The sequence below is a fragment of the Meriones unguiculatus genome, chromosome 17 (assembly GCF_030254825.1).
Source record: "Meriones unguiculatus strain TT.TT164.6M chromosome 17, Bangor_MerUng_6.1, whole genome shotgun sequence".
In the NCBI taxonomy this organism is placed as follows: Eukaryota; Metazoa; Chordata; class Mammalia; order Rodentia; family Muridae; genus Meriones; species Meriones unguiculatus.
In genome coordinates this window covers 92,831,011-93,119,368 of record NC_083364.1, presented here as the reverse complement: position 1 = coordinate 93,119,368, position 288,358 = coordinate 92,831,011, and the positions used below count along the sequence as shown (strand labels likewise).

The 288,358-nt window shown below is 44.1% G+C and overlaps 5 protein-coding genes and 1 long non-coding RNA gene across 27 annotated transcripts; 4 read left to right on the top strand and 2 right to left on the bottom strand.

The window, feature by feature from the left end:
* Positions 1-49,087: 49,087 nt before the first annotated feature.
* On the top strand, positions 49,088-72,114 carry C17H21orf62 (chromosome 17 C21orf62 homolog). 2 transcript variants are annotated; one of them, XM_021628573.2, is made up of 3 exons: positions 49,088-49,368; positions 50,694-50,758; positions 66,666-72,114. In XM_021628573.2, exon 3 carries the CDS (start codon positions 66,687-66,689, stop codon positions 67,368-67,370), a length of 684 nt encoding a protein of 227 aa, XP_021484248.1. In that variant the 5' UTR covers positions 49,088-49,368; positions 50,694-50,758; positions 66,666-66,686; the 3' UTR covers positions 67,371-72,114. The 2 variants fall into 2 exon arrangements, with proteins under 2 accessions (XP_021484248.1, XP_021484253.1); XM_021628578.2 differs by lacking the exon at positions 50,694-50,758 and having other exon boundaries at positions 49,089-49,368.
* Positions 72,115-78,763: 6,649 nt separating this feature from the next.
* Positions 78,764-107,465, top strand: Paxbp1 (PAX3 and PAX7 binding protein 1). Its single transcript, XM_021628562.2, has 18 exons — positions 78,764-79,215; positions 80,529-80,657; positions 86,165-86,341; positions 87,159-87,380; positions 87,998-88,101; positions 89,003-89,220; positions 89,747-89,936; positions 93,616-93,739; positions 96,947-97,046; positions 97,130-97,245; positions 97,657-97,856; positions 98,138-98,282; positions 98,824-98,945; positions 99,540-99,616; positions 100,184-100,250; positions 103,156-103,302; positions 104,653-104,807; positions 106,318-107,465. Exons 1-18 carry the CDS (start codon positions 78,873-78,875, stop codon positions 106,433-106,435), a joined length of 2,754 nt encoding a protein of 917 aa, XP_021484237.1. The 5' UTR covers positions 78,764-78,872; the 3' UTR covers positions 106,436-107,465.
* A 2,610-nt stretch (positions 107,466-110,075) lies between these two features.
* Synj1 (synaptojanin 1) lies at positions 110,076-187,238 on the top strand. 18 transcript variants are annotated; one of them, XM_060370727.1, is made up of 33 exons: positions 110,076-110,410; positions 111,312-111,457; positions 127,158-127,244; positions 129,498-129,765; positions 132,780-133,005; positions 133,863-133,946; positions 139,920-139,981; positions 141,131-141,227; positions 142,193-142,362; positions 143,290-143,371; positions 144,856-145,008; positions 147,628-147,784; positions 150,073-150,096; positions 152,337-152,528; positions 153,903-153,987; positions 158,750-158,890; positions 158,997-159,189; positions 159,438-159,596; positions 162,024-162,180; positions 162,684-162,801; positions 162,896-163,111; positions 165,861-165,939; positions 168,230-168,392; positions 171,438-171,647; positions 172,940-173,074; positions 173,613-173,651; positions 175,197-175,244; positions 176,215-176,253; positions 176,406-176,476; positions 179,398-179,506; positions 179,723-179,940; positions 182,982-183,005; positions 184,349-184,488. In XM_060370727.1, exons 1-32 carry the CDS (start codon positions 110,310-110,312, stop codon positions 183,000-183,002), a joined length of 4,050 nt encoding a protein of 1,349 aa, XP_060226710.1. In that variant the 5' UTR covers positions 110,076-110,309; the 3' UTR covers positions 183,003-183,005; positions 184,349-184,488. The 18 variants fall into 18 exon arrangements, with proteins under 18 accessions (XP_060226710.1, XP_021484230.1, XP_060226712.1 ...); XM_060370725.1 differs by having other exon boundaries at positions 110,262-110,410; positions 147,619-147,784; XM_021628555.2 differs by lacking the exon at positions 182,982-183,005 and having other exon boundaries at positions 184,349-187,238.
* Positions 143,631-188,828, bottom strand: LOC132648602 (uncharacterized). The gene is made up of 3 exons (XR_009587034.1): positions 188,719-188,828; positions 144,829-145,050; positions 143,631-143,874 (listed from the first exon to the last, which is right to left on the bottom strand). It is a non-coding gene; the product is annotated as an uncharacterized LOC132648602 (long non-coding RNA).
* A 126-nt stretch (positions 188,829-188,954) lies between these two features.
* Cfap298 (cilia and flagella associated protein 298) lies at positions 188,955-198,058 on the top strand. 2 transcript variants are annotated; one of them, XM_021628364.2, is made up of 7 exons: positions 188,955-189,238; positions 192,849-193,016; positions 193,937-194,004; positions 196,420-196,578; positions 196,790-196,921; positions 197,420-197,515; positions 197,762-198,058. In XM_021628364.2, the coding sequence occupies exons 1-7, from the start codon at positions 189,100-189,102 to the stop codon at positions 197,870-197,872; spliced, it is 873 nt and encodes a 290-aa protein (XP_021484039.1). In that variant the 5' UTR covers positions 188,955-189,099; the 3' UTR covers positions 197,873-198,058. The 2 variants fall into 2 exon arrangements, with proteins under 2 accessions (XP_021484039.1, XP_021484044.1); XM_021628369.2 differs by lacking the exons at positions 188,955-189,238; positions 193,937-194,004 and having other exon boundaries at positions 192,939-193,016.
* A 17,232-nt stretch (positions 198,059-215,290) lies between these two features.
* Positions 215,291-281,889, bottom strand: Eva1c (eva-1 homolog C). 3 transcript variants are annotated; one of them, XM_060370713.1, is made up of 8 exons: positions 281,556-281,889; positions 249,561-249,757; positions 246,693-246,813; positions 239,583-239,735; positions 227,095-227,238; positions 223,503-223,580; positions 221,567-221,656; positions 215,291-215,869 (listed from the first exon to the last, which is right to left on the bottom strand). In XM_060370713.1, exons 1-8 carry the CDS (start codon positions 281,713-281,715, stop codon positions 215,493-215,495), a joined length of 1,320 nt encoding a protein of 439 aa, XP_060226696.1. In that variant the 5' UTR covers positions 281,716-281,889; the 3' UTR covers positions 215,291-215,492. The 3 variants fall into 3 exon arrangements, with proteins under 3 accessions (XP_060226696.1, XP_021484127.1, XP_060226697.1); XM_021628452.2 differs by having other exon boundaries at positions 246,693-246,816; positions 281,556-281,881; XM_060370714.1 differs by lacking the exons at positions 246,693-246,813; positions 249,561-249,757 and having other exon boundaries at positions 281,556-281,884.
* Positions 281,890-288,358: the final 6,469 nt, after the last annotated feature.

Sequence of the window (288,358 nt, the reverse complement as noted above, 5' to 3'; positions counted from 1 at the left end):
ATTTCTGGTTCTGTTGCTCACCTTGTGGAGTTTCTGTCCTCTCCAGCTCTTACTATTTCCCACTTCTTACATAAGATTCCATGCACATTGCCCAACAATGTTGGCCATAAGTTCAGCTACATCTCTTAACACAAGCTTTCTTCTCATGAACATCCAAATTCCTCCCTTCTGAACACACCCACTTCTTTTTTTCTTTTCTCTCTCTGATTTCCCACTTTTACTGTGTATGTGAATGCACATGAATGTTTATGTATGTGTGTTTACATGTCTATGGAGGACGCCGGGAATCATCCTCAAATGCCCTCCCACCTTCCTCAGTGAGGTAAGGGCTTTCAGTCAAACCCAGAGCCTCTGATACGCTAGTCTCCTGGCTGGCTACCTCGCTCTGGTAGCTCCACCTCCTGAGGCTGGATTGTAGGGTGGCCACAGTGGCCACCAGGAATCAAGTTCTGGCGACCCAAACTCCAACCCCCATGCTTGCTTGGTAAGTGCTTAATAACTAAGCCATCTCCCAGCTTGTGCTCTCTCCAGGAAAGGCCTGACTCATGGTGGGGCGGGGGTGGAGGTCTGGAGCTGTCACCAGGTGGCTCCTCCAGATACTGAGCTGGGAATGTTTCCCCTGAGACTCACAGAGGTCCGCTGCGTGAATCAGCAGAGTGCCCTGTACACTGACCAAAGCGACTCAGAGAAGGAAAGTTTGTTTTGGCTCGCGGTTCATGGGTGTCATCTGCCTGGCAGGGAGGCGTGGTGGCAGGAGCTCCAAGCCGCTGGTCACACGGCACCTGAGGTGAGTCGTGATGCTCAGTTGGCCCACACCTTCTTATTTAGTCCCTACTCCCAGCCCATATGTGGTGTCCCTCTCACCTAGGGTAGCTCTTTACACCTCAGTTAGCTTAGACACTACTTCACAGACTTGCACAGAGCTTCATCCTCCAGGTGATTCTAGATCCCAGCAAGCTGACAAGCAAGGTTAACCATGACAGATTCCAACTGGTCCCCAGAGGCAGCCAGCATCCTGGGGCTCTGACATTTAGACAGAATCCCCCTGGGCAGGCAGGGAGAATGAAACAGCAGACCAGGTCTCCGGAGCTCCAGAACAACTTGGGACTAGAGGGGTATTATCCTCCACTAAAGGAGGAGGAGAGAGACCCCCCAATTCCCCCAGAAGGGTTAAACCTAGCCAATGTAATGACAAGGCAGGTGTGGTGGCACACAACTTTAATCTTAGCACTTGGGAGACAGGGACAGACAGATCTCCATGAATTTAAGGGCATCTTGGTCTACATAGTGAGTTCCTGGTCAGCCAAGGTTACATAGCAAGATCCTACCTCAAAAATAAAATCTATAGTAACAATCTTTGGGTGGGATGAGGAGTATGATATGAATATCATTACATTTGCTTTAAAACAATCTTAAAGAACATTTGTTCTGAGGCAATAATTGTCACCAGCGTTTGTGCCAGGTGCCATACCAAGCACATCCCATGAAATTGCCCACCTCTGCAAGTTGGCATGATTGGCCTTAGCTGAGAAAACACTCTCTGAGAAGAGAAGTGAGCTTTCCAAAGTCACATATGTAACCGAGAGGCAGAATGTGACGTAACAGGTTTGCCTGACACTGAAAATCAAGTTCTAGACCAGCCGTCTGCCAACCCAAAGCGAAGATGCAGAAAGCCAGTGTCACACACCTTGAGATAAGATGGCTCTCAGTGCTTCCTTAGTCCTAGGCACCAGAGTCTGTTCATCTCCCCACGGTGGGGTCCCAGCGACAAACTTCCGGACCTCCTTCCAGGCCAACTCTTGGCTTCTTACTCTGACTCAACAGAGCCCAGCAAATCTAGGCATGACTCTATGTTGTCCTCACTGGACCCCAAACAAAGCCTTTTCTATTTGTAAAGTGTCTGTGATCCAGTGTCCTCACTGATGTTTCCTATATCCCATTCTTTCCCTGTCCCCAGAGGAAGTCCCTGTGGCCAGCACTAGGCTCCTGTGCTTGCAGGGCAAACACTTTACCACCTCCCTAGCCCCTGGAACAAAGGTTTTAAGGTTTCCTCAGTTCTTTCTATCCCCAAAGCCTGAGAATACCTTACTCCTTGCTATGATGTACGTCAGAGGTATTTTTCTCCTTCTCTGTTCAAATGTTCCAAGAAAGGAAAGTGCTGGGGGGAGTGGAGTATGCGGGGGATAGGAGAGGAACTGGAGGGGAGAAACAGGAGTGGATTTGATCAAAACACATCATGACATTTTCAAACAATAAAAATTAACTAAAATGGCTCTCAAATAATTTTTGCAGTTTGGAATCTTTTCAAATAGGTACTTGGATAGAGAAAATATAATAACCTTGATGCCAAGTCCCACTTTCCCAAAGATATCCCATAACCCTATACGTGTCCTTAAACAGGGTAAAAACAAGGCTTTGCCAGTGGCCACCAGTGGTCACCGGGCTTTCGTCCACCATGGGTTCTCTTCTGTTCGCTCCTTTAGAGAATCACATAAGCTCTCTGCTGTTTTGTTTTGTGCAGGCCGGATTAAAAGATCGTGGAGGTCCTTGTTGGCTCAGCTCGCCTGCCTCCGTTTGCCTGCTGTTTGTGATGACTGCCTTTGCCAATGGCTTCCACAAAAAGTTTTTGGGTGGAGGATAAACAAAGTGGCAGGGGGCTGTGGGATGAGCTGTACCCATTTCGACAGCATCCTATTTCTCTGTCTTCATCGCTGAGTCCCCTTACCAGCTCAGACTCCCTCAGGTGCCTGTCCTGGGGACTCCTCAGAGAGACAAAGACGGAGCGGCACAGCTTTCATTAATCCACGTGGAAATAAAAAAGATTAGGCAGACCAGGCAGTGGGGACACCAGGAAAATGATAGAAATGGGCATCATTTTGTGCATCTGGTTGTCTGGGGGTGGGGAGGGGAGGGTGGGGATAAAGTCTTAAGTCTTTAATAAGGCTAGAAATTAAATTGGGATTAACAGCAAGATGAAGCATCTCCAAGAAGCTGCTAAGGATACACCTGCTTGGGGCTTTTTGGCCCGGTTTCCAGAACATTCTCTGTACTGTTAATACTTCTCCAGCTTGCCCCTGGTTGAAACATTAGTCAATTGCCCTTTGGTTTCAGGTCCACAGCCCACTCTGCAGATGGGCTCCACTTCCTCCAGAGGCTGCTGCTTCAAAAGCTGCCGTTCTGCAGTGTTTGGAATACTCCTGCCTGGATAGTGGCTGAGATGGATGGTTTTAAACCTACAAAACAACATGAGGAAAACTGCGATCTTGATAGTCGCAGTTTCCCAGCGTGTGAATGTGATATATCTCCTCATTTATTCAAGACACTATTCGTTAATCTAACGATAACGTATCATTTTGGAGTCAGCCAACCTGACCTAAATTACTCCTCAGTAAGACCCTTCCCAGGTGTTTCTAGATCTCTGCAAGCTGACACGTAGGAGTAAGCATCACACCAGACCCAACCAAATCTCCCAAGTGATGTGGCAGCGAGTCCTACCTGACTGCCTATTGCTTATAGGCAGTCTTTGCTCACTCTCCATTAATAATAATTTAAAAAATCCTAAAACATAAACATTTTTATCCTGGAATTAGGTATTGTCTCTGTGAAATCTGGGAAGCAAAACTATTTATGAAATGTGCCCCTAGTGTTGAGGCACTCTGACTCTCACCACCTGCCTCTCCTCAGTTCTCACCCAAATCCAAGCCCCAGTCCCATCTGTGGTCTTGGACTTGATCCCTGGTGCATAAGGGCATATCCAGCTCCATCTTCCTCCTGGCCTAACATGGACTCCCATGCTGGGAGATTCCAGTTGTGCCAGAAGCTTCTTTTCTTAGTGTGTTCTTCTAGGAATCTTGGGAAATCAGATAAAGGGCTCATCTCACTCAATCCCAAAGAAACCCGTCTCCGGAAAGTGACTCACCCCCAACTGCTTATCAGCACAAGAGGCACCCCAGGCTCTATGCAGGGTGCCTTGACCCCACTTCTCCCCTTGCCTGCCCGGAGCAGAGCTTTCTCTTGGGTAACCTGTCTTCGTGGCCATTTCCCCCAAACTCAGCAGACGAGCCAAACAGCAGGCTGCGCCAGGCTTTGTAGTGGAGTGTGTTCACACAACTCGAGTATCCTCAGAGCTGGAAGAGGCTTGACCGGGTCAGAAATCAGACACGGACAAAAGCGGGAGAAGCAAAAGCTTTGCGGGAGCCCTGCGTGGAACAGAACGTTCCAAGCCACATTTTGTGGGATGCTGACCACCACTTCATGACTGGATGAACCACCGACTGCGCAAGAGCAGACTGAGTTCTCTTAGGAGTGGGCGGCAGCACCGCCTGTTCTTAGAGACGATCTCAAAGGACGCAGTGTGACGGGCCGTGCCAATCCCCAGGACAGCCAGGCACTGAGAATGTTGGCATGAAGCGTTCTGAGTAATGGTATCAAAATCACAGTGCCCAGGCACAGTTTTGCCAAATACTCAGCACCGAGAGGCTTTCTGGTCAGGCAAGACTTGTTCTAGCCCCGGAAGGAGGGGAAGGCCACTGAAACCCACCAACTCCTATTTGCACCTATGATTAATACTGTAGCCTTCTAGTTTCATTCTGCTACAAGAGGCTGAGGGCTTGACAATCTGCAAGCGGATCAGAGAAGACCCTGCCCCTCCAGGGGACCGAGCTTACACCTCTGCCCCTCCCTGGAGAGGGGTTTACATCTCTGCCCCTCCCAGGGGGAGGGGCTCACAGCCCATTTGATGAGCGCTAAGGTACAGTAAACAGTTTTAGCAATCCTTCCTGTGCGCCCATTCAGTCACCAATCACAGCAGCCCTGAGCGGAGGGACAACCGACCAGCAGCGTGCAGATGGAAAGACACAGGTAGAGAAGGAGGAAGCAGTTGGCTGTAGTGCCTGGGCCTTGCCGTTGGCTTAAGTAGACAAGGTGGTTAGGCGTTTCCCCCTACCCTTCACACAAACATTGTCCAGGCAGGTGTTCTCCGAGGCACCACGACACAGAGAGGGGGATTGTCAGGCTAGTGGAAGACAGGCCGTGTTTGGCTGTTGACAAGTGGGAACGCTAAAGCAAAAGCCACAGGTTGTGGGCCGTAGAGACAAGCTCTCCAGGGAGGAAACTGCAGAGATGGGGGGCAGGGGGGTAGGAGGGGTGAAAGCAGTGGGGAGGGGTGGGGGGTGGGGGGATGGGAGAGTTGGGGGAAGTGAGGGCCCAGTCAGTGAGCAATGGGGCAGAGCCTGAGGAGACAAGAGGTCAGAGGTCTCCAGGGCCTCCCAGAGCAGCATTTGATGAAAGGGGTCAGCGGGAAGTCCTGTGAGGAGCTGCAGGGCATCCCACACGCAGCCCAGCTCTGTCATGTCTAAGAAAGGAAGGGGAGGAAGAGACAAGGAATAGACAAAGAAGGTAAAAGGCCAAACTGGGGAGTGGTTGTGAGGTACCCTCAAAGTCTTAGCTAAAAGGTTTAGCTTTTTGTGGTTAGCATGGAGAAATTAGTGGTTTAATCAGAAAAGTGAGACGTGAAATGTAACCGTATCTGTGTTTCTGCATCCCATAGATGGTACTGATTAGTTCAGTGGCATACACAACAGATGCAGGTGATGTCAAAAGAGAGATTGTGGATATGAATGATGAAAAAAGTAAGAGTAGTGTGGAAGATAGCTAGATAACTCAGGCAAAAAAGGTAGGAAGACAGAGCCAACAAATGCAATTTGTATATGCAATTTTCTTGCTTTCTTTTTCTGTTCCTAGGCTTAAAGGCCCTGACAAAGGCAACTTAAGGGAGAAAGGGCTAATTTTAGATCCACAGATACTGTCCATGATAGCAGGGAAGCAACAGCCACATCACATCCATAAGTGAAAACAGACAGCAGTGAATACGTGTACAATCAGATGCTTTCTGTACGTTATACAACCCAGATTTCCTGCCCAGGGCCAGGGAATGGTCCTGTTCACTGTGGAAAAAGGATCTTCCACAGCAACTGACATAGCAAAGACAACCCCTCACATTCTCAGAGGCTACCCTCAATCTGGATGATCCCCCTCAGGTCTTCCCGGTGATCCTGGATTCTGCCATGTTGACAATTCATTCTAAGTATCACGTACGACACATGTAGGTAGTTATAAGTAGCAGGGAGATGTAAATCAAACAATAGCTCAGTTGGTAGATGTCCATAATAAAAAGATGATAGTAACTGATAAGGATAGATTACAGATAAATAGATGGATAGACAGCTCCCGGCGAAGATGGTGGTAGAGGGTATAGAGGACTGGGAAGATAATATTGGGAGTCTGTGGGTTTTCCCACAGTGTTCCAGACATTCAGTCAGTTGGTCCTTGCTAACCCCACACAGACTGGTGACCAAAGGATGGAGGAAAGGCATCCTCCATCCCTTACCCCCCCAACACACACCTTTCCAAGACTCAAGCCTCGGTCTCAGCCCTACCCTCCTGCGGACCTGCCTTTCTGAAAACAGCAGGGCTTTCTTTCCTGAAATCTTGTTTACATTTGCCTGGGTTTTCCCACCCCCCTCATTGACCAACCGCTAGATGGCTGGGCGGGAGCAAACCCCACTGATAAGTGCCACCTTGTCTGCCATGGCAGTAGTTGAAAAAGCCAGACTCCTGCCTCAAGTCCAAGCCTCCAGGGAGAGAGATGGTCAAGGTTACTGTCGGGACCCAGGCCCACAGCATCTGCAGCCAAAAGATCGATCGCCCATCTTCCTCCTGCTTTCATTGTTAACTGCTCACTGACCAGCTGTCCGCAGGCTCCTGGCAAAGACAAAATGAGTAACACAGCCACCATTCCGGGGAGATTAATGCCTGAACAGAGCCACACCTCGGGACAATTGCTTCCCACAAGAGGTGCAGCGCTGAATGGCCAGGGTGCCCCATGATGATTAAAGAAAGAGGTGAAGGCTGTATGCGTGCGGGCAGAGACAAGTTTTACGCTGCCCCCCAAATCTGGCTCTCATCTTTGCTTCATGCTCTTCGTTTCCCCCCCGACCGTCCATTTCACCCACGTTGGCTTAACCCAGAATCTTCCTTTTATGTGAAGAGACCTGGGCTGCAAATTCCCAGACTGCTGCTGTAGCTGACGTGTCTCTGTGTGCTAATCACATTAGTACCCGAATCTGCACAACTTCCCACCTGACAGTTGGTGGCGATCATTCACACTGTGCAATCAGCTGTTAAATCATCCTGCTTGCTCATTTGAATGTAAATGTGCTGCTCAATAACATGTTAGATTGCCATGTTTACAAATATACTCCAGGTATTGAGAAATTTAGATGATGCAGAACACACTGTGGAAGCTACACTGGGGCCTGGCTTTAAGGACTTAAGCCTATTTATCAGGCACTCAGTGGTTTCCACACACTTCTGTTCTCCTGTCCACTCTTCATCAAAACAAAATATGCTCTTGGGGGGGGGGTTGTTTTTCCACTGTATTAAACCAATAATCTTCAAGACAGTTCTTAATTAGCAGTTGCCTCAACATAGGTCTATTTTCTTTTCTAATCCCTTCTGAATTAATTCCTGCCTCTTTTTGAGATAGATGCAGATAAATAGGGAAAAGAGTGGGGGAAATGCTCTCTGCAGTTTCTGTGTTAGATACTAACTTCTCCCCAAGGGTTTATACATGAAGAAAGGCAAGGAATTCTTTCTAGATGAGGTTCGGACCTAAGTATATCTGGTGATAAGCTTCAAGGAGGAGAACAGGGCATACTTCAGATGGCACCTGCCCTAGCCAGCTCTGACTGTCAGTGTGACACAGCCTGAGGTCATCTGTGACTGAGGGATTTCCAAGATCAGATTGGCTTGTGGGCATATCTGTGTTGGGTTGTCTTGATTGTTCATTGATGGAGGAGGTCCCAGCCCACTGTGGGAGGTATCATTCCCTGAGCAGGCTGTGTAAAAAGACCAGCTAAGCATGAGGCTGTGTGGGATCCAGTAATCTGTACTCTCCATGATGTCTGCTCGTGTGTCGGCTTGAGTTTCTGCACTGATTTCCTGACCTGAAGTGTGAGCCAAATAGACTTTTTTCTCCCCTAAGTTGCTTTGGGTCAGAGTGTTTTAAGTCTTTGGTTTGTTTTCTGGAGCTGAGGAGTGAACTCAGGGCCTTGCGCTTGCTAAGCCCTCTACCACCGACTTCAATCCCCAACCCCAGGGTCTAGGATGCTATCACTCTATTTCCAGGGTTCTGGTAATAAGGCTGTTGGTCTGGGTACCACATTGGATAGCAAAGTTCTGCATACCAGGGCAATCCAACTGAAGTGGATTGAACCAGAATAGCCCCCATTGGCTCATATATTTTAATGCTTGGTTCCCAGTTGGTGAGACTGTTTAGGAAGGATTGGGGAGTGTGGTCTTCATGGAGGAGGTGTGTCTTTGACAAGGGAGTGGGTTTCAGGGCTTTTGAAAGCCTGTACCATTCCCAGCTAACTCTCTACATCCTTCCTTGAGTGTGGGGTTTGGAGGGCAATGGTGGATATCCTTCAGTGCTGTGCCAGGTGCTGCTAGTGGCCCTTTCCTGCTTCTTTCCTCTTTCCTGCCAGGCACAATCTTGATTTTGCTTTTGTTTATGTCCCACTCTGGGCCACCAGGAGTCCTGGCCTGTCCACATTGTTCTGTGTTCCTTGCCAATGATTGGTTCCAGAATAGTTGATGGGTCGGTCAGTCAGTCTGTAGTCAATTAAACAGGGAGACATTTGCTGTCTTTGAGGAGGATTTCCTTGCTCATAAAAAGAGACATGAGTGGAGTGGGAGGAAAAAGGAGAGGTGGCTCAGTGGGTAAAGTGCTTGTCATACAAACATGAGGAAGTGAGTTCAATCCCCAGTACCCACATGAAGAGCCAGACCTGGTGACATATTCTTGTAATCCTAGTACCAAGAAAGCAGGAGCAACAGGGTCCCTTGGACTGGCTTGCCAGCCAGCCTAGCCAGATTGGCAAGCCCAGCTGGGTCAGTGAGAGACCTAGCCTCAGAAAACAAAGTGGAGATGGGCATGGTGACACACATCTTTAATCCTAGCACTCAGGAGGCAGAGACAGGGACTGGACTCTGAGTTTGAGGGCAGCCTTGTCCACACAGCCTTGTGTACACTCCAGGCTAGCCAAGGCTACAAAGCGAGAACCTGCCTCAAAACAAAAACTAACAACAAAACAAACTGGAGAGTCAGACAGAGGGTGATCTCTGGTCTTCACATGTACCTGCACATAGATAAACACGCACTGTGGCAGGTGTCTGTCTGCCTGCAATGTCGTCTGTGTGGATGAGACACAAGAATGAAAACTGCCATCCTGACAGCAGCCAGAAGAAGAACATGGCTGGGGAGGAGAGCTGAGACAAAAGAGTGGCAAAGCCAGAGACCGAGCCACTCTCTCTCCCACCCCCTCACATGGGAAAGAGCTTGAGTGGGAAGTGTGGATAAACCACCTTAACGCACAGCGTGCTGCGCAGATGCTCTGAGAGTCACTGGCTTGCCTCCAGGTGCACCAGGCTTAGAGGACTCCTTAGGAAGTGTGCCCATGGGCTTCCTGCTAACCACCCCCTGTGTGAACAGGTATATTCCAGCTGGAACATCAACAGGACATTTGTTGTTGTTGTTGTTGTTGTTACTTTACTCTATTGAAGCCTTTGGGGCAAATTTTTCTAGGAAGTATTTACCAATCTCAAAGACTTTCCTTTCAGGTTAGCTTTTATACACATCTTATAAGAGCAGGGTGCAGGGCAGGTAATGATAAGGTTCTCTCTCTTTCTCTCTCTCCCTTTCCAAGCAATTACTGTGCAGCAGACTCTCACAGGCCAGACCACAGGAGCACAGAGACACACTTCCCACAAGCTCTTCCTTGATGTTTTTATTCTTTGAGAAGTTCCTATGTCCATGCATGCAATGCCTGCTGACCCTGCACCTCTCAGTCCTCCTCCATAACTCCTGCCAGATTCATCCCCTACCAACATCCAATTTGCACTGCCCAGATACTCCTGGGACCACACCCTGGAGCAGGGTCTACCCATCAGGGCCCACGACCATAAAGACAACTGCTTCTCCCTCCCCCAGGAGCCTTTAAGCTGTGAGCAGCTCCTCAGCTCGGGGTGGAGACTCCCAAGCTCCTCCCCCTCCTCCACGCTGGAATGTTGATTGGGCACACTGCTGAGTTCTTGACTGTGGCAGGCCAGTCATGACCAAAGACACTCCAGTCCTCCGGACCTCAGGCTCTTGCAGCCTCTTGTGATGGTCTAGCTGTTCAGTTTGTCACTGAGCACTCCCCAGATGCTCACGCTCTGCACTTTGACAAGTTTCCATACTCCTTTCACGCATAAAGAAACAGGAAGTGGAAGTTGCTTGCGGAAAGCCACAGAGCTCATGACACAGATCGGCGGGCTTCGAACCTCAGCAGTCGGCTCCTAACCTGCTCCACAGCTTTGCTGCGGTTAGACACACGGCAGCGTGCGCGGCTGCGGAACAGCAGCACGCTCTCTAAGGGGTGGTCCGGGAAGCCTTCAGAGAAGACGTCACGTCACGTCTGCTCCAGACTCAGCTCACGGTACCTGGCTGCTATGGGCCCATCAGTGCATTTCAGTGAGTGGTCCAAAAGGTTCCCACAGCCCACGGGCTCAGCTTCTTTCCGGTGCCATGAGGCCCCTGCTGCCCACCCCATCACTGAAACTGGATGCCCAGCTTCTCCGCCTTCAGTTCAGCTCCCCTGCCACATGACGCCTTTGCAGCCCAGGGCCTTTGCATCTGCTGTCCTTTAGCTCAGAGTCAGCACTTTCTCTACCCCACAGACAGACAGAAACTCACTGCCTCTTGCTCCTGAATAATTTCCACTTACGCTTCAAGTCTCAAGTATTTCAAGTATTTATTTAGAGGGCTCTGTGCTGTCAGTCTAAACGGCCCTCTCCCCTCTCTAGGCCCACCTTGCTATTTCCTCCGAGCCTGTGGGCCAAGTGTGGAGCTCACAGTTATCCACAGGGCTCACAATTATACACACACACACACACACACGCCACACATACATACACACACCACACATACATACATACATACATACACACACGGCACACATTCACACATACACACACACACCACACACATACATACATACACACATACACACACGCCACACATACATACATGCATACACACATGGCACACATACATACACACACCAACACCACACATACATACATGCATACACACACGCCACACATACATACATACACACATGCCACACATTCACACATACACACACACATGCCACACATACATACACGCACCACACATACACACACACGGCACACATACACACACACGGCACACATACACACACACGGCACACATTCACACATACATACATTCATGCACACATCAAACACATACCCCACACACACAGGCCCCACCATCTCATCCCCTCCACATTTTTGCTGTGACGCTTATTAGAACTTCCCACTTTATTTGCTTGTGTGATTGTGTGCTCGGCCTTCGTCCTCCCCAAAGACAGGATCGGCCCTACATGCGTAATACCACAGCTGTTGCCGCTGCATCTACAGCACATGGGAGCAATGGTGAAACAGTCACAGAAAGGAAGGAAGAAGGAAGCTGGGGGGAAGGAACATCAGAAGGGGGAGAAAGAAAAACTGAACGAGAGAGCCAGGAAGTGAGGGAGAAGAAAACGAAGAAAGAGGGAAGGGGGAAGGGAGCACGAGGCTCCCATGAGTTTCCAGCCACAGGAAAGCTTTTGATAGAAAATGATTCCTTTCTTTGACAGCTCACTCTTGCTCTCACCTCTTCCTCCTTCTTTCTTCTTATTTCTCTCTTTTTAATGTTTATAAAAAAAACTGAATGATTCAATAAGAGCGGTGTTTACAAATTAAATTATCCTTCAGATCTAAAGTAAAACATGTGTGCTGGGCCAGCCAGATAGTGTCACCATTGTTGGATGGAGAGCCACAGGCCTTTCCCGCCCCCGCTCCTTCACTTCTCAAACACGGGAATAGATCTCTGTAACTCTTCTGCGTCCTGGAGCAGCCACACTTGCCATGGAAAGATCACAAAGCTAGACATTGGGATCCTAGAAAAAACAGCTGGACAAGTAGATGGATTTTCCTCTTGGGGTTAAATGGCTGTAAAGTTGTATTGTGGGTTCAAGCAATTCCCACTCAATCATTTTTTAAAGTGAATTAACAAAGAACTGGTAAGAAAAAAAAATGTGACTTGGAAACATCTGCACAACTAGTGAATTATTTACAGGGAGAACCAGTAAATATAGGATAATCTGGGAAAGCAGCAGAACTCAAGCCACTTGGTCTTTAAAAACAGTGTGGAGCTGGGTAGGTGGCCCCATGAGAGAAGCGCTGGGTAGTAAGACTGGCTGGACCAGCTGTGTTCAGATCCCAGCGTGGTCAGCCCACATTCAAAGGCAGATGAAACAAATCCCAGTGCACCCCTCCAGAAGGACAGGGGGCAGAGGCAGGAGCATCCCCACAAGTTTACAGGCCAGCTAGCAGCTGGTCTTGCAAAGTGGTGAAGAGACCCTGTCTCAGATAAGATGAAAAGGGGAAGACCAACATTGAAGGTGGTCCTCAGACCTCCAGGCATGAGCCAAAGCATAAGTCTACGCTTCCACCCCATGAACAAGAACACATACACCCACTCATCAGAGGGAAAGAGAGAGAGAAAAGAGAAAGAATAAATCCTCTCCCTCCAAATTTGTAATAACAACAACAACAATAACAGTAACGATATCATTATATAAGAAACCCAGCTACTCAGGAGATGAGACTATATTTAGAGAATTGTCCTGAAACTGATTCTGTAGAGCAGTGTGCTATGAACTATAACTAAGATGATATCCATTAACAAAATTCTATTGTTGCAGCCTCCGCTATGTGCCCATGCTCCCCCGAGTGAGAAAGCACACAGTATTACACTAAGTAACAGGAAATGCCTCGTATCTTCTCTGGCTTGACTGGCTTCAAAACTAACACTATCATTCATACATAAAATTATACATTTCTTCTTCTTCTCTATTCCTCAAATAGAAGTTTCCACTTGGAACCGTCTTTTCTTGGGCAGTTCTGGGCCATTTGTTAAATAAATGTTGCACAGCATAATGAAAGAATGGGCCAAGAAAGTCTTTAGAGATCATTTTATTCTTTGAATAAGAAGGGAAGCTGAGAGTCACATAATGTAGGACACTGAGAAAAGCCATAAAGCTCTCAATCACATAATCAATAAGGAAGCAAGAAAGGGGGTTCCATCACTTCTACACCCACTTGCTCCAAGTAGATCATTCTTTTCCCCATTGGGTTTCTTCATTTCATGCATTCATTTATTCATGCATGCACATGCATGCATGCCACGGAAGCTTACTGAATGTCTAGTAAGTGCCAGGTACAGTCGAGAAGATGCAGAAGAAAAAACAGACAGAGATTTTCACCTTCATAGAGTTTATGTTCCAGGAATTCAGAATAAGTTAAAATCTTGATTCTACAAAAACAATTCTCAGAAACTGCTTAAGACCATGAGCAAAAGTGTGCTGACATGTCTGATGACTATGGCAGCTGCCAATATAGCTGGCCCCTTTGATTTCGTAGAGAAATGGAAGCAGCTAGAATACGCAGGGTTTGTTAAAGACAGAAATTAACCCCTTAAGAAAGCAATGTCTCAGCACACCACCCAGATCCAACAGGCCCATCTGAAGCAGAAAAGACTGAAGAAGAAAAGACAAGGTTTTCCGGCAAGTAAGTGAACACTAAACTCCAGGCGGGCATCCTCCTGGCTCCCTGCCTGCAAGCATTTAGCACACAGCTGTTGGAAATGAAGACTGTCAAAATACACCATCTAGGAATCAAGGCACTCACATCAAAGCTGTGGGGAGACCCCAAGGGTTAAAGCGGGTCCCCAGAGCACAGAGGAAGCCACCAAAAGGAGATCTGGAACAACATGGAAGACCTAGGGGCCTGATGTCACAGCATTGCTGTAAATGGCCTCTGGCGTTTGAACACAAAAAGCCCAGCTCTGCTCTGCGTGTGAGAACTTTAAAGTTTGGTTCTCGTCTTGGCTTTTGTTTCCTGGTGCTGGGGATCCACGTGCTGCCTCTTTGACTCCTTAATGAAATCATGACAAGCGCTCCCTTTCGGTTTTGCCTTGCTCTTTTCTAAAGCCAAATTTCCTCTTTATAACACCAGGAAAAGAACAGTTGCTTTTTTTAAGCTAAGAAAAAAAAAAAGTCTTACAGCCTACTGAATCATATAGAAAATTTGGAGGAAAATATATTTTAAGTCCAGCTTTGTAGCTTTGTCTCAGAAAGACTTAGAATTTCATTTTTATAGTTGAATATTGTGTAAAGTAAAAATGTTACATGTAGATCAACAGTTTGAATTCCCTTTAAAAATAGATATAGTCTGCAAAATGGTTTTGGTGCTCAAACTTACTACCTGAGTTTGATGGACAGGACCCACATGAAAGGAGAGAGTGCATGCCTATATGTTCTCTGTGGTGTGTGTGTGTGTGTGTCTTTTTCTCTCTTTCATATATACACATAAAATAAATGATATAAAAATTACAAGAACACATAATATCTTATACTTTGTATTGAAACATGAAATTTAATTTTAAAATACCATGAACCTTGTAATTTCTAAAGCATCCCATATATAATTTCAAAGGGAATTAAATCTAGCTGGTAAGGGAAATTCCTAACACTATAAGGGAAATGGAGAGGAGCATCACCCAGTCAGTGCCAGTTTCCAAGGTCAATTTTGTTAAGGTCTCTTTTAATGTTTTGTTCATCCTCTCTATCTGTCCTGAACTTTGGGGCCTATATGCACAATGCAATCTCCAATCTGCCCCAATAAACTTAGCTACATTCTGACTTACCTTGGACACAAATGCTGGCCTATTGTTTCCTGTTTCTGTACATCTTGGCCAAATTAGTGGGCCGTCTTGCGGCCGCCTTGAGACCTGCCAACAGAGGCTGGTAGTAGACTAGGAGATGTTCCCTACCTGTAGTCATGTTGTAATCCCAATTGGGCCTCTTATAGGGAAAGTAATCATCAATATGATCTGTAGTTGGAACTCCTGTAGTGTCTGGGACATTTTTGTGTGCCTCTGAAATAATATGTCCCCACTCCTCTTGGTAAACAAGACCTGTAAAAGGTGCTGGCAATCGTCCCGGGTGGGCTGGTGGGTAAAAAGCAGAGAACTTGGCATTCTGAGTTCTCCAGTTAAACCTGTGATGTGGCAAAAGGCCAGTAATGATGAGACTGATTGCCATTAGCATCTGGGGGACCCCATGGCCTGTAAGGGAAGGGCTGTAGAATCTGCCTCTGGTTCCCCAGAAGGAGAAGATGCATGGAGGCTCTGGGTCCTTGGCACTAGGCCAGATAGTGGTTCCAACCTGGATAAAGGAGCAGGGGTTGGTTGAGGAGTGGGAGGAGGAGGAGGTAGAAAAATTATTTCCATGGGAGTCCCACCCTGCAAAACAGATTAAGGGGGAGGTGTCGAGGGAACCAGGGCAGTGGCCTGTGGTTTTGGAGAGCCTGTAGAAGGAGGATTGTTAGTGGGGGTCAGAAATGGATTAATCGATGGAGGTAGATGAATCACTAGATCTTTCCAAACTACAATATGGGGCACTTGGTCTGAGTGCCCATATGCTTTCTGAAAGATTCTATTTCCCATCATAAGACCAGTGGGAAGGTGGAAAGTTCCTTCTGGCAACCAGCTCACACTGAAGGTGGGCCATTCTGAGCTGCAAAAAGTCATCATTTTTTTTCATTTCTCACATCAACTGGAAGACTGTGAGCTCTAGTTTAACCTCTCCAAAATGAGTCAGAATCAAGTCAAGAGGTTTGGAGGTATTCCGTCCCATATCGTCAGTCTATTCGTCAAGAGAATTCAAGAGAACGCAGAAGAAGTAAGAAGAACAATTTCAACAAATAGTAAATCACTCATGCACAAAAAGAGCCTGCCATCTCAGACAAAAAACAAAACCAAAGGCAACAAGTTACAGCCTATACCCGGGCTAACATCACGGGACAAAACTGAAATCATAGAAACGAAAACAGCCACAGTTTTATACAAAAGTAAAATCAAGCACTTGCAAATAGACGCAAAACCACAAACAATCACAAAAATTAACTCCAGGCACAACACCAAGAAAAAAAACCCAACAAAAACAACAACAACAACAACAACAAAAAAAACAATCACACACAGAAACCAAGTAAAACTGGAAACCTGGACTTCTCTGCCACAGAAGTTCCAGAAAACTGATCCTTACTCCAGTTCCCCTATCCCAAGAGTTCTGAGGAGGTAAAAACAGATCCTCACTCCAGTCCCCCTATCCCAGGGGTCCCAAGGGGGCAGAAACTCCAGGGCAACAAAATGTCTTTTGAAGCCCCTACAGCCTAGCCCTGATACGTCTGTCATACCTAATCTGCTCCCATAAGCACCTCGAGGCTTTTCAGGATAAGAAACAAAGAATAAAGGCAAACAAACATTTAAAGCAGACAGACAACATAGAAGACGTTTACTGGCAGGATTAAGCCCTCCAGGCCAGGAGTCCTAGAGGTCTTGAGGCATCCCGGATGGACGAGCCCCCAAATGTTAGGTTCACGGGGTCCTCAGAGACCACCAGGAGACGACTCGATGCAATTGCAAGAGAGCTTTATTACAAGAGCGATCAAACTTGGGACCCAAGTCTCACTGACACAGCAGTAGAGAAGTGGGACCCCGAGCTCTGAGTGAGCAGGATTTTTAAAGGGAAGGTCTGTGATCAGGGGGTTTCCATGGCAGCAAGCAGGGGGCACAAGTCTTGGCGTTACTGAATTGGGTGAAGTTAACCGGGTGGGGGTGACCTTTTCTGAGGCACACAATCACAATGGCTAAGGCATATAATCACAATGGCTATTTTTCTAAACCATATCTGAAACATTTGGGAGAATTTTCCCACCTGATTCTCAACCGATTCCCATTGATTATTGCCAGGGAGTTTGTCTATTTTCTATGAAGCATTTATTCTGTTATATTTCCTAGAGGCTGTTGCTAGGAGAGTTAACTTTGTTTTCTGCCAGGTGTACATTCTGTGATATTTCCTGGTACCTGAATTCAGTTCCCAGTTAAGATCTTTATTTCAAAATGGAGTTATGTTCAGGCTATCTTAAGCTTTCCACCACCATGCACGCTAACCCCCTGGAAGCCCGGAAGCTGGAGAACAGCCTCAGGTGACTTTCCTCAGGAGCATCCACCTTGTTCTTTTGAGGCAGAATCTCTCACTTCAAGTTGAGACTCACAGATAGGCTAGCTGGCTGGCTGGCAAGCCTCCGGGACCTGCCTGTTCTGTCTCCCCCGGCGCTAAGATTACAAGTATACCATCATGTCCAGCTATTTCAGGTGGGAGCTGGGGACCCAGCCCAGGTCCTCATGCTTGCAGGATAAGTATTTTATTGACTGAGTGTGGATGCCCCCTTCAGTCTCAGGCATTTGAGTACTTGGTCAGTTGGTAGGATTTAGGGGGAAGGATTGGAGGGATGGTGGACTGCAGTCTTTTGAAGTGGGTGTCTGTAGGTAGGAGCCTTACTGTGTCTTTCATCCTTTCAGATGCTGCTTGATAGTCCACAGGAGGAAATGTGGTCCTCACAGATGGAAACTCCAGAAGAGAACCTCTGAAAGGTCAGTGTGACAACCAACACTGACCCTTGGAAGGGGCTTCGGGGGGGGGGGGCTGCAGAAGAGGAAGGAGTTGTGGGGGAGGTGCGGGATTCAGGGAGGGATCTATGGGGGCTTAGGGCTGCAGAAGAGAAAGGGCTGCTGGGGAGGGGTGGGTTGCTGGGGGAGGGGCTTCTGAGCTGTGTTGTGGAGGCTGAGTAGGGGAATTCGGAGGGAAGGGACTGTGAGGGATGCTGGAGGTAAGGGCTGTGGGGAGGGGCTGCAGGGGTTGCCATGGGAAGAAGCTGAGGGGAGGGGTTGGAAGAAGGCAGGATGGTTAAATGATGCTGCTGCAAAGAGGGAGCTGAAGCAGTTTATGGAAATAGAAAGGACTGTGGCAATGTAGAACTCCTGGATGGTTAGGCAGGTTCTCTGCCAGTCTGCCCGGGATGGCGTGTCCTCATTATTATTCATGGATTCTTGGATTACACATCACCGTGGGCTGCTGGAGCAGCCTGGCTAGCAAGGTGTTTTGTTTTGAGTTTTTGGCTTGCCTGGGACCTGTCAGCAGCAGCAAACACCAAGCTCATTTTCTCAAAAACCTGCCAGTCTTTGAAGATGGGGGAGGAGTTGTTCCACGGGAGGCTGCCAAGTGTATGAAATGATGGGTTCACTCAGCACTCAGCTACAGACAACACATTAATTACAAAAAAGTGAAAGGGAGGATTGGAGAGATGGGTTGATGGTTAAGAGCACTGGGTCCTCACTCAGAGGACCAGGGTTCTATTACCAGCACTCACGTGGCAGCTGGGAATCTCTAATTCCAGGTCTAATGAATCTGATGCCCTCTTCTGGCCTCCATGAGCACCAGGCACAGAAGTAGCATACAGATATATTTGCAAGCAAAACACTCATACACATAAAATAAAATAAAAAAAATAAGAGAAGGGGTAAAAAGAGGCACCTCTCACTGTGACAGGAATACTGCAGAAGAGCATACTCTCCTTTGAACTCACCCTGAATGAAGTCCTAAGGTGCCCAGCAGATGCAGGAGCCGAAGGCATATCCACAAACCCACAGAAATATGAGATGAGAAAAACCCCACGCACATACACTATTTTTTTCTAATTTGGAAATTCTTTGAAACCAAAACTGAAAGCAACTGTCTATTAGAAACTATAAACAGGAGGGCTAGGCAGATCTCGTGTGCAAGTCAAGTATTTTTAAAAATAGAAAACATGAACCTATAATTTTAATTAAAAATAAAAATGCAAGAATTTATGAAGAGGAAAAAAGAAAATGTAGTAACATTCCAGAGACAGAACAGGAAGCATGCAGGCACTAATTGCTGCCATGCCTGAGAAAATAGCCTCTGGAAAGCAGGTAGAAATAGCAAGAGAATCGAAAGATTTACTTCTTAAAGACTCTCCACAGTAGTGTTCAGTATTTCACTGACATGTTTTCTATGGCTAAACTCAAAATGCACAATAGGAAAAGACTGCCCAACTTACTAAAAGGAAAATGTCTTCTCACTTGCCTCAAAGAGTTCTAATTTGAAGGTAGATGACATCCTAGCTCCTGGAGCCCTTTTAGTAGTAATTTTTCAAAACCTTCACATTGGATTAGCAAGCCCTACCAAATTAAACATTTAACAGCCAAAAGAAGTTAAAAAAAAACAGTAAGAGCAGCTAGGCTGCTTGCAACAAAGTGTCCTGGAACATTTGAGGCTACTTAGAGACCTCAGAGCATCGCAAAATGAAAGCAAGCATCCTGCTAGGACTTAGTTAGCCCATATTTGATGTTGCAACGTTGATTTTTCTATCATGCACTTTGAGTTAACACAGAAATACAAGTTCATACAGTAAGCATGGCTTCTCCAGTTGGGATTCTGAAATCAGAAGAAGTACAGTACAGTGGCTACTTGGTTTAAATTAATGGCAATGGATATATAAAATATTAAGAGACTGAGTTATTCTGTGACCATTTGCTGCTTACAATTTTCCCACTTAACAGAATCCATACACTGGCCACATTTAAAATGAATGTTCTGTAACAGGGCAGAGGGAGGGGAAGATTTTTGATTGCATAATCTTCAAAGTGTTTAATTTGTATTAAAGCTAAGTCCAGGGCCTCTGAAACCTCAGGGACTCTTGATGCAGATTTTTGGATTGGTTCACACACCTTGAGACAAAGGCTTATAGTTAAAGATATGGAGGGAAAGGCAGTGTGTGTGTGTGTGTGTGTGTGTGTGTGTGATGCTGGGCAAATTTATTCCAGAGCAGCCTGGAATGGGCTTCAGAAAAATGGATAGAGTGTCTTCCTGAAGAAAGGGCCTCTAAGTAAACTCAACTGCCATTCAGAAGATTTGCTCCAACACTTACCAAGAGGTGCAAGAAGAAAGGAAAATCTGTTGTCAGGTTTGGGGTGTTTATCAGCTCCCTGTGAGACACTTGACCTAATGCTGTGCTCCCCCCCACCACCTAATCCGCTGATCTGCATGCCGTGGCCTCCCAAGCCTCAGCCCACAACGGCTGGCAAAATTGCCTGGGACACTTATCCCGACGCATTGATCCCTGTGTATATTGTGCACAACTCACCTACTCCCCCCTCCCTCCCACCCGCCTCTTGCGACTCCCCCGAAATTTAATTCTGCTCACAAATTGTGAAATAAGTTGTTTGGGCTGGATTTGCGGAGTGAATTGTCTCATTAATGAAACAGTCTGTTCATTATACAGTTGAAGGAGGGAAGACTTAGCGCTCCCATACCCCGGGACCCAGGCAGGTTAACGTTTTTAGACTGACAGTTGACAAAAGAATGAATAGCTCTCTGCTGTCAAATCAGGCTTACAAACAGCTTGGCATACAAACAGTTACTGCTTGTGTGCGTGCGGATTTAGGGTCCCCGTCTGCTAATGCCCCAGATTTGTAAGTACAAATTGGTTAGTCTTCAAACTGTTTGCGAAAGGAATAAAATGACCAAAAATTAGTTTGTTTTTAGCCTTTTCCCCTCCCCTCCCTGCACCCGAAAGTGAAACATGAAAAACGAAAAGAAAAGGATAAACTAGTGTATAATGGTCTTGTGGAATATTGTTGGCTTTTTGCTGAAGGCGTTAAATTAAACAGGACTATTGTCCAGCGGGCAGCAGACGGTCTGCCCCAGCACCCTGCTTCTCGGAGAGCAGCTGAAAACTAGGGGGACTCGTTGGAGATGCGAGATTTTAGCAGCGGAGCAGAGAGGGGGATCAAAACTTCATTTTTATCCACTTTAATACCTGTTGCTCAAAACTAGCAGCAAGGTCTCCTCACTTCTAAATTGCATTGGCTGTCTAAAAATTTCCAAAACATTTAGATTTCCAAATCATTTAGATTTCCCAAACATTTCATAGGCAAATATGCATAACTTTGATAAAATTTACTTTATCTTTTTTAATAGTTCTGTGAGCAAATTAAAGTAACACAAAATCTTTGAGGGAAACACTTTGTGGTAACATAAATAGGATGGATTTTTTCCTTTCCTTTCTTTTCCTTGTTCTTTTTTTCTCACATGATTATATTTTTTAGTCTGAATTAGATTAAATAACTTTTGTATTATCACTAAGTTATAGTTAAAAAATTTATTGCCTTCAGCGTTAAGCTAAGCCTCTAAATTAAGAATTCTTTTAGTCTTTGTCACATACAGCCAGGATGGCCAAATTCCTTGTAATTCTCGGAGTTACTTTTCCACACATCATTAAAGTCATTATCACATTTTGCACTGCACTCTAAAGACATTCTTTTAAAAACCAGAATTTTGGGGAACTGTGCAAGCAGAGTTAGGAGTTAGCTCCGGTACCCTTCCAGCCTTTCCCCTATCTGTGGCTGGCCCTTGGGCTGGCATTTTGCAGCACAGAGGTCCCAACAACAGTGACTTACAAATGTGCAAAGCCCATGCCTGTTACCTATTGGAAATCTGACTGAAACAGAAGCCTCGGACTGCAGGAGAGAAATGGGCTGGCCCTCATCCCTAATATGAACTGGCTTGGGTTTTTTGTTCGTTTTGTTTTGTTTTGTTTCTACTAAAGCCATCCGAGACATAGAATATGGGGCATCTATAGAGTACTGTGCCGTCGTCAGTCCCGATTATTTTCATAAAGTTATCTATTAGTCTACAACCACAGCCCTCAGCCTCCCGTGGAGCCTTCAGATGCATCTGAAAACTGTAGCTGCTTTCCTGTTGCAGCCAGTTAAAATGAGGAGAGTTGCAACGACTCAGGGACATATTCAACACCATGGATCCCTAGGGACAGATCCAAGTGTTCTCTCCGTGTCCCACCTCTCTCCTACTCCTACTGTGGATGCACATTCCGTGCAAAGGTTAGAAAGGCGTGGGTAGATACCTCTGGCTGCGGACTGCCTTATCCCTATGAGGAACAGGAGCTGATGGTGGAAATCATTGCCAACAGCGGGCCGTCACCTAAAGCACAGAACCTCCCTGCTCTGAAACAGAAAGAACTGAAAAGAGTTAAGAGTTAAGAATTTAAAAAAGATAAGAAAAAAATAAAATTCAAAAAAAAAGATAAGAAAAAATAAAATTAAAAAAAAAGAATTAAAAAAAAAAAGCTACATCTGTGGCAGGAAGGGAGGGGCATGGTAGGCCAGTCTGTGTGGAAGAAAGCATCCTTGAGCTGCAGGTACTGAGTTCAGGAGGCAAAGCCTCAGCTGCTCCACGACCTGGGATGGTCTCCAAGTTTTCTGAGCTCCTTCTCTGTCCCATCTATAAAATGGGAAGTGGCATCTCTTACAGTTCCTGTGATAATTAATTGTAACACAGTGCCTGGTCTCTTACACAGGAATCGAATACAAACATGGTTTCTTCACACACACACATACTCTTCTATGTCTGAAAGTTCAAGCCCAGGTTTATCCAGCCTGGAACTGAAGGTATTCAGAAAATGTCACTCGTGCTGACCATGCCCTCCCTTTCCTGTCACCATCTCCATATACATTAGGCATAACAACTCTCTATACAGCATTAAAAGTTACCTTTGGCATGATTTAAAGTATGTGGGAGGATTCCACAGGTTCCTTGAATATAATATCCCATGGATTTTGGTATCCTCAGGGACACCAGAACCAACCCCTTACAGATGCTGAGGGATGACTGTGTATATTTGTGTGTGTGTGTGTGTTTTGTTTGTTTGTTTGTTTGTTTTGAGCAATCTCAACTGGGTATAGCAGGAAAAAACAACAACAACAACAAAACAAAAACAAAAAACAAAAAAACAGCCCTAGTCTTTCTTGAGGCATCTGAAGGCTCAGTGGAAAGCTGAGGGTGAAGGCTGTAGCTCAATAAATAACCTTATAAAAAATGAAATACTGGAACTGGAGACATGATTCAGCAGTGAAAGACTGCGTACTGCTTCTTGCAGCGGACGTGAGATGGTTCTAGCACCAGGGTAGGCAGCTCATGACAGACTGACTCCAGCTCAGGGGAACCAGGCGTCTTTAGTCTCCAGGAGCACCTTCACCTCCCCTCGCCCTTACCCACACACAAAATCAAACATTAAATCTGTTATAAAAAGAAAATGTACACGTATACCCAAACATGATTCACCTGTATTTATGACAGGCTAGCCTCTGTACCCGAACCTCGGGTCTGCCAGCTTAGATGAGAAATAGCCACAGGTGATTACTTCTGCTGAACATGTGGAGACAATGGGTCCAACGCCAGGGAGAAGCGTTCAAGTTTACACAGGGTGAAAACACAGCCCCCAGCTGACTCCCTACAGGGGCGTTCTCTGTCTTCAGCACATTTATTTTAAAGGAAGTATCGAAATGCTGTAATCATGTTTGTCATCTGAACGTATAAGTCTTATTCAACTTGTATGGAACATGACATCTGGGTGTGTTTTATGTGGAAAGACTACTCTCCAGGCTGTGCCTGTGAGGCTGAGCGCTGGTCTCAGGAGCATCTTTCCATCTTCCTGCGCAAATGGTCCGGTGATATTGTCTTACATGTGAAGTACAATTCAGGAGGAAAAAATACTACTTGTCAGTTTAAATCTTTGAAAAATGTAGCAGCAAAAACATATCCTCATTATGAAAATATTGGACTGGGAAAATGACACTTAACCATGGCCTGAGAGTGAAACAGCAAGCTGGAAACAGAAACGGTTACAGAATAGTTTTACCTTCGTGGGATTTCCAGGAGGCTCTAAGGCCAGAACTCTCCAAGTGGGCATTTGTTTTACATTTTGCCATTCACTTTCTGGAAAGACAGGAAAATTTCATCCAGAACCTGCAGTGTGAAGGGCCAAAGGGGCTGAGATGTGACCAGGGGGAGTTTGGGTTCAGATCATACCAGCTCATGTTGCTTTCATTCATGACTTCTTCCAATTTTCAAGTGTCATCATTATCTCAGTTGGGCTGAGATTCCCTGCTAGAGAAAAGGCTACAGAAATAGGAAGTTGTAGTCCGGGAGATGAATGGTATAATTTGGTCCAAGAAGCGTTGGAAGCTCCCATTCATTAGGATGTGGCCAGAGCATCAGTTCTACTTGTGTGAAAGGAATATGATGTAGGGTTGAAGACAACCAGAGTGGCATCACATATGTGCATGGAAATGTCACCACGAATCCTCTTGCTATGTGGGATAAATATCTGCTAATAAAAACTTTTTAAAAAGCAGCAAAAAAAAAAAAAATCAAGCAGTTGTAGTTTTATGTCCATTGCTATGAAGAATTATCCTGACCAAATGTGTCCGAGGGGAAGGAAGGGATTTATTTTTACTTTCAGCTCCAGGGTGTCGTCCATTACTGAGGGGAAATCAAGGCAGGAATTTAAAGCAGCTATTCATGCGTCCAAGTTAAAAACAGAGAGGAAAAAAATGTACTGCGCTACCTGCTTGCTTTATCTAGTTTCTCTTGTCCTATAGAGTTCAGGACTCCCTGCCTAAGGAATAGTGCCACCGACAATGGGCTGGGGGTGGCAACATCAGTTAAAAGCCAAGACAACTCCTCACAGACATGCCCAGAGGCCAACCTGATCCACATAATCTGTCGGTCATGCTCTCTTCTCAGTAAATTCTATGTCACGCAAGTTGGCATTTACAAAAAAAACAAAAAACAAAAAAACATCAAAGCAGTCAAAAGGCCATGGATTTGGGTTTATTCTTACAGGCCGTGTGACTTCTCTCATTACTTAGTTTGTGCTGGTTATCTTCTTCCTTCAAGAATTTGAAGGTAGAGATTAAACAGATGAGCATATAAAACGCAGGCAGTTTGAACAACACAGTGGTTTGTTTCTAGTTAACGTTGGCTGCTGTGACCGGCCGTTCTCAGGGTTGTCTAGTACTTGGCTGTCACTACACAGTCTTTGGGAGGTCCAATGGCCTCCGCATCAACTGGCTAACAGCTGTCAGGTCTCAGCCCCACTCTCTAGACAAGAGGCACCAGACTGTGAATTTTAGTAAGGTCTCCTGATGGCTCTTATATCCGTTAAGGTGTGAGCAATGCTGGCTTTCCACACACCTTTATGGACACCCTGGCCTTGTCCCTTGAGGGTTTCGCTGAGCGGTGTGTGTGAGTGAGCACTGAGTCTTCGGCTGAGATTCCTCCATATGCTAGCAATCTGCCCGGCAGTGGGTACTGCCAGGCTGGTTATTTAATGAGTTTTATGATACATTAAATCTTCCAGACCTCGTGGCAATTTGACCAACAGAGAAATAACTTTTTTTTAAGGTAGCCCAAAACAAGCCAACTCAAGCGAATAATGGGATTAGCATGGTGAAATCAGAGTTGGGCCACGTGAGTCGCCCTCCATCTATCACGGCTGCTGTCCTCACGACTGATTATGGCACATTGTTTCATCAAATTAAACACCAAAGGGATGTTGTAAAGGCAGCATATGGTCTCCTTTCCGAAGCAGTTAGCTTGGCACTGTGCAAGCAGCCTGTCAGGCTCCTCTGAAACCTTCTAAATCCACACGGGGAGGCCATTTACTTTTGCAAACACTGTGTCATAAAAGTGGCTGCCTTTCTCTGAGGGCTCGCCATTGTTGAAGTAAGGCCAGGGTGTGGGGATGTGAAGCCTAGGTAGAGTCATGGAGGAAGGGAAGAGGATTCACTATCCTGCTTTTCTCTGTCTCCCATCCTGGTACAGCAATCACAGGGAGGATGCGCACTCCCTCCTCCTCCTCCCTGGAAAGATACTAAGTGCTGAGAAGTCTGTTGTCCATCCTCTCCAAAGAGCAAATGAGATTGAGGGTGGGTTTTAAAATGAAGACAGAAATAATTGCTGGTTATTAAAAGATCTGCCGAGAGGGACAGCATTGTTTCTAGCAATTGGGAGTGGAGGTAGGGGGGCTTTGCAAAGGAGCCAGGTGAGGCACTAGGCTGTCTCTGGTGCTTCAGATGGAACCCCATGGCCTAGGATGTACAGAAGCTCAGGTCTGGACACTCAGAGAGGAGTCATTAGGTTGCAGCAGGAGCACTGTTTGGTTGCTATTTTGTATTGCTGTGGCTTCCCTTCCCTCCAAGGAGTGTGACACTCACCAAGGGATAATTAGCAAATAGGATCCTCACAATGATGCCCCTCCCCAGCGCCACTGGGACAGGGCCAGGCAGCAAAGGCGCCATTAGTCACCTCTCACCTTCTCAAAGTGTCCCCCAAATAAGATGGGTCCAGAAACCTCAGTGCAGGGAGTTGGAGACTGCCATAGGGCACTTTCCATCTTCCGGTTTGGTCCTTGGTGACTTCTGGTTATCCAGTTGTCACCAGCCCCAGAGGAAGCACCAGGTTCTTAGCCCCCCTTGTATCACTCCTGAGAGGCAAATAAAACAAATACAGCCCAAGGGTCTTTGAAGGGCAACCTGGAAGAGAAGGTCTAGGTTGTTATTGTTGTTAGAAAGCAGGACAGGATCTGTTTTTTAGTGTTTTTAAAAATAGATTCTTTAAAAAATGAAAGGCATAGCAATTGATGTTTTACCAATTGTCCACTAGTAACCGCTATCCCTGGCATGTTGCCTCCCTGGGAACTGATCTTACCTAGTACCTGATTGACTTCCCGGTGGATACTGGGATACTCTAGATGGTACTGAGAATGATTAAAATCCCCCTGACCCTTCACCCAGCCAGAACATCTGACAACGGACACTGGCTTTCCTCTAATTGCTGGGAGACACGGGTTTGCTGATTTGCTTGCCTCGGCTGGGATCACACAGTATCAAGCTATTCCATTGGTCACAAAGCATACCTGGTAGAGATCACGTACTTCCTCAGAGGAAGCAAACATAAACAATAACTAGGTGGCCAGAACAACAACAACAACAAAAATTCCACCAGAGTAGCATGGTGTGACCCCAGATGGAATTCCAACTCGTTTTCCTTAACCAGATGAAATCCTTACAATTTCAAACTACCAGGAGTAAAAGATTGTTACAGTCCTTAGCTATTGCAGAAACTGTTATGTATCAGTTACTTTTCTGTGGCTGTGATAAAGCACCATGCCCAAGACAACTTATAGAAGAAAGAATGTATTTGGGCTTCCAGGGGGCTATGAGTCCACTCTGGTGGGAAGAGATGGCGGCAAACAGCAGTCATGGCCTCGGGAACTGCATGCAAAGAGTTCACATCTTGAATGGTAAGCACAGAGAGAATGAGCTGGACGTGGTAGAAACGTTTCAGCCCGCCCCCAGCGACACAAGCTTCTTCCGGTAAAGCCGAGCCAGCTAAACCCCAACACAGGTATCTTAGAGGAAAACAGTTGTCTTGGAGAGGATGCGCCTTCATTACAAGCTCAAAATACGCTATGAGTCTTTATCCTTTTAGCTTTTTAGCAACCTAGAGGCCAGGTTGCTTCTGCGGTAGAAGCTACTGGGTTGGTGCGCATGCACAGTCTCACCACTCTGGCTGAAATGATGGCTACGCTTAGCCAACTTAGAGGACCTCAGTCAACTGGTAACCCTGGCTTTCTGGCCACTTTGGGACCTACTGCTCCTGAAGCTCAGCAAACAAGCGACCTGCTGGGGCAGCGCACCTGAGGGGAGCTATTCTTTGGTATCAATTTAAGCCCAAACACTGATGCAATGTGGCCCTCTTTAGAGCCAGGCTTCATCAGCCACTTTCCCACTAATTAGCTGGAGCCCTCAGATGTTGCTAATAGCCGCACAGCTTGTAAACATGTTGCGCCGGCCCTGCCCCTGAAGAGCCCCAGCTGGTAAGTGGTATCTCAGCTGGGGTTGGCAGAGCTTGGCTCTCCACCAGGGAGCAGCCGCAGGGCACAGCCTCCGTTCAGAATCAAAACACTGCACCCAGAGTGGCTCTCTTTTCCGTCAGCCTATCCAGTAGCTCCGTGGCTAGGAGGAAGAAGCAGCAAGGCCACGTGATTGTGGCTTTGGCTTCTTTACTAACTCTAGGCCTGAAGTGGGTTTTTCTGCCTCGTGTTCAGCCTTTGCACCTAGTGAACTGCTGGGAAGGTGGGTTAATCAGCATTCTTTAGAGAAACAGAACCAGTAGTGCATTGTAGCTATAAAGGGTTTTTATTAGACTGGCTTACACAACTGGAGGCTGGGTAGTCCAATGATGCGGCTCAGCACCAAGTAAGTTAGCAGCCTGTAAAGCCAGAAGCCTTAGAACAAGACAGAGAAGTGAGGCAGCCCCGATCCAACGCTCAAGACTTGAAAGCTCCCTGGGGAGTCCATGTTGGAAGGCTGAGGAATAGTCTGTCCACGGGTAACGGCAGTGGCAACAGACACAACCTCGTAGGAGTGGAAGGCTGACGACATGGCTGGTCAAGGCACTTACTGCCAAGCCTGACGCCATGAATTCAATTCCTTGAACCCACGTGGTGGAAGGAGAGAACTGACTCCCACAGGCTGTTTCCTCTAATCCCCACTTGCACCGTGTGGCACACCCACAGACACACACAAGTAAATGCACAAATAATGTGATTTTTTAAGCAGAGCTTGGGGCTGGAGAGATGCTCTGTGGTTAAGAGCGACACCGCTCTTCCAGAGGGCCCAGAGGTTCCCAGCGCCCACACGGCGCCTCACAACTGCCTGTAACTCCATTCCAGGGGATCTGATGCCCTCTTCTGGCCTCCAAAGGCCGCCAGGCGGGAATGGTATTCATACAGTTATGCAGGCAAAATACTCATCTAAACAAACTGGCAGAGCTTCTGTGTGCTCGCCTGCCTCCCTTTTTATTTTTGTCTCATCTGAGCTCCAGCCGCATGGATGATGCTTCCCACACTCAGAGCTAGGCTGCCCTACTCCGATGCTACACTGCGTGCCAAACATCTCCAGTAACCCCCTCGTGTCACACCCAGACATGTGCTTTAGGCACCTCCATGCCTCTCTCACTCTCCTCAAGCTGACAACAATAACTCGCCACCACAAAGGAGGTGTAGGAACTGGCTGCTGAGGCCTGGAGTCAGCGCAAACAGCTCCCTCTGACTGTCCCAAAGCTTCATTACCAAAATCCCCAGGGCCAAGGAAAACCTTCAGCCTAAAGCAAGCGAAGATGGTATCCTGCCTACCGGGAGTCACAAATGGACACGGCCGAGAGAGACGCTGGACTCTTATCCCACACACGAGCCAAAGGCAGAAGGGTCAGAGCAGAACAGCGTACATTTCCGTACTCCCTTCGTAAATGATAAGCATAGGTACTGACTGGTCATGTGGGTAAAATCACCAGGAATTCTAAGTGCGAGCCTGTCACAAGACAGAGGACTGGCTCCAGAGCTAGGTGGTGCTGACAGTTGCTGGGGGACAGTAATTCCCACTGCTAGGTACTAGACAGCACTGATGTCATCCATCTGAACCATGGGACTTCATGGAGGAGCAATACCTAATAGGTGGGGAACCAGCTCCCAGAGACCAAGGCAGTGGTCCATGATGTAGCACAAAGCGAGACCTGAAGACATCTTCCTCTTTCCTTTACAGTGATAGAAAGCTGACAACAAATTACAATGCCTGCTGCTCTGAGCAAGCGAGAGCAGCAGCGGAAAGAGGATCTCCCCCCTTTGCGTAATGCTAGGATTGAAAGCCAAGGGACTGGTTCCCAGCCCACCAAGGAGTGAGACTAGACTCATTCAGGAGCTCTGTCTTCTGAGTTGCCTGTGCTTGTTTCCTCCAGAATCCGAATATAAATTCACGTGGATAGAGATTCTGTTCAGGACTCTAAGCACAGGGCACAAATGCCTAACCTGTAATAGGTTTTCATATACATTTGTCAAATGAAGGGGGAAGAGAGGAAGAAAGGAAAAGAAAGAGGGGGGACAAGGTAGGAATTCAAAATTCAACATAGAAATGTCAAGTCATTTATGTACTTTTAGTTTGTGGCTTATGTAAAACAAGAAATAAAACTGAGGGGAGAGCACAAAGGGCCCACAAAGTGGCATCTGCCACGGAACTTGTAACCAGGGGAAAAAAAAAAAAAAGGATTGCATGGGCTACTAAGTAGATCTATACATTTTGGGGTTTTGCAAATTAAATGTTCTTAGTTATATTAATGAGCATGTCATGTAATGGAATTCTGTTGTGGTTTCGGCAACAAAATTCCTAGAAAAGTAATAGTGACCACAAAATCATTTTTCAAAACAGTTTGAAGGCTGATAATGTAATTGTCAAATCAGAGTGCTCCCCCTCATTGTGGGTGTGGCTAGTACATGTCAGAAACTCAGAACAGAGTGGTTTGAACACTAACTTATTAATGATTATTTTTGTTTCTTACATTTCACCAAATACTTACTGTGAAAACAGTGCCAAATCACTCAGAAATCTTGACACTGGTTTTCAGAATAAATCTTAGAGTCATTTCAAAATCAAGATTTTGTTAAATTAAAAGCTTTTATAAATATATCTCCATTCGGTCAGCTTATGCCATGAACATTATTTTTAAAATGTTATCAAATACAGCCACAGCCCTTACAGCACATGCTCCGTAAAACACGAGCCATTACACATAGCCAGCCACAAAGCAACAGGCTGGAATTGCCAGCAGGTCAGAAGGGAAGCTTAGCGCATGCAGCTTGAGTCTAAACTTAACGGTCTGAGAAGGAACTCCCCCATCGGATGGTCCTGCCCTCAGAATTAGATGAGCTATTAAGACGTGATCAAATATCGTCTCTTCAAGGTTTCAAGAGGTCTAGTACCATGAAGAATTGATTACATCTGTGACTATTTCAAGGCAAACAGTGCCTCAAGTAGCCATGCTGCCACAGGAAATGTGTCTAGCCTGGTTAGCAGATGCATGAAGCCATGAACTCTGCCTCTTCGGGCTAGTCTTCATATCTCTCGAGAGCTATGGCTAATCCTCTTTATTTGAACAACTTCAAAGACTCTCGTTTAACACTCACAGCCCAAACATAACAGACGCACACTTAGTTCCGGCCAGCAGGTAACCAAAAGCAACAAAAAGGTATGTGTCAAGGAATTGTCACCACTGCGGTTGATCCAACAGAATTCATCCTGTCACAGCCCAGTGCTCAGAGAGGAGGAGTGCTAGCATATAGAAAGGTGGGGGTGGGGATGGGAGGATATCGGGAAAGCCCTCTAGCTAATCAGGCTGAGAAATGATCAACTTTATTTTGTATTCATGTACAGGAAACCTATTGGGTTTTGTATAACTAACTTTGTAACCAGGCATTTTATTAAGGCACCTTGGTTCCTGACAGTTTTTCAATAAAATTTTATGAATGCCAGGGACCTATAATGATATCGTCTATAGATAATTATCTGTCCATGTCTGTAGTGGGTTTCATTTGTCTAATTGAAATGGATAGTACTTCCAGAGCTGTTGTAAATAAAAATGGTGTTGGGCTATATATTATTTATTATTAGCCCTAAAATGATCATGGAGGTATTACTTGACCTGCTATCACAAATAATAAGACACAGACACTTGCTAGATTTTATAATTGCCTTATTACCTCTGGCCAGGCAAATATTTCTACCTACACTGTCTCAATAAGCTCACTGCTCATCTCCCAGCCCATCCACTGCTGTCCTCCTTGACCATCCCTGTCTGGGCCGCCTGCCATCATAACCCAAGATGCTTGCTTGTGTTCTTCATCTGGGCCTTTCCACGCTATTACGGGAACCCTTCCTCCAGGCCCATGTGGTTCTTCTCCATGCCAACCCATCCTGGCATCCTCCTTCCTTCTCTCTTTCCATCCATCTGTTTCCTGTGATTCTCCTCTTCTCCCTAACCTTAGCCATGCCTACCCATTCTGCCCTGCCCAGGTATAGGCATTTAATCAACCAATCAGGTATGACTTCGGCAGGTTTACACAACAAAGATCTGGGGAGTAACCAGATCTCCAGGGCTGGTCACAATTGTCAATATGCAAGCATCAGACCAAACCAACACACAACTATTTCAAATAGTCTCCACAGTGGCCAGTTTTATCGGACTATAGAAAAATGCTCCTAGCAGTCCAACATGAACACCATAATAAAATTTTAATCGGTGGTTTTGCATGTATTTACATGTGAATGTGTAGCGTCTATTCCTAACTAAAACTTTAAAGTAAAACAAAGGGCTGTTGGATTTCAATAAACAGCTATATTGGGCTTCCAAACATATAATAATGGGATTTTCCTAAGATGGTGAGTTATGGTAACAGATTTCATAATATTAAACAATCCTTGAATACCTATGCATGTTGGGTTGTTTTTCTATTCTAACACACTTCTGACCTATGTGCTACTGTTTTATTTTACTCTTACACTTACAAATGCATAATATGAAGAAATAATCAAAGCGGCATCCCTCTATGGTAGCATTTCTCTTTAGCATCACACAAAAGGGGATGCCATGACTCTACCTCCAGAGTTTGCTGTGGGTACTAAGAATGGCAGCTCACAGGTACTGTGTACCCTGTGCCAGATGCTAACTATACAGTTCAGAATTATAATTTTAAAAGCTAAGGGCATTAGCTGCCTCACAGCAGTGAGGAATGATAAGCCCAGTGACACTAGAGAAAAAAGAGACTGCTCAGTGACCTTCTTTCCCTCCCCTTTCCTTCTAGCCCTTAATACTACAGCTGCCTTATATTTTGTAATAATTACAGCAAAGATGAGATTTTTTTGGGTGTGGTATTTTTCAACCAAATCTTAAATGTTTATTCGTTTTAATTGTTTTTATGTGTATGGGTGTTTTGCCTATCTGTATGTTTTGCCATGTGTATGCTTGGTGATTGTGGAGACCAAAAGCAGATGTTGGATCCCCTGGGACTGGACTGAAATTACAGATGGTTGTGAGCTGCCATGTGAGTGCTAGAAATGGAACCCAGGTCCTCTGCAAGAGCAGCCAGTGTTCAGTTCATATGTGCTGAGTCATCTCTCCAGCTCAGCCCAGAAGTGTGTCTGTCTGTCTATCTGCTGTCTATCTATCTATCTATCTATCTATCTATCTATCTATCTATATCTATCTATCTATCTATCTATCTCATGTTGTTTTGTTTCTTTTTGTAATGATTATTCTGAAGTCTTCATCACCAAGTTCATACAATTACCCTTTGCCCTACTGCTAGTGAAGGTGAAAAGAACATATCACACACACACACACACACAGAGAGAGAGAGAGAGAGAGAGAGAGAGAGAGAGAGAGAGAGAAAGAGAACAGTTCTCTTGACATTCTGTCCTGCTTTCCCCCGTGGCTGTGGTCTTGTGTTCCTTCTCTATGACAAGTCTCTACCTCCACAAAGTAAGGGTGACAACACCACCAGCCTCCTGAGCCACCATAAATCAAAAAGGCTGTCAGGACAACTGTTTCTGAATTGCTGAATCCATACAAATGGTACTTATTATTAAGCCTGTTTCCAGGCTTAATAATAAAGATTATAGCACACATTTTCAAATACATAGCATTGCACATCTTTGGGATTTTGCCAATGGTATCACTGATATTGCACTTGACCTTAGCCAAAGGCCCAGAAGAGATGCTAAAGTTACTAAAATCAAAAAACAAACATATGTATGGTTCTTATATGCAAGGTTCTACCTGATTTTCAAATGAATTGAACTGATTTACATTACCACTGACTACATGTGGAAGTACCTTATTTGCCAAAGACTCTCCAGGCCATCTCCAGCAAAACCTCATTATAAAACAGATCATCTAATTATATACGTTCCTGCCACTTGCATCATTATCAATGGTGAAGTCTGAACCCTCTGCATCCTTATAAAAAATAAGTGAGTTTTTATACACCATCAAGGTTATTCTTAAAAGAGGGCAACTTGCCTGGTGGTGGTGGCACACACCTGTAACCCCAGAAGAGAGAGGCAGAGGCAGCAGATCTCTGGGAATTTGAAGGCAGCCTGGTCTACAGAGTGAGCTCCAGGACAGACAAGGCTACACAGAGAAACCCTGTCTCAAACAAACAACAAAAAAGCAACTTTCCTAAGGTTGAGAGAAAAGGTCACTTATGTATGAAAACATTTACAGGACTATAAACCTGATGAGTTCTCAAAAACAAAACATCCAAGTTTCAACTTCCAGGTTGGAAACATATTTCTGTGGTAGAACATTTAGCCTACTACTGCAGGAAAGAAAGAGAGACAGACAGACACAGAGACACACAGACACACAGAGACACAGAGACAGAGAGAGACAGAGACAGAAACAGTAGAGACAAAGAAAGAAAGAAAGAAAGAAAGAAAGAAAGAAAGAAAGAAAGAAAGAAAGAAAGAAAGAAAGAAAGAAAGAAAGAAAGAAAGAAGGAAAGAAATGCTTCTTGTCAAGTTTCAGAGCCTGCTCTGGAAAGTATCCATGCACAATGGTTGCGCAGATCTCTGCATCTTTGATCTTTTTCTGTCATGTGGATGATAGATTCTGAGGAAGGCAGGTGAGAAATCTGAGGACTGACATTGTTCCCACAAAAAACTAAGATTTGGAGAAGGAGGAGACTAGATTTCAACAGCATTCATGAAAAGAATTTAAGTGTTTTAAGCTCTTACTGTCATTGTTCTTACTCTGAGAGGAAATAATAAGCTTATGAAATCAACATCAGGGAGTCATCATTGGACAGTGGACTCACTTAAAAACCAGGGGTGCTGCCTCTGAGTGCCCAGAGAGATCAGGAAATGCGGGACTATGTGCCTGGCTGGAGTGAAGAGGAAAATCTTGAGAAGATGCAAGACTTGTCCTGTCAAGGGACAATGGCAGCAGAGCACAAAGTCAATGTGTCTGCTGAAGGCAGTTAGGGGCCGTCACTGTACAGTGTCAAGAAGTGAGCTGTGGAGGTCTAACTTGTAAGTAAGTGGCAAACCACAAAGCAAGGACGTAACTATAAGCAAGCACACATTCTCAAAAGAGAGATCAAGCTGGAGCTTAGCTAGGTTCCTCTCTGCTGGTTAGCTTTCATGGCACCAGAGGGTGCCATGCAGACTTCTGGGAAGGAAAAGTCATCAATAGTCTTACCATCTACCAACTTTAAGCTATAGTTCCAGCCCACCAGGCAAGATGCCTACTTGTGCAATAGTGCCGCAGCTATGTGTGGGGTAACCAAATGCACTATGATTGGATTTGTACTAGTATAATGGTATCACTGCCATAGCTGAGTATGTGATATTTTGGTGTGATTTCTGAGTTACCAGTAGCTTTAGTAAAGTTACTGAGTATGGGACTAATATCGTGACATTTGAGTGTTAGCATTTAGGTATACTTAAAATAGCATTAGAATGACAGTACTTGGCTCGAATTCCACCAGTGTGGTTTTACCTTAATTTACTTGCACCTCAGCTGCATCATTTGTAGAAGTGCAGTATTTTATTTTTTCTTTTTTTTCCTGTTCTTTTCTCAAGACAGGGTTTCTCTGTGTAGCCTTGGCTCTTCTGAATTCGCTTTGTAGACCAGGCTGTACTCTAACTCACAGAGATCACTGCCTCACAGTGTGCTGGGATCACAGGCATGCACCACCACACCCGGAAGGGTTTGTTTACTTTTAAAATTAGAATTTTATTATTTATTTTTTATTTTGTGTATGTAAGGTTTTTTTCTTCTGATATGGTATACTTGGTGAAAATCTGGGGGAAAAAGTTAGGTATCAACCAAGAAAGGGATTTTCAAGTAAAAATGAGAATGCTCTTTTCTACTCAAATATAGTATGGTGGTTTGGACAGGTTTGGCCCCTATGGGCTCTTAGGTTTGAGTGCTTGGCCCATGGGGAGCGGTGCTATTAGGAGGTGTGGCCTTGGTAGAGTAGGTGTGGCCTTGTTGAAGGAAGTGTGCAACTGTGGGGGTAGGCCTTGTGGTTCCCCATGCTCGTGCTCTGCCCAGTGTGAAATGAGAGCCTCTTCCTGCTGCCTGCAGACCAAGAACTCCCAGCTCCTCCAGCACCAAGTCTGCCTGCACACTGCCATGCTTCCATCATGATGGTAATGGACTGAACCTTGGAAACTGAAAGCCAGCCCTAATTAAATCTTTTCCTTTATAAGTGTTGCCTTGGTCATGGTGTCCCTTCAAAGCAACAAAACCCTAACAAGATATAGAGAGATCTCATTTTTAGATTTATAGTTTCTCTTTTAAAACACACAGCTCACATAGATTATAAGACAAAAATGCCAGGCATGGATCCCTTCCTAGGAGTTGTTCATAGAGGTCCTCAAGCAACCCAAGTTATTGTCATTTCTCTTGGTTTCCCACCAGAAGTAAATGGTGAGCTCTGCCTCTAGAAACACCACATCCCTTGTTACAGAACTTGAAGGTGCTGTGGAGGAGGCTGAACCAGAAGCTTCTTTCTTGCTGTCTGGCTCTCACAGTACTGAAGGTGCTTTAGGGAGTTGACTCACAACACCTTAAGATCAAGTTCTCAGTACAAAGGAGATTTATTTGCCCCAGAGCGACAGAGGTCAAAGATAAGGAACAAAGACGGGAGACAGAGGACAAGGGAGAAGAGGAAAGAAACATGGAAGAAGGGGGAAAGGGGGCAAGGGAGAGGGGGAAGGGATATTTGTCCCGGGGCCAACAAAGGCCTGCCTCTGGAAAGAGAGGAGACAGACCTGGCCCACAGGCAGATGGCAGTTTATAGAAGTAAAGGGGGAAACCCGTGCTGCCTAATTTTGATTTGGTATGTTAATTGGAGCAGCCAAAGGGGGCTTTTGATTGCTGGACTTAAATATTTTGATTGTTGGACCTTGGTAGGCAGCTCCAAGAGGAGAAAGTGGCCAAATAAGGGGATGGACCTTGGGGGCTAGCTTCAGGGATGTGATGGCTTTTAGCAAGGGAGAGGAAAGTGGGGGAAAGGGCCAAACCTGTTTGCAATGCCTGCCATGCTCAGGCATGCTGGAGCTCCTGCAGGAGCTATGTAGGCTGCTGGGGGCAGGGGGGTTACCAGGGACCTTTCCCTCCAGGCTACAGTATCAACCCACCAGATGAGACATGTCCACTGCGGAAACAGTGGCATGATTGTTTGAGGGCTAACCATATGTTTTTCTGACTGGGTCGGAGGCTTGCTCCCCAGAAAGGAATTCATGTCTGGTATTGTAAACTTGGTCAAAAGCTGTTGGAGTCATGGGCCTTAGAGGAGAACCTAGTATTGGATTCTGAATGGACCTGGTATCAAACTGTGTTCTAAACAGTTACGTTTATGCTGTTCTCAGCCTAGGTGAGAGTCGCTGATATTGGTAGCAGGTGACAATTAAAGCTGATTGTCTTAGAGTTGCTAGATGGAACTCCATGACCAAGAGCAAGCTGGGGAGGAAGGGTTTATCTGGCTTACACTTCCACATCATGGGATCTCACACTGGTGGAACCCAGAGGTCCTGAGCCGATGCAGTGGCCATGGAGGGGTGCTGCTTCCTGGATTGCTCCTCATGGCTTGCTCTGGCTTCTGCCTCCCACGTGCTGGGGTTAAAGGTGTGTGCAGCTATGCCCAGCTTTAGCTTGATTTCTTCCAGGACCCAGGACCACTGGCCCAGGCACAGCACCACTCACAAGGAGCTGGGCCCTCACCTATCAGTCTCCTACTAAGAAAATGCCCTACAGCTGGACATTATGGAGGCCTTTTCTCAATTGAGTTTCCTCTCCTTTCAGATTTCAGGGTCCTTTCACAAGACTCCAGCCTGTGTCAAGTTGGCATAAAACTAGCCAGAGCACATATACTCATAAGTGGCCACAATGTTGACAATAAGTAGCCAATAAGTGCTCAGTTCTAAATGAGATAGCTATATGACCCCCATTCAAGGCCCAGAGAACCAGCCCAGGAGGGAGCAGAAAAGAGAGAGAGATGGAGGATGGGGAGGAGTGCGCTCACTGTGGTCACCTGCAGAAGAGCTACACAGGATGTCGCCTGTCCTTCTATCATGGACGGGAGAAGAGCCCCTGGGTGCCACTGCTCCCTTTGAGGAACTACTGGCAGTTAGTTGGCGCTTTCCTCATAAGCTGACACGAGGATGCTGGGAACCAAACCCAAGTCCTCTGCAAAAGCAACAAGTGCTCTTAACTACCCGACCAGCTCTCCAGCCCCAAGTTTATTTTTGAAAATGACACCTCAGACTCGTTCCTCATCCCTATGCAATGAGATGCTTGCTCAGCGCTTTACAAAGAGGAAGCCAAAGCTAGAGCAAATGAATTTGAAATTCGTGCACAATGCTGGTTTTTATTTTTTTCTTATTTCTTTTCTATTATCATTATTATTATTATTATTATTATTATTATTATTATTTTGAGTTTTGCCTTCTCAGCTTGCCCGTTATTTCTCAAATCCTCTGCGGCAGAAGAGGCTTGTCATTCCTCAGTCAGATTCTGAAACACTGAGATGAGTTGGTTTCAACTAGTTGTTTCATTGGCAGAGCAAGCTAGAGAGTGCGCGTCAACCATGGCTCCAGGAAACAGGTAAACAGGGTAGAGAACAATTTACACAAATTTTATATGAGTTTGCACCAGGTAAGAAGGCAGCCACCACCAGAAGAGGGCAAGTGGGGACACCCGAGGTCAGCCCCAAGACCCCTGGAGCTGCAAGCCTCCTCCGTTCTGAGTTGGGTTTGCCCTACGGAGAGCAGCAAGAAGCTCAGAAACCTGCGGTAGGCTGGAAACGGATTACCTACATTTCAGACGTCATTCCTCCTACTCTAAGCGCAATCAGATCATGCAGAAAATCACAACAGCCTTTTGAAAAGAAGCGTGGCGGTGTGTGGCCGTGCCACTCTAGAGTCTGCAGGGTGGAAGTGCGGGGCTGGTTGCTGGGGCTCCGTGGGGAACGGCGAGAGGAACTGTGTGTAATTGCAGCCATATTGACGGCGTTGGAGTGTAAGGCCACACTGGCAACAGAATTCAAATACAAGAGCGCCCCAGAGCCCTCCAGGGAGAAATCAGAGCCCGAAGGGCAGTCTCTCCTGCCAGCACCAGGCTCTGCCAGGTTCACCCAGATCAGCTGGCATGGAGCCCTTTCTATCCATCTGCCAAGAGGGGAGCTTGGCTTTTTGCTCGGCTCTGCAGCTGGGATGGTGCTGAAGAGCACGCAACAGGTCCATGAGGCGGGAAATTGGCCTAGCTCTTAGACCCACTGCCCTGTTCAACAGGTCCATGAGGTGGGAAATTGGCCTATCTCTTAGACCTCCACCCTGCTCCTGACAGACCTTTCCATCTGGTTTGCATATGGCCACGTGCCTTCCTGTCATCTTAAGTAGTTGGACTACCTGCCCTTCCATGATTGTTACTGTTAAGTGCCTGTAGTTATGACCCACCCATAAAATTGTGGGGTCGGGGGTGGGAAGCAGAGCTGCCCTCTTTCACACCAAGACCGATGCCTCACGGCATCCCAGGAATCAAGGCTTCAGGGCCCTCCAGGAGTTAGTGCCATGAGCTTTGGCCTTTAGGTTTTGCCCTTGAGGCTTAGGCTCAGGATTTGGGTGGCTTATATGTTTGCCTGGTGAGCACACCGGAGCAGCAGACCTCAGGACCATCTCTTGGCACAGCAGCCCCTCCTTGCAGTGATCTGAAATCAGCTGCTTCTCTGGGGTTTCCTGATGGTTACAGCTACTGCAGGAAGTGGAAATGGTAAAATAGGAAGTACCACAAGCTTGCAGCAGAAAGGGGGAACTTCTTGTTCCTGCTCTCCAGTTCTGCACTTCTCACAGAACTCAGGTGAAAATGGCTTTCCAAAGGATGTTTCTGGAACGGCCCGCATTACAGCTTCTCACTCAGAACACGGCTACCCTCCCTCTCCGCGTTCCTTATGCTCTTGCTCACCACGTCTTGTTTTAATGTGTCACCTTCCATTTCCCACCCTTCCAACTACAGGCTCTTCTTATTTATGTGCATCGGTGGGGACCCTCTTGATTAACCCCAAAATGTCATTTTTTGTTAACTATCTGATGAGGAAAAAATTATAAAATACTCATGTAATTAATTATCTTTCATTTGATAAAAATCAAGTTTTTAACATATAACGATAAGCCACAAGCACCAACAAAGTCAACTATGTAGTGTGACCCCACCTAGATTAATTTTTCAAGCATTCCCCCCAAATCCGATCACTTCTGGGCTGTGACAGCATCTTTGGTAGTGAGATTATACATGGCTGTTTTCTGGTGTTGTCTGTTTCCTCTTGTTTGGTTTTTTGAGATAAGGACTGTACAGTGTAGACTAATCTTAACCTCAAGGTATTTCCTATGTGCTTGGTACTGTAGGAGATACTAACTCCCAACTGAAGCCACGAGGTAGCCATCTCATTACATCACTTCTGCTGTGCAGATAAAAGAAGCAAGGCCTTGGGCAGCTGAGGCAGGAGGATAGGGCATTTGAAGGCAGCCTGGAATACACAGAGACTTTGTGTAAGAAAACAAACAAAAGAACCAAGTTCAATGTTTAGATACAGAAATAAAATCAGGCAATCTCACTCCGGTGCTTACAAATTTGATGACATTTATTGACGAAGGGGAAATGCTCCTAATAGTAATTACTTTTCATTCTGAGAAAGAATTAGTGTTAAAATGTTGGCTGGTGGTTGTATCTGGGAATGGAATTGGAGATTATACCTTTCATATTTTTCAAATATGATAAAGGACAATAATCAAATAGGCAGTGATGTTATGGATTAGTTCAGAAAACTAACAACCTCATAAAAGATTTTAGTTTTAAAAAATGAGGGCTACTGCTCTTTGATCACCTCCCCCTGAGGGGGAGCAGCCTCACCAGGCCACAGAAGATGACAATGCAGCCACTCCTGATGAGATCTGATAGACTAAGATCAGAAGGAAGGAGAGGAGGACCTCCCCTATCAGTGGACTTGGGGAGGAGCATGCGTGAAGAGGAGGGGAGGGAGAGTGGGACCGGGAGGGGAGGAGGGAGGGGCTTATGGGGGGATACAAAGTGAATAAAGTGTAATTAATAAAAAAAATTAAAATTAAAAAAAAATGAGGCCTAGAGATAGCTCAGTGGTAGAGCGCTTGGGAGGCCCTGAGCTCAATCCCTGGTAACACACAAAAAGAAACAGGAAAGAGAAGGGCAGGGGACCAAACACTGCAAGCCGTCACACACAGGTCGGCAGAGCCATTTTTGTTGTGCTAAGATGATTATCCGTTTGCTGACTATGGAGGCACACACCTTTATTCCCAACACTTGGGAATCAGGGCAGGCAGATCTCTGTGAGTTCCAGGCCAGCCTATCTATATGGTGAGTTCTAGGCCAGCCAGGGCTACACAGTGAGACATTCTCTTTATTTATTTATAAGTATACAACAGTGGTTATTTATTTATTTATTTGTTCATTTGTTTGTTTTCCTTCTTTGTAATTTTTAAAATTCACTTTACATCCTTGTTGTAGCCCATCCCTCTCCCCTCCCAGTCTCTCCCCTTCCCTTCTGAGGAAAAGGAGAGCTCTTTTTCCATCCAGCTCAGCTTATCAAATTGCATCAAGACTGAGCTGTGCCTTCTTCCCCTGTGGCCTAGAGAGATGACTCAGAGGTTAAGAGCACTATCTGCTCTTCCAGAGGTCCCAAGTTCAATTCCCAGCAACCACATGGTGGCTCACAACCGTCTATACTTTGATCTGGTGCCCTCTTCTGGTGTGCCGGTGCAGATGCAGGCAAAATATTATTTATTCATTCATTTATTTATGAGTGCAGTGGAACCCCACTTCTTCGGCACCCACCAAGGAAAGGCTCTGTGTACATAGCAAGCTCCCAGAACCCTGTTGAAAGTAGCACTGTCTCCCTGGGTACTGAGTGATGAAGATGGCCTTCGGAAAGGGGTGCTCTGCACCGCTGTTCCCTCTCCGACATCTGTGTGTTTAAAGGAGAGGCAAGACGGTTAGGTGAGAGGCCCTCACTGAGGCTAGCTCCAGCCTAAAGCAGCAACGCACGTCCGTCATAGTCCAGACTGTTCAAATGCACAAAGAAAGAAGGAAAGAAGGCGCTGCTTTCAGAGCAGGAAGTTGGATACTCCCTTTGGGGGACCTACTCTCCGGAGCACTCACTGAAGTATCCGCATTTAAAATCTTACCCTCTGCTTACGACCACACTCAGCTTCCCTAGCTGTGTGTCAGTCTCAAGGCTCGGGGGCCAACTTCCAGAAAAAGAGAAACTGCACAGCTTTTCATTTGGCTTCTTGAGTGGAAGCTTCTGCCGGGTACCTTGTGTTCCTTCTAGGGAGGCCACCATCTTGCCAGGAAGCCTGTGAGTCAGGTTTGGTTCGCAGAGAAACACTGCCATCTAGTGGAAGAAAGCAGCATTTCGAGGTTGAATGTTTACACTGATCTCTGGATTAATTTTATCTCCTTTCTACATCAAAAGCTGCACCTCACTGAACCTAAGATAATGTAACTGGACACCAATCTCCTATAGGAATTCTGAAGAAAAAAAAAAAAACAAAACTAAGATGGACAGGAAAAGAACTGGGGGGAGAATTAAAGTATCTCTAAGCCAACTCTCCACCACCACTTGTTTTGCAATCTTGTGTGTAAATCCTTTTCAGTCTCCCCGGTACTGCCCCTTGGACTCAGGTTTCACAGGTGAAGCCTGCAAAGGAAATAAATTCTCTTGGCCTATATAGAAGTAGCAAAATTCACTGCTCAAATAATAGGTACCTAAATCACAATTAGTTATAAACGAGTTTAAAAATCAAATTTGAAAAGCAAAACTTTATGACTTTGGGGAAAATATAAAAACCATCCATTTAACTCCACAGAATGGAAGGATGCTGGAACCGCATGGCCTGGGTCTGACTTCAGCTCCACAGCTTACTTGCTGCATGAGCTTGAATATATTATTCTTTGGTTCCCACAGCTGGAAAATAAAAATAGCAGTAGTACAGGTGTCACGGCTAGTTCTCTGTCAACTTGACACAAGCTAGAGTCATTTGAGAGGAGGGAACCTCAACTGAGAAACGCCTCCATGAGATCCAGCCTCTTATGGGTATTCACGCGTGTGGTTGTTTTTTACATTTAGTGGTTTTGGTCCATAACACTTTTGTCTTCACATTTTTCTGTGAGTAACAAACAGCAGCGTGTAGGACTGTGTGCCCCCTTCCACAGTAAACACCGTGATCCACAGATGCGCTGCCGTTCTTGCAGGGAGGGTGTTTCTGTGACTGTTTGCCAGGCTGTGGCGCCCTTTCTTTGGCGGGTGTCATTTGATCAGACAGGTTCACGAGGTTGCAGCAGCCCCATTTCAACGCTGAAGGGAATGCCGACCCTGAATTCCACCTCAGGTGAATCAGTGAGCAAAGTGCTGAGCCATTTCAGGCCCCTAAAGCCAGGAGGCTTCCCTGCATGTGTAAAACCATTGCCTGGGCAAGTCATAGAAATGACAGTTGAATGAAATGTACAAAATATATTCTGATCTCTCTCTCTTACCTCCCTTAACCCCCTTCCCATTCCTTCTAATCCCAACCCCCTCCTCTTCCCAATTATGCCCTTCATGTCTTATGTGTGTGTGTATGTATGTATGTGTGTATGTACCTGTGTATGTGTATGTATGTGAGTCTATGGGTGTGTATGTGTATGTATGTGTATCTTTATGTATGTATGTATGTATGTGTATATGTAAGTATATGTGTGAATGTCTGTGTATATGTGGATGTGAGAGTGGATGTGAGTATGTATGTGTATGTGAGTGTCAACGAGTAGCCTTAGTGCTGCTTACAAGAACATGGGTTTGTTTATGAGAAATGGGCATTTTACCAAGGCTACACCACTGAAGAAACACCCCCCCCCAAAAAAAACCTGTTATCTGTGTATAAGTCCTCAGGGTGGGCCCCGTGAGCCTGTGCAACATTCATGACAGGGCATTGACAATCGGGTCTCCTGAGGATCAGGTGCAGGTGATCACAGCTGCTGTGCATTTAAGCGTGTCCCAGCCGTGTCATGCCCAGAAGTCAGCATTCCACGTGGTTCCCCCACCCTCTAGCTCTTACGTTTATTCCGCCCTTTATGCTCTCCTATTCCCTGAGCTGTGTTGAGGTGTGGGGTAGGTTGATAGTGATTTTATTCTCAATACTTTGGCCAGTTATGACTCTCTGCAGTCAGAGATAAAACTAAAGCTGATAGCAACATCAACCTTTTGGCATAAACCTGCTATGTGGAGGGCAGCTGACCGGCACAGCATGTCATTTAGCAAAGCAGCAGCAGCAGCTTCCACTCTAGGGCCTACGGCCTCCCCAGCAACAGGTAGGACCCATGGCAGACTTGGCACTTTCACCAACAGGTTACCTCGACGACCAGGGTGGTTGCCTACAGGGCCACACCTGAGTAGAACTTTTATGGCAACTCTTAGCCTGAACAGCACATTCTGGCACTATGAAACTTAGCCAGCATGGAGGCTATACCAGCTCCAGATCTATTCTTAACTTAAAGATCTATTATATTTTCATTTATACATACGTGTGTGTGTGTGTGTGTGTGTCAGAAGTAGGCAGAAGATGAGTAAGTCATGCAGGTTGGTCTTTCCTGCCACCCTCTTGCCTGGTGGGTCCCTCTCACAGACAAGGAGCTGTTCCTTGTCTCTGGTTGTATCACATCAGGATCACACTTATGGCGAAAACCGTCGTTTAGTGTTTCGTGGGTAGCAGCTGTAACAGGAATAAGCGTTTCTACCCCGGTAGCGGTAGGCTAAGGGTGTGCGGCGTGTTCAAAAGGGCGGGAGCGAAGGGCAGGAACGAAGGGCAGGGACAGGGAACGAAAGGGAGGGAACGAAGGGCGGGAACGAAGGGCGGGAACGAAGGGCGGGAACGAAGGGCAGGAACGAAAGGGCGGGAACGAAGGGCGGGAACGAAGGGCAGGGAACGAAGGGCGGAACGAAAGGGAGGGACCGAGCGCTCAGCGGGCCTTGCAGCTGACGGCGAGAGTGGGCAGCACCAGTAGGTGGCAGACTTGGTCAGAAAGTCCCAGCCCCACTGGGCCTCGCCATGCCTGACCCCCGCCCCCAGGAGCAGAATCTAGGGGATGCTCACCGACCAGGCAGTTTGGCAGGTATCAGGATGTGGCTATTTAACGAGACATAAAGGCAACTGGAAACGCGGGGCATAAGGGAAGTTGGTGCGGTCCCCACTGCCAAGGCTATAGTTAAGTTCTGTGGAGACGGAGTTTCATTATGACATTTTCATACATGCACATAAGACATCGTGATCATGTTGTTAACTCAGCTCTTACTGCTCAGCCTTGTAGTCACCCGCACCCAGGGTCTCCTCACCTAGCTGGCTGATGCCCTAGACACACCACTCTTGGCTGAATGTACAGTCTGTTACGTTTCAGGAACCGAGTTCATGATGTGTTCCTCTACCTAGACTCCAAATCCGTCTATCCCACTATACTGGTTGGTTAACAACTGGGCAACGTTTGTCTCTCAGATCTTCTGTTGGTCCCTCCTTGGTCAAATATTTCCAAACTGGCCTTTTTCTTTTCTTTCTTTTTCTTTTTTCTTTCTTTCTTTCTTTCTTTCTTTCTTTCTTTCTTTTTTCTTTCTTTCTTTCTTTTTTTGTTTGCTTTTGTTTGTTTTTGCTTTTTGTTTTTTTGTAGAGCTGGGATTCCTAAGCTGATAGCCAGCTGGCAAAGGAGCACAGTTTGTGTTCCTTGCTTGAGCTGGGGCATTGTGTTAGTCCGTTTTACACTACTATAACAAACAGCTGCAATAATCAGCTTGTAAAGGGGAAGGTTTGCTTTTCGTTTGGCCTGAGAGGTTTCCGTTCACAGCTCGTTGGCCCTGATATTCGAGGCCCATGGTAAAGAGTGCATCATAGTAGGGAGAATGAGGCAAAGTCAAGCCACTCATGGCATGTGGTGAGGAGCAGCAGGAGAGCCACGGCCCATGCTGCCAACTGATATCCGAGACTCAGATCTAGAGACCTCCACTCAGATGAAGCTGCACTCTTTGCCACACCCACAGAAAAGAATTCAGGACATGAAACAGGAGGTGATTTATTAAGTAGAAACCAGAATCAGACTTAAGCATGAGTGGTCAGAGAGGCATCCATAGGTATCTTTGCAAAAGCTATACATGGGTTTTGAAGTTACATTCATCAAAGGACTGAAGAAAATTTACAAATTAAGTGAAGTCTGGCAAGAAGGCTCAGTGGGTAAAGGTAGTATACACACACACAAACACAGATAAGTAAAATGTAATGCTAACGTTATAAAATTAAAGTAAAACTATCCAGGCATGGTGGCACACACTTGTGATCCCAGCACTCAGGAGGCAGAGGCAGGCAGATCTCTGTGAGTTTGAGGCCGGCCTGGTCTACAGAGTGATTCCAGGACAGCCAAGGCTACACAGAGAAACCCTGTCTTGAAAACAACAACAACAACAAAAATATATATAAGTAAAAATTATATGAAATGTGTTCTTCAGTCTTCTTTGCCAACCTGGATTGGGGAATCCCCCTGGGTATGGCTGGGAGAGTGTCAATAGAAAGACTTAACTTATGCGGACAGAGTCACCTCACTGAGGGTGGAACCACCACAGGCTGAAGTCATGGCCTTGTGAATAAGTAGGGAAGAAGGAGAGAGTGAGGTGAGTGCTGGCACTAATCTGCTCCCTGACTGCAGATGCAATGTGATGAGCCTTCCGCACCCTGCCACCATGGCTCCCTTCAGTGACGGCCCCTCAGACTGTGAGTGGGAAGGCGCCCTCTCTTGTTTTGCTTTGTTTTAAACACTCTTGTTGGAGGCAGTGCTCAGGAATGCAAGTGGTGCCTTCAAGTTGTCGGCAGTCTTCCTCGATTTTGCCATTGGGTTGAAATGCTTGGTGTTCAGTGAGAGACAGTGAGAAGAGCAGAGCTGACCCAGGGGGAAGGGCTTTTCATCCTCCTCCCCCTTCTCAGTTGTCTCACTGAGTCCTCAGCCTTTCAGAAAAGCATCATAGCCCCAGCTCACAAATGAAGAAGTGGAGGCTCATACATTTTTAAAAATGTGTAAAGAGGTGATGGAACCAAGACTTGAACCGAGGCCCATGCTCCACTGTGCTAGCATGTTTGCTTTGCTGACATTTGTTGGCAGCCTTCTTGGGAAGACTTACTTCACACCTGACTACTCACTCCAGAAAGAGAACCCACAACAGAGCAGAATGACAATTACACCAATTTCCAAGCTGGTGAACCAGTGAGTTTTTACTGGGGTTACTGCCAAGAATAGGAGAGGGGTTACTTGTGAGGCACAGGGTGATGCAAAAAGACCTGCATCGCAGAAAAGGGCAAGCCAGCACGGCGGGCTCCTGGGCTGGTCAGTTACTCCACAGTGGTTGTTGACTGCTGCTTATACCCCCCAGGAGGTGTCCTGGAACACCTTCCAAGTTTCTGTTCTCCCTCCTGAGGGCAGGGTGTCAGTTGGAAGGACACCCTTCAACAGGACTTCAAAGCAACAAGAGTAAGCGCTGGGCAGGCCCTTCTGTCCTGACTGTATTTGCTGGTTTCCAGAGCGGCTCTATGTTTTACTGTGTCTGAACCCTTGTTCAGGCAGTTTGCTTAGTTGTTGGAGTCCCTGGATCCCCTGGGACACCTGAGAAGCCACAGTTGTCAGACTGTGTGAGTCAAAAGAGGAAAAAGTAGGTAAAGTACATATGTGTGCATCAGCCTGAGTTCAAGTCCCCAGTGCCCACATGAAGCCAGCTGTGGGGTTCATACACCTTCGAGTTCAGTGCCCTTACAGAAGGACCAGGGACAGAGCCATGAGATACTCCTGGCCATGTAGCGTAGTGTACATAGCAGAAGGGAAGTAGGGAGGAGAGAGAAAAAGAGGGAGAGAGACTCAAACAGTGGAAGGTAAAGACCAGCACCCACCCAAGGTTGTCCACAACCCCCACAAAGAGATGAAGTATTTGTTCAATTTGCATTCATATGCCATTGGTATGGCCTGTGATAATCACTTGATAAGGTGTTACTGTCCTGTTTCCTTACATATGACCCACTCCAGTCTTGGCCATCTTTTAGGACCCTGATCAAAATGGCAGCATTCAAAAAACTTTGATCTCCCTGGGAAAAGGTAGCCCCACCATCTCTAAGGTGTGCATATTATTTTTGTTCCTCCCTTCACATACTTTTCCACAAGATTATACTTGTATAATCTCTCCTGTTTAACTTTCTGTCCTTCAAGCCTCCTTACATAGTATATGTGGTAAAGACCCATGGATGGGTGGGAGGGTGGAGGTTGGGTGGATGGGTGGGTGGGTGGATGGGTGGGTGGGTGGTGGATGGGTGGATGGATGGGTGGATGGGTGGATAGGTGGGTGGGTGGGTGGATACCTGGAGTAAGGTGCTGTTTTCTTTGGAATAGCATTACTCTGTATCCAAATGACTGTGCATCCATGTCTCTAGTTCCATAATGCTTCACACTGGTGAGCCATCCTCCATCCATCTGATTCCCCCCATGGTTACTAAACCCTCCTTAGTGGCTAAAGACTGGATGTTAGGTCACAAGAGTGGAACCTTCATGAATGACGTTAGTAGCCACAGAAGGAGCTGTCTATGAGCCAGGAAGTGTCCCTCCCTCATCCGACATTGAATAGAATCCTACAGCCTCCATCTTAGATTTCTTTGTCTCCAGAAGACTAAGAAATAAATCTGTTTTTGTTTGTGTGTTTGTTTTAACATTTGTTGTTTTTAAGCTACCTACTTTAGGACATTTTGTAGCAGCCCCAAATGGACTTATGCCTTCATTTACTGACACTGATATATAGATATAGAGATAGAGATAGAGATAGAGATAGATATACATATATAGATATTCATATTTACTTATTTAAAAACTGAGTTAATGAGAGAGGAGAGACTGGGGCTATGTCTCTGAAAATGGAGAGAGTTTATTTCCTCTTTGGATCAGTTGCAGTAGAATGCTCTCTACACCCGCTGAGGCACTTACCACAGGTAACAGCACTCCAAGCTAAAGAGAATGGAACATATGGCGGACGGGAAAGCCGCCGTCTCCTCAGCCTACTATTAATCCACCCAATTTCCTGCTGCAGCAGAATTTCTTCCATTTGTGTCTCTCCTTTGGGGTCAGTCTACAGCAGCAGTATCCTCAGTTTCTGCTGGAAATTTCCCGGTTTGCAGCCCCATAGAGACAGGTTCTCTCCTGCTAGTTAATAAAACCGGTAGGCCAGCCAGCTTCCTTCTGGTTGCCACGGAAACCACCAGGCCACTGGCCCTCTGCAAACGGAAAAGAACAGCGAGTAAGAGACCACGAGACCACACATTCCACCCTGGCTCGCAGATTAAACCAGCTGTCAAGCCGGGGTGAAGGAGCAGAGGCCAGGGAAGAGCCCCGGGCTGCGGACTGGACAGGCAAGGAAGGCCCTGCGGTGGAGCCGCAAGATGTAAGTAGCACCTCCGCTCTGCTTAAAAGTCCCGTCCCTGACCTCTCGCTCTCAACAGACGAGCCTAACACCTTCAGCCTTTCTGCCGCATGGCGGGGAGTTCCAGGACTGTGGATGGCGGGGCCTCTGTCAGGGCAGCCTCCTCAGAACTTTCACTACCCCTGAATATGTGACTTAAGGGTGGGGGTGCCACCAAACACCCTTTGGGCTTCAGGCGACCGGATGGCTTTCTACTGTCCTCTGCCTTTAAAAGGAAACACTTTTTCAGGGTGTTAAGCAAAGAATGGAATGGTCTTCTCCTTTTGTCCCTAAATAGATAAGCCTCTGAACTTGTTTCTATTTAAAATGTTTGGCTGCTCTCTTCTGTTAATCTTTAAACCTAGTAATAATGAAATCAAGCTGATCCAGATCCGGTCTCTTCTCCATAGAGAATTGCAGAGAAAACCAAGGACTCTGAATTGGAATTGCCTATGATGGCTTGGGGCTTGGCTTTCCTCCTTCAGCACTGTCTACAGCCCACTTTCAGGCCAAGGTTAATAGCACTCCCCAGAAAACACGAAATGAAAGAAGCAGTAAACTTCATAAATAAGCATTAAAAGGCAGATTGGATAGCTAACTTAAACATTGATACTTTTTATGCAAAAGTAGAAAAAGTGTGATAAATAATTAACAACTAAAACAAGATGAGTGTTTAAATAAAATTCCAGTAGTCCATATACACTCCTACATCAATTTATTGTTTTATAAACATGTCCTCGGGCAGATTTTAGTGAAAAGTATGTTAGCATATTTGAGGAGGAAAAGTGTTTCAAAAGCATTGTATGTGATATAAAACAAATATCCTTATCCTCCTTATAAAATACTGCAAACTCAGACTCGAATTGTTTGCAAACTTGTTTTGATGGTTTTGTGTGTGTGTGAAAGGGGTGAATCTTGAGAAGTTATTAACTTTGTTTTAGAATGAATAATGCAATATGTTTGGAAGGGAAACATTTTTTTCATTAATTTTTTTTTCTGACAGAAATAGGACAGCTTCTGAGAATAATAGTTTCTGTAAAGTGTTTATGGAAATTAGTGCTTCTCAACAGCTAAGTCGTATTTTCCAACTTTCTTTTCCACACCAGTTTTTCATTGCTTAAAACTGGCGCATGATCAGCTTTGGGAATCCAGTGCCCAGTGGCTGGTGTCTGTGCCTTTAAGAGACAAGTAAGAGGTCACAGGGACAGACAGGAGTTAGTCTCAACTGCCTGGACACTGTCCAGCCGGCAGCTGGGCAAAGTCATGGGTTCAGATGACAGTGAATAAATCACCTGAATGTATTTCAGGTTGCTCCAGGGAGAAACTTGAAGGTTTTGTTCGTTGCCAGAGTCGCCGTGTTCAGAGGAAGAAGGTAACCTCCATTTTAGTCAGGAATTCCTGAGACTCACTGAGAATTCTTTGTACCACATTCTGTACCTGCATTAGCTGAAGCAGCACTTGGCTTCTCTTAGCTTCTTCTAACAATGAACTTGAACTTTTAAACTAATTCATATCAGTTTCTTTTTCAAAGACTTTCTGAGGTGTTTTTATATAACAGAGCACACTAATTCTTCTCATTCAGTATAAGATCTCCACAGATGGCTCCGTTAGAGGCCTTGTAGTTGAGCAACGCATTACAAGGCGTGGGACATCAGTGGAGTCCGTCTTCACGCTGTGGCTCCTCCTGACGTAATTGGCTTTCTGGTTTAACGTCTAAGCCAACACAAATGAGATCTGGAGCCGGTGGCAAGTCAGGCAGCCCCTCTATGTCTCCATCTTTGGGGAGCTTTACCATCTGCTTGTATGGCTATTGCAAGTAGTCAATGGCCTCAAACATATCTGAAACAGTATCTGGCACAAAGATGCACCCAATCCTTGTTAGTATCACTAGGTAAAGTCAGGTGTGAGCCTGTGGTGCTAGCTGTGCCTGTGAAGGATCGCGTGGGCTCAGGAGTTCAAGACCAGCCACAGCAACATAGACTATTTTTTAAAATGTCTGTCTGTTTGTTTACTTATTATTTATACAGTATTGTGCCTACATGTGCACCTGTAGGACAGAAAAGGGCACCAGATCTCATTATAGATGGTTATGAGCCACCATGTGGTTCCTGGGACTTGAGCTCAGGACCTTTGCAAGAACAGTCAGTGCTCTTAACCTCTGAGCCATCTCTCTTCCCCTTAGTGAGACTATTCTAAAGTACAAATGAACACTTTAGTAAATAAAATATATGGAGAATGCCTGGCCTGATTTCAGTTAGTTTTAATATGCTAGGAGACTCTCACCTTGTAAAGGACATTGTCGTTTATCGATGACCATTTTCTTTGTGGTTGGTGGTATTTTTTTCTTCCTGCTGTGATTATTAATTTTTTGAGAATTTCTTAAAATATGTTTTGATCATATTTGCCCCTTCCCAAATTCCTCCAGATACACCTCCTTCCTTACACACCCAACATTGTGTCCTTTAAAATAGAGAAGTCCACTATCGAAGAATGCAATGAGGATGGAAAATCGGGTAGTAAAAAGGAGAAAAATTATAATTCTGAGAGATAGATACAAATATCAGGAAGCTAGGGACATGCAGAGATGGCGGAGCAGTTAGAGGGCTCATTGCTCTGGAGAGAAGCTGGGCTTAGTTTCCAATCCCTACGTGGCAGTCCACAACCACCTATAAACCTAAAACCCTCTTCCAGCCCTCAGATGAACCTGCACACACATCATGCATATAAACTCACACAGGCAAACACACATGCACAAAAATGAAGTCAATAAATTATTTTTCAAGAACGTAGAAGATGGGCAGATAGACGCTATATGGATAGTAGACAACTTTTGACACTGAACGGAACAGACTTAGCACGTTAGAAATTATCTTTTCATTTTCTAGACAAGAAAATGTAGAGATCAATCACCTTGACTAAAACTATTCACTCCAAACTGAAGAACCAGCGTGCAGCTTACAGTGGCGCAATACCTGTGCTCTCCCACTACATCATGCTTTCTAGAAGAATCTGGTAATAAAGCTCTCCTATTCTTTGGGTCTTACCACAGAGAACAGCACTCCATAATATACCTCCCTGGAACCAGAACCATCTGAAGAATATAAGATACACCTGCTAAAAGGAATATAAACACAGATGTGGGCTATAAGCATCTTCCCATCCAGCTGCTTACTCACCCACCTATCCACTCATCCATCCATCCAATTACCCATCCATCCATCTATCCATTAACCCATTTATCCATCATCTTCTATCCTTCTATCTATTTTAAGAAGAGACAACCCTTCCAGACAGATTTATTGTTCACAACAGAAAAAATGGTTTTCCTTTAATATTCAAGTTAGAATTATGGGTGTTTAAGTAAAAAAAAAAAAAAACTCAATTTTTTAAATGCTATAAACATTATGTGTAATACCTTGATGGTGGATAAGTAGAATTCCAACCCCTGAATGACCTAGTATTTAAGGATTTGACATAGAAAGTTACATTTGGAACTGGGGCAACGTTAGGTCACCCTTCTTATCTCTGTGTCACCCTTGCAGAAGACTATACGCTGTGGAGATCATTGGCGCCTATGTTAGAGCACTCACAAGTCATAATACCACAGAACATTCCAGACTCTAAAAGCAAGTTACAAGTAGATTCAGTGTCCTTTGTTCTGCGATGGAAACATGGCCTTTCTTTGTATCTTGTATACTGACATTTTTCTAATCAAATAGAATATCTATTTTATAGATGTTCTTTAATTTGGGCCTGTGTCAAAGTTGTATATTTGCCAGAGATCCCCAGCAGGTGAACTCCAGTATAGCATATTAAGAAACATGCAATGGGGTCTGCAAGATGGCTCTGCAGTTAAAGGCATTTGCTGCTGAGCTGGGTGCCCTGGCTTCAATTCCTAGAACCACACGATGGCAAGAGATGATTACTGAAACCCACAAGTTGTCCTCTGACCACCACATGTACACCGTGACATGGTCTGCTTTCTCTCTCTCTCTCTCACACACACAAACATACTAACACACATACACATTCACACATACACAAACACACACAAGGAATCAATGTAATACACAGGAAACAACAAAAAGGTAAGTGCAGTCGGTGCTGCCCGTGGATTCTGTAAGGCACGTCTTCCACTGGAGCATGGTTGACAGCCCAGAGGCTACTCTGACCCTCCCTCCTCTCCCAGCAGTTATCAATGCCAATGGCTCCTCAGCTGAGAGTGGGACTTTGTGCCCATCTTCTCTCTCCATGCTGGGACTTTGTCTGACTTGAGCGTGCAATGATCTTGTGCATACTGTCACAATCATTGTGAGTTCATCTGTGCAAGGCCCTGATATATGTAGAAGGCAGTTTCCCTGTAGTCATCCTTGGCCTCTGGCTCTTAGAATCTTTCTGGCCCCTCTTGTGCAATGATCTCTGAGCCATGGGAGGAGGGGTGTGACACAGATGTGACACAGATGTTCCATTTAGGGCTGAGCAGCACTCCACAGTCTGTTATTTTCTACACTTTGACCAGTAGTGGGCCATGTACTATAAACAGCAGCTTTTCTGTTGAGGGCTGACCAAAGCAACAATCTGTGTGTTAGAAATCACTAGGCGTGTGTTTGATTCTGTGTGCATTTACAGAATAGTAGCAGGTTACCCTGGAGGGCCCGTGGCCTATCCACCCATAGTTTCCTGGCCCCAGGAACAATGAGGGCCAGGACTTAAATTTGATCAGAAAGTAGTGGGTTATTCTCATGATGTTTGTGCCACTATTGTACCAGCATCCATGTCTTGCCAGGCTGGGCATTACTGCAGGGTTCACAGTAGGTTTAGACTGATGGCTATTTTTCTCCTCTGGCTGTACACTTAAGATCAGCACTACAAACGCTAACTGAAGCCCCAGATGAGTAGGGGTGCCATTTCTCCATGCTCTATGGCTCAGGCATATGGTGTCCTCAGCAGCATAGTCTTTCACAGTCTAGAGCAGTGGTTCTCACCCTTCCTAATTCTGCAGCCCTTAATACAGTCCTTCATGTTGTGGTGACCTCAACCATGAAATTATTTCATTGCTTCTTCAGAACTGTAACTTTGCCATTGTTATGAACCATAACATAAATACATGAGAGGCAGGATGTCTGATATTCTACCCCTCAGGAGGGTCAGGGCCCACAGCTTGAGAATCACTGGTATAGAGAGTAAATCAACAGCAGTGTCAATAACATGTCATGTTTAGGGGTCCTTGGGACTTCACTGGTTAACAACTCAAGGAGTAACTTATTCCTGCCACTGGGCTTTCATTTGTCAGCCTGTGATGTCAGCTTCCTCACTACAGGGTACTCAACCCTTCATCCCCATAGCCATTATGTATTTTAGGAAGTTTCCACATTCATAAGACTTGTTTTGAAGGTGTTTCCATATGACTGTTTTCAGAGGGTCTTTAGTGTTATTTATCCCTCCTGGAATTCACTCCTCCCTCCTGCACTCCTATCCCCCTACTCAAATTTAATCTTTCCTGTTCCATTATTTCCCCCTTAATCCTTTATATGACTTCATCCTATCCCATCTCCCATTGAAAGCACCCCACGGCTCCCTACTAATCTCCTCCTCTGTGTAAGTATTCTGAGTGAAATACTCATATCTGAAGATTCAAAGCTAACCAAAAAAAAAAAAAAAAAAAAAGAAAGAAAGAAAATATACAAGGTTTGTCTTTCTGGGTCTAGGTCTCAGAATAATTATTTCCAGATCCACCATTTACCTGTGATTTTCATAGCTTGTTTTTCTTAATTGCTGAATAATATTCCATTGCATAAGTATGAAATATGTTCATTATCCATCTCTCAGCCGCTAGACTCCCGGGATGATTCCATGTCATGAATGAGCATCTGTCTTTATAGTAGGACCTGGAGTCCGTTAGGGATATACTGACTTGTGGTGCAGCTGGATCTTGTAGTAGATCCGTTCTTGGCCTTTGCAGGCAGCTCCACCCTGGCATTCATACTAGCTGCACAAGCACAGAAGCGTAGAAGTGTTCCTCACATCCTTTACAGCATTTGGTATTATCTGTTTTTTCTGATAGTAGTCATTTGACTGGGGTAAAATCTCAAAGTAATTTTAACTTTCATTTCCCTGATGGCTAAGAATGTTGAACATTTTAAAAAATGTTTTTTAGCTATTTGTGTCTCATCTTTTGAGAGCTCTCTTGTTTAGTTTCATGCCTCAATTTTGAATTAAGTTGTGTGTTTTTTCTTGATACTTAGCTTTTTTTTTGCCATCGTATTATTTATTTTATTACAAAAGTTTATTACAACGTACAATAGGTTCCAGGATAACACTTCATTCTAGTTGTAGGTGGCAAAGATGCTATGGCAAGGAATCCAGATGTTTAAATAGGAAGGGAAGAGGGTCACCATCACCTCAGATATGAGGAACAGCTTACTCTTTGCCAGATTTCTTAAATCCACCTGTGCCCAGGGACCCTTCCCCGCAGGTGTGGTTTTTAGCTCCTTGAGTTTCTTCTGCTCCTCTTTCTGTTTCTGCTTGAAAGCCTTATCTTCCTTGTCCATCTTCTTGGGCTGCTTCCGGAGCTTCTCTTTGCCACCTTCATGGCTGGACATGGCACTAACAGGCTCCTCACCAGTCCCTTAGCTTAGCTTTTTGTTCTCTATGTATCCCAGATACTAGCCTATCAGATGTTCAGCTGGTGATGATTTTCCCATTTTGTAGGCTGGCACTCCACTCAAACAATGGCGCTCTGTGTTCAGAAGCTTTTTAGTTTGGAGTCATCCCATGTATTGATCCTGGGGTCCTGTCCAGAAAAGCCTCTGCTTAGCCAACAGGGTCAAGCACATTCTCTGCTTTCTTCTCTATTGGATTCAGGGGGTTGGAGCTTATTTTGAACCTTTTCACCCATTTGGATTTGGCTTTTATGCAGGCTGAGGGACAAGGATCTAATTTCATTCTTCATGTAGCTACCCAATTTAACCAGCAGCATTTATTGAAGGTGCTGTCTTTTCCCTCACTGTATTTTGGTGGCCTTTTGTAAAAAATGAATCAGGTATCTATAGGAACATGGGCCTATGTGTGGGCCCTCAGCTCTATTCCGTTGATCAAGTTGTCTGGTTTTATACCAACACCAAGCTATTTTTAATTACTGCAGCTCTGTAGTGTAGCTGGCAATCTGGGGTGGTAATAGCTCAAATAGGTTTTTTTTGTTTTGTTTTTTGTATTGCTCAGGATATCCTAGATCTTTTGTATTTCCATATAAAATTTAAGATTATTTTCAATTTCTGTGAGGAATTTTTGAGTTTTGATGGGAATTGTGTTGAATCTATAGACTGCTCTTGACAAGATGGCTATTATCACAAAATTATTCTCACCAACTTACAAGCATGGGAGAGATTGGGACAGAGGCATCTTTAGGGCCCACTATTCAGTTTGTCTATCATTGTGGTGGAAATAGGAAATCAGAACTTGTGTGTTTTGGAACTCGTGGGAGGGTTCAATGGTTAAAGGTGCTGCCACCAAGCCTAACCAAACTGAGTTCAACCTTCAGGGCCCGCATGGTAGAAGGAAAGAACCAGCTTTCCCAAGTTGGTCCCTGACTTCCACACACTCACTGTTGTAGGTGCGCACCCACAACCCCTATACAAATAACTTAAGGTCATATATATATATATATATATATATATATATATTCTGTTGGCATCTGCACCCCTGCAGTTCCTTTAACTATCTCACAGGCACCTGAATTAGTTGATACTAATTTATTGGGACAATAAATTCCACCAATTCCCAGGTCAGCTCACTATTCATTTCAGAACTCCCCATTTCCACAACTGGTTATAAATCTGATTTGACTTGCTACAGAAAAATATCAGGCAGAGGGAAGCTTTGCGCTGAGTCTGTTTTTGAATCAAACTGTTGGTATAAGATGCAGCAAACGAGCCCGTTACTTCCAGCTTTGAAGTGGCTTCTGAGTATTATGTCTTGACAGGGCATGCTGGTACAGTCCTGCCACTGGGAAACTCTGCAGTCTGGAAGCAGAACTTAGCAGTGTAATTAACCTATGCACAGTGGTAGTGGCGCTTATGCATAGGACGAGGCATTTAGTTTGCTTTGGCTCCAATCCGTGTGGAAGGATTGTCATATAGCACTGCACTGAGAGCTAGGAACGTAGAACTATTCTCAGGCTGGCCCAACCACATACAGTAAGATGAACAAGAACGGTCACAAAGACATTTTAAATTGAGTTCAATAATGACCCAAATTGTATGCTTGAAGCTAATTTTGCCAAAGTTTTAATATCTGAGACATTTTTTTTAAATTTCTGTTTTCTACACCAAGAAGTTTGTGAGATGATAGCAGAGGGTTTAATAAATCAGCCAAGATGCTGACTGCATCAAAGTGGTAGTGCACCTGAGCCCTGCCTTACTTGGACCTCTGTTAGCCGCGATCTTTGCCCACAGAGGGATGACTGCAGTGTCTGGCACTTGGAAAACCATGTGAAAATTCAGTGGCTCATCCCGTATGCTGTTGTGGAATGTGAAGAAGAAAAGTGCATTAGGAAAACATCAGGAGGAGATACACGTTCACAGAACTTTCAGCCTTAAGAGCTTTGAAATAAGGACATTTCCCCTTTACTATCCTCTCACACTGTTTAGCCCTCGCCTGCCCCCTGCAGTGTACTCCTGGAACACACCTGAAGAAAAGTGCTAAAAACTCAAGAGGTCTTTCAAGATCCTACACTAAAGCTTTGAGAGTGTCCATGTGAGCCTCTTGCCCATTGCCGCATGAGCTTTTCCTGGGGAGACATGAACAAATGTCTACCCACCCGGTAGAGCACCAGTAACAGTCAGCACCATCCCACCTCAGGCCAGCTCTGCTCACCAGCGAGCCTGCTGGCCTTGCTCACAAGCATCGTCGCAAAGACACAACTCTGATTTCAAACGGGTAAGACTTTACTCTGGAGCCAAATATTAGTGACTATGGCCTGAGAACACAGATTTAGGTTACCCCAAATTCCATGGTCCAGTGTGGTAACAGTTTGATGAAGCTTTACAGCAACAAAACAGAGATGGTCATAAGTCAAGGCAGTTTTCAAATTCCTTGATGCAGACATTCAATAGCTGGTGACAGCGAAGTGGGGAACTCTCTGCTACAGGCCTCAGATGCTATCTGCTGACATTCTTAGCATCTTGGTGGTGAAAATTAGTGGTCTAGTAACACATTCCAAAGGTTTTGTCTGCCAGTCACAGGATGTTAGGTCAGATGTGGACAAGAAATCCACTAAGGAGGCTGAAAACAGCCCAGCGTGAATTCTCATTATGCTCCAAGCCCACACACTCCAAGCTCTTTCCAGTCACTAATGTGCTCCTAGCGCACTTGGGTGCACCTCATTGCGAGCGTGGTAGGCCGTGGTGAAAGAGCTCTCCGTGATCCTTCTAATCAAGTTAATCAGCCAGGGACTTTTGTTCACATAGAGCACAGGCTCCAAGGAGTTCCATATAGGGACAGAAGAGACATCAAGGCATCACTGCAAACTTCCCCTCCAGCATGCAGAATGGCGCCAAAGCCGCACAGATGTAGTGTCCCCTTTAGTTAGCCTTCCACACTCTATACTCTGGCATCTCCCAAGACTGTAAGAGCTCAGGCAGCTCAGGCAGAACCGTATGCAGCTGGCCTGGAGGTGCAGGTGAGGTCTGATGCCCTTCCCACCCATTCCTTCAATGAAATAACATCAATGGGCCCAGACTTTAGGGGCAATCCCAGCTGCTGCTGATGAGGCTGGAAATGGCTGCTCTGATGAGACAGCAGTTATCCAGCAGCATGTGACAGCATACTCAGCCTTTCTCCACAGCCCAGCAGGAAAGGGAGATGCATGGTTGTGGACAAGCAGGAAACCAGCAGGCAGGTGAAGACTCATTTTGAGAGCCTACGGGCAGTGTCTTCATCACATCCCCCATATGCTCCATCAGACCCTTGCTATTCCTCTAGTAGGGTCAAGGTGGGGGATAAAGTGTAAAGTGCACAAATATTGGGCACAAATATTTTAGTTTTACTTCCAACCAAAAGCTGGTACTAAACACTGCCTAAGGATGGATTTTCAGCACTGGGCACCTGGAAAGGATAGGGGAGGGATGCTTAAGAAATTAAGAGGCAGGAACAGCAAGGGGTCTTACTTATTGATAGCAGCTTGTCAATAGCTGGTCCTCATTAGCAGCTTGGCTTACGTGCCCATTAACAAACTTCCCAGAGCCTCCTGTCTCAGAATTGAGCTCTGCCCTTCTCTGAGCCACCTATAACCAGGACACTTGGCTCTAGAAGTAGAGTTTCTGGTCAGGTTATGTTGAGGTATTAAGAGTGAACAGGCCAGTGGCTTCCATTATTCCCATTTGGATTCCCTTGCTTCCCATACCACTGTTCCCTCTGAGGGGTTCCAGTGGGCGAATCAGACACATGCCCACAGGAGGAAGGAACCTTGTCTTCAGCCCCTTCTCCTCAACCCTGCTCTCTTGGGTCTGTTCACCCCTCAGGACATCCCAGGAATGAATAAATCAAACTAGAGAGCCTGGAGCTAGGAGTCAGAAAACAGAAACATGTAAATGTTGGAAACACACATACACACACACACACACACACACACACACACACACACACACAGGCTTCCTAGGGACATAGCTCTTCCCTTGGTTCTGTCTTTACTGGAGCCTCAGCTACATTCTTCAAACACAGATCTCTCCTCTGCTACAAACCTTACTGGTCCACGTCTGCCTCTTCCAGAGATGCTCCTTCAAGGGTGTGGAGACTGAGGAAGGTGCACAGGCCAAGCCAGAGGGGTACAGCTGAAGATATGAGACCTTTCATTTTCTTTTGTATCTCAAATTTTAAAAACTCTGTTCGTGTATTATTTACAATGCAGAAAATACATGTACAGTCTTCACAAATAAAGCATCATCTATTTGAGAAGAGTTTTCAAGTTTTTTTTTTTTTTTTCTGATGAAAGGATTTTAGGCTAGTTTGGAGACCAAGCTGCTGTGAGCGTAAAGCCTGAGTCTGTCAGCTTGGCCAGCAAGGGCCTGTCTAGACGTGCCCTGTGCATGCTCTCAGACCCCGACCCAGGACGTCCGACGTGCGCACTGAGCACACCAAGCACTTCAGTCACTGTCCACACTGCATTCCCTCCTAACCCTTCATGCCTAAGCTCCAAACAGTGTCCACCTCAGTGCTTCACTGCGTCCTCAGCCAGTGTCGCCGAAGGCATTGTCTTCTCACTGGCCGCTTGGTGGCTGCTTCCAGAAGTGTACTGTCCCTTGGGAAACTTCAAGAGCTGTGAAGGATGTGTGGAGTCTTCTTTCTTTCTGATTCCCATGATTTAGATGGTATTGTCATCAGCCTGGTATCAACTAAGCACCCGCTACACACTGACAAAACATTGTCTTTTGAGAAAAGAGGATCTAAGTTGTAAACATTAGCACCATCAATCAGTGCTGTGTCTGATCTGTTTATCAGATGGATACCTGTGCACAAACATCCAAACAGCCATGGCTTCCAGCATTTCCCTTGTGTCACAGCCTAGTGGCATTTAAGGAAGGTGTGCTCCTCTCCATACAGTCAGCCTGAGACTCAAGCTCTTCTTGGTAGTTTTGGCATCCAGGGTCTTCCACAGAATTCTCTACTCTATTCCATTGGTAGAAAGTCTATCACACAGCACTACACCATTAAAGGAAACTTAGACATGGCATCAAGCAGCGTGCCAAGTGGGGAGAGAAGACGTTGGAGTCCTGGTGGTCAGAGGATGTTTGTGATACACCTGGATCAGAAGGCAGATAAGTGGCTTTGTGGAGAGATAAGAAAAATTCAGTGTCAGCAGATGTGAAAATTTCCAGAAAAATGATAAAAACTCTGTCCACTCATGGGATCTGAGGCTTAAACCACTGAACAGATTTTAAAGCCAGAGGCACTGCTACGACTTAGTTAGCTAAAGAACTCTCAGTGGGGAGACAAGCTGTGTGAAGGCAAAGACTTAAGTAGGTATGGACATCAGTTGCTTCAACACAAATTCCAAGAGATTCTTTCTCAAGAGGGTTACGCCCAACATTTAGGTCATGTTTATCCTTGGCTCCAAAAGGACGGTCTCAAACTGGACGAGTTATGTTTGTAAGAAGATAGTATTTGTAAGGAGATACTGTGTCTGAGACAGAAGAGCTTTTGGACCATGTACCCCAAACATACTTGAAATGTCATAAATAATGATGTTTTAAATTCTGTAAACTTAATGAAGAGGATAAAAATATGACTAGAGAAATGTACCATTCTTCAAATCATTGAGGCAATTAAAAATCAAATGTGATTTAAAGTTTTAATTCAAGTGTATTTAATTTTAAATCAGAAGGAATTTTTTTTATTCAAAATTGGAAAAGCAATTAGAGAAATGATACCAGTAAAGAAATGTGGGAAACACAAGAGGTAGAGATTGATAAGGGCTCGAGTAAGAAGAAAATAGTTTCAGATTTAATCCTGAGCTGTGATATTAAAGGTAAGGGCAGAAAACAGGCAGATGCCCCAAGAAACACATTTTGAAGCCAGTATTTGGGGAGATAGCAAAGGAGTCTATCACAAACGCAGCACCTCAAATGTTACCGCAAAAATATTTGAAGATTCTGATGTGGTGAAAATGAAGGGTCATGCAATAAAGAAGACACCAAATATACCCCACAAAGTCAGTATCTCTCTTTGTTTTCTGTTACTATAATGAAGTATCTGAGGCTGGAATGTTCATAAAGGGGGGAAGGGTTTCTTTACCTTAAAGCTTTGAAGGATAAAATTACAAATAGCACTGCAACAGCTCTTCTATAAGGGCCCATGGCAACTGGCATCATTGTGGAAGCATGTGGGAGAGATAAATTGTGGGGAGAAAGAATGCCTGAACTCATAGGTGGTCAGATTCATTCTTTTTTACCAGCCCTCTCACCAGAACCAATCAGAATCCTACAAGAAGTGCATGGATGTCTAGGAGCAATGCCCTTGGTAGGCTTATGATCTCTCAGTTGGTTCTGCCTCTAAAAGGTCCTGTTATCTCTAACATCACCACACTGGAGACCCAGCCTCTGAAACATGCACTCTTAGAAACCACAGAATGGAGCATCCCGGCACACATTTTATCTGTGCTCGCTGAGAGCCTGAGGGAAAGGAGGTTGCTATACACAAGAGCTTTGAGGGCATATGGGGTCTTATCTTGCCTTTCTCTGATACTGTTCTCTGCTTTCCCTCTGTGCGCGTTCGAACCCCCATTCCCACCCTCCTTGGCCCCAAGGCTAAATGGCTGACTCAGGGAGAAGATGCATTTTTGTCTATGGGGAAACTGGGAGAAAAGTGAGGTGGGGGTTTCTTTATTATTGTTTTGAAGGCTAAAAATACAAATTCCTCTGAAGGTTGCTCAGCTGCGAGAAACCCTGTCTCTACCAAGATCATGAAGTCATGAGCTTGTCTGAGAATCCAGCCCACTTAGGAGGAGGAAGACTTAAGATATAAGGAGTTAGCCTGATAGTCTCTCTTTTTGAGCAGCAAGATCAAGACATGCTTAAAAATGTTTCGATGATGATGATGATGATGATGATGATGATGATGATGATGATGATGATTTTCCTCAAGATGGTAGTCTGAACTGGCTTCCCGTAGCTGACCTTTGCTGAGCTATGCTTTCCCATCAATCACTAGAACTGGTTGAGTCCTTGCTAGATGCAGAGTACCATGCTAGAAACAAAACACAAACAAGAGCTGCTCCATCAGGGAGAGGTTCCTCTCCCGCTGGAGATACCTTTAGCCACTAATCACAGTAGACTGCCACAATTCTTGCCATGACTATTTGCACACCGTATTAAGTCAGTGCCTAACTACACCGTGGCTTTGAAGGCGTCAAATAAGCTTCACTGGAGAGGTAATATTTGAGGAAAGGACTTTTTTTTTTTTTTTAAAGAATCTTCTGAAGTATGCTATTCTTTTTGTTTGTTTTGGTTTGGTTTTTGAGACAGGGTTTCTCTGTGTAGCCTTGGCTGTCCTGGACTCTCTTTGTGGAGCAGGCTGGCCTCAAATTCACAGAGATCCGACTGCCTCTGCCTTCCTGAGTGCTGGGATTATAGGTGTGCGCCACCACACTGGGCTAGCATGCTATTCTTAATATTGCATATGTGTAATTCCATAAATCTGAGAAAAGTCATTTTAAACTAATATTTTCCTAATGTAATTATGCTGCTTATATGTCATGGTATATATTAACTATATATAATGGGTTTATGACAGTCACTCACACACACATTTTTACACAGCTCCCTTGTCCCTTCCTATTCCCTAGGATTGTCCCTTTCTATTCCCTCAGATTCTGTTATTTTATCTGTTTTTTTGTTTGTTTGTTTGTTTGTTTTGTTTTGTTTTTTTTTTCCCCAGAGCTGAGGACCAAGCCCTGAGCCTTGTGCTTGCTAGGCAAGCCCTTTACCACTGAGCTAAATAGCCAATCCTGTTCCCTCAGATTCTGAAGAGGAGGATATTTCTAACGTGAGGGGAGTGAAAAAATACCCATACAATTAGGACAGAATGACAAGGATTTGGAAAAGCTCAGAGGACAGAGATGACTGAGACTGTGTGGCAGCGGGGGTGGCAGTGGGGAGAGCGCCCAGAGGTCCTGCTGGGCTGGAGCCCTCTGGCCCACCTTGACAGGCCACATCCTTTTCTCAGTGTCCCACCTCTTTCTGTGCTCTATGCTAGAGTATTTGTCCCTCTGTCACACTGAGACTCCCCCTCCACTACCATAAAACGTAGGCAGTGTAATTTATTTGTGCCCATTCTGTTTATAGCATAGGCACAAATCAGTGACCATGCAGTGAAGCTGGGGTTTTCGTGTCTGTTTAACAAGACTGTAAAAAGAAAATCATGTCAAACTGAAGGTGAGAAATGTCAAAATGAAATAATATGACCAGCAGGACCTTTGTCCCAACCTGTAGACATATAGAGAAGCTTCCAGCTACTGGCAACTTTCGCATTCTGGCTTTTGGGCTCCCTGGTGTCCAGGGGCAGTCACTGAGTTCCCAGTCAGGGCCTTGACTACTGACAAGAGGCTCTCAAATCTCTTTGGAAAGTTCTGGTGTCCTTGATCTAGCAAACAACCATGTTTTCCCTTTCCTGTACCCCCTCTTTTTCCTGCCTCAAACAGTATCTGTACACGAAGAATGAGGCAGACATTTTCCCCCAGGTCGTGGCTGATGTGTGGATCACTCTCGCCATTCATGGCCCCATCACTGTCTCTTTTAGGCAGGGATTGGAGGGAGCCAGTGATATTCCCTGTATTCCTAGTGTAGTGAACACAAGGTTACTGGGATGTGGAGTCCCAGAAACCTGATAGAATCTGGGACAACTGATTGTCTAAAATTATCTTGTAGTTGATAAATTCCCTCCTGTTCTTTACAAAATGGGGCAGTCAGTCACCTATGTCTTCTAATGCCGTTTAAAACAAGCAGGCCTCTTGTTCACGGAGCACACTGCTCTCTCTCCAAAGCTCTTTCTTTTCTTACAAAATATACCTGTTAATAAGCTCTTTAAGTCTCCTGTGACTGCTTCTAAATAAACATGATACTCTAAAACGCTCGCCCAGTCCTCCAGTAAATTCAATCCAACTCTCTGCTGTGGCTTTGTAACCATCTTTGTGTTCACAGAGCTATTCTCAGCTCAACCCTGTTCATCTTCCATTGAGGATAAATCGTGGAAGGCAGCATGTAGCTCCCATGTCTCTTCCGCCTGGCCTGGTCCAGGGCTTGGTACATAACACCTGCCTGACTCCTGGCCTCAGCTCCCTCGCTGTTCCCCACTGTAGCTTTGGATCCTCTTATCTAGGTCTAGCTTTGCCTTGGGCTCTACTGCCACAGCCAAGGAAGAGAATCCTGTCTCCATTAGAACAAGCTCCATGAAATCAGGATCCCGAAGGGGCCTGAAGTCTAGGCTGCATCTGCAGGGCTAGTAAAGTTTCCCCCAATTTAATAAACTCTAGGTGAGTACGAACTGACTGGACGGCTGTATTTATAGCTGCTGCCAGTATCTTTCCTTCAGTTCTTTACTTGGCTGAGCCTATTTTTATCCTCCCTGTGACGTCTGCCTGTCTGTCAGAGCTGTGGCACTTCCAGTCTCTTGGCGCCTGTGGCCTCGCCTTGCACTTCAGTCTCCCCCTTCCTGCTGTCGTATTTTTGCACACAACCTTTTCTTGCTTGCCCATCCCTTTTTATGGTGGCTCTGCCCATAGCTCTGACCTTCCCAGTCACAGGCTCACGCCAGCTATCTCCCCATCTCTATGGTGTTCAGTAAACACAGATGTTTGGTTTGTCACTAACGTCAGTTAAGTCAGGAGAAACTTTGTTTTTGCAAAACTGAAATCTGATGGCTTCTGCCATAGTGCCTGTTTTCCTCCAGAGACACAGGAAGGGGCAGATCATCTATTATATGTCTAGCCGGTCAGTCATTTTCCTTCAGTTATTCTTTAAAATATGATAAAATATGACTGTTTTCCCACTGCAGTTTATTTTTCAGTGTGTGCGTGCGCACGCACACACACACACACATCTTAGTTTTGGGGCCTCACAATAAGTTATTTGACAAAATCAATTTATAAAATTTGTTCTGGGATAAAGGCAGATATGTTAAGACAACAGATTGTCTATTAACAGTTCAATTGACTCTGATAGACAAGTACATTTGTAGGATCAGAGAAAAGGGTGGCTGTGTTGGAGGGGAGAGGATCTGTCTAGTAAGAAGTTTACCATTAAATGTTTCCTTGCTGTTCCCACTGTGCTGTTAGCCAGCCTGTGTGGGTGGGTAGCTGACTCCTACAAGGAACTGCTTCTCTTTGGATTCCAGGAAGTCAGATCTTGAGTGGGAGGAGGCCGTGCGCTTGCTCAGCGTTGTGCAAGCACAGGTAGGCAGTACTGGATGTTGGTAGATGTTGGCAGGACGTGCTTACTGAAGTAACTCCAAGTCCCTGAGGTAGATAGGATGTGGTCCTTTATTGACATCATCCAGCTCTCTTGGCACATCAGTCTTGCTGTCAGCACATATCTCCGGGAGTTTTATGCCTCAGCTGAGCAGAGTTCAAAAGTCTGGCTGCAGCTTCTCATGAAGCGCCAAGCTAAAATCTCTGCCTGTCTCTATTAGAAATGCAAGATTGGAAAGTTTACAGCTGCCGGTCTGGGGGCGACTTTCAGCAGTGCTCGTCTAAGGAGGCTGTGATAATAAAGCTTCAGGTTTCCTTTCAGGTGGCTTTCAGTGGACTGGCAATGAAGGAGAAACAGGAACATACCAGTCCATGCTGGACAAGAATGATACCACCTCCCAGCTTCTGCCTCCTTCTGCTCGGGGCATTAGGCGTCTTTGCACTTGGCCACTTCACAAAAGGTCAGAAGATCAGCACACTGATTTTCACAAAGGGAAATACCATTCGGAACTGCAGCTGCCCTGTAGACATCAGAGACTGTGACTACAGTTTGGCCAACTTGATGTGCAGCTGTCAGTCTGTCTTGCCTTTCACCATGGAGCAAACCAGCTATCACAGCCACCTGACCATCTGGTTCACAGATCCAGCCACGCTGGGCCACCTGCTCAAGTTCACTCTGGTCCAGGATTTGAAGCTCTCCCGGTGTGGTTCCAACACCCTCCCTACTAAGTTCCTGGCTGTCTGTGGGCTGAGGCGGCTTCGAATCAGCACTGAGGCCAAGCATCCCTCCCGGGAGCAGAGTTTGCTCATCCACAACAGAAGGGAAGGAGGCTCTTCATACAAAGGCTGGCAAACATGTATGTTCATCTCATTCTTGGACGTGGCTCTTTTCAACAAGGTCTCTTCCTTAAAGTCGTACAGTATCGATAACATTTCTAGCCTCACCAGCGACTTCCCTGATTTTTCTTACTTTAAAACATTCCCAATGCCAAACAACAAAAGCTACGTTGTCACAGTCATTTACTAGTATCCTGTGTCCATCCACAGAAACTCTGAAAAAACTGAGGGACCATTTGAACACGGAATCGGGCTCTACGGTCATGATATAGTGTTCCCATTCCTTCTGTCAGCCAACACAACAAAGCCACACCTAAGAGCAGCCAGTTCTCTCTGTTCTACTGTCAATGCTAGGAGCTACTTGACTATGATATGTCCTGAGGGCCAGCTAGAAGCTAGGTCATTGAAGCTGGCAGCTTGTGGAGAGATGACAGGTCAGAAGGGGAGAGAGTAGTGCATACCAGGGATTATTTATTGGAGTTCAGTGCATGACTTCATGGCCCCAAGGACGGGATCTTCTTTCAGAATGTAGTAGTCCTTCCTTACCTGTGGGTATACTCCAAGACCCTGAGGATGCCTGAATGTGCAAACCATACTAAGCCCTATGTACACTGTACCTTTTCTATGCATAGAGGAATTTTTATGGGATCTAACTTATAAGATCTCTGTGGGAGTTACAAAAATTGTAACATGTTATAAGAAAGTTATACACTCTTTCATGCACTATTACACTGCACTGGCTCTTTCCATAGCAATGGCTTTTCTTTGGCCTTGCTACTTTGCACATTATGGCTATTATGGAATAAAACATTGTTTTTTTGGATACTACCATGGCAATCACATGGTCAACCTGATAACAGAGACAAGTCACTAAGGTGATGATGGGTGGTAGCGTAGGTAGTGTTCATATGACTCATCCCAGGTGGAACTGGGCGGGACCACATTCTTCACACTCCTCAGAACAACTTGAAGCTTTAAACTTCTGATTTATAAATGAAACTATAGATCAGGAAACACTGTGCCCTTTTCTTTTTTCTTCCTTCATTTTGTGACATGCTCTGGAAATCCCCGATTCAAAAATGATAAATTTCAGAAATCTGGGGATCTAAATTGCTCTAAATGACAGGTTTACTCACACTGATGTTTTCCAGAGTTTCTTAGAAGAAACACGTTGAGAAATTGGAACTTCACAGGTCCATTTATGGGGCCTGGGAGGACTGTGTGGGGCCTTAACAACTGAAGGCATCAGGGCACTCAGAGAGGGTGCACACACACACACACATACACACACACACACACACACACACGGGCACATGAGTGAAAACACACATAGAATCTACATTTAACCTCCAAATTTTGCACAAAGCACCACTCCATGGGAAGGTCTTTTCTGTTCCTTTTTTTCATAGAGCAGCATGGCAAGGCTCTTCTGGTCTTTTTCCTTTCATTTCAAATGCAATTGTTCAAGCATTTTTGGTACCTTCTATCCCCCACCCCGTCTTTTATCATTTACTCACATGTCCTTTTCCCTCTTGCTCCAGAAATGAGAACTTTGATTACTGTCAGAAGAATAGTTAAGCCACATGAGAGCTAGCTGGTGAACCCAGCTCACATTACAAAGAATTTGTTTTAAAATGAAATTTTGGTTCTAATTCCATCTGGAATTTTAAGATGAGAAAGTTAAGATACTTCATATGAGACAGGTATCACAAAATTGTATTGTACATATCAATAAAAGAAACCAAAGCAACATTTAAAAAATAATTAAATTGGTTCACCATTACATAAAGAAAAGTTCCCCACATAGAGAGACCCTTTCTACCATTAATGTGCAATATTCTTAAAAACCTATGTCAGGAAGATGGAGAGATAACTCAAAGCTTAAGAGCAGCTTGCTGTCCTTCCAGACACCATGAGTTCAGTTCCCAGCACCTTCGTTGGTTTGCTCATAACCATCTGTAACTCCAACTCCAGAGGATCCAATTCTAACCTCCACAGGAACTTGCATATATGTGACATACACACAGATATATGAATAAAAGCTAAAACTAAAAATTTTAAGCACATGCCAGCTGTGATACAAATATCTGAACTTAGAATAAAATAAAACTGAAACATTATTGGATTCATGATACTATAATGATAAGAAATAATTTTATTGTAAGATCACAGGGTAGTCACATTTATCATATTTTTTTATCTTAACCTTAACATAAGGTAACTCAACCTGCAATTACTGCATTTACATAACTGGCAGGGGATTTGGTCATTCAGACTAATTAACTTGAATCTACAATGTCAGCATTTAAATTAGGCCAAAACAAATTCCAAACTATGAATTTTAATAGAAAGATGTAATGGCCTCATTACTGATATAGTTCAGAGGTAACTTAAAGTGAGAAAAAGACAAAGAGTTGGGGAAAAAAGAAATATCTAAGTGAAAAGATAAATTATATGTACTTACCATCATTACTGAATGTATTACATACTGAATTTTGATGGAAACCTACTAATTATGTTTTCAAAAAGTGATGTTAGAAATTATATGTGCCCATAAATACCTTCCATCTGGCAGCTGCTGCTGGACTGAGAGCTTTTCAAATATGATTGATGTGATTCTTATGAGAAATTGTAGTGGGATGACTTGGCTTGGGACTAGCAGTTTGTCACCTGAGGCCAGCTGGTAAAAGTTTAGCCATCATTTCAAAGAGAAGGAGGAAGACATATATTTTCCTCACACTCACAGGGGGGTATTATACATTTTGCTGGTTTAAAGGTTGTGAAGCACATAATTTATGAATAATAATAGATATTATCCTCTTTTCTAAGTTCAGTGTACAATTCTCAATGAATATTTTTGTTTTTTTTGCCAAATCCCTGTACCTAAAGGTTGGAATTGATGAGAAAAGAAGATCTCATATAAACATAGCTTGATGCTTTCATTTATATCAGTGATAAATAGCAGTAAGATGTGAATATGCACAGGAATGTCACTTGTTAGTCAATGATACACTTTTAGTCAATGAAATACTTTTCACGGAATCAAATAGTATTTTCAAATACTATAGGAATTTCCTTAATTTGGGATATTATTTGCAATGTAAAGGTTATAGACTTGACACATCTTATAAATTAACATGCATTTTCTATTATATCCAACAAAATAAAATAAGACTGATCTATGCAGCTCTTTCCAGTTTTGTGATGCACATATTGCAACTATGATTAGTTTCAAGATATTAAGAGAACAGAGTTGAGAAAAGACACACAGTATGCTAACACTACAACTCAATAGGAGAGAAGTTTACCCAGCACACATGTATGCCTGATTAAACAGCACATACCCCCTATAGACGCCATGTCATGTATAACTTCAAGAGCACGAGTAAAAGTGTAACCTCATAAGATAATTACAAAGCATAAATCCTGCTGTTAGAGTGTGACTCTGGACTTTTCCTAAGGAAGGAAGAAAGAAGGCAGGAAGAGGGTAGAAGTAGAACGTGCTGAGTTCATTGGAGGTAGAGCAAGTGGACTGGATAGGCAGCCGTGGTGTAGTTAGCTACTGGAGAGGACTCAGTACCTACCACGAGCTTGGGTTAGGGCCCAAGGCACAGTGGCTGAGGTTGAGTGGCAGTGAGGAGTGGTTTAGGCAATCAAGAATGTGCAGAGGTCCTGCTGCAGTATTGATGGGGCTAAAAGAGTATTCATGATGGCTCTAGAAAGAAATGCACCTACGAGTGTAGCTAAGATGATAAGCTGTGTTGTTCCTTATCTTCTCAGTTTTTAAAGTGCAGGCAATACTTTCAGTTAGAAAAGGTTACTTAAAAGTTCACTTAGAATTGTAATAAATTCAAAGCTCGATCTGAGTCTTCATCCTGTAATCATGCTATAATATTATTGTATTATTTATCATATAGCTTTTCTGGCTTCTGGTAAACTAAAATATATATAAACAAAAGAAATATTAATTTTTTTATGTTTTACACCCAAAGGTGATGTTTATAACCCCACTGTCTTAAAAAAATACCTGTACTTTAAAATTCTCCCCGGTCAAGAAATAATGTACAGATGACAGTAATATAAAACAGGCCATAGGTGGGTATTTTCAAGATAGGATACATGGATAATTTTGCTTTTTCACTGGTCATGCATGCATTTAAAGTATATATTGTCAATTGAAATATATTTAGGTTATTATTAAATATAAGCTAAATCTAAATAAGTCTGAAAGTGAATCTAAACCTAAAGGACCTGTGGGTCTGAGCTGCACTTTTCTATAAAGGGGGAAATGTGAGACACTGAGCTGGATGAAGTGCCTTCAAACGCTCGTTGTGTATGATGCGCTCCAGGAAAGTTTACTTCAGGAGACAGACACTTTGGAGCTGTTAACTGTCTTGCAGGACAATGTCCTGTCTTCATTCTGAAAATCCTTACACACTTTCTAACAATAAAGATACTTACTAGTCATTGGTATATGTGTTGATTTTTAAAAAATGACAAAAACAAACAAACAAACAAACAAAAAAAACAAACCCGCTCTAGACCTTTAAAGTCTAGATTGGGTCACTAGTAATGGCTTGATTAAAAAATATTATTTGACTGACATAGAATCAGTGGCAAAATTTTATAAATTTTATAAGAGAGTGGTGTTAGGGATTGAATTTAGGTCCTCATGTGCTGATCATACACTCTGCCACTGAGGCCACACGCTAGACTTAGGAATTTTAAATTTTCTTAGCTAGGACATCAGCACATTTTTCCAGTCATGTGCTATGGACAGAGGTATGTGTCTCCACTCACAAGATGCTTGTAATAACTGCATATCTCAAGGCATTTTTAGCTGAGCAAAATGTACATCTGAAATGTGATTAAGCTAGTAAACTTTTAAAAGATTTTTATATGTGAAGAGATAAAAATAAAAATATAAACACTTAGAGGCTCACTTATTTTGTTACAATCTTATGGTTCTAAGGTTGGTGTGTTTATGGTTGTTTTGGTACAGGGTCTCACCATGCAGTCCTGGTTGGTCTAAAACTTATGTAGACCAGATTGGCCTGGAACTCTACCTCTGCTTGGGTTCTAGGTTTTTAAGATTTGATACATTCTCAGTAAATTCACACAACAAAATAAAATGTTAACAATAACAAAATAAGAAGAAAATATAGGTTCCAGGGAGCCCTGAAAACAGGGGCTGGTTCTCTCATGCACTCTTGTGCCTGACCTGTTCCTCATCTCTTGCTACACCAGCTAGTTTTCCTGATTCCCAAATTTCCATGGTGTAGTAGTCAGAGTTCTCTAGAATCACAGAATTTACAGAATGAGTCTCTCTCTATATATATACGAAAAGGGTATTTATTAGAATGACTTACAGGCTGGAATCCAGCTAATCAAATAATGACTAGCTGTGAATGAAAAATCCAAGAATCTAGTAGTTGCTCAGTCTCACAAGGCTGCATGTTTCAGCTGGTCTTTTCCATATGTTGGAATCCTAAAAAAGTAGGCTCTAATGCTAGTGAAGGAATGGATGTGCTAGCAAGGCAAGGGCAAGCAGGCAGAGCAAAAACTTCTTTCTTCCATGTCTGTATATAGACTTCCAGCAAAAGGTAAGGCTCATATTAAAGTTCTGTCTTCCTGCCCAAGATCCAAATCAAAGGTGTGTGTCTTCTTACCTCAAAGGACCAGACAAGTAGATTCACTCACTTCAATTATAACAAAAAATCTCTCACAAATGTCCTCCATGTCTGGATTGTAGCTTATTCCAGATGTAGTCAAACTGACAAGCAAGAACAGCCAATACAGGTGGTAATTTCTTGGTGTCCTAAGGCTTCTGAGTTCACTACAGGCCCAGCCACTGCCTCTGTTTCAAGTGGAAAAGCTTGGGGAAACCTTTGGTTCACTTCAGATCAATCAGGACACTGTCACCTCCTCTTTCCCCAATCAGGGCAATGTGACCAGTCTTTCTGCCATCTGTATTATTTCTCTTTGGAGAAAGATGTTGCCAGAGGTGAAGGGAAGCTGTCCTTAACTATTTTAAGAACCTATCAACTTTGGTAGCTTGTAGCAAATACATTAATATAATGTTTTGGTATTAAGATATCTAAGATACAGAATTTATATCAACATAAAGCAAAATATTGCCACCAGGCAAACAATATATGCCAAATACCCATATATGCCAAATGCTATACCCATATATGCCAAATGCTAATTTAGCTCCTATGAAGCACCAAATAAACTATAACATTTCTTCCAGGTTAGGGAGATGGTTTGGGGGTTAAGAGGGCTTACTGCTTTTGTAGAGGACCAGAATTTGATTCTCATCATTTACATGGGGTGGCTCACAATCCCCTCTAACTTCAGCTCCTGAAGATCTGATGCCACTTCTGGACTTCCCATAACCTATATAATGTGCACATCCTACCCACACACATAGACATAACTGAAAAACAGAAAAAATAAGCTTAAAAGTCCTTTTTTCCCTCAACACTTAAATTTTTCTCTAGATTAATACAGAATGCTGTCAGTGAGGTAAGATCTGAAGACAATTAAGTATACCTGAATACATTCCTTTTTTTTTCTAGATTAGAATTATTAAGTCAGGCAGTGATAGTGCACACCTTTCATCCCAGCACTGATCCCAGGAACAGTTGGATCTCTGAGTATAAGGCTAGCCTGATTCAGGATAGCAAGAGAGCAGGCCCTGGGGTTATGAGAACAGGAGAGCTGGCCCTGCCCCTCACCTACTGTGGCACTTGTGAGAGCAAGCCCTGCACCTCGCCTGAAGAGGTGACCCTGAGCCTGAGAATAGCTGGTCCAGCAACTTGTCTTCCATGTACTAGTGTGGACAAGGAAGAGATGCTCTCCCCAAACCTCTCTCCTTGCCACCTGTGTGGTAGGCAGAAGAGCTGTCCCCAGGGTCATGAGAGACAGAGAGCTGGCCCTGCCCCCTCACTGGCTGCAACACTCTGGAGAGTGGGCCTTGCACCTCACCTGGGCAGCACAGTAGAAGTGGCCCTGATAGTGTGGGTACAGGTGACCTGAAGACATGAGAGCTGGAGCGCTAGCTCTACTACTTGCTAGTTGCAGCATTGGATGAGCTAGCCAGGGTAATGCTGTAGAGCTAGTCTCAGATGGTGTGGACGCAGGAGAGCTGGCCCCAGCTCAGATACTTCCCAGGTCCAGATTCAGGGCTTTGAGTTGGCCTACCCCAATATCTAACCCATCTATGAATTGCTGGAGAACATGAAGGGGCTGGTTCTATAGATCCAGAGCTGTAGGATCTTCATGACACAGGGCAAAAACAGGATATCCAAAAGGCATCCCAGTGAGGTTCCAGCATTGATAGAGTAGCAGAAGCCAGAGGCCTCAAACCAGATCAATGACTCATTGCAATGAACATTTGCAAGCAAAGAAATGTAGACAAAAAGGTATACTGTGACAGACTATAGCTTCCACAATGAGATTATTTTTCTTTTTGGGGGAAGTTGCAAGGGCAGAGGCAGGTACAAGGGGCTGGAGAGATGAATGGGATTGGAGTGCATATTGTAAAATTCATAAAGAACCAATAAAAAGAATATATATATATTTCCAGACTTATAAAAAAAGGGAAAACTTCACAGTCATAAGGTTTTGGAGTATATTAATTCACCTGTGAAATAAAAAGAAAACCACATGAAAGTGTGGAAGGACTCAGCTTTGGCTATATTTTAGTTTGCCAAATAAAAAGCATGAAAATACACATAGTACTATTGTACAGCATCATCATTACTGATAAAAATAAAGACCTTTTCCACCTTAATTCTAAGGAGAAGTAAAGACATACTCTTAGAAAACGATTCTGCTCACCAGTGAACCTTCTGTTACTTTATCAGAACAAGGTGTCCCTGCCGTTTGCATTTGGCAGTCAAGTAGAAGTGTTTTTTCAGCGGCTCAAAGACTTACATTTTGTTAACACTGGTCTCCATCCCACTAAGGCTGAGTCAGCAAGCCAAATTGATTTGACTATTTTGTTAAAATTTATGAGTCAATTAATTTATGCGAAGTTATAATTTGGTGGGGGAAAATTAAATTAACACAATTACTTGAAAAGACTTAAGAACTGCTTGTTTTAAACAAAACAGTTTATGTAACAGTCCTAGAGAAACAATGGATGGTGCAATAATGTAGTAACATTAATAAATTAGTCAATTGCCTACTCAAAGCATGGCCTTGCTTTTTCAGATGCTTTCTTCTGAGGTAGAGTGTATCAGCTGACAGGCGATTCAAGCAGCTATTAGGTTTCCAGAATTCAATTTCCACCAGGTCTATAACTGTCTTGTAGAGGAAACTTTGGCCTACTCAGGCAGCAAGATAATGCTTTGTGTTTAACTTTGCCCTTTTACTACCTGAATAGGTAGAATGGTAAACTTATAAACATCTTTCTTATCTTTAATGTTTAAAATGACATGTGGTTTCCCTTCTATATACATCCAATTAGCAGTTTTACAATATGTCTTTTTATAGCTTCAGGATAATAGTTAATATATTCTGTCTTTCTTTTCCTTGAAGTTCTGGGAATCAAACAAAGCCTTGCACACGGTAGGCAAGTGTCCTCACCTGTATTCTGCTTACAGGCCTTACCTTTGCTGTCTCTGTTTGCTGCAAATCTATCTCAGGCTGCAGATGTCTGAAGGCTGACCAGGTACAATTTGAATCTTTTGTTATTGAAAATGGGAGTTTAGTTTCACCAAGCATGCTGCAATCAGAACTCTGCTAATGCTGAGCAGCCAGAATATAATAACTGGGAGTAACATGAGTAGAATAAGTCACATGATACTAACTTTTCCTGTTCACTGAGAAATGGGCTGGAGAAGAAGCTTTCAGCTGCACATCTGGGTCCTAGAAGGGCAGATCTCAAGTATAACCAAAGATAACTGGAAAAAAAAAAACCATATCATATGAAACAGAAAGGTGGGACCTTCTACTTAAATGTGGAACTTAAATCTCAGTGGAAATTTGAAGGCATGGGGTAAACAAACAAACAAAAAATAGTCATGCTCCCTGGTACAAGCACAGACTAAGTTCTACACAGGGTGAGCTAGAATTAACAAAATGAAAAGAGCTACCTTGGGCCCAGCAGCTCCAATCTAGCCTTACAGATGTGACGGTTCTTCAGAGCTCTTCAGGGTAGTGATTATTACAGCATTAAGAAGGAGGAAATCTCCTCTCAGGAATCTCAATAATTCGGTAAAATAAATTGACACTAACAGATTAATAGGAAGGAAGCTATCATGCATATACACAAATGCCCCATAAACTATGAGAGTCAAAGAAGGAGATTAAGATTTTAGAACACCTTTGACTACAGAAAGGAATAGGAATTGAGGTTTTGGGGAGATAGGTGATGAGGTTGTTTTTGAGGGTAAGAGGGCAGCAGTGTGGTGAACAATGGGTATTTTGCCATGGAGGTTTCGGTGATAAAAGTCATGTTGGAGTGACCCTTCAGAATAGGTGACTGGGGTCCAACAGACATGGCATACCTTCAGCCTCTCCTCTGGTGTTAATGTTCCTTAGTGCTGGGATTCCTAGAGAGACTTACACAATTGTTTCCTTTTGGGAACTCTATCTTCAGGTAGGAAGAACTTCAGAGAAAGCTCCTCTCTGCAGTTTTTTTTTTTTTTTAAATGGGGAATGAAGAGTGAGGTAATATTTTTCAGAGAGGCGTTAGTTTTCCTTTAAAGTATTCAACAAGTCCGAATCCCATAGTTTGAGGTAGGATTTTTCTTTTCTTTTTTTTTAAAAGACATGTTCTCCTGTATCTCATGCTGGCCCTCCTGGAGGACTGAATTTGATAGAACTTCCCATCTTCCTGCCCCCACTTCCTAGCGCTGTGAATACTTCCAAATGAGTATATATTGATTAGTGATCTTGTTTTATTGTTTATGTATATTTGCCTTTATGCTTTGTATGTAAACCATATGTGTGCCTGGCACCCAAGGAGGCCAGCGAAGGTTTAGGATCCTCTAGAACTGGAGTTATTCATGGTTGTAAGCTGCCTTGTTGGATGCTGGGTGTTGGGATCTGTAAGCAGGCCAGTCCCTAAGGGACCTGACAAACGGGGCATCAGGCGTCTATGAGGTCACCTATGGACCACCTGCACATACTCTGGGTCACCCTATAAGAAAACTGTACCACCTCCTTCCTATCTCTCTCTCTCTCTCTCTCTCTCTCTCTTTCCTACCCTGCCCAGGGATGGTCTCTGTGACCCCCTCCCATTTCCCTTAATAAAACCTACGTGGAACCAGTAGCTGGGCATGATTTATGAACCCACCTTCTAACTCCGCTGCACAATCCTAACATGGGGGGGGGGGGGACCAAAACCAAGTCCTCTGCAGGAACAGCAAGGTGCTCTTAAGTGCTCAGCCGCCTCTCCAGAACCTAACATGTCTATTTTAAATCAGTCTCCCCCTTTTTACAGATGGCAATCCAGCTGGGCACCGCGTGTATGCAGAGGCCAGAAGAGGGCGTCAGATTCCCTGGAACTGGAGTTATGACATTTGTGAGCTGTATGGTGGGCGTGGGTGGCGGGACTCCAACCTGGGTCCTCTGGATCTAAACTGCAGAGCCACCTCTCCAGCCCCGTTATTTCTGGAGGTTTCTGAAACACGTAAATAGATTCACAAACACATGTACCCACGCACCTTGATAAGCTTGAGGGAAAGATAAGATTCAACCTCAGGCAGTCACCTTAAGGCTTCTAAGGTGCAGATTTTTCCTTCTTGGCATAGACACAGTCTGAAAAATAAGTCAAATTTTCCTTCCATTTGTTTCGAAATGCACTGTTTCGTAAAATAGTTAAAACACTGTTAGCAAACTTGGCTTTCTTAGCAATCCATCCAAAAACACTTTGCTCTCCAGGATATGGCAGCGGTAGCTGGGAAGGGCACGATCTCTGGAGGCTTTTTTTTTTTTTTCTTCTCTCCTTCGAGACAGAGTTTTTCGGTGTAGCCTTGGCTGTCCTGGATTCCCTTTGTAGACCAGACTGGCCTCGAACTCACAGAGATCAGCCTGCCTCTACCTACCGGAGTACTGGGATCACCTACACCGGGCTTGTTTTTTTTTTTTTTTTTTTGAGGTGGGGTTCTCTTGGAAGAGAGCCAAAGTCTTTGAAAGTATTACGCTAAGGCTGTAGAAACAGGAAGTATCAAAAGAGTTACTGATGACAGCATCACCTCCCGTTATTAGGAGGAATATTAGCCATGGGAATGCACTTTCCCTTCCCAAACGCTCGTCCTCCCTTCGCCCCGGGCCTCCGGCGTCTGTTTATCCGGCCTGTGCTGCGTAGGAGGTTTCCTCACGTAACGGCCTCGTGTGAGCGCGGAAGACGCATTGCAGCAACCTCCTCGGAGACGACTGACTATATAGTCTTTCCTCTCATCTCGATGATCCTCTTTGTGACCTTTGGAACAACTCGGGAGTCGGAGGGTTCCGTACCAACAGTCCTCCCGGACGATAGAGGGCGGTGCAGAGGGACGCCGCCCAATTGTGCGGGCGCGAGGAGAGCGCATGCGCACTCGATGGTGCGCGGCCGCCAGCGAGCGCCGCGGCGACCGGGCGGGAGCGCCGGCGCGTGCGCGTGCGCGGCCGTGGTCTCCGCGCTCCCTGGCTCTCCCAGTCTGCGAGCGGCTGTGAAAGCGCCGCACCGGCGGCTGGGATGTTCCGAAAGGCCCGGCGGGTGAACGTGCGCAAGCGGAATGATTCGGAGGAGGAGGAGCGGGAGCGCGATGAGGAGCAGGAGCCGCCGCCGCTGCTGCCGCCGCCGGCCTCAGGCGAAGAGCCCTGCCCTGGCGGTGGCGACCGGCCCCCCGCGGGAGAGTCGCTGCTGGGCCCCGGGCCGCCGCCGCCCTCCGCGCACACCCTGGGCCTCGGAGCCGAGGCCGGGGGCGGCATCCCTAGCGGCTCGGAGCCTGGCAACGGGCTGAAGCCGCGTAAGAGGCCTCGCGAGAACAAAGAGGTGCCCAGGGCCAGCCTGCTCAGCTTCCAGGACGAGGAGGAAGGTAAGCCCCCGCCGGGCCCACGCGGACCCCGAACCCGTGCTCGTCCGAGCGCCGCGCTCCCTCCCCCGGCCCCAGCCTTCCGCTCGGCCTGGGGACGCGCTCCCGCGCTGCCACCAGCCGGGTCTACGCCGGCCGGTGGTTCCCTCCTCTGGGTGCCAGAGCTCTGATGAGCCATCCTGAGTGGAAGTGAAGGCCTGCTCCTGCCCTGCCTCTTTGCTACCCTGCGAGTTGCAGACTGCGGTCCCTCAGTTAACTGCCCGCGCCTAGTCATCTGCAGGCCTCTCTGTACGGCGGCTTGTTGGCGTCTCAGTTTAGGCATCCTTGACCAACGAGGCCGGATTGTTGAAGAGGAGAACCAAAACGGGCTGGGAACAGATCTGGAGCTGCAGCCCTGGTTCCGAGTGACCTTGATCCAATCAGTCCCTTGCTGTCGTCTCTACAGTCCCTTGCTGTGGAAGTAAATGGGTGGAGACCAGGCTGCAGGGATTTAGATTTCTGATCTTTTAAAAGAATGTTAAATATTTTTACTTGTATATCAGTATCATGTTAATGAAAAATTTACTAAAGCATTTCGTCATGATTTAAAAATGCTTTCGTGTTTCTAGAAAGGTGGGTGGTTAATCTTAGAACTCCCTGCTATTTTGTTTAAAGAAAGAGGTACAGGCCAGGTTTTAAGTTTGATGATATATGGGCAGTTTGGTGTAGTGTTTTGTTCTTGACTTGGATTTTCAAATCAAAGACGAGGGATAAGTCACTCAAATTTAGTTTTGCAAAATGATTTACTTTAGGCATAGTCTTAAAATAACTGTCGTTGTGACTAATTATTCAGACTTGGCAGAACTTTGTAACTTTGGGTATATTGTTTTAGCGTTCTTAATTAAATATTTTAAGGAAACATTCTGAATATTTTTTTTCTTCTGGATAGATGAAATAAACCAAAATTTAACAAATTTGTTAAAAATTAACAAATTGTGAAGTTTCTTGGGCTACTCATTAACATTTTCAAATTTTTCATTTAATTTCTGGAATTGATAGCAGTTTTGGTTTTTTGTTTGTTTGTTTTTTGAGACAGTCCTTATGGATAGCCCTGGCTGTCCTGGAACTCACTCTGTAAACCAGGCTGAGTTTGAATTCAGAGATCCACCTGGCAGTATCAGTTTTTGAGTCTATGATAGACTGAAATAAAATTTAAATTTTGTAATGATTTTTGTGTGTGAAAGTATTTTGTGAGAGTTAAAGCAGCATGAAAGCATGGGGAAGGGAAAACATTTTCTGAGTTTGTTGGCTACAGACTTTATTTCATTTCTTTTAAGAAAATGAAGAAGTTTTCAAAGTAAAGAAATCAAGTTACAGCAAAAAGATAGTTAAATTGCTTAAGAAAGAATATAAAGAAGATCTTGAAAAATCAAGGATCAAGACAGAACTCAACACAGCAGCTGATAGTAAGTATTAGATAATCCTTTCAAGTGACTGACAAATGAGAGCTCTTTCCCACAGTGCTTTGCAGTATATATTGTGAACTCATTCTGCTGACCAGTGTCCACATTAAAATTGCATTACAGTTCTATACATTTTTTTCACACGTTAAAAAAAAGGGGTGGATTGTTGCTCCTGAATTCTTGCTAATGTAGAGACTGTTATGTGGAGAAGGGGAAAGAATTTTCTTTTCAACTCTAGAGACAGACTATGGAAAGTTCCTGTACTGCTGTTTTACAGAGACAGGCTTTCAGTTCCTTTGGTAGTAGTTCCATATTGAAAATAGCCTAGAGAATGCTGTTACTGCTAGTACTCAGCAGCCTTATCTGATGCTTCAGGAGACCAGGTATTTGTTGTCCAAAACTCAAGTTGAAATCTTTTCCCTCACTTCACTTTTTCTCTTTTGCTGGAGGCAAACATTCTACCAATAAGCCAGGTCCAAAGTTTAAAATGTTTCAAGCAGTTATTCTATACGGTTAATGAACGCATTCCCTTTAAGATACTGTCATGCAAATGTTTCAGAGAAATCTTTATCCAATAGACTTAAAGAGAGTATTTCTTTAAGTTCTCAGCTACAGGCATGATATGAGTAAGAATGCTATTATAGCTTAAATTTACAATGTAGTAATGGAGACTATTATGTAAATATTCAACAAAAGTGTTGGCAGAATGTCCAGTGAGTAGTCCAGAAGATAACTACACATTTTCATAGAAAAGTAGGATGTGAAGTTGTACAGTTGTTGATTAGAATCCCTAAAATAAGAGAAGGTGTGGGAATATCACCAAGGATTAACAGCCAAGTACATTTGACTAGCCCTTTCTGAAGTAAATGGTTTAGTGTTTAGATGTGAAAGACAAGTTGTTGACAGGTTGTAAAGGATGGCTGAAATGCAGTAAGGGGTTTAGAGTTGCAGCATTTAGGGGCTTGCCAAGATATCATAGGATAAAAAGCTTTTGAAACTAACCTAGCATTACTAGGTATCATGAATTGGAATCCTAAAACAGTTGAAACTTGCTGGCCAACTTTGATCATTAATAGTGCCTTTAGTAAGTTAAATAAGATTGATAATTTTTTCTGGCTCTGGGAAATTGTTGGTGGGTTAAAAGTGGTTGCTGTTGCAAGGCATCGTTGGCCCATGCCTTTAATCCTTGCACTTGGAGGCATAAGCAGGCAGATCTCTGAGTCTGAGGGCAGTGTGGTCTACAGAGTGAATTCTAGGATAGCCAGGGGCTACATAGAGAAGCACTGTTGTTAGGGGAGGGTTGCTGTATAGGTAGGAGATGTAGAAACTGGCTTATTTGAGAGCCATTACTAGGAAAAATTGATGTGCTTCATGTATGCTTTTGCCGTTAGTTGAAGCTTTGTGCCAGGGTAAATGGAAACTTGTGTGTTATGTTTTGGTGTAGGGAAGGCAGGAAGCAGGAAGAGAAGAGTACTTTTAGGGGAACTTAACTATTTTTGCATCTTGGAAACTGCTCCATTTTGCTCCGTTGTTGATGAGAACTAACATGTGCAGTGAAATAATGCTCAGAAGGTCACAAAGTCGAAATTAAGAAAGGCCCGGTGGTGTGTTTACCACTGTTGGGTTCAGAGTTGAAGTGAATACAAAGTTTTTAAAGCTGTCTTTTGTGATCTTCTTGTCTTCTGCTGTCAGTGGGTTCTGATACTCATCAGGGACTTTCTTGTTCTCCCAGAGGTAGGACCTCTGTTGGTATGTATCATAGATTGTCATTGCTGTTATGAAGTGACAGTTCTAGAAGCGTTAACACATCATCTAGAACTCTGTATCTGTAGGTACTTAGGTAGGCAAAGATGAACTAACTTCAAACAAAAGCAGCATTGACGAAAACCTTGGCTTTGTGGCATTCCTAACTTAATGGACTCTTGTTGAGACAGGTTCTTACTATACATACGACAGGCTGGCCTCAAACTTACATAGGCAAGGGTAACCTTGAATTTGGATCGTCTTGCTTCTATCTCCTCACAGATGTGAGCCACCATACCCAGTTCATGCGGTTCTGGGAATCAAACCTAGAGCTTCAGGCACTCAAATAATAACTGAGCTACCCCTCAGCTTCATAGGTATAGTCCTGTAGCCCTAAACCATGTTAACTTAGTGTTGCTATGGAGAAATGCTAAAAGGACAACATGGCCACTAATAAAAGTGCTAAGTTGTCACCATGCTTTGCCCTCGTAATGTGCTCAGTCACAATTGAGTGTATGTGAACTTAGTGGAATCTTGAAATTTACTGAAATTCCCTAAAGACAGATTTTGTTTGGAGATGATATTTACAATAACAAGTTCCACTTATTAAGCTATATTTGCTAGTTATTTTTTTTCCTCTTCCCACCTGAATTTGCCCTTTGTAGAACTCAGCATTTGTATTAAGTTTGAGGTATAGTACTGGAAGAAAAAAATACAGATGTCTGTGTATTAAACTAGTTCTTTATATATACATTATAAATTATATATAAATAAATATATAACATGCCCATGTATAGTAACTTTTCTTTCACCTGAGAACCGTCTGGGGTTGTTTAGCCCTATATACCCATTAAGATTCCAGTTTAAAAAAAAAATGACAGAAAATAACAAATGTTGATAATATGAAGAAACTGGAGTATATATGCACTGTTGGAGAGTACGGTGAAAACGAATACTGTATGATTTGATATGATGTTATTCAATATTTAGACTAGTCAAAATTAAAAGCTGGGATAATGGCTGCCAGGGACTGAATAGAGGTAGGTCTGTCTGTCTATCTGTCTGTCTGTCTATGAGTGGCCAAGAAGACTCTGGAATGCCACTTGTGACACAATGTGAAAAGAAACAAAACCTAGTTCTTGAAGAGGGGCTGTGTACTCATTTATAGCATTCACAACAGCTGCACATGGAGCAGCAAGTCCTTCTGCAGATGAACAACTTGCTATGTAGTGTGCATGCATACAGTAGAATGCTGAAGCTTGGGAAGGAGAGTCTGACGGAGACTGTAATTGAATAATCTAGGGACTATATCAAAGCTAGTAATAACTGTCAGCAGATGCAGTATGATTCCGCTTACATAAGACAGAATAGTCAAAGACCAAAGTTACAGGGAGGGCTTCCAGGGACTGGGCAGAAGCAGACGTGGGGATGGGCAGCAGCTATTTTTGCCTCATAGGCTTAGATTCTCAGTTTATGGAAAAATGTATATGAGAAGTAATGGGAATGAGTGGTGGTGATGGTTACACAGTATTGTGACTATTTAACACTGAACTATACACTTTTTAAGATTTGTTTACAGTATACTGTCTGCATATGTGCCTGCAGGCCAGAAGAGGGCAGCAGATCTCATTAGAGATGGTGTATGAGCCACCATGTGGTTGCTGGGATTTGAACTCAGGTTCTTTGCAAGAACAGTCAGTGTTCTTAACCTCTGAGCCATCTCTCCAGCCCACACTTAAGTTTTTTAAAGTAAAGTAATTTAGAGAGAGAGTGTGTGCATGTGCGGGTGCTCCTGCATGTGCATGCATGCCACAGTGCATGTGGAGGTCAGAGGATAACTTGCAAGAGTTGGTTCTCCTTCTACCATATTGTTAGTGGAGATGAAACTCAGGTCATTGGGCTTGTAAGACACTTACCTTCTGAGCAATCTTCATATGGTTGATTTCAAGTTATGTGTATTCTACTTTACCACAGTAGTAAACTGCAAACAGTGATACAAGAACATTAAAATATCATTCTTCATAGAATCATTCACTGTGAGAGTGCATCAGATCTGTTTTCAGTCTGAAAAGCCACCACACAGAGAGGAGAAGGGCATAGGTAGGCTAAGGCCTGTGAGGTGGCTCAGTGGGTAAAGGTGTTCGTTGCCTGTCCACCTAATCAGCCCTGTGCAGTTCCACAGATAGAAGGAGAGAATTGACTCTTGAGGGTTGTCCTTTGATAACCTACATGTATTGCCACGGGACCATGTGCCCACACACATAAAAAGTAAATATTAAAATATTTTCTAATAAAAAGACAGGCACTTCTTCTAGCCACGTGACTGCACTGATTGTTAAAGCCTTAGGCTCCAGGGTATACTTAACGGGGAAGTGGGTGACTAGCAAGGTAAGGCAACACGTGGATGAACAGCACCCTTAGGAATCCCAAAGATGATGGTCTGAGTTTTCTCAGCACAGGGCTCTGCTGCATGAGGGAGAACACCGGGCTGATGAGGAGGTGATACTAACAGCTTGGGAAAGTGAAGCACTGGGGAAACCAAACCATCTCACCTTTTAGAATGAGGTTGTGCTCTACTCTTCAATGTATACTCATTGCTCCCGGAATGAACATTGTCACAGTCAGTGGTTCAAGGTCAGAATACTTGGATTTTCCTGGAACAAATGAAATTAGAGATTTAATTAGTTCTAAGTATTAAAAACCAAGGACAGTTTGTCACAGAGATGAACACTCATAGTGGGAATACAGTCTTAAGTAGCCTTCAGCTTAGACTTGAACTAATAATTTGAGAACTCTGTCTACATGTTTGAATGTGTCCGTTCCAGGGCTTCCTCTCTGTTTTATGCTTCAATATTGTTTGTGGCTTGTGAGCTCTATTGTCTGTCTCTGTTCTGGGCTCATATAACTACCAGGTTTTCTATGCTTCATGGGACATACAGGGTCAGGCTTGTACAGTGGAAATGTAGTTGTTGGCCTCTTCTCCCTGATGATGGGTAAAGTCAGATTTATTTGCTCATTCATCTGCCAGATATTTTGTCCTCAGTAGAAAAGTGTCTTGAATGAGTGTGGCATTTAGTGAAGCACTGATTTAAAGTGAAAAATCAAACAGTAAAGTGTGAGCAGGTGGTATAGACGTGGCTCGCCAGCTAAGAGCACCTACTGCCCTCACATAGGACCTGTGTTCAGTTTGCAGCACCTGTGTGGGGCAGCTTAAAACCGCCCGGAATGTCAGCCCCGGGGGCTCAGTGCCTCTGGCCTGAGGCCACCTGTATGTACTCAGTGCACGTGCCCACATGCAGACATTCACACCTGCGCACCTGAAAATAATACAAGTAAATTCTGACAAGCACTGTTACCAGTGAAGTTTCAGAGGAAGATCCTTATAAATTTTGATGAATTTACTAAATTTTTCACAAATTTAAATAAAATGCAATTGTATCCCTGTTTTTTCTGTGTAACCCTTATCCAAACCTGTGTACTGTGCTATTTCATATTTATGCTTGAGGTTATGTTTTGTTTTGACAGGGTTTCTCAGTATAGCCTTGGCTGTCCTGGACTCTCTTTGTAGACCAGGCTCACAGAGATCCACCTGCCTCTGCCTCCTAAGTGCTGGGATTAGAGGCCTGTGCAGTGGGTTTTTATGCTTGAGTTTTTAAGTATTAGAAATAATGTAAGTTTTAGTGGATTGAGCTTTAATTTAATAAGTGCCTTGATAGTTTGTGACTTTCTATTTTAAATATAATTTAATTGCTTTTTTCAAAATTCAGATGAGCAGCCTCTGGACAAGCCTTGTCATGTTAAGGACACAAATGAAGAAGATGGAGTCATCATTAGCGAGCATGCTGAAGATGAGATGGACATGGAGAGGGAGAGGGAGGAGGAAAGGCCAAAGGCTGGGGGTGCCTTTTCAAATGCTCTCTCTTCTCTGAATGTTCTTCGTCCAGGTGTGTGCTTACAAGTGTCTCTTAGAACTCAGCCCTCAGGGTGACTGAAAGGAGTGGTGTTTGTAGTTACGACATCTATTTAAAGCAGACTGTAGCTGCATTTGCAAATGTAGAAAATGAAAGAACCAGAAGTTTTCTGGTTTTCTCAAGTTTACTATTCCCTAAAAAAGTACTTTACAAATTATATGCGTGTGTGTTTATATATGGGTATGTTCATGTGAGTACATGAGGAGGTCTTTCTGGAGCTGGAGTTAGATACAGCTGGTTGTGAGCCATCCGATATGGATGACAGGAATCAAACAGTGTCTGAAGAGCAACCATCTCTCCAGCCTTCCTCAAGTGAAACTACTGGAATTCAAAGGAACACCGGATATGCAAAAGGTTTCTCTGACTCAGGCTGTTCCTCCTTTGACCCCTCCAGCTAAAGACTGTAACCCTTTTTACAATTGCTACAGTTGCTTTTATTTTTATATTTATACTTAGTTCCTTTATAGTTTCCTGTAGGAAATAGTTTGCAAATTTATACACTAGCTAATCAGTTTTAAAATCAGTGCTTAAAGTGGCTAAATTTAAGTTATGAAGAACTAATACTTATGTGTATAAACAATTGAAGATGCCCCTGCTGGGCTGGGGAAGTTGTGATTCAGTCTGTCCACCAGCATGTCAGTCAGTTGCATAGTGTAGGATGAGGCACTGGTAGCCAGTGGTAACTTCATGCTGACAAGCCTAACTTGGGTTATTCTACTCTTCCTGTATTCAAGAAAAAAGCTTCATACTACAGTTATTCATCTTTGTAATTTTTGTAATTTGTGTCCAGGAGAAATTCCAGATGCAGCTTTTATACATGCTGCAAGGAAAAAGCGCCAGATGGCCCGAGAACTGGGAGATTTCACTCCTCATGACAGTGAGCCTGGAAAAGGCCGCCTCGTCAGAGAGGATGAGAATGATGCCAGTGATGATGAAGATGATGATGAGAAACGTCGCATAGTTTTTTCTGTGAAAGAAAAGTCGCAAAGACAAAAAATTGCTGAGGAAATAGGTAATGCTATGAAATTTGCTGGCAAGCATGATGTATTGCAAATGTAATACAACACTGTAGCATTTACATTTTTGACTGCTTTGCCTAAGTCTGTAGCTGATACATATTCAACATTTCTTGGTAATCAGTATTAAATACTTTCTATACATATGTTTATATAATTCTCTTAAGTATTCTTAAGCAATGGATTTTGTGTTTTCCTTTATAGAGTTGAGGTCAACCTTAAAAGAAATTAAGAAAGCGAAGATTGTAAGCGTATTACTAAATACTGCTTTAGCTTTAAAAAAGGGTGTCATCATTAAAACAGGCAAAACCAGCTGGGCATGGTGGCACATGCCAGTAATCCCAGTACTAAGGAGGCAGAGGCAGATGGGTCTCAGTGCTTGAGGCCAGCCTGGTCTACAGAGCAAGTCCATGATAGCTAAGGCTACACAGAGAAACCCTGTCCAGAGGGGGGAAAAAAAACCGAAGTAAAACAAAGTCAGGAGTATGAAATGGCTCCAGATGGACATATTAGCAGGGTTAGTGCTTGTCATCAGCTCTATGAGCAACTTAGGATCTCTTCCATCTTGTTAGTGCATGTTGATTTTTTTTTTTTTTTTTGGTTATGGTTGCAGGTATCGAAGGCAGTGACGATGATGCATTAGTAACTGCAGAACAAGATGAAGAACTCAGCCGGTGGGAACAGGAGCAGATTAGAAAAGGAATTAATATCCCTCAGGTAAGAAGACTTAGACTTCAGAAATGAAAGAGAAGAAGTAGGGTTTTTGTTGTTGTTGTAGTTAATATTGAGTCTTTGCACTCATTCAAGAATCTAGTAAAAAAAAACAAAACTGGTGAGCAGTTACCTGTTCATGAGGTCTTTTAGAAGAATCAGCTTTGACTCTTGCTTTTTGTAGTCAGAATGGTGGACATGGTAGATGAATGTCCATTTGTTCAATCTAGTCTTTGAGCAGCAGGCTCTGGAAGCCCGTTACTAAGGCGCAGGTGAGAGTCAGAGGTGGTCCTGGGCCCAATGCTTATTGAGCAAGTTCTCCGGGTGGTTCTGGTACATGCAGAGTTTGAGAATGCTGCCTTGAAGCAAATGAAGGTTTTCGTTGTTGCGGTTTTAAGTTTGAAGCTCTGTTTCCCAGGCGTGCAAACTAAAAATACCTACTGAAGTAGTTCCCGCCATGCGTTTTGTAGCGGCATGGAGAAAGTTGCATGATATGAGCCTTTTTTTCTAGGGTTAGTTAGTGTTGGAAGCAAAGTATGGGGAAAGCCTTGGACTAGCTGCAAAGAGTCTTAGTTCTAAACTCTCATTCCCCTTTATTTTCTAACTAGGCAAGTCACTTATCCTGATAAAATATTACCTAGATCATAAATTTATTTTCATTCTAAACTCTGAGGAACAGTTTTTGAAAATCATTAGAAATAAAATCAGTGATTTTTACTAAGACCTAAGGATTTAGACAACTATGTTGATTTGGTTTTGAAAAATTCACTTATTTTAATTCCTGTTTGGGAACTGGGCATAAATTTGCTGCTGTTTTATTTGTATGTCTTTGTTCATAATGTTAAAGGTGTTTACTTATTTTTTAAAGTTTAGCTATTAGTTTTCTCATACATCCATTTCTTTTTAGGTTCAATCAAGCCAGCCCACTGAAGTGAATATGTACTACCAGAACACTTACCAGACAATGCCTTATGGTGCATCCTATGGCATACCTTACAGTTACACAGCCTATGGATCATCAGATGCCAAGCCTCAAAAAACAGATAATACAGTCCCTTTCAAAACTCCCAGTAATGAGATGGCTCCCGTTACTATTGATTTGGTAAAGAAACAGCTTAAAGACAGGTAGGGCAGATCAACTTCAACTTAAAGACCTGTCTGCTAGCTTTGTGGTCCCTCAGGCAACTGTAGTCTGGGGTAGCAGATGCAGAATGCCGGCAAAGAAGACCCACTGGCCCACCTTCAAAAGCTAAACAGAAGATGACGTCATGCTTGGCTCTGCTGCCTTCTTGGAGTACTTCTGTGGAAGCCTCAGAGTTATTAAAATGCTGCTCCATGGGCTTGTTGAAGACAGCGCTGAGTAGCACCCCTTGGACTTTGAAAGTGTAGTCAAGAGATGGGGGGAGACGCAAAGCAGGACATTTTGGTTAGCCTACCAAATAACTACTTGAAGTCTGTAAACTGCCCTTTTAAAATTCAGTTTTTTGTTTTATTTTTTTATAAGAAAAGCAGTACAGACAAAAAGATGCATTCCAGATATTTTTATGTTCTAGTACTGGAACTAAAAAAATGCATTATAATATTGCAAGAGTCCTGACAATATTGAATTCCAGGTATAAATGGTTATATTTATCCTTCTTTTGTTCTTAAGGTTGGACTCCATGAAAGAATTGCACAAAACCAATCGACAGCAGCATGAAAAACATCTGCAAAGCCGAGTGGACTCCACCAGGGCTATTGAAAGATTAGAAGGGTCTTCTGGGGGTATTGGTGAACGGTATAAATTTTTGCAAGAAATGCGAGGGTATGTCCAAGACTTGCTTGAGTGTTTCAGTGAAAAGGTAAGAATGCAAAAATACTAATCTCTTTGAATAAGGCAAAAATAGGGAGGCCTAGATGGCTTTTCATAGAGATCTTGTAATTCTCAGAAAATAATACACTCAACTTTAGAAGGGCTGAAGTCATGCCTCATTTTCTTCACTCCATTAGTTGAGGGCATCACAGTATTTCATACAAACCAAAAAGAGAGCGCCTCAGAGCACATGTGTTAAGACTGACAACTCTTGTCTCAAGACATGTTAGATTTCTGGCCTGCACTGAACTGATAGAATGAAAAGGGATTCACCTAATAGTTTTTTGTTTTTATGACTTAGGTCTGAGTTTGTTTTTATCCTATTTTTTCAGTAATTGTAAACACATAAAAATTTATTGGTAGTACAATACATGAGAAGCTTTTAATACTTTCTCATACTAGGTATTATGGGGCTCTTTCTGTTAGAGTTTTCGTCTAACAAAGCCGACACTTCATTCGTTTCAGAAGCCATTCATTAGTCTAAGTTTTTATTTATTGGGCATGTCTTATTTCTTCTGAATTCATTACTGTAGTGTGATAATTGATAGTCCTTTGAACAAATTAATTTGTTGCATGTGCTGACTTCTTAAGTAACTTCCTGTTTGTCTGTTTTAAGATAAGTATTCTACACATGGCATGCACAGATGTGTACAGTAATAATTAAAACATTTGGAAGGTGGGAGGAAGAGTGGCAGATGGCTCAGCAGGTAAAGGTGCTTACTGGTCAAGCACCATGTAAAAATGGAAGGAGAAAACTGACTATAGTTTTTCTCTCACCTCCACACATGCGCTGTGGCACGAGCACCCATATACATCATATGTGTATACACACAACTATAAATAAAATTAAAAGAAACCAGATGCCTGGCTTGATGGGCTGGTTTGTAAGCATTCGTGTGCTTTACCTTATCTTTAAAAAAAAAAATATTAAAATTATGGCCCTTAAATACTTTATCTCGAAGCTCGGATAGGAAAGCACATTTTTTTCTACCATTAACTAGGTTTTTTTGTACAGTTTACAAGTATAAAGTATAGTTGGATGATTTTTTTTTTTAATGTTCGGTTCAATAAAATAAAATCAAAGGCTTGGAAAAGAACAGTTAGACTTGTCTCTGATGGATCTTAGTTGAGTTGCGGGTGGTCAGATCTGGGATGGTGGCATTCTTATGCTTTGTAGCACTAGCATGGTTTGCTGGATTGTGCAGTTTCTGGAGCGGCACCTGCAGTTGTGATGTTCCTTGTGGCAGGCCAGTTGCTCTGGGCCAGGAAGGAAGCATGAGCTTGGTGTTCTGAGCAGGGTTTGGAGCAAAGCTGGAAGTGGGACCAGCATGGCAGAGCTGGCTAGAACGAGGAACTTTGCCTGAAACAATACTCTGTGTGTGGGAACAGTCTTTGGGACCTGCTTTCTTTAAGTTCTTGGCTTTTGTTTTATAGAACTTAAGAACTTAAGCACTCAAAATTGCAAATATAATGCTAAAGTGTATGAAGTTAGATTGTACCATTCCTGGATTAAGAAGAATAAGTAGTGCATAGTGTCTTTTTCTGATATATGTGTGCTTCCGCTCGTGGATACCATGTTCTGGAGAAGTCTACTTCAGGTAGTGCTATTTGGCCGTCGAGTAACTGAGATACTTTTCTAGCATATCTGAAACCTTACATATTTATTATATTTTCAGTACCAGAAGCAGGTGGTCCTGTATTTCAGAAATGCTTCCTTCATTCTTACATCTTCATATGCTTGCATTCAGTTGTATGTGCTTCTGCTGAAAGTGTCAGGAGTTGTCATCCTTATTATTTGAAGATAAAAATGTAAAGGGATAATTGGATAGATATGAATATTATGTTTAGTTATGCTGCATAGAAATTCTCTTAGAGTAAGTCAAACAACCCTTTTTTTCCTGTTTTTTGAAAGTTAGAGTGATTTTTAAACTTGAATTATCTGTTGGTCATGTAAACTTTGACAACTCCGTTTCTCCTCCAGTCATCTTGTTAGTTTTTCATTTTAAATTAGCTCCTAACTATAGTAATGCTAGTTTTTAGTTTGGAGAAGTTGAAGAAACTGTAGTGGTGCAGAGTCTTGAGATAAGTCAATGTTGTGAACCTTGAAAGAAATCTAAAAGTGAGTTTTAAGCTCTAGGTCCCAGAGTTGTCTTCTGAGCTTTAAAAAAAGACATTCCAACTTTTTAAATCAGATAATTCTTTACGGTGCCAGCACAGCCTTGAGTTCTCATAGTAGGGAATGTTTTCTTAGACTAAAAGGACACATCTTTGGTACCTTTGTCTTTAAGTCTTGCATGATTTTAAAAAGGAGATTACTGTGGTGTAGATGAAAACTACAAGCCATATTGATGCAGTAATTGGGAAATAAAAAATTCAGATTAGATAGAGACTTTGGACTACAGAATCATCGTTGCTGATTTGGAGACATGGTTGTCCATGGTGTGGCACATGAAAGAACCTTTAGTATGCACCTTTCTGTGAACATTTGCTACTTTCATAGTGGAATCATGCAGGAATATGAAACTCCTTTAGTACACACATCTTTGTATTCTGCTTGCCTTTTGTATTTTCAACATACAGTCTGTTCAGTTCAGAAAGCTGCTATAACACTTGGTGCCAGTGTTCTCAAATTCTAATTAATGTCTTTTCCAGTTGTGCTAACCATCGGGAAACTAGAATTTCTGGTTTCCTCAGGTATGTGTGGTAGTCGTTAGCATTTTATGAAAGTTTCAAAGCATTTGATTGTTTTATAAGGTATTTATAAAGAAAGATGTTCTCGTTTTTGAAAATTTAGATGCCATGTTTTGTAGTCTTTGTATTCTTTGGTGCTAAGTAAATTAGCTAGGTGTATTAAGTTGGAAATTTTTGTATACTTTGAAAGCTGAATTTATGTGAAGATTTTATTATAAAATAAAGAAAAATGAACATTAGCTAGGAAGTTTAATTTCAGACTGGTTAGCTTGAAATTTTATATACCCTTTTAGTTTAATTGTAAAATGTCCAATAAAGTTCCAGAATAGTTTCACATTTAACATTGTTGTAGGGTACTTTGTATGAGTGAGTGGCAGAAAAACTTAAAATGGACAGTTAACAGACACGGAGCCATTGTAGTAGGTTTGGCACAGCAAAACAGTCATTTAAACCAGAAAGTTGATCAAATATGCGATGTGCCTGTAGCTGCAGCATTCAGGAGGACGAGGCAGGAAGCCAGCTCGGGCCCATATTGACTTCTAGACCAACTGAAGCTACATAGAGTTCCTCGTCAAAAACAAACAAAAACAGACAAAGAAACCTCCGAGATTTCCCATGGAGATCATGTTGCTGGAAAATTAAATATAAACTTAGGCTTGTAAATACATTTTCTCTGAAGATAAAACATTGAAAGCTCGACATCTGTTTACTTGTTCTTTCTATTAACATGGAGACATTACATTTATTAAGCTGACTTTTGCTGCGATAACCAGGCACTGGGCATTTAGTTTTGTACACAGGTTGCAAGAGTGATGCTTCCTTACTTACAGTGATTTGCTGTTCTGGTCTTGTTGGGGACTCGTGCTTATTTGCTCATAGAGAGAGTACGTTTTCAGAAAACCGGAAATAGCATGGAACCCTCAGATGAATAAGCCGCTGAGGAGTTTGGTGTTACGGAGTGTGTTGTATTTTTACAGGTGCCACTGATTAATGAACTTGAATCAGCAATACATCAGCTGTACAAACAGCGAGCTTCCCGCCTTGTCCAAAGACGACAAGATGATATTAAAGATGAATCTTCGGAGTTTTCAAGCCATTCAAGTCAGTCCATCTTGAAGGTTTTTATTTTTCATTAAACAACCTTGTTTACCTAGTGCAGCCTAATTAAAATATAGACCTGTTTCTTCTCAGAAATTTTCCTAAGTTAGGTAGATCTAAAAATTGTAATGCATGTATTTGGGTTCCATTTAAGAACGTATGGCCTAACCCAGGAGCTGAAAAATGTACTAATATTCTGTCCGTCTACTCTTCCCTGGATATGCTTTTCAGTCAGCTTTAGAGCGAGCACAGCAAAGGCATGCTCAGTATTTATTGCAGAGCCGCTATTTCTTTGACCCTAACTGATAGACCACCCCCACCCCTAACTTCATTCTCTTCATGACCTTGATACAAAGAGTGATTTTGATCACAGTAGGAGAAGGATCTTGGAAGTTACGGGGGAAGGAGAAGGGAGGAGGCTGTGTTGTGTGGCACATGGTAGCTTCAGGATTAGAGGAGTTTGGTGACAACCCCCTGGGTGAAGCAAATGCTCTTCTGTTTCTTTCTAAATGGTTTTTTTTTTTTTTTTTTTAGTTTGCTTTATATACATACTGTGTATTTGGTTTTTTTGGGTTTTTTTTTGTTGTTGTTTTTAGTCAGCTAATGCCTACAATTCTTGAAATTTTGTAGAAAATGTAGAAATTGAATTATATTGTTATTTATGACATGAATTCTGCAAAAAAAAAAAATCCTGAAAATTAATTAGAAACCTCTTTGAATTCTTATAGCCAGATTCTTTAGCCAGATGCCTTAGAAAACCTTTTAATTCCATTTCCCTCATTGTACTCCATACTGGGTGGTCTGATGCAAGTTTTCTTAGTGTGGGTTTCTCATGGTTTCCTTGCCCTTTCTTTGTACCTATGCTAGCAGTCTCCACAGTATCACAGTTATCTGACAGACTCATTTAAGATGCAGATCTTCCGGTCCCACACATGGAGATTCTTCTTATCCAGAAATCTGCATGTTAAACAACTGCTCCAAATGATTCATAAAGGAGCCTCATGCTGTTCTTAGAACAGTATATAGCTAAACTCCCAGTCAGGAATTGGATCTATGGAACACATCCTCCTGTTTGTCTGATGGGTGATGAGAGACTTAGAGAAGATGCTGTGGCCCTCAGATCTGACCCATGCAGATTGAGCTGTGAACCATTTGAATGGCTTTGGCCTGGTTTTGCTGTAAAAGTTTAAATTCCATCATTGACATTGGGCACCTAAATGACTAATGCATCCCTCCCAGATCACTTTTGATCCAGAGAGCCAGATTTCGGGGGCAGATTACAGGTAACCATTGTGCATCTACAGGAAATCATCTCCTAAGTGTAATGGAGTAAGCTGTGTAGCACATTCACTATCCTTGCTGTTTATAATCTAGTCTTCAGAGTACAAGGCTTCATAGTTACCTGGAACTTGAAGTTTTAGTTATATGGTGTATGTTAATTAGGCTGAAAAATGGAAAGTATTGAAAAAAAAGTGAGAAAACCCTATTCTTGAGGGAGTTGACAAAGATTTAAAAAAATTATATGAGACATAAAGGAATCAATCCATTGTCTTTTTTTTTTTTTTTAAAGAAAAGTGTCAGGTTTATCTGTTTAGGTTGTAAGTTCTTATTTGCAGTTTTTTTGTAAAGTTTTTACAGAAATGAAAGAAGCCATATCTTGATTTTTTTTTTTTTTTTTGGTTCCTCACCTAAGATCTAGAGTATACATGCTATATCAGCTATTTTGAAGGAAGAATAAAAAAAAATACATGAAAAAAACTGCACAAGCTTTAAATAATGTCATTCATTGTATGTATGTATGTCTGCCCACCAGTCCCTTGTTTTGTTTGTTTTTCTTTTCAATAACTGTTCCGTGTTTTCCAGAATGTCTTAAGTAGAAATGAGGGACTTGCAGAAGACAGTTTTCCTTCACCCTGTATTCTGAGCAAGTTTGTAGAGCCACTGAGATCTGGTCTCTAAAGAGAGCTGTCATTGTATCAGTGATCTAATGGAAGCACAGCCTAGTTCTCACGTGTGCACATAGAACCTCCATTCTTGCTTTTTCCTTTTGAAAAAGTTTTGTTATTCTTTTTTTAATTATGTGGATTTGCGTATGTCTTTATGTGGGTATGTGCACATGAGTACAGGTGTCCTTGGAGGGGAGAGACACAGAACCCCATAGCTGGAGTTGATAGACTATTGTGAGCACCCAGTGCGGGTACTGGAACCTAAGCTTGGGTCTTCTGCAAGAGCAGTGTGCACTTTAACTCCTGGGCCATTTTTGCCCTAGTCTGTCTTCTACATGAATAAGTACTTCATTATCACCAGAAAAATAGGCCAAAGAGATGTAGGAAGCAGACATGCTGTTTGCAGCTAATTTATAGCCACAGGGAGGTAGTTTATGGGATCTCCCCAATTCTAGATGTGGTGCTGGGGACTGGGTCTAGGATTTCCTACATGCAGGCAAGCCCTAGAAGCTGACCTTTACCCTTAGCCTAGGCAATCTCTTTACCAGAGGTGGGGTGCTGTGAAGGAAATAACAAGAACCACTTCTTTGACACTAAAACTGTGATGCTGGAATACAAATTTAAACAGGGGAGAGTTGGAACTTAAAGGTAGAACATTACCATGGAGTGGTCAGAAGAAAAACTACACTGTTACTAAGAAGAATTTTAAAGTGGCAAGGGATGTATGGTGTGAAAAGAGTTTCCCTTCTCAGCATGCCAGGTTTCCCTACACAGAATCAGTCCATAGTGTTGCTTGCCCTAAGAGTAGTGTTAAATAAACTTCCGTAGGCTAGAGAGCTTAAATTATTAAACCTTTGCCAACAAAATTGTTACATCTTTTTACACGTTTCTCTGTTGTCACTGTATATCATTCAGCATCTTTCTTAAAAATACTATTTTTTTCTTTTGCATGGGTAATGTAGATTTTTCATTTGTTCATTGTAATAGGATAAAGTTAGTCCTGTTATTTAGACAGATATAGTGTGTAAGCCCAGCAATAGTTGTGCTCTTAGAAATCAGTGTTTTAATTCTTCCACTTTTTCTCCTGGAAACTCAGTAATTCCAAGATTTGTTCTATACTAAAAACCTATCTAGTTTACCAGTCATTGCAGAATCTTGCTGTTGGGATTAGCAATCAGTCTATCATAATGGCTTGTTCTGTGCAAGTTCTTTCTCATGATTATTGAAGGGAGAAGGTTAATTTTAACTATTTGTTGTTTTATAGATAAAGCTCTGATGGCACCAAATCTTGATTCCTTCGGACGTGATCGGGCACTGTATCAAGAACATGCAAAACGTCGGATTGCAGAACGGGAAGCGAGGAGGTGATTCTGAAAATACTCTGTGTGCTATTAGGGAAGTTGGAATCACTTTTATCTGAATTCAGAAATCAATGTTTGTCTTCTAGGACTCGCCGTAGACAAGCCAGAGAGCAAACCGGGCAGATGGCAGATCACCTTGAAGGCCTTTCCAGTGATGATGAAGAGACGTCTACCGATATTACTAACTTCAATCTGGAGAAAGGTTAGACTCACTTGGAAATGAGACTAGTCAGATTGTTAGCCACTTGGCTGTGCTTTTAAAAAAAAAAAATCACTTTTTACTAAATGTTTTTTTAAATGTACATTTATTTATCTGTGTGTATGTCTGTATTCTACCGTGGGCTTGTAGAGGCCAGAACAACTTCCAAGAGTTAGTTCTCTACCCTGTCAGTCTCCAGGGATTGAACTCAGGTGGTCAGGCCCAGTGTAGGAGTGCAAGGCCATCTTGACGGCCTGTGGTTTTAATCATGAATGGTTAGAATGTGTGTCTCCTGCAGTAAGTGAGGTGCTGTTGAAATTCATTTCTTATTACTGACTATTACAGTTCTCAAAAGTACTATGAACACAGTAGTATTCTGCCTTAAAAACTTCTTTGTTTGTAAATTTGTTCTAGATCGCATTTTGAAAGAGTCCAGCAAAGTTTTTGAAGATGTCCTTGAGAGTTTCTATTCAATTGACTGCATTAAAGCACAATTTGAAGCATGGCGTTCAAAATACTACACATCCTATAAAGATGCTTACATTGGTCTTTGTTTGCCAAAACTGTTCAACCCTCTCATCAGACTGCAGCTCCTCACCTGGACTCCTCTTGAGGTGGGTGGTTTCTGCACTGTTCATAGCACTGTTCAAAAAGTGCTATGTTCCATGTGGGACCGAAGCTTGCTCTGTGTGCTGTCCTGAGATAGCACTTTACTCTTCTGTGCTTTTCTCTTAATGACCATGGCTGGGTGCCCCTCCCGCCTCATCTGAAAACAGTGTTTTGCATATTTTGTCCTGCTCTTGCTTGTTAGTGCCAGAGGGTAACTCCTAACATGGCTGACAGCAGAAGTAGACGCTGTTTTAAATGTTTGAATAACCTTTGTGATATGTTTTAGGCAAAATGCCGTGACTTTGAAAACATGCTGTGGTTTGAGTCCCTGCTGTTTTATGGTTGTGAAGAACAAGAGCAGGAGAAGGACGATGCTGACATCGCTCTGCTGCCCACCATTGTGGAGAAGGCCATTCTTCCCAAGCTCACAGGTAGCCATCAGGAGAGGCTCGGCACATGAGCTTCTCAGGTGCACTTCAAGCTCCTAGTCCAGTGATCATGTCATTGCAGACATCATCAATTAAATACCACTTGGCCCAAGGATGGTAGGGTAGAGAATGCTTTGCTTGAGGCTGGAAGACCAGTTAAATCTTTGTCTAAATAAGATCTTTTTGAGATGTAAGGGAATCTACTCGCCATTTTTGTTCTCATTGAGTAGCATGAGTAAGAATGTCTTAACCACTTATCTCTCTCTGAGTCCTTAATTGATTGGACAAAGTTTGATTAGGCATAGTGCTGCAGTTCTGTAATGTCAGCAGTCTGTAGGGTTGGGGAATGCCATAACAGAAGCATTCCTGTGAATTGAAGGCCACCCAGGACTTCACTGAAAAAAAAAAATCCTACTCTCTCACTCTCTTTTTAAAGACATTCTGAATTTTCTGTTACAAAGCACAAAAGTAAATACTAAAGAGCTATCTGATATTAAAAGTAACCTGCCATTTTTCTACATTTTGACACCTTGTTTCTTATTAGTGATAGCTGAAAACATGTGGGATCCCTTTTCTACAACACAGACTTCAAGAATGGTTGGAATCACGCTCAAGTTAATAAATGGCTATCCTTCAGTAGTCAATGCAGAAAACAAAAATACACAGGTACTTTAGTTCCTATGCTTGGGAAGGTTTTCTCTTCTTTTGAAAATGAGCCAGGGTTTAAAAGAATGAATGGTTACGTTAAACCAGTCGGGGATCTGATTTTCCCAGTAGGGTAATCTGCGCTGTGGAAACCTGGAGCATATACAGTAAAGTTGCTTGTTTTCAGTGCTACAAACCTGTTTGAAAGAAAGATGTCGAGTCTACTCTCCAGCAGAGCTCACTTCCAGTTTGTTCACCAGTCAAACATCCCAGTAAAAACTGCTTTGGGGGAAAATAAAAAGCAAAATCTCTAGATTAGTACATGATTGGTGATTGGAATTTAAGCATTTTTTAAAGTGGCCAGATACTCTTACAGTTAACTCTCAATGTAAAATTGCTGCATTCACTGAGCTGATTGAGAAAGCCTTTTATGGTTGTTGAATTTCAACTAACCTTATTTTGAAAATAAACTGTTGATTTTTGAGACTTCATAGAGTAGATTTGAAGTTGAAAAATTGGCAAAATGGCTTTGTTTAGTAATTGTTGAGAGGTTATCTGGTAGAGTTGTAAATATTGAACTCATTTAACATAATCCAAATATTCTTTTAACTCTAGGTATACCTTAAAGCACTTTTATTGAGGATGAGAAGAACTTTAGATGATGATGTATTCATGCCCCTATATCCCAAAAAGTAAGTAATCTATATGTAATTCCATATTTGCTTTCAGAGTCTAAACTAGAAAAGTACAAATAACTTAAAATATAAACTTTACCTGGGTATTTTAAAATTCCCTCAGAGTGACTGGAGAAATTGATCTTTTGAAAAGAATAAAACAGTGTTCTTTGTTCTCTGTTTTGGTTCCTTGGGTGTATATGCTTTTTTTGGGCTTCTGAATCATTCGTTTCCTCTTTCTCTGTCTTTTTTAAATCTCCCTCTTTCCTACCTCCTCTTCAACTTTTCCTCTCCTTTTCTCCTCCTATCCCTCCCTCCCTTCTCTCTCTCTCCCTGTCCCTCTCTTAATCTCCCTTCTATTCCTGGCCCTGTCTTTCCTGTCTCTGTTCTCACTCTCTCCTCTTTCTTTCTATCCCTGTTATATGTTGCTTCTGGGATGAATGTTGAGCAAGCACTCTGCCTTGAGCCTTCCCCAGACACACACTGCTGAGTTATTTTTCTGATCCTGTTTACTTATAGACATTCTTGTTGATAGGAATGAAATGGCATTATAAAATATTTGACTGTTATTTATTTTTCTTTTAGTGTCTTAGAAAATAAAAATTCTGGGCCTTACTTATTTTTTCAACGACAGTTTTGGTCTTCTGTCAAGGTATGTATTCATAGGCCATCTAAAAAAATAATTTTTTTTTGGATTTTTTGTGCTATATTCTGAGAGAATTTTTTTTATTAACTCTTAGGCTTATATCAGTGTTACATACACACACACACCTTCATCTTACAACCAAATATTTCAAATGTTTATTTCAGTTTAATATTCTCACAGGAAAGTTTGAAAGTAAGGCCCAGGGGAATCTCACAAACTACTTAACTATAAGTCACAGCGTAATGAATGTTGTGTTCAGTAACTATAACTACAGTCTTTCTCCTGAGTCAGGTATAGCACTGGTTGAGACAGAAGCCTTCTGCGTGAATTCATAGTACCAGTGCACTTGGCAGGTAGATAGCAGACAGATGATGCCAGTTTTGGTAGCGATAAGCAGCCCTGGAGAGCTCAGGGTTTGATGGGGGCTCAGATGGGTAAGGCTAGCCTTGTAGTAGATACTCTCCCTCTCCAGGAAGTGATTTTGAGATTACACCACAAGAGTAGTTAAATAGAATCCAGGGAAAGGAAAGCAGGCTTTGATAAAGATGGAGACAGTGCAGCATGGCCAGGGTTAGGGAAGTAGTCATGTGAAAGGCTTATCTTTATCCTAAAGGTTAGAGGAGGCTAACAAATTCTGCCTGTCCATATCTCCTTTGCCACAATTTACACTCTCTTGAGTGCATACTTCTGTGGGTTTTCATAAAATACATTAGTTACCAGTGCCAAGATGAAAGACACATCACCCCATAATTCCCTTTGTAGTTTAGCCCACTCTGACCACCTCCCAACCTCTTGGTGTTCTATGGTTTTCTTTGCAGGAATGTTTTAGTGGTGCAATTACATGGTAGGGAGCCGTTTGAGTCTGGCTCTTCCCCTTGAGGAGTCTTTGGGATTCACTTGCATTATGCATTATCAGTAGCTTGCTGCTCTTTACTGCTGTGTGGGAGGTGGAAGCATTGAGTTTTCTTTTCTATTTAATTCATTTCCTGGTTATAAGGAACTGAGATGCTTTTCAGTTGAAGTAATTAGGACTAAGAGATGCCACAAGGATTTTTCCCAGTATGTTGGTTCTCATTTGATTCCACTGAGTGAAAAACCAGAAGAGGCTTTTTGTTCTTCGTGTTCACCAACAGCATATGAAGAAGGTTTTATTCAATCCTTACTTTCCATTTTCCAGATTGCTTAGTGGTGTTGAGCCTGATTTCATAGGCCCAATGTTAACTGCCCACTGGGTGTTCTTAGGTCTTTTGTTCTCAGATCTTTTGCTCAAGTTTTAAATTAACTAGTTTTTGTTTGTTTGTTTGTTTGTTTTCTTATTGAGCTTAGAGTTTTGTATTCTGAAGAGAAGATTGAGATGATTTTTTAAGTTTTGTCTGGTTTGTCTTTTAACTTTTCATTCACGTATTACAAATGTAAGTGTTCTTCTGGGTTTTTGTTGTTGCTGAATTGAGGTTTCATGTAGCCCAAGCATGTTTCAGACTTGCTGTGTAGCCAAGATGACCTTGAATTTCTGTCCTGTAACCTCAGTGCTGGAGTTGAAGCTGCACCGCTGATGGTGATGCTGTGCACTGAGAATTGGAGCCAGCTGCGTGCCAGCACCACCTTCTCCTTTGTCTCCTCCTCTCAGGACTATTTGTGCTTTAGAAATCATAACTTACAGTTTTATTCCTAACAAGAGAACCATGAAGTTTTTGTCCTTTACCTTGAAGTTTCATAGTCTTTGGTTTCACATTTAGCTGTTAACCTGTTTACAGTTTTATTTTAGGGGCTGGAGAGGTGACTCAGTGGTTAAGAGCACTGAGGACTTAGGCGCCCACATGGTGGTTCATAGCTGCCTAGAATGCTTGTTCCAGGGGACTCATTGTCATCTTCTGGCCTCCTTGGGCACTGTAAGCATGTGGTGCACGGACACAATAAAGAGAAACACTTATTTTAGATGTCAGGCCTGGATTAGGTCCCTTTGTTCCAGCACCATTTGTTGGGAAGACAGTCCTCTCTTGATTGAATTCCTTTACTTTAGTTGAAAGTTGGCTGAGCGTAGACATGAGAGTCGTGGGTAGTTTTTAGCATGGAAAGGTCATAAACATGTTGGTGCTGGGATTGAACCCAGGTCCTCTGGAAGAACAATCGGTGCTCTTAACTGCTGAGCAATCTCTCGAGCCCCCTCAAATCATTTTGATAGGCTTGTTTCTGTTCTGGAACTCTGCTTGAGAAAAGGTACCCTGTTACCTTTTGGTACTTGCTGGCAGTCACTAGGTAAAGTAGCAGATGATAGTGGCTTAGATTTGTAGAGTTAGAAAAAAGGACAGGCTGGATGAAGATAGGTCAGTACTCCATAGAGTCTAGGAATAACCTGTGTGCTTGCTTTAGCATGGACCTTCGTAGAATGAGTGCTACATTTTCTAAATTGAAAAATAAGTGGGAACTAGACATTGTTAATGTGCGATGGGACAAGGCTTCTGATTCATATAACAGTATCCTGCATTTTATGCATGAGTAGCTTGAGCTGTCCAGAAATGTGACTCAGTACAAATGTGGGCGATACTCCCACTGTGCCATGCAGGAGTCAGAAATAAAACATCCACAGTCTTTCTAAGGGGCCTGTGGTGGCAGTTGACCTAACAGCAAGGATTGCCTGAGAGTACTGTTTGCATTGACAGAAAATGTTCTCGTGTGTCTGTTGACCTGTATGCATCCACTAGTGCCATTCAAGGTACAGCTAACTAAAACTTGAAACTCAAGAATTCTTTTATAGTAGGAATATTTAGATACTTCAGAAGTGTTTATTAATACTTTGGCAAGGCACTCATCCATATTATTCATTTGGTGTTTAATATGTAATTAATTTACTTTATACTTAATAATTACTTGATATTGATTCTCAGTAATACTTTTTTTTTTTTCTTTTTAGCTATTAGGAAATTTTCTTCAGTGGTATGGCATTTTCTCAAATAAGACTCTTCAGGAGCTGTCAATAGATGGCTTGTTAAACAGATATATTCTCATGGCTTTTCAGAATTCAGAGTATGGCGATGACAGCATCAGAAAAGCCCAAAATGTGAGTGGTATGACACATACTATAGTTTAGAGCATGCACATCAATGCAAGTTCAGCTTCTTTGTCCGAAGAAGAATAGGAGGGTTTTACAAAACTTTTTGATAGTTGGGCCTGCTCTAGTTAAACTGCAGGTAGTTCCAAACATTACATCTTTTTAACTCAAGAAATAGACAAGATCTTGATCTTAACCAAGAGGCCAAGAAATGATACACAAAAAATATATTTGTCTATAAATGGTTCTGTGAGTATTTTTATAGATATCAATGACATCTTTATTTTAGGAGTAAATTTTCTTCATAGTTGTTTGATTTGAGCAGTTTGGAATAATTAATTTTTTTTCTTTCCTTAAATAATTTTAACTTAGTATGGTATGGTGTACACCTTTAACCCTAGCACACTGGAAGGCAGAGAGGCAGGCTGATCTTTGTGAGTTCAAGGCCAAGCCTGGTCTGTAGAGAGAGTTCCAGAACAAACGGCTATACAGAGGGAAAAAATAAAGAAAACAAACAAACAAAAACCTGTCTCAAAAACAAACAAACAAAAAATAGTTTTAATAGTGTTGGGCTTTCTACTTACAGTCATGGGTTATACAATTTGATATATATATATATATATATCAATATAAATATATATTATGTTTAAATATATATGTTTGTAGCAATAATTAACAGTCATAGCAATCTTTAAATTAATATAAATTTGCTGGTAGCAGGGTTTTTGGGGTTTTGGGTTGGGGGGAGCATTGTTTTTCAGAGACTGCTCTGCTGTGTCCCTGGGATATGCCATTTCTTTAGTAACCCCTGGTTCTTGTAATGGTGAGCCTTCTTTACCTGTTTGAATAATGATTGACCAAAGAAGACACTACTACTTCTGAAGCCTTGGCACTAAGGCCAGGAAGTCACAGTTCTCTGTTTACTGGGTTAAGGCTGTTGCTGTGTGCTGGATCTTTGGGCTACCTGGATTCCTACAACCAACATAGATGCTACTCACTAAAATGTTCAGGAAGTGTTTTTATGAGGGGAACTTGGTATGGTGAATCACTTTGGATAAATGAAAAAAAAAATAGGCAACCAGTTACCAGTTTTATGACTATTTAAATTTTATATCTAATAACCCTTCTGGTCATGTATTAAAGCAACACTCAGGAAATACACTCAAATACTTGGCATATTATCTTGTTTTGAATGACTGATCCATTGTTAAAAACTCAGATATATTGGTATAGTTAATGTAAGAAGTCAGGTTTTTAAAAAGATACTTTATATAGTAGTAAGTCAGAACCATCATGTAGCTCTAGTTTTTTGACATTTTCATTATGTTTTAACTTACTTTATTTGCATTTTCTACATAGGTCATCAACTGTTTCCCCAAACAGTGGTTTGTAAATCTGAAAGGAGAAAGAACTATTTCTCAGTTAGAAAATTTTTGTCGGTATCTTGTACATTTAGCAGATACAATTTACAGGAATAGTATTGGGTGCTCTGATGTGGAAAAAAGAAATGCAAGGTAATTTGTTTTTTCTTGTAATGAAGTGATAATTGAGAGTTTCTTTAGTTGTCAGATATAATATTAAATTAAAAATGGAGTAATTTTAACTTGTTTCTTGATTTATTGTTTAAACAATTACATTGTATTTGTATATATAAGATATACTCTATACTCTGGTTGTATTTTCTTATACTGTACATTTATTCAGTGTTATAAAACTTCCAAAATACACATTTTTTTTATTTGGGTTTTCCTTTTTGGGAGCATGCATTAAGTTTGGAATCTTTTAGAAGAAGATTTATAGTAAGGACCATGCCCTGTTGCAGTGAGTAAACTTGTCTCCTGTGAAGAATTGAATAGATTCAGAGTTTTAGGATGTAGTGATCTCTGGCATTTGAGGTTTCATTATGTAGAGGTAAAGCCTGGAAAGAATGGCCACTGAAATGTAGAGTTGTATTAAAGTTGAGTCTCTGTTGTAATAGAGCCTTCACTCTCCATCTTGATCCATGCTCTGGACTAAAGGCCATTTCTTGATAGTTTTGGGAATAACTTATATGTGATTTTCATGAAAAATTCTTAGGAAGGAGCTGAATAAAAGTGTGAAATCTCAGCTCATTAGGAGACTGAGATAGGAGACTGTCGTGTTCAAAGCTTGTGTGGGCCTCAGAATGAGCTCAGTGACAGCCTAAGTGCATTGTAAACCTTGGTTTACAAATAGGAACAGTATAGGGGAGCTTGGTAGACATGGGTGATTTTCCCTGTATGTGAAACCCTGGAGAGGGTTCCTGTTTTCCCTTACTAAATTATAATCCTGGAGTAATGCTCAGAGGTGTGAAATTATTCATCTTTAAGATTCTGATGTTAATATCTCAGAGTTTCTTCAAAATAGAGTGACTTAGGGCAGGGCTGAGAAGGAAAGTGGGATTAGGCTGTATTGAATGAATTTTAAAGGAATTGAAATTTCGTTCTTCATGGGTTGATGATGAAACCAAATGGAGTTTTCTGTTCATGTTGTACTCCAAAAGAGCTAGGACTGTTGTTGGGAAGGAAAGAGAGACCGAGCTCCAAACGGGTTTGGGAATCATACTGCTTTTCTTTGTAGATATTGCTCAAAAGCATTATTCTAAAGAAAATGTTTTCTTTCTGTGTAGAAATGATTTATTGTCTCTTGGCCAGTCATTTGAACAAATAACAGATTAAAATTTTCCCATGTATTTCCTGAGCGTGGTATACACACCTGCCATGGTGCATGTGTGAAGGTCAGGGGCAGCTTCCAGGATTTGGAGCTCTCTTTCCACCATGTGGAGTGTGGAGACTGACTCCGCAGTAGGCTTGGTGGCAAGCATTTTACACAGTGAGTCATCTTGCCAACCCTGGTTTAAAACATGATGTAGCTTCCAAGTTTTATTCTCTGTATTTAAAAAATATGTGTCTGGAAAAGTTGTTTTACAGATTCTCTAATGGGTAGTTGTAAAATCAAGAACAAATTGTACTCAATATAATATTGCATTTTTTTTTTCTCTTTTAGGGAAAACATAAAACAGATAGTAAAACTTCTTGCAAGTGTTCGGGCTTTGGATCATGCTGTGTCTGTTGCAAGTGACCATAATGTGAAAGAACTTAAGTCTCTGATTGAAGGAAAATAGATCTATGAGACCAAAAAGTGTTTGCTTTGCTACCATTCCCAGTGTGTAAATTTTGTACATATGTAAAGTTTCTTAAACTGTAAGATACTGATTCTTGTTTTAATACAAAAACATTATATTAATACTGTGTCCTTAAATGTGATTTCTTCAGAATGAAAGGAATTCATATTGTTTCTAGGAGTCTATGAATGTTTTCCTTAATGCCTGTCATATTTTGTTTATGGAAGTATTTTGTATGGTCATTAAATTAACTTCGTTTAAGTGTCCTCTATAAATGATGTGTTCAGTGTAAATTGTGTAATTATGCATATATATGTGTGTATATTTATACCACCATGGATTTTTCATGCTGGGAAATTTTGGTGTTTTTCTACAGAGAAAGCTTTTTAACAGCAGAAAATTACCCAGTAGCAATTGTCTTAGTGAAATACTGCACTGCTGCAACAGAAGGGCTGGCAGGGGATGGATCTTCACCCCCTCTTTGGCTAGCGTTCCTGTCACAGTAGCTGTGCTGCCTTAAAATGAGAGCCGAGTTACAGACTTTGTCATTGAGTGAGTGTGGACCTTATGTGAATCAGCCTTGGAGGCAAATATGGGTTTAACATGAGCTCTAGGAAATATATGCAACAGAGTTTTAGGGTAGGACGCCACTTTAGTTCTTGACAATAAGCCCGAAAACTAACTGCATGGTTTGGCTGACTGTCCTCTCTCATTCATGGTTTTATTCCTTTCCCAGCTTACAGATACATGCATTTCTATAGTCTGTCACATTTTAAATCCCACAGATGTGAGTTATATATGCAATAAAGAACATGCCTTGCTGATGAGACGCCCAGGCAGTTTACTGTCCATGGTCTTATGTAATGTTTATACCACATTGTAAATACTCAGAGAAACTTGTTTTAAAGTTAATGCTTTCTGATTCTGTGATTTTTCAGAAGAGGAACTTTTTGGAAATTAAGGACTATCATTTGATATATATATATATGGTATTAAGCTTTAGCCCAGCATTAAATAACTTTTTAAATAATTCTTTGTTGTATTTTGCTGCTGCCTAAGTTTAGAGCCTCTCAGATGATGCGTATGTGAGGCTGTGGATAGGCCGGTGTGTGCTTGCTACAGTCTCATGCCCTCCTCCAGACTCATCTCCACATACTCACTCTGGATAAGGTTTTTTATCTCTTCAAGGGCTCCTAAGTGGAATTAAACTTCAGAACACTCATTCTCAGTGTCAGTGGATTAAAACAAACACCCGAACACACACTATATATAAATTTTGTTTCCAAGCCTATCACATAAATTGCTCTTATGTTTTCAGTAACTCTTAGAATAAGCTCAGACTTTCTGTGCTAACTTTTAGCAACAGGCGTTAACACTATTTTAGGATTCTGATGTGAGGTTAATGTAGCACAGAACTGCATTTAAAAAGTGGTCTTTGTGTCTAAACCAGAAGTTTTGTATTCCTGAGTAAAGAACACTAAAAATGGAATTCTCCAATTGCCATAACACTGTCACATACTAGCTGAGTGTCAGCTATTCTCCTCAGTGCTCAAGGCCAGAAATTGGCAAGTGTCACCAGAACCATGTCTTATACTGGTTCTCAGCTCAACTCAAAGTTTCTAATGGCTTCTGATACTTACGGGCTTGTCATAATTTTCCAGGCTGCTGTTTGTCACATCACTTCATGAGTATCTTATTCACCTCTGCCTCCTTTTAAGGGTCCCTGTAGTTTCATCTAGGTCTCTTGCATAACCACAAAAATCTACTGGATACTGGAAACTTTCTCAGACTCCTTCACCCAATCATTTACCATTTGCTGGACATTGAGTATTAGGGTGTAAGTACTGTGACAGGCTTTTGTCCCAAACCTCAGCATTGCTCTGTTTCAAAGTCAAGATGGCATTGGCTTTTTTGCAAAGCTTCAAATAATGTCTATATCACTGAAGTATTTTGAGTTAGCCTACCATAAAAATACTAGTTCACTTAAAAAGAAATGTATGCAGCTGTTTTGAAATTCTGTAACAAATAGGAAAGGGACAATAAAGAATGTTTAAAGGCCACTAGTATGTTTTTCAAGTCCTGGGCTTATTTTATAATCAAAAATTTTGAAAAGACTCGGGGCCCCTGGGGAGGTGGCTCAAGAGCATTGACTGCTCTCACTTCCAAAGGTCCTGAGTTCAATTCCCAGCAACTATACAGTGGCTCACAACCATCTGGTGACCCTCTTCTGACTTGGAAAAGCTAAGATCTAACACTAGGAATGAATCCTGCTACTTTCAGTTTAATTTGAAAAAAAACTGCAAAACAGAAGTTTGGACCTCCATTTCCTCAGTTCAAAATACCAAGAATAAGCAGGAGGTTTTCTTTATAAAGAGCCTAGTGACATGATTCCCACTTTGAGAAAGGGTTATGGTATAGCCTCACAGAGAGATGAAAAGAATGATGGGATAAGTGAGTTTGAGAACAGCTCCACTTAATATATATTTCTGGTGTCATAAGAAGGTCTTTCAGGCTGGGGATGCCCTCAGTGTGTAGAATGCCTGCTTGGGATGCATGAAGGGGCTCAGTCCTGTCACATAAACCAGCTAAAGTTACCTCCAACGTACTGCAATTCATTAACCATCTCTCCTGAACCCTTTTTTGTTTTTGCATAAGGCATCACACTTAAGAAAAGTCCCATTAATACCCACTCTTAGTTTTTCTTTTTTTTTTTTTTTTTTTCCTTAAAGGACTGTCCCCAACTGAAATAGACACTCTTGGAAGAAAAATGACAAAAATCCACTCAAGTATTTTAATTACTGTTTTAAGCTTGTGGATACTGTAACGACAACAAATAGTTGTTCTAAGAAAACTAAGTGAAAAGATATCTGAACTGAACCCAAATGTATTTCTCCTTGAGGAAAGGCAGCTTCTCTTCATGCTTAGTTCCTTATTAATATTTTGAAACCAGGGTGGATTTGTCTTCTCTAAAATAGAGACATGTTGAGTCACATGGCAGAGCCTGTTAGAGGATATGGTTTTGTGATATGCATATTTAGATTGCGCTTTTAGAGAGAAAGTAAAAAGGGGAAGTGGCTAGGAAAAAGGCAAGTGGGAACACGAGTGCTGGGTTCTTCAGGTTTTCATTTCCTTTTTAAACTACTATTGACTAGTTTCCTCCCAGTTTTGTCTCTTAAATAGAAGCAGAAAAATTCTGCTGGACATCATAGGCATGATGTGTCGAGGAAAAAGGATAGTATGGAACGGTATGATGGCTTTAGTTATAAAATTCCACGGTTGGTAAATCGGTACATCACTAAGTGACAGCCATGTTTTCCTTAACTGCCTTGAGCTCCTGGTCCTGATTTTCCCACTCTCCACTGCATTCAGTTGAGCGTTCAACAGCCTGTGGAGCTCTAAGAACGCCCTAGAACTGTCTGCTAAACAGTCTCCTGCTCCCTCCCTGACGCCAGACACCATGGACAGCTCTTCAGGCGCTACCGTGCCCGGGCGGGGTGTAGACAGCCCCCCGCCTTCCCCTTGCCGGTCGGGTCCGCGGAGGCGGCAGGGGGTGGTCCCGATGCCCGACTCAGGCACGAATCAACACGGGGGGCCTCCGAGTTTTTTCCTGCAGTCCCTCCCTATCGCCCGCGGGAAGGGCTGAGCTAGAGGACTCCACGCGAGGAGGCCGGGCCCTCCTCGCTCTGCCGGCTTCCCTGGCAGTGCGACCCATCCGCTCTGGGGTGACTGGGGATTCACGGACGCGGGTCGCAGTGTGGCCACAAGACCCAAGTGACTAGCAGGCGCCCGGCCGGGCCGTTTGGCCCCCGCGTGGGCGGAAACAGCTTCGCCCCTTCACCCAAGGGGCGGGTCTTCCGCCCCCGGCCGCGGCGCAATGCGGAAGAGCTGGGCCTGCTGGAGCGGAAGTGACGCTTCCGTAGGCTGTAGCAGCGGCTGCGGCTGCGGGAGAAGGAGGAGGAGGAGCCGGAGGAAGAGGTGAGGCAGCGGGCGGGGGGCGGGGAGCGGCTGCGGCCAGACCCAGCGGCAGCCGGCCGGGCGGGTGGACGCTTCTTGAGCGGTGGCTGCCGTCGTAGCCGGGTCGCGAGCGGTGAGAGTCGGCGGCGGGCCGAGGGCGGCGGGTTGTGAGGAGACCGTGGGGCGGCGGGTGGCTGTCGTGACAGCGGCTGTCAACCTGCGGGCGGGAAAGAAGCCAGTCAGCACTGGCTCCGGGGCAGCCCTTGAGGCGTATAATGGAGGCGCTGGACTGCTCGGTGCCTCCGTTTCCCCGACTACCCGGGTGCGCCTTTAATCGCGGTGGGATCCTTCGTCACCGTGAGCTTCGTGACTGGGCTGGAGGCGGCGGTCACCTGTGAGGCTTTCCCTGCCCTTCGCCGCCGCCCTGGAGAGTCCGCGGTGTGATAATCCCTTTCCTCCTCAGGCCCCCTCCGGAGCGTTGAACCTGTCTGGTTAACCTTCGCTCGCATCTCCTTGCCTTTTCCGCCTAAGGATCGAAGTTTCCCCATCAGTTTTTTTCCAATAGTGACAAACCGTGAAGCAGGAAGCTGATAAACAACCCCAACTGAAAATACGCTCCAGATTTTTTCCTGTGGGTAAACAGAAATTAAATGGGAAATTCACCTTACCCAAACTAGGACCAGCAGTGCTAAAAACCTGTTTTGCCTTGCCCTATCTTGACAATTGGAAGCGTTTTGTTTTGGGGTTTTTGTTTGTTTGTTTTGTTTTGTGGCTTTTTCCTTTTGGCAAAAATTTGATGACGCCTTATCTTTTGGGTAAGAGAGAGCTCACCCCCCTCAAACTTGGCAGGGAGGGACCTCTGGATACCTAGCAGTCCTTGCAGCAGAAGGAAACCTCAGGTCCATTGGCTTGGTTTTCACAGGGCTGCCTCTGAAGAAAGAAGAATGGCGTTCAGCAAAGGATTTCGAATCTACCACAAATTGGATCCCCCACCGTTCAGCCTCATAGTGGAAACTAGGCACAAGGAAGAATGTCTCATGTTTGAGTCTGGGGCTGTGGCTGTGCTCTGTAAGTCACATGTTTTAACCTTGCAGGTTGTGATCTCTGTTTTGGTTTGTAACTCTCAAGTTCAACAGTTCATAAAAAAGAATTCTTAAAAGTCTTCTTACTGAATTTTATCTGATAGATTTTTGCTTTGACTTAATTTTTGTTTTGTTTTGTTTTGTTTTGTTTTGCAGGGGGGGATTAGTGGTGAAAGGAGGTTCAGATTTTGCGGATAGGATTTTGTTTTCCTTCTGTTCTGCCGCTAGAAGTTTATCTTTTTTGTCTTATATTATCTTAATGTCTTACCACATTAACCCAATAAGACAGCTTGCTTTACATCTCATGTAATAAACAGAATTTTGCAGGTCACATTTAATAGAAGTGATGATATCTGTTATAGGTTTCTGTGTGTCTTACATCAGACCCTTAATTAATATTTCAGTGTGCAATGTACACATGCATGATATTGGTGGGTCAAATTCAGGGCTTCAGTAGTGCTAGGCAAGTGGTATACTAGCTACCTCTCCAGCCTAAGCTTTTATATTTTTAGGAAGAACTGCAAACAGCTTCTAAAAACATATAAGATATGTGATTGATTTCATATTATTTAAAAATGACTTTGAGTTAGAAGAAAAGGACCACTTATTTTACCACAAGAAAAGTAATAAAGTTTGGATTAATTTGTGGCAGATGGATAAAAATAAAGACTGATTAACATTATGCTTCATTTTTTTAACACATTTATTTGTGTGTAGGTGGGGGACATATGGAGGTCAGAGAACAGCTTATGGAAGTAGGTTCTTTCCTCCTATTTTATGGGCTCTAGGGATAGAACTCAGGTCTTCAAGCTAGGTGGCAAATGCTTTTTATCTGTTGAGACATCAAATGTAGCTCATGAATCATTCTTAATATAAGACTGTAGCAGATAACCCCAGATTGGAGTTGTCTCAAGTGTGATTTTTCTAAAACAAAATTCAAGTATTAACAACATGTTCTTTACTGTTATGTTTTTAACATTTTGTTATAGCCAGAGCCTTTATGATATAGCTAAAGCCATTGAATTCCAGATCCCCCTGCCTCCCTCTGCAGAAGCAGAAAGATCAGGTATTTGAAGCTGTCCTGGGCTACATAGCAATAGCCTGCCACATACCCATACACACCAAAAAGGCTAATTTGACATTTGGTTTAGAGTGATACCAAGATAGATGTTGTCCTGCATAACAAAGCAACCTGCAGATTTCAAATGGTGGCTGCATTCAGGGACAGTCTAGAAGATCTGGGTGTGTCCTCTCCACCCTCACTGTTCCCAACCTGTGAATGTCAGGGTATCCTGCCTGTCACTCTGCAGGAAATGTTCTCTGGTCATTTTTTTCACTATGTTAAAGTGTGGCCCTGTCTTCTTAAGATACAATTCAAACTCTGAAGTCGTCTGTTTTTCAAGGTCTTCTGTAATCTTACTCTGCTCTTTCTGTTCAGGGGTGATCTCCTTTGAACACTGCTGTCTTTTCAGTGTTTTCCCAAAGTAGTAGGAATTGATCAGTCTTCATTATGTTCTTGTTAGAGTTGTAATGACTTAATCAGTCATTAATGTTTTGGGCTGTTTGTTGTTACAGGTTTTCTCCTGACAGCGTCTCTTATAGCTTAGCCTAATCTCAGACTTGCTGTGTAGCTAAAGATGACCTTGACCCCATGATCCTCCTAAGTGCTAAGTGAGTGTGTCCTAGTCTGAGACAGTGGTTTTCTGTGCCCAGGCTGCACAATATAACAATATAACATCTGGAAAGACGTTACAAATACTGGTACCTGGGCTCCTGCTCTTCAAAGATTCCCATAGTTACATCAGAATGATCATTTCTGAGCAAAACTTACATGTGCCTTGCTATGATTGATTTTTTCTTAGCCTATAGATTTTATATAAAATAACAATGTTTTCAGAATTTTAATGCTGTGATTATGGAGTAATCATTTTTTTGAAGGCCTTAGGCTAAACCAAAAGATATTTCTCCCATGACACTTTAAGTACAGTGCTTTTATACCACATGGAACTGTATACATGGTCTTTTAAGGTTTGTATCTCTAATGCTTAGAACAGTATTTTACTCACTACTGAGGAACACGTAGTTATTAAGTGATTGACATTATGGGAAAGACTAATCTACATTAGAAAGTTGGTAGACTCAAAGTTGTCTGTTTGAAAATATAGTATTTTTGGCTGAGGAGATGGCTCGGTGGATAAAGTATTTGCTGAGCAACCACAGGACTTAAGTTTGGACTCCAACACCCACTTAAAATTCAGGCTGGATATGAGGTGAAGAGAGGCAGATCGCAGGGGCTAACCGGTTAGGTGGCCAGCTGAAATAGCGAGCTCAAGGCTCTGAGAGATGCTATCTCAGAAAGTACGGTGGGGAGCCATAGAGGAACATACCTGACACATCAACCTCTGACTTTCATATGCACATACTTAGGCAAGTGCACATGCGCGCACACACACACACAGACATGCATGCACACATGCACATGGATGTTTAGTATGGAACTTTCGGCATTGATGGGAATTTAACCTAGGGTTCATACATCGTAGGCAAACACTCTGCTACTGAACTAAGTTATATTCCTTGCCCAATTTAATTTTTAGTTGGCACATAATTACTTGTATGGTTTTATGGAGTACAATGTGTATTTCTATATACACATACAGTGGGTTATGATTAAATCAAGGTAATTCAGTATATTCATGACCTCAAACGTTTATTGTTTTTGAGCCATTCAAAATCCTCTTATAGTCATTTTAAAATATATGTTATTATTGGCTGTCATTAACCTGATGTGTAAATAGAGCAGCAGAACTCATTCCTCTTAAGAATTAACTCTATCCACAGTTGAATTCTCTCCAAGTCCCATCCTGCATCACTCCCAAATATCATCCCAGTCTGTTCTTCTTGACACTGGCTTCTCTTAGAGTCCACGAATGAATGAGATGCCATCCAGTGTTTGCCTGTTTTCTTGCCTATTCCCTTCACGTTGTGTTCTCCAGGCCCTTCCATGCTGTGAAGATAGCAGCACCTATTCGTGGTAAACGGCATTCCATTTTGTATACATGCACATACCACAGACTGCCTGTTGTTGTTTTCTGTGAAATTTACTTTTTGATTTTTAGAGAATTGTACTAGGTGTGTTTGTAAATGCCTATGGTTTCTGCCTACTTGAAAGGTTAAGCTGGAAAGATCTCTTGAGCTGGGTGTTCGAGAGAAGCTTGGCACAAACCAAGAGACTTGTCTGTGGGCATCCACACACTGCTTAAAAATGTCTATATATGATGAGTATTGTTCATTCTGGAAATATATTAACACTGTTTTTAAGTTGCTGTTTTTAAATAGAAACTAATTTCATTATTGATTTATTTTTATATTTTGAAAATTCTCCTGAAGTATTCTTATCCTTAGATAACAATTTATATATTTTTGGAAGTATACCCATTTTTGAAAATTATCAATCCAGAAAATGTCGTTTATACTGAAATGTGTTGTCTGTGGAGCACTGCTTCAGTGTTTCAGCTAGACTAAAATTGTTCTGCCTTGGACAAGTGTAAGTAGCAGAGTGTTGGTTGATCTGTTAGAATAGTACACTTTTTTTCCCTATAAATGAAATTATTAAGAGAAAAAAGACTTGACGCTCTTTGTGTGGTTCAGTGTTTTTATGCACATGTACACACACGCACACACACACACACACACACATACACACACACACACACACACACACACATACACACAGACCTTCATAGGAGGACAAGCTGTCAGATGAGCATGCCTTAACTTTACAGTCATGTGGTTTACAGCCCGTCTCATGCTTCAGGAAGTAAATAACCCACTTCATAACTGTCTTAAACACAATCTGAAGGAACGAAGTCACATGTGGGAGTTGGAGAATGACTCTGAAAAGAGTTGTTCAGTTTAACTACTGCATGTGAAGTTTTGACTTCAATTCCCAACAGTGTAAAAACAAACAGAAATAATGCAAGTAAACCCAAAAGATAGGTTTGCAAGCTGGTAAGAGAAACGTTGTTTTTTTTTTTCTGAGACAGGGTTTCTCTGTGTAGCCTTGACTGTCTTGGACTAGCTTTGTAGACCAGGCTTGCCTCAAACTCACAGAGATCCACCTGCCTTTGCCTCTCTGAGTGCTGGGATTACAGGTACACGCCACCTCGCCCAGCAGATATAAACTCTTAAAGTTAAATTAAATTCTTTGCTCCTTTTGATATCACATTCTAGTATAATGGTAAAAGTAAGTTGCTTTTTATTTTTTCAATGATGATTATTTTCAGCCTTTTTTTCTTTTTCTTTTTTATTTATTATAATTTATTCACTTTTTATCCTAGCTGTAGCCCCCTCACTCGTTCCCTCCCAAGTCCACCCTTCCTCTTTCTTCTCCTACCACTTCCCTCCCCAAGTCCACTGATAGGGGAGGTCTTCCTCTCCTTCATCTGACCCTAGCCTATCAGGTCTCCTCAGGACTGGCTGTATTGTCTTCCTGTGTGTCCTGGTAAGACTGCTCTCTCATTAGGGGGAGGTGATCAAAGAGCCAGCCACTGAATTCATATCAGAGATAGCCCTGTTCCCCTTACTAGGAAACCCACTTGGAGACTGAGGTGAAACATTAAAATTTGTACACCTAAAGAGGCTAAGTAAGAAGGAGGACCCTGGGGAAGATGCTCAATCCTCATTCAGAAAGGCAAATGGGATAGGATATCGGAAGAGAGAGACAACAGGGAATTGGACAGGAGCCTACCACAGAGGGCCTCTGAAAGACTCTACCCAGCAGGGTGTTGAAGCAGATACTGAGACTCATAGTCAACCTTTGGGCAGAGTGCAGGAAATCTTATGAAAGAAGGAGGAGATAGAAAGAGATGGAGGGGACAGGAGCTTCACAAGGAGAGCAGGAGAATAAAAAAATCAGGGCCCAGGGGTCTTTTCTGAGACTGATACTCCAACCAAGGACAATGCACCGAGAAGATATTTTCAGCCTTTTAAAATAGCATAATTTGAGTCATTTCCATGCTAAAGTCATGTACTTAATAGATCACAAACAATAACACTTAATTCTAGAGCTAGCTTTACTCCAAGATATACAACTGAGTTTTCTTTCTACTTAATTCTTCATATTATAGAAATGTGAGTCATACTATTCCAAACCAATAGTATATTTTGGATATCTTCACAGAATATAAGCTGTCTTGCCTCTAAGAAACTGTATAGTCTCAGGAAAAATAATAGTGCAAAAAATAGTTCAATTACTGGAAGCTTTGTCTGCCATTAGAATACTGAGAGATCGGTAAACTTGGTTGTTGTGTGGTACCTTCAGGTCCCATTGCATTTCGGAAACCCTGTACACCACAATCATACAAGTCTGCTTATTAAGTCCACTTAGGCAGTTAGACTCTTGTAGAAAAGCGTCTCATTCTAGCCTCAGCTAATCTGGAACTTTTTGTATCTCTAGCTGGCCTCAAGCTCACAGCAAATCCTCCTGCCTCAGCCCCTGCTGCGATTACAGCTAAACAATAACTATTTAAATCTCAACAATTTTACTTGCTTTTCAAATAAAATAATGAAAAAGTTTTAAAAAATTATTCATTAATAACCTCAGTTGTTTATTAATGGAATGTGCAAGCTTGGTGAGCTCTGAACAGCTTTCATACCTTGGAAGCAGTTGGCAGCTGCCATTTTCATTTCCTGTTTAACACAGGAACTACTAGAAACCTAGCTTCATGAAGACAGGGATGATAGAATAGATACACTGCAGTTATATGTTAAGCTCTGAACCACCTCAGGGTAATAGTTTACCAGGTGTCCAACATATGTTGAAACCCTAGGTGTTTTCTTCAATTTTAATTATCCTTTGCATCTCCCAGTCAGCTGAAGTGCCTTGAAGCATCTCTTCATGCAGTTCTGGAGCTGTGGCAGTCACATGCTTTGTTCCTTTCAATTTTGTGAGTTATGTTTTAGACATGTTTGCCGGATGTGCAAAGTGCAACTTTAGAATATTAAATCTCCCAGTAACAACCCTTCCATCTGATTGTTTTTTACTATGATTGTTTCTGCTTTTGAGGAGTGATGGCTCTTAGTTTTCTGAGTAGGCAATGAGGAGCAAAAGGAAAGGCCAGGGTCGGGAGAGAAGCAAGGGACTCCAAGGTTAAGAGCACTGGCTGCTCCTCCAGAAACCTAGCTTCAGTACCTAGCATCTACATTACAGCTTACAACCATGTGTAACAACAGTTCCAGAGGATCAAACCCCCATTTCTGTCCTCCACAGACATTAGGCATACCCACAGGGCACAGAATATATGCAGGTACAACACTCACACACATAAAAATAAACTTTAAAAAATTATAAGCAGGCTGTATTGAACAAAGAAAGGCAACCCATACAAAAGTTCTCAGTTAAAAGTTGGCAGAATTTCTAGTGAAAGAATTAACAAATTTGTATTTTTTTTGCCTGTAAACTATTACTGTTAGTATATAGAAGTATGTTTGGATTTTAAAGTACATCCATTAAGAACACAACTGTTTTTGCTGGGCCAAATTGAATGTCAGCTTGTAGAATTTTGGATGCTAAGTGTAATAAGTAGCAATGAGAGGCAATGCTTTTTTTAAATTGCCAAATGCAACCTGGCTGCACGTTAGAGAAGTAGGGGAAGAAGTGACTTTAGAGTTGACTAAGAATAAAATTAAATTTAGACTTGTTAATGTTGTTTATGTTAAGATTGTGAAGTTTATTTTTTATAAAAAAAATGGAATGTACATATTTAATATAAGCAGTAGCCTTAACATCAACTTAAAAAAAATTAGCCCAGGTCCTCAAGTCTAAACCAGTAGCAGGAATAGGAATAGTAGGATCAAGCCAACAGTTCCCAAGTGCTCTCATTTCCTTCTTCACTGTAAGCAAATAAAAAGGAGAGGCAGGGCCTCTCTCATTGAGCAGTAGAGCCCACAGGTGGTGTTTATTACATGATCTTGGGTCTATCTGATATTATAACTTGGCCTGAAACACAAATAGCCCAGAAATATACACAAGACTTTTGCTTCTGACTGTGGAGTATAGGACCTGGATCCTCCCTCCTATCCGAAAATAGCAACAGCAAACGAAATGCACAATTGATTTTCAGATACTGAAAAATAAGCAGGCTGCATATACTTCAGAGGGTAGTACTTCGTTATTGGAGCAAAGTAGCTGTTGACTAAATTCTTCTCTGGTCCTGCCTAACAAAGTTTAAAATCCCCAAAAATTTGCTTTTGACTCTCAAATTACTGTTTCCTAGTAATTTAAGTTTCAACCATCTCAGAACATGACATACACATATCATTCAACCCATACTTATATTGAAAGCTAGTATATATTGAAAGAAGCAGAAAATATACTTCATAATGAGAAGAAAAGTCAATCTGTAGAAACAGATGTTAACATTAGTAAGGGACATTAAAACAATTTTGATATAAATATATTTCATATGTTCAAGAAGTTTGTGCCTGTTAAAGACATGAAAAGCATGACTCAAATCAGTTATTCAAAGGAAAATTACAATATCTAATGGCATTATACACTGATAGTAAGCCTGTATTTAACACTACAGAACGAATGATTGGTAAGTTTAACAACCTAGTGATAGAAATTATCCAAAGTGATATACACAGAGGGGAAAAAAGACACAGAGGGGAAATAAGTTGCATGGGTGAGTTATAGGCCAGCTGCAGGTGGCCTAACATACATGTGTAACTAGAAGGAAGAGGGAAGGAAAATATCTGAAGAAATAACAGCTGGTAACTTCCTATGGTGGAAACTAAATCTCAACACCAGCTGGAAGAAACATGAAGACAGTTACACTGTAATACAAAATTGAAAGACTATTAAATCAATTCAGACACAGAGAAAGTCTTAGGGGTGGGTATCTGTGTCTACAAAAGAGCAACAAGAGTGATGGTGGGCTTTTCCTTTGCAGCACTCCAAGCAAGAGAACAGAGAAACACCATGTACTGAAAGGGGAAAAACAAAACCAAATGACCTACTTGAGGCCCCCTGGGACCACTGAAGAAAAAGATAGGCTTTCCCCACACATTCAAAAGCTGGAAAATCTGAACTCAGTGTGATGGGTGGCAGAGAAACCAAGTTGCTTCTGTTTTCTAGTGGTCTGCTGCAGTGAGGTCTGAAGCAGTGGCAGTTTGAAAGATGCACAGCTTGAGAGACACTGAGGTGTTTAATGGACTGTCATCTTGGCATAGCCATGTAACTGTAGTACTGAAAAGAGGCGTGGCTTGATAAACTGCACATTCTATTTTGTATTGCTTATTTGAATTTATAATGGTTATTAATAAGAGTTTGTGTTTTGTGTTTGTGTGTGTGTGCTTTGGTTTGTTTCAGATGTGGAGTCTCACACACTCTAGTCCAGGCTGGGCTGGGCTGTGACTCGTTGAGCTAAACTGTGGTAATTCTCCTGCCTCAGCTTCCTTAGTGGTACATTATATTTGGCTCCCATACTTGGCTTGTGTTTTATTTTTGATAGCTAAAATTGAGATAGACAACTGGAAAGAAAAACCCGCACATTTCCTATTAAGTTATTCTCTTGCAGTATTTCTGTATATTAAATGGTATACTCTTTAATATGATGTTCCTTATCTATAGTCTTCTTATATAACTTAATGTATAAAGTATTTTCCTTATAGAAACTAAAGATAAGAATTTATTATGGTTTGTATGTTACCCTTTTCTCTAGAAACCATAATATTGCTGTTGTCTATTGAATTGATGTGCTGTACTACAGACTAACAGTTTTTATTATCCTGTGGACCATGTGTGAAGTGTAGACAGGATGTATCTTATAGTTAAGTGGCTTTCTGGCTGCTTGTTCATTAGTGCTTGTTAGTTGTTTGTCTCTGATCAACATTGAAAATGTCTTATTTAATGATTCTCTTGGGAAATGTGGTCAAAAGCTCGGTCATCAGATTAGTTCAGAATCTGCGTGGAATTGATCCAGAGCTGGACTGTGGAGGATGACACCACTGAAACCCAGCATGTTAATTAGCATGTGGATTAGAACTCCATCACAACTAGTTTGTTATTGTGGGGACCTGAGGCCAGAGCCACGTGCACCTACCACTGAGATACAACCCTAGTCCTTTTAAATTTTTATCCTGAAACAGATTCTGCTAAATTGTCCACACCTGCATTGAATTTTGAATCCTTCTGTCTTAGCCTGCTGCTGAAGAAACTGAATTGACAGGCACTGCGACCATGCCTAGCAGTTTGCTAGGATTTAGCATTTGTTTGATTATATAATGCCTTTCTTTCTCATCTTTCCTATAAGGCGCCTAGAATTGTGCCAAGGGCCTGGTAGACATTCAGCAAATACTTTGAGTGAATAAAAGTTTTTTTTTTTTTTGAAAGTGTTGCCAATATTTGGATGTGTTGGTTATATATTGAACAGTAATTTGTTTCATGCTTTTCTTTGTAGTTTCGATTTTTTTTTTCTACAAACAAAATCTTTACCTTCTAAATTTTCTGTTTTATGTGTGATGAAATGGAAATGGGCTTTACTTCTAGCTAGTCATATGCTCTTGGATGAATCAGATAATTGCTAGTTTTTTCTTCTGAAATGAGAAGCTTGGACAACATGATGTTGAGTACCCTCTGGAGGTTCTATACCAAGTGCTGTTTGCATGCAAATAGGCAGACCACAAATTGCCATCCATGCAACCACAGGCAAATTGTGATTCTAGGAGCAGCATTCTAATTTGCAAACCCCACCCCCTGCCTTTTTGAGACGGAATCTTGATATGAAGCCTACCTAGTATGTGGTATGTAGCATGGGACTTTCTGTTTAGCCCTGCTTTCCTTGAACTCAAAATCCTCCTATCTCAGAGTTCAGAAATGACAGGAGTACAGGCATTTCGATCCCATGCTCTGTGTTTTATTGACCCAAAGTCTTTTACTTGGTCTTCCGCCTCAACTGGGGATGTACAATCTAATCCCACCTGGAAAGTTTGAGCCACAAGAATGTTTACATTGGTTAGCAGGGCCTTTTTTAGTAGCTTGAGTTTGAATTTGAATCTAGTTTGAATTATTATAATTCATGAAAAACTAAATATGTTTACATTTAATTCAGTCCTTCAAATACTTTTTCATTTAACCTAAGTAACTTAATGTTTTGGTCTAAGGTAGCATACCAGTTTTGTTATTTGCTGTTTAGATGATATAGTTGCAATGAAGATGTGAATTTTATGCGTCATAAATATTTCAGCATGAGTTTTTAAAAGATTTTTAAAAGTGCTGAGATTTTGTAATTAGTGGCTTTTTTGATGCAAAGTCTTTCTTGTCTTGAACTCTGCTGAGCCCTCTGCCTCAGCCTCTCAGGGCTGGGGTGCAGGAGTACACCAGCAGATGTTCTTTGTCCATTTATCAACCCATTAAATCATCATCAAGACATCTGAAAATTTAACAGTGCTTCTAGAAATATTGAATGCGTAATTGGCATTCAGATTACCCTGATGCCTCAAAGATGTTTTCATAAGGATAAGTGTTTATTGCACTTGCAGTGTTTAAAATTCTGTTCTGTGGTCTTATTGATATGATGTGTTCTCTGGCAGTGGAAATCTGAAAGCCTGAAGTTACTTGTTCTTGAAGGGAAGATACATTCAAAATATAGACATGAAAAGCGGTGAAACAAGGGGGAGCTAAATTTATGCACAAAGTGGCTCTATGTGCTTAGAAATCCATATCTCCATGCTTGAAGCTTAAGAAAGTATTTAGAACCAAATGAACAACAAACCTAATTGTGGCATGGGGAGAAGAGTTGTTCCCCTTAAGTAAGTCCTCGTGTGATTCAGTTGCTGTTTATCTCTAAGTATATGGTGGCAGTCATACTTTAGAACCCAAGATTTGATTTTGCTTAAATGTTTTAGACATGTGAGCTACAAAGGCACAGGCTTGGTTACCTTAGCTGAACTACTGAAAATCTTAATTGGCTCAGAGTCGCTCCTAAAACAGTGGGCTTCTTGGAAATTCATACCCATTTGTGGTTAGAAATCAGTAACTTATAAAAAGTTTGTTTTTCCTAGTGTTCTGTTTGTTTAATAACCACCATCATTAGAAGGGGAAAAAATACAAACTTCTGCACAAAAGGTATTGGGGCAGAAAAGTGAGCTGTTTCTGTATCACCTATCTCCCCAACCTTGCTTTCCCTTTGTTCCTTTCCCTTTGTTCCTCTCTGCTGCTTCATGAATTCTGCTATTTAAGCCCTGGTTGGCAGTCATTTAACAGTCCTTGTATTCACTATCCATACCTTCCCACACCACACCTCATGCACACACTTGAGAATTTCTAGACCTCACTAAGATGATTGGTAAATGTGATCTTCTGCAAAGAGGACTTTGGTATTTTTTTCCAGGAAGGGAAAGCTCTTTGCAAAATGTATTGTTTTAAAGTTAGCAAAATGTGCCCTTTTGTACTGGAAGCTCTTGGTTTGTTTTGCCTGAGAAATGAGTATCTAGTGCAGCTGTGATGTTCAGTGTCTTTTAGGTTGGTGTCACACTGAAGTATAAAAAAGTGAAACCTGGCTTTGGTTGCTGTTAGCATATGAGTGGATGAAATAGAGGATAAAAAGAAAGTTTTGCTTCTAATTGAGTTGATAAGGGCAAAACTTCAAGAAGTGACATTTTGCTTAGAGAGTGAAGGATGGGTAATATTTGAAAATAGGAAGATAACTGGTGGCTAGTCCAGATGGAGAGAACATTATGAACAGAGGATGAGAAGAGGATGCAGGACAAGTAGACAGCAGATTACTCATGTTGTCTGAAGCTCGTGTGCCAGGATGCAGTGAGACAGAAAGGAAGATGGAAAGAATTGTGCATGGCAAATTCAAGTTCTGTGTTGTATGTAAAGGCCGTACACATCCTAATATTCTATGAGCGGTCTTATTTAAATACTCTTCATAGTTGAAGGTTCCTATATTATTTTCTAAAATGTTAGGGAAGTGGGACAGGGATCATGATTACCCTTACATAATACTGGCATACTTTGCAAGGTCTTATAAAAGAAGGGAATCGTTTTCCCCAGTTGAAAGCAATGCATGATCTGGCTCACCCCAGCTCTCAGTAGGCTGAGGCAGGAAGATAATGACATTAAGACTAATCTGGGTATACAGTGAGACTTTGTCTCTGAAAAAATACATTGTAAAGGGATAATAGAGTTTACAATATATCTTATTAATGTCATTTAGAGATATTTGTCTAAATTTAATTAAGCATACAGAAAAGTTGAAGTTCAGTTTTTAAAAAAAGGTATTTTTTTTTACCCATTTGAGAATAGGTTGCTATATGATAACTTATTGCCCCCAGATACTTCACTGTGTATTTCCTAGGCATCACCCTGCCATTGCTAATGCTTGGACTCTGTCCAACTTTAACAGTTGTTCCATCAATGCTTTTTTTGATGAAAAGATCCTGGTCAGATTTGCACAGTTTATTTTGGCCTTAATCTCCACAACTCTGGAAGAACTTCATAGTCTCTGACACTTAGGACCTAAAGCACCCTAAAGATGACAAGCAACAGAGTTGTTTCATAGGATGTCCTCCCTTGCTGTGTGGTGCTTTGCTGTCATTCACCTCTGACAAGCTGTTACAGAAGAGGTGCTGGTTTTTGTCCAATCAGGTGGCAGTTTTAAACTGTCTGATTACAGTCAGTATTCACTTTGTTAACTGGTAAAAGTAGTGGTCTGCCAGGTGTGTCTTGCAGGCTTTTGCCTTCCTTTATGAGTATTGAGGACTTTGAGGCTATAAAAATATCCCTTTCCTTGTGGAACTTCCTAGTTTATAAGCGTATCCTGGGAGGAATAACATACAATTGTTTACTTTGTTCCTTGTGTTATACATTTTTCAATACCTTTGAGAGCACATAACAATGGAACCTCTTCTAAGTACAATAGCAGGAGGGAGGCAGTTCTTTCAGGGTCTCTCAGTGTAACCCTGAGACTAGCCTGGGACCCTATGGAAACCAGGTTATCTACCTCTGCCTCCCCAGTACTGGGATTAAAGTATGAGTCACCACACCCACCAGTGCTCCATTCCCTCTCATGCTGGCTCCCTTACACTTAAGACAAATTAGTAACAGACCTAAGTCAGTTTCCTCATATGTCAAATGGAAATTGTAGCTTTGTTCCTCAGGTTACTGTGTAAATTGGATAATGCCCACCAACACCTAGCCTCGTGTTAGTGACATAATAAGCACAGAGATAATAAGTACTTCAGCTGCAATAGTGTTTGTTTGATTCTTAATTGCTGGTAATAGCTTAGGAGGGAGAAACAAACAAACAAACAAACAAACAACTCCTGGTAAGAAAAATGCAATCTCATTTACTTTTCTTTAGTCTAAGTGTGTGTGTGTGTGTGTGTGTGTGCGTGTGTGTGTGTGTGTGTGTGTGTGTGTGTGTCAGAAGATAATTCCAAAATTCAAATAATTAAACAGCTTGGTATTTGCTTGCGTATCTGAGCTAACTGACAGTTGACAGAGTAATAGAAGAATGGTCATTGGTCCTAAGAAACACCAGTTAGTATTTATTTGTTTTGTGGTTGAGGAGAAAGTAGTTACTACCGAATATTTATTTCATGATAATTTATGTTACAGAGAAACTATCATATGGGAAGGGAATGACATTATTACATTACATTTTCTTTTTAACTCTTGCTGGGTACTGTCATTGAACCAAATGATGATTGCTGCTGACACTAATACATCAGTAATTCCTGCATTACTATGTCAGCAGTGGTATTTTAAATTCACCCAGCATGTAGCCTGTGTAACTCTGTGGAGCTTTCTGACCTGGAAATCTTCTGCTGTGAGAAATAGAACAAGTGTTTTCAACATCTGCTTTTGTGTATAAATACTTTTTAAAAATCCTCTTTTTTTTTTGAGTATTAGTTAAGTACTCTGCCACTAAGAGCAACTCCCAGCCCTACCCATGGTTCTCTGAATGAGGAAGTGTAGTATTTAAGGAAGGCAATTCTGATTTCCTTTAGAAAACAGAATTCAATTTATGTTGTAAAATTTTGTATTTGTATTGAACATTACATGTAACTTCTGTAAACACCTTGAGTAATATAATTCTAGGACATGTAGGAATGTGGAATAAGATACAGTTCGCTATTATTTTAGTGGCAAACTTACCCACCATTGTTTCATACTGGTTAGAGAGAGGCCCACACTTAATTATGAACAAATTAGAGAATGTGATGTTATTTATTAGTTGAGTCAATTAGACTTAGCCTGTGCTGCTAGCTAGCTGAGCACAACTCACCGGATGGCAAAAGTGAGATTACGAGGAAGAAGCTTCAGTGGATAGTCTGAAGAGAAGCAGATGGGGAAGTGAGATACTTTGTGGAACTCTAGGGAACAGCTTTAACATAAAAAAAAAGTCTGTTATCCAATAGGCAAGGAATATTGGGTAAAACATTGGCTGCAAAGAGCCTTTTGTCAGCACAGAAGGTGAACAGGAAGTGGGAAGGTTGGAGCAGTCTGCTCACTAGTGTTCATAGAGCAGCACACATGAGCCCTGCCAAAGGCTCTGTGCTTCTGTAGTGTGGACAGGGAAGAGGGAGCAGGGTAAGTGTGGTGATGTGGAAAAGGTAAGCAGTATGACCCAGCAAGCCAGGCAGTAATGGGTGAGAGGTAGCATAGGAAAGGAAAGGCAGCAGGTAGTACAGGAACCTGGATAGATTTTCTTCTGAATTTCACACTTCAGAATATATTACTTGAAATTCTTTGGAATACTAGATGTGGTTTATTTTTCTTTGGCTCTTTGTTATGTCTTAAACATGTAGCTGGTAAGTGCTAGGAAGGGCTTTCCTTTACACTTCAGGATTTTTTTGTTTGTTTTTTCTTTTAATAGAATAACCATAGTAGCCTACTCTAGGGAAATTATTGTCTGATTATACTCATTATCAAGTTAGCATCAACTTATAGCAAAGGAAGTAAGACAAAGGTCAGTAAAGACTGTCCTCTACTGTGTTAAACTTTGTGGTCAGGCAGTGACTTACAGCAGTGTACGTATTTATTCAGTTTCTGTGTCCAGGCACTATTCTAAGTGTCGAGGAATTAGACAGGTCATCAACAAGGGAAGATGGATTAATTAAATGGTTGGAATTATTTAACTCCAGCAACAACATTCTATTACTAGTTGGAGAAATCACCTAAAGTAATGCACTAGTGTTAAGGCCCATTGTTGAACACAACAGCTGTATTGAACATGGAGATTTTGAGCTGGTGCCTATGTAGAGCTTTCATCCCTGTGTTCCAACACCTTCAGCACAGAAAGTCATTCTGCACATTGTCGAGAGTAAATATTAGGCTACAAACCCTTTATCCACAGTGATGTCCTGCCTGCAAGATATGCTAGGGTAATGTTGGCACAAAACTATGGGAGTAGCTGACCAATAATTGATTTGACTTAAGGCCCACTCCACAAGATGTAACCCATACCTGACACTGCTTGGATGATCAAGAACCAGAGACTAGATAGCCCAGGGTCAAAGAAGAAAACCCAGGAATGCTGGTCTAAAAAAACAAGAGAGAAAAAGGAGAAATAAATAAAAGGAAAAATAGTACCAGATTTTGAAAAATTTGTTTCAAATTCTGGCTTTAAAACTAAATAGATTCTGATGTTTTCAATTATTATTTTTAACAGCATCTGCAGAAAAGGAGGCAATTAAAGGTACATACACCAAAGTATTGGATGCATATGGACTTTTGGGAGTTTTACGATTAAATCTTGGTAAGTCTGTTACTCAGTGTGTTTCATCTACTTTTTCATTTCTGTTTATTAATTCTGAAGATTTGAGAGACTACCTGTGTATTATTTCAGACTCAGTATTTAAGATTCAAGTATTATATACCTTTTGTACATTCATTAGGCTAATCTTTTTAAATATTGTTTTTTATTAACTATGAGATTTTCATGTAATATATTTTGGTTAACTCCCTCCCATCTCCTTCCAGATCTACCCCCACATCTTCACCCAACCAGCTTTCTGTCTGTCTATCTCTCTCCTTTTCTACTTCTTCCCTTCCCCTTTCCTCCCTCAAACTTATGAAGTCCGGTTCCTGTTGGTCTAGGGTATGGGATCTACCCTGGAGTGTGGTCAGTATACCAGAGATCACACCACTAAAGAAAATAAACTGTGCCTTTCCAGCAGCTACCTGACTCAGTACTTAAGAGCACTTGCTGCTTTTGCAGAAGACCCAGGTTTGTGTCCCAGTACCCACATGGTAGCTCTCTACCATATATAACTCCAGTGTTACATATGGTGCACATGCAGAGAAAATACTCCTACACTTACAATAAAAATAATTAGGCTGATCTTATATGTTTCTTAACTAGAAAGACATGCAACAGTTTTAAGATCAAAGGACAGTGTCCTGTCGAAATACATTAGCAGAAAATGACGGCATTACCTTTTATTTCTTCTTCTCAGTACATCAAGATGTCTGTATGGGAAACACACTGATTCTCTTAGTATATTGTGGAAAAGGCATCTGTTTTAGAATCAGAAATGTCTGCTGTTTAATGTTCTCCTTTTACCTTAAAATCATTCATTTTTATGTGTATGAGTGTTTGATATACATCGTGTCTGTCTGTAAAAGATGTGCATGTGGTCTGCTGAGTCAAGAACATGGTGTCAAATCCCCTAGGACTTGAGTTCAGACAGCTAATCGTAAGCCACCATGTGGGTGCTGGGAATTGAACTTGGGTCCTCTGGAAGAGCAGCTCTTAACTGCTGAGTTGTGTCTCCAGCCCCTTGCTTAATATTACCATGGTCTTCAGGATATTCTTTTATGATAAACAGTTTGTCTATAAAGGTAAGCAAGTGTGGTCCAGAGACGACCTGGTCCATGCTTTTACTGGTCTGTGTGGGAAAGCAAGCTTGCATATACAACATGTGATTTTCTTCCTTGATGAAGTCTAACTATAAAATTAAAAAAGAGAAGAAAAGTCAAATAAGGGTGGATTTGGTTATGTGGTAAATTTTACTCTGTTCAGGCACATTTCTTGTTGTGTGCTGCCAAGAGTTGATGGACTGTTTTGAGCATCACTGGCCTATGAAATGGAGATTTGTTATTTATTATTATACAAAGACTCTATTGGATTTACCCTTGTTGTCTTAAGTAATCATGAGATAAATGTTTTAATCCCCTTCTATAAGGGATTATATTACAGGTTGGTCATGCTAATTGTACGTAGTTTTTAGTCTGGATAATAAGTGATGTGCCATGACTCAGGACTATTTCTGCCTGTGCCAGCCAGAACCTGTGACTCTTAATTTCATAAGATTTCTGTTGCAACTGCCCGAAAAATTAAAAAAATCCTGATCTTCAGGGGTTAAAACCAAAGAGTGAACCCCAGAATCATCCCTTTGCCACAAAAAAGAAAGATAACAAAACCACAGTTTGTGAAAGTTTTCATGAACCAGATTGCTTTATAACATTGTTACCAAGGCCTTGTTTCCATCTTCTGTCACCTTCAAATTTATATGCCATTTTTAAACTTAACCATTTACAAAGAACTTGGACTCTGATTATCTTATCTGAGTTTCCTGTCCATTGAGAAGGTCATGAAGACAGCATTTTTTGATAAATTTTGTAGCCTCAGATTAAATGTAGAAATAACTTTGTAAATGTGACATTATCTTACTAATGTTTTAGAGCTTGACATATTGAATGTATTTAAACAAAAAATTTTCCCTTGAAAAAATTCCTCTAGTTGTAAATTCAGACATATTTATGATAAATTTATAATAATCAGAATGGTCAGGCATGTTGCTATATACCTATAATCCCTGCATTTGGTAGGCTGAGGACAGTGGATTGGGTGTCCAGGCCAGTTTATGCAAGCATAGTAACACTGTCTCAAAAAATTACAATGTAAGATTATAAAGATAGAAATACAGGAAGAAATCAGAAGAAACTAGGTAACTAGATAGCTTAAAACTGTTGGTGTTCTCTCCAATAAAATCTTTGGGTTTTGCAGGTGATACCATGTTGCATTATCTGGTCCTAGTCACTGGATGTATGTCTGTTGGGAAAATTCAGGAATCTGAAGTTTTCCGAGTTACTTCCACTGAGTTTATATCACTTCGAGTTGATGCTTCAGATGAGGATCGCATTTCTGAAGTACGAAAAGTTTTGAACTCAGGAAACTTTTATTTTGCGTGGTCCGCATCTGGAGTCAGCTTAGATCTGAGTCTGAATGCACATCGCAGCATGCAAGAGCTCACAACTGATAATAGGTTTTTCTGGTGAGTCCATATATCTTTCTTCCTTTGTAATTATGTACTATGTGATACTTGCAGATGTGGGGTATACTGTGCTCAACAGTGGCTGTTTCTGGAAAGAAAGGATGGACATGCAGATTGCGTATGCCCTTTTTTCCTGCCCAAGCTCATAGCAGAGCATGGCAGGCACCTTAAGGGGGTTGGCATATGGTATGAAGCCAATTGGTCGCTCTTTCTGATCTAGACTGTGCTTCAGTTTGAGAATTACTTGTTTGTGCTGTTTGTAATGTAGTTCTCACTCCTTACTAGTCTTCGTTCTGCCATCTCGTCTCTGACGTCATCGTCATTGTTAGCAGCATTCTGTATTTTCAATGTGAAGACTGTATATAGCTGATCCTCTTTTTTGGTACTGGAAATGGAACATACTCTGTGTATGGTAGGCAGGTGAGTGCTCTGCTAGCCTGGGTAGATGTCTTGGTATGAGAGCAGCAGGCTCTGAAGAAATAGTGCTTTGGGGCAGCATGGCACTGCAGTAACTAAAACTTGGTTGGGTTCCCAGGGTGCAGTACGTGGTGCTGCTAATGTGCTGAGGTATAGGCAAGCACGAGTGGTAAGCACATACATCAGATTAGAGTTGTGTGGCCTTGTTATAGCAGGCTGGATTTCAGTGCTTTGGCTACAGTGTTTCTGTTGTCCATAGCCAGCATCCATAGTGACTTCTCTTTAATGCAGTAGAAATCATTGTTCACCATATTAATATACATTGTAAGGCTAAAGCCTAAAGACACTCCCCTTGATCTCCCTTGCTCTTCAGATTCAAGGCATTTGCCTTCTGAATCTATCCTCTCTCATTTCATCCTTACTTATGGCTCTTGAGTTGTACATTCAGGCTTGACACATTTGCCCTGACCTTCAGAGGTCTCCAAGTTAAGGACAGCTGTAGGAGAGATGACAAATCTCAGTTTCACCTTACAGCTTATGTGGAAGAGTCTTGGCTCAGAGGAGAGAGACAGGGGAGCAGAGAGGGTGGAATAAGCAGGTTGTAGAGCATGGCCTGTCAGAGACTTGGGCTTGGCAAGTAGAGGTGAGGAAGACAAGTGGGAGTGAAGCCCTCTCACCTCAGTGAAGTAGTGATGATGAAATGTGCTTTGCTCAAGCATCCAGAGGCAGGCTTTCTAGAATGAAAGCCTTTGTCAACTCTGTGTTTTTCTTGTAGTGGGAAACATTGAAGTTCTTCAGCTAAATAGTTACAGTCTAGCTGTGCTTCGGCAGCTGTCCTGCCTTTCTCTCCTCACTTTCTCCTAGCCCCAATCTCAGATGGACAAAGAAAACCTTTCCCATCATGTTAGAAATCAAAGGTGGTGCAATTAAACTTGCAAAGTTTAATGAGTAGAAATAATTCTTTTTCTTTTTTTAATTAAAGGTGGAGTCAGTACATGTTTAGATCACAGTCTGATGGGTTCGTCCAGTGATCAATAGGTTGAACTTGTATTTTGCTGAAATACTTGGGTTTGATTTTGCCTAGAAAATGGAAGTTTTTAGAATTCACATCGTTGTAGCTTTGCCCTTTTTTTTTCTTTTTAAAGATACAGTAAGTTTTGTAACCAGACTGCAGATACCTTTTAACAAAAACTGTATAGTTTTATTTTATTGGAGATTTTAAGCGACTATTACTCAAGACTTGGCATAAACATAAATAGAATAAAACAGCAGTGCATCGACAGTAAAGAAAAATGTAAAATGACAGCAGACCCAAAAAACTCTACCTGCATACAGTGCCTCACATCCTAGCTCTATTTGAATGAGACAAATGCATCACCTGTCTGCATCCATGACACAGCCCTTGGCTGTGATCTTTGGACATATTGGGTCATATTGGTTTACGTCTCAGATCAATGTAAATAATAGTGAAGAATGAAAGCATGTGTTATAGCATTAGTTAAATAAGTAATGGCTATTAGAGTTTACGTTGTCCTGGTAGTGGTCTCATCATTCAGTGCCTTTCCGTGTGCTTTGTAAACAGATTGGAAGGGTTAGGGTGGTAGCTGGTCTACTAGCACTGTGATGGTCTGCACCTAGTGGATCTCCATGGCAGTCTGTTACCTGAAGGGCAGGGAATTGAGGACTGGTTCTCTTAGCAGCTTTGCTCCTTGTTACTGTTGCTAATGACCCTGGTGTTCAAGAAGACACTACAACATTTCTGTTATCTTTTTTTTTTTTTTTTAAGATACCAGGGTAATGTGTTAAAGTCATTCAGAACATTCAATCTCTAAAACTCAGTAAAAGTAACTCTTGAATTGATAGAGCTGTCTGCTGAATGGCATCTTTTTAGTAGGATTCCTAGAAGAATCTTCAGTTTTCCACGTGTTCTATGGAGAACTCAGGTTCCAATAGAGACCAACTGCTGAAGAGTAATCAGCAGGGTGAGGAGACTGAGTTGGTAGGGCTAAGGCCCGGTTCATGTTTTAGTCCTTGTGACTCTAGATACTTTTATCTTTGGTTTCTTATCACTGGGCTGTGTCTTTGATTGACTAAAACATTCTCCCAGGCTGGATCTTATACCTACAGTACTACAATGGGCCTGTGGGTATGCTCAGTGATAAGAAAGCACTTACCACAGCCTGAGGCAGGCCCTGGATTCTATGATCAAAACTGAAAAACAAAACAAAATAAAAACAACAACAAAACACTATGCCTTACATTGTGTGGTATGACAGCTACTAGCTAAGCTGGCTCTTCAAATTTAATTAAAATATAGCCTTATAAAAGTCTTATATATAGGTCTCTTTAAAGTAGGATGTGTTTGTATAATCCCTTTTGGAACACGTTAGGTTAGAAATGTTTTAGTAATACTAAAACTATATGTTTTTAGTACACTGGATCACTTGATTAAGCATCTGCTGTTCATTCTATAGCCTTGTCTTTAACATAGCAAATGTAAATGAATTCTTTACTTGGGGAGTCTTTTAATAATACTTTATTTATTGATTTTATGTTGTTGTGTACGTAGTAACTAATCCAGTTCCTTCTCTCCATAGGAATCAGTCTTTGCATTTGCATCTCAAGCACTATGGCGTGAACTGTGATGATTGGCTGTTGCGCCTCATGTGCGGAGGAGTAGAGATTAGGACAATTTATGCTGCCCATAAACAGGCAAAGGCTTGCCTCATTTCAAGACTAAGCTGTGAACGAGCCGGGACAAGGTTTAATGTCCGGGGAACAAATGATGATGGTCATGTTGCCAATTTTGTAGAAACAGAGCAGGTAACAGACTGTTCTGTATTTCTTAACTTCGTGGTTTAAGAGAGACACAGGAAATACCAGGGTAACAGACTTGTGAGAGAGACAGGAAGTACTAGGTAATAGTTTTAACTGTAGTTTGCAAATACATTCTGGCATGTATAGTGTTGATGTTCTTGGCCACTTAATGACCTTGATAAAGGCTTCCCTAGAACAAACATTTGCAGGTATATAATACCAATTAAGTAATGTTACATAATCAGTGCTATACATTTGACAATGAATTTTAAGATCGTCAGTTATAGAGCAAGATGGCATCATAAAAATAGTTTATGTGAAAATAAGCCTGACTCTTAATGATGGCTGTGGAACTATGTAACTGTAAAATTGCAGATTATAATGCAGCCCAACTCAAATCTTTAAATTAGGTTTTGGAAAATATAAAAAGCTAAGGAACAGACAAAAAATATAAAGGAATATGCATATAATACTGAGATTAAAAAGAGTTTTTCTTTTGGTTTTTCATGACAGAGTTTCTCTGTGTAGGCTTGTCTATTTCGGACTCACTCTGTAGACCAGGCCGGCCTTGAACTAACGGAGATCTTCCTGCCTCTGCCTCCCAGAGTGCTGGAATTTACAGATGTGTGCCACTATGCCTAGCTAAGAGTTTCTTTTTTAAAGTTGTGATTCTTATCTTTTATTGTTTTCTTAATATTATCACTAACTGAAAAGACTTAGTATCCTGCTTTTGATTGCTTTGATCAGGGCAGTTTGTGTATAAGTGGGCATCAATTATAGCTACTATGCAGCAGATTTTAGTTGCTGCTTTTCTAATACAGAATTAACAGTTTTTTCTTTGGATTTTTTTTTTTTTTTTGTAGGTTATATACTTAGATGACTGTGTTTCTTCCTTCATACAAATCCGAGGATCTGTTCCATTGTTCTGGGAGCAGCCAGGGTTGCAAGTATGTACCCGACATCCACTTGGTTTTTGGTTGTTGTTGTTTTTCCTTTTGAAAACTTCCATACTGTCCAAACTTTCAGCATAGTTGTTGAGTTTTACAGATCACTTTATTGTGTGAAATGCTAGTTCAACTCACAAGTGAGGGCATGAGAGCATATTATCTCGCATATTTTCCCTGTCAGTTCTGTGTTAGCTGCAGTTATATTGCTTTACTGGTTTACTGTGGTTAGGCCAATTTTATAAAGAAAAAAAAAAGTTTTGCTTTTTTTTTCAGCTCCTAATTTTAGAGATTAGAAATCAAAATTGACCAGGCCCTTTTGTTTGATGGTGTTACCGTGGGGTATAAGAGCATGTCTTCAAACAGGAAGCCAAAGAAAGAATCAGACACTCGGCTCAGGCTTCTGTAGCCCCTGTCCCATAAGAGCGCACCACAGGAAGGCAGCATTCCCTCCCCAGAGCATCTCTACCGGGAATCATCTCTCCTATAAGGCCCTACTTCTTAAAAGTTTTACACTATCACCACAACACTGCCACCCTGGACACCAAACTTCCAAAGCATGAAGGCTCAGGATAGACCATACCATTTAACATAGCTATAGCAACTCAGGAGCTTGTTTAAAATTCTAAATTTCAAGGATTTTTTACAAGTATTTTCATTATTATCTTCTCATTATTTCAGTGTAGAATGACTTAATCTCTTAAAGCAGGAATGAGCTAGGCATGCTGGCACACAGCTTTAATCCCAGTACTCAGGGAGGCAGAGGCCAGCAGATCTCTGTGAGTTTGAGGCCAGCCTGGTCTACAAAGCTAGTCTAGGACAGCCAAGGCTACACAGAGAAACCCTGTCTTAAAAAAAAAAAAAAAAAAAAAAAACCTCTGTCCCTGGACTGACTTACACACTTACCAAATCTACCATTGCTGGATAACAGTGATTAAATTCTTCTTTCTGTCTCAGTGTCCTCATCCATAAAATGAGAATGGCAATAATACTGTCTTCTTCGTGGGGTTGATATGAGGAATGAATGAAAACCACGTAAAACAGTGCCTAACATGCAGCAGCACATCAGGGTTAGCCATTGCTGTTTTCAGTGACATGCCTGTAACTGGACCTTTGCTTTAGTCTGTCATGTCCTGTCATCATCAGGATAGTCCTTATAATTTTTAACTTCACTGTTAAAAATTTAATTACCTCATCTTTACAAAATGTTTTAAAAATGTAAGGTTCTCATATTAAATCACTTCCAGAAGTATAATCTTACATTAATTGTATTGAGCAGTGCCTAGGCCTGTTAAATTCCATGTTCATTATAAGCCTCTGGTATGTCTCAGTTAGTATTGAGAAACAATACAGAAAAAGAAGGTTTGCTTACTCTTTAGTTTGTTGTCAGGTCTTTATTACATTCTGAGTGGGGTCATGGTGGAAAGAAACTGGAGGCCTCTGAAGTTTATTGTTACAGTTCACTTAAGGTAGACAACACAGTAAATATTTCTTCTGCTTTGCTGAAATTTTTAGTTCTTGTCAAGACTGGTCTGACTGGTGTGGGCATTTGTGTGTGAGGGGATGATTTTTGTTGTTGTTGCTGTTGATTTTGAGGTAGGGTCTCCCTGTGTAGTTCTAGCTATTCTGGACCCCTGTATGTAGTCTAAGCTGGCCTTGAACTCAAAGATACCCACCGACCTCTGCCTCCTGTGTGCTGGTTTTAAACATATATGCCACTACATTCAGCCAGGTGTAGACTTTTTGTCACAGGCATAGGGCAGCTTCCAGACTCTCTTAGAAAAGAATGACAACCCAGTTCACATTTCTTAGGCATTTGTAATCTTTGGTGAATGGTTATAGTATTTGCTTTAAAAACAGTCCTAAAGCCCCAGCATGATGCAAGGTAAATGCTTTTGTTTGGGGACAGACTAACCTAAGACATCCAGGAGTTGATTTACAGGCCCTGCTTCTCTTTTACTTTTCATGAAGTTCAAAATCACAGTGTTTGATTGTTTAGTAAAGTTGGATCCTGAATTGTAGGAGCCTCCTTGGATTGGATTCTCCTTCCTCCTCTGTGGCCTCACTTCATAGGGAATCTTGCTGGCTGCTGTTCTCTGGTTATGGGCCGAAAGCTATGGCATTGTAAACCATGCATTTCTTCATAGAGACAGTAAATTTTGAGACCCTGAGATAGTTGAAGAATTCTCCTAAATTGTTATCTAGCTGGTCTCTTATTGAGTGGTTGGAGGGATGCTTGAGTCTGTTTTTTACAGTTATTTCGTTTAGTAGTCTCTAAAATTAACTTTCCTTTGAATAAGAATAGATTGGTCTTTGCTGTTGATTTGCAAAAGGTTCTTGCAATATAGGCCTGGCTGTTAGGGTACTCACTATGTAGCCCAGGCTGGCCTTGACTGCATGACAGTTATCTTGCCTTGGCTTCATGAGAATGAATCCTTTTTGTGACGTTTCCTCCACTGTTCTAAAAGAGTGGTAATAAAGGAATGAAACATATGATTTTTTTAAGAAAGTGTAAAAATAGATAATTGATTTTCAGAAATGAAAACACCATGCCAAGGATTAACTGTTCTGTGTAACCAAACTAGGACTCTTACTTTAGGGGTGTTGTAAATGGTTCACAGGTGTTTCGTGTATTCTCAGGACTAGAATCTATTTTAGGAACCAAGTTTGTCTGTTCATTTGTTTATGTATATGTTTGCTCCCTGGAACTTGAGATCCTCTTGCCTCTACATCCTGAGTCCTGAGTTTACAGTGCTGATAGTGTTAATTGAACTGTGGGATTGAACAGCACAGCAGAGCTTATTTTGTTTGTCTGACTTCATAATGATATGGCAGCTCTCCTCCTCACCCCTTTTAACAAGTCATTTTCTTCAGATAGTAGCAGGAGAGACTCCTGGAAAACGTTGATCCAGAGGCATCAGAAAAATGTTTACAAGTAATGCTCTGGCATCTGCTAAGTCTTTCTCAGTACTGCTCTGGGAGAGAAAAGAAATAGAAGCCATGTTAGGCAGATACTCTGCATCTTGTTTTCTTCCCTAGCACAGCATTTTTAATTCTGCAAAATGTGCTGTTATTTTGGTTATGTGGCAATGAGGTTGGCCTGGAAAATCTGTGTTTGTAGAAAGGAAGGCAGGACTTCCTTCTTTATATTTGGGGTGGGGGTGGCATTTGTGAGCTAGCAGATGGGGTGCTGGTTGAACTCAGGTTCTGTAGAAGAACAACATGTGCTCTTAGCCACTGAGCCATCTTTCTAGCTTGAGGAATGAAAAATTTGGTTTGGTTTGGTTTTTACTGGGTGGTGGTTGGGTGGGGCTGATGAATGAGACACATGGACATTGTAGTACTAGGCTGCTTGGAAAAGGAGAAATTTTGGTCAGAAAATGTAAATATCTCATCTGAACCTTTTTTTAAATTAATTACATTCCTATGAACTTAAACAGAATATTTATTTAAGTTTGAAATAAGGTAAACAGTGTGTGTGAAAGCACTCAATAATCTCTTCCAAACATTACTATTAATGAGTATTTTCTAGTGGGTGTTGCTTTTATTTATTTATTTATATTTTGTCACTTACAGTGTGCATGACAGCACAGTCATGTCATTGATCCCTTGAATATTACTTAACTATTCACTGGGAGTATACTGACATTAAAGAAGTTCTTTGTAAAAAAAAAAAAAAACCCATCCTTTCTCAATATAGTTTTCTAGTTTATTTCATATGTGATTAATGTATCTACCAAATTATAAATAAAACTGAACTGTAAGGGCTTAAAAGTATATACAAATTTTAGAGTTTGAAAAAAGCACTCCCTTTGCTTTGAAAATAGTTTGTACAATTTGTATTGTTAATCAAATGCTTATCACAGAATTCTTGCTGTCTTCCATCTTCTGCCAACAATAACCTTCTGCTTGCCGTGATAAAGATGCCTCTTATTTAAACAGTCAGTGCTGAGACTGGAGAGATTGCGACAAGGTTAAGAGTACTTGCTGTTTTGGGGAAGGACCCAGTTTGGGTTCCCAGCATCCACACGGTAGTTCTGCCTGAACTCTAGTTTCTGGCATGTGATGCCCTCCTCTGACCTGTGATGCCCTCCTCTGACCTCATGCGCATGGTACACATACATACATGTTTTCATTCACACATACATGCCATCACTCATACGTACATGCAGCCACTCTAACATACACAAAAAAATGCTTTTATAAAACAGTCAAAGTAGGAAAACTAAAACCAAAAAAAACCCAAGTTTTGTTTGATTTGGTTTGGGTTTTTTCTCTTCAGCAGGAATTGCTTTCCGTAAGCAAACTTAGCCTCTGTTGTCTGGATGGCCCAGGCAGAACCTGAGCTCAGGATTCTTCTGTGCTAGTTAGACTCTGTCGCAGCTTGATTTTCAGGCACAAACGGCCATGCTTGGCCAAAAGCTAAGATTTATTTTAAAACAGCAGAGAAAGTGATTATTTAAACATCATTAAATTTTGTTAAACCATTTAAGTTTGGGCTAGAGAAATGACTCAGCAGTTAAAAGCATATACACTGCCCTTCCAGGGAACCTGAGTTCAGCCCCCAGCACCCATGACCCATGGCTTATAACCACCTACAACCCCAGCTCCAGGAGATCAGATCTCTGCCTCTGTGAACACCCAACACTCCTGTAAACATAGCCACACAGATACATACAATAGTTAAAAATCAAAACTCGTCAATTTATCAGAACACTAAAAATGCTTTTACTTTCATTTAAATGGTATCCAGCAAAATTAAAAGTTAAAAATAATAAAATCAGATTATAATCTGTATTAGTCTTAGAAAAAATTCCACTGAGATTCTGTGTTAGGAAAAGAACCAATAGTATTCTAAATTCTAGATCTTAATTTTGAACTATTAAATGGTTTGATGAGTTGAAACTTTAAAAGTAGCAGTACGTTGGACCATCATGTTGGCTCAGCAAGTAAAGATGCTTGCTTCATAACCCAAAGGCCTGAGTCCAATCCCTAAAACCCACATGAAGATAGAAACAGAAAACTAACTTCACACAGTTGTCCTCTGACCTTCATGGACTGTGGCATGTGCCCTGCCATGCCACCCCCCCCCCATCATATAAACATATACATGATAATGACAAAAGTTATTTTAGGAAGCTAAAAGTCTCTTACACATTCTACTAATGTGTGAATCTTTAATGACTGGAAATCTTTACTCCTTCAGAAAACATTTCATATCTGCTGAAACACACCACCTATTTAACGATTAAATAATCACTCAAGATTTATTAAATAAAGCATCTTTGTTACTTTTTGTTGTTTTGTTTTATTGTTGTTATTATTATCATTGTTTTTGTCTGTTTATGACGGGGTCTCAACCCTGGGCTGTGCTTCTCAAGTGCCAGGATCAAAAACATGGTTTTGGGGTCTTTTTTTGTTTTTAAAACAGGGTCTCACTATGTGGCCCCAACTCAGATCTTGCAATGTAGACCAGTTTAGTCATGAATTTTATGGCATTCTTCCTATCTCTAGGTTCTAAGTCCTGGAATTAAAGGTATGCCACCATGCCCAACTTCATAGTATTTTTATGTCATGGAAAAATAAAAGGGAATTTTGCATGTTGGCTATTTCGCTTATTTTTCTGTCTTTGTTAGGTCTTATAAAACTTAGAGAAACTCCCTCTGCTAGATTTAGATGTTTCATACAGCAATACTAAGCTCTGACACTACTTCTTAAATCCAGGTTTCTACAAGCTGTGTTTTTGTTTCTGTCAGTATAAACATGAGTGCTAGCATTACAAGTGTGTGCCAGTATTCTTTTCAATACAAGACTGCTTGTTATAGGGGATCCTAGATCTTTAAACAAATTATCAGGTGTGAAGACCAGGCCTTTCACTTACTGTGTTCATGAAATGAACCACTTGGATTACAAGTGGTGACATTTCTTTTTCCGTGATAGTGGTTTGGGTAATGATTAACTCTTTTCTTGCTTCAGGTGGGATCCCATCGTGTTCGTATGTCGAGGGGATTTGAAGCCAATGCACCTGCTTTTGACAGGTAGAACTGATTATTTTTATGTAGTACTATAGATGAGGCTAATGTTGTATTTACTTTGTGTAGCATTGTTCTATATAGCAGAACTTTTTATTATCTTTTTCTGTTGGTTTTTTTTTTTTAATTCACTTTACATCCTGGTTGTAGCCCCATTCCTCCTCTCCTCCTATTCCTCCTATTCTCCCATCCCATCCTCCCTATTCCTCAGAGAAGGGGTGCTCCCTTTCCAATCTACCTCATCAAGTCACTTCTGGACAGAGTGTGTCTTCTTCCCCTGTGGCAGTACCACTAGGGAGAAGTGATTAAAATGCTAGCAAATTAGTCCATGTCAGATGCATCAGATGTATTTATATTTTCCTTACTAAAGGACCCACATGAAGCCTAAGCTGCCCATTGACTACCTCTGTGTAGGGGGCGTAGGTGCACTTCATGCATGGTCTTTGGTTGATGTATCAGTCTCTGTAAGACTGTTTGGGCCCTTGTCTTTATTTTTAATTGCCTTTTTTCAGCAGTACCCTTTATCCTCATGAATACAGGTGTGCATTAACCATACCACCTTGCACTAAGGTTTTTCTTGAGCACATATAAATATGTTAAAGTTTAATAGACACAGTGAGAGATTAACAACTAATTGTATTATATACATTATGAAATTCTCAATAAATAAAAATTTTAAAAATAGAAGAATTATAATAGTGCAGTCTACTAAAATAATTGCGTGACATAGCATCTCTCTAGAAAAGAGTCAGGGTAGGTGTTAGCATTTTTGGACCCTGATTGACATCAGGTAACAGAAACTGTGGCAGCAAAGCCACAGATAAAAGGAGGCTTCAAGGGCTGGAGCTAGTCAGGAGCCCCTTCTGAAGATTCCTGAAGCATGTGGTCATCAGAAGGACCCAATGGGCCTGGTCCTGCTTTGTCTGTTGTCAGCCTTGCAATGGAAAGTAAGCTGGAGGCTGGATGGCTCCAGGTGAGGTGAGAGGCTCAGCATCCATAAGTCAGAGGGGAAATTGTGCCTTCTGAATTTTACAAATTCAGTTTGAGAACATGTAGGATGGATTTGCATCCAATTTAGCAAATTTTATGAGTTTCTTGTTTACTGGGCAGAAAGGCTATAAATTGAATATACTGTCTCCTGTCTTTTGTTAATAGGCATTTCCGAACACTTAAGGATTTGTATGGCAAACAAATAGTAGTAAATTTGCTTGGCTCTAAGGAAGGTGAACACATGCTGAGTAAGGCTTTCCAGGTGAGTGTGGCTCCTTTACCTTCTCTTCTGACCTTTGATCACATAGAATGGACACAAAAACAAAGTAATCAGATTCCCCTCGGTTCAAGAAAAGCAGACAGTAGGTACTGGTGATGCCTTTAACTCTCTTAGGCTATTAGGAAATAGTATAGGCAAAATAATTAATCAGTGATGGATCAAGGTAAATTACGTTATGTAAGCTATGTAGAATAGTCAGAAAATGTTTTCTAAGGTTTAAATCAAGAAGTCTAGTTAGGTGGAAAAATAACCTAATTAGATATTTTTTAAGATTGTAAGAAAATTATTGTTAATTAAACATTATGTTTTTGAGAGTGACATTTTAATGGTAAACTTAAAATATATATTTGTATTGGAAGAAATCATAAAAGATGAGTCTTTTAATCTGATTAGTCTTTCTGTTAAAAGTTAAGGGGCTTTATTTTGGCTTCTCTAGTAGGTTAAAGTGCTTACTAAATTTGTATCATAATAAAACACTGGTGATTGGAAACTCATTTTCTTTTTTTTTTTTTTTTCACTTTAAGTTTTTCAATACAGGGTTTCTCTGTGTAGCCTTGGCTATCCTGGACTTGCTTTGTAGACCAGACTGGCCCCAAACACACAGAGATCTGCCTGCCTCTGCCTTTCCAAGTGCTGGGACTACAGGCATCCTGCTGAACTGTTTCCTTTTCTAAACCAAAATAAAGCATTAATCAGGTTCCCTGAATTAATTATACCATTGATTCTCTCAGGGATTGTGTATGGGGTTTTAGACAGTAAATACCATTAGATATCAAAAAATGCCCCTTTTGTTGCCAGTGTCAGTGAAAGCTTTTTGGGGATCAGTAACCTTTCAAAGAACTACCTAAGTTTCAGTTTGGAAGGTAAGTGTGAAGTATGTGCTGTGGTGCTGTAGCAATGGACCACTTAGCTAACATCTACATGAGCATTTGCTGTTTTTCTTTCAGAGTCATTTGAAAGCCTCTGAACATGCCTCTGATATCCACATGGTGTCCTTTGACTATCATCAAATGGTTAAAGGAGGAAAGGCAGAGAAATTACACAGTGTTCTGAAACCACAAGTCCAGAAGTTTCTAGATTATGGATTTTTTTATTTCGATGGCAGTGAAGTTCAAAGGTTTGATGCTCTTCTCTTTAAATTGGAACTTTGCTACAAGTTAAAATCATTCTTAATATTGAATTTTAAGTTTTCTTTTTTATGTTGAAGTTTATAATTCTAAAGTATTTTTAATACTTTATGTTAAGTTTGTCTTTTTTTTCTCTAGATTTCAACAAATAATAATAAAACGTACCATAATCTAGAGCATATTGTGGGGCAGCAGTGCATTTGTATCAGTAACAGTCTAGGAGTAGGACCCTTTGCATTTGAGGAAACTGAGGGTGGGCTTCATCTGCTCCAGGCCACTAGGAAGCATTAGAGCTGCTGTTCACCTGGCTTCAAACTTCAGTTCTTGACCCTAGTAAAGACCATTACATGCAACTAAAAGGAAACCCATGCTTATTGTCTGTATTAGTGTAACTTAAATTCTTAGTTTTTATATCCAGAATAAGAAAATAAGGTGAAAGCTTTAGGTTAAAGTTTTAGATTGAAGTCAACTTACGAACAAAGTTCAAAGTTACTGGCATTTTGTTTTGTTTTGTTTCAGTTTGTGTTTTTTATGTCAGCAGCTTTATAGGACATTCAGAAAAACAATTTGTTTGTTTTAAATAGCCATTTCCAAAATACTTATTATTTTTGTGGAAAGAACTATAGGATTATAAACCTGAATGTATATTTAGCTATGTTAACTACAGGCTTAGTTAAAAGTATGTGATAGATATGTGATGAAAAAAGCATGACAAAAATATTAACATGTAGAATCTAGGTATATGTATAGATGTTAACAGTTTAATATTTTCATTATTATTTTGTGCGTGAGAATGGTGATGATATAAAGGTGGAGCTAGAAGGGCATTCAGTTTTAATCTTGTCTGTGGCTGTCAATTTATTTATGCTTTATTCAAGCTGAAAACTAGCCATAAAACTTTTTTGAAATTGTTACAGGTGCCAGACTGGTACAGTTCGGACAAACTGCTTGGATTGTCTGGATAGAACAAATAGTGTGCAAGCATTCCTTGGTTTAGAGGTAAAAAAGTTTCTGCCTGTGCCATATGTATCCCGAGTGGACCTTATTAAAGACTTTTGTTTCTACTTTTTGCCTCTCCCCGCCAAGCCCTTTGTGATTTAACTGTTCCCTTCAATGCTCTGACAGACATCAACTTTTCCTTCTATTGTTCCTTAACATGCCTTATAGACACCTGCATGTATGTCGGAGTGACCAGTGAGACAGTATGTATGGAACTTTATGTTGACGTCTTCAAGATTTTATTTTAGGATGTGGAAAATCTGTTTTTATGTTTTACATTTTTCTGTAGAGTTATATTTTTGATAGTTTGCAACCCAATCCAAGTGGACATTATTTATGCTCATTTGACTGTTTATTCGTAAGTTCAGTCTAGTACAGACAGTCTCGGGTATTCAGAAAGCTGGAGCAGCACTGAGTTTTACCAATTCTTCCCAATCCAGTAAGTCAGTGTCATAAGGTGGTTTGGATTCTCTTTGCATTAGGCGGGACTTAGTTTTCAAGAACTGTGAAGACAGGAATAGACAGTAAATGATTCTTTTTTCTAGTTAATGATCTTAAATTTGGCCAACTTGCATTGGTTAATTATCAAAGCTCAGCTTTGTCTCAAAATGAAAATCTAGTTGTATAAAATTCTCTGTGGCACAGATCTTTTTTATGTAAGTAAATTTTACTATTTTGATTTTAAAAACCTATCACTGATGTCATTTATCGTATTTTTTGTTAAAATATGATACATAAGACATGAGAGGAGGCAAGTTGTAATTAGATAAATTCACATGGATGAGATTTGATTGAGGCCCTGGCTTTCAGTTTCTAGCTCTGCTCATGCTTAGTGAAGTTCTTAGACTTAACTTACCAAGTGTTCATATTGCTTTTATTGCCACCCAGCATGGAGGGTTTGTCGCCAAAGGCCCTTGAAGTTGTTGTGCACGTGATTCTCACAGTTCTTTTATACGTGCCACCAGTGTAGATTGTATACATGAAAAGCTGCCGTGATGTTTTCAGGGCTTCTCTGTGATGCTTAGGAGTAGCTTGCCTCTTCTCTTGATCACCTGACATTAATTACCCAAGCTTCCAGAACAAAGTCCAAAATGAAAACTTACTTATATTTAGGTAAACTCAGTACATCTTTTTCTCTGCTCTCCTGAAGAGATTAGCAGTGGATTAGCTAGATTCTTTAGTAAGCAAGATAAACTGTAATCTGACTGTAGGGGTGGCTATGAGATTAATTGAAGGTAACATTACTAATTTTATTTCCAAATTCACATTCGCTTTTGAGTCTCCTAAAATGTCATTTTACCTTAAAATCTGTAAGTTTTACCTTCAACATTGAAACGGTCATAAACATAGCCCGGTACAGTGTTAATACTTTCAGAGTCCTATATTTATAAATTTTAACTTTAAAATTCTAGTAGTTGTAAAATGTCACATTATGATGAATATATTATTCTATCTACCTTAAAAATACTTGTTTGCTCTTTCAGATGCTAGCTAAACAGCTGGATGCCCTGGGTTTGGCTGAAAAGCCCCAGTTGGTGACACGCTTTCAAGAAGTTTTCCGGTCCATGTGGTCTGTGAATGGCGATTCAATCAGTAAAATATATGCAGGCACCGGAGCCCTTGAAGGGAAGGCCAAGGTAGAGCTGAATCTGTCAGATTAATTTCCATCTTTCTTCTCTCTGTGGAAAGATTTGAAATTACTTTTTAAGTAATAGGTTTTTAAGTTAACAGATGTCTTTTAGGATTATTTCTTTATGCTTTCATGACCTGTCTGATACATCCTTCCACAGTAGTAGATCCTGATGATTAAATGCAAAATAGACAATTATCTAGACTTAAGGGGTAAGTATACTTTTAGAAGTAATCCACTGTGTATGTACTTACATTATTTTATATGGCTTAATACTGTATATCCTTTCAATCTCCCTAGTAATGGGAACAGGGACTGTCTCTGACATGGACTCAGTGACTGCTCTTTGATCACCTCCCCCTCATGGGGGAGCAGCCTTTCCAGGCCACAGAGGAATACAATGCAGCCAATCCTGATGAGACCTGATAGGCTAGGGTTAGAGGGAAAGGGAGGAGGATCTCCCCTATCAGTGGACTGGGGGACGGGCATGGGAGGAGATGAGGGAGGGGGCTACAGTAGGGATACAAAGTGAATAAACTGTAATTTATAAAAAAGTTAATGAATTAAATAAAGAAAATTATTTTATTGATTTTAAATAAGATTTTTTTTTAAACCATAGTCTTCATAAAGTACCCTGTCTCATTTGTGTTTATATTCTCTGTATAGGGCCTCTATTTAGGAGTTATGTCACAAATATTAGCAGGACATATGGTCCATCACCAATTTATGCAAGTGGTACAATGAACCCAGCATTACTTGGGCTTAATTATGAACTTTTTCTTTTCTATTTGTTTTGCTTTTAAAAAGAAGCTATCACTGTGCAGTAAAGGGTGGGACATGTGTTCAGCTACAATACTGACTCTCACCAGGGTGTGGAGCTGCTTGTGTTATCTTTCTGTTACTTTCCTCTTTGGTACTTGGCTCTTGTTGTGAGATTTGGGGCTATATCTGGAACATGTTTTATGATTCTGTGTACTTAAATATTGTTTAACTGTTTAAGGGTCCCTGGCTTTAATTTAATTTTACGCAAATTTCTACAATTCCTCAAATTATTTCTGGGTAAAAGTGAGAACATTTAGCTAGACCATGGTGGTTCACATCTATAATCTCAGCATTAGAGACGTTGAGACAGGAGGATTGTCAAAAGTTCAGAACCAACCTAGGCTATATAGAAAGGACCAGACTTGACAAGACCCACTTTAAAAAAAACCAAAAACAAAACACTTTAAACAAAACAAAAACAAAAAGAGAAAGCTCTAGCCATTTTAATGATCTCAATGATCTCATGAGCTGTAACACAGCAGCTGAGGTTCTGCGAGGATTGCTCATCGTCTCAGGTCTTTCCATTCACTCTGCCTCCTCTGCTGCAGGCAACAGCCTCACCTGCAGGGCACCGCTGCTCACCTCTCAGGAGTGATGTGTAGTCTCTGTTCCAGGTTCTCACTCCTAGACACTGCTTTCTTTTGAAAATCTGAAATTGCTTTTATTTATTCCTTTTAAAAATAGCATAATTCTTGCTATTAAAATCTGATTCTCCGACTGATGCTTGAAAATATTCTTTTATATTCTTCTGCCTTGTTTCTGCTGTGAATAAGACAATATATGTACCTAAGTTGCATATATTTTCAGTATACTTATCTTTAACATAATATATAGATATGAAATCTTTATATATAAATATTAAATATGCTAGTCTAAAATGAGCTAAAAATCTAACACCTGAACTGCTCTTTCTTTTCCTTTCTCTCGGCTCCTTTTGATTAATGCCTGATAATGTGAATGGTGAGTGTTTTTTGCTTTCAGTAACATCATTTTATATATTATGTGACAAAAAATTTAATGCCATATTATAATTAGTGGCATATAAGAAAATTGGCTCTTTATTTCGAAAAGAAGCCTATAATTACTGTTGTTTTTCAAAGGGATGAAAATTACCCATTCCAAACGGAAGTTATTTTTGACAAAGAATCAAAGTAAATATTGTCTGATAATATGCCTTAAATGAACTATCTTTTCGCTAAAAGTTGTAATCAGCCTCTCATTTTGGAATAGGTATTTATTCCTATGATTTATATTTGCATAGGCAACAAAATGTCTTTAATATACAAACCAAAATTTTTGTATTATATTTGTGAGATGTAATTACAAATTTATTAACTAGACCTTTGATTTTAGATTCAGTTTTATTTTTATCTACCATTAAATTATTGGGGAGTGAGAAACCTCAATTTTATATTGTCAGAATACCCAGAAGGTTTTCTAGTAGCTATAAGTTCAGTGTATCTTCCTTTGGTCCCATGCCTCTTCCCACCCAACCCACCCCACATTTAAAAGCTGTGATGTAGGAAAGAATTTTTAAATTTAAATAAATATATTATAAATTATTTACTGTTTAATATATTACTAGATGGAATTGTGGCATTTAGTTTCTTTTTCGTGAAGACTATAAGGGAAGAAATGTATTTTAAAGCCTTTTCATGTAGTTATATATTTAAAAGATAATGATTAGGACCTTTTTAATACTAGAATTTTATAAAATCAATTTAAAATTACAAAATAACCATTGAGTAAAAACAGTATTTCAAGCAAGAGCCCATGTCCCTTACTCCCACAACAGGCTGGAAAGTTAAAAGACGGTGCTCGCTCTGTTACCAGAACCATTCAGAATAACTTCTTCGACAGCTCCAAGCAAGAAGCCATTGATATTTTGCTCCTGGGAAATACTCTAAACAGTGATTTAGCTGACAAAGCCCGAGCACTTCTAACTACTGGAAGTTTGCGTGGTATGTATACTTTGTGTTTTATTTACTTCATTTATTTGTAGTCCTAAAATGTCCAAAAGAAGTAAATCTGAACTTATCCTCATGAGTACTTTTTAGGCTATAGTTGATTTAAATAATTTTAGAAGGAATTTCTGTACAGTTTGGGGTTTTTTGAAATAGCATTCTCCAGTGAAGCTTTTTTCTTGTCAGGTGTTAATACTGTGAGTGATTCTTAGCCACAAACTGGCTGTTTTGTTCTGAACACTATGTGTCCTTTCTTCTGTAGATTGTGACTGGGGCTGTGTATAAGTGCTGCTAACCTGCTACAAGGCAGGGTTCCATAGACTGTAAGCTAGCACATCGTGTGTATATCCAGCTGTACAGGCAATGCTTCATTGAGAAAACCCTGTTCTACATTGGTTAATTTTTCATAAACACCACAAGTCTTTCTGTAATCATGTCCTAACTTTGGTTGCTATTGTTTGAGTTGGCTTAAGTAATAGTAATGGTTTAAAGTAGTGTTTCTTATTGACCACTAACTGCTATTATCCATTTTAATATTTCACATAAATATATAGCTTTCAAGATAGCTTTTTACCTCTTATTGTATGCCTTTTAAAAAATTTGAATTTCTCATATTAGTGAGTACACAAAAGCAATATTATGAGGAAACTAAACATTCTTGTTCTGTAATACATTAGACTTCCTGCCCCTCCCCAGCTTTATTGAGGTATAATTGACAGGTTCACTTAGATTTTTTTTTTTTTTTTTTTTTTTTTTTTTTTAGTTACACTTTTTTCCTATTAGAACTTTATAGCACTGTAGACTTCTTTCCTGTTAGGCCCAAAGCTTCCAAAACGCACTCCACACAGGACATTTTCTGTATCCAGAAATGTCTTCTTGAGACTGACCTTACAGGAGATCATAGCCTGTCAGATTTCTCCTGTGAAGGCCATTCATTATAAGCAGCTCCTCCAGAATGTATAAATAGCCTTGGGGGATGGGACTACTCAAAACTCTTAAAATTTAAAAAAAAAAAAGTCTGACACTTACTACATCTTTGAACTTCAGACTTCTTCCTGGCTTCCAGAAGTAAGACTGACTGATTTCTGTTTTGTCACCTCTTTCCACCTGTGCCTACTCTGATGTGGAGGCATTAATAAGCAACAATTGAAAGTAAGTGTGTGAAGGGAAAGGACAAGCAAAGACGCTCAGTAACTCCCCAAGCTAAGCATCAGGTGTCTAGTTCCTTGCACATCTCTCCATGTGTAATATGCCTCTCAGAAGTAGTCAGCTCTACTGCCATGCTTGTTCTGAGACTGAGAGAGAACTTGCTCCAGTGTGGTGATACGTTAGGTAATGATGTGAACATGATGCCAATTTTGCATGAGCTTATGCGTGATTTTGCTGGCAAGCAACATTAGGCAAATGCAAAAAACTACCCAACAGAACCAGTATGGGTACAGATATATAAAACATGCATAGCTATATGTCTATACCATAAACATCTTCCCTTCTGCAGATCAATATGTGTTTTGAGCCATACCCACTCACATCTGATGTTTCATCTTCTCATCCATTTTCTGATAGCACTTTTGCTACAGTTGCTATGCCCCTCTGATGGCCATTTCTATAAGCCAACTTCATATTTTTTAAATATGTAGTGCCTTACTATTATATAGTCATGCATTTCATAGCCATTTAACATATATAGTACTATGCTGCTTTTAAAATTAGGTTCCTGTCTTCTTTGATGTGTCACTTTTGAAGTTTTTATGTGTGAAGCCCAACCCCATTTTTCCCATAAGCCTTTACAGCCATGGGAATTTTCATACTGCAGTTCATGTTTTTTTAGGATGCACTTGTCTTATTACAACTAAACTTGAAGCACTTATCGATTGGTGAGTCCCAGAAAAAGAATATTAAAAGTTATGTGTTATGATACTCCATTCCATGTCTTTGGTGTCCATTAGCCTCTTAGATTTTCATGCTCACACTCTCTCACACACATACAAACATACACATGTATATACACACACACACACACATGAGCGTCTGGAAGAGGACGACTTTCACATTGTGAAGCAGTGGACATCAATGAGTCAGTACAGGATTTCCTCAGATACATGGGTTTGTATCAGTTACTGTTACTATCTTTGCTGTTATAGCGTCAAAAGCAAATTCAAGTTGTCAACTTGAAAGAAATAAGTAAGGCCATCTCAGGATGTTTTTAAGGTAACACAATAGGTTTTAAATGTAACTTGTTGATTTACTAATGATTCTTTGTTTTCTTCTTGATGCATCCGTAGTTTCTGAACAGACATTACAGTCAGGTACAGTATAGAAAAATCAATGTATAAATAAAAGCAACCTTTTCTTTATTTTTCTAAAGCTGATGTTGTACACACAGAGATGTAATTTTACCTTCACGTTACAGGATAAATTAATATTTTCTTTTACTCAGTTTTCAGAAATTAAGTACTTTATTCCGGAAGAAATATACAGGATTATTTCTCTTCTTGAATCATAGGCATATTCCAATGAGAGATACTTCAGCTAGATTAAACCTCACTTTATATTTGCTTGAGCATTGTCATTTTTAGATCTTTCTCTTCATAGGCTGCAGGAAAGGGTCTGAACATTGATTCAGATACCATCCATGCTGTTTATAAGTACTCAGCACTACCTTTCACAGAAGTTGCTGGCTCATTCCCTTACTTTGTGGATGATTTTTTTTTCAATAACTGCAGACCTGCACTAAAATAAGATCTGAAACCTTTTCACTTTAAACAGCAGCATTGGTTCCCCAAGTTAGAGCAGGCACATTGATAGTACTTAAAATGGCTTCTCTTTTCCTTGCCATCTCATCTCTTTATTCTCTGTAGTTTGTAGGTTTTATCTTTAAAGGTGAATCTGTAGCAAACAGGACAAAGCACAAGTATTGCTAGAAATTTAGCTGAAAATCAATACCTTTTCTTCCTTTCCTATGACATTTTGCCTGATTACCGGTGTGGCTCTTCTGAGAAACTATTGCTGTTTTGTTTTAAAGGAAAGTGGGGGAGGGAACACTTGGTTGTGCTATGGGTTATGTAATGAGCACCAGTTCTGTAGGATATGGTATTTAGACAGACATTTGTAGTTTTAGCAGACTCGTTTCTGTAAACACATGAAGATGCCAACATGGTAAGAATAAACTAGGCTTATACTTTACCTTCTCATTCTATTTGTAAAGTGAGCTGACCTTATTAATTGGAACAACACAGCAGCCTGGTTTTGTTCACATGGCATTACTGTTTTTGCTCAATTCTTTAAGCTGTGCAGTCACAGAAATGACATCTTGACATTGAGTGGATTTTTATTGCTGTCTTCATAGTAACAGTGACAGTGACGTTAGAGTCCAGTGATGTCCATCATAATTTAACAGACTGGTTTTTGCTGGTTGTTGTCAGCTTTCTGTTGTCTGTACTGAGGACAGAGCAGATGATCTGCTTTTGTTAGCACCCAGTCACTGCTATTGATAATTAAACCAAACAGGAAGGTTAGAAATATGTATATATGTATATATGCTCTTAAGAAAATGAAGATATGGTTATCATTCAAATAATCTCCAGTTCCCAGACAGCTCCCAGGTCAAAAATACTTTCATGAGACTAATATGTCACTGATCTTTCCCAATCTCAGGTGCTCAGGACACTGCTAGTTTTGAATATCATAAATTAATAAGTAGCATAGTAAAATGAGGTTATTTTGTAAAATATGAAAGATTATATTAAAATAAGCAAAGGAGGACAGTGGGTTCTGAAAGGCATTGTGCAGTTTTAGCCAGTGGGATCAGAGGGGCCTTTTTGAAATTAAAGAGCTGAAGGATAAAGGGAAGAGTGTTATAGGCTGTGGGAACTGCAGGCTGAATGCTGTGTAATAGGTGCAGCCTGATAAGCAGGCCTGTGGCTGAGTGGCGAGTGAGCGGACAGGGGCTGAAGATGAGGACAGAGAAACCAGAGATAACCTTCAGGATACTACTGAGCACTTGAGCTCCTCTCAGGGAGATGGGAAGCATTCAGTAGTGATTTCATTCCAGCATCTCATTTTCTTCCCTAAGGCTCATTTTTGTGAGGGAGTCATTGTTCATCAAGCCCCACCTGTCAGTAATTTGAATCCTTAATTTGTATGTTTTAAAGTGGTTTTGTTTAGGAGGAAATGAAATTTATGTTTTTACCAGCCTCTTAATAAAATTGTAAGTCAGTTGCTGTATTGCTAAAAAATACAGCTTTTAAGTTTTATGTATTATAAACCAGCATACCATTGAACTAGAATGGTTCCTCTTGCATGCTTTATGTTTCTACAGTCATTCTGAAATAGTTTTTATGTCCAGTCTTTAATTTCATTTTTTCAGTGTGGTTAATGCCTTCGGCTGGGCTTGGCATTTAAGGCTGATCTCTTCCTGTGCCTGCGCATGCATTTTATTTGTGCTCGTGACAATAATTCTATATTCCAGATACCATCTGCTGATGAAAAACACTTTTACAAATGGTTTACTGCAGCTAACGTTCTCTTGAATTTTATTTTTGATTAGCATCTTCCAAAGTCTTAAAGAACATGTGTGAGAACTTCTACAAGTATTCAAAACCCAAGAAGATTCGAGTATGTGTTGGAACCTGGAATGTGAACGGTGGAAAGCAGTTCCGCAGCATAGCATTTAAGAACCAGACACTCACGGACTGGCTTCTTGATGCTCCCAAGTTAGCTGGCATCCAGGAGTTTCAAGGTTGGATTTTTATTTCAGGGGTTTAATTAAAGTCTTGACTGGAATGTGACACTTCACAGTTTGGAAAAGAAACTCAAGCTTCTTTTAGTAGTTTAAAAGCCAACATTTCTCAAGTCTGATAAAAAGCTTACTTCACTTTTTATTTTTAGATATTTTCTACTTAGTTAAAAAGAAAAATGGTAGAGCTGGGTATGGTGGTTTATATCTGTAATTCCAGCACTCCAGAGACTGAGACAGGAGGATTTCTTTAATTTCTTGGGAAGCCTGGACTACATAGTAAAACTTTGTTTTACATAGTAAAAGTTTGTTTTGGTTCATAAAATAAAACAAACAGAAGCAGAAGTCCTTTTTCCTTCTTTCTTTTTTTTTTTTTTTTTTGGCCAGTTGTTTCTCAGGAAATTGGGATGGAGACATCTTTGAAGGCAGCCACATATATAAGAAAAAAAAAACTACTTCCGTTTTTATTTGAGTAGGCATGAACCAAGATTATTTTGTAGTTGATCATTTGTACTCTTATTATTTAAGCCCAGGATGGCTCATTTTCCAGGGTGGGTTACAGAAATTATGGTAACTTGGTTGTGAAAGCGGCCTGGAGAGCTAAATTCTGTTGTAGAACCTCTGCGGCCCCTGCACAGATGTGGGCACATAAGCCCACACAGGTACACACACAAAATAAATTAAAAAAAAAACTTGGATGTTCATTGCGGATATTCTGCCACCGAGCTATTGATAGCAGAACTGTCCAACATTATAAGGAACTTAAGAATCCACTTAACCTTTCCTTACAAATATTCTGTTGTTACCAGCATTATGCATAAAGGTGCTATGTGTGGGAAAGTTTGCTAAATAGAAACTTTCCTTTCTTAGTAATTTTTATTCAATCACATCTTATCTTTTGGAATTTCTTTCAAACATTTTGTTAAAATTGGGCCATTTTCAGTTATATTAATCCAAGTTGGAAAAGAGGGATAATAATAGAATGATTAATAATAATAAAGACAGCATGATAGGTTTTCCCACATACTTAATTCTGTAGCAGACAGAATAATTCTTTTAACTCTGCAGATCTGATTCACTTTCACCTTTGAGAAGTGGCTGTTTCTCTTTTGTTAGTGACACAAATTTTAAGTTGTTTTCAAGTGATTTATATTTTTAAGGATCTTCAGAATAATCTTAAAGAGACTTAAGTTTAAAGTAATGTAGCTCACTGATGAATTTTTTTAATTTTTTTTAAATTTTTACTGTTAATATAAATTTGCTTAAATTCAAAACACACAAAAAAGATTTCTATGTGATCTGGGGCTGTCATGTGATCTGGGTAAGGTCATTTGAGCAGTGCTATATTTAAAGGTATTTTTGAATGCTTAATTGTAGATAAAAGAAGTAAGCCAACTGATATATTTGCAATTGGCTTTGAAGAAATGGTGGAGTTGAATGCTGGGAACATTGTGAATGCAAGGTAAGCTAGCTTGATAGCAGCACTGGGAGACATTAAATGAGTTGTCATTACAAAGTTGACATTGAGAAGAATGTGGAAAGGTACTTTTTAAATTGTAAATAGCAGTTCTCAATATTTTTGATATGAATCTCTTTCTAAAATTAAAGTGTTAATTTTTATATTAGAAGTTAAGACTGAAAAATTATAAGCAGTTATTTTAAAATAATAGGAACTGGCAAGATGACTTTTCACCAAACCTGATGACCTGACTCTGGAACCAACATAAAAAGTAGAAGGTGAAGCCAGCTCTGGCTTTGACCTCCAGATGTGCACTGAGGTGTGCATGGCCATGCACACACATGCACATGTGCACACACACACACACACACACACACACACACACAAATAACTTTTATTAAAATAAGCACAGTAACAATGGAGACCCTTTGTTTGCAATGCCAGGCAATGGTGGCACACACCTTTAATCTCAGCACTTAGGAGGCAGAGGCAAGCAGATCTCTGCAAGTTCAAGGCATAAATGGTTTTTCCTTCTTCTTCTTAACATTTCTAATCAGAAGTTTACTGGGAAGCATGTTTTACAGTTTTTACAAGTTGCTTTAATGTGTCTAATAAGACAGCTGGATTCTTACATATACTTCATGTACTTCTGTATTGTGCTGCAGTGTTGAAAGGAGTGAATTATGTGAAGAAAAAACACATTTTAATAACTTTTCTAGAGAATGTTTCCTCTGACAGGTACTATATCAAAACTTAACAAATGGTAGTGCCTCTTAAAGATTATTTGAAAATGGAATCTGAAACCTTATTAGTGAGCTTTTAAAAAACAGATTTGTTTGTATGTGTATGAGTGTTTTACTTGTGAGTATATAAGTGTACCACATGCAGGCTCCTGCCAAGGTCAGAAGAGGGTCTCAGGTTCTCATAAAACTGGAGTTACAAATGGTTCTGAGGTAGCATGCTGGGTGCTGGAAACTGAACGTAGTTGCCCTGCAGAAATAGCCAGTGCTGGGAACTGCTGAGCACAGCCAGTGCTGATTAGTGAGCTATTTGTGCTTTCTCTTTAAAATTAATAGTTTATTCACTTGGTAGCCCAGCTGTAGTCCCCTCCTTTGTTCCCTCCCAATCCCACTGTCCCTCCTTTATCTCCTCCTATGCCTCTCTCCAAATCCTCCTCCCCTTCCCTCTGACCCTTAGCCTATCATGTCTCATCAGGAGTGGCTGCATTATCTTCCTCTGTGGCCTGGTAAGGCTGCTCCCCCCTCAGGGGGAGGTGATCAAAGAGCAGGCCAATCAGTTCATGTCAGAGACAGTCCCTGTCCCATTACTATGGAGGCCATTTGGAGACGGAGTTGCCATGGCTTCATCTGTACAGGGGTTCTAGGTTATCTCCATGCATGGTCCTTGGTTGGAGAGCAACAGAACCAAAACATCTGGGCTCTTTGTGCTTTCATTGCACTAAATGTGTTAGTCTTTTACCTTGGCATGGTCCTTTTTTTTTTCTATTTTTTTTTTCTTTTTGGTTTTTTTGGACAGGGTTTGTCTGTGTAGCCTTGGCTGTCCTGGACTAACTTTGTAGACCAGACTTGCCTTGAACTTGCAGAGATCTGCTTGCCTCTGCCTCCTAAGTGCTGAGATTAAAGGTGTGTGCCACCATTGCCTGGCATTGCAAATAATTTTGTAACAAGTCATTTCTAACCAATTATATCTCGAAAACAGTCTATATAGAAAATTCAGATAATAAAGTGGACTGCCCGTTGTAGAAGGCTTTCATTCATTATCACTGTAAGAATACAGAAAGGTAACTGAAACCTCGCACCATTAGGTTGGGTCAGTAGCTCCTGGAGAGTCTTGGTGTGGGAGGGAAGTGGCTGCTCCCCAGTGGTCAGTGCACAACAGCGAGGGGCATATTGACTTCTAGGGTAGTTTGTGTTCTAATTCAGGTGAAATCATTAACATTTCCACGAAGTAGTTTGGAAAACGTCACTCAACACAAAGGACATGTATTGCACTGGGAAAATAGTAGTGACTCTGTTGCTTTAGGAAATGTTCCAAGAACTTCTCCAGACCTCACGTGAGTACTGCTAATCTAAAGCCGTATAACAGATTCAAAGTATATGAGCAAAATGGAATCTTTGGTACCCTATTATTTAAAAAGAGTGCTTGCTTTTAAAGGTGAGCAGTTGCCCATCTTTTGTGAGATTTTAAGAGGTTTCAGAAGGAAATTGTGGACTGAAATGTAGTGTAGTCATCAGTCTTGCAAACAGCAATTATTTTCTTAGTTGAAGTAAGTAATAGTTTAATTAAGGAAACAGAAAAGAAATCTGTCTTAAGTCGCTTATTTTGCTATTGGAATATCTTTCTTCAAAGTATATTTTAAGGTAGTACATACTCTTCGGGTCCCTGATACCAAAGAAATTCATTCATTGTTTTCCTAAATAAAGGAAATCTTTCCTAAAGACTTTTCTTTAATAAAGTGGTGGGTTTTCTTTTTACATTTCTTTAACCAGTATCTATTGATCATGTTACTCTAAATGGTAAAGATATATCCGAACGAGTAAAAAGGACAAACACCCTTGTCTGCATGGAGATTGTCTTCTACTGAGAATATACAAACAGTGCTAGGAAGTTTAATAAATAGGTGGCAGAGCATGTTAGAAATGTGCTAAATAAGGTGGAATCTGTGGAAATGGGAGGGGTTGAAGCAGGGTAGGGTTCATTGTAGAGATGACTTGAGGAGTGACCTGAAGAAAATGGTCTTCCAGAATCTGCATCACAGTTTTGGCAGTAATGTTGGAGCGTTTTATTTGGAGACGGTATGGCACATGATCTAAGTGAGATGGCTGTAAGGTTTTATTCTTGCTTAGTATTTATGTGACCTGGAATAACAAGAAGAACAAAAACCATTTTTCTCCTTATTGGAGGCTCTGAGGTTCAAATTCAGTACTTTGAAAGCACAAAAACTAAAGAAACATTTACCCTGCCTTTGTTCTGTGACTGCATTGCAGGATAACTGAGTAGTTGATCAGTTCTTTCTGAAGCTTAGTTACAATTGCCTGTGTTGTACTGTTCCAAAATGAACATTTTACAGCTATTAATTAGTAATAGATCTGTACACTGACCATCAGTAAGTGATGTTGATTGATATTCCCAGAAGAACAGTCATGAGCAACTCTACAAAGAGTGTGTTAGCCCCATTTTGGCCAAAAGAAATAACACAGATAAAGCTGAGCTTGTTGTTTAATCAAGTTGCTATACTAGTCATTGTAAAGGACAAAATGAGTTATGCAAGGACAAGCTGAGACACCATAAGAACACATTAGCCAGATGTAGACTGCTGACAGTTGACAGGCAAGTGGTCTGGTTCTTGTTTTTGTAATTGCCATTATGCATGTGAAGTGACAAGGAGGGTGGGGGACCATTGAGACTAAGAGAGTTAATAGACATGGCCCGTAACTCAAGCTGAAAACATTGGCCTCTTCTAAGAAACAAATCAATTGCAAGAAGACTTTTATTTTTAGAAAATAAGGGAAGTTTAAATACTAATTGCATATTGGGTGATACTAAGGGTGTTGTAATAATGGTACTATGGTTATGTAAGGATAAAAATGTCCATTGTATTAAAGACACAAAAGTTATCATGAGTGAAATGCTACATGTCTTAGATTTGCTCTAAAATATCCCATATTTACAAGAAAGAGGGCAAGAAAGAAGAAGAGAGATTTTGAAGCTAAATTCTGGTATATGATGACTTACTTTACCAATTTTAAGCTTTTTAATTTTTTCATAATAAATTATTTAAAAGAAAAATTTTTTAATTAAAAAAGAATAGTTTAGGGGACTGGAGAGGCAACTTAGCAGTGAAGATCTCCTGTTGCTCTTCCAGAGGACCAGTATTCAGTTCCCAGCACCCAAAAAGGGGGCTCACAACAGCCTGTAACTCTGTCTCCAGGTTTTCTTTGTCCTCCTCAGATACCTACACATACCTGACATGCACTTACACACATACACACACCCACACACACATACACAGTTTGTAAATAAACAAAACTTAAATTCATGAAAATAAGAGAACTAGGGGGTGAGATAAGGTGATATGTAGAAGTATGTGTTTCTTCATTAGCCTAATAAGACTTGAAACTAAAGTGCTATCTGAGTCACCTCATGTCATTTAGTGAGTCATTTGCCTTTGGTTTTTGTTGCTGTTTGGTTTTGTTTTGTTTTTCTGTTTTCCGAGACAAGTTTTTTTCTGTGTAGCCTTGGCTGTCCTGGACTCACTTTGTACACCAGGCTAATATCAAATTCAGAGATCTGCCTGCCTCTGCCTCCCGGAGTGCTAGGATTACAGGCGTGCACCATATTACTTCTGAACTCTTTGGTTTCTTGGTAGGCTTTTTATTTTAGCATTACTTGTTTATTTGTGTGTGTTTGTGTGTATGAAGGCACACATGTGCAATGGTGTGCATGCAGAGGTCAGAGGATAACTTCAGTGGTCAATTCTTTCCTTCCCCAGTGGTCGTGGGGATTGAGCGCAGGTTGTCAGGCTTGCAGTGACACCTTTATGTGGTGTGCTATCTCACTAAACCCGCATCTCCTTTTGGAGGAGCTGTAGATGTTTGAAATGCTGTATTATTTTTGTTAAGCTGTAAGTTTTTCTTTTTAACGGAAACAAAAAACAGTTTGCATGAAATTTTCTCCTTTTTAAGAAATCGGATATATAAAAGTGTGGTGTCTTCCTAAAGATTCCTCTTTAATACTTTGGTAGCACAACAAACCAGAAGCTGTGGGCAGTGGAGCTGCAGAAGACCATCTCCAGAGACAACAAGTACGTTCTGCTGGCTTCGGAGCAGTTGGTGGGTGTCTGCCTGTTCGTTTTTATCAGACCACAACATGCTCCTTTTATCAGGTCAGTAACAGACACTCTCCTTGTGGCACTTCTCACTAAATGACAAGAAATGTCGTAGAGTGTGCAATGTCATCTCTTCCATTTATTCGTTCTTTCTGTTTTAAAGGGATGTTGCAGTTGATACTGTGAAGACTGGAATGGGAGGTGCAACTGGAAATAAGGGAGCAGTTGCAATTCGAATGCTCTTCCATACTACCAGCCTTTGCTTTGTCTGTAGCCACTTTGCTGCAGGGCAGTCACAAGTCAAAGAGAGAAATGAAGATTTTGTAGAAATAGCACGAAAATTGAGTTTTCCTATGGTAAGCTTCTGCTGTTTATTCTTTAAGATAAACCTTTGAAATATATATTTCAATTTATATTTTCTGCCAGCAGTTTTGAAGATTTAAAGCAGTTTTGAGAAATGTCAACAGTACTCACCTATTTTGTCTTGTTACTATTGGGCTCACAAAAACAGTGTTGATAGTGGCAAGCACATCTGAAGCAAAGAAACAGTGGGAAGCACATTGACATAGTATTTTGAACTTCAAATGCCGTCTCATGTTTCCAGGGAAGGATGCTGTTTTCCCATGACTATGTATTTTGGTGTGGTGATTTCAACTATCGAATTGATCTTCCTAATGAAGAAGTTAAAGAGCTCATCAGACAGCAAAATTGGGATTCTCTTATAGCTGGAGACCAACTCATCAATCAGAAAAATGCAGGGCAGGTAAATACATACTGATAAGATAATTGTGTTACAAAGGGAACTTTTGAAGGGCTGGAGAGATAGATCAGCAGTTCAATGTACTTGCAGCTCTTACAGAAAACTCAGGTTCAGTGCCCAGCACCACACATTGGACAGCTCACAACCACCTGTAACTCCAGGTCCAGTGTCCTTTTCTGGCCTTTGCAGGCACCTGCACATTACACGGTGCACATAGAGACATAAAAAGGCATAAAAAGATGCACAGAAATAAAAAGAAATATGTTTGTTTTTCTTCAGATAGAGAGAAGGAAAGTAAGAGAATTTGGGGGACAGGGAGATGGGAAGGGAGTTAAAGAACTTGCCATGCAATCCTGAAGATCTAAGTCTGATCTTCGGGAACCTACACAAAAAGCCCAGGTGAGAGCTCTGGTGTGGAGCGTGCACCTGCAATCCTCAGGAAAGGAGGCCGGCACAAGAGGGTCAGCCAATTGCCAGAAGCTTGTGGACCAGCCAGCCTGGAGTAAAACTGCAGAATCCAGATACATCCCGCCTCATTGAGATAGAGGGCAAGAACCAACTCCCAAAAGTTGTCCTCTGACCTCCACATGTGGACTGTGGCACATATTCCTCATTCAACATACTCACAACATAAAATTATAAATATACACATAGTAAACAACAGTTGTAAAAGGATATGAATTTTGACGATTAAACATATTTTCTTATTCCATTTCTGTATTTATTGGGAGCTGTTTATACATATCCGTAGGTAAACATACAGAATTATGTTTTCTTGAAAGAGGAAAGAAAAATAAGAAAGGGGAAGAGAAGATTAAAAAAATTATAATTCTTCCTAGGAAAGAATGCACGTGTGTGTGTGTGTGTGTGTGTGTGTGTGTGTGTTTATATATATATATATCTGTGTACATATATATATATATACACAGATATATATATCTGTATATATATACACAGATATATATATCTGTATATATATGATACACTTTCAAACAGAAGACATAATTTTAGGTGATGATGATAATGTGGAATCTCAGGTTAAACAGAAGTGATTGGAGCTCCTGGTAACCTGGTATACTGTCTAGCTTGAATTCTTATACCTTGGTGACTACTTCAACTTTGCAGATGTTATTCAACTTTGCAGCTCCATTATTTGAGAGTATATCAGGCTAGATGATTCCCAAATACCATCTTCTACTTTTTTTTTTTTTTAAGATAGGGCAAGACTGGGGATTGAACCTAGGTCCTAATGCTTTCAAAGCAAGTGCTCTACTTCTAAACTACAATCCCACTTTTTCATAGAGTTCTGAATGTATCATAAAGCAGGGTGGTTTTCCTTATTTATGTTTTAAAGTTTCATTATTGGACAGTTAAGTGATAGGGAAAAGGTTACATTTTAGGTCTGTGGGTTTTTGCTTATTTTAAAAATTTTTGTTCTGTTAGTGTTCACTGAATAGATATTTTATATGAGCTTATCCAGCACATAAATGTAAAAATATAGGACTAGAGAGATGGAGCCAAAGCCCAATTCTGGCCTCCATGAACACTAGCACACATATGCAAAGACAAACACACAGATAACAAATCCATGTCAGCTCAGTTCCCAGCACAGCAGACACGGGCTACTCTCAGTCTTGGTCAGAGAAGCTTGTAGTGTTAGTTGTCAGTGGAGAGACACATAACTGCCAGAGTGCTGCAAATAAGACACTGAATGCTCAGCCCTTAGTCATTCATCCATATTAACCACCACCAACTTCCAGGGAACATCTCAGAAGGTGAGGAAGAAAAAGATGGAAGGACAGCAGGATGAGTGGAGTGCTGTGACACATGGCTATGGCAGTCATGACCGTAGCAGCTGTAGTACCTGCTTAACACCTAATAAGACTAGGCTAGCTAGAATTGCAGCTGGATGATCTCTAGGCCCCACCCATTCTGGGGGAGCATTTGGCAATTGATAGTTGGTGGGGGAGGGAGAATCATTTTTCTAAGGGTGGGGCTACTGGTAAGTTTTTTTATGCTCAAGTACAGTGGTTCTCAACCTGTGTGTCAGGACACCTTTAAGAGTCACATATCAAATAAATAAATAAATAAATAAATAGAAAGTTACATATCAGATATTTACATTATGACTCATAACAGGAGCAACAAAATAATTTTATGGCTGGCAGTCACCACAACATAAGGAACTGTGTTAAAGGGTCTTAGCATTAGGAGGGTTGAGAGCTGCTCTAATGGATGTACAGCACTAATTGGATTTAATGAGTTATCAAAAAAGAAGATGACATGATACTGTAGAGAATGGGGGAGGGTTGAAGGGGAGAAACAGGGTGAATATGATCATGTTTCATTGCATATGTGGATGCTCAAAAAAATCACAATTTAAGTGAAAACATAAACATTTTGAAATAACTTTGTTTTTGTTTATTTTAGATTTTTAGAGGATTTTTAGAGGGAAAAGTAACATTTGCTCCAACCTATAAATATGACTTGTTTTCTGAAGACTATGACACCAGTGAGAAGTGCCGTACCCCTGCATGGACAGACCGTGTCCTCTGGAGAAGGAGGAAGTGGCCTTTTGACAGATCAGGTTAGGAGTGGACTTTTTATTTAGGGAAGTTAATGTGAGTTTGTGAAAAGGAAGAAAGCAATGATAAATATTAAGCAACAACCAGAGCTTTTTTTATACAAACGTTACCTAGCATAAAACAAACACTTTAAAAATATTTTGTGTACGTGTTTTAGTGACATAATTTCATGTAAAGTGAAGAAACATTATGTAGAATTTCTGATTGCAGTCCTAAAATTGTTGTTTTTGAATGACCACTTAGCTATTAAACTTCTATGAAACATTGTTTAGTCCCAGGCCTTAAGTAATGTTAGAAGTAAGCAACATATTAATTCTTCCCAAGGAAAAATAAGATAAGTTGACCAGATATATTTCTAGTTTAAAGATGTCTAGGCTGCCTGTTTCCAGACTTTTGGCATTTTAGCCTCAGACTGTTGTAAGGTTCTAAAGGAAGTAGGCACTTATTTGTGTCAGATGTCCTACACAAGTGGCTTCTCTCAAATTTTCTTTTATTCTGATTTCAGCTGAAGATTTAGATCTTCTGAATGCTAGTTTTCAAGATGAAAGCAAAATCCTTTATACATGGACCCCTGGCACCTTGCTGCACTATGGGAGAGCCGAGCTGAAGACGTCTGACCATAGGTTTAAACAGTTTTTCTAATGATGCTTGAAGTTTGTTAGAAATAAGTCCCTTTAGAAATATTCCTAATACAGCTACCTTGCTTTGTGCCTTAAGGCCCGTCGTTGCCCTGATTGATATAGATATCTTTGAAGTTGAAGCTGAAGAGAGACAAAAAATTTATAAAGAAGTCATTGCAGTCCAGGGCCCACCAGATGGCACAGTGCTGGTCTCAATCAAAAGTTCTGAACAAGAAAATACTTTTTTTGATGATGCTTTGATTGATGAGCTTCTACAGCAGTTTGCACACTTTGGGGAAGTTATACTCATAAGGTGAGTGAGGGGTCTGCAACCAGAGTGCATATAAGCAGTGGTTTCTACACTGGAAAGCCTTATGTACTGACCGACTAGTGTGTAAGAATGATATGCCCAAACTAAAGAGCCATACTTAGGATGTTATTCAAGAACTCCTGGGTTTTGAAGTTAAGTTCTCTACTTGGAAAACTTAAAGTGAATAATGAAACTTTTACATGAACAATTGAAGACAAAGATTTGAGCTCAGGAATGACTTCTGCAAGATTTCCTCTACAGAGGAGCAATGTAGCAAGCAAGTGAGAGTGAAGCTGTGGATGGCAATTTTAGTGTTTTAAGGAGAGAAAAGTAAAGGGAGCAGGTTTGATGGTGTACACCCACCAGTACTCCAGGATCCAAGAGGCTGAGGCAAGGGGATCATGGGTTCAAGGCACTACATAGAGAGTGTGTAAATAATTGCCTTTAATAAGTAAATAACCTGGAGGGATTGTTTTTTGTTTTGTTTTGTTTTGTTTTTCTCTGAGCTGAAGAAATCTGGTGTTTAAGGTCATTATAAATGGTAAATGTGTAGTTTCCAGACAGCAGAAACATGGTAAGTAGTAGGAGCTATCTGTTTGAGTCTTGGGTCTCTGTATTTACAAAACTATATGCCTCTTGTTTTAACAGTGCTTTTTTTTTTTTCTTTCACATGTACAACTGTTGTGAGAAATTGAATTTCATGTGTGTCTTTTAATTCCATCTGGAAATGAGTAGTACATAATTACTTTGTATGGTATTCATGTTCTTTTTAGGGTGTGTTTTATTTGTACTCATTGGGCAAACCTCTACACAAGGCAGTATAGAAATGCAGAGGAGAACTTAGGCATGGTGTGTGCTTATAATCTTTGTGGAATGTCATCATAGTGGCTTTGTCTCCATAGGATGCAGATGGGGTGGTTTCTGTAGAGTGGAAGGAAGCCTGAGACACAGCAGGTCCTTTCAGGGAGCAGAGGCTGAGCAAATGGAAAGAAAATGTGTTTAGACTTACCTCAGATCTTTGTTTTTGTTTTTGTTTTTTAACACACACACCCCCACGCTCAAGTGTTTGAGAGCAGTCTCTTTTAAATCTTCAAAATGGTATAAAATTTGATCCTGAAAGATCGCTCAGTGAACAAAGGCACAACCTGGCCTGGGATCCATGTGAGGGTGGAAGAAGAGAGCCACCTTTACAGAGCTGTCCTCTGAGCTCAACACACATGCCCTGGCAATGATGAATTAATTCTTTTCTAAAAGACTTAAAAACTTAAGGCTCTAGAAAGTATGCTGTAAAATCTCCCAGATTTACTGATGACAGTAAACCTTGCCAAGTATAGAAATGTCAGGCCACCGGAAACATCTGTGAACTATGAGTGAGTGGGCAGCAAGTAGCTTCATGAGCAAATGTAAAATACAGCTTTGAGCTGGAAGACTCCAAATTATATAAGAACGAGACTGGTAAAAGAGAAGGGACTTGTGTCTTTTTTAACTCACTGGGTTCTTCCTAGTTCAGAACTGAAGCTAAAAGCTTTCCTCAGAATACTGTCAACGTTAGGGAGAATATTGATGAGAAACTCGCTGTTACTGTGATCTAAAGCCATGGGTATCTGGACAGTAAGGATATTCTCTCTGGCACCAGGGATAATACCAAGTTGATAAACAAAAGCAGACAGTAAAGAAGAGTAGATGTGAAGGTTACAGCTGTGACCACAATGCCATTACCAAAGAACAAACAACGTTTGGAGCTCAGGATAGGGTATACCCAAGAACAGTCTTACAGGGGGTATCCTCCATGGCCAGCCATTTGGTAGTATTTAGGTAAGAATGCCATCCTGTGTACTGACAGTGTTCTTGTAACTTAATAATTTCATTCCAGAGAAGCTGAGTCAGTTGTCATTGTGATGTCTAAGTGATTATAAGGTGTATACATGGGATACATGGCTTCAATAGAGCACAGTAATTTGGCTCACTTTTACTTGGTCCTTCTCTTTCTTTCTTTCTTTCCCTCGCATTCTTTCTCTCACTTTCTTTCTCTCTTTTTCTTTCTTTTTCTCTTTTTCTTTTTCTCTTTCTTTCTCTCATTCTTAAAATCCATAATCTTTTAGAATCTGGGCATGAGAAAGAAAGGTTTTTCTCCATACAGTAGGGGAGATTCAGTTTGTGAAATTGCTTCTGTAAATCAGACAGATGAGCATTTTTTTTCTTTGATTATAAATATCATTATATAATCAAAATGTGTCCTTTGTTTCTTTGGTGAGGGGGGTAGATAGTGAGGTAGGGCAGTGGGGTTTTGTTTCCAGGGTATAAACTTGGAATTAGAACAAAGACTCAGAGAGGAAGGAATGTCTGTGCCGACAAACACCCTAACCTGAAGCTCCTTGTGACCAAGTTGGGTTGTTTGGGGTTTCCTTCCCATTAATAGTCCCTATTATCTTTCTTAATCAAAGAAAATGGCCTTTGGGAAAGTCACTGAAACAGTGGAAAAACATAGTGCCTGACTGCAGAGTGGGTAGATGTGGCTTCCAACCTGAGGGACACCTTCAGTGCAGCCCTTTCTCTGCCTCTGTCCCTAACAATAAAGGAAGCAATCTCGCAGGGTGGTGTGGGAAGAGCACCTCCTCTGAGTACCGGTCCAGTGGCCGGCATGTGTTCTTCCTTGCCCCAACTGTTCATTGGTGACTACAGAGTGAGCTAGTTATGTCTATATAATTATGAACTAATTATATTCTTAGGTATCGCTTTTCTTTCTCTTCAGATTCGTAGAAGATAAAATGTGGGTAACATTTTTGGAGGGAAGCTCTGCCTTGAATGTTCTGAGCCTAAATGGTAAAGAGGTAAGATAGATTTGGTAATTCTAAACCATTTGAAATATGTCTGAAGATTTTATTTTTACAGACATGCAAATTGACTGTCTAAGTGTATTTTTTTCAGTTAAGGAAAACAGAAGACTGAACTGTGTGAAGGTTATTTACTATTTTTATTTGGTTGACCTTTTTATTAGTTTTCTGCCTAATGTAAGGTTTTTTTACTTTTCTCTTAGAGATATTAACCATTGACAGAAACGAAAAGGAAAACATGTTCCTGCCTAATTTGATTTCTATAATATTTATGCAAAATATTATAACATTTAAAATGAGAGTAGATATTCCAGCTCCTCTACATTGTTATCAAGTGTAGAACATGCTTTATTTCCAAGAGCACAAGGCAGAAGGGACAAAAGGCCCTCCTCATTCCCAGGGAGTTACCTCCCAGGTGGCTAAGGGAAGCCTTTGGTGTCAGGTGCCCTGTTTCAGCATGGATACATAATTTCCACAGAGAGCAAATATACCTGATTGCAGCATTTTCAGATTTAACCATTGGGGATGTTTCCAGTCTGTGATTTGAAATGTCACTGGTAGGGAACTTTCACTGCTGACCTGGAGTAATATTTCTTTCTGTGAAATGCTGCTTCTGTCAATTTTTATGAATCTGTTTTTCTTTTCTAGCTAAATCCTACATTGCTAAGTATATGGTCTGTAGGCAAAAGTAGACTGAATTCTAGGTTCCATTTCTCCAACAGTGAGCAACTCTGTCAGGACAGCCTTTCTTGTCATTTCACTTTTGCTTCCTTGAAAAAAAAATTTTTTTCATGTGTGTATTGCTTGAGTTTTGTTTGAATGCAGTACTAATATATTCATATCAAAATGAATCAGAAAAAGCAAAAAATGTCAGATATTTAGTTGACCCTTTTAGAAGTTACTCATTTCTAAACCTCTAATGTATTGCCTTTAATTAATTTAACCCTAAGCTTTTCAGGAATTATCCCATTTCAGAGAAAAATATGAAGCATCTAGGCATGGTGGCACTCACCTGTGATGCCAGCTCTTGGGAGGCTGAGACAGGGGCCTCACTGTGAACTGTAAGCCAGCCTAGGCTACACAGTAAGACTGTGTTTAGAAATAAACAGAAGCAAAACAAATACACACACACAGATTTTTTAAAGTGTTTTTAAAATATATTTGGTAAATATAAATCTGTGCAATACATAGGAAAATGATGAATTGATTTTAATACTTGGGCCTGATAAGCAAGTAAGGGATTTATGAACCTGACGTCAAAAAGTTCAGTTGCTGTTAGACAAGCCGTGCTGTTCAAGTGAGGAGCTTCTGACCTCTGTGCCTTCAGGGAGTCTTGAGAGCAATAATACTTTGAGCTTTGGAATCTACTCACAGAATCGCCAACTGTGTATTGACCATAGCTACATAGGTCATTTATAAATATTTCCTGCTGAGGAACTCTTCAAATAAAAGAAAGTTGAAACTGTATGAAGGAGCTTGTAACTAGGAAGCTGTTCCGTTGTATGTTTTTTTTTTTTTTTTTTTATTTTACCGTTGTATGTTTTGGATTTTAAGTGAGAGCTTTTCTTGTATATCATCTCCATGTCCTTGACGAACAATCTTATAACCAAAAACAAATTTTTTGAAGAGTTTAAAAAAATACAATAATGAGACAATAAGACTTGATTATAACATGTTGGTGTTTTATTAAATCATAATTAGATATAAGTGTATTAAAATGTATAAAATGTATAAACGTATTTTTAAAAGCCAAGGCCATGCTTTATGTGCTTTACATGTTGCAGCCATTCTAGTTCAAAAACAGTTAATTTTTGTAGACGATTCAAAATAATCTTCACACAACATTCTCCCAACATTTGAAATGCTAAAGCCATAAGTTAGCACATAGCATACAGTGGGGCAGTTCTCAGGGCCATTATGCCAAGGGAGAGAGGACCAGACAAGAGCAAGTACATGCGTGAGGCCTTCTGTCTCCTCTATGGTTGTTTCAGTGTAGGAACAGGTATTTAATGTATGGATCCAAACCAAAATCACATACCAGATTATCAGTGCTTTGTATTTGGTCAGGAAGAGATACTGGCTAGAGTAAAGGAATAATCCTAACCACTTTTATTTGACATCATAAGTTCTAACCTGCACATGGGAAAATTTTAGTATATGTGGAAGATTTTATTTTGACTAGAATTAAACTGTTGGTGCCACTGCATAGTGTAACATAGGCACCCTTCCCCCACAATAGTTTTCATGTTAATAAATTTTTCTTCTGTATCTTTTTTTAATCAACTAGTTATTAAATCGGACTATAACAATTACTTTAAAAAGTCCAGACTGGATTAAAAATTTGGAAGAAGAGATGAGTTTAGAGAAAATCAGTGTCACATTGCCCTCGTCAACAAGCTCCACCCTGCTTGGTGAAGACGCAGAGGTTACAGCAGACTTTGACATGGAAGGTTTGTATGTTGAGCAGTTGTATTCTGCATTCTAGAAAAATTTGTCTCAGCACCAATGACTTAGAATCCCACGTTCTCTCTCTCCTGCAACACAGTACTAATGATGGTTTGTTTCATAGAGTATGTTTATCGATTACATGACACTTGGTAATTTATGTGCTATTTTGTCATTATAGTAAATTCATTTGCATGTTTTAGTTTATATTATGTGATAAAAACACAGATTGGTATTTTGAGTGTGCCAGTTTGTGCTTATAATTATAGTTAAGTTCCAAATGATTCTTCTTACTGCCGAAATGAGTTTATAATTACAAAAGAAGATATGTTCCAAGGGAAATTTGAAAGAGTCCTAGTGGCTAGCAACATAGTAATATGGAACTGAACCCATGTATATAAATAGCTACTTCAATTGAAATTTTGGAGCAAATTGTCTGAGAATTGTAGTTTTCTTAAACATTATTTGAAATGTTTGCATATATATATATATATATATATATATATATATATAATGTATTTCATTATTTGAATACATTTGCTTCCTAATGTTTTATATGTGAGCATAGTTTCGCTAAGATATCGCTCTGTGATAAAGTGCATGTTTAGTGTGTCTAAGGCCCTGGGTTCTATCACCAGCTTTCCCAGAAATGAATACCTGATTCTGTACTGCTAGAGAACACATTTAAGTTAAATGTCTTTTAGGATAATCACTAACTTTTATCTTGGTCATTTGCTTGATCCACACTATTGTACTTTTTGTGTGCTAGGTTGTTGGTTCCTTTTCTAGTTTTGACCATATCCCTGACAGAAACAAGTTACGGACAGGATTTCTTTTGGGGGGTGGGGGAGTTCATGGTTCCAGAGGTTCAGTCCTTGTTGATTGGTCCATACACTTGGAAGAACCTTATGGAGGTGGAACAGATGGGGGAAGCTGGGCTTAGCAGACAAGAGACAAAGAAGAATGGAAAGTGTGTTGTAAGAGGAGGCCAGGGCAGAAGTAGACCCCAGAGACAAACTCCTACTGACCTAGTTCCTCCCACTAGGTCTACGACCTACTTTTTACCGATTTGCAATAATGTCATTATCTCATGCGTTCACTGGGGTGTTAGTCAGTTCATTGTGTCAGAGTTCTCATTGACTTAATCACCTCTGGGTGCTCTCACAAACACTTCCAAAAATGGGCTCCACTGATCTGTGTAGGCCATCAGGCTAAATAAAAATTAACCATTGTAGAGGTGCATGCAGGCGCTGCAAATTCTATGACCATGGTCTTTGTTAGTTCCTTCTAGAACTCACTCTTTTTTTATTAATATTTTTTATTTTTAAATAATTTTATACATTCACTTATATCCCAGCTGTAGCTCACTCCCTCTTTTCCTCCCAATCCTCCCCTCCCTCCCTCATCTCCTCCAAGTCCACTGAGACGGGGTGTCCTCCTCTCCTTCTGTCTGGCCCTAGCTTATCAGGTATCTTCAGGATGGTTGCGATGTCCTTATCTGCTTAGCCCCTTGATTTAAAAAACAAAACTACAAACTTTCCCATGGACAATCACAGTAAGGGATATCAGTGTAATAACGAATAGTTGAGCAATAGTCCATGGGAAAGTTTGTAGTTTTGTTTTGTTTTGTTTTGTTTTGTTTTGTTTTGTTTAAATCAAGGGGCTAAAGAGATGGCTCAGTGGTTAAAAGTACTGGCTGCTCTTGTAGAGTAACTAGATTTGGTTCTCAGGACCCACATGGTGAATCTGTAACTCCAGTTTCAGGGCATCTAACACCCTCTTCTGGCTTCTTCAGTCACTGAATTCTTGTTATACACACACACACACACACACACACACATATATATATATGCAAACAAAATACTCATACACATAAAAAACTACATAAAGAAAACTTTTTTTTTTTAAATGAAAAGAAACCAGGAAGGAATGGTCCAGGGTATCTCATACCTCAGAAAGATGAGGGAAGAAATGTGGACAGAAACTTGTCTGATTTAGGAGCAGTGAAGGGGCTGTTAGTGACCTTTGTAAGAATAATTTTGGGTAAAGCCAGATGGTGAAAATTGCTATGGGTGGAAGCTGGAAAAAGTAGGGGGCAGAACAGTTACTTTTAAATGGGGAGAGCCCAAAGTGCTTGGTGCTGCTTGAAAGGGACTGGTCCAGAAGAGGAGGCTGATGCTATGAAAGGGCTGGTGGAATGACAGTAAGGTCTCTGAGGACAAAGTGGCATGTACTGGACCTCATCCGTCCACCCAGTCATGCATTGCCACAGCATTAGCTGTGTGGTGAGAAAGCAACTTGCAGGAGGTCATGTAAGCTTGAGGGTACACTGTCCATAGTGTGGAAGTGGCCCTGTCAGTGGGGACAGTACTGAGCTGTTGAGATTGTTCTACATGCCGCCCATAGGACATCTGCAGTGCGGAAAGCTGGTAGGCTTACTTACCATTGTGCTCTCTGCTTAGTCTGAGAAACTGACTAGTCAGTGTTCCAGTCGCTGGAAGGATGGAGGGCGGATATTTCTGAAATAGGTGGGATAAAGGGTGTTTCTTAGCTGCCTGGTGACACAGCCTTCAGAAAAAGGGACTTGAAAGGAAGGCTAATGTTCTGGGTTGTGAATCCTGTTGCCTGGGGTGCCCTGACCCTACTTTCCAACTCTTAGATAAGTGGAGACGAGACCTGATCGGAGAAATGGATCTATGTTGGGTGAAAAGGCGTGAAGTGGGAGACTTCTGGCTAAGTGTGATACCCAAAACCTTGTTTACTGTGAGGTTGTAAGGTTACTGAGATCTTCTAGTCAGCCCAGCTCCGAATGCAGCTGCAGCTAATGGATAGGCATCTTTATGTTGTCTGTAAGGGCATTCGCACTGACTCTAATTTTTATATTTACAAATAGTATATATATATATATATAATAGTTTTACATGTTCTTGTGCTTATTTCCTATGTGTTGGGATTGCCTTAACATTTAAGTTGTCTTTAACTTTTAGCCCTGCAGAGCCTCTTGTGAAAGTTATTAAAAAGTGCTGTCTATGGTGCCTTGCTCTTGTTAGGTGATGTCGATGACTACAGTGCTGAAGTAGAAGAGCTTCTTCCTCAGCATCTACAGCCATCCACAAGTTCTGGCCTTGGCACTTCTCCAAGCTCTTCACCCCGGACCAGTCCCTGCCAGTCACCTACAGTTCCCGAGTACTGTGCACCCTCTCTTCCCATCAGACCCAGCCGAGCGCCAGCAAGGACTCCAGGGCCTCTGAATTCACAGAGTGTGTATCTTACTTGAAGTTTTTGTATGATTTTGTCTAGCCAGTTTGTTTGAACTTTGGATAACTATTATGCCCTAGTTTGTTTTCTGTTGTGATAAAAACACAGCTGACATATGAGCTGCCTGCTCATATGTCAGCTAAGTCACAAACTATAGTCATCTGAAATGAGGGGACCTTAATGGAAAAAAAATGCTTCCATAAGACCCAGCTGTAGGTAATTAGTGATCAGTGCAGGAGGGCCCAGATCATTGTGGGTGGTGCCATCCCTCAGCTGCTGGTCCTGGGTTCTGTAAGAAAGCAGGCTGAGCAAGCAAGTAAGCAGCACCCTCCATGGCCTCCACATCAGCTCCTGCCTCCAGGATCCTGCCCTGTTGGAGTTCTTGCCCTGACATCCTTCAGTGATGAACAGCGATATGGCAGTATAAGCCACGTAAACCCTTTCCTCCCCAACTTGCTTTTTGGTCATGGTGTTTTGTCGCAGTGATAGAAACACTAATACACTGGCCAAAACCAGCTTTGGGAAGAAAGGGTTTATTTGGCTTACAGGTACATCAAGCCACAACACGAGCTCAAGGCAAGACTGGAGGCAGGAGCTGATGCAGAGGTCATGGAGGATTACTGTTTCCTGGCTTGTTCCCCATGGCTAGCTCAGCCTGCTTTCCCATTCCACCTGGACCACCTGCCCAAGGGTAGTTCCTCCCACAGTGGTCTGGGCCTTCCCACATCAATCATTAATCAGGGAAAGTGGCCTGCAGACCAATCTGACAGGCAATCCATCAGTTGAGGTTCCTTTTTCCTCTAGTGACTCTAACTTGAATCAAGTTGACCAGAACTAACCAGTACATGTTATTTAGCTTCTTAGCCCATGTACAGTGCCCTGTAGACAGGAGCTGGATTTCTGCACAGGAACTCTTAATGGAGCAGAAGCTCATCACTGCTGCTGCCTCATGAGGGTTTGTCTCAGTCTTATTTGTGTGGTTAGAATTATCTGTTTCACAACCTCGGATTTTCTGTTGTCTGATGAGAATACTTAACTTTTAGGCTTTTTCCCTTTTCTCTGCTGGCCAGGAAGTTGTATACGACTTAACTCCAACAGTATATTTTGTCCCTTAATAGTCCTCCTCAGTAAGTCAGCTTTCAGCACCTCAGCCAGGTAAGAGGTCAGAGGGCAGGTTCCATAGTAGACTGCTATTCTATTAAGAGGAAAAAATAGAGTCGTTATTTGTTATACAAGCATGTTCCTTCTCACGAGCATCCAGTTGGCACCTAGTCTTACCTATGCACTTTCTTAGGTTCGCCAGTGGAGCCTCAGACAGCAGCCCAGAAGGATTCTTCCCAGACCTTAGAGCCCAAGAGGCCACCCCCTCCCCGCCCAGTTGCTCCTCCAGCACGTCCTGCCCCACCGCAGAGACCACCTCCACCTTCAGGTAACCAGCTACTCTTACGATGTCTGCTAACTTAATCCTCCTCTGCATCACCTTAAAAGCATCGTGCGTGCTTTCATGCTGCTAGCCCCTGGACTGTATGTGTTTATATGACCATTATTGTTACTTCTTCAGCTTTCCTGAAAGGAATTCTGAGGAGCAACAGGGCAACGTGTCTATCAAGCACAAGTCAGGCTGTCTCTGCCTGTGCAGGAGATGCTCGTTTGGGCTCTGCTAATTTGATATAATTGAGGATGTATGATGTTATTGGGTAAAACTAGGTTTAATTTTTTTTAATTCTTATTTTATTTTAGAACTGAAGAGCACACATATTTTTAATATGTTTTACATACCTCTTTACATGTTCTCTTAGCTAAATGCAATGTTCATTTCTTGTGAGCATATGATTGAATACTTGTGTGTAATGTCTAGCTATTTACATGACATGTGCTTTCATGATTATTAGAGTATTATCTTGACATTTCAACTCTTTGTTTAATGTCATTTCCTTTCTGCTGCCTAATTTCTTATGAACTGTAAGGGGCTAGGAGTCCTGCACCTGCTAGAAAAGAATTTGGAGGTAACCATTTATGTTTGCTATCCTGTGTGAATGCTGGTTTATCAGTGCTTTGCAGTTTGAACCCTATAATGCAGAAACAGTTTAAGTATGTTTGGTAAGCATCAAAATATATGACATTTATACTCCATGTTAAAAGAGCTCCAAACTTCCAAATTCCTGTTAGCATACTAGAGCTTAGTTTACCTGTGAGTATAACTAATAAGCTATATCTTATTTTACATTTTAAATAAATCATCAAATTCTTGCCTCATTTGTTTTATGGAAAACTACAGTTTTCTTATTTTCAATGAGATAATTTTTATTCACTGTTGGATGCTTGTATTTAAAGTAATTTATTTGGTTAGCATGAAAACTGAAAGTAACGCTGGGAATGTGCTTACCTGACACATTCAAGTGTGCTTACCTGACATGTGCATGCCATGGATTTAATCCTCAGCGCTTACACATGCACGCACGCATGCACGCACAAACAAAGCGAAGCTGGCAGCTCAGTCTGCACTGTTTATTGCTGAGTACATTTAGTCTAAAGCTCAAGAAAAGATGGAGATTGCACCAGTTCATCAAAGAGCTTGAGCAACTCCAACATTACTTTTCCTAAGCCCCTGGCCACAGAGTCATGTGTCCTAGCTGCCTGTCATGGTAGATGCCTGAGATTCAGGGCCAGAATGGCAACTAATCCTGCTTAGGTGAAAATTAAGGATAGCCAAATTGTTTGAACAGTGTAGTATCTATGAAACATTTTCATTTATCTGTTTATTTTTAGGGTGAATTCTACTTCTTTAGAAAACAATATGTAGTAAATAAATTTTGAAATGAAAACTTGTATCATATTAGCAAACCAGCAGCTTACTTAAAAATCTGTTCCACTTTAAAATGCTTCTCTTCATAATTCCTCTCCAACCCATCTTATTCTGCAGCCAGTAGTCCTCTGAGAGTAAGCTTAGAGAGTACATCAAAAGCAGACTTCTAAGAAACCAGTGTTGGGGCTGGAGAGATGGCTCAGAGGTTAAGAGCACTGGCTGTTATTCCAAAGATCCTGAGTTCAATCCCCAGCAACCACCTGGTGGCTCTCAACCATCTATGATGAGATCTGGTGCCCTCTTCTGGCCTGCAGGCACACATGCAGGCAGAATACTGTATAAATAATAAATAAATAAATTTAAAAAAAGAAATCAGTGTCTTTTCATAGAAATTTAAGGTGGAATTGAAATTTCATGTATGATTATTTTCCTTTTCAACTATCAAATAACGTATTACTAGTCTAGATATAAGAAATGAGGAGATCATAAAGTTTTGTGTTAGACTATAGTTTTGGTTTCTTCCTGCTGGTGATTTCAGATAAAAGTGAAGCTGTGACCCCGCTTCTGTTCTTAGATTTGAGGAAAGAAAAGGTCAGTTCTGAGCTAGTCACTTTGGTTAGATTGATAACTTCCAAAAGATTTAAAGCAATAAAAGACCCTTAATGCAGGAATAATTGTGTGCCTGTATTCCATCTTCTCCTCTGGGATCTGAACAATATATAGCTTTTGTTCTTTCTCTAAAAAGGTGTTGGAGCTCCTCCCAGTCCTGGGGTAGCTAGGAGAGAGATGGAAGGTAACAGATTTCTGCGTTGTAGATATGGTTTGTGTTGTAAATGTCAGCCCCTCCAGTGTCTAAAGGTACACTGAGTCCTGCCAGAAGCACCCCTCCTTCTCCCTACATATTTTACTCTTTTCTTTCTGTGTTGTATATATAGTTTCCAATGGCTATCCGATTAATGTCCCTGAAGTTCCTATGTTGTTCATACCTCGTCCTGTGTACTCAGGCTATGAAATTACCATTGAAAGAAAAATGCCTTCATTTTATTTTTCTTGAATAAGTCCCATGTTTAGCAATGTTCTTGATTAACCTGAAGTTTTATAAATTAGTAACTGTAACGTCCTAGAATCTAGTATTTTAAGATGATTTTTTAAATAAATATTTCTAAATATTTGGTATTAGGCTACATTTCCTTAAAAGACCACTTAAACTGGTACCATTTTAAAACTGTAATTATTTAAGGATTTGTTGTATTTAATATAACCATTGTACTTGAATTTCTTAAAATGGAAGTCTAAGATAATTTCCCTTCATGTTTAGGCTACCTTCCTAATGAGTTTGAACCATATTGTAACACTGCATATAAGTATATCTACACCTGTCTTCTGTCTTGATCCTAATGGCCTACTGTAGAAATCCCAAAGACCTCACCCTAGCATGACCTCTAGTTTGACAGGCAAAGCTACTAGGAGCCATAGCTGTAGCTGTAGCTCAGGAGCCATTTGTCTGCCCAGCTGAAAGGAACAGCTAACCAGGTTCAAGGTTCACAGCAGAGGTCTGTAAGGAGTGTCACCGTGGTGTGACTCCCTTCGTCTTCCATGCAGGCTCTAATACCCCAGTCTCTGTCTTTCTCCATGGCTCAGTGCTTGTTGTGTTGCCATCTCACGCCTCTGTCTCTATTGGCAATAAACAGCAATCGGGTGATGCCATGGACTGTTGTTTTACTGTTTACTTGATTGATTGTTTTTTCCTTTCTGCTTCAAAGCGCCCAAAAGCCCAGGAACAACACGGAAAGATAATATAGGTAAAAACACTTGAATGTAGTTACTTTCCCTTAAAACTGGACTATGCAATAGACACTTGGAATAGAAGTACCTGGTTTCTTATTTGTTTTTACTTTAAAAAAAAAAAAAACTTTATTATGGTTAAATGCACAATGTGATATCTTTGTTTCAGGGCGTAACCAGCCTTCCCCTCAAGCAGGACTTGCAGGCCCAGGACCTGCTGGATATGGTACAGCCAGACCGGTAGGTAACACCTAGCCTGGGAGTTGAGAGGTGTTTGTTGTAGGTTCCAATATGCAGCTAGTCTATTTTTTACCTTCGAGAGGAATCAGGGAAACTTCCCAGGCTTCAGTTCTGCAACTCTAAAATGAGGAAACTAGTAATCTCCAAGCTACATCTTAACTCTAACCCTTCTCACATGCCTCCAAATGACACTAACTTTTCTGGATAACAATAATATATATAATTATATTCACTAAATAAACACCTTAGTGTCCCTAGAAATATAAAGAGTAATGTAGTTGGATAGCTGTTTATCAGGTAGCCAATCGTGGACATATATAGTTATCCTTCCAGCCAGGAGTGATAGCACACAACTTTAATCCCAGCACTCACGAGGCAAGGGCAAGGGCATCTCTGTGAGATTGAGGCCAGCATGGTCTACCTAGTAAGTTCCAGGACAGTTAGGACTATGTAGAGACCCTGTTTGCTCCCCTCCCCCAAAAAAGTATTGTTGTTTTTGTTTGGTTGGTTTGGTTTTTCGAGACAAGGTTTCTCTGTGTAGCCTTGGCTGTTCTGGACTCACTTGGAGACCAGGCTTACACCAACTCACAGAGATCCACCTGCCTCTGCCTCCCTGAGTGCTAGGATTACAGGCATGTGCCACCATGCCCAGTTATAAAAGTTATTTTTTTAAGAAGCACTTTAATTGGCATAAAATTATAATAGAATACTTAGCCTTTAATCCCAGTATTTGGAATTAAAGTTCAAGGCTAGCCTGGCCTGCAGGAAAGCCAAGGCTACACACAAAGAAACCCTGTCTCAAAGAGAGATGGGCATGGGAAGGAGAGGGAGAGAGAAAGAGAGAGACAATAGAGATATTAAAAATAAGAGGGCTGATGGCTTGCAAGATTTTTTCCATACTTTATAAATAATCTATGGCTTTCTGTGTATTTATTTTTATCATGTGTTGTTATATACATACATTTCCCATTATGCACTCAAAATTTCTCTGTACTTTAACAGATACTCAGAAAGAAAAAGATAGGGCCATAGGGATGGCTTGGTGGGTAAAAGCTTGCTATGCAAGCCTGATGGTGTGTACTCTATCCTCATATAATGATGGCAGGAGAGAACTGACTCAGTAGGGTTTCCTATGGCATCACACATGTGCCATGGCATAAATGCCTGCATATACACAAACACTTAGAAAGAAAAAAACGTAACTTAGGGCAATATAGTAGATACTACATCTGAATAGTGGAGGACCTAGAGCTACTTAAAAAAAAAAAAGTCCTTTTTTTATGTCTAATTCTACTCTTTAATTTAAAATGTCTACTAAATATACCTCAAGATATATGTTACTCTCTCTGTTTCATAAGAAGGGAAGTCTGCCATATACCGACTCTACCACACTCCCCATTGCACCTTGATAATGTAGGGATAGGAAAGGGAAGTCAGGTTTTTTGTGCAGTTAAAAGTTCTCTTAACAGCAGGCCTGATATCTTACACCTACATCCCAGCATTTAGGTGGCTGAGGCTGGGAAATTGCTGTTGTAGGTCCAAGGCCACTGTAGTCTACATAATGAGTTCCAGAGCAGCCTAGGACCACAGAGTGAGACCTTAGCTCAAAAAACAAAACAAACATCCTAACTTGGTCTTTAAGTATTATGATGTAAAATGGGTGAATTATAAAAAAATAAATTTAAATGAAAAAAATAAGCATTATGAGCTTAGAGCCTTCAGCAAACATGAAACTAGAAAACATTCTTTTTTTTTAATAATTTGTTTTTATTTTATGTGCATTGGTATTTTGCCTGCATGTATCTGTGTAAGGGACTCAGATCCCCTGGAACTGGAGTTACAGACAATTCTCAAGTGCCATGTGGGTGCTGGGAGTCAAACTTGTTCTCTGGAAGTACAGCCAGTGCTCTTAACCCTCTCCAACCACTAGAAAACTTTTTTTTTTCCCCACTTATGTGTCTTCTGGCATATTTAAGATATTTAGACATTTAAGAATGTTATTTCATAGTTAAAAGAATGGAGGAGAGGTTGATTCTGAAGTCTTTTAGTATCTAGGGGTCATCTACCAACATTTATGCTTGCAGAGCGTCTCATCTCTTCATAAGGCAGTACTGCTCGAGATCAGGTCCCTTGCCTTCCTGCAGCTAGCCAGGCATGAATTTATGTCTTAACACTACATCCTCTGTATGTATGTGTTCACTTTAAGATATACATGACAAAATCATATCTGAAGTTATTTTGAAGGTTAAATAAAAATTCCTGTATCATACTTACAAGTGCCTGAATAGCAGTATAGTATCAAATATAACAAGGAATGTGTCATTGTTTAGCTACAAATAGAAAACAATTAAAATGCCAAGGTTGGGGAGGGGCTGGAGGAATGTCTGGGTTAAGAGCACTATCATGTTCTTCATGCTCTTCCATGAGCACTAGCTGCTCACCCATGTGCTCTTCTCAGCTATGACCCTTGTGGCAGCTCATGACTGTCTAACTCCAGTTCCAAGGGATCTGCCAGCCTCACACAGACATACATGCAGACAGAACACCAATGCACATAAAATTAAAAAATAAATCATTAAAATGGCAAGGTGGGAAATTATACCAGAGAATCAATGAGACGTGAAAGCATATATTTTTCAATTTGAAAATAGAGCAGCCTTACCAGGCCACAGAAAATGACAATGCAGCCACTCCTGAGGTGATCTGATAGACTAAGATCAGAAGGAAGGAGAAGAGGACCTCCCCTATCAGTGAACTTGGGGAGGAGCATGCATGAGGAAGGGGAAGGGAGGGTGGAATCGGGAGGGGAGGAGAGAGGGGCTTATGGGGGAATACAAAATGAATGAAGTGTAATTAATAGTTAAAATTTAAAAAATTAAAAAGAAAATAGATTAATGTCACAAATACGTTTCCTTCTACAGACAATTCCAGCTCGTGCTGGAGTGATCAGCGCCCCTCAGAGTCAGGCTCGGGTATCTGCCGGAAGGCTGACTCCTGAAAGCCAAAGCAAGCCCCCAGAGGCATCAAAAGGTAGGCCCTGCTAGGAACACTGCTCTGAGTTTTCTCCTCTTACTCTTTTTCTTTGTCCTACCTTTCATAATGGGGATCTTCTGCTTGGTACCCCTGGAAACAAGGCTGTTTGTCATAGAAAGGGGAAATAACTAGAATACCTCTGCACATTTCTCTAAGGAAAGAAGCCATGGCTTTTAGAACACAGCTAACATGCAGCAATCCTTGGTGTTTTAGGTTCAGCTGTCCTTCCAGAACCACTGAAGCCTCAGGCTGCTTTTCCTCTGCAGCCTTCTCTGCCTCCACCTGCTCAAAAGCTGCAGGAGCCTCTTGTCCCCATGGCAGTACCCATGCCTCCCTCTGGCCCCCAGCCAAATTTGGAAACCCCACCACAGCCCCCACCTCGGAGCAGGTCGTCTCAGAGCTTGCCTTCTGACTCCTCACCACAACTGCAAGTAAGTGCTGAGCAAAGTGTCTGAGCATGTGGATTTTAATGATCAGCACTTGTGAGCGCAAATATGACCTGAAATTTTATTTTGCCACTTGAAAGTAATGGCATCTTGAGATGACTTTGGTGAGTCTCATTTGATGCCTTAAGTGAATTGCATGATATTGACTATTTGAGGATTTTAAGGGTTTGTTTGGTTATATGTGTTGCTTAAGTAAGAGATTTTCAGAGAGCAGCAGGAGTGGTTAGGAGGTGTTCTCAGTATAGGAAGCAGAGGCAGGAGGATCACAAGTTAAAGACTAGCCTGGTTTACATGAGTTCCAGGCTAGCCAGGGCTAAACAGTCAAACAGTTCTCAGGTCCTCAGACAGTAGAGCAGGGTTCTTTAGGAATGTCCAAGTAGCAACTCATGTTAATTTGTAACTTTTTAAATACACTGTTTGCTTTAGGCAGTTAATTAAGTAGATGAACAATAAAATTGTTCTCTTACTGCTGAGATGGTAAAGTAGTTTTAGAGATCTGCAAATCACGATTGCTCCATGTTTAGTGATTGTCATGGTGGCTAACTTCCTGCAGAGAGGTTCCTCAGTGCCTCCTGATTTGAGCAGCAGCTCTTCTCTGGGCGGAGCTGGCGCTGGGTTCCTGCGGTTGCAGTCATTACAGGAGTAGCGTAGAGGTTTGAGCTTCAAGCAGAAGGCAAATTCATTCACACAAAACCACAGACAACCACATCCTTTCATTAGCATCTCACAGAAAATCATTTCATGGCCTTGACGTGTTGAGGTCATGAGCATTCCTGTTGTCTCACATCAGCAGCACTGCTGTGGGTTAGGTAATCGTTTTATACTGAGATAAGTACATATAAGCTAAGCTCTATCAACTTTAACTCAAGATGATAAATTTAATAAGTACATTTTGCTGGCTCACTGTATATAATTTTTTTATTTGAAAATGGCATCAAAGCCAAAGCAATGTTTTTAGAAGTTTGTGATTTAATCTAAAATATTGTGTGTTTGCAGTAGCCTTTGAAAGTACTTTGAGTAATAATTTTCATTTGTTTATAACAGCTATATGGGTATGTCAACCTAGTTGGCAGGCCATTTCTATCAACACTGTTTTAAGGCATCCATTCCAGAAGAGAAGCACACCTGACCTCCACCCACTTTGTAATAGCTTTAAGTATCCAGAGACAGTGTGAAGGCAGAACAGGGCTCTGCTATGAAAACTTGAGCAAAGCGGATGACTGAAATAACTGCAGGCTCAGGGACAAGCGTCCTGCAGCACAGCACTGCAGTTGGACCATGTAGATGACAAGCAGCCAAAAATTTTCTCTGGTCATTTCCATTGTTTGTCTTGGTTTCTCACTGCAGTGAGCTTGTAACACTTGGTGGCCAATAGCAGAGTTTACAGTATCATGGTACACTATCTGTGTATTCATGATCTGTGACCATGTGTGCATGTGTGTGAGGAGACCAGTACTCACCCTCAGATATTGTTCCGCAGATGCCATCCACCTTGAGGCCCATGGGCAGTGAGTAGGTGTGTCTGGCTGCACTGAGCTGCAAGGACCCACCTGTGCTGAGGTTAGAGGCACACACCACTAGGCCAGGGTTTACATGTGCAGGGAACTGAATCGGGTTCTCATGCTTGCATGGAAGCACTCTCTAGACTACTCTGCACCTTTTGACTTTGTAATCATAAGAGTAATAAAAAAATGGTACAATTCTGAAAAAAATCTCTTAAGTAGCTATATATTTAATAATGAGATTTTCATATATACTGAGTATATATATGAAATTTATACACATACATACTGCTGGTGAGAATTTTAATTGTGACAAGTTTTATTATTATTGAGTTATTATTTTATTTAGTATTACATTATTTAAGAATTGAATATTTGGTAATTTTCACAAGTCTTTATTGATCCGGCCTACCACATATCTGAAGCCATGAGCCGGCTTACCTGTTTTGCCTGCTGCTCTTTGGCTCTAGAATATGCTGTAGACCCTGTGCATGGCGTAACAGTGCTCACTGGTCTGACTTCTAGCATCTTACTTGTCTTGCTATGAGCTAAAATCTAGAAAGAGGGAAATGAAACAGCACAGTGACAGACCCCCACCAGGGCGCCGTACGAGAGCTGACAGGGAGGGAAGGACCTGTCAGGAGTCTGCATCTGAGGTTCATTTCAGAGCATCGTACAGGGGCAGGACACACACATGCATCCTGTGTCATTAAATGAGGGTGACTCATGTTACAGATCATCATTCTGATGTTGTATGTCAGTGGTATGACACTGGCCACATATGCTTATCACTTCTTGGGCCATCCCCAACACTGGGGGAAAAGGGAGGAGGGGATAAGGGAGGTGAGAGATGCTAAGCTATGTGATGGATTTAGGATGCCATCTCTAGGCTGTCAAATATTGTTTACTACTTACACATTCATTTTACTGTTTACAAATTACTGTTAACAAATAAGCTTCAGTGTTAGAATTACTGTTAACAAATAAGCTTCAGTGTTAGAAGGTTCAATTCCTTAAGGATACCAGATTATTTTAAATACAGCCAAATTGTTGAAAGATGATTTAAGAGTTAAGCAACAAAAATTAGTTTCTTGCCTTGGTGTACCTTCCAGCTAATAAAGAATAAGGGAAATGATTTCTAAATCCTTTAGAAAATGTGAGTAACATAGAGCAAGCCTGGATCCTTATATGCTGTTACGATGAATGTGTGGTTATACTTCTGTAAAGTGGTATTATGTACAATTTCTTTATTAAGGAGGCCCTCGGGGTCTGAAAATATGGAATAATGCAGCTTGAACTGGCTAGTAATCAACATAGACACTGTTAAAGTGCACATCATAATAAGGTTATAAAGAGACCAGAACTGTATTTTAACTGATAGTATCACCTGAAAGCGTTGCTGCCCTTGAGCCCCAAATGTGTCCTAGTGCCACACGCTTTCTGAGGACTGCATGGCTGGGGCTGCAGCTTGGTCTGGAACTGTCCTAACTCTTTCCTTTGATCTCTGTGTTCCTCTTCTCACAGCAGGAGCAGCCGTCAGGGTAACAGGTACCTGGCTATTTATCACCTTACATGTGCTCCCATCTGTCTCCCAGCGCATCAGATGTCTGAGGCTTCTGCTTCAAACATCTGAAGTCTCACCCACTTTTAAATCAACTTGTCCACATTAATAAATTGTAGTGCCATATTGTACACTCATACCTGCTTTTTCTTTTTCTTAGTATTTTGGATTTTAGGAACCATTTTAGTTCTTGCTAATGCTTTACCATATTTTTTTTGCTTTGTTTTCTATGAAAATTAACAAAACTAAAAAGTATAATTTCAAAAAAGCAAACTATTTGTATGTAATATAACTACATAAATGCAAAATCCAGTTGTTTTTTTTCTTACGTTTCTTTTGGGAAATATTTTTTTTCAGATAATTTCAGAAGCCAAATTCTTTTTGGTAAGAAAGAATGGGTAATTTAGATTAAAATTAATAACATTTCAAAGCCCTTCCAACACCTTTCTCTGTAAATCACCTCTGATGTCATCATTACTTTCCAAATCCTGCTTAGACCACAAGTTCATGCTAATGTGATGATGGTGGTGAGCCTTGCTATAATTGCTAGATCGGCTTCATCTGAGCCCTGTTCCGTGGCTCTGTTAACCAGCTCCTTAGGGAAGGATTCAGGGAGGAGTGCAGATTGTTTATGGCCATGAAGTTAACTCTGAACACTCCTCCCATGAGGATCAGAGCACAGCCTCTTTATTTTAGAATTTTAGTCAATGTTCATAGAAAATGGAATATTCATTGCTTTTATCTCTGTCAGGATGAGGAAGGTCAGTTAAGGACATTCATATTACCTAATGATTAAACTGCAAAGGCAAACTATCATTAAAAAGCAAAAGAAACCTTTGAAAATTCACTTTCTTTACAGCTTTGAACTTAAGAATATATTAAGTTGACTTTCATTCATAAAATTGAATTTCTTTAGGGAATTTAGATTAAGGCATATCCTCATAGATGGGTGTTGGAAGTTTATATATATTTAGCAAATGCTTTTAGCATGAAAATTTCTTAAGTTTGTGTTAAAATTTTAAAGAACAGAGCATGAACAAATTCATCATTTTGTATAATTCTTTTTACCATTTCAAAAACTGAATGAAATTATTCCATCACATTTCTTTAAAACTTAAAGAACATGGATTTATTTAGTTATGAATTCTTAAAGAACGTAATGTTACCTATTTCACCCTATTTATTAAAACACCAAAGTAAAAATCTGTAGTTACTTTTTAGTTCCTGAATTTGTATAGTTGCTCAAGAAAATGAGAAATAATTTTTAAAAAGGAAGAAAAGGGAGTATTAATAAATAAAAAATGATCCTCCAGTGTTCATTCTTTTCTAGGTAAAAACAAATGGAGTTTCTGGTGTCAAACAAGAACCAGCGTTGAAGAATGACCCATTTGAAGATCTCTCACTTAATCTGCTTGCTGTATCAAAGGCTCAGCTGTCTGTTCAGATGTCACCTGTCCTAACCCCAGACACAAAGATGTTGATTCAGTTGCCTTCTGCATCGCAAAGTAAAGTTACCTCTTTGAGTTCTGTAAGTTGCATGCCAACCATGCCTCCAGTTCCAGCGCGAAACAAGTCACAAGAAAATATGGGGAGTTCTGCAAACCCATTTCCCAGCCTACCCAGCAGGAATCCTTTTACAGACAGGACTGCCATCCCTGGAAACCCATTTAGAGTTCCGTCTCAAGAATCAGAGTCAACGTCTTGGCTATCCAAAGAAGAGCCTGTTCCTAGCAGTCCTTTTCCTCCTCTCATGCCTCTCAGTTGTGACACGAGCAAGCCTTCAAGTTCACTTGGTGGTTTTGAGGACAGTTTTGATCTTCAGAGCCAGTCTGCAGTAAACACAAGCAACCCCAGAGGCTGGGTAACCTTTGACGAAGATGATGGCTTTCCTACAACAGGAAAGTCAAAGTCACTTTATCCAGACTTGCTGGGTAACGCATCAGCTTCATTTGATGAGGACTGGAGTAAAGGTACAGGTGTCTCTTTCTGTGTTTTGCCAGCCAGAAGACCACCACCACCGCCACCGCCTGTCCCTCTGCTCCCACCCAGTGCCAGCTCATCTGCAGGACCTTGCACAACCCTGGCATCTAAGGCATCTCCCACATTTGACTTCACAGAAAGATAGTTATGTGATGGGAAGGAAGTTTCTGCTGGTTTGATTTGGCTGTTCGCTTCTGTTTTGTCAGGGTAGAGCCAAGAGACTGGGGCATTAGGTATTCATTATGTGCAATAAATAATCATTAAGTGCACTGATATCTAAATCAAATATCACTAAAGGATGTGGACAAAGCTGGAGTTTATACATCGGAAATAACTGGAGTCTTGGTCTTTCTGTTCTGATGAGTAGAAGAGAGCAGGGGCCATTTAAAAAGTGCTTAAAACTACTTTAGAAAATAGCCTTTACTCAGAAATTCACAAAAAGCCCACACACCTGTAGCTGACAGTACTGCCAGCCCATTGTGGTGTTGACAATTGGTATTCATGGATATTTACCAAAGATCTTCCAGAGTTATGGTGAAACAGGTCTGAAAGGCACTACCTTCAGCAAAAAGGTCTGTGTGTGTATACATTATATGTGCACTTCTGTATGTATGCACACAAATATATAAATGCATACATTTACATATTTATAAAACTTAAGATATAATTCAGATCAAATTTTACCTAACAGTTCTGACAATGTCCTTTCTTCAGTATCTCATTATCAAAAAGATGCTGCCAGCCAGTATGCTTTGGATGCTTCTACTAATTGTACATCCCAAAGTAGAGTAGTCACTTTACAGAAGAGACAATTCCTGTTCTTCTCCACCTTACCCTTCACACTCACCCTCAAGTTACCTTCCTTCCTGTACCTATATTATGCCTTTCTCTGGGGTTTACAGTTGGCAGTACAGACGTTGTGGTCAGTCTGTGGACACATACGCAAACAGTAGGCACATGCCACCAAGTTCACCGGACAATATTGGAGCTGATGGGCTCTCTTCTATGTGGCCCTCTCCCTGCCATACATACCCTTCTATTGCCGCTTTGCCCTGGAGCTCTGCTTTCAGCAGGGAAGGCAGCTGTGGAGTGCTCTGAATTGGGAACATGACCCATGTGTGTTCTCTCCCATGTCAGAGGTACAGAACACATCTGATGCTGCTTTAAGGTTTAGAGGCTATACCTCAATTTAGCTGTGGATTTTGTCTCCTGCACTGCCAGTATGCAATTGATTTTGCTTTTATTTTGTGAAGTACATGGACTTTTTACAAAAATAAAATAAAATAAAATAAAAATCATAGTATTTTGATATCATTAAGTAAGCCAGACAGAAAACTCCCTAAGCTACTATTTGGTTGGTTGTCAGTTGAAGTTAAAATCATCCTTACCATTAAGACTTAATTTTTTTAAATATATAAAAAAGTTATGTGCATACACCGAAGTTCCTCCGTCCACATGAACCTGAAGATGTGTAGTGTGAGATTAGAAAGAATTTATGGCTGCCATAACCTCCTTATAAGACCACAGTAGACTGTGTTGCACTTGTATCATAGAGCAGAACTGTTAGGACAGAGCACCTTCGCAAATGATCAATGTTATCAAAATACTGTATTTATAGAAGTAACCCTCTGCTACAGCCAGAACTCACTGTTAGCAATAACACCCGTGAGTTTTATATCGTGCTTGTTGGGGTTCTAACCATTTCAGCAGTAGTAGCTTTAAAACTGCAGTATTACAATAGCAGTGTGCTTCAAAATGTGAATTAACTTGTTGAGATTGTGGCTATAACATCTGTGTGACTAGTGTGTAAGGTATCTGCTCCCCATTAGCAAGCTAATCCATCTTAGAAAACTGTAGTGCAGATCGTAGCCCTGAGCAGTGTCTCACTTGGGTAAACCACTGGAAGTCTGCAGAGCAGCAGCTCAGCCTGTCAAGAGGTCTGGCGCACTGCTGAAAGGCACAAAGGAAGTTAAAGTTTGCTACAAAGAACTCGAAATTGTGTGTGAGTATTTACCAGCTCTGGTCAAAACAGAGCCAAAAATAGACACTAAGAATCTCTGTGAGTTTCTGTTCTCTATAGTAGATTGCTGTTTATATGTATGTAAGAGTTTTATTGCTTATGTGGCATACAGTATTTATAACTATACTTTATAGAAGTACAGTATTAAAAGTCAGTGGTATACATTCTGTACATATCCTGTGAAATGTGCTGTTATATGGAATAAACATATCTGTCTTTACCACTAGCTGACTTCTTTCCTCAAAGTCAAGCTCTTTCTTTCTGTAAGTGTTGAAGCTCTGAAGGGAAAGGTACCTTGGCAGTTGTGGAGCCACGGAATACCACAGAGTCACACAGTACAACAAACATCACACGAGATTTATTGGGAGGGAAAAACCCAGGAGGTTGACTGCCCCTGCTTGGATGAGAAACAGCAGGAAACTATGCAGACACAGGCATTATATAGGATTTCTTGGGAGTGGGATGGGGGAGGTGTCCAGGGTGGATTGGTGGAATTTCAAGTCTTAAACTTGGGGGAGCTCAGTGATTGGTGGGATTTTAACTTGTAGGGCAGGGCTTGGCCACTCCTGCTCAAGGCTAGGAAAGACTAGGGTGGAAGTCTAGGGGTGGGATCTGACCACTTTTCTCCTTTAAGGGCTTACAGAGTTCACAAAGGGAGTTCATGGTAGGGGAGGCTTTGGACTGCAAGGCTTTCCCTGCTCCTTGAGTTGTCTTTAATATGTCTGTCTCCCCCTCCCCCTTCCTTCTTTTTGTGTTGTACATAATACATGCAGGGAATAAGTACTAGTTTATTCTGGCGCTAAATTTGAATGACCATGGAAGATTTAGGTTACCCAAATTCCATGTTCCATCATGGAAGCAGTTTTATGAAGTTTAAAGGCTCTATAGAACAAAGCCATAAGTCATGGCAAGTTTAAAATACATTGGTGGGGAAATTTTCCCAGAGACAGTTACAGCAAGATGGGGAATGTGTTTCTATAAGTATCAGGTGTTGATGACATTCTTAACTTTTGGTTGGTGGAAGCTAAGTTTATAGATCTGGAAGGTCTTAGGGGTGTTAGTTCTAACCTACAGGAGGGCAGTGGATGGCTGTCCAGAGCTAAGGACGGACAGGGTAGTCAGTCTCTGTATTCTGCCTCCCCACAGCACTGCAGTTTTAATCAGTTACAGACACAGCTTCTTTAAAGGAATTTTTAACAAGTAAGAGTTAAAGAACCACAAACATAAACCCCCAACATTTAGTCAAACTGAGTTTAAGATCATTTTGAAGGCTACATATCACAGTTGTCCTGGTTAATTTTATTGCTGTTTGAATTTCTTCTGTCCGTTTTTGTTTTTCCTTGTAACACTAAAGTGAAACCATCAAGTGATCCTCAACTGTGTCTGAATGTCCTGAAGGAACAGCGTCGCGCCTGCTTGGCCTTTCTGAGATTGTCGGGGACTAGGCCGAACAATCGAGGAACGGACGGTAGAAAGCAGTTAAACTGAATCTGCTGTGCTCAACGGCAGAGCTCGCCACTTTCACATTACCCTAGAAATGCACAAGGCATTTCCGGAAGCGATCAGTGCCTGCGTGGAAACAAGTCTGGGCTTCCAGGTGCTGTGCTCCCACGGTGCCCACCAGCCCACTCATTCTCAACCCAGGAGCCGCCATGCTCCTCCAGCTCACCTCCTGAGTCCCCTGGACAGTCTGCACCCACCTGTAGCTGCTAGGTTTGCGATTCGGTTGCCCGGACAACAGCTACTTCCAGTAGCGGCGACCGTGCGTCAAAGCTTGGGCATCCCCGCCTCCTAGATAGCTTGCTCCCCAAAGCCGCTGCCCCCCCGTCCGGCGGTTCCAGGGGGACGCTGGAGGCACTTCAGGCCGTGTTTGACTGTTGCTCCCGGCAACAGCCACTTCCGCGAGCGTGCGCAGTTTTCTTTTTCCACCGGGCGGACGCGCGAGCCCGTGTTCCGGGTTCCGCCTGGGAGCAGCGGTTAGTCTCCCAGCTGTGCGGGTCGGGCCGACCTCTCTCGGGCTTGTAGGCCTTGTGTTCCCTGCTTGCCTCCCGGACGCCCCTGCCGGGCCTTTGGCAGAAGCCATGGTGGTGCTGCACGTGAAGAGAGGCGACGAGAGCCAGTTCTTGCTGCAGGCGCCGGGGAGCTCCGAGCTGGAAGAGCTCACGGCGCAGGTGACCCGCGTCTACAACGGGCGGCTGAAGGTGCAGCGGCTCTGCACAGGTGCGGGCCGGGGACGTGGTGCGCTGGGGAGGGCTCGGGCTTGCAAGGATTTGGGAAGATTTGCAGTAACGGCGGGGAGCCCGAGTGCGGCCGAGCCGGGATTTGGGGAAAGAAGTGGGTCGAAAGCGTTTGAAGGGAGCTGAAAGATGAGCGGAAGGGGCTTACGGAAGTGAATGAGTGCCCTGTTAGAGACGTTAAGAACCCCAGCCCTTGAGTCTCCGGCCTTGAAACCGCCCATCAAAAGGGAGAGACACTGGGAGAGACCTGGTGTTGTTTTCCGTCTCCTAGGAAACACGTGTTATTTTTTTTCTTAATTAAACTTAACTGATTTCAAAGCAAGCTCAATATTAAATGACATCTTAAAAATAAAACATTTAGGGAGGAAAAAACCCAGGGCCTTCTTTAACATCCTAAGTTGAAAGTGTGGTGCAGAATCTAAGAGTTGTGTAGGTGAATTTAAAACCCACGGATATGCTGTACAGTTGCCATTGCCAGCAGGCACTCGTACAGGCAGACGCCAGTTCGCTCTACCCCAGGAAGATGGAGGTGAGTCACGCCAGCACCTTGTCTTCCAAGTGCTTAGTCTGGAAATGGAGCGAGGCTGTAAACATCTCATCCCCTTACACCATTTATTCTGTAGTATTGAATTGTTGCCAGTCACGAGGCATCTTCCCAGTACTTCAGGAACACACAGCTCTTAGTGTCTTCCTGTCAGGGAGGGAAGGAAGAAAGGAAGGCATAGCAACGCTCAAAAGGCTGGTGAGCACGTATGAGATAGGAAAAATACGAAAACCATGCTTTGGAATAGTGAACATGAAGTGGATTTTCTCGCTTTTGAGGGATAGTTCCATCTTAGGTTTCTATTGCTGCGACAAAACACCAGCAAATGCAGCTTGGGAGAAAACGGTTTATTTCAGTCATACAGCTGTGGTCCATCATGAACGGAAGTCAGGAGAGGAACTCCAGGCAGGCACTGAAGCAGAGACCTGGAGGATGCTGCTTCCTGGCTTGTTCCTCGTGACTTGCTCAGCCTGCATAGTACTCATTAGTTGAGAAAGTGCCCTAGCTGCAGACTTGTTTACACACAGTCTGGTGTAGACATTTTCTCAATTGAGGGTCCTTCTTCCTAGATACGTCTACATTTGTGTCAGGTCGACAAAAGACAACCAGAACAGTTGCCTCCTCATCCGCTTACCACCAGCACGGTGTTCCTAAGCCAGAATCCTTCCTTTCTTGTTTAGTCCCAAACCTCATTACTGTTACTTTCTCAAAGCAAAACACATTTCAACTTTTACAAGTCCCGAAGGCTTTGTAAAAAGTCACTTTAAAAGTTCAATCTTAGCCGGGCATGGTGGCGCACACCTGTGATCCCAGCACGCCTGGAGTCAGAGGCAGGCAGCTCTCTATGTGTTCGAGGCCAGCCTGGTCTACAAAGAGCATTCCTTAACAGCCAGGGAGCTACTTGAAAAATAAATAAAAATTAAAAATCAGTCTTTTTCAAAGTTCAAGCCTCTTTATAATGTCCATACCTGGGCTCCTGCAAAATCAAAAAACAAGTTAAATACTTTCTTATTCCATGAAGGGAGAACGTTAGCACAGTTGCATTCAAATCAAAGCAGAATACCAGTCCAGCCCTGGGAAGCTCTGGGTGAGACGCTCGAGATATTCTGGCACCACTCTGCTCTGCCATCCAGAATTCACATAGCATGGCTCCTAGGCCGAGGCTGGCTCCACTCTACAGCTGCCGCCTTATTTGTTTGTCATCCCATGCTGCTGGCTTCCAAAATGCTGGACTATCCACAGGCTCCACCTCCACCAATGGCACCACTGCCTCCTGGCCTCTCTTCAGGGTCTGTCACCCTGGCCCATGATGCCAAGTCTCTGCGTCTCTCCATAATCCCTTTAATCCTGGGGTTTCCCTGAAACTGAAGCTGTGCCTTCAGAATAGCCTCTTCCTGTGCCCAGCCTCCACTGTTCTCCATGACCCCTTCATGCCCTCAAAACTAGTACCCTGTGGTAGTGCACACACACTACTGGGTTTGGCTTCCAGCATGAGCTTCCAGACAGCTTCTGTCTGCTGACCTTGAGAAATTTTTTCTAGAGATTTTGCCTCAAGGATGTTGGTATTTTCTTATTCACAACTGATTGATCTCTTGGCTCCAACAGGTGTTTCACTTCAGTGGTTCTGGTCTCTGTTAGTCACAGGGATTTCTCAGCTCTGGCTGACCAGAACCATGGATTTTGTTTTACAGACAAGGGTTTCTCTGTGTAGCCCTAGCTGTCCTGGAACCCACTCTGTAGACCAGGCTGCCCTCAAATTCAGAGATCTGCCTTCCTTTGCCTCCCGAGTGCTGAGATTAAAGGCTTCACCGTCTTCATTGCTCTCAGCACTGTTATCTTCAAGCTTCCATAACAGCCCATTAAGCTCTGAGCAGGCAGTGGCTTTTCCAGCCCAAATTCCAAATACCTTACATGATTGTGCCCAAACAACATAGTTAGGTCTGTCATAGCACTCCACGGTTCTGATACCAGTTTCTGTCTTCAGCAGCTCTCTATAGCTTTGAAGAAAAAGAAGAAAACAAAACATGGTGACCAAAAACAACTTGAGCAGAAAGGTTTATTTCATATTGACAGTTGTAGTCCACGAGGGCAAGTCAGGCCCGGCCCTCAGGGCAGGAAGCTGAGGCGGAGACCGTGGAGGAGCGCTGTTTGCGGCCTTGCTCCTCGTGGTTTATCAGACATTTTATGCCACTCAGAGGATCTGCCCCTCAGTGCTGGGCCCTTCCACATCAGTCACTAATCAAGCATACACCCTACAACTTGCCTGGAGGCGATCTGAGAGAAGCATTTGCTCAATTGAGCAAATTCCCAGATACATGTAGGGTTGTGCCAAGTTGACAAAAAAACAGCCAGGACAGTTGCCTTAGGTCCTTCCCAGTGATTGTATAAAGTGTCTATGTAAGTTTTGTGAGTAGGGGGGTATGTGTGTGAAACTTGGGTGTTGTGTGTCCTTGGTTTTTTGAGACAGGATCTCTCATTGGCTGGAGCAAAGCTAGCTGGCCAGGGCTCCCTGGGTCTCTATCTTGCCACACACATTCCCACCCTCGTACAGAGGTTTTAAGTGCACACCACCACACCTGACCTTTTTATGTGGGTTCTGGGGTTCAAGGCTACACCTCATGCATACACAGCAGGCACTTTGCCAAGTGACCCCATGTAAGGATCTCCTAAAGTGTTAGCCAGGGCTCTCAGCAAGCCTCAGAGCACAGAGCTGGAAGGTCGGAAGGGGCGGGGTTTAAGAACTGTTTTTCATCCCTCACAAGGAGGGGCCACCTTGGAAAGCGGTAGAGCTGTGTGCAGAGGCTTGGTCTCTGAATGAGTGTTAATCTTGTAATTGCTGAGTACAGTGGCTTAGAGCATAGAAAGGGGGGTCTGAAGCTCACCGTACTTCTGTAGACTGAGTGTGAGCCGGAGGCTTTGTCTAGGATGAGGAAAGCCCCGTCTGTGGTCCGTGGTGTGTGACTGTTAAAATGGCGAGCTGGAGCATACTGGTCTGCGGAGGCCAGTTAGTGCCTACAGTTCAAGACCTGCCCTTTGCTTGTTTTTTCAGAGATGGAAGAACTAGCGGAACATGGTGTGTTTCTCCCCCCAAATATGCAAGGGCTGAATGATGAGCAGATTGAAGAGCTGAAATTAAAGGATGAGTGGGGAGAAAAGTGCGTACCCAGTGGGGGTGCTGTTTTTAAGAAGGATGACATTGGACGGAGGAATGGGCAAGGTAATTGGCCTTTTTCCTGCTGCCCTTGGGCCATACCTCACAGTAAACTTGAAGACAATTCTTAGATTAAGAAGCATGGGCCAGCAGGATGGCTCTGCAGGGAACAGCGCTCCGTCTGATCCCAGATTCCATGATGGAAGGAGAGAGCTAGCTCCCAGCATTCCACACATGCACCCTGGCACACACAAGCATACCCCAACTCATTACTGCAGACATACGAAGTCCTGCACTGTGAAACTCCCGTGCTGAAGCCCCAGTCCTGGATGAGCCCAGCAGAGAAGCACTCTCTGCCCCCTACTGAACCGCCTCATTCCTGGAGTAGCACACCGTGCACATTTGCCATTTCTGTAGGTCAGAAATGGGCACGTGCTGTGCCATTCTCCCTGTGCTTATTTTTTTTTTTTTTAAACCTGATGTTATGATTTGGTGCTATATGCCACATTTGGACAGTTGTCAGGTAAAATAAAGTTTTGTGGGTTAAGAGGGCACTCAGGAGCCTAAGGCAAGAAGACTGGGACATCCAGGCCAGCCCACCCTGCCTCCAAACAAGCATGTTTGGAGTTTTATTGGCATCAGCCATCTAGTTTATTGCCCGTATCTGCTTTTGAGCCACTGTGACAGAGTCGAGTCACAGCTTTGTAGCCTAAAATTCTTTTAGCGTCTACCCTTGGCCTGGTTCGCTGGTACTGTCCGCTCAGTGACTTCTCTAGCCTGTTTTTATGGCCTTCACCAAGTTGCATAAAAGATGCTGCAGACCCCTCCCCTGGCCATGGGATCTCTGCCCAGCTTCCACATCTCTCTATGCCCCTTACATCCATTCCATTCCTGCCCTTGCTTCAGAAGTTCCCTGGCTCAGGCAGGAGAGTTCAAGAGCATACAGGATTTTTGACAACTATCTTCTCTCCTTTTTTATATTATAGCTCCAAATGAGAAAATGAAGCAGGTTTTGAAGAAGACTGTAGAAGAAGCCAAAGCAATAGTGTCTAAGGTCAGCTTCTCGATAGGATGTGCTTGTCTCTGCGGTGGACGCTGTTGGTGGGCTGCAGTTAGCTGTCTGTCTCCATCCCCTCTACCTCCTCCCCACCTTTTTGTTGGTCTTTGTTTTTGTTTTTGTTTTCTTTCCTTTCTCTACCTTCCAGTGACAGAGCAAATAAGCGTATTTGAGGAGGACCCTGCCTTTCCCTTTTCATGATCATGACAGTTATCCAAAGTCCTGCCAATTCCTGCTGAGCAAACAAAGGAGTTTATTGTCTTACATGAGTGTCGGTTTCGTGCAGTGTGTGCCTTGACCAGAATGGACTGTCTCTTGGTTTTTGAAGGCTATAGGAAGCTAAGCAGGGAGAGTTTTCATGTAGCCTATAGGTACAGGATCGGGGAGACATTTACTACACAGCATTTATATAGGACCTATTTTACAGAAGGAAAATAATACCACTGAAGGGCAGATAATGCGCCCGGATGAAAGGAATTCAGGGCTGTTTAGGCACCTGGGGGCTGGAGAGCCAGCTTGCTAGAGAAGGGTGCCTGCTGCCATGCCTGATGACCTGACTTCAAAGAGCTGAGTTTCAGGACACACCTGGTAGTAAGAGAGAACAGAGTTCCACCAATTGTCCTCTTGCCCCAACCCCACCATATGTGCCCCCTACACACACAAATAAGTGTAAGAACCCCTAGGTATTTTCACTTGGTCACATCTGTCCACGTAGGCGACAGCCACTGTAGCCCCGTGTGCATGCCTGGCCATAACTGCCTGTTCTGTTCTCCTACATATTCCTGAGCTCTCAGTAATCTTTTCTTCCTGTGTAGCCTTGGCCTGTATGGCCCAAACAGACCTTGAACTCATGGCAGTCCTCCTGCCTCAGCTTCCTGAGTGCTGGGATTACAGCCGGGCACCTCCATGCCCACTGCCCCCGCCTAGTCCTTGAGGAGCCCCTGGAAAGTGGTCTGTTGAGTGTGAAGTCTCTGAAGTCTCACCACAGCCTCCATCCCTCTTTTGACCAGAGAGCCTCTGTAAAGAGAGGGTCATTCATGGCCTCAGAGCAGTCTCTTAGCCGAGTCCTATCCTCAAACCACGGTCCTCTTCCCCATCTTGGATGCTTGGGTCCTAGACCTGAACCCCGCTACCCTCACCCTTCTCTCTGCATTCTGTACCTCAGAATAAGTGTCCCTCTAAGTTCCTATTCACAGATGCACAGATTGTAAGCCTGTGTCACCCTACGAGCTTACCCGTGTCACCCATGTGCCTGTGTCTGGCCCTGTACCGTCTACCCCGGAAATGCCTCCTGAGTCTGCCTCCTCTTATTCTCACACCTCACCCCCTACCCACCGCTGTCGTAAAGGGCCTCCTCAGAGCCCTTATCCATTTCAGTACCAGCAGGACTGACACCCTCAGTTCAGGGCTAACCCCAGTGACCCAGTCAGCATGGACCCTGTGCATTCAGAGCTCCTGAACAGAGCTCAGTGAGCTAACCACCTTCACTGGGCCTCACTCTTAAAGACTCCAGCCCCTCTCAGCACTGCTACCATGGATGGCTTCAGTGCCCACCATGACCTAACCTGTCAGTGGATACTGGAAAGGAGCTTCCTGTGGTGTGCAAGGTGAGAACCCCGAGTCCCAGGCGGCCAGGCATACAGAGATCTGTTTCAGATTATAGGGAGAAGTGGCTCAGGGGTGAAAAGCACTTGCTGCTCAGAGGAGCCAGGTCAGATTCCCAGCTCCCACGTGGCTGTTCACAGCAGCCTTTAATACCAGTTCCAGAGGAGCCAGGGACTTCTCTGGCCTCTGCAAGCATCAGGTACACACATGGTACACCAACATGTGTGCAGGGCAAAACACCATATATGTAATGCACACTAGTATACACAAAATAAGTACATCTTGAAAACTTACAAAGGGCGTTCCTAGCTCTTAGCAATCACAGAAGCTTCTGCTGTGTGCTAGGAAGCAGGGATGGACATTAGATCCATTCTTTATGTACATCTTCCCTCTATTCTCTTCAGGGTCCTCTAGCTGATGTCCCTCCAACTCAGTCCATATTGTACCCACTGCAGACAGGCGCCCACTGTCATCAGCCCACCCTGGAAGTTGTCACCCATGGCCTAACACAGGCTCGGGCTGCCCCTTTCCTCTCCCTCCTGTCCAGGGCTGTACCTGTCCTGAAGCAGCCTGCTCCATCTCCACCTCTTCATTCCCTCCTCCCAGCTATGCTTCTGGGTTTGGGTCTGCCCTGAGCACTGCTGGCCTCTCGGGTGCCACTTACTGTCTGGCCCAGAAGTGGACAGCTGTCACCAGAAAGCAGTGGCTCTCAGGTTCCTTCCTGCTGTGCTGGCAGGGCCTTCAGGGATCTCACACGGGCACCGGCAGGAGTTCACTGACTTGACAGTGATGCTGGTCCACTTTCAGAAACAAGTGGAAGCTGGAGTCTTTGTTACCATGGAGATGGTGAAAGATGCCTTGGATCAGCTTCGAGGTGCAGTAATGATTGTTTATCCCATGGGGCTGCCCCCGTACGACCCCATCCGGATGGAGTTTGAAAATAAAGAAGATCTGTCAGGAACTCAGGTGTGTGTGTGTGTGTGTGTGTGTGTGTGTGTGTGTGTGTGCGTGTGTGTGTGTGTGTGCGTGCGCGCGCTCATGCATGCGTCAGGGGTAGGGAAGCAGGGTGCTAGGAGCCTGTCCTCTGCGGGAAGGGCCTACAGCCAGGTTCTGGGTTCTGGGACAGGATGTGTGTGCCTTTCCTGTTCAAGCCAGTTTTCTCTATGACTGACCCCAGGCAGCACTCGAAGTCATTCAAGAGTCAGAGGCACAGCTGTGGTGGGCTGCCAAGGAGCTGAGAAGAACGAAGAAGCTTTCTGATTATGTAGGGAAAAATGATAAAACCAAAATCATTGTCAAGATCCAGAAGGTAAGCGCTTCTGTTTTGAGGTTGTGTGAATATGTCCACACCTGTGTGTGCCTTAGCCCTGTTGGCCCAGTTTAAAGTAGACATTTCCTTTCTGTGCAATTGCAACCTAAAAACCAGGTCTACATGCAGAAATGTTCCTCATAATGAAAAATGCAGCCAAGACAGGTCATGGGGCTTTTTAAGCTGCTGGTGTTGTATGCTGGAAAGCGTTGGAGGTGTGGGGAGTCGTCCACTGAGGTGTCCTGGGCTTAGGCACACTGAGCCACTGCTGTGTAATCTGGGGAAGAAGGTCTGTAGATTTCTGTCTCCCAGCTATGGATCTGAGTGTCCTCCCATCCACACTGGGCTCGCTGTGGACTGCTGGGGAATGGCCATGGTAGAGATGACATCCACTACAAGCCCTGAGCCAGGCAGGGCCAATGCCCACCACCACGCCTGTCAGCCACCATCCTAGCTGTTGGCAGAGGCAGCTGTAAAATAATCCTCTTGCCCTTGCAGAGGGGGCAGGGCGCGCCAGCCCGCGAGCCAATCATCAGCAGTGAGGAGCAGAAGCAGCTGATGCTGTTTTACCACAGAAGACAGGAGGAGCTCAAGGTAGCTGGGCCCACAGTGTGCAACCCTGGCCCCATGCCTCACCTGTGGGCGGGGCCCTGTGACACCCACACAGTGTTGGGGAAGGGCTTTCCGGCTCCCCAAGGCCATTGCCAGCTTTAGATGCTGGAGGGTCTTGTTACTGGCTGGGTGGAGTTGGGGCGGCAGGAAGTTACCCAGATTGTTTCCTCAGTCTGTATGAACCACTTTCCTGAAATGCCGTCCTGAGTAAAGCATGTTTATTTCCAGAAACTGGAAGAAAATGACGATGACTCCTGTTTGAATTCTCCATGGGCTGATAACACTGCTTTGAAAAGACATTTTCATGGGGTAAAAGACATCAAGTGGAGACCCCGATGAAGCTGGCGGCTTGATGAGGCTGCGGGAACCGCCAGCCACCTTCCTTGGGCAAAATAATTATAATACTATAAAGGACTAACCATAAAGACGTGGAGATTCCTATTTTCCTGGTTTTCTTTTCATTTGAATTTTTTAAATAAGTCATTCACAGTTTTAGAACTTAATAAATAAAATGTGTGAATTGTTCTCATTTCTTTTTCTCTGTGTCACATCTAAGGATTTTCTCTGACTGCATACCAAAGGTTCACAGATGTCATTGCAGCAATGACCACCTTCCTAGTTCCCTTATCTTGTGTTTGCATGTGTTAGAAGGGACTGGAGAGTTCTCTATAGCAAGGCAGACTCAATGCTGGTGTGGAACTTGACCTTCATGGCCACTAGAGGCCGCCCACTGCAAACTTGTCATTGAGATCCACGGGGGTTGAATTCTGAGTCAGTCAGCTTTAAGACACTAGGGCAAAAGTTCTCAACCTCTGGGTCCAACGTCCTCTCACAGGGGTCAAAAGGGTCGCAGATCAGATATCCTGTGTGTCAGATATTTACAAGATGACTCATAACAGCAAAATCGCAGTTATAAAGTAGCAACAAAATAATTTTATAGTGGGGTCACCACAGCATGAGGAACTGTATCGAAGCATCTCCGAGGTAGGAAGGTTGAGGGCCCCTGCACTAGAGTGAGCCTGCTAACAGATCTCACTGTGCCAGTCCACATGGTTAAGCAAGCTTGGCTCCTGGTTGGTGCCACGAGGAGAGGCCACCTGTGTTTCAGGTTGTGGCCAGCTAGACTAGCCTGACATCTTGACTCTATAGTTCACCTGTCAAGTTCCTTCCCTAACTAGGTGGGGAAAAGGCGTTCTGATCCTGGCTGCACCCACCCAAGGCTCAGCTCCCTGCTCCCCCTGTGCTGCAGTTTCCACCCTCAGGACTGTCAGTGCCAGGTTTGCTATCTGTGTTTAGCTCAGTGAGCAGCGGCAGGACAAACTGGTTCACGGGTTCTTTCCTTTTAAGCTCACTGTTCCCCTAAGCCACTAAAAACCCCAAAGCGGGACCTATGAGCAAATGAAGTACACCCCAGGCTGCTCCCTGCAGCTAGAAGTGCCACAGAGACACACTTTCCCTCCACCTTGGCCTCCTGGACGCTGGCCCAGTTAAGAGGAAACTTTTCCTGCTCCCTCTGAGGGAAAGGAAACACTACTGTTCCCTACGTGGACTTCCTGCCCTGCTGCCCCTCCCACCTGAGCACCCAAGCTCCCCACCACAGCCTTGAAAGGAGTTGTGGGAGTGAGGGGAGATGGCCTCTGGGACAGGTCCCACCTGATCAAAAGCAGCCTTTCCCTGGAGCCGGCACCCACATCTACGGTGAGAAGCCAAACAAGAGAACAAGCTGTGGTGTTCTGCCTGGCTTCATCCTCAGGAGTAGAGCTGGCTAGATGGCCCTGTGCCCACTTGGAGGGAGACTTGGACATCTAGGAGAAGCCGTGGAGCTGAACCCTGACCCTCAAGGTTCTAGAAGCTTTGGCCTCCCACCCTCTTCTCACCATCACCAAGCTACTCAGGGCTGGCTCCTAATAGGCCACTTCCTAACGCCAGATGTGTAGCTGGCCATGCTTCATGCTTTTCTTATTTTGATTGATCAGATTTTATTTTTAAAAATTGCATCTATTTCCCCTTATTTTGATTATAATTTTCAAGTTTGCCCTTAAAATGTTTGGCCTTGGATGGCGTTTGTTCTTCAAGCCTTTAGCTGTATCTGGAGAACCTGCCTTTGCCTGGGGATAGTTTGTATGTGGAAGATTCAGCTCAGAATTAAATGGGACAGTGAGTCAAGACGTGTGATGACAGCAAGACTTTTAGGGGCCACATCGGTGCTGGGGGAAACTGGCGGCAGTGCCACCAGATGTGGGTGCTGACTGTGGCCCTGACAGTGACGTGAACGGCCGAGCAGGGCTCACCCGCAGCTCGCTGCCTGTGTTTACGCTGGTGACTCACTCCGGTCACGTGGCTGGTGAAGACAGAGGCCAGGACTCTCTGAGAGACTCCCAGCAGACCTCGCCTTGCCAGTCCAGACTGTCAGTCCAACATGGAGTCTCCTGTTTCTTTTTGATCCAGTACATCTTTGGGTTACAACAAAAGGAAGCAAAGTAGCTGATACACCAGCTGGCTGTGGCATTGTCCTTTGAAAGAACTTGGAGATTTCTTTGTAATCAAGAATGCTAGTAATACATTTTGATACCACTTAAAATTCTTTAAACCATCCAACTGCTGGCATCTGGCCAGGGTTCTGTCACAGGATCACCTTGTCCCTCGGTGGCTCTGCTGCAGGGAACGTACCACCCAGCTTGCAGGTAGGCTCCACTTGCTTAGGGAACCGCCACCTTGAGCCTCCACCCTGTGACTCCTCATCCAGAGCACAAGCAGACACTCTTTCAGAGAGAGTGGGACTAGGTTCCAGGACCCCTCCACGTGACAGGGCTTAGGGAGAATTACCGCTTCCCAGTATCCACGCCTAGCTCACAGTCACATGGGACTCCGATTCCAGGGAGGTCTGACACCTGATCTCCCTGGGCACCTGCACATGCGCGACACACACACAAATTCAAAATCATCCAAGTATCTGAAGTGATTCCTTCCTCTTTTCTAATCTCTAGTACCTAGAATACATGTGTCATGACAGAAACTCCAGCAGCCATCTTGGGCTCGGAGCAGACCTGAGTGAAAAACAAAGCAACACATGGCAGAGCAATAGGAGAGGAGGAGCCTAGGTCTGGGACACACACATCTTCCTCTCACCTTGCTAAGCCCATCCCCTGGAGTGCCTAGCAAGGCCAGGGAAAGAAACTGGATGGGAAGGGATAGAGCAGTGTGGGGCTCTAGAAAACAAAGATGCTATGTTGCTGGTGTGTTGTGCTCAAGCGCTGAAAGACTAGAGAGAATGCTCCAGCAAGTGCTGCTGTCAAGAAACGGACCCTCTCCACAGTGCCATGCTGTCAGGTTGACGACTGGATTGCTTTCTCACCTGGCCATTCTGATGCAGTAAGTCATTACCAAGCACCGTCCAACCATCAACACCAAGAGAAGAGTCGGTGCCTTAGTTCCCTTTCTGTTGATGCAATGAAATGCTCTGATAAACACAATTTAGGGGAGAATGCTAATTGCAGCTCAACTCCAGTTTACAGTGCATCATGTTTGGAGGGCAGGGCAGCAGGAGCTTCAAGCAGCTGGTCATACCATGTCCACAACCAAAGAGAGAGAGCAATTTGTGCAGACACCACTGCTCACTGGCTTCCTCCAATTCAAACAGCCCAGAGTCTCCCTAGGGAATGGTGCCTCCCTCAGGGGACAGATCTTCCTGCCTTAATAGCATAATCAAGACGATCCTCCAGGGACACTCTCAGAGGGCCACTTTTCAGATGATTTTAGATTTTGTCACACTGACAACACTGAAGACCAAGAACTAGGATTGTAGCTCAGAGGTAGAGTCCTTGGCTAGCATGTACAATGGCCCAAAGCTGGAAAAGAAATAGACAAAAGAATAGTATCCAAAATAAATAGAACACCTTCTAAGACATGACAATGAGAAATGGGTCAGATTTAAAAAAAAAAAAAAAAGATCCAAGGAGTTTTTCAAGTGGAAATAACATTTGTTGGATGAATAACTGGGTAAAATTTACTAAGCTGGATCTCATTCCCATTATTCAAGAACTGTGATAAAATGAAGAGCCAATGAGAGGAAGAAAGCCCTGTTCATGGAACTCTGGCAAAATCCCCCTTGTGAGGAGCAGGTGGCGGTGTCTCCATGACAACAATAAGGGCCAGAATTTGAAGGTGCTGACGGATGCCTTTCACGTGAGAATGCCCGTCATGGCATCCACACACCTCCAGAGACTGGAAGCCTGGGGAGCTGACAGCTGAACTTGGGGAGGAGCGTCTATAGAACAGCGCTGTACTGACTGTGTGATGAAGCGGGAACCTCCACTCTGGCCCTGTGGACATCTCAGGAAGAGCCATGCTGTGATAAGGTGGGAGCCAGCCATCCTGGCAGGGTCCAGTAAGACAGGAGGTCCTACTGCCAGCGCACGCCCCGTGCGCATTCCTAGAACACCAAGCCTGTCAGCCTGACACAGCATCTTCAGCCGTCCAAGCGCGGAAAAGGGCATTACCCTCGCTGACAAGGTGTATTTTTTACATCACACTTGACTTTCAAGACCTTGAATGAATTTTGCTGAAATAAATGTTCACCTTTGGGTTTGGTCCAAGTGTGCAAGCTTTTGGTTCCAATTGTTTTTCTTTCTTTCTTTTAAAAGAATATTAAGAGTGGCTGAAAAGAGGGATTTAGAATGAATGGCATTATTCATCATGTCTAATAAAATAGAAGGGGTAAATGCTATAATATTTCTTAGGGTAATGGACTTAAGGAAAATGAGCTTAGAGCCCAGGACTATTTATTACAATGTGACTTCAATGTCCTTTTGGGGCTCACTGTCTCGGCCTGAGCAGGTAAGGATCAGGATGATGACCACCGGGACTTCCCCGGCCCCCAGTGTCAGCACTTCAGGGCCTGGGTTGTGGAAAAGACCCCTGCCTCAATGAACCGTGATGTCGTCACGCCAGCAGGGTGATGATAGCTGTGAAAGGTGCTCCCCAAGTCCCACCCAAACCAGCCAGGGCAGAGAACCACATTTTCTCCTGTTTTCACATGGTGCCTGCATCACCACCTGGACCAAGTCGAAACTGTGGGAATGTAACAGGGCTTGAGAGGTGGCACTCCTTCCCCACCCCGTTCTAAACTCACCGGGAGACCCCTGTCCCCCTCAGAGCTGTGACAGAGGTAGTCAACACCAGGCCTGAGCTGTGAGGCCCTGGCAGCTCTAGCTGGCTGCAGCCACGACTCTGAAGGAAGACCCACAACTACACATGGGTCATGAGTGCCCTCACAGCCACGCATGCCTCATGGACACCCGCACAACCACGCACACATCACTTCTCTTTCTCTTTGACTGTGGATGTGACTGCATGTTTCAAAGTTCTGCCACCCTGACTTTCCTGCCATGGTGGATGGTAACCTAGAATTGTGAGCTAACCCCTTTCTCTAAGTTGTTTTGTTTCATAACAGCAATAAAAATGAAACCAAAGCGTCTTCTAAGGTCGGATCCTGGATGGACAAGAATCAGAGCCAGGAGGTGCCTTTTCCCCAAAGCTGCAGAGATCAGAGAGAAAAGGGGCTGCCTGGCACTGCTGAATGGAGGTGCCTGTGAGCTCCTGCTCCACTTTTCTGGTTAGCCTGAGGGTAAACAGGACTCCACTCAGCTGTCAGCTCACACCCTCTGAGTTGCTGCTCTGCCTCTGTCCTCCCTTCAGTGACAGCTCTCTTCCCACGTGCATGCATGCCATGGTGATCAGCCTCCCCCTTGTCACCTTCGGAGCCTCTTACAAGTCACTGTTCATTTTCATGCAGCTCCAGCCAGCGCTTCCAGGACGAGGCTGACACAGAGACCTCTGTCAACTTCCATCAGACTGGCTGGGCAGAAAATGATACCTTGTACTGGTGGAGCCTGGAGGCCTGTCAAAGCCAGCCTTGCCAGCCCTGCTGCTTCGCTGGGATCCTCATTCCCATCACAAGGAAGCCATGGAAACTCACTTCGGCTTTCCTGTCACTTCAGGGGCTCAGCTCTGCTGGAGTACCTCAGCTAAGTGCAAGCACGCCAGTACCTCTCACTCTCCTCACCTTACCCCTTCCATGTTGCCTCGCTGATTCTGCTCTGAAAGGCTGGACTAGTGCTGCCTCTGCTCCCTAGTTCACAGGCAGTGCTGAGTGTGACATCCCCGCAGACACACCTTGCATTTGCTCAGCAGGGTATCCAGGTTCTGAGAACAGAGCCTCACAGCACTGCTGCTCTGGCCTCCAAGAATGACCATGACTTTCCTCCTCTAGACACGCTGATTCAAGACAGAGCCTCTCGGGGTGGGCCTGATTCCCATGGTGCTGCTGAGTTTGGTGAGAGAAAGACAGGCCAGGCCATTCTGAAGAGGTAGGGGTGGAAGCAGGATGCAGAGATGGGGCAGGATAGAGACCAGGTGAGGCTGAGGGCATTCGAATGGAGTAGATAGAGGGCAGGTGGTGCTGAGGAGGCCGGCTGAGGGTCAGGTAGAGGCCAGGTGGAATGGTCTTTTTACTTTCTAGCTGCTTTCCCTCCAGCCAGCAACGGAAGTCTCTCCTGAGGTTATTCTCCCTTTCAGCTCTCTGACTTTCTTCCCTCAGTGTGATGGTGCCATCTCTTTTTCCCAGGTCCGAGGCACAGTGCCTGGCATACAGCAGAACTTGGTGACAAGCACACCGAACGGCTAACAGAAAGATAAACTGACATGGACAAGGGAGGAAGGGGAGAGGAAGATGCCAGCCTGTCCTCGGTCTGAAGTGTGGAGGAGGAGGGCCTGGGAGGAAGCATTAACCTAAGAGCTCATCAGTGGGGTTGGGAGTCACCAGATTTAGTGGATGATACCCAAGTGTTAGGCGTGAAAAAATTTAAAAATTGATAGACAACATGGCCGCGGATATGCATGGGCTTCGAGTGAAGTGAAGAATTAGCTGTGACTGGGACTGGAGTGCAACACAGCAGAGCTCCTGCCAAGCTCAAGACCCAGTGCCTGCTTTAGTAATTAATAATGGAGACAACAGTAACACTGGCAACAACCACAACAAAGGCGGACATGCTGGGGCACACCTTTGATCCAGGAGGCAGAGGCAAGCAGATCTCTGTGAGTTCAAGGCCAACCAGACCTACATGGTGAGAGCCTATCTTGAAAAAACGGGCTGGAGAGATGGATACGCGGTAAAGTGCACTTGATGCTCCAGAGGTCCAGAGGTCCTGGGTTTGGTCCCTAGCGCCCACATGGTGGCTCGCAGCCATGTGCAGCTCCAGTTCTAGGGGATTCAACACCCTCTTCTGACTTCCACGGGCACCAGGCGTGCATGCGGTGCACAGGCATACATGCAGGAGAAACGTATATACATACACATATATAATAAAATAACTTTATTAAAAATTTAAAGAGTCACCTTTATACCCTGAGTTCAGGCACTGTTGCAAACATGCACACAAGCACAGTCTCTCTCTCTGTCTCTCACACACACAGCTATGCCAAGTTCAACCACAAGAACTTGTTACATTGCCTCTATAGTGGCATGGGGTAGGCAGCACAGGGCTCCACAGAATGGCACAGGTCCTGCCTCAGGGACCTTGTAAGAAGCCCCCCACGTCCTCTGCCTCTGAAGCAACTATATGTGTAACTGTTGAAAACTATTTACAAAACATCACTTAAAAGTCACTGGAAATTGCCTTGAGGGTATATAGTAAATGGAAAAACATTTCCAAGAAAAAAAAAAAAAACTACTGATCTCAATAGGAACAGGGTCAGCCTGTAGCATAGGCCCCTGATGACCTCCTCCCTGCTCCCTGTGACTGGAGCTGTATTCTGGGCAGCTGCTACCAGAAAGACAGAGGTTCCCTAGGGCTACAGTTTCATCCTGTTAAGGGCAGGCAGCCAGAAACCCAGGTAGCTCTGTGCCATAGAAACCCTACGATGGATGAGCATGGCTGAGAGACCAGGACTGCCTCCCCAGCCCATCCACAGTGTTGGGCTGTGCTCCCGAGGAGACCCCCTCACTCTCCTACACCCCCCACCCCGTCATCCTCAGGCAGGCTCCCCTGGGAGCACAGCTTGCAAACAGGAAAAGTGAAAAGACTACAATCATCATCCCAGAGCTCCTCCAGCACACTCTCCCAAGATGGTGCCACTCCGGCTCGGAGATAGAGGCTGCCCCGCCCCGTGAGTTCTGCTGAAGGGAGCTGGCTTCATTTGGAACAGAGCCTGGCAAAAGTGCATGCTTTCGGGCACCCCTGAACCATGGCAATGGAATAATGAAGCAACCCAGGGATAGCAACTCCCAGATACTAGTAGCAACAAGTGGGGCTGCAGACTTGCCAGAACTCTGAGAGACTCATGGGAAGAGGAAGCTAAGAAGAGCTGCACCCATTCAGGAACTATCCCATAACGGTCATGATCTGTGTATTATTTCACGGCGCTCAACACGATGCGTCTTTATTGTTTCTTCTTCCCAATTCATCTTCAGTAAAAAATCATCCCAGGGTCAGTGAGATGGCTCAGTGTTACCCACCTGACAGTCTCTGGAACCCACACGGTGGAAGAAAAGAACTGACCTCTTCAAGTTGACCTCTGACCTCCACAGGCACACAATGGCACATGTGCACATACACACGAAATAAAGTGAAAAAAAAGGAGACATTATCCCTGTGCACAAGCTTGGGTGACAGAAAGTCAAGAGGAAAATTGGTCAGCTGACCAGCACCTACCTGACTTTCTCAGGATCCAGTGGCATTGGGTCAGAGGTCATGTTCTAAGGAAGGAAGTTTGGGAGCTTAGAGCAGGGAGGCAACTCACCAAGTTTGCAAATTCTTCATAGATTAGTTAACACATTTTCTCTCAAGTTCATTGTTAGCACAGAGAGAGCATTTTCCTCTCTCTTGGTGAGGTAATGTCATTTGTTCCTACATGCCCCTAATTGGACTCCCTCCCTTGCGCAGAAAGGACAAGAGTCTTTTCCAGGTCAGAGCCATGCTTAGTCATTTTGAACACAAGTCCCCTTCCACCTCCTTTTATTTTTCCAGAACTGGGCTCCATCTTTGAGACGATAGGAAATGACAGGCTCTATTTTTCTTTTCTTGAAAGCACTCAGTTCGTGGAGTCAAGAGCTTGGAGTGGAGAAAGTATGGCGAATTCGTGGGTCCCATGCAATCGGAAATGAGCAGCTTTCCTTCCTTTGTTCTCCCCAGTGTCTAAGCTCATGACATCGCAGGCGGTTCCCTTAAAGCAGGAAGACAGTATTTCTACCCGAGATAAGTTCTCAATTGGATTTTCAGCTGAAGCAATTTGAAAGAATCTAATCAGGCTGTGAGCAGCCTTCAAGAAAAGACTTCTAAATCGAGGCTCTGCTGGAAAGAGTTGTCAGGCCCTTGGCATGCTTTGCAAAGCTGAGCCTAACGATCTTGAAACGCTCAGGGGACTCATGCTGCAGTGGCTCTCTAAGAATGTCAAATTCCTTTTTCCCCAACAGAATTGATCTGTAACTTGGCAATTTCCAGGAAGTCAAGATCAAGCAAATAGTGAGTGACAATCTTTATTATTATTATTAATTATTAAATAACACCCCAGGGCAGGCATGGTGGTGTTTGCTTATGTCATGGCACTTTGGAAGTTCTAGGGACGCTTGAACCGCAGAGTGACACTGTCTTAGAAAACTGTTTTTAACTGACAGAATACAGGAAGCAGCCATTGTACATATGGATGTGGTGCCCTGAGATGCTTTGATAGACACATACACTGTGCAGTATTTAAAATGGGCTGGAGATGTCTTTCTCCCCCAATATGCCATCTTTATGGTGCAAACATGGGAAACCCTTTCTTCTAGCCATTTGAGACACAGCCTCCCAATCTCCTTAACCTCTTGATAGCCACCCTCCTGTTTACAGCTTGTCTGAGACTGACAGTTTATATTTCACATAGCAGTGAGGTAGTCTAATACTTGACTGTGTTTCCTAAAGTTAGGCAAGATGTCTATTCCAGGAGGCTCAGACAAGCGGCAGAGCCATTGAGCCCACTCACTCTCCTTGCTTTCTCAGGATAGCAGTTCTCTTTCTTCTTTATGCCTCCTTCTCCTTCTTTTAGATATGGTTTATGCTTTCCTGAATACGCTGGGCTTTCTCACTCTTTTAAGTTATCCCCCAGCCCCAGCTTCTGCCATGTGGCTGGTTCTCTCTCTTCCTCCTCCAGACAACAGCTGAGATTCACAGCTTGCCTGCCTTGTGTTTTTTTCTTTTAAACTTAATGAAATTGTCCTCAAGCTTAAGATTGACTGATGATAGATAGATAGATAGATAGATAGATAGATAGATACATACATACATACATACATACATACATACATACATACATATTCAGTCATAGGTCCATGCCTGGCCAAGCTCACCTTTTGGCTCTGGGTCTTTTATGTTGCCAGAATATTCTTTCACCTCCCAAAGATGGAAGGTTTCTCTGGCCTGTCCTTGGGTTCTCACAGGTTTTCACAGTCTTCTCAGAGGACACAGGAATGGAGGTAACTGCAGTGAGAACCCAGAAAATGTTGGTAGCAGCAGCTGCTGCAGGATAGTCATGCTACAAAGCAAACAGAAGCCAAAGCTTCAGAAAGTGTGTGGCTGGGATAGAAGGGACCAAGGCCTGAGGCCATGGCTCTGGGGGGAGGAGATTCCAGGAAGGTGAGCCTGTGGCAGCTTCATGCAGAGGCATAGGTCACCAGATGGGCCTTGTGGCTTCGTACCCAGGATAGTGAGCTTCTGTGTGGGGTACTTTTGGTGGAATTTTATGTCTAACCACACCCTCGGCTGATGAGGCTGGGACTGTCCGTGGCACTTCACAGTGAGTTGGGCAGGTGTCTGTTCTAGCTTAATACAGTAGAACAGCTTCAGCCAATGGAGCTGTTGGCGCTGTCCAGGACTGCCTTGTGGCTACAGAGACTTGAAATGCATCTAGGAAGTTGACAGCTAACTTTAAATTGTATTAGTAGTTTGTTTGTATGGTTGTTTGTTTTGGTGACAGGGTGAGGATGTAGTGAGGTTGAGCTCCAATCCTGATCCCTCCTTCTCCAGAGTGATAGGATTACAGCATGCACCAGCACAGCCAGTTTGTGTGGAGCTAGGGATGAGACCAGGGCTCTGAGCCTGGTAGGCAAGCAGTCTACCAACTAAGCTATAGCCATAGCCCTGGCTTTTACTTTTTCTGGGAGGAACTTGGGTTGGAACCTAAGGCCTCATGCATGGTAGACAAGTATAGCCCCAGCCCTAACCAATGTTTTGTCATCATTGTCATTGTCATCGTCATCATCATCACCATCACCGAGCTACAGAGAGACTGAACCCAGGGTCTCACAATAGAAGACAAGTGCTCTGTCGAGGCAGACAATGGAGCCCTACCAATGGGCCAAAAATCAGCTTTAAGTCACCATCCAGCCAGTGGCCTTAGAGTGGGCATCACAGTCCCACATTGCCAACATCTGTGCTTAGACATGTTTCTTGTACTTTCTCCAGGAAGCCTAGCGTTGCTTCCTGTCCAGAGATTCTGGTGATTTAAGATCCCCAGAATCTTAGTTGACTTCCAAGCATCTCTCTTGTGATGGGCATGGGGCTCTTTGCTTGCATGCTTTGCAGCTATGTCTTGGGTGCTCCTGGCATGCACTTGGGGTACAGTCCTAGGGTGGGGTTGGGCCAACTCTAGCCATTGGGCTTACAATGAGCTTCATAGACTCAAGTTGCCATAGTTCTGGGTTATAGCTATCTAATCAAACCTCAGTGCAAATTCTGAAGTTCATTTGTGGGAAAGTTTACAGTGGGCTCAGCCACAGAATCTCAGGCCATTCAGACCTGAACACTTGCCTCCAAGTTCGGCAGACAAAGCTGTTCCTCCTCCACAAACTCTTGCTCGTGATCTTTCCCTCATGGCTTGTGCTGTCTCCGCATTCTCTAACACCCCTCCGGTAGGGGAAATTCTTGTCTTGAACCTTGTAGATTGTTGCTCTCTCAGGAGGAATCTCTTGCTGAGGACAAAATTACAGTATACCTCGACTTTTCTTGTGTACAAAAAACATCTTCATTTTCAAGATCATTGGGAAGTAGATACAACTGCAAAAGAGGAAACTGAGGCACAACTGGGTCACTCAACACTAGCCTACAAGCAAGTCAGAGCAATAGCTAGAAGGCAGAGCAACCCAGTGGCCAAAGAAACATGGTGTCTAGGGCCAGGAAATAATCAGGTGCAGTCTGGTTGATGTCAGTTCTCCAGGGAGGAACAAGGAATGGGGTGGAAGCTACAGGGAAGCCATACTTTCTCAAATTTCATGTGTTGGAGACCTATAACCATGATGAGAGATGGTGGAAACCTTTAAGAAGCAACTGTAACCAGACTTTTGGCTACTTTATGAGGTCCTTTTGCCTCCCTAAACCACCCCTATCCCTTCCAACTCGTCAACACTTGGTAGCAGAGAAAGTAATTTGGAGGGGAAAGGAGGTGCCGATATCATTAGACTACTCCCTACTGATTATGGGTGCCCAGGTCTTTAGGGCAAGTTTGATTTTCATCGTCAGGATATCTCCAACCAGCAACTATCAATCCAACAAATAGCAACTAAGTAGGAGCAGCAGCAGGGGGAGGAGGAGCAGCATCAGCTGGAGGAGAAGGAGCATCAGCAGGAGGAGGAAGAGAAGCAGGAGGAGGAGCAGCAGCAGCAGCAGGAGGAGCAGCAGGAGGAGCAGCAGGAGGAGGAGCAGCAGGAGGAGCAGCAGCCATGCTTCTCTTGAGTCTCTGGCATTTTAATACCTTCTCACGAGTCCCGAGAATTCCAAACATAAACTATCTTCAGCTGGAAGAATTGCACAGCTGCCAGGGCACGAGATAAATCACAGCAGCTAAGCTGTGGACAGTCTGAAGCAGCTCCATATCCCACACCTGGGGTTAAAAAAAATATACACCTGTGACATTTTCTGTGTTCTTAAAGAAACTGAAATTCTTACTACAAGCAACTAGGCCATGAAGATTTTACTTTGTGAAGGGGTTAAAGTGGGCTGGTTATCCTGAGAGCCTGTGGTGGTAGAGAGAGTTTGGCTTCCTCGGCTTCCTCCAGCTGTCTGCTGCCATGTGACTCTTCTGCTTCTCCTTCACTGTGCACAGAGCGGCCACTCGGGCTTCCGCAGAAGCAGAGCTACGAGCCCAAATAAACGTCTCTTCTTTAGATTTCTGGCTTTGAGTCTAGCCTTTACTGGCTGAGCCAGCTCTTTGACCCAAAGTTCTATTCTTTATAGAGCTTCCAGGTCCAGGTATAGAGAAAATGGAGTGAGACACCCAGCCCACAGTCTCCCCAGTAAGCCTCAGGTTCCTCAGGCTTTCGTTCCCCAGGTGACCTGGAGCAGGCAGCTTCCCAGAGACTTGTGAGGAAAGTAGGGTCGGCTGAAAATGGGAGACTCTGACTTCCTGAAAACTCTCTTAGGGAGCCTCCCCTGATGTCCCTTTGAGGTACTGCATTGGCAGTGTGGGCCAGCAAAGAAGGCATGCACCCAGGCCCCAGACCTCATCGCTTTGGATGCTTTATGTCAGTGTCTGAAATGGAAATTGTTCTTTGTGTCTTAAGACAAGGTCTCTAGTATCCCAGGCTGGGATACTCCAACTCACTTTGTGATGTGACCTTGAACACCTGCTCTTTCTTCCTCCAGCTCCTCCATGATAGGATCCGGGCATGCACCATGCCTCCTTCATGTGGCGCTGCAGATGGACCTAAGACTGCGTTTGTGCTAGAGCAACACTCATCAACAGACCCACATTCCCAGGCCCTGCAGCACAGGCTCCTGAGAGGGGGGCTCCTTAAGAGGTTGCTCTTTGGAGAAATCCTAGTGAGGAAGTGAGAAGGGACATTTCTATACAGAGAGGACAGGGAGGAACCAAATACAGCCACCTTCTCCATGGCTGCTGGCATGGTGCCTGGCTGGGCAAGTGGGATTGGTGGGCTCTCCATTGGTGTGCCAGCAGCAGTGGGGCTCACATGACTCCCCAAAGCCCACCTGGTCCCTGAATGTGGATCTTGTCCCCAGAGCAGCAGGGAACACTATGACACCCCAGGGTCCCAGCATCCCCTCTGATAACTCAGGTCAAGCTGGAAGAGTGAAAGTCACTGCAGGCAGCACATACCTTCAAGGTCAGCATTAGTACAAGGTCACTGAGGTGGTGGCTTGAGCTAACCTCCCAGCAGAACATTCTGTGACCACACTGCTTGGGAATGGCGGGGACTCCTCTGCCCAGACACACACACACACACACACACACAGAGAGAGAGAGAGAGAGAGAGAGAGAGAGAGAGAGAGAGAGAGAGAGAGAAAGAGAGAGAGAGAGAGAGTCACAGAGGGTAGTAGTCCTTGCATGCTCTGAGCTCCCTGGGTGTACCTCCATGTAGGAGTTTCCTCCATGGCCCCACTGTCTGGACCAGCAGTCACCCCTCATCCAAGTGTGCACTGGTCATTTTTCTCCTGGGCTTGGTGCCCATCCAAACACAGTTCCAGCAGGACCCATGAGGCCCGGAGAAGAAAGGGGCATTCTCTTCCGGAGGTCAGAAAGTGGAAACCAACAACTTATTGCAATTGCAATGCTAGACATTGAGCAGGCCTGCTGGGCATGCTGCCCCTGAGGGGCAGGGAGGAGTCTGCAGTGGGCCAGGAGTCTCTCTCTCTCTCTCTCTCTCTCTCTCTCTCTCTCTCTCTCTCTCTCTCTCTGTGTGTGTGTGTGTGTGTGTGCACGCATGTGCACATGTGTAAGGGAGGTAGATGGATGATAGAGAATGCATATGTGTAGGCAGGTATGTATGCTAGGGGAGGCGGAGACTCAGGAAGGCTATTATGGAATTCTTTGTGGCCAATGCCAGCATGGGCAAATGTCACCATGGGCAAAGCTTTCTCTAACTGATCAAGGGAACTCCTGCTGCAGTTTTTTTGTTTGTTTGTTATTTTTGGCCCTGTGAAGAGATTGGTCAGATTGACAGCATCTGTTCCCAGAGCCTGGAGTTCAGGGGAATGAAAAGGCAAGGAGCCTCTTCGACTACAGCACAATCATTATGAAGAAGCTGGGTTCTGGGGGCTGAGCGATGGCTCCATGATTGAAGTGTTTGTCACACCAGCGTGAGAAGCAGGATTTGGATGTTCAGAGTCCTTTGAAGTGTTGGTGGACCTGAGGCCCACCTATAACTCCAACCTTGGAGGGATGAGCTGAAGCATCTCTGGAGCTAGCTGGCTAGGAAGACTAGCCTTATCAGTGAGCTCCAGGTTTGATTAAGAGACCCTGCCTCAGTGAATGAGGTGGAAGAGTGATAGAGGATAATCATGCCATCAATCGTAAGCCTGCACATGCATGCACACTTGTGTGTCTGCACATCCATATACATATATGCTTACACATATGCATACCACAGCACACACTCAAGTGGAAAAAGACAAAAAGGTTGAGTTCTAGAAGTCACCTCACTGTCTGCTGTAATCTAAGTAAATGTCTGTCTAGTGACATTTAGAATGTATCAGTCCATGGTCCTCAAGTTCTCTCCATGCCCTGTGACACGGATGGAGCCCCAGATACCTGGGAACCCTGAGGAAGTTCAGTTGCCACTCAAACAACATGGCATCTTTCCTGGCCAAGCCCTTCCTAGCCTGTGCTGGGAGCCCCAGGACTTAATCTGTCAGCCTTCACTTCCCTTGTCTACATGCTTTGAAGAGCTAGCGTGCAGCTGAGGTGAGAGGGGCAGAGCGTGCTTATAGCAGGCACACATCCAGTTTGCTTATTACTGCTGTGATAAGCACCTTGGCCAGAAGCAGCTTGGAGTGGAGAGGGCCTATCATTGAGAGAAGTCAGGGCAGGAGCTGAAGCAGAACCACAGAACACTGTTCATTGGTGTGTTCCTTGTGGCTTGCTCAGCCTCTTTCCTGCCCCACCCAGGGCCGCCGGAACCCCTCACATCAATCACTGCTCAGGGGCTCCTCCGCAGGCTCCCCTGCAGACCAACTGGATGAGGCATTTTCTCAACCGAAGTCTCAAGATGGCCCTGGCCTGGGTCAAACATTTAACCAGGATAGCACTTGTGGTAGATGTAGGATGGTTTCAGTGCTCAAAGCCTTCTCGTGTTACTGCGACAGTAACTGACAAGCAGCTTCAGGGGAAAGGCTTATTTGGACTCCCAGTTTCAGAGGGAACAGCGCATCACAGTGGTTGAAGCAGCTGTGCCCATGGCAGCAGAATTGGGGATGGCCAGATAGCACCAAAGGACAAGGAAGCTGACAGTTGGACCTCAAGATCCTCCCTACCCACCCCATAATGTACTTCCTCCTGCTAGGTCTCCAGATTTCAACACTACCATCTGGGAAACAAGTATTTAGACACACAACCTAGGATAAAACAAAACCCTGTTGGAAGAAAAATTCTTGTTACATCACTCCACTGCTGTGAGCCTCCTGCCCACTAGGGGCAGCCTTCTAAATGCACCATCACTGGTTCTGTCCGTCATGTCTCCTAAGCTTCCGAAGCCCCCGCTGACACCCCTGCACTGGCTCCTGGTCCCAGCTCCCAGCAGGTAGAACACAAGCTTTGCAATAACTTGAAAGTCATCAGCATTTGCTCCCCCTATGAATGCTTAGGTTGCTGGATTTCACCACCAGTGGTTTTAAACTCAAGCGCAGGAGTCTGCAAACTTTTTCTGTGTGGAGCAAGACTGTGGTAAGCTTTCTGGACCGTCCTTTATGTACAAACCAGGGCGTGGGCTAAATCCTGCCTCTTGGGTGGATTTGTGTAGCTCTTGAGCTAATGGTAGCTTTTATACTGCTTAAATGTCAACCTCAGGTGTCACCCTTAAAAAACCGCCTAGAACTTTCCAAGATGGCTTGGCTGGCTGAGGCAGGGGTGGGTGGGAGGAGTGCCCACATGCTTTTCTTACGTGTGTTCTGGAGATCACGTTCAAATCAAAGCTTGCAAGGTAAGACCCTTAGCCTGGCATCTACCAGGCCCCCCAAATGGCTGATTTTTTTGTTTGTTTGTTTAAGCAGGTGAATCTTGGTGTCTTCATTCACACCTATACTCTTAGCACACATCGGATAGGAAGATAGTCATGAGTTTGAGGCCAGCACAAGCTACTTGTGAAACGCTGTCTTGAAAAACAAAAAACCAAAACAAAACAAACAAAAAAAAGTCCCTTGTGGGGTGGGCACGTTGGCATGTGACTGTAGCTCCGCTATCATCCAACTGCTCCAGAGGCGGTCAGATCTCCAGTCACAAATCCAGAGCCAGCCTGGACTTGCCCCCAAAATAAACAAATTAAATACCTGTGAGCTCATGGTTTTTGCCCTATCAGTTTAATTAAAGTTTTACTATATATTATAATATTTTACATAAGCGTGTGTGTGTGTGTGTGTGTGTGTGTGCGCACGCCATGTGCTGGTGCATGCCTGTCATGACACATGGAAGGAGATCAGAGGACAACTTGCAGGAGTTGGTCCCCCTCCTCTCACACTGTGGGTTCTGCGGATTGAACTCAGGTCACCAGGCTTGGTAGCAGTCTCCTTTTACCCACTGAGCCATCTCGCCGCTTCCCGTCAATCTAATTTTTAATGAATATCTGTGGGTCCCCCATCCACTCAGCTCCTCATTGTAGCATCTCACGAGTATGTATGAACCAGCCCCTGGCACTATAGGTGCTGAATAAATGTGAATCTCAATTATGTACAGTGTTATTAACATACAGACATGAATTCAAACACGTACAAGACACCATGCCTTCCTCCTCATTTATTCCAGGCTGTAAACAGTGTGAAAAGTCCCTTTGACAGCTTTCTGGCTTCACCCATCGTGGATGACATGACAGAGTCTCCTTCATAGAAGGTACACGCAAACCAGAACTGGGGGCTGGGGAGACAGGGCATGCTGGATCTTTCCTTCTTCGGAAAGTGTGATCTCACCCAGATGCGTCTGGTTTTCAGTAGAAATGGCCCATGTTCCTCGGAAGCGAGGCATCCAGGCCGCTGTTCATCCATATTTCTTGAATGATTTGCTCCCTGCGCTCAATCCTTTCTGCCAGCTCAGCAGCCTCTATGGAGCTGTAGGCTGGATATGAAGTCCTACAGAACCTGGACAGTTCCACAGGAAGCTCGGAGTCTGAGGAGTCCTCCCCTTCCACCTCCTCCTCGCTGTCTTCCTCAGCTTTGTCACTCTCTAGCACCAGGTGTTCCTTCCCCTGCCTCAGCTCCCGGAAGTCCTTGGTACAGGACACTCTGACCACCAAGGCACACAACGTGAGGAGCAGGCCAACGCAGACACTACACATGAACAGCAGGGCCGCTCTCTCGGGGTGGGCTGGAAGGAGAAGAGAGCACGTGAGGACCTGAAAGGGCTAATTTTGGCTCACAGTTTTGAAGATTTGCCCTCCATCGTATCAGGGAAGGCATGGCAACAGGCTCATGTGGTCAAATCTGTTTTCATCGTGGTGGACCAGGACCCAGCACTCTTCCCAACATGGCACTACTGGTGGTAAACATACAGTCAAAACATGGCCTATGGAGGACCTTCAGATTCCAGGTACAACAAGCAGCCAGTGGCACTACCATAGCACAAGGCCTGACTGCATCCTAATACAACTCTGTTTATAGATTTGAGCTCAGGGCCATTGATTGGCCACAACCTGAGAACCAGAGGGAATGCTGCAGAGGCCAGCAGCCTCTCTAGGCAGGTCTAGGACTAGAAGCTCCTTGTGGGATATATTTTGGTGACCCCAGAATTGTCTCTGTATATCTCAGCTGCTCCAAGCCTCCTCCAGGCACACTGTCTTTTACTCTGGAAGAAACAATGAAGACTGTTGTCTTTAGAGATGCCATTTCTCCCCTGGGGTCTAGCCTGGAGTCTCAAAATTCCTGGGCTGCCAAGATTCTCCTGTAGTGAGGGATCTCACAGCTGAGCTCTGATGGGAGATAGAACCAGGACACTTTATCTTCCTGAAAGTGGACACCTCCCCAGGCAGCTTCCTTCCCGCAGCCCACGCTGTCCCTACAGCGGCATTCCTCAAGTGGGCTGCTCTTTGTGATCCCTGCCCGACATCTCCCCACTATCATCAAGACCCAGATGTCTGAATTAACATTTATTTTTGGCTGAGGACAAGACAGCAGATTGTGTCTGCCGTCCTATAAGTACTGAAGAGTCAGAGCGTATAAAGGATTCTCATAGACACCTATGTCCTTTCCACAGGGAGAAGGGCTACCTTCACCCCTGGGAGTGGTGGCAGATGGGCTATCTGGAGACACTGACGCTGGTAGCAAAGTCACTAAACAATGATACCAAAGATGCGAAGACCAGGGCAGGCACCAGGTCAGACTTCCCCTCCCTCTCCCGCAGATCAAAGCCTGTTCCGCCGCTCTGCTCTCTCCTTCTGACATAGCTCAGACACAGCTTGAGTGTCCCTCAGAGTTTTAGGTGTTGGAATTGATACCTTGTATGAGGTGTGAAGAGGGCATTTTCCAGCCTCTCCGGGATGGGACAGGGCCAGCACCAGGTAGAAACGCACTGCTGTGTCGCGTTTCTGAGGAATGAAGATCTCTCACAGCCCCTTCCTCTCCTGTCCAGGCAAGGGTGTGGTGGTGGCCCTGGGCCTCAGGTCCTGTCAACTCAGGATCAAGGCCTTGCTCCTCCACAAAACTGATTTGTTGCTTTACCTCTTTGTTACGGAGGTTTTTTTTCCATGCTAAGTCTGAACTTAACAATGCCACACATGCTGGGCAAATGCTCTACCCCTGAGCCACACCCAGCCCTACTTTTTAAGAAATTTAGATTAATCGAATTGAGTCATAATCCTTAGGGCCCATCACATGCCCCCACAAACCCAGCACCTCCCACCTCCCTGCCCTCCAGGTGTGACGGTCCCCATTCTACTTCTGGGATTCAGGAGTTCCTCTTGCTACAGAATCACTCTGTGGAGTTCACATCATGGTCACTGAGATCCAGTGGCCAAGGATGGAGGAGATGAGCCGGGCTCAGTTGTCCCATGGGAATAAAACTTCCCATTCATATGAAGTGACTGTCACACAGTCACCAGATTGTAGGCAGGTGGCATGAGGCCTAACCCCTGATGTAGCTAGACTCTTTCCAAAGCCACCACTGCTGGGGCCCGCGTTCAGGCCAGGGCTCTACCCACCGCCCCTGACTTTGTACAAAAAGTCATTTCCTCCATTTTCTAGAACCAACTGGACCACTTCCAACTGCTGTAACCCCTTTCCTCTCATCTCTTTTGGGAAAATAAGGCATTCTTTTTGTTGTGGTTGAATAGAATCTTCACGGTGTTTTTGTTGCTATTATTCTAAATTTAGCCTTGGTTCATCACAGGCTAGAGGGAATGACTTATCTGTATTACAGTCCCAGGAGCCTCATGATGGGTGGCCAGTGGCCTTTAGGCCCCATTTTCTCTTTAGATCCTGGCCTGGGGCCAACCTAAGCTCCAGTTCAAAGTTAGTCACACCCAGATAAGACACCAGCAAGGGCCTATCTCTTGGGAGACTGTGGCCAGAGGCCTCCAGGAGGGAGAAGTGGAAAGCATTTGGAACCTGGACTGATGGCACTTAGGGTGTGACAGGACTTTCTGTCACAGCTGCAGACCCTGGGGACACTGCAGAGTCCACCCCCACGAGCGGGCTGTGCTGCTGACTGTCTTCCCTGCATGGGTCACGTAACTGACTTTAGGACGTGTGATGAAACACCTCCTTCACATAGCTCACCTGATGACCTGTAGTTCCTTTCTCAGAACCACAGAGGCTGCCCTGGCCTTGGCTCCAGATGCCAAAGACACCCCCAAAGCTCTCAGCAGGTTTGCCTGAGGCTGGACACACACACACACACACACACACACACACACACACACACAAACACACCACAATCCCCAACAACAGAATACTGAACCACAAAAGGCAGGCTTGTAGGCACTGATGAGGCAAACGCACAAAGCCAGATGCCAATAGGACACTAGTCTGGTGGTCTGGGAGGGCCCTGTTATTTATTTACAGATTAAAACAAATAAGTAAGTCCCTCAGCCCAGGGACAGTGGCTTCTGCTGAAGCAGCCAATAAGCCGTCTTCCTCAGAACCACAGGTACATATGTAAACACACATGTACAAACACATGCACATACATCTACCATCCTCTACTCAAAGTCCCCCATATGATAAACAAGTACCATCAGCCTCGCCTACATCTGCTACACACACATATATATACATGTATACACATTCTGTCCACATACAGCACACCTACACAGCACTGCACCACACGCCACAAACACAATACACAAACGTACATACACCACACTCATCACACTTACATCACATATGCCACACACGCCAAACATAGCACACACATCCACACATCCACACATCACACCCCTTTCTATGAGACATGGCCTTTACAGATCAGGCAAATAACCAGAGGAGATACTGTCTATCTGAGACCCTTGAACACCCTCATGTCTCCTCCACCAGCCTCCAAGCTTCCCTGTGGAGGACAAGCCCCTTGGATTTGGTGGCCGTCTTCTTGTCCCCATCTATTTGACTGCATTCCTGTGCCAAAGCTACCTGGTGGCCTGATGAGGAAATGTCCTGCTCGTTTCCTCAGCTCCAGCTCTTGGTTCCCCTGCTGTTGTAGTCAGAGGCCTCACTCTCTCCTGGTGCCAGGAGCCGATGGCCAACCTTTGGGTGCTAGCCCCACAGCAAGCCTTTCTTTCTCTCAGACTTGCTAAGATGCGCATACTGAAATATCTCACAATAAAATCAAGCAACACCCCATCCAGTCCTCACATTGAAAAGCTGGAGCATTGTTCTGGCTTAGTGACAGCTAGCATGATGGCCTGGTCGATGCCTGACCACCTGGCTTCGATCCCCAAACCTATGTAAATAACGACAAGAGAGAATCCGCCACACAAAGTTGTCCTCTGACAGTCATATGCATGCCCTGGCATAAATGCACGCATGGACACATTTTACATGTGTGTCCATACATGTGTAGATACCCACAGAGGCAAAAGAAGGAGTCAGGTCTCCCAAAATACAATTACAGTAAGCCTCCTGCTCTGATATTGGGACCTTGGGTCCTCTGAAGGGGCAGCACACACCCTTACTCTGAGCTGTCTTTTCAGAACCATAAATACAATGTGGAAATTGCAGATACAAGTACAAGGCAGCCATCACATTGACTTGGATTTCTTATTTAGCCGTTTGTAGGCTAGTCTGCCCAGCACTGTCCTAGACATGGAGAGATTTCAGGTAAACAAGAGGACAGTCGTCTGTGCTGAGGAGTCTCTCCCTGCTTAGACGGGCATGCACATCATCCTGAGTGGATGAGCACATGGAGGATGGAGGAAGGGGTGTTTACATGACGCGGGGTCAAGAGGTCCCAGCCATTCAAATCCTGAAGATGAGGCTCTTTGTAGAAGTTGATCAGCAGCCTTGTCCTTGACCCAGCATGAAGCCGGACCCAGATGCTGTCCATGGTGCCCCTGGCAGACGCCCATCTCCTCTGGCCCTTTAAGCACAGGATTCAGGATCCTAACCCCGTCCCTCAGAGTTGTTGCTCTGGACTGGTGGTGGTCCCTCAAACTCAGGCTGGGACTTTGTAGGTGGAACTATCTGGAGTTGATTGAGGTTAACAGAGTTCACCAGGGGCTCCTCATCTGACAGGACTGAGAAAAGCATACACTCTCTCTCCTCTTTCTTTGTGTCTTTTGTCTCTTCCCACCACCACCCCTACACACACACACACACACACACACACACACACACACACACACACACACAGCAAGCAGGTGGCTGTTGGGGGTTGTTCTGGTGTGCTGTGTACTCAGATGCTGAAGTCTGTGGCCTGAACTGGTTGTAGTCTGGATGTAGGCATTGTCACATTCATTGATCAGTGTTGTGTAAACTTTGTTCACCAATTATCTCTGATTGGTAATAAAACTGCTGACAGCCTATAGCTGAGCGAGAAAGGACAGGAGGCGGGACTTCCATTGCCAGTCTTGGGGTCTAAAGTAGGGACCATGAGGTGGGGAGGAGAAGGAGAAAGAAGACACAGAGATGGCATATGATCAGGAGGGCTGACCCAAAAACAGAAACAGCTCAGGCAGAACTAATAGGGCAAGTAATTCATGGTGTGTGGCTGAGAAATAGCAAAGCCAGCATAGACAGGTTAGAGCAGATTATTATCTGCCCAGTTAGGGTGCTTAATGCTTGTTATTAAATCTTATAAGTCTCCATGTCATTTATTTGGGAGGTACAGTGGGTGATTAGAAAAGGCCTCCCAAATGATAACTTATCCTGCAGGTGGCTGTCTACAAGCCCGAAGGAGGCCCTTGATCTTGGACTTGCAGCCTCCCTCCACACCTGTTAGAAAACAGAAACTGTTTCTTAAGCCCCAGTCTACAGTGTTCTACTGCAGCAGCTAAGTACAAGGTGGGTCAGAAAGGGAGCCTAACAGCGGAGAGCCCAGTAGGGCTACACCCCAACCAGGAGCATCCCTGGCTCTTCACAGATACCCGCACTTGAAGGGACTCTGAAACTGTGGACATACTTCTACAACCCAGATCTTCACACTCGTTAACTGTGACAGTCATCAGGAGCAGCAAGCATGGGAATGGGAGGACAGCTGTAAGAGGTTGAGGTCACTGTGATGTCCCGCAACACGACCTAGTTTGATTCTATGTGAGCTGCCTTGCTTTTCTTCCAAACGGAGGGAGGATCCAATAATCCAAGTTTTTAGACCCCATGAATGCATTTCTAACTTTTCAAAGGGGAAATTTCTTTGGAGACCAAACCCTCAGTAACTACACTTTATTCTTGTGAGTTCTTTGGTTCTGTGGCTCCAATTGCATCTGAACCCCTGTCCTGTGCTTGTGGATGTAACAACACCGCAGTTGCCAGTACAGCCAAAGCCACTTTCCTCTGGTTGTTCTAGTGTTTAGCTTGTGTCGGTGAGGCAGTGTGTAAACCCTTCCATTTCCCCGGAAGTTCCCTCTCATTCACCTACCTCGAATGTAAGCGAACGCAGCCAGAGAGTTGCTGACAATAACCCCATCTTTCCGCACCACCCTCGATCCGCTTGGGTTGAATTTTATACCTGAAACATGAAAAGGCTGTTTGTCAGAGCGGTGTCTGCCCTGAAAGCCTGGCCATCTTCACCCAGCCTGCCACAAGGATTGCAAGTCTCAGACATGAAACCGTTGGTTTCTGACTGAACTATGGAAGACTCAACACTTAGTGCTGAGGCCTGAGTATGAAAGGTCACGTGTCTGAAGACTTGGTCCCCAGCTGTCAGTGTGGCTTGGGAGATGGTGGAACCTTCAGGAAGTGGATCCTCAGGGGAGGAAGTAGTCATGGAGGGTAGGCCTTGAGGTCTGTACCCAGGCCCCACTTCCTATGCTGGTTCTCACAATTCTGCCGCCATGATGGACTGCACCCTTTCCTAAACCAAGAGCCAAAATGAATTCTTCCTTCCTCATGTTGCTTCTCTCGGGGATTTTGACCCAGTAACAAGAAAAGCAGCCAATGCAGAAGCCATCTTTGAAAATATCAGATGATTAAAGGGATCCAAAACAGTTCAAAGTGTCAATTCAAACTTCAGAGACCCCCGATCCAGGACAGAGCACGCTATTCCATTTCAGAGGCAATGGCATCCATTTGGCCTTTAGAAAGCTGAGTAAATAATGCCTCAGTTTACCTTGGAAGTGCTGTCTGCTCTGTGGACCTGGGGTTGTGGAAGAAGGGCCACTGTTGGTTTGTTACATCACACACACACACAAACGTGAGGCTGGCCTGCTTCCAGATGTGAGGGTCCTGCCTGATGGACACTTAGCAAGTAAGTATTGGATGGGCCAATATTGGAGCTCCGGGAGCCTGGACCATCACATGGAGCTGATGCCTCTAAGACGGGGGGTGGGGACCCTTCAGGACCATGTGGGAGCAGAGATTTGCGTGTATACAGAGTTCTTTCTCTTCATGATTTCTTTTCAGTGGGATGACAGCTTACATGGTATTGATTTTGGGTTAAGAGCTGTGAGCAATCTAGAGCTTAATGCCTACAGGAGGACTGGGCGGGTTCTGTGAAAGTTGTTTTATTTACTGGGCTTGAACACCTGCTGATTTGAGCGTGAAAGGTTTTAGAACCATTCCGTAAGATCCAGAGGGGCACCTAGAGTTTACTATCACAGTGGTCAGGGACATAATAACCAAAACAATAGCACAAGACAAAACCCTTGCTACCTAAAGCTATCACCTTAAGCATTCCATAGGGTCTCTGCAGTTTCTTCAGGAACTTCACGGGCTGAATTTGTTTTATATGTTAATTAAAAAAAAATTCAGGCTGACATGCTGACTGACATGGTGGGTGAAGGAACTTGTTAAAGCAGATTGCGTCAGCTTCGGTCCCAGGACGCACTCGTGAAAGGAGAGACCTGACTCTCACGTGTTGTCCTTTGACCGCCCCCCCCAAGCACATATTTGTGTGTCCACACCACTTACACAGACACACATAAACATATAAATGTTTTAAAAATAAAATCAGAATATCTAAGTCCCTGTTTATATAAGTTAGGTGAGAATCAGGAAGAGAGTGGCTGGGAAGGGCTGGGAAGGGCTGGCGCAGTCTGCTGGCTCCGCCCCAGCTTTGCACCGAGCTGCCTGTATCACCAAGAACCCAAGTTGTTTCTGAGAAGATCTGTTGTTCAAAGTGATTTTGGTATTATTTTCTTTTAGGAAGAAAAGGGGGAATGGAAGAGAGTGGGGTTAAACTTATTTTACTTGTGATTTTAATTTTTTTTTTTTAAGCAAATGGAAGCATCAGCCATGCTATTGGTGTCAGCAGAGCAGCCCGCCACCTCTGTGGCCCCTTTCACTCTGGCCTTGTGTGCCTGACTGTGCTCAAGGGTCTGTTTGACTTCGCCAAAAAGAGGTGCCGTCAGAATTACCGTATTCAGAGTCTTTCTTCACAGAAGGGTTCAGGTTAGCGACAGCCGGATCGACCGCTGTGAGTATGTTCTTGGGAACTAAAAGCAAAAAAGAAATATTTTATATTAAAAACACCTTTGAATTTAATATATATATTTAAGGTACAACGTAGATAAAGATTTACAAAATGCTTTCAGATAATTTACTTCCTGTCTCACGCGCATGTGTGCACATGTGTATACACACACACACACACAACAATAGGAGGTCAACAAATGCCCAAGACAGGCAACATATTTGCACATATAGGCCTATATTTAAAGGAGCTGGAATTGCAGAGATGGCCTGGAGGCTAACAGTGCACTGACTGTTGCAGAGGACCCAAGTTTGTTCCCAGCACCACACTGAGTAGCTTACAACTGCCTGGAAGTCCAGCTCCAGGGGGCCACCTCCCTTTTCTGGTCTCTGTGGGCACTTATGTGCACAGACCTCTGCACAAATATATTTTATGCACATATATAATTAACATAAAACAAATATTTTCTTTTAAAGGATCTTAAAACTGAGAAAGCTGAGGTAGCAGGGCTTCAAACTTGGAAGCTAGCTTGGACTACATAGCAGACCCAATCTCAAACAACGCAAATGGGGAAAATAAATAAACTGCAGTACATTCATCTAATGGAAAATGTTAGTAATAAAAAGAACACAAGAATTGAATCTCAGCACAGCATGCTCCGTGGGAGAGGCCACTCACTATAACCCATCTATTGCACAATTTTATTCATGTGAACTGCCTAGAAAGGTAAATCTAGAGACAGAAATGGATTAGTGGTTTGTGCTGCAGAGCTCTGGAAACTTTGGGAGGGTCATGAAAATGTGGGGACTGCTGCACAGCTCTAAGTATACTGAAATCCACAGAGGTGTGTCACAGTGGCTGGCGTCAGCTGGAAGAGTGCCCCCCCCGGAAGCTGTTGTGAGGGATCCCAACATCTGAGATACAGTAAAGCAACTGACCAGTCAGGGCCAGCTCCAACCCCCTCCTGCTTCCACTCCATCTTTTCTCTGACCCTTCTACCTTGCTACTTCATCATAAATGTAGAGGAGCCTAGCTATTTGGGCTTGTGTAATTCACTAAATATAAGAAAGAATGGTTCACAGACAATCAGAGGTTCAAGGTCATCTTTGGCTATATAGAGGGCTCAGGACTATCCTGGGCTACCTGAGACCCGGAGAGACAGAGACACACAGAGATAGAGATAGAGAGAGACAGAGACAGACAGATACAGAGAGAAACAGAGCTACAAGAAACACACTGCTGCCAACTGGAAGAAAGGAGAGGGCGCCAAGTATTGTAGCTGCAGAAAATTGCTTATTTTCATTTTTGCCTCAGCCCAGATGATATCTGGGGGAAGTGGCAACAGGAAGAAGAAGTGGAGCCAACACAAACTAGGCGAGAGCTGCAGTGCTGCTTTCACAGGGCCACAAGCCGTTCCCAGCTGCAGAGAACCTTGTCTCCCTCTCTGAGCGCTTAACTGAATTCTTCTAGAGACATCCCAGGACCAACAAAGCAGACAGCAGCCATACACTGTGAGCCTCCCAATCCAGGAGACCCTGGCACTTTGGTGCCCATCAGGGATGAGGGCGGCTTTCCGAAGAGGCACAGTTCTGTGAGAGACATTCCTGGCTGGCAGGACACTGCTCTGATCCCAGGACCCAGCAATACTAGAACAAATGCTTTCTAGTTCAGTGACCTTTTGCTCATCCCTGAGCTCCAAGAAGGCTCTCCCTGATTCCCTGGCAGAACTAAAATCCTGGATGGGCTGTCTCTCCCTGCCAGCAGAGGTGTTTCTTCCTCAGGCCTGTCCCTTGGCTCACTCTCAAAATGTAGTGAGATGAGCCTCCTGGCTGTCTGCAGATGCCAGCGGCTTTATAGATTCAGAATTGTAGAGAGAAGCTTGGAGAGGAAGGGCGTTATGGGATGAGCTTGGTCAGACAACCCACCAGATCACGTACCTGTTGTGAGACATAAATTACCATGGAAACCTGCCTATTTAGTGTGCGGAAATGGGATGTGCCTATAATTCTAGCACCTGGGAGGCAGACACAGGAGGATCAAAACGTCACAGTCATCTTTGCCTACATAGTAACTTTAATGCCACGCCAGACTACATGAGACCCTGTTTTAAAAATTATTCTTCCAGCTGGTTCAGAGTGGATTATAGTGTGACCACGTTCTTAAGCTGGAAATGGTGATGGCTGCCCAATTTGATTGGCTGCTCTAAAAACAAACAAACAAACCAAAAGAAAACAAAAACATAGATGGTGTGTTTGACCAGGCACTCCCCAAATTTTATCTCCATAAAGCTGTGTCAACAGGTACTCTGCAGGGAGGCATGAAGCTCTTCCTCCTTGACACTTCCTGCCTTCCTTCCACTTCCACGCCCATTCCAGAAGAGCAATCAATGGGTCAAGAACACAGCCTGGACCACCACAGCACCCAGCAAACAGCTGCTGACGTGCTTTAACGGAGCTCCTGGAAGACAGGATACAAGTAGTGCAGGGATTTTGCTGGTTTCTAAGGACACCGGAACGGCAAGGGTGCTTGCTGTGACATGTGGGCGCCTGTCCGGCCTACATGCATGCTCAGGGCAGGCAAATACAACAGCTGTCGGTAGCACCCTGGGCTAGCCATTGAGGGCCTCTAAATGGTACTGGAAGGCTAGAAAGGAGCCAAATAATACCTCTGTGAACTCACACGACACCGACACATTTCAGGGCTTCCTGAACCAAGATAGAAATTGTCCGTTCCCGATGACCTCAGCTCTGTCCCTGGTTGCTTATTCTGTCCCTCTCTCCACCCACTGCCAATCTGATTACCTGATGTGCTCTCGAAAGAAAACCCTGTTGCTTATCTGATATGAATGCCATAAACAAGGATAATGGAGAGAAAAGTCTGGGGTGTGTGAGGAAAGTCGGAAGTAACCAGCTGAGCTGTGGGGCTCTTTCTGTCAGCAGCGAGGTGGGCCGGGCACCCTTAGGGGCAAGCACCTGTGTTAATGGACTTTCAGGGGGTCCGTTCCTTCAGTTTCAGCTAAAACCGTTCTGGAAAAGAGAAGCTGTGTACATTCAAATGTGCTCTTGTCTGTCGTTATCATTATTGTTGTTGTTTTGAGATAAGCACTTCTATGTAGCCCAGGCCAACCCTTGAATTACCTGAAAGCTGGGATTGCAAGTGTGCACTGCTTTGCCCACTTCCTGTCTGCTGCCTGTGTGACATGAACTGAGCATGCCCAGAGGAGTCCTCACCACCATTTTCAGCTTTTACATGTCTATCTTTCCCACTTGCGCTTTGAACTTAAACTGCGCATGCTCAGTACTGCTGACTGCCCACGGTGCTTTCCTAGGCAAGTGGGTTTGCTTGAATGACTCTAGTGTTCGCCTTTCTTGCTACAGTCACTAAACCTCTCTCCACTTTTCTATCCCTTGGCTGTGCTTGTGGGCCATGCACTGCCCACCGTGTGCAATTAAAGCGACACACAGTCCTGTCCAGACATCGCCGCCATTTCCCTACCAAGCACGCGTTCATGGAGCTGGTTGAGGGTTTGCTCTTACCACAAGCGTAGGCAACAGTGAGGTATTTTCTCACCCCTGGAAGACAGGGGCTCCCGAAGTGGTAATTATCGACGAGGACCTTACATCTCTGCTTCCCATAGCACCTCCTGGACAGGACGTGTAAAGCTGTGTGAGACAGGCAGTCTGGAAGGGAAGGGGCAGGGAGAGCGTCAGGCTGGTCTGCACTTGTCACCGGACACGTTACAGCTATACAGAAACGCACAGAGCCGATCACACAAAGACCGTTTCTTGGCTGATCAGTCTCGCTGAATCACCCAAGAAGCTCTGCGCCAGCTTGGCCATCAGCCCCTAGGAAACCCCTAGTTAGGCTTAGGGGCCTGCTGGCAGCATCTTGAAAGGCTGATGTAGTCTTATCATCAAAGCGCCCGGATGTTTGCCTCACATTGGGCTCTGCAGATCTGTAACTGGCGGGGGATACAGAGCCCATGAAATCTACAGAGCACCGAGTGAGGCTCTTACTTATTTCACTGACCACTACACCTGGAAATAATTGCCTTGGTTAAGACTTTCTTCTACATGCCCACAAGCTCCATGTGGAAGCGCCCATTATCTAATTCCCATGATCTGGCCCGCTGCAGGACCTCAGTAAGCAACCGATGAACAGGGGGAAGAATGAACTGGGAAGCGCAAGGTCCTGCTTTCAGCACTCAGTCACAACTTCCCCGGTGCTTGGGCAGGCTAGCCGTGCTGCTCCAATGTCCCCTCAAACGTCCATGCGTTGGGGGGCTGAGGTGGCTCAGCAGTTAAGAGCTGTTCTCCCAGGGCATCTGAGTCGTTCCCAGCACCCACATGGAACAGCTCACGGCTGCCTGTAGATCTGGCTCCCAGGGATCCGGTGTCCTTCTCCGGCCTCCAGGGTAAACCATATCCAAGCACTGGGAGGACACACGTGAGTCCCTGGTGCTTGCTGGCCAACCAGCTAGCTTCCTCAGCGAGCTCCAGGCTGGGGAGAGACCCTGCCTCAAGAAACAGGGCAGATGCATGTAGGAGCACCACCAGGACGGCTCCGGCTGACATACACATGTGCACATGCACACACACAGGCACATACATAGAGAAGATAACAGGAGGACCTGAAGCGAGCTGCTGGCTTTGCCTCCCCTCGCCAGGCCCTGTGCCATGACTAAGTGCAGGCCCTCAGACTTGGATGGGAGGGCCAGGGCCATGCGCTTAGACTTCTCAGCCCCCACATTTTAGGTCAACTCTTATTCTTCATGAGTTACTGGTTCCTGCTCTTTCCATAACAGTAACAGGATGCTGCCTGTGGCTAAAATCACAGACTAGCTCGTCTGCCGTGGTTAAGACTCCACACAATATCAGCATCAGGAAGAAGGCAGCAGTGACTAAGAGCACGACGTCAGGCTGGCCAGTGTCCTTGCAGAGCCTCAGTTTCCCCACTTGGACAACAAATGCACTGGCTCATGGGCCGGTGTGACCACTGGCTGAAACCCTTCACAGACAGCGCTGGCACCTGAGGGACGTGTTTGCCATCACTGTCATAGGCCACCTGGTGTTGGACAGGCTCTTGAATGCCCTCCCACAGCCTCTGTGCTTCCTGCGACTGGGAGGGAGCCAGGCCCAGTGAAAGGTCTGTCAGGCATCAAGGACATGACCTCGATGGGGGTGCTGGCTCCTGGTCCCTCTCTTTTCCTCCCTTCTTGCTGTCCTGATCTTGAGGCAAGCAGATTTGCTGAACCACACACCCCCACCATGATGTGCTCCCTACTTCAGGCCCGAATGCACGAGGCCCAACCACACACAGGCCAGAAGGAGCCTCCTGTCTTTGTGAGTGGATTACCTCAGGTATTTTGTTATAGTACAGAAACGCTGGCTAACACTGGAGGGAAAGTGGTGCTCGTGAAAAAGGCCAATGTAAGGTCCACAGCTTTTGTCTAAACTATCTGCCTTCTCCATTCTTGTGAAAGAAAAACAAGGGCATGATACATTCAGAACTAAATATTAAGGTTTAAAACAGAGGTGTGGGGGTGGGAGTGAATGGAGAATCACTGGATAGTGGCAGAGGCCATTGTGATTAGTGGGGAAAATAGGTTCCATCACCCCAACATACTTATTTTAAGGTACCTCATGTTCAGAGTTATTATGGTTTTAAAATAGAAAAGTATAAGTGAGCTTGCTTGGTTTAAAAACAAGTTTTTTTTGTTTGTTTGTTTTTTTGTCTGAGATGGCGCCTCATTCTGTAGGCCTGGTCAGCCTTGAACTTACGGCTCTCCTCCTGACTCAGTCTCGGCCATGCTGAGATGATAGGGTGAGCCCCCGTGCTTGGCCGCTTTCAGGATGTGTTCTGCTTGTTTCAAAGGTTTCGCTGTATATGCCAAGCTAGCTTAGAGCTGTCGAGGACCCCGCCTCAGCCTCCTAAATCTTGGTATCATAGGCCTGGGCCGTAAAATGAGCTTCCTTAAATGCAAAAATAACCCAGTAGCCAGTGTTCACATGGTGAGAGTCTTCAGGTATGTTTTTAAAAATGTAAACGTTTCTGCAATATTACTCAAACTATTCTTGGTAAAACGTAACTTTCCCCAGATGCCAGAGAGAGTTTGCCTGGGAAATAACTCCTCCCTCTCAACCTTCTTCCATGTTACTTTCTTTTTGCTTGGTGGGTGCACAAGGCTGAGAAGACATATTTTTGTCTTCAGCAACTTCATTATTATTTAGGCTTATGAGCTGAGCATATTTACCAATGGCTCAACAATGAAGAGTCTTTGCTGCTCTTCCAGCAGACCAAAGTTCGGTTCCTTTCCCCTCCAGACAGCGCACATGGATATAATGTCTGCAGGGAGCCTGTGCCTGTGCGAGCTGCAGAATTTATCTTAGAAACTGGGTTTTTTTTTAATACAACTCTTTTTTTTCTTTTACAAAATACACATGAGTTCATTATTTTATGAATTCACATTTTAAAGTATAGATAAAACAATGCTGCAGAGAAAAGTCCCCAGCAAATCCTGCTCTTCAGGAGGAAAAGCCTCCCGAACCTGTCAGTCTCTAAGGACATCTTTCTGAGCTGAGTGTGGGGCACACATGCATGATCCCAGCACCTGGGGGGTGGGGACAAGAGGATCAGGGGTTTGTGTCATTCCTGGGCTACATGAGAGGGGGGTAGAGGCAGATCGGCAGTAAGAGCACCTTCTGCTCCTGCAGAGGACCTGATTGTCTGCCCAGCACCCTCACGGTGGCATCACCCTCTGTAACTCCAGCTCCACGGATCCAGTGTGCTCTTCTGATCTTCATGGGGACCAGGCACACAAATACATATACATGCAAGACACTCACGTACATAAGCTAAGCTAAATAAATCTATTTTTTTAAGAACACCTTTTGCCACTTTTCCCCGTGTAAATATCCTCCCCCCTCTGTGGTGTTGTGCATGCTTAACTTTGTGCGTGGCTCCTCCCCCTTACTAATGTATTTTCAAACACATACACGTAAGCTTATTTTGTATTATGTGTATGTGTGTAGGTCAGACAGTAGGTTTGCACATGTAAGTGCTGGTGCCTGTGGGGGCCAGAGGGGTTGGGATGGTCCTGGAGCTGCTTTAACACGTGTGTGGGGATCCATTTGAGTCCTTGGCAAGAGCATACATGTGCTTAACCGCCGAGCTGACCCTCCAGCCCCATCAGCTTTGTTTTATAAGGCTGCCTTGATGGGGTTGGAGAGGTGGCTCGGTCGTTAAGAGCACTGGCTGTTCTTCCAGAGGACCCGGATTCAAATCCTAGCAACTGCAGGGCAGCTCACAACTGCCTGATGGCTGCTCACAACTGTCTGTAACTCCTGCTCCAGGGATCCGACACCCCCACACAGACATACATGCATGAAATTTAAAAAAGCGTGAAATGAAAAGCTGCTTTGATTTTCATCCACTTATAAAACCCTGTGGGACAGTTAACATTTCTTTTCCATTTTTTAACACAATAAGCGATGTCATGTTAAACCTACTTAGAGCTAAATATTTGTAGGCAAACATGGGACTTTCCATAGGAACTCTTGGTCATAGATTATTCTGTCAAAGAGTGCCAAAACATGACCACTGTGGCACACTGACAAGCTATTATTTAGGAAAGTGGTACCATTGTGTACGGCTGACAGAAATGAATGTTCTGGAAAGCTTGTGCTGTCTTAGAGTTACAAAGAAATAGCTCATTTTGTGTGGAGGGAGTTGTTATTAGTATTTACTAGTTGTTATTAGTATCTTCTTGAGCCAGGCTGGCATCAGACTCAATATGTAGCTGAGCACAGCCTTGAACTTCTGTTCCTCCTGCCTTCGTCTCCCCAAGTGCTGCTATTGTAGACACGCAGCACAGAGCCCAGAGTCTGGAGCATGCTAGGCAGGCACTGTCCTAAGGGAGCTCCATCCTTAGTCCACCCTGAACAGTCTGTAAGACATTAAGACTATTGAGAAGAAAGAAAACAATCACCTAATCTAAGATTTGAAAGCCCCTGCTAACAGACTCTGAACACCCTCCATTCTTTAGAGAGAGCTTACCTTGCCTCAGACACTTCTATCTCATCACCAGAGACTTTGTTTTAGCTGTGACCTCAGGAAATGGCCAAGGTAACTGAGGCCTGACTCAGGGCTGGCTGTGCCCCTATTGATGCTGAGCTCTGGGCCATTCCCAGGATTTTGTTTTTTCTTTAAAGGTGGTTATTTCCCCGCCCACGCGGGTTTTGCTTCTGTTGCTGCCAGGTTCCCTCCTCCCCGATACATGTGATAACAAGATATTCGACCATTTGAATTCTTAGCTTTTTGGCAATTGTTTAACACTATGACTGAAGTTAATCACTCTTGCAAGCCAGTGTTTATTTAGATAATTGGCTGGCTGCTCTTAAGTGGCCCTGTCTTGGCAGTGGAGAGTTCCTGGCACCTTGATCTTGGCTGAAAAGCCCAGGCCTGCCTACACTTGGCCTTGGGACAGCCTCAGCCCAGCCTTTGAGACCTATTGTGTGGTTTCTCATTCTCTTATTAAGGAAATAGCAGAACCCCTGGAGCCCACCCAGAAAATGTGGCCACAGCAGGAAATGACACACGTAGCGCAAGAGCACACTGCTGCCTAGTTCTCTGGGCAGGTTCCCCTCTCGGCTCCAGCGAAAGGGCTGCTTTGACGGGTGCTCACAGGGCCTGTGACTCCCCTTTGAACTTACGGCTTTTCTTTCACTATCCACTCCCCCAGATGAATTTCAGTGGTAACAGGAATGCCTCTGGCTGGGCCACCCTCAACACGAAGAAGAACTCAGACCTCAGTTGGTTTGCCCTCACAGGATTGTAAGCTGTCACCTTTTGTGGTCACTTCTGAACTGTAACCACCTTCTTAGATATTCACCTGCTGTAGGGTAGCAGCCATGCACCCCCAGACTCACCAGAAGCAGCCATGCGCCCCAGACTCACCCCAGAAGCAGCCATGCACCCCCAGACTCACCAGAAGCAGCCCTGCGCCCCAGACTCACCCCAGAAGCAGCCATGCACCCCCAGACTCACCAGAAGCAGCCATGCGTCCCCAGACTCACCCCAGAAGCAGCCATGCGCCGCCCCAGACTCATCCCAGAAGCAGCCATGTACCCCAGACTCACCCCAGAAGCATGCTTCTTGATGGTTCTGGAGGTTAGAGTCCAAGACTGACCTGCCAGCAGGGCTGACGGCACGGGGCCTCTGGCTGAATGCCTGTCTTCACGTGGCTGCCAGACAGCACTTGCCTGTTTCTGGCTTCCTCTTATTATAAAGGTGCAAATCAGATTGTTCAGGGCCCACTTGAATGTCCCACGTCAACTTAGCCTCTGCTTTAAAGGTCCTATTCGCAAGTAAAGGCTCATCCTCAGATGCTGGCAGTAAGGATTTCATTGTGTGAGTTTTAGTAAAGCATCAGACAATATTGAAGATTCCAGCCGTAGTGTTCTCCAGGAATTTTGTCCATGAACACCCTCTTCCCACACACACCAGGCCTGGTCTACACAGTATCGTAGAGGAGAGGTGGCCGGCTTCTTATTCTTTCACACCCTGTTCCCAGGAGAAGCCAGCTGCCACTTCACAGACACCCTCTGCCTGTGAGGGGAGGAACTAAAGCCGGTCACCAACAACCAGGGCCAACTTCCCACCCGACCCCTTGAGCACCCTGAAAGCGCAGCCCTCCGGCCAGAGCTGTGACTGCTTGGGAGACTGTCCTGCACTGAAGGCAAGAACTTCTGCTCTCAGCTGCCCCTGAATTCCTGCTCCCCGGAGGCCGCAAGACGACGTGGGTTTTATCCGAGCCCATTAAAACTCTGAGTGTTTTATTACATAGCAAGAGGAAGTGGATACACAGGTTGAAATTAGGAATGTGCGGCTGACATGGTGGCTTTGGGACTGGGCAGTGGGCAAGAGTTAGGAGGACCTTGAAGTAAATCTTGGAGAAAACGTAGGGCTTTTGATGAAAAAGCCCAGCATTCAGCAACCTTATACCCTGAAGTGAAGAGAAGCTCCAGGGCGGGCTGTCCCAGCTTACCCCTAAATGGGTACAGTAAGCTAGATGTTCCCTGCCCCCTGGGCTGCCCTAGCCATGGATTTGAGCATTAAGCAACTGCCTGTGTACCCTTCTCTATGCTCGGCATTTCTACCTAAAGGAAACGGACTGTTGATGGAAGTACCGCCCTAAATGGCGCTGCGCTGTGCAGCCAACGCTGATGACCTCAGCACCTGCCTTCCCATGCTTGGCCTGGCCCGTTGTCATTCAGATGGGAAATGAGGGCCACTGCCTTCTCCGTGGCCCCAGGGCACAGCTGCAGATGTGAGAACCCTCAGGACCTCGTGCTTAGTAAGCGGGTGGGTCTCATTGATAGCCAGCCACGGGCAGCCCTGGGGAGGCATACCACAGCACAGTGGCATCGCTCCTGTGACCTCAAGAGTGGTACACACAAGTACTAAAGTCTGCCACGGGGAGAGGCCGCTCAGAGCCACTCAGTCAGTTCCTCTCGAAACCTTCTAAGCAGACAGAATCAAAGGTGGCCAGCACGAAAAGAACTCAGGGGCCACCGATGATAGCGTTCTTAAAAGGAGACCTAGCTGGGAGGGAGATAGGCTGGGAGTCCACGGAGTGGAATGGAGGCAGTGTGGAGTGGATAAGACCAACATATGCTGTATACATGTGTGGCAATTTCAAATAATAAATAAAATGCTGGTAAGAGGAACCAATAGCAGCTGGGTGTGGTAGTGCATGCCTGTAATCCCAGCAATCAGGAGGCAGAGGCAGGCAGAGTGCTGTGAGTTCGAGGCCAGCCTGGTCTACAAAGCGAGTCCAGGACAGCCAGGGCTACACAGAGAAACCCTGTCTCAAAAAACAAAAAGAAAAACAAAAACAAAAAAAAATTGAAGAAGGAAAGAATGCAGTAGCTAGCTCTATATAGTAAAACCAAGATACAAGTTCAGAAATATTACAGTATGGGATACTTATAGGAGGAAAACCAGTCAAGGACTATTCTCTGCTCTGCTAAGAGTCTATCAATCAATCAAGACTCCAGCAGGGAGGAAAGAGACAAAGCGTTGGGATGTACATGCTCATAGTCATCCAAAATCCAAAGAAGGCGACTTAAAGCGACATTACAGGGCTATTTTTTAGTCTTAAGTTGGAAACCTTCAGGAAAGTCAAACACCAGTCATCCAAAGCTTCAGGGCAACCCAGAGTTGTGCCTATTTATACATGCAAATTGGTACACATGTGCTCGTACATACAAATTAAGTTTGTACATAGAAATCAATTAGGAAGCACTGTGATGATGGAAACAAGTCCCGCCCTCTTTTGATAGAAAACATATGGGAATTTATTCTAAAGAAACAACCCATAAAAAAAACTACCAGCACACACTCATCTACAAAATGTATCCTGAAACTCAGAGACAACAAAACCTTCCCAATAGGGAAGCCTCCAATTGAGATGGTAGGCAGCGTTGGGGGTCTTCTTGGCAACATAGTTAAAGGAAAAGATGCCAAAAGATAATTACAAAATTTATTCTTAGACATCAGGACTTAGAAGAAAACCAGAAAAATAAATATCTTGTCATTTGATGGTCAAAATTGTAGCTGAATCTTTTTACTATTTATCACTGTTTGGTGTTTGTGCCAAAGACAATGACGATGTCTTAGAAAGTCTGAGAAAAATCTTCCTCCCAGTCTTTGAATACTGAAGCTATGCTGAGCTATGGAAGCCAGAATGGTCCTTGACGACGCTGTGCCTGACAGGCCACCTCATCTCCACCAGAGCATGGGCTTGCCGAGGGGTGTGCTGACTAAAGCGGCCAGACCTCAGCTCATATGCATAGGAAAATATACAAGTCAATCTCCAAAGCCAGATGCTCTGGGCAGCCAACCACAGGGCTCCCCTTCAGAGGCCCCTGATGAGAACCAGCCCTCAGCTCTCTCGTGCTCATCCATCTGAGCCCACACCAGGTCTAGAGTAAAGGCCAAATGTGCCTCCCCCTTCTTCAGAGCCATGTGCCTGGGCCACAGGAATGGCTGGGAACAGAGAACGGAGATCACACACACACATAGACACTGGCAGCCTGTGGCCCGGATGTGGCTGGTAGGCATGTTTTCTTTGGCTTGTTCAGGGTTTAAAAGTTGGAACATTTCACTTTTTTTAAAAAAACCTGGATTTCCAGCATTCCTGGAAGGCTTAGAGGCTATGATAACACCAAGCTCACATCCTAGCCTGCAACCCAGAGCCAAGGAAAGGCACCATGCCATGCTTACAAGGGGCTCTGATTCATTCACCAAAGGTTCACAGGGCACCCATCCTGTGACAGGAGCTTCTCTGGTTGCTGAGAATCCCTCAGACACAGTCCCTGCAGAGCTCAGCCTATGGGAGGGTGAGCCTCCTACTCCTGCCATGGAGATTTCCATCATGAAGACAGAGTTGGCAACAAGACCCTGTTCTAGCAGGTGGTAGGGAAACCTGTCCAGTGCCATTCTAGATGACACCTAAGAAGTGTGACAGAGCTGGCCACACAAAAGTGTGGTGACAACCAAAAGAACATGTTATGCAAAGGCCTGGGAGTATGGAAGGGCACAGAAGGCTGTAGAGATTGTGAGGAAAGGTGTAGAGAAAAACAGGACAACAGATGGCTTCTAAGTCTACACACAATGGGCAGAGAGCAGGCTTTTACACAGTGGGAGTGTGGTCTGCTTAACTTAAGTGAAACCTCCAGATGCCACTCAGTGGAGAAAGGAGGGACCCCAAGGTCCAGTGAGAGATGCCCAGAGAGGGCTGGGAGCCAAGAGGCCATACTGGAAATGTGCTGTCACTGGGGAAGGGAGGGGGATGTAGGACCAGGGAGGAGGTGGATGGGCCACCTGGGGAGCAGGAAGTGTGTTTTGTTATTTGGGTGACATTAAAGTTTATACAAAAGGACAAACAGATGAGTGTGTAGGGCATACTTCCCAGGTGCGGACAGCAACCATGATGCATTTTACCAAAGTTCTCTTAGCATCCAGCTTGACAAAAGTATCAGCCAGCAAAGGTTTGTGCCTTCTAAAAGATTTACTTATTTTCACTTTACCAATGTGAGTGTTTGCCTGCATGCATGTATGAGCACGAGGAAGGTGTGGCGGCAGGGTATGGCAGCCAGAAGCGGTTGTCTGGTCCCTTGGAGCCAAAGTTTCATGTGGTCATGAGCCACCATGTGGGTGCTGGGAACCAAACCTGGGTTTCTGCAAGAGCACCAAGTGCTCTTAGCCACTGAGCCATCTCTCCAGCACAGTTTGTAGCTTTACATTTAAAAAAAAAAATAATAAAGTGTGTGTGTGGTGTGTTTGTATGTGTGAGAGATGCATGCTTAGATAGAGGCCAGAGGTCAACATTAGGTGTCTTCATCTTTTGCTCTCCATCCTTATTTACTTATTTTTGACAAGAAGTCTCTCTAAATCTAGATCTCAATCTGCTAGATTAGCTGTCTCCAAATGCTTGGGACCTTCCTGTCTCCAACCCACAGTACTGGGATTTCAGGGTATACTCCCACACTTGAACTTTTTTTTTTTATGTGATTTCTAGGGACCAGAATTCGGGTCCTCTAAGGTCTTCATACTTGCACAGCAAATAGTTTTCCCACCACCCCCTCTCCCCAACCCAAAGGTTTGTGTCTTTGTATGCATGGTTCCAGTCCAAGGGACAAGTATGGACTGGAGGTTTCCATGTTTGATCGGCTACTTCTCCCATGTAAATGTGACTCCTCTCCAGCTTCTTCGAAATGTCGCCAGCCACCTGGTGACCACAGGTCACTCAGCCAGCAGATCTGCTTATGAGGCTGAAAATCTGTGTGCTCAAAGGAACAGCTGGGATGCACATTAGATATAGTAAGCCTGAGAAATTGGCTTCCCTTCCCCGGCTTTAGAAAGTGATGCAGGGCCCGTGGGGAGGCCAAGCAAGTAAAGGCAGCTGCTCCCAAGCCTGAGTCTGATCCCTGGGATCCACCTGGGCAGAAGGAGAGGGTCAACTCCCACAAGTTGCTCTCTGACCTTTACACATGCGCCATTATACGGTAAATAGGTAAATGTAGAAAATGTTTTAAAGAGAAATGGTGTTGGGGAAGAAGTGCAGGAGAATGTATAATGAAACAGAACCCATGGCGCCCTGCGTGTGAATCCTCTCGTGAACAGAAAAAGGCTAAAAGAAAAAAAAAAAAAAAGAGCCTATTTGCCACTAAGGGCCTTCAGGGTCCTTTGTCCGGCCACAGAATGCACATCACCAATGACACCCCACAGGGCCAGTAAGAGTGTGACAGAAACGCTTCTAAAAGAGACACCTCTGGGCAGCCTGGAGATGACAAGCCTAGGAGCAGAAGGTTCCTAAGATGGCCCAGGCCACGCCCCTTCTCCTAGGGCTAGCAGCCATAGGAGCTACACCCAGACCGTGGCTCCAGGCCTTTTTCCAGGTGTTCTGATCACAGCACACTGGCTGGCCTCCGTCCACACTAATCTCCCTAGCCACGCCTTTACATGTTTGTTCTTTGCTCCCTCCTTGGCCAGACTGAGAGGTTTTCAGATCTTTCCCTTTGGTCCCGGGTTTTGCTATAAATCTGACTAAAAGCAGCCAACAACGGCCATGTAGCAGCGAGACTCTTTTGTTGATTTGGAATCTCATTTGCCCAATAAACAAGCTCCCCATCTTTACACGTGGTGTTCCACAAGGTTTTAGGGTGTGCACACCCCACAGCAGGGCTCTTTGCTGACTTCATATAAGAGCAGCCTTCTCCCTGTTTTCTAAGAGGCTCCCCGTTTCCATCCAAGGCTAATTCGCTAGTCTCTTCTGAACCCTTCCCAGAACTGGCCAGTAACATTTGCTTTCTGGCAATATAAACTTTTCCCAGCCCATTCCGCCTGACTCCTCTGACCTCTGCCCATTAACCAGTTTCAAAGCCATGTCCTCCCTCCCGGACATAGATAGAGTAATAACCCCATAGACCCCCAGTGCAGATTTTCTGAATTAGTTTTCTGGGTTTTGTTTTAATGTAACAAAATACCCCAGCTGAATAACATTATAAGGGGGCAAGGGGGCTTGTTTTGGCTCATGGCTCTGGTCCAAGGTCAAGAGCCTGCATCTGATGATGTCCTTGCTGGCAGTTTCCAGGCAGCACAGGGTCCCACATAACCAGAGACAGGAATGTCTGTAGATGTCTCCTCTGGTCTCCCCTCTTCTTCTATAGGGTTCAGTCATGGGGGCTCCCCACTGAAAACATCTAATCCCCCCAAAGCTCACCCCTCTAAATGCCTCTGCGACATCTAGTCTCCATCATTTTAATATGGAAAAATGCCCATCAGGGATTGAATTCTGGTGCATGAACCTTGCAAGGCATGCAAGCTACATCCAAACATCACGAGGCCTTCAAGGCATGTGCTCCTGGCATCAATACAGCACAATACATATTTATATCATATGTTATATGTCATATGGAATATTATAGAAGGTCTTATAAACAATCTTCTGATATTGTGACGTAGCATTGAGGTCCACAAATGTGCAGGCCCTTTTCATAGCTGTCATGACCAAGGGCCGGCAAGATGGACACTCCTGGGAACAAAGGAAATGTGCCTGCATCTGTTCAATGCAGGAACTTGTTCCCCTGAGTATTCCAGTCTGGGCTTGGGTAAACCCACAGTTGCAGAGCTCATGCATACGGAGCCAGCTGTGTCCGTTCCTTTCTTACATGTTTTCTTCCGCCTCCCTGTGCCCTGCTGGAAGGTCCCTCTATGACTGGGTAGATCACAATGCCTAGAACAGGGCCCGAACACAGCAGGTGCTCTCTGTTTGCTTCCTGTAGAATGACTGAAGTGCTAATGCATTCAGGACTAGGGGGCAGAGAGGCCATTAAGGCGAAAACGATGCTCTCATCCTTGACTTTCCCTCTCCTGCAGGTAAGAGCCACACTTCACAGCAGACCCAGGGCCACAACCTACTCAGACAACAGCCCAGCTATAGCCAAATAAGATCACCTACCAAAGGGGGGCAGCAGCTCCGCTTCGGAGGAACAGATGTCTCTGTGCTGGGTCCTCCGGCCATAGGTGACAGAGTAGATATTGAGAAACTTGGACTCATGGCAGTGCAGTTTCAGCTCCTGGTCTTCACACACAGTCTTGTTTTTCAGTTCATCTGGAGAAGAAGCAGAAACCAGAGACAGATTAGCCTCGCTGAGAAGGAATGGCTGGGGACCATGCAAGTCGCCGCTGCTCAGCCCTTGGGGAGATGCACTCTGAGAAGGGTACAGCTGCCTGGCCTGGGAGTTTCGGACCCTGAGGAGTGGGGAGGGAGGCCCCTTGCAGGAAGCAGGTGGGAAGTAACTAGAGGGTAGAGCAAGTACCCCCAACCCCAGTCACACTGACACACTTAGGGCAGGGGCAGGGCCCCTCAGGTCCTGGGAAGAGCAGGCTTTTGGGGGAGTTCCTCCTGCTTCATTACAGCAAAGATTCATAAATAGAAGGAAGCCACCGCTAAATGCTGGCTGGAGACTCATATGCCACAAGTCCTCGCTTCTGGCTGCACAATCTCCTCCCCATCTGTCTGAATCTACTGTACTTTGTTCACAAAGAACACAGAGCGTGGCTGGGGCATGCAGAGCTCAGCCGGTGGAGTGTTCGCTTGCCCAGCACACACGAAGCCCCAGCACCACACAAATCGGACCTGAGGGCTCAGGCCTGTAATCGCAGCACTGAGGAGGTGCAGGCTGGAAGACATAATCCTCACATTCCCAACTGTATAGCAAGTCTGGGGCCATTTGGGAATATATGAGATCCTGTTTTAAAAGGAGAGAGAGAGAGGAGAGAGAACTCATTCTTGTAATTCAGGCACTCAGGAGGCTGAGGCAGGCAGATCTCTGTGCTACCATAGTTAAAATTTCTCTTTACAATATCATACAGAGTTGACATTTTTATGAACTGCAAAGCTAAAAAGTCTTTGTTTTAAAATATATATACAGCATATGGTAAATCCATCCATTTAAGAAGAAATTTAAACTTTATTTTACTGTGTGTATATGTGTGTAGGAATAGGTGTCGCAATGCATATATGGACAGCTGAGACTGTGGGTTCTCTCCTTCTGCATGTGAGTCCCAGGTCACAGGCTTGACAGCGAGTGCCTTTACCCACCGAACCATCTTGCTGATTCAGATAAGAGTTTATAATAATGATGTTTCTTTCCTTCTTTCTCTCTCTCTCTCTCTCTCTCTCTCTTTCTTTCTTTCTTTCTTTCTTTCTTTCTTTCTTTCTTTCTTTCTTTCTTTCTCTTCCTTCCCTGCCCCCTCCATAGTTTCTTTTTTTGAGACATGTGTGGCCCTGGCTCTCTTGGAATTTGCTCTGTAGACCAAGCTGGCCTTGAGCTCAGACATCTGCATGCTCTTACCTCCCACAAGCTGGAATTAAAGGCTTGTGCCACCACCAGCCAACAATGTTGTTTCTTTTTAAAAGTAATCATTTCTTTTACAATAATTTGGTGTGACAAAGGAGTAGCTATAGGACACTTGGGCAGAAGACAGCAATGTTCTATGGCTGAATATGGTCAAAAGAACAGAGGTCAGTAGACTTACTAAAGGTTGTTGGACTGTTCATTTAAAATGGGTGGATTTCATGCTATATAAATTATACCTCAAGTTATTTTTTTAAATGATGATAATTGATATTGAGGACTTCCCTGCACTTGGTCCTGTTCCAAGCACTTTAGATGTAATGAACCTCACCCACAGCAGCCTTTTACTGGGCTACCTCTTCAGAGCCAGCTAGCACAGGCAGCAAGGGCTAATGACAAGATGCCTGGGCTAGTCTTTGTCTGGAAGGAACCAGTTTCCCCAAGAAAGAAAGCTCTTGCTTTTCACGGCCCTCTTTAAGCTCACATTTATCTTCCACTCTGCCTGATTCCTCAAATACCTCAAGATTAAGTTCCCCTAAATGTGATCTGAGACCCACTGACTTGAAATCAGTCTTGAAATCCAGTTAGCACATTGTCACCAGCAAATTTAAAAAATACAGAGCCGTTGGGAGTAGAGGCACACAGCTGTAATCCCAGCGCTCGGGCAGCCTGGGTAGGAAAGTTGGGAGTTTAAGGCCATTCTAAGCTGCAGAGTGAGTCCTGTCTCCTCCCTCTCTCCAGGGAAAGGGGAAAGAAAAAGAAAAAGAAGAGAGAAAGGAATGATTAGAAATCATCCAAAACAGCAAGGGTACTCCATAAAGATAAGCACTGCTGTAATTTCAAAAGACCATCCTTCAGTTGTATTAATGTGAGTGTGTATCATATTGGGCCAATAAGTACAATGTTTTCCTTACTGTGGGTTGGAATCCAAACGTTTTGAAAGCTCTCACCAGAACTCTTCCAGAAAAGCATATGCAGTCCACACCAGAGCTAGGACAGCTGGCTGACCTTTGACAGAACCAACAATGCTTAAATTCCAAAATTAAAACATGAAAGAAAACAATCTCCAGTAAGGAACCCCACCTCCCCAGGACTTGGAAGTTCCTGTGATTCTTCACCAAAAGCTGAAAAGAAGCAGAAAGACCAAACCGTGGATCACGGGCAGAAAGACACTTCTGATCTCAAGATGCCAGCTTTAGTGCTGAGCCCGAGGCTGGTCTTTAATATAGCTCCCCCAATGTCCCCCCCCTCTCGGCAGGTCGCTTCTGTGATTTTAGGAAACCCACAACCAATCAAAGCTTGAACACAGTAAATAGAAAATTCTAGAAGGAAACATTTCCTAAATTTTAATCTGCCCCCTTCCCAGAGCTGTGCTGTACTCTTCTGCAGCTGGGCTCTATACAGACCTGAGTCTTTGCCCAGCATATCCACCCTGTATGTAACTTGGTTTATTGTTTTAGTTGTCAGACCTGTTGTCGAAATACTGAAATAGGTATATCTGAATAACCCCAATTTTGCTTCCTGACTGCCCCCAAAATACAAGAATATTAATGGTGGCAATTTTGTGATAAGCATGGTTACAACCTTTGTTTTATTATTGTTACAGAGCTCTCACTGTGCCTAATTTACAAATTAAACTTTATCACGGGTGTGTATCTATAGGAAAGCCACAGTAAATATAAGGTTTGATAGTATCTGTGGCATCAGGCATCCACAGCCCCTTTTGAAGCATGTCCCCTCTAGATAAGATGATTTTATATATATATGTGTGTATATATATATATATATATATATATTTTTTTTTTTTCCCTCAAATGGGAACATTCCAGGCAGGTGTGCAACCTGACACTTCTGGGTCACATATAGCCAGTAACAAACACAGCCAATATAAAACCACAACTTCTTTGTTAAAGACAACCCTGTAGTTTTAAAAGGTTGAACACGCTTGTGAGAGCGGCCAAAATGCAATCTGAGCAGGAGGCAGGCTGTCCATGCTCACAAGACCCGCCCTTCTACAGTCATTTGACATGGGAGAACCAGGGGGCAGGGCACAGGAGCCCGGTGGTAGTACATATTTAAAAGACCCTTGACCAGCTCACTGGAGTCTCAGCACAAGATTTTACACTTGGATCCAAGGAAAAGTTTGTCTCTTTCCAAATGAAAAGACTGGCTCTGTGACTTTGGGGTGCTGATGTCTTTTCGGTAAGCTGAGTGAGCCCAGAGGGGCAGAAGTTTTTCTGTGTTCTGTCTGAGTAGATGTTCAATCTCACTAACACTGATGTTTCTACTGACGTCAGAGGGTAACAACTGGCATCCATGCATAAAACAAAACATGGGAGCTACACAGAGAGCGTTTGCAATCAGGAGAATGCCTACCAGGGCAGGGCACCTCCAAAACAGAGGAGGGAAAGCCGGGACAACCAGACTTCAACGTGAATTTTGACCTGCAAAGGTTATGTCCAAATAATCCCATAGTGAGTTGAAAAATCATAAAGTTGAAAATACAGATGTCATTTTTTAACCAAATTTTTTTCCTTTAAAAAATGTATTCATAATACATTTAACACACCTAAGCTACAAACCCAGAGGTCGCAGGGAGAGAGCCGACTCCTGCAAATTGTCCTCTGCCCTCCACACACAGGCCCTGACAGGGTCCCTCCCCATGTTGGAGCTGCTGCTTGAAGCCACTGCTAAGTGTGGAAGAAAGCAAGGACAGTATTGCGTGCGCTCAGGGAAACACAGAATTCAAAATTCACTGGGTTCAATCCCCAGCAGGTAAATAGATAGATATTCAAAGTCTAGTCTTGCCCATAGTGGGCCTCTCTTAGTGCCAGGGACCGGTTCCCTTTCACCTCTCGGCAGTGGCCTGTCAAAGGTGGGAGGCCAGCAATCTGCCGGGACAGGCGTAGCTTGGCACTGGCCTTGCTCACAGCTGTCGATGCAAGGCGATGTTAGAATTCAAATAGACATTTGGTCGCTTGGATTGTGTCCTCAGACTCCGAACTGGCAACGGACCATGCCATTGCCAGCACCCAGGACACTGCCAATAGCACCCCCACCTCTGCCCCGGGTGCGTCACTGCCTGTCAGCCATGCACATCATGGGAACTACATTAGTGTGTCGATGGGAATACAAACCAGCTGTGACTCCGCCAGCTCTACCCGTGCTAAGCGGTTTACAAACAGCATGGTGTCATTGCAGCAGCCTGCAGGGAAGGGCACTTCTTCACTGCACAGCTGAGCAAGGGTCCCTCCCCTGTCCAAGATCACACAGCAGCCTCCGAGCGCAGAAGGCTGCCCATCCAGAACTGCTGGATGCCAGGCTGCCTGAGGCCAAATTTCCTGAGGGAGTGAAGGAAGAGAAATGCGGGAATGTGTGGCGCCTTTGGCAAAAGGGGGTTGTAGTGCAGCCTGCTGGAAACTAGCTCCGAAACCCAACCAGAAAACCAGCACTGGGCTGTGGCACCTGCCCTGTCGATGCTCCTGTCGTGTGGACTTCTCAGAACACAAAACTGGGGAGAGACACACAGATGTCTCCGTGTTGCAGCACGGGGTGCAGCTGAGGGCTAGATGCAAGGATCACAGCAGCAGTGACCAGTGAATCGGAGGACTGTCCACAGGTGGGAGGACTGCAGAAAAGGAGAAGCGGAAAGGTGGAGAGAAAAACCTCACGTAAGCCTTCTCAAACTCTGCCTCTGACTGCCAAGGACACAGCGACCACTGCCTCCGGTGTTCTTCACCGTTTCTCTCGGACGCAGCCGGGGTGGACCTTTACCTACCCTACACCTCCCAGCGTAAACGCTGCTGTGGTTTGTCTCCTCCAGCCTCACGCTGGAGTACAATCCCCATTGGGAAGTATTGAGAGGGTAAAGACTCAATCTAACTGTGGTGTGTAGAGATGGGACCTTCCTGCGATTAGGATTAGAAAAGGTTAAGGTTGGTGGGGGGTGGGGGCACACCCTTGCTCTCTTCATCTCCAGGCCATAGTAGCCCCACTGTCAGCACCTCACTCTCCAGTTGCAGACCATCTGAACCGCTGCTTTTGAAAGGAATAGTTGCTTGCATCAGGGACAGTGGGGACTGGGGGTGGAGAAAATGAAGGCAAATCTAATGGCAACCAAGGGCACAGTTATGTTTTTCAGAGTCAGCTACAGGAAGCTGCAGCTGCCCGTGAAGAATACAGAGACCTTGAAGTGGTGTTCCTGGTCTTTGGCCCAGTTAGGGGGTGTTGGGATGTGGTGGGGGAGGGGAGGGACCTCACAAAGGGATGTTCAGTGGTCACTTATGATTATGTGAGTGTGTAAGTGTGTGTGTTTGTGTGTGTGTGCATGTATGTACAGGGGAGTGTGAGACAGCAGGTACATGTGTGAGTGGGCATGTTTGTAAAAGTGAGTATAAGGCCATGGCAATGTGTGTGTGATAAGTATAGGAGAGCGCCTCTTGACTCTGCTATGAGTGTGTGGATACATGCGTGCTCACTGATATACAAGTCTGGGTGTGGGTGTGTCTGCAAATACAGTACTAATTCCATCCTACTCCTGCTGTCCCTGGGAGAATGTTGGAGAGAAACCTGCTGTCTGCTGAGAGGGTCTGGGAACTGCTTCCCTGAAATGCAGCAGGGCCCTGGGTCTCCACGTGGCCCCAAGGCCCCACCTCGAGCCCTAGACGACAGGGTCTTAGAAATGACAGAGAACAAGATGAAAAAAAAAAAATTAAAAGACTTGACTTGGGGTAGCAGACAGGAAACTGTGAAAACCACTATTCCTAACATCTGGTTGCATGCTATTACTATGATTTCTTTTCAACAAGTTGTTCAAGCTAAGCCTGCTAGAAAGACAAATACCACCGCACAGGAGATCCCTAGCTGCTAATTTCTGTGTGTGTGTGTGTGTGTGTGTATTAGGGTATAGGTGTAGGAAGTAAAACTAGAAAGAGGTCTTCACAGAGGGAAAAAGGAGATGTTAAGGAAGTGAAGGAAATGAGTAATAGAATTCATGTGCCATGAAGGTGGAAAGGCGACTAGGCTTGAAAAGGTCATTACTTTGTGTGCTAATTTAAAGTAGGAGAGAATGTCTCCTGCTCCCTGTCCCCTAACTGGCTGCAGGTGCATCCCAGGCACCTGGAAACGAGGCCTGGAAACGAGGCCTGGAGACGAGGCCTGGAGACGAGGCCTGCCCCGCGAACACGGTTACTTAGTGCTTGCAGTAGGTTAGCCATAAAGCCTGTGTGATTATGGATGGCAGAAGTCAGTGGAGAAAGCACAAGAAGAACCAGGATGGGAGAGATTGCTCCAGCATGCCTTGCGTCCACAAGAATGGCAGCAGCCAGTCCACGCACATGTGGGGTGGTGGCTCTGGGCTCTGGTTGGAACCCGTGCCACTGAGCCCAGTGGATATCAAGCCTCGTAACTCAACTACCTCTGAAAAGCAGATTCTGTCCCTCGTTTTGAAAGAAAACACTTGTATTTCCTCCCCTCTGTGGGTATTTTCAGCATCAAGCTTTAAACCTTGAGAAAGATTTTTACATTCGTATATCTGTAAGCATGAGCTCACGCATGTGTGTTAGTGTACTTGCCTCTCTCTCTCTCTCTCTCTCTCTCTGATCTTCCTGTTAAGGGATTGAGGTTGGATGGGCAGAGGACTTTGGTCAGGAGTGTCCACAAACTGGGGGCCAATTCCCAACAACTGTCCCCCCTCAGAAGTTACTTACTAGGTTGGCATTTAAAGGAGACCAGGAGGTATTTACTGCTTCCTGGACAAAGGTCAGGTCCAAAGACACGGCTATTGACCAGGAGGTGGCAGGCCCGCTGGTTCTGGCACTCGTCCAGCACCTTCTGGAAGGAGGCAGAAAAAGACAGGCTTGTGAACGGCACACAGTGTCTGCTGGACCCCAAACCTGGGTTGCTCTAGTCCTTGCCTGGCCTGAACTGTGTCTTGAAAGCACATGGGGGTGGGGTGGGGAGGCAGCTCTCTGCAACTTCCAGAAGGAAGAACCTGGTCCAGAGAGCCAGACCCATGGGAAAGTCGGCCCCAGCCAGCCACAGTGGGTACTATGGCTGACTCTTAAAAACTGCTATCCCTCAAAGGATCCAGGGTACACAAGTGAGATCACATCACAAGCTTGAAAACTGAGAGAGCTGTGATGGCCAGGAATTATCACCATACCTCCTTACCTTTAGGAATGGCCACACACAGGCCCTGGGAACTTGGGAAAGGCTTCAAACACCCAAACTTGTTCCACCAATATACACATACATGCATACATACATACATACATACATACATATGTATATATATATATATATATATATATATATATATACGATTCTCACCCTTGACAAACTCAAGGGCATGGGCCTGTGACCTTGTTGCTGAGCAATTTCTTTATTGAAATTATTTGTTTGATTATTTAGTCAAAAGGTTTCTCTCTCTCTGCTTGTGAAAAACTCTGTGCTGCTTCATAGAATGATCCATGACTTTCTACTGCTCCTCTGGGCTCTGGTTCCCAAGAAAGCCCTACCCAGAATAAACTCAGAATAAACTCAGAATAAACTAGCTTTGGTTCTGATGGAGACAGCAAGTCCAGAAAGGGGAAAGTTTACAGGATGATGATGCACCCTGGCATGGCTGATGGTCTGGGTGAATTACACAGCCTTTGGGTGTTTCTGTAAGGCTCTTCCATCCCAGCCTCACAGTAGGCCCTGAGGCAGGCTGTGTTCAAACCATGTTACCAACTGCAAAGGCAGAGAGGCGCCATGGTGGCTCCCTTGGCAAATGTTAACCTGTCCCTCAGGACACGGGCTGACTCAGCTGCCAGTGTAGTGGGATGTCCCAGGGGAAAGGGACTTGCTGAGTGGAAGAGCCATGTGCAGAGATGTTCCTGGCAGGCTCACCTCTGAGCGGCATCGGGACTGTGTTTGCAGATACTAACATGTCAGCTTAAATGGAACTTCCTCTTCCCTCAGGCTGGAGCAAGAATGCCACAGTGCCAGCAGTTCATGCTTTCACCAGGCAGGCAATGCCACCCTCCTGCTGCTGGCCAGCTCTTTTCATGCCCCTTGGGGGCAGCAGAGTCTGGCCACCTAGGCTAGGTGAGGTAGGCGATTGGCAGGCAGGACTCTTGGAAGGGAGGCCCCGAGGAGAGGAACTGAGGCAGGGTGGGGCACACAGGACCCTACACTTGACACTATTCTTGTCTTCCAAAGAAACACGTTGCTGCTCGTCATAGCGCAAACCATGTCAAGGGAACTCAGCCGGACACGCTCTTTTGAGTTGTTCACCAGGGACACAACTACCCTGATGCTACAGGTTTGGGACTGAAAAGGAATAAGTGATATGAAAAATAGAAAAATATTTGCATCATCTAATATTTTTGCTTCTTCTCTGTGGGCATTAGGAAAAGCATAACAGAAGTCTCCTCAGACCTTCTGGTAAATGAACCTTCCTCTACATATTCTATGCTGACCAATAATCTAGCTGACTTCTAACGCCATTTGCTGTAAAGAACTTGAGAGGCATTAAAATCATCCTTGTAATAAAGCCCAGCCAGTGAGTGACTTAGCACTTTGGCCAGGGAGCTGAGGTGACAGAGTATAAGTTGCTTGGATAAAGTTGGCATTACTAGCACGGGCCTTGTACACAAAGAGCAGGATGGAGGTTCATGGCCCACCTGGACTACAGAGCAGGTTCAAAGCTAGCCTAGGTAACTTAGCAAGACACTGACTGAGAAACGAAAAAGGGCTGAGACTATAGCTTGCCTAGTGGTATAGTGCTTGCCCAACATGCAGGAGATCTTAGGCTCAGTTAGTCCCCACTACTGAAATAAGTTGCATGAATAAGCCACAAACAGTCTAAAACCACCAGTGATTTGACCTCTATGTGTACCAATTTTCCCTCAAAGATGCCCAAGGAGAAAGAGAAGAAGGAGAGAGGGGGAGGAGATGGGGGAGGAAAGAGCAGGAGGGAGAGGAAGAGAAAGAGGAGGAGAAGGGAGGAAGGAGGAAGAGAAAGAGGAGGAGGAGTTGTTATCCCTGGCAGTATTCAGAAGAAAAACAAGTCCAACCAAGACCACTCAAAATATCTCCAAATGAGAACAACATGGTTGTCTACATCCAGAGAAGTGAACCAGGAGAAACAAAAGATGACTATTGATATGTCTCTTGAACCATTCTCTAGGGAATTCATCATAACCTCTGATTCGGGTGTCAGAAAGACACCTGGGTTCCCCTGTTTCCCACTGGTGCTTTATCAGTGATGTGGGCCTGAAGGCTATTTCTGCTACAGGGAAGAGTGTGCCTGTGACCAGCTTCATACTGAAAGTGTGCCGAGGGAATTCTCCATTGTGTATGGATACCATCATATCCACAGCAAAGACTCATCTTGGGAATCAAGTAATAGCCTACTTGTAAAAATTAATAATGTATAGTAATGGGGGTTCTCACAAATTTTTGCTTTGAATGAACTGAAGCATCATATATATATATGAACATAGAAAAAAGAGGGAGAGAGGAGACCAGAAAGAGGAAAGAGAGAGGGAAAAGCTATTTCATGATCTCAGCACATCCACGAAACGTAATACCTGCAAAGTGGTGGCTGCCACACAGGTCAGGTTGTCTTTCCTCTGGGGGGTAGGCTCCTGGGAGCTACACATTTGGTAATCCTGCCCATAAAAGGCCGATTGGACACTTATTGTAGAATGCCGAGGGCACTGTAGATTCAGATAGTCCCCGTCACAGGCATAGGCGGTGTGGTTTTGCAGGAGTTTGGTTAAGTAACCTGGAAAATAGTCAGCTGGGTTACAGGAGCCCCAGGAAGCCCCCCGCCCCATCCTGCACAGGTTTCAGAGCACGGAGCCGATGATAGCGTCCCTGAGATGGGCTGCTGGGTTGAGAAGGTGTGCCGTGCAGATCTGAGGCAGGTGACCAAGTGACGCCGCAGGGGCTGTGGGGCCAGGTGCTGGCCTTTCCTGCGTGGGACAGGTATCTTAGTCTGTGGTGGCCTGCCGTGGGGCTCGGAGGGCTCCACTCTCTTCAGGCAGCACACTAAGGCATTGGCCAAGAGCCCAAGGAATCTGGAAGAGCCTCTGTAGAACAGCAAAGTAGGCTGAGTGGGCGTCCCTGGGCATGTGGACACCTGTCCCGAGGAAGACTTGGGTTTTCTAATCTCCACACCTTCCTGGAGTAAGGGAATGCCATTCAACTTCAGGAAACCACTCCTGGGCCTGCCTCACCTCAGAGGAAAGTTGGAAAAGACCGCCTGCATAGGGTAAGGCCTGCCAGGAAGAAGTTCAGGGGTGAGCCAATGGGAAATGCAGGGGAGCTTTGTTGTGGGTTGAATAGCGTATCTCCAGACTCCTATTGCGCCTCAGAATGTGACTTCATCTGAAAGAGGAGTGCAGGCGTGATTAGTTAAAAGGAGGGCATGCTGAACTCAGGAGAAGCCTTACTGCCATATGGTTAGTGTTCCCATCAGGAGAGAAGAGAGGACAGAAACAAGACAGTGATCTGGGTGATGGATCTGCACAATCCAAGGGAAGCCAAGGGTGGCGGGCCACCAGCAGAACCCTGGGGGTGCAGGAAGGTCCTTCATAGGGTGCTTGGCTCTGCCAATGCCTTGATTTCAGGCCTCTGAGACAACAGCGTAGGAATTCTGAAGTACACAGCCACCCATTTGGGAAATTGTTCCAGTACCCATGGGAACAATAAACTCCACGCCTGTCCCAGTCTACTCTGTGACCTCTCAAGCAGTTGGAGGAGCCAGGCTGGGCTTGGGCTCTGAGAAACTCTGAGGACCTACAGCCCAGAATGTCTGGAGCTTGGGCTGGTTCTCAGAAATGAGGAAGTAAGTTCTGGCCAGAGTGTAGATTTCCCTTCCTCCTTCTCACACCTCCTGCGGTCAAGAGCAAGCCAGCCTGGACCAGGGCCAGGGACTTTCTGCTGAGGTGTGTGGGATGCGCTGGGCTGACTCTGACAGGGAGACATTAGGAGAGGAAGGGCAGTTCCAGAAATCTCTGATTCCCATGCAGACGGGCCCACGCCCATGTGAGCCCCATTCCGGTTACACAATCTCTCAGAAGTATAATTCCTGACTAAAGGTACCTGGGCTTTCTGGAAGGTCACAGGCAAGGAGGGGAGGCAGCGGTCATTCCATTCATACAAGAGTGTTCTGAGGAAGGCTGCAAATACTCACTAGAAAAATTAGCCTAGCTGGAATGCCTCTCTCTCTCTCTCTCTCTCTCTCTCTCTCTCTCTCCTATTCCTCCTTCTCCTTTGGGAGGCTAACTTGCTCAGAGAAGCAGAGTCTAAAATGAACAGTAAAAGGAACTCAGACACCAGTGTGAATCTGACTCTTGCTCATCTACCTGCAGGCCTCAATTTCATACACTGTGGGTCAGTGTTTCCTTACATGGCATGCAGGGAGGCAGCCTCTGACAAAGTGACAAGCGTTAGTAATTCAGGATTTCGTTATGGGGCCTCAACACACGCTACCTGCAGGGAATAAGGGTAGTTACTATGGGAGAGCCAGCATCGATCCTGAAATGTGCTGGGCAGGGACCCCATTACTAAGATCCCTTTGGACATCTTACAACTTTCTGTCCATCAGCCCCAGATCCCCAGAACCCTGCAGAGTGGCCAGCTGATTCCAGCTTCAGAGTGATTCTCAGAGAATGACTTTGGCTTAAAGCTCATTGTTTATGCAGAAGATGATTTGCTGCTCTAGTAGCTAAAGGACAGGACAGGGCTCTGGGAGAGGTGGAGTCCGGAGACAGAGGGCTCTGGGTCCTGGATGCCTAGATAGACGTGCTCTGTAATAGTAATCTTGATGTTGCCTGAGATCATCAGTAGCCATGTCTGTAAGGTTCCCAGAAAGGTAAACACATATCCTAAATGCAGATGGCACCATCCCATGGTCCAGAGTCTGATGAAGAATGCTGGCTCTGCCATCACAATACTCAGGGTTCCAGCACCCATATAACAACCCAGCGGTTCAGGACGTGTTTATAACCTCACTCCAGGTGGGACAGGTGCCTTCCTTGCCACAGTGACTCTACCTTCAAACCATGAGACAAAAGAAGCCCTTCCTTCTGGAGAATGCTCTGGTCACTGGCCACAGTGATGAGGAAAGTCACACAGACAAGCTGCCTGCTCAGGAACGAGGCAAGCACTTTACTGGCTGAGGCCCCCTGCAGCCCCTCTTGCTCTGAGACACTGTTTGTGGCAATTTGGTTTCTGCAGTGACTGTTGGAACAACCTGGGGCATATGAGAGACCCAGAGTTGCAGACTGAAGAGACGCTTTTAGGGGAGGATTTTTAAAAATAAGTATGTTTGGATTAAAGCGAGGGGATGTCTGTGTATGGGCTGTCAATATATCTAATAAGTTCTAGATCACGTGCAAATTATGTTTCTTACTGTGAGTTGTGGCCAACAAATTTCAAAGTGAATATTGACCAGAAGCTGCTTGAAATGAGGTCTCAATGTAAATGTATCAAAGGAAATGAGTGTGGGAGAGGAATTAAACCCAGCGGAACTGAGGTCCTGCCAAGAAGGGTCATAAGTGCAGAGGGCAATCACAACTGTGAAGCAAAAAGCCCTTTTAGGGCAGAGCAATAAAATGCTCCGGAGGGAACAAAAAGATGGCTGTGTGTGTAAAGGTGCCACCAAGCCTGACAACCTGACTGCAATCCCTGGGACCTTCATGGAGGAAGGGGAGAACCAACCCCACAAGTGCCATAGCAAGAATGCAGCCAGGCAGGTGAGCACACACACACACACACACACACACACACACATACACGCACGCGCACACACACTAACTGTAGTAGAAAATGAAATATCCTTGAGAGTCATAGAAGAGAAACTAGAGGTGGAGATGTTTCTGGACTGGAAGTGGGGGTCCCCACTGGATCGAGTGCACCTCAACAGAAAGAGGAGTGGAGCAGCCTGCTGTCAGGCTTGAGCACCTCTGCTTCCCTGGGGGGAGGAGGGAAGGCCAGCTCTGCAGTGTGCTGTTCTGTCAATACATTTGGCCTCCCCCACCTTGCTTTCTCAGCCAGCTCACTAGACCGCACTTCCCAAGAAACAGTCGCCACTGCTGCCTTTGCTTATGACTTCTCTCTGGAGTCAAAATGCTTTGTATCGTTGTAGTCTCAGCCAGGGATTTACAGTCCGACCCTGCTTACCATCCTAGGACAGCGCTTAAGCAGGCCAAGCTGGCTGCATCTTGCTATTTAGTTGAAGCTAATGCTGAACTCCTGACCACGCTGCGATCACGGGGGTGGGGGGGCCTCCCCACCATGCTCGTCCCTATTGTGGTCACGGGGGTGGGGGGGCTTCCCCACCATGCTCATCCCTATTGTGGTCACGGAGGCGGGGGGCCTCCCCACCATGCTCGTCCCTATTGTTTTATTTTCTGTTGACACAGGGTCTCCTACACTGTACCTCAGCAGCCTGGCTCACAACTTACCGTGTCGCCTTGGCTGGCCTCGAACTCATGGCAATCCTCCTGCCTCAGCTACCCAAATTTTAAGTTTGAGCCACAATGCCAGCATAAGTAGAAGTGTACATTCTTTTTACAATTCTGTCTTTAAAGTCCAGTGTTACCCGAGAAACTCTGCTGGTTGAATTGGTGGGTGAGGGCTAGACGTGGAACAGGTACAGACCTTCCTGTCAGCCTGTGCACAGCCTGTGGTGGTCTCCCAGACTCTCCCCCGGCAAGCTGCTGCAGCAAATGATCAGAACTCCGGCATCTTCCCCAGCCAGAGTCTCACAAGAACAACTCAATCTGGGTCCGGGGAGGGAGACTAGAGAAACTTTTTTTTAATGTTTTTCTTTATAAATAAAGATGAGGGGTTTGTGGAAGAATGGGTCCCTAAAGAGCCATGGGAGCTGGGAGTCGCTCTCTGTCTTTGGAAAGAAACAGAGAAAGGAGGCAAGATGGCTCAGCTGGTAAAGACCTTTGCCACAAAACCTGAAGATCTGAATTCCATACCTAGACCCCATGTGGTAGAAAGGGAGAACCGACTCCTGCAAGCCGGACTCTGGCCCCCACATAGGTGCCTCAGGGCCTGCATGCCCCTCACACGCAAAGAAACGAGTGTCACAAAATTTTAAGTAAAGATATGAAGAAGTCAAGTCTGCCTTATTGAAAGACCCTGCGAATGCCCTCATCACACTGAATGAAAACTTGCTCGTCTATAAACAACGCAGTGACCAGACTCCAGAGTCGTAAGAATGGCTGATTTCTCAGGTGTGATGTAGGGCGGGGGTGGGGGTGTTCACAGCAAAAGCTTGTGGCATCATGGGCGAATTGCAGAACTCCCCAGAGCCAGATGTGCCACATACACTGACACTCCTGATCAGAGCAGGTACGCAAACACTCCAGCTGCACGAAGCAGGTAAAGACTCAGATTAAATACATCTCTGTTGTGTGCGCACATGTATGTACGTATGTACATAAAATCTACTCGTGTGTGCACGCATGGGTATGGGCATGAGGCAGATGCACTGTTCTTGTGCCAGGGCACTGACCACATCACTCTTAGGTGACTGTTCACTTGCCCTCCAGAAAGCACAGGCAGTGTCAAGACCTAACTGGGGCGACTGCAGGGTCCCACAAAGCTTTAGGATCCCTGTGAGCCAGTGAAGGTGGGAGGGGTGAAAGGTCAAGTCCACAGTCCAAACAGTGTCTGCAGGTGACGCTCACCTCTCAAGGCTGGTGCCCGGGATTTGTTGTGGGAATCAGATGATATAACAGACCAGAAGCTGCTGTGTAACCCTGAGTGTTACTGACTGACGCAGGGTCCCCACAGGTGGAATGCAGAACAGCCTCCCTCCCTCCATTCCTGGTCATCCCTCCAGTCTATACAGCTCAGAGATAAGCACTCAGCCCAGTGGCTGCCCTGGTGGTTCAGACAGGCTACACTGAGCTATGGAGAAGTCAGTTGCCCTCCCTCCGTGCTCCCTCTGTTTTCCTCCTTTCCCCCTTCTAGTTCCCAGCCTTTAAATAATGTCTAAACGCTCCTCATTGTTATAGTTTTAGAGTCTCCTTTCTGTTGCTGCGGTCAAAACAACACAACACAACAACAACTGACAGTAAGTAGCTTCGGCAAGAAAGGAGTTATTTTAGGGTGCAGTTCCAGGTTCCGGTCTCTCCCTGCCCCCTTTCCTTCCCTCCCCCACCCCCTGCAGACAAGTCAAGGCAGCAGGAACCTGAAGGGGCAAGTCACATAATGTGTACAGTCAAAAGCAAAGATAAATGAGTAACAGGTGCTTAAGCTCTGGGTGGCTTTTCTCTACTCTTCCATAGTCCAGGGCTGGAATCCAGAAACCGGTACCCCACTTTCAGGGGTCCTTCCCATATCAGTTGACACCATCAAGACAAACCCCACAGACAGGCTCACAGGCGAACCTGACCATCTTTCCAGGTGTACTGGCTAGTTTTATGTCTACTTGACACAAGCTAGAGTCTCTGAAAGGAGGGAACCTTGTTGTGCCAGGTTCTCAAGACTCCAAAAGATCACCACCAGGAGTGGAGTCCGTTGCAAAACACACAAGGATCTTTTTATTACAAGCTATAGCCTGGGCTCACATACCCTCACAGCTGAAGTGGTTGAGAACAGAGAGCCTTGTGCTCAGGTTAGGTAGTTGATTTAAAGAGTCTGGTCCCTCCCAGCATGCCTAAAGCAGGGGGATTCCTGCCTGGTAAGCATTTTGATGCTGCATTTTGAATTGATTGGCTATCAGAAGGCCCTCAAACCATTAATGGTCTGGCTTCCCTTGTGTGGCTGTTCTAGGGGAGAGGGGCTGGTTTCCTAGCAACTGTATCTTTAGTGGGCAGGAAAAGAATGCAGTAAGGCTGGTTCTTCACCACAGGCGGCTGGACAGGTCTCCACCTATCTGGCCTTCGTTCAGGCTTGTGCTTTAAACTTTATACCAATACCCACTAATTTTTAATTCTTTGGTCTCTCAACCTCTACTGAAAAAAAAAAATGCCTCTATAAGATTCAGCTGTGGGGCATTTTCTTAACTAGTGATTGATGGGGAAGGGCCCAGCCCTTTGATTGTGGTGCTATCCTTGGGCTGGTGGTCCTGGATTCTTTAAGAAAGCAGGCTGAGCAAGCCAGTAAGCAGCACCCCTCTATGGCCTCCACATCGGCTCCTGCCTCCATGTTCCTGCCCTGCTTGAGTTCCTGTCCTGACTTCTTCCAGTGATAGACTCTGATGTGGAAGTTTAAGCTGAATAAATCTTTTCCTCCCCAACTTGCTTTTGGTCATGGTGTTTTGTCACAATACAAGGTTAAGACACTGAGGATAATTCCAGACTGTGTCAAGTTAATCAAATGTAAGTAAGCATCACATGAACACATATTTAGAAGAGGCCAAAGGGCTGACAATTCTTTCCTCTTTCTAAGGCTGCCTGAGTCACTCTATGTGCAAAATCCATTGGCCCCACATTCAGGTGCTGACAACCCAAATTGACAGAGGACAATTTCACAACCATTCTGGAAAGAGAATGGAATTCAATTGTTCAATCCTGGCCTTCCTCTAATCTCTTTAAAAACAATTGAAGTGGCACCCTCCCCCACCCCAAATGCTTCTGATAAGAGACCACACCCTTCTATTCACACACACCAGAGGTGTCTCTGCATGTCTGAAGTTCATTTCCAGAAATGAACTTTTTTGTCTGTTTTTTCTTTTGTGTCTGTTGAGTGTGTCCTGAGCCCTGAGTTGGTGCTCCTGTAGGTACTGGAAGGCCCCTCCACAGGTAAAGAGCCCACCATTAGGCTCTACATGTGAAGAGCACCAAGACCAAAAAGTGAATTTGCAGGGGTGGGCAGCTAGGAATGGCTACTTAGAGGTAGAGTGTTTGCTCCACATACACAGAGTCCTGAGTTCAAGTCCCACCATCATCCAAAACAAACAAAAACAGTGACATTAGGACCTGTCATTGTCAAGTGGCAGAGTAATCGCCTAGCATGCTTGAAGCCATTTAGAAGCCGTCTCTGAGCACTTTAGAAGGAAGGTCTAAAGATAAAACTAGATCCATCAACTTCTTTCTTTTCTCTCTTTCCTTTCTTTCTCTTTCTTTCTTTCTTTCTTTCTTTCTTTCTTTCTTTCTTTCTTTCTTTCTTTCTTTCTTTCTTTCTTTCTTTCATTTTTTTTCCAAGACAGGGTTTCTCTGTGTAGCCTTGGCTGTCTTAGACTCACTTTGTATAACCAGGCTGGCCTCAAACTCATAGAGATCCACCTGCCTCTGCCTTCCTGAGTGGTGGAATAACAGGTGTGTGGCACTGTGCCCAGCAATCAGCTTGTTTTTTAGACACTTGAGTAGGAAATCACACGAGACCATGGGTGGGAATGGTAGCCATTACAGTTCTTAAACCCAGACCCCATCTAACAGCACATCAGATGAGGAGAACTGAATCTTAGAGTACAGATGCTGTCTGTGTGGGAAGGGGCCCACCTTGTTTCTAGCAGTTTCTAAGGGTTGAGGGTCTGTTTATAGAACTGGCCAGTGGACTTTCAGGGCAAAGGTGTTTGCCACTTGGAAAGCAGGTCTATGAAATCTGCCTCTATGGGACTCCCCCGTTCTTGCTTTCCCACTTGCTATCCTATATGGACAGAGAGCTAACTGGGACCCCAAAAGATGGGGCTGTCCCAAGAGGGAAAGAGCCCAGATCCTTAAGTGATTACACAGAGTCAGGCTTCCTTGATTTTCCAACCTCACAGGACAACGGGCTCAGCATGAGCCAACCTCTGTGCCTTTTCTGCAGCAAAGAGTCAGGGCTTTTTATTGCAGCAGCAGCTTACTCTCTATTGATAACCTGGAATTCTTACAGCTGTTGCTTACATAAGTAAAAAAGCTGGTGAAAAGCTGGTGAGACTTTGAAAAGAAACAGAAGCATCTCACTCTTTTGTGATGCGTTCTTGATCCCATTCCACCAGCTCTTGTAAAACCCAAAAGTTAATCCGTAAGCTCCACCTGCCCAAGGACCAGGTAACTTCCTGCAACGCTGGGAGTTGTAGTTCTTGGAAAACAGCAAATCCACGTGGGAAAATCTGTGGCCATGTGTGTTTGTGCTTAAAAACCCCCTGTAACATGTGTCTTGGGGCCACTCAGCTGGGAAATACAGGGAGTATTCCTGACCAAAATCCATCTGGTCAGTATTTAATCGAAGTTCACTTTAAATTTGGCTCAAAATTGTGGAACTCGTTTTTCTCTGATGAATCTCAGGATTAACATTCTCCAAACCTCACTGGGGAAACCATTTCTTTGAATGAAGAACTTGCTACAGGGGACTGGAGAGATGGCTTAGTGGTTAAAAAGCACTTGCTGCTCTTGTGGAGGACCTGAGGACAAGCACCCACACTGGTCAACCCACAACCTTCTGAATTTCAGCTCCAGGAGACCTGACTTCCTCTTCTGGCCTCCTGAGATGGCCACATGCATATACACACAGAGACAACCACATATACATCTATGAAAAATAAAAACAAATCTTAAGAAAAAAGAAAAAAAAAAGCTTGCTACTGGGTAATGTGGCTTGTGCCTAAAGCCCCTGCATGCAAGGGACATGAATATGACAGGCCTTGCAAGCTTGAAGCAAGACAGGTTTCCACAGTGAGTCCCAGGCCATCCAGTGCCACCCAGCAAGATCCCATCTGAAAACAAAACCGAAGGAACAGACAACAGAGACAACAGCCTCAGAGAGCACCCTGCTGGGAAGCCACAGCAAAGGGAGTTAAATTACAAAAGAGGCAGAAGGGATGGGGCGGGTGTGTGTGTGTGTGTGTGTGTGTGTGTGTGTGTGTGTCATGAGTTAACCTCCCGCCTGGATCCTCACTATGCAGGCGGGTTAACCACGGCATGAGCGATGCTGGGAAGCCAAGGAAAGCAGCCCCCCATGGATTGCTGAGTGTGGAGAGGGGTGGGGACTGGGGGCTGGCTAGGGTGAGGCTCTGGACAGCCCCAGCCCTGAATAAAAAGAGCTAGAGTTGGGAGCAGTGAGGCCATGAGTTCTGTGGAAGGCCCACGAGCTCTAGACCCTTCCCTAGATTAGAAGTGGTTCATTACTGCCGAGGTGACCTTCTGCTCCTCTGTATAATGAGAGCCTTCTGCTTCCTTCACAGCTCTGTATAGACGGTAGGAAAGCCGTGCAGAGCATCGGGGACCGAGGAATGCTCGAGAGCAGTGGTTTGCACAGGGTTTGTATGTGTCTCCCATGGGTTCAGGGGGAACTTTAATTACTCCTTGGAGGGATTAAGAGATTGGAAACTTAATCAGACTACAGTGTTCCGAGGCAGGTAACTAAGCTTAGGTAATGTCACCAGAGCAGGGCCCCCGAGTCTGATTCATCACTGGCGGCTACATAAGAAGAGAATGAGACACAAAGAAGCAGACACAGCTGCACATACGATGCCCTGCAAGGACATCAGCACCAGGTGTTGGCCTTTGGCCTGGAACTGGAAGTATGAGCCGTCCACAGCTTTTTTCTGTATAACTTCTGTTACCCAATTTGAGGTATTCTGGTCACAGTATTAAAGAAGGAACTAATAAGATAAAGACAGAAAAACAAAAAGAGATTTGCCAGCTAAGGTTTGTTGAACAGACAGACCCCAAAGATGGGAAGAACAACCAACACCCAAAATGTACTGCCTTCAGGCTTAGCATGAACGCAGGGCTACAGGATCGTGGAGAAGAGAAAAGAAGCTTAACTTCACAAGGCAATGATGTCATGGAGCATTTGCCTCAGGTTTGAGGATGCTGAGAAGGCATGCATGCACATGCACACAAACACACACACACGGAGACACACTCATATTCACACACACACACACACACATGCGCAGAGACCACACAACATACACACACACACACACACACACACACACACACAGATGAGCTTTTCAAATGCCTGCTGTCAGTTCTCAGGTACCCTTCCTCAACACAACAACTATTTCCTTTGACAATAAAACTGCCTGGTTGTCCTAACACCAAACAATTCTGTTGCCAAAGGCATAAAACATAAACTTTCCCCATATGCCGTTCAATAGCAGTCAGAGTTCAAGAATTCCCAAATGTCTCAATATGGAAAAACTAATCCTGACAATTATCGGCTTCCATGTGATGGGAACTCTTGGTTCTTCGGCTTTCCGGCCTTAAGCTCTGAGAAGTTTCACGTCTTTGAGGGGCACCGTGTCACATCCAGCTGCACGTCTTCCACCTGGAGGCTCTCTCACTCATTCCCTGACTGTGAGCTCGTGATCTTCCATCGGCTTCTTCCTGTGTGTCTCTGTCCGCTGGCCACTGATTTATCAAGTGCTGTGCTTCCTCCTATAGCTTCACGTGTGTCTGAAGTGGGTGTTTTCTTCATGGACGTCCACACATATACAATTGTGTGTCACTTTAAAGCGGGGTACAGGCTAGAGAGTGTTCTTCCTTAGCAGTGCATCAGCTAAGAGCACATACTGCTCATCAGTTCGCAGTCCCTGATGGAGTGGCTCAAAACTGCCGGCTCCAGGGGACTGATACCCTCTTCCGGACTCCTCAGGCACCTGCACCAGGTGTGCACACGCCCACCTGACCGTATATATACATAATTTAAATTTTCTTAGAGTAAAGCCTCTTCAAACACAGAGACCTATCCTGAGAAATGTAATTTGGTAATTTTGGAGTTATATAAACGTCATAGAGTATACTCACACACACCTAGGCTGTGTTATAATGTCACAGAACCATTGTCATATCTGCAGGCCATTGCTGACTGACGTCATTCTGCAAAATGTGACTGTGTTCGTTGGCGTGGAGTTCAGAGCCTTATGCTTATTTGTTAGTCATGACCCCAACTCTGCCATAATTATACCACATATGGTCAGTGTCAGCCACCACCCCAGCTTTGCCGTAATTACTACTGGGAACATAGGGTTTTCTTCTTTCTTTATAGCTGTGTCTCTAGTACCTAGAAATGTACGTGTGTGTGTGTGTGTGTGTCTGTCTGTCTGTCTGTCTGTATTATTTTTGAATGAGAGTAAAAGAGTACATGAAGAAGTCTAGCAGCCAGAGCTGAGAGAGCAGCAAGCTGAGTCCTCAGAAGCCCTCAGTACTTGCAGATTTCTCTCTACTGCATGTTGCATGTATGCGAGAAAGTCCTCCCTGGCTGCGCACAGGACAGTGGTTCCAGAAAGGCCTGGAGATACCCAAGTCCTCTCAGGTTCCCTATATGATAACACAGGAAACCACAGAAAGGTGGGAAAACTGTTACTAAGTCCTATATCCAGGGCCACAGAGTGAGTTTAAAGCCAGTGAGCTAGAACTAAACAGCAAGACCCCCTCTCCAAAACCAAACCAACAAACAAAACCACATAATATCTTTGTATAACCCATGCAATCTTCCCACATATGTTAAACCATCTCTTAGTCACTTAGGATGCTGATTATAATACACAATTAAAATGCTTTGTATGTAGTTTTTATGCCTTGTTAACTAGGAGGCATTGAACAAAAGAGTCTGTACATTCTCATACACATGTAGGTTTTTTGGTTTTGATTTTGTATGTTTGTTTGTTTGTATCTTCAATCTAGTGTTAGTTGAATCCACAGACACAAGAACCATGAATACAGAGGAAAGGCTATGAGTTGCAGAGAAAAAGGATAGGAATCAATCAATTAAATTATTACCCTAAACAATTACTCTGAATGTGCTGTGTTAGTCTGAAATTACCATCTTTAGATTACACTCACTATTTGATTCCAAACAGGTCTGTAGGAGTCCCTCTGTGCCCCCACAACTGAGGGCTTTGGTCCCTATAAAATGAACACCTTGTTTTGTAACCAGGTACCAACTCCAGAAAGTTATTCAGCGAGCACCATCTGGGTTAGATTAGTTTAAAAGAAACTGGATCAACCCCCGTGTTCCCCCCACCATCTAAACAAAACACTTTTTCTTTTCTTTGGGATGCAGAGTAATCCCCAAACTACAGAGCCACTTGGCGGCAGAGCTGAGTTTGCAGTGCACTTGATAACTTAATGCAACTTCTACCAGCACTTAAAAACTCAGATATGAAATCTACCCTTGATCATTTTCTGCTTGGAGCTGGCCAAATTTGCAGCTCTCTCCCTGTGTTCAACAAAAGGCTCTCAGAAACAACGCTTAGGGTCAGTGACCAATCAGCAAGACCCACAGAGCCTAATACCCAGACATGGGGGTAGAATTGGGGGGAGAGTAGAGTTGGGGGGGTGAGCAGGAAGGTGCAGCCTTCCCACCTACTCCCTGAACAGCTCTCAGTTCTGATGGCTCTTCGCCCTTCTGCCTACACTCAGGACGGGGAACACGATCAAGGAAAAAAGTAAGACTTAAGGGCACATACTTTGTGCTTCATTCCATTAATTGGAAAATTATATAGTAATCTCACTTCTCGTGTTAATGAAAGAGGTTTTTTTTAATTGTTTTTTTTTCCACATTAGTGATTTAGACAGTAACATCATGAAACTCAAAAGGCTATTGGATTTGAGGAGCAAGGCAGGTTTCCCGTGCTTCTGATCAGAAACACCATGTTCTTAAGCAGATCACAAAACCAACATCCCATGGTTCCTAAGGCCTGAATCTGACCTAAGCGGTATCGTCCAGAATTCGGTGCCTCCACACAACTGAGGTGCCTGGCTGTGTTTGGCACAGCCACCGGCTGGGCTCAATGGATGGCTTGGGCAGACCATCCAGCCTTCAGTTCTTTGGTTTTGTCTTAGAACTTGGGTAACTACGTTCCCACCCTCCCTCCTGCCTTGTATCTCACACACACCGGAGGCTGGATTGGTAGTCAGCAAATGAAAAGAAATACGGGCGCCTGTACTGTAATTAGGCTGGGCTGGAGCTCTGTATTCATCCTTAATTGATTCCCTGGCACACACAGCGGAGCTGGCTTTAACTCCTCCAGCAGGACTCTGGGGCAGGGGGTGGCCCCGGACCCTGGACGCCCTTCATTCTTGCTCAGAGCCCAGCGCTCCTGGCTGCCCTCATCCACTCTCACTCTTCCCACCTGTTGCCTCGTTTGTGATGGCTGAATGCCCAACGTCCCCACCCCCCAGCCCCTGCCATGTTAGCAATAGCCACCACTATCCAGGGAATTTCTTTTTCAAGTCTTGGTTCCTGGCCATCTCCAGGCTGGATAAGTTGAAAAGCAGATTCCGTTGGCTGATGGATACCCAGGTGAGCCCCACTCTTTGTGGACTTGTCCTTTGTAAACTTGCCTACTCACTGAACCATTTCCAAGGACCTTCTGGACTTGGGAAGAGAGATGACCAACTTTGAACCTTCTGCTGCACACATCCCAAGTGATGTCAAGAGGGCAACACTGGCTTCATATCAGACAAACAACAATGGCGTGACTGACAGGGACTATAGGTTCAAGAAGCCTCATGTAGGCAAGGGCTCTAAGGAATTCTGACTTCTGGGCCAGCCTCCTCCCAACTTGAAAAGGCTCCTCACTTAGGCCCAGAAGCAGGATTTCTGAATAGAAATTACAGATTGTTTCAAAGGCATGCTGGGAGTATCTCCAATGCTCATCAGGGAGAGAGGGATGGGGGAATGGGGACCATGCACAAATCAATCAAGCTGAAAGGAAACTGCATTTAAGGCTGGAGAGAGAGCTTGGTAGGAAAAATGTTTGTCTCACACACACCAATGCTTGAGTGTGAGGCCCAGAGTTCACATAAAGAAGCCAAGCATGGCAGCATGCTCTTGTAAGCCAGCACTGGGGAGTCAGAGACAGGTGCATCCCGGGGCTCTCTGGACAATCTAACCTGCTTGGTGACATGGGAGGAACAGGAAGGAATAAGATGACAGCGGAGCCAGGTAAGGAAGTAATACAGAGCTGACGGGAATCAGGGTTTGTTAGTTCACATGACCCTGAACAAATTGTTTGGCCTTTGCCCCACAGGTGTCAGCTATCAAACAAGGGCAGCAGCGAGTAACTCAGGGGATCGTACGTGAAGCGCTCAGACCTCGGCAGTATTATATCCCCTGCTCTGTAACAAGGTACCACCAAGGACCAGGCTTAGGACATTAGGAGCCCATTCCCTCACTCTTCTAAAGACTGGAAGTCGGAACTGGTGCGGTTGGGCCATGCTTCTTTGGAAGGCTCTAGGGAAGGGTCCATTCTGGGCCTTTCCTCCGCCTTCTGGAAGGTCCTTGGTTCACGGTAGAACAATTCCAATCTTCCATGGCATCTGTCCCATGTGCACATGCACATATGTGTCCATATGTCGAAGTTTCTCCTGTGTGAGGACAGCAGTCATGTCGGAGGAAGACCACCACGATTATGTCAGTCTACTGATCACTTTTGCCAAGGCTGCATCTCCAAACGAGGCCACCTTCTGCAGTCCTGGGGCTTAGGACTCTTTGTAGAGACACCATTCAATGCCTATCAGCGCTCCGCCTGCCTCAGCCCTTCGGAAGGCTTCATCTTTGTTGTTCTTCCACCCCCACGACTGCTTGTTGCTTTCTTCACAGGTGTGTGGGAGAGGCCAGCAAAGGACAAACAGAGGCCAGGAGCCTGAACCTGGCGTGGCCCCAGTCTCCACAACCAACGTTTTCCCAGCAGCACTTGAGGCGCCGCAGGTGGAGGTAAACAAATAAAGTAAAAAGAGAGAACGCAGAAGGGGGAACAGCATGTTCCCATAAGCTGCCTAGACAACAGCAGGCAGACAAACCAATGGCAACATGCAGAGAAGGAAATCGCTAGAGGCCAGGCCTCCTCCACTGCCTCTCAGGGCCAGCAGGAGGCCTGGGAATCCAAGTGTGCAGAACTGAATGGCACCCCTCAGCCTGTGCCAACACACAGCTCCACGCGCAGAGAAGGAAAGCCGAGTTTGATCAGTTACTAATCCAAGTCCATTTAAACTGTGGGAATGGATGCTCTTTGCCTCCTGGCAAGTTCAAGGGCTCTTGGAAACCAGAAACTTGCATTTGACCCAGTGCTGAGCAATAGGTGGTAACAAGCCAATTTACCGGATGTGCCTGTCGCACGTCAGCTTAACAGAAATCTTCCCTGGAACTAATCTGGAAGCCAGTACTCCGGAGGAAAAGAGGGGTGGAGGTGTGGGGTGAGCCGAAGCTGAGAAAGGGGGATCTGTTACGTTCTGAAGGGGACTGAAAACTTTTAAAGTGAGCAATGAGGGGCGGCCTAATGACGGTACAGGGCTTGCCATTCAAACATGAGGATCTGAGTTTGTTCTCCAGCACCCGCATAAAACATGAGGGAGGGGCAGGGCCAGGCAGATGGTATATGCTTGCAAATCCAGCACTGGGGAGGTAGAGGCAGAAGGCTCTATGGCCAGACATCCTCAAACCACACTGGCAAGCTCCAGGTCCCAAAGAGAGAAATTGTCTCAAAAAACCAAGATGGATGTTTCCTGAGGAACGGTGCTAAGGTTGACCTCTGGCCTCCACAGGAGACACATGTGCACACGAGCTCAGTAAGTAAAGGAAGTAATGAGTATCTTCATTAACAGAAGCAGCGCACCGGTGGATACAGTACAGCCCTCAGCACAGCCAGGGAGAATCAAAGGCAGACCCCTTATTCCTGCTCCCCGCAATCAAAGACTCTGGAACTTTCTTCATTTCTTCTCTAATGCTTGCCTATGTCTGAATCAAGACTGTTCTCACCTGAGAGAAGGGATCAGTTATGCGGAGTGAAAATACTGATGATGCTTCTTGGACCTACAAGACGGCGTTCCCAATGCTAACCAAACACTGTCCTCTTCAGGGTAACAGTAGCAAATGCCAGTGTGGCAGAAGGTAAAGGCCACTCCTGGTTAAAATAAGCCTAAGGAGACATCAGAGCTGGGGCCAGGGATATAGCTCAATAGGCGAAGTGCTTGCTGGGGTAGCATAAAGAGCAGAGTTTGGGTTGCCAGAAACCAGGAGTGGTAGCTCAGGTCTGTAATAATGGTGCTCCTACGGCGAGAGGTCTTACAGTGTAAAGACAGTAGAATTCTGGGAAGCTCATGCAACAACTGGCCTGCTGTAGAGAGCCACAAACAGCTAAAAAGACCCTTGTGGAAGGCCGGGACTGCATCGAGGTCACCCCCTGACCTCCGCAAGTGTACCACACCGACAGGCCTGCTACACAAATAAGCGCATGATTCGCGTCGAAATGGTAATATTTTATATATACTGAGTTAAATGGCATTTGCTGTGAATGTTTACGTCCTCTCTTTCTTTTACTTTCCCTGAAGTGGCCACTATGATATTTAATTTTCCATATGCAGGTTGCATTGTATCTCTGTTGGCCATCTCCCTCTTAACATCTCATTTCCTGGGTGGTAGTTTTATTGTTAAAGCCTGGCTTTAATAGAGGATCTAGTTGGTGTTGAAGGAAGCCAAGGGCTGCAACTGTTGTGTGGAATTCCCCTGGGGTTCTCAGCCCTCTGTAGCTACAGCAAACGCACTCTTGTTCACAGTCCACTGAAGTTCAGACAGTGTCAGATAATGCTCATGTCTTACCACTTGCTTGAATAATAATAATAATAATAATAATAATGATAATAATTATACTAATGTGCAACCTACCTTCTCACACTGCAATTTCATCGCAGTCTGTGCGGCTGAATCACAAACACACTTAACATTCTTTAAAGTAAAGCTCTCAATTAGTACATCAGTCTGCCTAAACCCTACCTAATAATTTACCTTCCCATTGAAAGAAAATACGTGGGTAGTGAGGGTAGGTGCTACAGAGCAGGCTTTTATCCGATCCTCTGGCGGTAAGAAGTCGCATTCCAGAAAGCGCTGAAGTGCCACAGGGTTGCAGGGAAGGCCAGTGGCTTGGTAGAGCATCACTGAAGGTCTTCTGAAGATACAGGTTTCTCACTCATGTTTATCTGCTCACATAGGAGTAGTGAAATGCCCTGAGGCATTCATTTTGGCCAGGCCCATCTCACAGCCAATAACCTGGGCCGGTAGGGTTGTGTATGTCCGTTCAGACACTCATCTTGTCTGGGGTCTTGTTTTATCTCAGAATCAGTCTAGAGCAATTCTGTGTCGTGGGTTCTCCATATTACACTGAAGAAACAAAATAAAAAGCTTCTTTGGGGCTAGAAGGAACTTTCTGGACGCCAGAAGGAAGGATGTTCAACGTGGGAGGTGTGGCACAGAGCGCTCCAGTGGGTAGACAGTCACCCATCATAGGGACAGATTGTGGGCCACCCTGCGACAAGATTCCCCAGCCAGCATGTCACGTGGCTCAATACTGCCCTGAGGCTGAGTGCAACGTTCCATTTCTTCAGACATAAGAGTTAGCGACAAGAAAAGACACAGCCGAGAGAGGCCACACGTGTCCTAACAAAATGTCTACATGTTGAAAAGAGTCACTAGTCTCTATGCAAATCCAGGGAAGAGGAGGAGAGAGTATGTTTTCACCTGTTTTTCCTGCTTATGTTTATGACATTTCCATCCAGAAATGAGCGCTGAATATACGAGGTGTCAGGGAAGCAGAGGGCCTGCGATTTCAAATGGCATTGAGAAAAAAAAATAAAAGTAAAGTTGTACAAGACCCAGCTCTGAAAATATATGCAGCCAGCAGCCTTCTGTAACCATGAATCCCAGGCCCATGGGCTCGCCAACGGTGCCCTGAAAGCACCTGGGGAAATAACAGTGTCTGTACTGAATATTACAGAGGGATTTTCTTGTTATTAGCTCCCAAATAACACAGTATGTATTTACACAGTGTTCCGCTGTGCTACATACTGTTAAATAGCTGGAGGATGTGTGTGTGTGCATGTGGAGGATGTAGGCAGGTCACGTGCAGAGCCCGTGGCACATTCTAGAGGGACAGCGAGGACCCTCAGAGTCTGGTGTCTGAGGAAGGCTTCTGAGAAGGGACTGCACAATAGATAGTATATATTTGGGCGTAGACTCAGATGTGGGTTTCCTTTCATTCGGTAAGCCACACTCAAAACACCCTAATCTCTGCCTAAGGACACAATGCCTTTTTTATTAAGGAGGACGCACAAGAAAAGATGTTTCAATATCAACATTAGTTGGTTCTGTAAACTGAAGCTCCAGGACCCCTGAGTGAACAGGAATGAGAAAATGAGCAAAGGCCCGCTGCTGGACAGCATTCTTACATCACCCACTTGAAACTCAAATCTGAAACAGAGTTCTGACAGGCTTGCTGTTTTCTTCAGTGCCAAGAACCATACAATAGACCATTCTTCCCCCCTTTTGGACAAAGCTCTTAAAATGCTTGGAAATTCAGATGGCCTGAGTCACCGAACTGTTCAAATACTGCACACCCATGCCTGCCAGTGCCCCTGCTCACTCTCTTGGAAACAATAGCAGATTTTCTGTGTCCGCAGAAGGAAATGTCTTGAGTAGCGTTGTGACTTGTCTAAGAAAGAGGTGACAGGGTGAGCGTGGTCTGGAAGTGGGAACTGCCCCCAGGTCTTGCAGCCTCTGGACGGGAGGTGGTGAGAGGTGGCCCCGATAGTGTGGCTTAGCTCCAGGCCACGTGAGCACCACACGTGCCCTAGTCAGTGGATGGCAGGCAAGACACTGAGTTTGTGTGTGAATGTCCGGGGCTGACCGCACTGGGCGTGCAGAGGTGGGTGGGGCTGTGGGCAGAGGGACAGGAGCACTGACTGCAGGGAAAGGGGGAAGGAAGCCCACCGAGAGACTCCGAGGACACCAGGTCTCCAGTCCTCTCTCTGACTTCCTTTCTCTCTTCCTTCTCATGACTCAGATGGAGTGGAACCCTGCATGCCGTCACTAACTCAGATTCCAAGATAACTGAGATGTGTTGCAGGCTCACCCTTGCTCATGCTTTGAGCAAGCAGGGACTTCAAGCCTGGGCGTTTCTCCAGCGCAGCACTGTAGCTGACTCCTGCTGGCAGCAAATGGTTGAGTTTGAAATGAGGAGGGGAAAAGGCCCAAAGACACATGCCAGTCCCTTAGAGGGAAGGAAGGGGGTGGGAAGCCTTCGTAAACCCCCCTGGACAGAGCGGAGAAGCACCTGAACAGAAGGGCTTTCGTTCCTCTTTGAGAGGAGCTGAAGGGTCCCCCTGGTCTGAGAAGGTAAACTGAGCTTCAGGACATGAGCCACGACAGTGTCTTGGAACTCTTGGTCCAAGTGTTTTTAAGGGCTAGCAAAATGGCTTAGCAGATAAAGGCACTTGCAACCAAGTCTGATGACGTGAGTTCGATCCCAGAGACCTACAGGGTAGAAAGATCCCAATTCCTGTACATTGTCCTCTGCCCTTCCCATGCATAGCATTCACATGTGTTCACACACACAAGTTAATAATGTAAAAATATTAAGTGTTTTAATTTCTTCAAGTTCCATTAGGGTGAGAAAAGAGACAGGGAAGAGGCCACTGTGCCACCCCAGTTTCCCTGGCCTCGGCAAGAGGGGCAGACACAACACCCACTGGCAATTCTTCACCCGACAGCTGCCTCATGCACTGAAAGATGCTCAGCAGCATCCTCCGGTGTCCTAGACCCAGAACCACTCTGGTTTCCATTACGCCTTCGAGGGAGCCTCACTTCCCTCGGGTAGGCAGGCACTGGCTGCAACTCCGGGCACCTCGGTGAATGCTGACAATCTCAAACAACCTGCTGTGAAAACACAGCAACACAGAGGCCCTGGACGAGGGGAGCCAGGCCTCCCCGGACTGGCCTAAGGGGTGCGTTCGCTGCTTTTCTTTTGCTGTGGTAACACACTATGACCAAAAGAAACTTATGGAAGAAAAAGTTTATTTTGGCTTCTGGTTTATTGTGGCTTATTTTGGCAGGGAGGCATGGCAGCAGTTTGCAGGCATCGCAGCTGGAGCAGGAAGCTGAGGGCTCACATCTTCAACAACCACACACATGAAGCAGAGCAGGAACTAGAAGTGGGTTATAAACTTTCAAAGCCCGTCCCCAGTGACATGCTTCCTCTCACAAGGCCACATAATAAATAAATAAATAAATGAATGAATGAATAAATAAATAAATAAATAAGTCTACCTATGGGACACATTTCTGATCTAAATCACCTCACAGAGCCACAGGACTCACAGAGCCCTGACTTAAGTAAAACAGGAAATTAGAACAGAAGGACCTCTGAACTTGACCCTGGAGGAGAAAGAGGTAAATCAGGTTAGAGAGAGCACAAGATCTGCTCTGCTCATGAGATGTGTAGCTCCAAGAGAGAGGCTCGCAGCATCCTTCATCCTTCCCGTTTCCAAGGCGGGGGGTGGAGCTTCTGTCTCCACTCTGACCTGCCCACAGGTCATTCTGGTCATGTGCTTTGGAGCAAGTGTTTAGTCATTTGAGTCTCAGAAAGTGTTACAAATGGCTGTCTCTTGTATTTCACAGCCAAAGAGCCCAAAGAGACACAACACAGAACCCTAAATGTACATTTCCCCCCCTAATGGAATGGGGCTGCCACACTGCCTGCACTTCTTAAAGTAGATCCCTCAGTGGCTGGACAAATTGGCTCTCTAGATAAGATCCTTCTCATCTCCACCTGTCTTCCATCCAACAGGCAGGGGATGGCGGAGGGGGTGGGGAGGCTCAGTGACAGGTCTCTTGTTCCTTAGGACAGTATAATTAATGATTTATCATTTCAAGCCTGAGAATTTCAGAAGTGGCCAAACATGAAAAGTTTTCTGAGCCAAGAGAAAGAAAGGAGATGGCTCAGGGGCACAGTGAGCGCCCTTAGCCTCTGAAACACGACTCTGACAGCTGTCACGAGTAAGCACCGCACAGGCCTTTGCAGACAAAAAGGGTTATTTTATCCAGATTATTCCCCGCATGGCCGGGGAAAAGGGACTCATTTGTAATCATCAAAGGAATGCTGACAGACTCGAAATGGGATTTCACTCTATTATACTCCTCCGAATTCAAGATTTGTTTTGGAGATCGTTCTTCGATTTCTTCCTCCCTGTTTCTCTGACCCCAGATGAGGCTATTTGTATTCACAGGGCATCTGAGGCACCCATGAAGTCAGACCATTCGTAAACATGGTTCAGATTCAGAGGCCCAAGCTGTGAATTTTAATGTTGCCTGGTTGCCTGGACTTGCGTCTCTCTGTGTTTGAAAAACTTGGCTGCTGGGTTAAAACTACTGGCCTCGAGCAACCAACCACCTCAGCTTCTTCCTTGTTGTTGCAGAGAAAGTTGTTGGGGCCTGAGTGCCCAGGGGTGCAGGTGCTGAGCGCCCAGGGGTACAGGTGCTGAGCGCCCAGGGGTGCAGGTGCTGAGCGCCCAGGGGTGCAGGTGCTGAGTGCCCAGGGGTGCAGGTGCTGAGTGCCCAGGGGTGCAGGGCCTGAGTACTCCAGTGGTATGGGTGCTGAGCGCCCAGGAGTACAGGTGCTGGAGAAAGTGAGTCAGACATGAGAAAATGTCAGATCTGTGCACAGGCAGATCTGTACCACGTCTGTGGGTATAGAGTTGAACTCTCTGTTCTAGCCCTGTGGTTTATTATTTCTGAGTCTATGGCAATCGATTGTATTATCTGTCCTTCAGGCTCTTCCTTTATGATTTGTATGTCCAGGAATCCGCCGAAACCCAGAACAGGAATAGAGTGGCTCTACATTGTGCTCACATGACACACCTGGCATCTGTACCTGAGAGACTCTACAATGTCCCTTTTCCTCTCCCACAGAACTACCCTTGGGGAGCCACCCTGGAACTGAGGCTCCCCTGGGAAGGAGGTGTGAGTGTCTCAGGCTGGTCGTCATTGGACAGGCTCAAGTTGGTCAAGAAAGGGTCACATGAATTTAGACAAAAAGAACAAGCTCTCTGGCCTGGGATGCAACTTGGTGGCAGAGTACCTGCCTGGCATGCGTGATGTTTGGGGTATAATACACAGTACTGGAGAAAGAAAATACCAATAAGAACATCGCTCTTAAGATAAAGCTATGCAAGCCAGGCAGAGTCACACAAACGTTTTAATCTCAGTACGTGGGAGATAGATGCAGGCAGATTTCTGTGAGGCCAGGCTGGTCTACACATTGAGTTACAGGCCAATGAACCTATTTAGTGAGACACAGAAAGAGGAGAAAGGGGAGGAGGAGAAGGCAAAGAGGACGAAGAGGAGATGCCACTTGCAGTTTGGATAAAAATGACTCCCAGAGGCTCATATATGCGCATGTTTAGTCCCCAGCTGGTAAACTATTTGAGAATGATTAAGAAGTTGTCCTTGTTGAAGGAGGTGTGTCACTGTGGGGTAGGCTATGAGGCTTCAAAGGCCTCCCCACTGTGTGTGCATGTGTGCGTGTGTGCGTGTGTGTGTGTGTGCGTGTGTGTGTGTGTGCGTGTGTGTGTGTGTGCGTGTGTGTGTGTGCGTGTGTGTGTGTGTGTGTGTGCGCGTGTGTGCGTGTGTGCGTGTGTGTGCGTGTGTGCATGCCTGCTGCTTGTATCAGGATATAGACTTCTCAGCTACTTCTCCAGCACCATGCCATGGTGCCACCATGCTCCCCACCATGATGGTCATGGACTAACCCTCTGAAGCAACCCCCAATTAACCACTTTCTTCTAGATGTTGTCTTGGTCATGGTGTCTCTTCACAGCACTAGAACAGTGATTAAGACACCATGAAGTGTGACGACAAAGCAAGGGATGTGGGGAAAGTGAACTGAATGTTGTACGGCTTCTGTGTTCATCACTGTTTCCTTCTCAGGCATTCTTTCTAGACTTAATGTCCTACATGAAAACATCCTGTAGCAATTCTTTTGGTGAAGATTTATTACTGGTAAAGGTGTCTCTTTTTCATACTTCTCTTTGTAAATAGTTTGACGTATCTATAGCTCTAAGCTGTCGGTTGTTTGGATTTTCATTTCCTCAGAAACAATAATTTAAACCCCTGTCTCTGACTCCCAGTGATGTTTAAGTTCGGGAGAGACTTTATAGACAGTATTTTTCCCTCAGTTTGCTTGTTTTCGGTATTTTACAGGTTTGCTGTATCTGTGAATTACCTTTGAGATGCTTAAAATGAAATCTTTCAGCAATTCCTGAACACTAACTTTAAGGCTCTATGAAACTGAGCGTTGCTCCTTTCTTGTTTTTCCGTCTTTCTGAAGAATTTACCAGTGTGTGTTACCCTTCTTTCCGTCCTGTGTACCTATAACTTTCTTTCCATTTTCTATAGATTATGTCTAGGTCTTTATCCTTTCTGCTTCATCCTGACTAATCTCTCTAGTATTTCCATAGTACTGTTTCTCTCTTCAACTGTGTCTAATGTACTCATTGACCTGTCTACAAAGATGTTCATTTCAGTCAATGTGTTCTTCATCCCAGTAGCTACACTTAGCTTTCCTTCAGTTGTACATTCTTTTTTTGATGGACTTTGTTCTTTTCGGATTTGGAGGATTCCCTCTTTCATTTCTTAAAAGCTCTGTTGTTAATGCTGAGTATTGCCTGTATAATGTTTTTTTTAATTGTGTATTTAAAATCAGCAAAATTTTATCATGTGAATCTTTTTAAAATTAAATTGTATGTGTGTGTGTGCACGCATGATGAATCTTGAGTGACCTGTGTTGCCGATGGCTCTATGTAGGAAGCATTTATCTATGCATCTTTTTTTTCTAGGTAGGACATGGAATAAGAAATACAAGTAGGTCCTGGGAAAGAGTAGGCTCCGGTAAAATAAGGAATGAACATCACAAAAGTGGAATTACTTTAAACTACTTGGACTTTATTTATGTTATTTTCTTCCCTGATATTTGAAATCTGCTTACATTAAAACCTCTAAACATTATGTAATTTCTTCATTTTTAAAATAAAAGTTACAGGGGCTGGAGAGGTAGCTCAGAGGTTAAGAGCACTGGCTGCTCTTCCAAGGGTCCTGAGTTCAATTCCCAGCAACCACATGGCGGCTCACAACCATCTATAATGAGATCTGGTGCCCTCTTCTGGTGTGCAGGCACACATGCAGGCAGAACACAGTTGACATAATAAATAAATCTTTAAAAATAAAATAAAATAAAAGTTATGAGGAGTAAATGAGCTGTGAACAAGAACCTCCTGGAATAGCATCCAAAGCAGAGGTCTCTGATTTGCTTCTCATGTGGCAAACCAAAGGTATTTTCAACTTGTCAATGCAGCACACTTGTGCGGGAAACCAAGCAGGGAGGCCATCGCTTGTGCCAGGCCCAGAGTTGTAAGTGGAAATGGGTACACCTAGGGAGCAGCAACAGGCTCCCCTTCTGAGGGGGGGCAAAACTGACAGCTGGGCCAATCTGGGCATCTCCTCATAGTGCTACAGTCTTAACAATCCTAGCGACTCCGTGATCTCCTAAGCAAACTACTTCCTTACCAAGAGATAAATACACCAACCTCATTTAAACAGTCAGAGTCATTCATAAACCCACTCCGTAGACCAGGCTGGCCTCAAACTCAAACAGGTCAGCTTGCCTCTGCTCCTGAGTGCTAGGATTACAGGTGTGCACCTAGCCTCCAATTACAAGTGTGCACGCCTGAAGTTAACTCTGGTAGTGCATGCTTGTCAGTCCAACACTCAGCAGGTAGAGATAAGGACATCAAGGGTTCAATGACAGCCTCAGCTAGCTATAGAGAGTTTGAGGCAAGCTGAGCTATGTGAGACTCTTTCTTAAAATCACACACACACACACACACACACGACCAGATCACACACGTGCACACACGTACGCACACATAGACATGCATGTACACACACGTGCATACACACACGCACATGCACACAAATGCACACACTGTGCCTGTTCTGAATGGGTACAGGTTTCTTTTTCAAACAGCATAATAGCTGTCTGTGCAAAGCTTAGGCTGTTTTAGGCATGATAAGCAATGGCTGAAAGCCCACATCAGGAGGTGAGTAGTTAGTATTCAGACCCTATGTCACTTACACAGACAGGAGCATCTGATGTCCAGGGGGAGCCTGGATCACTCCTCAGGAGAGCTGAGCATCACAGTCGGGTGTATCACCCGTGACTGCGGCCCCTTTGCAATGAGCGTGATGGGAGCTGTGAGAGGCACCATGGAGAAGCTGGGCCTCCTCAGCGGGCACTCAGGATGGCACTGGTCACTCCGAGAACTAGCTGGAAAAGCTAGGCAAATTGTAGACACATTTTGTTGGCCTTGTTCCCTTGCCACCACCAAAAGCCACGTGCCCTGGGCTAGCCCCAGATCAGCATTGTGTAGCTCCTGTTCTGGCAGCCGGGGCCTCCTGGGCAGGTGAGTGGCCCAGCACAAGGCTGGGTTCTTGTCTGTAAATGAGTGCAGTGCTCACCATGGAGCTGCTACAGGACTGAGAAAGTAACAGAGCTCCATTAATTTTACTCGCTCCTTGCTGTCTTTTCCTTGGGGCCGCTGCTAGGCCACCCTTTCCAGTACAGCACCCGGGAGACCACAGCCATCAATAACGGGCCCACTTGTGAACTGAGACAGCTCTTTACCGCAGAAGGGGGCAGCGGGGCGTTTTTCAAGAGCAGCTGCTTTCCACGGAAACAGACAGGCAGTTTGTGACCCTGGTTCCTCCCCTGTCCCTCCAGGAGAGCCAGACAACTGCAGACATTCTGTTTGTTTGTCTCCTGGTATGAGCTGGCTTCTCAGGCCATAACATTTTTTTTAAGTGACAACGACTCCTAGGTAAAAGGACAATGTGACTGAGGCATAATAAAATGAAGATCGAAGTGTGTGTGTGTGTGTGTGTGTGTGTGTGTGTGTGTGTGTGTGTGTTAGGGGTTGGGAGGTGGTGGTGAGCTGGGGAAACACAGGCCTTGTCTCCCTGGTGGCACACCTTGGCCTAACGGGGAAGGGAAGGAGAAGGGGACCCCAGCTTGTGTGTTCTTGGTGGACTGATATATCAACAGGAAACAGCTCTATCCTGTGACCGTTGGCATGGTGGCGCTCACCTGACTGCACCTTGGAATTGCCTAGGGAACCTTAAAGGAAGCCAGCGCCTGGCTCTCTGCGGGTCAGTTCAGTCAGAAACCCTAGAACACAGCTGAACACCCCACACTCAGTTCCCCAGGCTATCCTATATACTTCTAGGGTTACATGTTGGGGAGTAAAACAGGAACATTCAGCCTCCTGAAAATGGACAGCTATGTGTGTGCTGTCACCTTTCAAGACATGGCCTCTAAGATCCACTGTCTCACATCCTGAAATTCTGGCCGGCGGACCATGTAGCACCTAGTCGGGTCTATCTGTTGGATGGCAGGTGACCCATGTTACAGACCAATTTGCGTATCATCTGGATTCACATCAGCATGGCAGTGAACTTGGAGGTGTGGTATAAATGGACAATTAAGTTACGCCAAGAGCATTCATGTGGGCCCCGAGCCAATCTGACTGCCGTGGAAGAGGAGGGGAACACACAGACACACACAGGAGAAGCCAGTTCCTGTAAACCAAGGACAGAGGCCAAATGCTGCTCTTAAAGGCTCTCCTCTCAAACGTCTTCTTTAAAGAAATATTCATTCTATTTTTTTAAAAGAGTTTTTAAAAAGACTTGTGGGGGCTGGAGAGACAGCTCAGAGGTTAAGGGCACTGGCTGCTCTTCCAGAGGTCCTGAGTTCAATTCCCAGCACCCACATGGCACCACACAAGTGTCTGTAACTCCAGTTCCAAGGGATCTGAGACCCTCACACCAATGCATATGTAATAAAGTTTAAAAGTTATTTTTAAAAAGACATAAAATTTTCTGTGTGTGTGTGTGTGTGTGTGTGTGTGCTTGCCTGCATGTGTGTACATGCACCACATGCTTGTCTGATTCTGAGGGAGGCTAGAAGCATGCATTGGATACCCTGGAACTGGAGCTGCAACATGTAAGTGCTGGAAATTGACGCCAGGTCCTCTGGAAGAGCAGCCAATGTTCCCTTTGGTTTGGTTTGTTCTGTCCTGATTTGTTTTCTGGGACAAGGTTTCTCTGTGTAGCCCTAACCCTAGCCCTGGCTGAACTGGACCTCACTCACTCTGTAGACCAGGCTGGCCTCAAATTCAGAGACCCGCCTGCCTCCAGGAGCAAAGGCGTGCGCCACCATGCCCAGCTTCAGCAGCCAGAACTAACTGCTGAGCCATCTCTTCAGCCCTAATTTTTTTTTTTAATTTATTGATACATGTTGTGGGGGAAGAGCATGCATTCCACTGAGTCTAAGAATGTGGAGGTCAGAGGAAAGCGCTCTAGGGCCCGTTCTTTCCACCATCAGCATCCCGGGGATTGAACTTAGGTCATGGCACTTGGTAACAAGCATCTTTCCCCCACGAGCCACACCTCAGGCCCCAAGCTTCCAAACTGGTAGCACGTGACTGTGTTCATGAAGCCAGCCCATTCTGCAGGGCACCCGAGCAGGTGAGCACCACCAGAAGGGAAAAGCAGAATGCCAGGATGGCGAAGCAACGCTGCCGTACGTAGCCTTGGAAGCCTGGAAACACTTGATGCTAAGGAAGATCCTTGGGGCAGACACTCTTCTTTCCGCCCATCTTCATGGCCCCTCCCTCCTGCTTCTAGCTCTCTGCTTCTTTCCAAAACTCAGGGGAAACCAAATGAATCAAGGCAATTTAGACCAAATGCTGGGAGTTCAGGGGAACATTGAATAAAACTATACCCTCTTTCTCTCCTTCATACTCCTCACCCCCAGCCCAATCTTCTGAATTTCTTTAAGGAGAAACAGGGGAAAGAGAATGGGAGAGAAAGAAGACCCACCCACACACTCTAACCTGATCCCCTCAACAGAGAGACAGCAGAGAAAAGCCATGCAGAGCAGCTCAACAAGACAAGTGGCTCAGCAGGTGTTTGCTGTGACCTGAGTCTGCTCCCCAGAACCTGCAGTGGAAGGAGAAAACCCACCCCTGAAAGTTGCCCTCTGACCTCCACAGGTGTACTGCCACTCCTGTGTGCCCTTACTCACACACGTCCTGCACACATACACAGATGTGTATGAACAACAATAAATAGAACTTAAAAACAAAAAATAAAAACAAAACCTCACAAGTACAGAGGGGTCACTGTAAACTCCCTCAAGAGATACATGAAAGCCACATCCTAAGGCAGGCAAATGCTCTTCTTCTTTTTAATGGTTGAGACTCCAAAAGGTACCCTGTCATCTTCTCAGCCCTTCCCCTACACCCCAGGCCTCCTGCTTTGTTCTCTAAAGAAAGAGAACATTAAGAAAAACATCTCGCTTCTGTTTGCTTTCTAGGAGAGGAAGAGGTAATCAGGGATAAGTTCGGCATTCTCAGGCCTAGTCCTCTATTTGGGAGATGCAGACTAAAGAACAGGATTTCATCCCAAGGAGGAAAAACAGACAAAAACCAGGCACCCTTATGGCTGGGACTGAGGGCCGAGGGCTCTAATTTTAAGAGTGCACTCTTGTTTTCCTTGGGAGACAATATATACACATTTATTTATTCTGGGTGTTTGTGCACATGCATGCACGCCACAGCATGTGTGTGGAGATCAGAGGACGGTCCTCCTTCAACCATGAGGGTCCAGGTATCAACTCAGGTCATCAGGCTTGGTGGCGAGCGCCTTTACCCACTGAGCCATCTTGCCCATCCTGGGACACATTTTCAGTGCAGTGCTGGTAGTCTTACAGTGGCCACCACAGCCCAGAAGACTACAATCTTCAGAGAGAAGAGGGTCTCAGGGAGCCTGGGCCCTCAGCAGCCTTGTGATTAGCACAAGTCACAAGCACAGAGGCGGAGGAAGGGCCACCACGAAGCCTTTGGATTATGAAGAGATCTAATGCTAGAATCTCTGGGGGGGGGTTAGGGGAGTCAATGACCCAGGAAAAATGACACCAGCTTACAGCCTCTGGCAATAGCCTGGGAAAGCACTTGCCAAGGGGAGTAGACATTCAGCAATGTTCTCAAACTGCGGGGATGATCTTAGAGGCACTGTATGACTCTGACAGGGGCCTCTGGTGGGGCCCAGGGCATTCTGGGACTTTCTTTCCCATGGTCACATCCTCTGTTCTTCTTCACAAGGCCAAGGGGTCCTGAATTTCCCTCTCTCCTCTACACCTTTTTGATGTTTCTCTTATTTAGAACACAAGCGTCTGTATTGTCAAACACGCTCCCTCGCCCCAGGCTATTGTGGTCGGTCTCTGCAGGGGAGAGCCCACCAGTTCTGTTCCCCTTCTGCACTCTTGCCAAGCTCATAAAAGGGAACAGGCCTGCCTGTCCCCAGGAAAGCAGGCAGTGCCCTTTGAGGCCACAGGAAATCAATCACAAGATCAGGCCAGCTCCCTCAACTGGACACTCAAACTGTCCGTTTGGCAGCGTGGCGTTTTCCCTCTATGCTATCACGTTTGGGAAGAGGAACCAGCCTGGCAATGCCACCACCTGCTGCTGGCTCTGGGACGTAGAAACCCTGGAAAATAGCAGGGAAGTCACTCATCGTTCTCACCACCTGATAACCTAGGCACCTGCTTCTCACAGGATGTAGCTTCCGTGTTTCCATCGTGGACCTACTCTAGGTCAGGTTGCTCCACACAGTTAATTTCCAGACTGTCGTGGTGCCCCACACCCTGTCAGCAGTGCGAGCGCTTCCCTCAAGAAACAAACTCCCAAAGTCTATAATATGGGGGGGGGGGAGTTTCACTACAATCTACCTAAAGCAATATTTGTTCAGTTGCAACGATGTCATCAAAAGGGTGGGGCGGGGGAGGGGCAGCTTGTCAGCCTTAAATTCTTTCCTTACAATAGTCAGGGCAATGGCTGAGTGCAGAGCTGCTTGCTGTAGCTTAAAGCCGTGAATACAGAACGTTTCTGGAAGCCAAGAAAGTTCTCTTACAGAAAAAGAAAAAAAAGTCAATGGTGCTTTAAGGACTGTTGGACTTCCCCAGCACATTACATTTACCAGAGTTTTGGTTCCCTACAGCTGGTTTGTAAGGGCCGTGGTTTGCTTGCCAAATAAGCATATCTTGGCTTCCGTGGCCAGGCAGGAACAGTGCCTTGATATTAAATATTCTAAGCAAAGAACCTCTGACCTGAGGGCCCTCAGCTAACAATGAATGACATTCTCTGTAAGCCAACCAGAAACCCAACTTAAGTCTGTGCCTCCAGTTTCTTTGCCTAGCAATCTGTCACACAAGCCGAAGGAGGATGAGTGTTTACCACAATTATACTGAAAACAAAAACTCTGTAGCAAGAGGCTTGTTAGAGTCTGTCCCAGCCTCCACTGGGCAGAAGGTCCGGAGAGAAAGGGGAGTTAGGGATAGAGAAAGAAGCCGAGAAGGTGGCGATCCAGGGAGGTTACAGTTGTAAAGACATTTGTTACAGTGACGCACTGCTCTGAAAATCATGGCCACACCTGCCACCTGCCGCTGACCGCCTCACACCTTGCTAAGATATTTTGCCAAGAGGTTGAGTAGTTCACCAAAGAAAAGCATTGATCTTTGACTTGGCAAGAGGGAGTCCGGGTGTGTGGTGTGTGTGTGTGTGTGTGTGTGTGTGTGTGTGGTTTGTGTGTGTGTGTGTGTGTGGTGGTGTGTGTGTGTGATGTGTGTGTGTGGTGGTGTGTGTGTGTGATGTGTGTGTGTGGTGTGTGTGTGGTGTGTGTGTGGTTTGTGTGTGTATGTATGTGGTGTGTGTGTGTGTGTGTGTGTGTGTGTGTGGTGTGTGTGTGGTTTGTGTGTGTGTTTGGTATGTGTGTGTGTGTGTGGTTTGTGTGTGTGTGTGGTGTGTGTGTGTGATGTGTGTGTGTGGTGTGTGTGTGGTTTGTGTGTGTATGTATGTGGTGTGTGTGTGTGTGTGGTGTGTGTGGTTTGTGTGTGTGTGTTTGGTATGTGTGTGTGTGGTTTGTGTGTGTGTGTGGTGTGTGTGTGTGTGTGTGTGGTGGTGTGTGTGTGATGTGTGTGTGTGATGTGTGTGTGTGGTGTGTGTGTGGTTTGTGTGTGTATGTATGTGGTGTGTGTGTGTGTGTGTGTGGTGTGTGTGTGGTTTGTGTGTGTGTGTTTGGTATGTGTGTGTGTGGTATGTGTGTGTGTGTGTGGTGTGTGTGTGTGTGGTGTGTGTGTGTGTGTGTGTGTGGTGTGTGGTGTGTGTGGTGGGTATGGAGGCAGTGCTGGCACCTTTTACTGTAGAGTCATACCGCTGAGTGTAGTTTCTGTTCTGTCAGCTCCTATCAGAATCAAGGCATCTCCACTAGCCCTCCAGTCTTCCCAGCCTCGCTCCCTAGGGGCCGGCTTGGCCTTTAGGTCCAGCGTGCCCTGGGCTAGTCTCCTTACATGGGTACCCTTGGAAACTGGCTGGGACGTGCCCTGACCGCGGGGGTGGCCAGCCAAACGCAACCCTTCGTCCAGAACACGGTAATCTTCCAGAGCTGGGCGTGGTGCTGGCTCTGTTTAGGGATCCTCCAGTGAACACAGAAAGTCGGGCTTAGTCTTTGATGCCCGGGAAACTAAGGAAAGGTCAACGTCCGTCCTTAGGAAGCGGTGGCTCCCTGCTCCCACCACCTGAATACCAGGGGCACCCATCAGGCGAGAAAACTGCTTAGAGAGTGCACTTCAGCTTTAACCCAAACAAGCCGAGCCCCTGCCGAGGCCAGCCCAGCCCAGGCTTCCCGGGGCAGCAGCGAGGGGCCGGCGGGCTCCCGGCAGGCAGGTGAGCTCTTACCGGAGAAGTCGGAGAGCGCGGCGGTCTCTTTGGAGCACACCAGGACGGTGCAGCAGAAGAGGCGCAGCAGCTGCCCCGGAGGCTCTACCTGCCTGCGGAGGCCGGGGCTCTGCGCCGAGTGGGGCGCGGGCGGCGGGCGAGGGTGTCCCGGCAGGAGCATGATGCTCGGCGCGCCTGGGCGCGGGCGCTGGGGTCGCAGGCTGGAGGACCTCGTCACATGGCGTGGCGATCCGTGGCCCCGGCTGCGCGGCCCCTGCCGCCTCCCGGTCCCGGCTTCAGGAGCTTCTTAGGTCCGCGGCCGCCGGGTCCGGGATCCCCAGCCAAGGGGAGGGGGCGGAGACCCGGGGCGGGGCGAGGAGGCCGGGGAGGCCGCCGCGCCGTCTTTCCACGCGCCCGGGCAACCTGGGGGGTGTCGCCTCGTGCCCTGGAGGGTTGCCGAGGCCGATCGGGGGCGCCGAGCCCCCCGCGGAGGGCGTCCCCACTCCCGATCCCGCTGCTGCGCAACTTGGGCGCCTTCCACGCCCGTGTCTCGAGGCCGGTGACGGCCGGGCGCTCTGGCCCAGCCTGCCCTGGCCGCGCGCCAGCCTCAGCCAGGCCGGTGCAGCGGCGCGGCTGGGGCCGCTCCGTGACGCACTTCGGAGCCAGCGCCGCGCGTGCAGCCCTGGCCGGAGCGGAGCGGGGAGCGTGGAGGTGGGGGTCCCGGGGACAGAGGCAGGACCGTCCCCGCCGCTCCGGCGCTGGGTGGACGGACACCAAGCACACTGGTGTCCGCTCCAGAACCCCGACTGCGGGACCGGGTCTCCCACCTCTTGCCCCAAACCCCGCGATTTGCCTAGGCTCTTGCAATCCGGACCTGAGCGGGCTGAGGGTCTCAAACGTGTCACGAGGCCCCGAGCCCGGTTCTTTTGGCCCGGACGGAGCTTCCTGTGGGTGCTAGCTGACAGCAGCCCTCGGGGATCGGAAACCGGGCTGGAAGAGACAGCCGCTGAGCGCTATAATTGAGCTTTGTTTTAAAATGGGCCACGGGCATCTCTGGGACCCTCTTGACTCCTCGCGCCGTCCACTCGTTTCAACGTGCGTAGACCATGCGATCGGTGACGACACCAGCGACGAAGCGTGGGCGTCCAGAGTTGCGGGCCAGGGGCAAAGGTACTCAGGTTCGAGAGACCCCAGACCTGCGGACAGCGCAGGCGTCCAGGCCCAGCGGCGCCCGCTGGGAGGAGCGCCTGGCGGGCGGGCGCTCGGCACAAAATGCTCCCCATCCACAGCTAGGAGGGCTTGCCAAGTTCACCCAGCGCCTGACGCGGAAACGTAGATAACGAGCCCCGAGGGCGGGCCCGCCTTCCAGCCCCGCCCGGCTCCCGGAGCCGAGCACGCTTCGCTGGCCCCGCAGAGCACACGGACGCTCTGCCTCCCTGTGGCGCTCAGAGGTGGACCACCAAGATCCAGGGAGAACGACATCCACGCCGCCTATAGAGGCTAGGTGGGCCAGACTGAGATCCGGAGGGTGGGAAGAAATGCTAAATATCGCCGGTTGTAGGGAGGGATCCAGTCTGCAAGGCCGAACTTCAGAAAGAGTGCGTTAAAACAAAAGCACGGCCTTGGGCTGAAGAGATGACACAGCGGCTAAGAGAGCTTGCGCCTCTTCCAAAGAACTCGAGTTCGGATCCCAGCACCCAGCGATGGCAGCGTGCAACCACTCTGAATCTCTCAGCTCCAGAGAGGAACCTCAAACTCTTGTCTGGCCTCCACAGACAACCCTGGCCCCATACACACATAAGCAAAAATAAATCTTTTTTTTTTTTTAAGCACAGCCTTAATAATCATGGGACATAAGTTCAATATGAACACCTTTCATTGGGGAAACTGAGGCTAGGAGAGTGGGTAAGGTTGCTCAACTCACAGGGACCACCGGGAAGAGTGCTCAAACCTCCCAAGAAGGGTGAAAAGTCTTGGGTGTGTAGAGCAGAGAAGATGGTGGGGTGTGATGCCTAGGAGACCCTGGCAGGCCCCAGCTCAGGTTCTGAAGGCCTGGCTAAGCCTGTGCATGGCTGTCTGAAGTCCTTGCTTACTGGGTAGGTGTGTGGGGTACACGTGAGCACGCACATGGAGGCCACAGGACAACTTTGGGGGTCATTCTTTGGATACCATCCACTTGTTTTTCATTTGAGACAGGGTCTCTCTCTGGCCTGGGGTTCACCAAGAAGGCTAGACCGGCTGGCCAGTGAGCTCTGGATATACTTGCCTTTCTCACCCGTGCTAGGACTACAAGCTATCTCCCTTGCCACGCTTTTTCATCACACAGGTTCTGGGGATCGAGCTCATATGCTCATGCTTTATGGGCTGAATCATCTTTTCAGACCTTAATGGGCATCTCTGCGTCAAGCCAGTGAAAGGCTGTGGAGGAGGAGTGGTCAGACATATGTTGGAGAAATGCTGGCATTGATAGGGCCTAGGGGTTAGCTCAGTGAAGTTGCTTAGACTACTCAAGGCCCTGGGTTTGGCCCCCAACACTGGGGGTGGGGAAGAATCCTGTGGCAGCTGAGCACAAATGAGCTGGAGGCATCAACAGCTGGCCCAGCCGGAGGTGACGGTGCATGCCTAGAATCCCAGCACTCAGGAGGCTGAGGTAGGAGGATTTCAAGTTTGAGTCAGTGTAAGGACATGGTGAGATCATGTCTCCAGGAAAAGGGGAGGCCTCGTCGAGTATGCACGCCAAGGAACCGAAATTAATGACGGAAATGAGTGCTTGCACACCAGCACTCACTATTCACAGTAACCAGAAGACGGAAGCGATCCGCGTGCCCATCAACGGATGGGTGGGTAATGAAATGCAGAATTTTATTTGGCAATAAAAGGGAGAGATGTTCTGTTATATGGTGCAACTTGGATGAACCTTGGCTGACACTACGCGGAGAGAAACTGACCAGACACAGAAGGACACACGGACGATGAGTCCACTTTCAGGAGGCGTTTGGCCAGCAGGGTCACAGGGCAGAACGTGGACTAGAGGAGGGCGTCGGAAGGACGTGGGTCGGGAGTTATTGCTTAATGAATACTTAAACTTCTGTTTGGGGTGATTTCTTTTACGTCCTGGAATTTGCGGGAACAGCATGATTACAAGTGCTGAGTTGTACAATCAAAAACAGTTGACACAAAAAATAAAAGTTGTACTTTATAAGTGCATCATAGCTTTAGAGACTCAGTAACGTAATAGGCCCTGAGCTATTGGAGTATACATTTTAGACAAGAGAGTTAGTGGTATGTTAATATCTCTCAATGGAGCTGTTTTTAAAGTCACACTGTAGCAGTGGGTCTAGAGACAGTCGTGAGGACAGGGCTGAGCTTCAGGCTGGCATGACAGAGCCCAGAGGGAAGAACTGAAAAGATTGTGTGTAGTTGCCCAGGATGTGTTCATATGGGTGCACATATGTGGAAGTATGTGGAGGCAGAGGTCAACCTTGAGTATTGTTCCTCAGGCACCATTCGCCTTATTTTATAAGGTCTCTCCTTAGCCTGGAGCTCATGATTTGACTGGCTGCCCAGTGAGCTTTGGGGAGCCTCCCGTCTTTACCTCCCCACTGCCGGGATGGACTCCAGTCTTCATACTTACACAGCAAACACTCTATCAACTGGACTATCTCCCCAGCCCTGAGGAGACTCTTGTGAAGATGTGGTGGGGGTAGGGGGTTGTGAGGTGTAAGGGAGAGGAGCCTGAACGTGACTTCCTGACCTCTTTTGCATTGCCTCTCAGTCTTTTCTGCTAAAATAGACTATTTCATTCCTATTTTGCTTCCTTTTTCAAGAGGTTGGAGAAATGGTTTAGCAGTTGACAGCGTGTACTGCTCTTGCAGACTGCCGGGGTTTGGTCCTCAGCACCCACATCCAGCAGCTAACAACTGTGTGTCTGTCCACCTCCATGGCCTCCAGCACCCTCTTCTGGGCTCTGTGAGCACATCAAGAAGCATATACACAGAATTTGTTCTAAACGTAAAATAAATCTTTAAAGAAGGATGTTTAACTTGCAGAGAAAAAAAAACTATATTTATTTGTGTGTGTGTGTGTGTGTGTGTGTGTGTGTGTATGCCATGCATATGTGTGGAAGTCACAGGACAACTCGTGGGAGTTGGTGCTCTCCATCCACCATGGGACTCCAGGAGATGGAACTTTTACCCACTAAGCCATCTCCTGAGAATGGTGGACATCTGCCAAAATCCAGCCCTGTCAGGCCCCAAAGACACCAGGCTTCCTCTGCTCCTTACTAGGTAGGGGGAGCCAGTCTTCCCAGATGGGTCCAAAGGCGCCTGTGTGGGTTGGTCCTAACTGATATTGTACCTATAGTCTACTCTGTCTAGAGCCAAACGCATAGGGTCCAAAAGTGCCCTGTCTACTGACGCTCAAATAGCCATTCCAGGGACCTTCAGTGCAATCCCAGCTCTGCTGCTGAGAAGCAGCTGCCAACGGTGGCATCTGGCCCCACTGCACCTCATACTTTTAAGTGTGCAAAATGAAAAGTCTGTTTTGGTTGAGGATGTAGCTCAGTTGGTAGAATTCATTCCTGTCATGTATGGACTTAATACCCAGTACTGCCTTAAAAAGAAAAACTGGGAGTGGTGGTGCATGTGTAATGCCAGCAGTTGGGAGGTGAGTGTAGGAACCACAGAAGTTAAACGTTACCCTCAGCTACAAAGCAAGCTTGAGGCCAGCCTGGACTATAACAGACTCATTCTAAAAAAAAAAAAAAAAAAAAAAAAAGTAAAGATCCATTCTGTGGTGCTGGGGTGATGGGTCAGCAGTTAAGAACTACACTGTTTCTGCAGAGGAGCCAAATTCAACTCCTAGCACCCACATCAGGTGGTCATAACCACCCGTAATTGCAGGTGTAACTCCAGCTCCAGGCGACCCAACACCCTTTCCTGGTCATGTGAGTGCAGGCCCCTGAACTCACATGCCCACAGCCCACATAAAGATACACACACATACAGGTAAGTTTGGGGGCTGGGAAGATGGCTTGGTGGTTCAAAGCTCTTTCTACTCTTGGATCCAGGTTGGTTTCCCAGCATTGGCTATGACTTTCTGTAACGCCAGTTCTAGGGCACCCAACACCCTTCTCTGGCCTCTAAGTACATCAGGCACACACACAGTGTACACCCACACATTCAGGGAAACACATGAGTTAATTACAAATAAGTGCATCGTTAAAATGAAGAAAGAAAGAAACAACGAAAGAAAGGTGCAGTGTTCTTATTTTTCAGGTCCTGGGGGACTTGAAAAGCTGAAGTCACACTCAACTGGCATTTCAAAGAAAAGCCAGGGTGTAAACACTCAGTCGTGTCACAGAAGTCTTGGTGACAGGGCTGCTGCCGAGGAGAGGAGAGTGAGGAGTGAGACTGGAGAGAAAGGAGGGAGGGATTCGGAACTGGGAATTGAGAAATGGCATCAGGCGGGGGTCCCAGATAGTGAGCCAGAAGAAGACAACACAAGCCCTGTGTCCAGCGGAGAATCAGGGTTGTCGGTGCCCCGAGGAGCCCACCTGGAAGCTGCTTCCAAAGTGCCTAAAAGGGAAAATCTTCATTTGATCACAAAAACTTGGGGTTGTGTCTCAGTCGGTGCAGTGCTTGATTAGCAGTCGCTGAGCTCTGGTTCGGCTCAGGCAGCACAGAAACTGTGAGGATGCATGTCTGCACTCCTAGCTGCTGGGAGGCAGAGGCAGGAGCACCAGGAGTTCAAGGTCATCCTTGGACTACCCAGCAAGTTTGAGGGCAGCCTTGCATACCCAAGACCCTGTCTTAAAGAAAAAAGTGACACTAGAGGTTCAAATTAGACTTAAATGTCACCGTTTGCTCAATAAACAGTAAGTTTAAAAGACTGTGTTCATCCTCATGGTTCCCCACTTCCCTGCCCTGACTTGTTCCCCTCACTCTGGACTCTTTCACAATACACAGCACAAGGGCCACTATTGGCAGAGCTGGGGTTTAACTTTGTTCACTGGCCACAGAGCCCCACCGTTAAGCACTACTGTCCGCTGAGCTGGCATGCAGGGCAGGGGCCTAGCTGCCAAGACTCAGGGCTGCAGCATCTGCTGTGGAGTAGCTCACTCGCTTCAACTTTGCTTGCTGACCTCAGAGAACTTGGCAGAGTCTCTGGTGTCTAAGCAGAAGCTGGGAGAATGTTGCAAAGAGGCACAGAGGTCTCTGAAGGCCTACAAAGGGCTCAAGTGGACCCAGGGTCTGAAGTACTGTTTCATTGCTGTGAAGAGACACCACAACCCAGGCAGCTTATAAAAGAAAGCATTTAATTGAGGGTGAGTCCATGATCATTATGGTGGGAAGATGGCAGCAGGCAGGCATGGTGCTGGGGCAGTGTCTGAGAGCTCATGTCGGACCCACAAGTTTGAGGAAGGGGGAGGCAGAAAGAGAGACCAGGCCCAGGTGGATTTTTAAAATTTCAGAGTCCAGGTAAGGATGTGGTGGTAGCACAAAAATCCCAGGACTCAGGAGGCAAAGACAGGGAGATCTCTGAGTTCAAGGCCAGCCTGGTCTGCAGAGTGAGTTCCAGGATAGTCAGGGCTACACAGAGAAACCCTGTCTAAACAACAAGAAAAATCAAACAAGCAAAACCCCTCAAAACCCACCCCCAGTGACAGACCTCCTCTGAGGCTGTGCATCCTAATCCTTCCCACACCAACTGCAAACCAAACATTTAGGTGTGTGAGCCTGTGTGTGTGTGTGGGGGGGTGCTCATTCAAACAGAGCACCTAGCTTTCCCAAAAGTCTCTTGCAGGGCATCCCTTGGATCCTGAC

Coding starts and splice junctions, on each gene's coding strand:
- C17H21orf62 (XM_021628573.2), top strand. CDS start 66,687: ATGAAGGAGAAACAGGAACATACCAGTCCATGCTGGACAAGAATGATA.
- Paxbp1 (XM_021628562.2), top strand. CDS start 78,873: ATGTTCCGAAAGGCCCGGCGGGTGAACGTGCGCAAGCGGAATGATTCG. Junction 98,283..98,823: donor CATTCTTCCCAAGCTCACAG/GTAGCCATCAGG, acceptor GTTTCTTATTAG/TGATAGCTGAAAACATGTGG. Junction 98,946..99,539: donor CAGAAAACAAAAATACACAG/GTACTTTAGTTC, acceptor TTTTAACTCTAG/GTATACCTTAAAGCACTTTT.
- Synj1 (XM_060370715.1), top strand. CDS start 110,310: ATGCGGAAGAGCTGGGCCTGCTGGAGCGGAAGTGACGCTTCCGTAGGC. Junction 153,988..158,749: donor GGGAACATTGTGAATGCAAG/GTAAGCTAGCTT, acceptor ATACTTTGGTAG/CACAACAAACCAGAAGCTGT. Junction 162,181..162,683: donor GTGGCCTTTTGACAGATCAG/GTTAGGAGTGGA, acceptor TTCTGATTTCAG/CTGAAGATTTAGATCTTCTG.
- Cfap298 (XM_021628364.2), top strand. CDS start 189,100: ATGGTGGTGCTGCACGTGAAGAGAGGCGACGAGAGCCAGTTCTTGCTG. Junction 194,005..196,419: donor CCAAAGCAATAGTGTCTAAG/GTCAGCTTCTCG, acceptor GTCCACTTTCAG/AAACAAGTGGAAGCTGGAGT. Junction 197,516..197,761: donor GAAGACAGGAGGAGCTCAAG/GTAGCTGGGCCC, acceptor GTTTATTTCCAG/AAACTGGAAGAAAATGACGA.
- Eva1c (XM_021628452.2), bottom strand. CDS start 281,715: ATGCTCCTGCCGGGACACCCTCGCCCGCCGCCCGCGCCCCACTCGGCG. Junction 227,239..239,582: donor GGAGCTGCTGCCCCCCTTTG/GTAGGTGATCTT, acceptor CTTCCCTTCCAG/ACTGCCTGTCTCACACAGCT. Junction 223,581..227,094: donor CACTGTTGCCTACGCTTGTG/GTAAGAGCAAAC, acceptor TTTTGCTTTTAG/TTCCCAAGAACATACTCACA.